Source organism: Eumetopias jubatus, unplaced genomic scaffold (genome assembly GCF_037043125.1).
Source record: "Eumetopias jubatus isolate StellerSeaLion01/CBP00866 unplaced genomic scaffold, mEumJub1_p1.0 scaffold_7, whole genome shotgun sequence".
Taxonomy (NCBI): Eukaryota; Metazoa; Chordata; class Mammalia; order Carnivora; family Otariidae; genus Eumetopias; species Eumetopias jubatus.
This window is the reverse complement of record NW_028274813.1, coordinates 94,456,592-94,700,384: the sequence shown is the minus strand read 5'-3', so window position 1 is coordinate 94,700,384 and position 243,793 is coordinate 94,456,592. Positions and strand designations below refer to the sequence as shown.

Sequence of the window (243,793 nt, the reverse complement as noted above, 5' to 3'; positions counted from 1 at the left end):
TAAATAAAAGTGAAGGAAAGAAATGAGTTGTCCTCGTGTTTCTTTTACCAGCCGAATGCTCATCTCTTTGACAATGACTGTAAATGGAACACTCTTGGCATTAATTTGGCTGTGTTAGCTCTGTTTCACTATGGCTTAATGAACACGAAGGTGAAGTTGGAAGGTAATATTTTGTGAAAACCTTTGGCCCACAAGAGCTGTAAGCTATGATGGAAACTTCGTCGGTATAGTGATAGGAATGTGATGCCTTGGTTGGTTGGTTTTACACACGTTCTAGCTCATGGATGCTTGGAGTTCAGAGATTTTGCATTATCTGTTTAATTCATTCCTTTATCCCTGGGTTATTTTCCCGTTGACTTTACCTGCTAAGGCATTCCCTACCTAGGACACAGTACTTTCTTGTTTCCTAGGTAGCAGCTAATCACTCAGTAATAACATTTTTGGAGGAGCGTGGCTTTGATGTTGGTTAGGGGTTAATTCTGAAATAGTCAAGCTCCACTGGCTAGACCAAATAGAATTTTATGTATTATTTAAATATGCTTAGGGCAGTCTTTGACTTAGTAAAAACATTTTTTTTAACCTTTTCTAAGGAGTGATCTGATTACAATCTGTTGATAAAATAAGACCTTTTTGCTTCAGGAGCATCTGCAAACAGACAGGTTTTGGCAGACAAGACCAGCTGTGCAGGAACCCTTTGGTTCCTGTGGAATCCTGAGGCTGCTTGCTTCATATTCCTGGGGGTTAAAGTAGCTTGCGCTGTGGCCTACTCTGACACCCAGGTATTTTCTCTCCAGTCTACTTCTATTCCTTGTTCCTTCTTAAAGCCCTATTTGCCCTCCCCCATTTATTGTCCCTTACTAGCTAGCTGTGTGATGTTGGCCAAACTACTTTACTCTGATATCCAATCTCTGTTTGTTTTTTCAACTTTATTAGGGTAAAAATTTGCATACAATAAACTGTACTCACTTCAAGTGTACAGTTTGATGGATTTTATACTCCAAGCGCTTTAACCTAAACACTAAAATTAGAAACAAAACTCCCTCTGGGCTCAAATTGAAGGAAAGAATCATGAAATAAATTATTCGGGTCCCTCAGCACCCATGTATTGAGTTTTGAAGAAAGTCGTTGGGATCCCCCTCCACTTTGGAGATGGGATTCTGAGAGGTCATAAAACTGTATAAATGGCAGATCTGAGATTCAAACCCAGATCTGTTTTATCCCAAAGCTTAGATTGTTAACTGCTTTACTGCTTTTATTTTCCTCACATATGTTTACTTTGATCAGGAGATTATTTTCAGAATTCGTGCATGGTAACTGAGGACTTTACCGTTTGTATTTTTTTGGTTGGCTGTCCTCAGTCAAGGGGTTCGAGATTTGTAAGGCAGAGACTCAGTATATGGGCGTGTCTCTGAAGTTATTTATGACAAGGTAAACAATTCCAGCGTCCAGTAGATACCACCCACAAAACCACATTTGCATCATACTCATTATCTTGCTAGCCCCAGACAAGTCAGAGAAATAAAAACAAATTGTTAGGGAAGAAGATGAAGGTCAGAAGGATGGGGGCTGTAATGGTGGGTTGTCTTTTCTTATACTTGCTAGGTATCGTTATTTATGGAGAAAGGACCAGGAGTGTGTTAGCCCAACTTTTAAAAGCAGTGGAGGCCATGTTGGAGCTTGAATGCACAAGAGTAATTTATTGTTGTTGTTTTGCTTGACTTTTTATTTTTTGTTTGTTTGTTTAAATTTTTCAAAAAACTACCAAAATAATAAAGACCTTTGCCTAGCAGATTACTAAGACTTTCTGGAAAGGAAGTCTGTGTTGTCTTTGTCATGGTGTGCGGAGGGAGAATTCTGGATGGGTTGGTTCTCTCAGCTGCTCTCTTTGAATTGGGCTTAGTAAGCAACTCTCCTGGGCCTTCATATTCTCATCTGTGGAAGGAAGGAAGAACAGGCACTGTGTTCTTCAAGGCTCCCTGTGGGCATGGCGTAGGATTGCCAGTGGCCCTAGGATGCCTACAGGATATCTGATTAAATTTGAATTTCAGATAAACAATAAACAATTTTTATAAGTATGTTCTATGCAGTGAAAGTATTTTTTGCTGTAAACATGACCAAAATATTGCCTGAGACACACTTACCCTAAAAAAATTTATTTGTTCTTTATCTAAAAATCAAATGTAATTGGACATCTTGTATTTTTATTTGCTGAATCTGGCAAACCTAATCTGACCTGGAGTCAGTAATTTTAAGATAATCATAGAGTTTAGAATAATAACAATTGTACATTTTCGTGGCCAAATGTTCTAGTATTCTTTTCTCAAGAGAAAAGAAATTGTAGTGACAGTATTGCAAAAGTAGGGAAGAAAATCTCACACTAAGAAAGCTATTGCTAGAAAGTAATAGTCACATTCTCTGTCCATTATGTAAAATTATCGTGATTCATAGCCTCATTCATTCATTCAGTAAATATTTACTGAGTGCCAGTTATGAACAAATAATTATGATAGGTGTTTTCTCTACAGAAATCACTTACTCTGTATAGAATCATCTATCTTCACACCAATTCTCCAATTATTTTCCCCATTTTGTAGATGAGAAAACTGAGGCTCAAAGATATTTGATAGCCATTAAGGGAAGAAAAAGACCAAGATTTATCTGACTCTATTTTATTTTCTTGCCTCTTTTCTTCACAATAAACTATTTTAAACTAAATTAATGGAGATGGTGGTCTGCTAAGTAAACCTAACGATGAACCTATACTGAGAAATTTTATTATTTCCATCCATTTGGGTGGCACACAAAGAGGGATGCCAGGGTGTTGACTTCCCCCAAAATATAAGTTCTACCAGAATAAGAAGACTCTGGTTTTAAGAAAGTCACATCACCTTTCCTCTGCTTTCTCATTAGCAAAATAAGAGTTAAACTCTACATCCTTAAATTTTCTTCTAGTTTCAGTGAAATCTTGCTCCAATTTTAAGGTGAAATACAGTCATTAAGGAATATTTATTGAATGTCATGTATGTGGCCAGCAGTGTGCTAGGGACTAGGGATCAAACAATGAAAAGACATACCCATCCTTTGTCATCTGTAATTTACAGTATTGCAGATGTTTTACCCCCAGGTGATTTAAGAGCCCCAGTGGGTTTGGGAGCTGATCAGGAAGCTCACATTGTTGGAGTGAGAATGTGAAAAAATAGCACCCTTTGCTATTTTCACCTAAAAATAGTTACTTAAAAACATTTTCCCTTGAAAATGAAACAACTTGGGAGGTGCTCATCATGTGAATTTGTGCCATAGTTAGTGGCTATCAGCATGGCTGCATCCATCAGATAGGCTTATTTCTTAATTGTGAGTATGGCTTTCCAAACTCTGTAATGCCTTGGACCTTCTACAACTTTAAATTATTTATGTTATTTGACAAATTTTACTTAATTTAGTATTTCTCACCCTTTTTCATGTCAAAGTATAAACACAGAAAATGATTATCTTTGTACACATACTGGGTTGTGGGTTTCAATTTCTCTTACCCCTCCTATCAACTCTTCACAACCCAGGATGTGTCATGGCATACAGCTGGGAAGCTCTGATTTATTTAATTTCTGTCATGGTTACAGAAAAGAAGCACAGAGAAATCTACTGTTGAAATCCTGTGTCAGTGAATGAAAACAATTATTCTGCATATTCACTTTACAAAGTGTTCATGAGTCTGTTGGGTGCATTCATCTGAGAAAGATTCTTCTGGTGGAACATCCAGCTGTCACTAGTACTTTAAAAGAATACCTGGGTGGCTCAGTCAGTTAAGCATCTGTCTTCGGCTCAGGTCATGATCCCAGGGTCCTGGGATGGAGTCCTGCATCCCACTCCCTGCTCAGCAGGGAGCCTGCTTCTCCCTCTCCTTTTGCTCTTCTGCCCTGCTTGTGCTGTCTTTCACTCTATCTAAGTAAAATCTTTACAAGAAATCAATATTATATTAATATTAATGGATATTCAATATGAGAACCAACAAATATAAAAAGGAGAAAATTGCAATGATTTCACGAGTATGGTTTTTTTCTAGGATGTAAATATAGTCACAAACATCATTTTTTTTGAATGACTAAAAACCATTTGTAAGTAACAGTCTGAAATCTCTCTTATTTAGAAACAAAATGTTGAAATTCTAAAAAACAAACAGTTTGACTTTATTAACCATACAAGGTAGGAAATCTAAATATTTCACAAAAGTAGTTTTGGTCTTGTTTGACATATACCTAAAGTTTAATGTGTTAAATATTATATATGTAAATAATATATTTAAATTTAATATTATGTTCTTTTTTCAATTAGGTATAAATTGAATTTGTACATATTTAAACTGTATCAAAACCAGCTTTATAATACACACTTTGATAATTACTAGATCTAAAATAATCTTTTTCCTCAAAATTATGTTTTTCATTATACTATTAAGAAATGACAAAATAATAAATATATATATATATATATGACAGGGGTTTTGAGAGACTATATGTTATTGAAGAAGGGGACAAAAATCAAAAGGAAAGGAAAGTTGAAACATCAACTACTTTCTATAGGTCACAACACAGGCTCTGTGTTCTCATAAGCGTCCAGAACGTCCAGAACGCTTGTTACATAGTATTGAAGCCACTTTGGGACATTGGGTGGGATATATTTATACACACATATATGTGTGTGTGTGTATATATATATATATAACTATATACTTAGTGAGTGAGTCATTTACATGCTTTTTTTCCAAAGAATTTAAAACTATGGGTTGTGAGCTTCTTGAAGGCCATTCATCTTTTTTTCTTTTTTTTTTAAGATTTTATTTATTTATTTATTTGACAGAGACACAGCGAGAGAGGGAACACAAGCAGGGGGAGTGGGAGAGGGAGAAGCAGGCTTCCTGCGGAGCAGGGAGCCCGATGTGGGGCTCGATGTGGGGCTCGATACCAGGACCCTGGGACCATGACCTGAGCCAAAGGCAAACGCTTAACGACTGAGCCACTTAGGTGCCCCGGCCATTCATCTTCTCATCCTGAAAATCCATTGTGATATCTGGGTAGACTGCTCTTAAAAATTTGTGTAGAAATTATTTGAGAGTCACTAAAGAGTAGAGGTGTGTGTGTGTGTGTGTGTGTGTGTGTGTGTTTATATGATTATTTTCATATTATACTGACTGTATGATGAACTATTGATCATATTGCTTATATAAATTGCAAAATACAATATCAAAATATAAAATGTTGTACTTGGTACTGTGACTAAGATCCAAATGAAGGACATTTATTTGCCCTTTATAATAGAGTCTGTAACTTTATCCCTGGCCATGGAAGTATTTTTGTTTTGTTTGGTTTTGTTTTTGAAGTCACTTTTTTTTCTCCAGTGAGAGTGTTTATTTTAAATTGCCTTTAAATAGACCAGATTTAGAAGTCATTAAAGGCCTGTAAACATCTATACATAGTCTTAATTTAGACATTCCAAACTATCATTCAGGCAATCAAATTTGGAATACAATATCTATAAATTGAGGGCTATGATAGAGATTTGTAATCCTTTTCCAAAGCATTTAAAACTTGTCTAGACACGTAATTATTTGCAACAGGGCAATATTCTCCTCCATTACACAGAGTGTCCCTTAGAGACTCTACAATAGACTGTTTTGTCCCTTTGAGGTTTATTTTTGATGACCAGTTTCTGGGGAATGGTACAGGGTCTCATTGTGGATTTGCTCTCTCTTCTGTTGATAACAAGGCACTAGGTTTCTGGAGTTACTTTCTAAATTTTTTCCAGAAAAAAAAAGAAAAGAGAGTTTGGGAAAGAAGTGACTTCTGAGATGTACAATCTTTTAATCAGTTACTTACTCTCACTGTACAATTTGCTTAGTCTCTCAGAATCTCAGAATTAGAAGTGATCTTAAGAGTTATCTAGACCACATTTCTCATTGCTGACTTATAAGTGAAAGGGATTAGATTAATGATTCCTAAGACCACTTCTTGCCATAAATTCTAGATTTATGGGCGTTTATAAAATATGAGTAATATGTGCAAGGTATAATGATAGCATAATTTGCGTATTTATACCCATATGCTTTTACTTATATCATTGAATTTATTCCTGATAAGAATACTGAAATGTAGGCAATGCAGGTGGTAGCGTCATTTTACTACATATTAATTTTATAATCCGGAAATAAAGATAATTATGGCAGCCCTAGACCTAGGTCTCTGAATTCCAGGTCTGTTTTCACTGTATTTAGCAATCTAGATCATTCAGGATGAATTCTGGTTGAGGTCTGATTTCCTGTGGCTTTGACCTCGGTGCTTTTTGTTTTGCAATGTGTTGGGAATCCTATGACTTTTAAGGGTTTTAATCTATGAAATTCTGGACTTATTTGATTTTCTAAATTCCAAATGCCTTGTATTTTGTTAGGTATTAAACATTTGTAAACATTTGCCTGGACGGACACTTTACTAGACCTGAGTTTTCAGACTACAGTGTACATTCCCATTCATGTATTTATTCATTCAACAAATAGTTATTGAGTTCCTGCTTGTCCTAAATCCTTTTCTGGGCCCTGAGAATATAGCAATGGATAAAACAGACAGAGGTCCCTGCCTTGGGAGGATTTTAAAGTCTAGTGAATTTGAAATGAATTTAATTTTAATAAGAATAAAGCAAATGGTAATGGTGAAAAAGTTTGATACATGGTAACTGCTGCCATGATCCAGATGTGTGGAGCTAAAATAACAATAATAGTAATTTGCTCAATACCACTCTGTCTTCCACATTATAAACATGATCTCATTTCACCCTGACAGTAACCCTGATTTAGGCATCATTATCATTTCCAGGTTAGAGATGAGAAAACAGGAGCGGAGGGATTAAGTGACTCACATTTAGGTCTAACCTGATTTAAAGTTTTTGATCTTAATCAGCTCTCTCCTTTTGGAGTATAGGACTGAAAAATGATAAAGAAAATAATTTATTCAACTAAGATTTATTGTTTTCTCATGTTCAAAGCACTGTGATTCAGGCACTGTAGGGAATATAATAATGATTGAGGAATGATTCCCATATTCACAAAGAATATAGAAGAAAGAAGCATTAAAATCATACAATGCAATAATATTATTTAAATTTAAAATAACATTTTTCAAGTACCTATGGGAGAGGCACTGTACTAACCAAGGCCTGCCCTGTATCCTTGCCTTGTGTTTCATTTCATTAGGGAGACATCATTGCAGAGCAAATAATTTTAGGGGAACTTAGGAAACCAGAATAATACAAAGGGACTGGTTATTGGGTAGAGAACATTGCAATGATTCAAATAAGAGAAGCTAATTTTCCAGAGTAACAGGGATATAAATAACTCACCTCAGGAATTATTATATCTTCAGCATAATGATAGTTAATCATTACAAATGTATTAATTCTCTGGCTAATGTTCCTCAACTTTGTTTCTGCTACAGCTCTGCTTAGCAGTCTAGACAAATTTCCTTGATTCCAGTTTCCCAGGTAAGATTGAAAAGGTGACAGAAGAGTCCTTTAGACAAGAGCCAAGCGTACATTGCTTATGGACACAAAATGCCCAGTTTCCTTGGGAACAGTGTGACCCTGAGTACTCCCTTTTCTACCATTTCTTAGTTCTGAGAAGCACATGTTAGTAAGCTAAGAGTGAGGCCAAATTGCAAATGATTTTCAGATGGTGATTTTTGTTGTAATACTAGAAGTTAAGCTGCAAAGACTAATACAAAGTTAGGAGTAGTGTTTCTTAGGAACAGAATGTTAAACACACCCTTGCAGTTCTTCTCACTACCAGCTTTGTGATCCTCACGTGTATCACATTTACCTCCTATTCAGGGGAATGAGCTATGCTCCCAAAGTGAATTTCCCTGATAAGTGAAACTTACCATTTAACTCTTTGTCTTAGAATTGTTAAAACTACTACTTCCTGCTTTTCTACCTTTTTTAAATTTATTTATTTATATATTTGAGAGACAGTGTGTGTGTGAGGAGGGGAGGGGCAGAGGGAGAGAGAATTTCAAGCAGACTCCATGCTGAGCGCAGAGCCTGACATGGGGCTTGATCTCACGACCTTGAGATCATGACCTGGTGTTCAACCGATGCACCATCCAGGCACCCTCCTTCTCTGCCTTCTTAAGCAGAGTGTATTGGCCATCTCATCATCTTTTACTCAGCCAGTCAGTGCCATGATGGGTAATAATTGTCCTGGATTGGAATGGAGCCCTCAGGAGTGATGAAGATTTGGGCCCATGATTTTGCAGCTTGAGTAACAGGTTTTGTGGGGGTTTTGGTCTTCTTTTTCTTTGCTATGATTTACCTTTTGTTCTGTGCTTTTTTTTAGCTGGAAATCATTATGCTCCCACTTTCTTTGCTTCTTGCTCCCTCATTCTCTAATCTGTTGATGTGAACACAAGTGAACTGTTATGTGAGCTGTCATTTTACTTAGGAGAATTTAGAGGGTCTACTCTCTATGTTTTCATATGTATGACTGTGCCTCCTGATTCCCCAAGATTACACTCCAATAGAAAGTTTTTGCTAAAATGGGTAAGTGTGTATGTGTATGTATGTGTAGTTTTATGCCCCCCATTTCTCAGGTCACAGGTATATTTGTGTTTTCTATTTCATGTCCATTCAGTTCCAGTGATCTATATTTCTGTAAAAAATTATTTCACTTAATCTTTCCAAATTTTTGATATACAGTTGTTTATATTTCCATTTAAAATATTAATTTTGATTACAACCATTTTCTCTTTATATATATATATATTTGGTGTTTTTAATTTCTTCTCTATAAAATGTGCCATAGATTTATTCATAATTCATATTATTTCTCCTTTCATAGAACTGCATTTTGCTTTCGTAGATTATTTTCTTTTAAAAAATATTATTATATTAATGTATAGTATTGTCTGTCTTGCATTCTTTGTATTTACCTTGATCTTTTATATAAAATCTTAATTTGGATGTTTAGCTCATTAATTTTTCATATTAATATATGCATTTAAGGCTATATTTTCACTTCTAATCTAAAACATACACATCTGGAAAGATTAATTTTATTATACAAAGTTTTCACTGTCTTTGGGTCTTAATATTTAATTTGTATTATGTTTTCTTGGTAGCCGAAGGTACATTTGGAATATATATAATTTAGTTCCGAAATATTTAGAAAGGGAGCATTTGAAACCTTTGTCTGTGTGTGTATGTGTTGAGGAGGGGAGGTTCAGATCTGTATTCATTTTGGTCAGGTAATGTTGCCTATATAATATTAATCATTTGGGATTTGTTGACATGTTTCATGGTTTTATAAATATCATGTGCATGATTTAATAAAATGTGCTTTTATTTAATAGCTGGGTGCAGGAATCTATATGTGTCCATGATATTACAAATGCAAATTCAAGTATTTTATACCCTTACTTTTTTTTGTCCACTTGATCTGCTTATTACTGATTGTGATATACAAAATCTTCCTCTTTAATAGTAAATCTATTTGATTTTTCTTTGTAGTTTGGCAAGATTGTGTTTTATGTATTTTGAGGCTCTGCTGTTGGGTACCTAGAGAGTAGAGACTGTTATCCCATTCTAGTGAATAATTTGTTTAATCACTATATAGTGACCATTTTTCTCCCAGTAATACTGTTACCTTAAAGACTATTTGTCCACTATCATACCAGTTTTCTTTCATTACTATTGGCCTGGTATAGCCTTGCCTATGCCTTTATTTTCAATCTTACTGTGTAAATACTTTAGGAATTTTTTTATAAGTAGGATATACTGGGTTATACTATGCCTTTATTTTCAGTCTTACTGTGTAAATACTTTAGGAATTTTTTATAAGTAGGATATACTGGGTTATATTATCATTGAAAACCCCTGTTTTTTAGCTAGCAGGTTTAACTCATCTACTTATTGTAAATTCTGGTATGTTTAAATGTGAATTACCATTTATTTTTGCATTTTCCATTTTCCGTGTTTCTTTGCTTTAATTTTTTTTTCTTCTTCTATTGTTTTCTTTATTGCCTTTTACCACACTACTGGTTGGAAGTTATACGCTATTTTTTTTTAAATATCTTGTCATGAATTCTTACCTTAAGAAAATTTAAAGTATTTCTGCTCACTCCCCAAATGTACAAGAATATTAGAATGATCCATTTCCTCTTCTTTAATTTTAGTTTACTTCTTTAACTCTCCAATTAATTATCTTCATCATTATTAATATTATTATTTTAAGGTAGTGCTCATTTTGATTTGCTTGTGTGTTTACCAGTGTCCTTGCTCACAATTGCATCTGTATTCCACTTTATTCCTTTCTTTTTGATTTAATTTATATCTTCCTAAAGTACATCCTTTTGTAATTCTTTCAGCAAGGGCTGTGAATGCTATACTCTCTCAGGCCTTATTTGTTGGAAAAGTGTCTTTATATTGCCCTCACTTTGAGTGATAACTAAGTATAAAAACTTAGGTTGACATTCATCTTCAGCACTTACAGGTAATACTCCAGTAACTCTGGCCCTAATTTTGCTGTGGAGAGATCTTCTTTGAGCAAGCACACTTGCTGTTCCTTTTTCAGGTTGTTTGTCTTATTTTCTTGCATGCTTTGGCTGTAGTGTACTACAATTTCTCTAGGATGTGCTTTGGTGTCCATTTATTTCTATTTTGATCCTTCTTAACACATTGGATTCTTAAATCTAAGTTTTCATATCTTTGAAATATTATGGAAAATGGTAGACCCATTAATTTTTTAATAATATACTTTAAAAAATACTTCAAACTTAGGGGTAAACAGTAAGTATTGTACACAGAATAGTGGCAAGTTGCCAATCTGTTACTCCATCTTCTAAGAATTTAGTTTGTACTCCTTAGAACAAAGATATTCCCCTACACAATCACAATGAACCCTTCAAAATTAGGAAATTAGCATTGATATATAACTACTGTTCAGCCCTAGATTCCACTCAAGTATTGCCAGATATCCCAGTAATGTCCATTATAGTAGGAGAATCTAGGTGAGACCCGTATCTTGCATTTAGTGGTCATGTCTTTTGAGTCTTTTAGTTGGAGCATTCCTTAGTCTTTGACTTTTTTGACCTTACCTGGCCTTTTTGAAAATTACAGTTCAATTATTTCATAGGGTCCTTCAATTTGTGTTCATCGTGATTAGATTCAGGTCACACATCTTTTGTAGGAACACGTGTTCTTCTCACGGCATCCTATCGGGTGGTGCGTGAATCTGATTTGCCCCATCACTGATCATTTTTACTTCCATTACTTGCCAGGCTCTTCCTGTGTGAAGTTATGCTTTTATTTCCTTTGTAATTAGTATGAACCCGTGGTTTCCCATTTTATTCAATGAGTTTCAATCTGTTCCTAGTGTTACTCACTTTGATGCTCATATTGTCCATAATTTGGCCAGTGGGCACTCATTCAAGCTGGCTTCTGTGTCCTTTTGCTGTGTCCCCTCACTGTGAGCACTTTCTTGCTCTCAACAATAACATGTGCCAATATCATCTTGTATTTTCCCTGCTCCAGGCCTGGCATCAACCAATTTCCCAAGAAACCCTGGTTTGTTTTAGTAAAGAATAGTATTTAGAAGATGCTAAGTGAGCTTGTTGCTATGGGAGTGTTGCTGCTCCTAAGCCCTCAGGGAACAGAGATGAGAAGTGTGTACATGGGTGTGTGTGGGTGTGTGTGTGTGTGTGTTCATACCAATACCTCTGATTCCATTGCAACACGACAGGGATTGTTCTAGTTTTCTTCCTTTCTATATTTCCAACTCTGTTTTCTGATAGTAAGAAACCTGGTTCCTGTTATCCTATTCACATATTAATTATTTAATCAATTACTCTGAACGGAACCACTTTTCTATAAATGCTATTGCCCTGCCCTTTGTGTGGATGTCCTCCTGATCCTTATATGGCTTCATCATCCCTTGTAGAGCTGTGACCCTAGATGTGAATACTCTGCTCAGCCACTGTATTCCCTATATCTGGTTACACTTTCTGGTAGTACCCCTGCCCATACCACCAGGACATGCTGAACTTCCCCCAGCAGGCATGCCTTCCTTAACCTTCTTGGGCTCTTGCACTCTATTCCAAGGCATCCTTGCCCATCCTCTGACTCCCCTTTGTTAGTACCTCCCTACCTAATGTAAACTCCATCTTCACCCTGAGTGGACTCTAGCACTCCACACTGGCTCTCCCTTCCATACAAATGCCCTTCTCACCTTGCAGTGGTTTCTGAGCTCCACACCAGGGCCACTGCCTTTATCATTCTCATGGTGTGAACTCCTTCCTTCTTGTTCAGGCTCCAACACCCAGTATGAGACAGTCTTGCACACGTTGTCCCTTTTCACTCTGCTTGGGCTGTGCATCTCACACAGGGCTGCCCACGTTTGGGCATCTTACTCATCCTCCCTGGGCTCCAACTCCACGTGTTCTCCTGTATAGATGCCCTCCTCACACTACTGAGCTCTGACACTCCAAACATGCTTTCTCTACCTAATGGTTTTAGGACTGAACTAGTCAGGAACGGAAAGGGTTCTGCCTTTTTTGGAGCTTATATTAGATAAATGTTGGGTGTTCTCATTCTATCTCTAGCTCTTAATATCTCTGATCTTAACTCTCTGATTTTTTTCACTTAACATCTATTTTTTAATCACTCCTTGCCTTTTTTATTCTGTGTAATTTCTTGAGAATTATCTCTAAGTCCATTGATTCTCTCTTGAGTCTATTTTGATTTATTCTCTTGACATTTGTTATATTCCAATGATTATATTTTATTCTAGAAGTAGTATTTGTTTCTTTAAAATTCTACCTGTTTATTTTTCTATAGGTTGTCTTTTTTCCTAAGGTTTCAGGTTTCTTCTTTTGTCTCTTTAATAGTTTTTTTTTTTTAAAGATTTTACTTATTTATTTGACAGAGAGAGAGCACAAGCAGTGGGAGCAGCAGGCAGAGGGAGAGGGAGAAGCAGGCTCCCTGCTGAGCAGAGATCCTGACATGGGGCTCAGTTCCAGGACTCTGGGATCATGACCTGAGCCAAAGGCAGATGCTTAACCGACTGAGCCACCCAGGTGCCCCTCATTAATAGTTTATCGCAACTTAACATATTTGTTCTTCTTTCACAATAAGTTTTATATTGTTCTCTTATTATTAGTTCTGGGGATACTGATGGTTCTGTTTACTAATGGTTTATTGTTTTCTTGAATGGTTTGTAATTTCTTATTGCAAGCTTATTTGCCACTGGAGTTGTTTCTATGAAACCCGTATGCAGTCTTGGTTGTGAAAGTATCTTCCAAAATGCTTTGTAAAAAAAGAAAAAAGCTTTATTAAAGTGTAATAGACATGCAGTATACTTAATCTATATATATGTATTGAAAGTGTATTATTGTGTATGTTTTAACATATGTGTTCATTCATGAGACAATCACAGCAGTCAAAATAATGAACATGTCTACCATCCTCAGAAGTTTCTTTATTCTCCTTCACAATCTCTGTAATCCCTGTTCCTTTCTCCTGTCCACAGGCAACCACTAATCTGCTTCCTGTTGTCCTAAAGTAATTTGAATTTTCTAGAATTTTATACAAATGGAGTCATACTGTATTTATTCTTTTTAGCTACTGTTTTCACTCAGCATAATTATTTTCAGTTTCCTCTATGTTGTGCAAATTAAGAATTCATTCCTTTTTATAGCTGAATAGTATCCCATTGTGTAGCTATACCACAATTTGTTTATCCATTCACCTCATATGATGGACATTTGAGTTGTTTCCAGTTTTTAGCTATTATAAATAAAACCCTTCATGTAGAACTCTCTGTATAAATATTTGCTTTCTTTTCTCTTGGGTGAGACCTAGGGGTGGATTGACTGGGTAATGTACTGAGCACATGTTTCACTTTATAAAAAAACTGCAAAACTATTTTTCATTGTGTATTTCCAATAGCAGCGTATGAGTTCTAGTTGTTTTACATTCTTAACACTTGGTATGATTTTTTAATTTAAAAATTTGAGATATCCTAATAAGTGTGTAGTGTTTTTGAGAGGCCTCCCACTGATATCATTGACCTGAGAACAATTATTTACATATATTTCTGCATGTGGGGATTCTGGCATCATATATATAACAATATTTTTTATTCCAAACCTGTTTTGTGGTTTAGATTTGGCATATTTTTCTTGGAAGATTGGGAAATAAGCTTCCTTATCTTTCCAAGTAGTGTTGGGGTTTTTCTAGATTCCATTTCATCGAGTAAGGAAGGCTTCTTGTCCTTAAGTGGAGATTAACACTTAAACTGACTCAGATCCTGTTTCAGATTTTTCCTAGATTTGTACTGCTTCGAATTCCCTAGACTTATTTACAAGCATGGCCATGAGGCAACAATGAAAACACACACACACGCACGCACACTCACAGTATTGTTTCTCTGTGTTTGAGGTAGAAGTCCAAGTTCAGATTACAGGGTTATTAAAACCAGAACTCTTTGGTTAGTTTAGTAATGTGATTAATATGTGTGGTTCTGATAGTCTGAATTGCAAAGCTCCAAATAGTTCCCATAGAAATCTTGGTTTCGTGGTACCTGGGGACCACTTGTGTACTGAGCTAAGAAGCAAACCATCAGGAACTGATACTGAATACCAAACAACTGAATGATAAATAAAATTTTGAAAGCAACCAGCTTATGGGTTAAGCACTGCCTACATCGAATTTGTGCTCATGGTGTAAATGCATAGTCATGTTTACATGTGTGTGTGTCTATGTGTAATCAAACATTATAAATAATAATACCATAAAATTTAATAACAGAAGTCCTGTAGGACAGAAGATTTTCATTTTGTTAACTTTCTCAAGCCAAACATGGAAAGTAAGCTAAACATGGGAAGTAAGTTTGGTATCTTCCTCCCTCTCTCATCTTTGACATTTTTAATGAGACTAAATATATACCATTAAGTCATAAGAGGAAACTTACTAAACTACTTTAAACACTTAAAGCATTATTCATCACCAAATTATTTGTATTTCAGAAAAGAATGGGGGAAACATTTAACTTAGTGTGTCCCAGACTGTAATGCACATATCGCTAGGTATATTTCAGATCATTTTGGGTGGGACACAGGCAAGCATTTTTTGACAAGTATCTATTCATCTTAACCCTTGTAACTAACAAGCAAAGGTAGTAATTTCATGAAAATTCTTGTTGAGGAAGATATCAAATACAAAAACAGGTGAAATAAAAATTATTATTAGAAGTAATATAGGTGGAACATGAATATGACAGATACCAGGAGAGTCAAACATGTATCTTTGAAGACTAGGAAACACTGTTTTTATAAAAAAGAGTTACTTCTTAACCACAAAGTTCAGATATTTGTTACTTCGGCGAGGTGATGACGTTTTTGGGGAGAGAGAGAGTATGCAAAGCTGTCTTCAAATTATAGTGTGTAGCCAGCTCTAATCTTCTTGAGAGGTCTCGCTGGACTTTGAAGCAAGTCAGGATCACCCATAGTCAAATCCATGTGTGGAGTGGGTAGACTATTTCTACGCTTGTCTTTGTCAGCATCGATAATCACAAACTGGGCTAAAAGTCATTGTTGTTGGATGGATTAACACTGGGCATGGTAATTTCAATGTCTCCTGACTGCCTTCTCCTCTAATTGACTGGGAAGCACTCTTTTCCCCATCTCTGGGAGAATACATCCCAGAGTCTAGATCATGGTAAATCCATTTGTGACATGATCAGTCCCCCAAATGTATGAATGATGGCTCTGTCCACTTTCTTCTTTGTTCAGGATCCTCTCAGCATGAAGTCCTCCTTGCAGGCAGTAGCACTCTGGGGGAAGAAGGCCCCTCCACACAGCATCACTGCCATCATGATCACTGATGACCAGCAAACCATTGTGACTGGAAGTCAAGAAGGTCAACTCTGTCTCTGGAATCTCTCACCTGAACTAAAGGTTAGTGAAAATGATTCATATCAAAACAGATGGCACTCACAAAATAAGCATAACTTGCTTCTACCTGCCATGACGGTGGGAGTTTTGCATGATTGTTAAAAAGGTGCTCACTGAAGCAGTAAACTGGTTTTACTTCTGAATTTGGAGAAAATAATAGATCAAGATCATATTTGAAAATTAGATTATGAGTATTGCTAATCTTAGCTACCAACTAAGTGTTATCACCCTTTAAGCTATGCTGAGTTTTACCATTTTACATCCTGAATTATATGTTTAAGTAACTGAACTACAGACATGTAAGTATAATTCTAAAAATTATGGCTCATTAATCTAAACAAAGGGCACCCTTGGAAACTGCTATTAACTAAATGAATAATATCTTAATTATCTGGGTGTTTCTGTCAGTTTGGCCTTCTTGCTATTCTTTTGGTCTCTGCTTGCATGTGATTTTTAAAGATCACATCAAAAAGCTCTAAATCCAATTTACTATTGTTGTCTTCCTATCTCAGAACCTGACCTCACCTAGGATTTGGCCCATTGATTAGCAATTAATTGTGCCTGTCCCAAGTCATAAACATTTAACATATTGGAATAGATATTTGCTTAGTGCTAGCAGCCTCTGGACCCAATTTGAACATTTAAACTAATGATGTACTTAAAGTATACTGCCCTCATTAAGAAGCCTTTTAAAGATCAAAGACTATTTTTAGCCTTTAAAGTTTGTCACTTTAAAACCTAAATTAACAATTAATTGTAATTCTATTTTATAGTGTAATTAATTAACACCTCCTGTCACAGAAGAGTTACACTACAGGACTGCCAACAACTGCATAGGAGACCAGCTCAGCTCAGTGTTTATGAACATTCCTGAAAGAAGGAACTGGTATTATTGCAACAGCTGAGTTTTGAAAAGTGGCCTTCACATTTATTATATCTTAGAGTTTAAACTCACACTTCTAAATGGCTTAAATGGATTTGCTATGCTTTTTAATGTTTCAAGTATAGTGTTTTCCGGCTGGAGTAATTGTCTTATAATATGTAGGTTGCAATAAGCTTAAGAAATCTGGAAGCCTCACATCTGTATCTTTTTACATGCCTTTTTATGTTCCTGGTATATATTCAGCATTTGTTCAACATGCATTTATTGACTACATATTATAAGTTAGGTGGTACGCTAGGTACCTGGGCTCAAACAGATGAGAAGACTTGGTCCTGGCTGTCCAAGGGGCTGCAGTGTAGTAGAGGAAGGACATAGGCTGATGCAGTGCACTGATGGGGTGATACAAGGTACTCAGAGTACCTGAAGTGCTGAGGGATTTAGATTAAAAAAAAAAAAATTAACTAGCAAGAGCTAATGCCACATGCTAATTAAAAGCAGTGATAATATTAGGGATTTTGAGATTATGCAAGGAGATGACATAATCCTCTATTAGTATATTTGTGATTGAGACTATCATTTGGTATTAATGTGAAGGGTATAATGTGAAGGGAGGGAGAGAAGTGATAAAGGGTGGTGACTATGGTAGGAACCTTTTCATTAATTTAGTCAAGAAAGTTTTTGAGTAGGAACCAAATCAGGGACAGAAGGGATGAAAAGGAGATGAAAATGGAAAGATACTGAGAAGAAAGAATGTGTGGAACTGAGCAACTGATTGGAGTGTGGGTCGAGGGGGCAGGAATAGTCAAGGATACCTTACTGACTTAGGGTTTGGGTGTGGGTGGGACTGGTGATGTGATGATATCATGGATTTGTAGAAGGAATAGAGGTGATTAGAGGATAGGAATAAGAAGGGAAAGGAGGTGATTTAAGTTCTGGAGATCTTGGAGTATCCAAGTATTTATTAGGGGATTGGGACCACATCTCAGTTTTTCCCTGTCCACGGGTAGTGGGATTGCAGGCTATAGGGGAGTGGAGAATAAGTTTCTCATCACATGCTCCTGTTATGCATGCTGCTTCCAGGCTCAGGGTCTGACTCCCAAAGACTTCTTAGTGAAGTCTGCCAGTGAGGAGCTTCTCCAAGTTTCATGCTAGGAACTACTTCACTTGTCCTTCCCAGTATTGATTGCTGGTATTTATAACACTTTTAAACATAGAGAAAGCTGAGCTGAACTTACTCCCAGATATATTCCCTTAGTATTGCTATGTTCTATTTTTCTTCCTATTTAATACTCAAAAGGAAACACAACAATGACAAAATGAAGAATAGCAAGAATAGCAATATTGTGTACAGGAAAAGAATGGAGAGTTTGGTCAAGTTCTACCTCTGGTATTTACCAACTTTCATATGGAGCAAATGACATATTCTTTGATCCTTGATTTCTTCATCTGTGAAATGGGCATTAAACCCTGTTCATAGTTGCACCAGTGCCTGGGTATGGTGGATGCTCATCAAGTTTTGTGTTCCCATTTGTGCTATTGGAAGCTCCTGGTGGGGTGGGGGTCAGGGGTGGGCAATAAGTCATGGAGGTAGAGCCAACAAATAGAAGTAAAGGTCTCCTGGATTTCATCATGACAATGAGTAGGTGTGTTTGGATTTTTGTGTTGTTTTATTCCAGCAGTTCCAGAATATGATAAAAGGAAGAGATTATAATGAATTGTCACAGTTTATTTAACTACATGTGGGGATTTAGTAGTAGAATGAGGACTCCATATTCAAAGCAATGGAGTACCATTATGGTATTTTGTCCATAGCAGATTTTCTCCGGGAGAAGAAATCTCCTTGATTGGCTCTAATTCCTTGCTTAATTTGGCCTGTAATATATGGAAAAGTGTTCCATATATTACAAGTATTGTAAGTTCATGGGGATATGTATTCCAAAATGTGATGATGGGAAAAGATAGTGTGTTGTTTTCTGAGATGGAACAACCATCTGGATTTCCCAGGAAAAAGGTAGAATAAGGTAAATGGTTGTAACATACCGCAAAACTTCTTTGTAGCACTGGAAATTTAGTCTAACAACAGATCTTTAGGGAAACATTTCTGATTGTGATAGAAATAAGATGAAGACAGAGAATGATTGTGTTTTGAAGTAATTTGTCCTCATCGGTATGATTTCTTTATCACCTATGGATATGTTTGCATAGTTCAGAAAAAGCATAATGAATATTAATTCATTTGGAAATATTATTACCCTCAAGACAAGTTTTATTACCTACAAATTTTCTGGTTATTCAAATTAAAGTTTTAGTGCCTATTGACAAACTCTTCATTTGAGGGGATCCTGCATGTCTTTTGTTTTGTAGTTTGATTTTCATGATCTTGTTTTATAAAATAAAGAGCAATAGACATCTTTCATACATGAGATAATGGAGGAATTAGCCCTTGGTGCTGTATTTTTAAGTTCACGTACAAGAGAAGGACATTGGCATTTTCAATAACAACTTAGTTAAATTTTATTTTTAATGCAGAAAAATTAATTTTTATTATTTCTGGAGCAAGAAATGAAATAAGGTTATGATAAGGATATAATGGTTACAAAAAAGGTAATATTTTCCTTGTATTATTTTGTAAACTCATTTCTGAATTCTGAAATTTGCTCATTAATATGCTACTATCAACTGAGGCACATTTTGTGCATAATAAACATCAACACTGACTTATTTGTATTCAAAACCTAGATGTTGTATAACAGGTCTGGTGATTATTTAGGTTTCATGATAGATACAAAACCAAAACCAAAAACAAAGAACTGTGTACAAGACATCTCCTGCATCTAGATGTTTATTAGATTTTTTTTAAATTTATTTAAGAGAGAGAGCAAGCATGAATTGTGGGGAGAGGCAGAGGGAGAAAGACTCTCCGCCGAGCAGGGAGCCTGATGCCACGACCCCAAGATCATGACCTGAACTGAAGGCAGATGCTTAACCAACTGAGCCACCCAGGCGCCCTGTATCTAGATGTTTATTATTCTGTGGATTTTTATATGGCATAGATCAGTTTTCCTGAAACCTATGTAGAGCAAAAACATAATATAACAGGATTTTCTAATCAAAATTATGAATACTTAGATAATGTGATGTTTATATTCTTCAAAAGTTTATAGCTGTTTAAAAGCTTACCCTCATCATTTCAGATTTCAGCTAAAGAACTTCTCTTTGGCCATTCGGCTTCAGTAACATGTTTGGCAAGAGCAAGGGATTTCTCCAAACAACCTTACGTCGTCAGTGCTGCTGAAAATGGGTAAGTAAGATGTGCGTAACTTTGTGACCATCTCTGTTGCCTCTCCCTTTTTAAAATCAATGATGGGGTACAGAATTCTGGGGCTGAAGGAAACTTTAGTGATTATCATGTTCCTTTTACATAGAGGAAAATTTAGATCTTGAATGGTAGAGTATTTGGGTGATGATCCCAAGGAACGTGATCAGTACTGTGTCGCCCAATTTAACTCTTTTTTTTTCTTGTTGGATTAAGACCAAAATAAACTCTCTAACTTGTCTATCAGGCCTTGCAGCAGCCTCACTATATAAAAGATAATGGCAAATGCCACCTGTTGTAGAATTGAAAACGGAAACGTCTGGGTGCTTGTCTTTTTTCACGTAGTAATTCACTTTGAGCTCTTAAGCAAATCTATCCAAGCCTTCATCATTTTGTAAAACAACTCAGTAGTTATAATCTTCATGTTATACACTTGTCTGAAATCATTATAGGAGAAACAGAGGAGAGGGCTCAATGGTAAGTGGGATAGAGGGGAGAGAGAAGGGAAGGGAACATAGACTGTGATTTGGGTGCAGTTTCATGGAAGCAAGGTTTATTCCAACGAAATAGGACTAAGCTGTAAGAAAAAGCCTTGCCGATGGAAGGACTACTAGGAGCTGGACTCTGCTGATGAGTTATTTGCCAAAGTAGATTCGGGAATGCGGAATCGATTCAGCGTGCATTTGTGAATCAGGGATTGGATTACTGGTTGAAACAAGAGAACCCCCTCCTTTTTTTAACCTGAGGAGAAAGTACATGGCCCTGAACTCTGAGAACCAAAAGAATCATGAGTGTAAACTTGGAGAAACTGAATAGTTTAACAAAATGCTAGTGAAACGGGTATCAAAGAGGTACCTATTCTCATAGTTTACAGCAAAGCCATCATTGTTAAACTTAGAGAGATTGAACTTTGGGTGAGGCTAGAGTTAAGTGCCCTAGTACATTCTTTTCTTAACAATGGCTAGTAGCTTTTTTGTGCTAGGGCTGCCGCAAAGCCTGCTACACAAGCTGAGATAGATAAATATTGCCAGTCTAGAGAATTTGGGAGATGGTGATTTTTTTTTTCCTGAGACTACTTGAGGAGTTGAGAAAAATTAATTGCTAAATGAGAAATAGCTCTGGAAAGTAATTGAGTTCCAGCCTGAGGTTTTCCCCCCGGTAGTCTAGCTCCAAAAAAGAAACTAAGGTTAATGGACATATTCTTGATGATAGATGAATTCAGCTGTACAACCCTGCAAATATAATTATTAAAGAGCCAAGGAGTCTGGTTTGATCTTCCTTTCCCAAGATGATTTTAATTTTCTAGAATTCTGTTTCTTCAAGATGCAAAACTTGGCCTGCATCTGTTAAGATATTCTTTAGGCAGTATCTACATTTCAGCTGCTTCATACTTAACAAATCCTAGTTTAATCTACTGGAAGTTATTACACTTACTAGACTTGGTCCGTTATGCCCCAACAACAATGATTTTTTTAGCTTTGAGAAGACTCAAGAAGTGACTGTAGACTTAGCGTTTCTGCTTCCAAAATGTTCAGATGGTACCCAAAATTGCCGTGATTCAGTTTTTCATTTTTTTCCCAAAGTATTAGTTCATCAGTAGGCATAAGATTCAGAAATCCCATTGAGTTCCAGGATGACTGAAGGGAAATACATACCTGGAGACCTGATGTTGAAACAACAGAATGCCAAAGAAAAAAGATCCTGAAGGTGGTTAGTGGGGAAAAAGCAGATTATTTATAATGGAATGCAATTATGCTGACTTCTCAGCAGTAAAATGAAAACTGGACAGCAGTGAAATATTTTCAAAATGTTGAGAGAAAATATCTGCCAACTTAGAATCGCATGTCTAGCAAAAATATCTTCCTAAAAATGAGGTCAAAATAATAACGTTTAAGACAAATACTGAGAACGCTCACTGCCAGCAGATTCTCTATAAGCAGCAGAATTCTAAATTATATTCTTCAGTAAGAAAAGCCATGATTCAGAAGGAAGAGCTGAGATGGAAGAAGGAGTATTGAACAAAACCAGCAAATTTTTAGAAAGTGTAAATAAATACAGACTATTACACAACAATGTTTATGTATCTCCCATGCCCTGCCCATACATATTCACACAATCCTAGTCAACAATTGCAGAGGGTTGGGTAGTGACCAGATTCCATGTGTTGTGGTGTTCTAGAAGTGGTTAAAGCTGTTGATTAACGTTAGAATTTAAGCTAGATGTACATGTTGATATTCCCAGGGTAGCTGCTAAAAGAACAGAGAGAAGAAATAAAAATAAAAGAAATAGAATACAGAACTTCCAACTTGGAAAAGAAAAAATAATAATGCTATTTAATCCAAAGGAGACAAAAATAAATGGGGCAAATGGAAAGCACAAGATAAGGTAGTTGAGCTAAATCTGACTAAAACCGTAATCTCAATTATGTAGAGGGACTGAGCCCTCTAGTTAAATCACAAAGATTGTCATATAACTTAAAAGACAAAAACAGCATAAGGACATAGAAAGGTTAAAAGTAAACGGATGGAAAAAGATTTATCGGATGAATACTGACCAAAATAATGTTGATATAGCTGTATAAATATTTTATATTAACAAATACACATAGTTAATAAAACCTTAAGGCAAAAAAGCCTTGGCATTGATAAAGAGGGTTATTACTTATTAATAAAATTTTCAGTCAGCAGCAGGAGATGAGACCAGAAAGTTAGGCAGGCACCCAGTCTTAGAGTCTTCTAGAACCATGTTCTTCCAACCTGAGCTTACATCAGGACCACCTGAAGAGCTTGTGTAAATACAGATTTCTGGGCCCCACTCCCAGAGGTATGGGTTCAGTAGGTCCGGGCTGAGGTTCAAGAACTTGCATTTCTAACACACTCCTGGACAGTGCTGAGGCTGCTTGTTCAGAGAACATATCTGGTGTAGTGAGTATCCTATAATGGGGGCAGTGAGAGAAAGTATGATGTCAAGAATGACTTGGGAAACCCATTGGTGATGATACCAGTTAATTATGAGGTTAGGAAACTAAGGAGGATGGATGTTACGCTTCACTGTGCATATGAGGATGTGGAGTCTCCCATATCATCCACATAGATATCTAATAGCTAGTTGCATGTAGAAATCTAGAGCTCAGTGAAGAGGTCTGGGCTTCCAACGTCATGTACATGGTACCTGAAGTGATGGGAGTAGATAATTCACCCAGAGAGAGTGTGAAATGTGAGAATGTAAGAAAGCCTAAGACAAAAATCTAAGGAAAATCAGCATTTAAAGCAGCATAAAAATGGAACGTGAGAAGGCCAGTGAATGTGTAATGGAAGTGTAATGGAAGTGTAATGGAAGACAAGAGAAAAAAGAGTTTGAAGAATATAAGGGACTTGGAATTCAAGATGGCAAACCATGTTTATCTCCTCTCCCTCTAGATGTTGCATTAAAATAGAAATCATAACAGTTTTATAAGCACACAAATATAAGAATAGGAATGGGGCCAAGAGAAAATAGTGTATTTATGAAAGTAGAAAAGTGGACAGAAGAATGGCAACTGATCTATTTATCCACTGGATGAATTTTTTATTGAGGTGCTGAGGTGGGGATGTAGAATTGAATAAGGAAAAAAATGCCTTTTCTCCAGGAATTTAGTGGGAATTTAGCAGTTTTGTAACTTTATATGTTGTAGATATTTTCCTCTGTGTTCTTTTCAATGAAATTTAAAAAAAATCAAGAATTTAAAAATTTTGGAAATTGTTAAACATTTTTTATGTAATTAAAGGTGATCTCAGTAGAAACGTTGGGGATAGTATTTCAAAAGGAAAAGACGAATGTACATTTTAATAGTCAATTTTTCTGTGTTCTTATTAAGTATGTAACTTGTACAGTTCCAGCTACAATGTCATTGCTACTTTTGGTACACAACACATTTGCTTTCTTTCCTTAAGAAGAATTGATAGGCAAAGAGTCAGTTTTTGCTTTGTGGTATTTTTGTATTACTTTTTTTTTTTAACTTTAAGATAGAAAATAAGATAATAAGAAAACAAATAGGGAAAGCATTAGATCCAGGAGAATTTAGAAACATTAGCATCACCAAGAGAGCTTTTACTGATGCCCAGGCTCCAACCTTGGAAAATGTGATTTAATTAGCATGGCTTGATGTCTGGGTTGGGACCCAGACATCAGTATTTTTAAAAAGTTTGCTGATAATTCTCATGTATAGCCAGTTTAGAACCACTGGTTTGGAGATAGACTTACCTAGAAACAGACTAACTGACCAAGAGCTTGGCAAAACCTATATGCCGGGACTCCAACACAGAGCTGTGGAATTAGAATCTCTATGGACAATTTTAGAAATATGCGCAGGTGATGCACAGCTAGGGTTGAGAACTATGCTAATAAACTCCAGTTCCTTATGAAGCTAAAATTTTATATTAATAGCAAGTTAAGTTCTATTTTTTTAACCTTTGACTTTTTTTTACCTTTGAGATATATTATCTCAATTTCTACCTCTTTCCCAGTTTTATTTTTCACACACACACACACACACACACACACACTTTTCCCTTGTTTTATTGAGTTGCATGAGTTTTCATATTACCTCAAATCCTTTTTGGAATAAAGTCGGATATAAACAGAGAAAAAAATTATGAATATTTTGTTTCTATATCCAGAACAGAGTTTCTCAACCTCAGTACTGATTATATTTTGGAGCACCAGAGAATTCTTTGTTGTGGGGCCATCCTGTGCATCCTAGAATATTTAGCAGCATTCCTGGCCTTCCCCCACTAGATGCCAGTAGTGTGTTCCTAGTTGTGACTATCAAAAATATCTCTTATCATTGTCGAATGTTCTTTGGGGGGCAAAATCGCCCCAGGTTGAGAACCATTGATTTAAAGATTGATGTCCAGTGTCTGACCAGAAAAACAAAAAGTCCAGCAAAACACCAAATGCATCTAGCATTTACTATTATTAATTCATCTCTTTTGCTTCTTAATAGCAGCTTCTCCCTTAAAGCCAATAAAGGTTTCATTTATTCTTTCATGGAAAGTTTTGCTTATGTGTTGAAAGTGTCAAAACTGAAGGATATTACCAAACAACTCTGAAACAGCCGTTCTGGTTTTTGTGAACGGAAATCATGTAGATTTAAATTGCCCTACGCTGGGTGATGTATTTTGTCACTGTATTTCATAATTTTATGTACATCCTTGTAACATACAGGAAAGCAAGTCAGAGTTTTCTAAACAATGAGAATTCTCTAAATATGTAGTGGCAAGTGTGATTTCAACATTTCAGGATAAGCAAAGAAGTAAACCCTATCAATGAGAGACCAAATGTAGCCTCTTGGTGGCACTGTTTATTTTTATAAAAATGATACCTCAGCTCCAGAAGATGCAGCCCTCGATGCATTATGCTTTTCAGAATATGTAGTTTAAGTTCGGTGAAATAAACCATTTTCAAAAGGATGCAGTTTCCATGAAAAGACTGTTGTACTATCACTCTAACAGACTGTGATAGCTGGATCCACACAATTTGTTTTAGGTCAGGTTGGCGCTAAAGTAAGGTTTGTAGGCGGGCGGTAGGGTGTAATTACCCAAACAAAAAGACACAGATACAGTATGTCATCCCTGCTAATGACCACAACATTTTCTTGCTCAGTAATCTGTAACAAAATGCCACATAAATGATCAGGTTGCATTTAAGTGCAGCACTAAAGAAAAACTTGGTGACACAAAAATTATTTCAGCCAATTGAGTAGAAATGACAGAGAATAATGCAAAGTTATCTCTGCTAGGGAGATGTGTGTTTGGAATGTCACCAATGGACAGTGCGTGGAGAAGGCCACTCTTCCTTACAGGCACACTGCAGTCTGTGTAAGTACCTTCCCTTCCTTCAGAACATTGCCGGATTCTGGAACTCCTTTAGAGCATTTGCAAAGCACACATTTAAAGAAATGTTTTTGGAAGGTATTTTTTCCTTTGATTTTTATTTTGTCCCTGGAGTAGAATAGTGTCAGTTATCATCTGTTATTTTGGCATTTTTCTTTCCTAAAAGTGACTACTCAAGCTTTTTTTTTCTGATTCTTTCTTTATTTTGGTATCTAATAGACAAATTCGAAAGATAATTTTTAACTTTTTCTTCGTTACACTCACAACACACACACAGACACACACACATGGAAAGATTCAGTTTTAATGACATGCTATTTTATAAAGCAAAAAAGTTTTTTGTCTTCAATTTTAACCTTTTTTGGGTGGATAGGTTCTTAATTTCTGAATTTCTTATTCATAAAAAGATAAAAAGGATCGCTATACCTTTGTAATCATCTCCCATATTTAAAACAGATTTTGGCTTTTGGTAGATGGACTCCAATCATACAGGTGAGGCAGTTGCATTATACCAATGGTGCTCACAGTGTTTTTTATATTTTACTCATAGCTTTTGGCATTGATGACTTGCACTGCAATATTCACAAAGTCGTTTCTGGGACCAAAACTTGCACAGTAAGAGAATTTGTCAAGGGTACAATATATTACTCAATCTTTGATAAAAGCTCTTCTCAAAACTTATTTGGCATAAGAATTCCTTACACACTCTTCAGACACTTTCATTTCTTCTTAACGTATAGTAATGTCGCTAGAAGAAGGAACCTAATTTTGTTGTTGTTGTTTAATTCTACATAGCATTCTAGAAATAAAACAATTGTGAGCTTTCCATAACTTGGAATAAGATTCTTTCTTCCTGAAAGATCCCCCTTCCTCCAGAAAAATGGTGAATTACAAATGAGACTAAAGTCCCAAATCGATGCTTCAAAAATATGGAATAATTGAGCTAAAAGAAACTTTACTTGCTATTCAGTAGCCAGTAAATACTTTAATTGAATAGATGCTAAAACTAAAATCCAGAGAAGTCTTCACCATAGCCCAAATTATGTTAATTGCTAATGATAATTAACTCTTTGCTTTGAAATCCATTTTCATAGTATTACCACTGCTCATTCCGGATGACAGGGGAAGGTTGGCTTTTGTGTTGTGGAGAATATCAAGATGTTCTTATCATTGATGCCAGAAGTTTGGCTGTTATTCACACTTTCATATCGTCTCAGTCTCCTGATTGGATCAACTGCATGTGCATTGTTCACTCCATGAGAATTCAAGGTAATAGTTGGGTATTATATAACACTAAGAGAGTGCATATAAAAATAACCACTTTTGAACGATTTGTTAAACTAATGGGCAAGAGTTCAGAATACTCCTTTATGTTTATCTGTTGGTGGGGACAGTTCTCTAAGCCAGATCAAGAAAACTGAGAACACTCATACCAGTGGTTCAAGTCATTAGAAAGTCAGCAAGAGGTCAAGATGAAATGAAAAGAGGAGACTGTTTCCATGACTCAGTTCATTGGTACATTTCAAGAGTGACAAGCATGCATTTGTTGTGGATTAGCAAGACTCTTGGAACTTTTGCCTTGCTGTATCTTCTGGATGTAGTAGAGAATTCTGATTCGTGTAATGAGAGAATTCAAATTCCGTAATGGCTCCTTACTTGTTTCTGAAATAAGAAGGTGCAAGATTGACAACATAATGATTTTCAACGTAGTTCTGCCCTTAGCGGTGCTCTTCTATTACATGGGGGTCACTTTGAAATTTTAAAACAAATTTAAAATGTGATCTAAAATGTTTATTTTTTATAAAAAAAAAACCCAAGGCTGAATAATTTTCACCTATGTAATCCTGCGTAATCCTTAAATGACTATGCTGTGATCTTTACAGCAACCAGTTATAACAGGGGTCAGCTTATACGTGACCTTTATTGTTTTTACAGAAGATTCTCTCTTGGTGGTATCAGTAGCGGGTGAGCTCAAAGTATGGGATCTCTCTTCATCTATCAACAGCATTCAGGTTGGCTTGTGAAACTTTTTATTCTCTAATTTCAAGCATATTTATTGAAATTTTTTTAATTATAAAGGTGTTACCCATTCACTGTTAAGAGTTCAAATAATGTTGAGGTGCCTGGGTGGCTCAGTCGGTTAAGCATCTGCTTTCAGCTCAGATAATGATATCAGGTTTTGGGATCCAGCCCCACATAGGGCTCTCCACTCAGCAAGGAGTCTGCTTCTCTCTCTCCCTCTCCGCTCACCTCGTGCGCATGTGCATGCGCTCTCTCTCTCTCTCTCTCTTTCATACAAATAAATAAAATCTTTTTAAAAAAGGAGTTCAAATAATGTAGAAATGAATAATTCTATCTCCATGTACTTCCCCCCTATCACTCTTCCAAGGGGTAGGCATTGGTAACAATTCAATTGTATCCTTCCAACCTGTTGTCAGGGCATATACAAATATTTTTATTTATACACACACACATACACACACACTGGTTACATTTTAAAAGAAATAAATAAATAGGTCATAGAGGAATATCTTTCCGAGCCTTACAGCAGAAAGAAAGACGCCTTTCTTCTGAGTTTATGTGAGTGATAGCAGGGAGATGACTGTGAACGGCTGGGGGGTCACATGCACTGAGAGTCCAGTATATTTACCTGCTCCCTGCATCAACTCGGCTACAAGTTGAGGTGGTGGCTGAGAAAACAGTCGTAGTATTTATGCTGATGATAAAATTGTTTCAGCTACCTTATGATCTGAACTCTCCTTTGGAATTTCTTGGTTGGGGAAGCCTAGGGATTATGTTAGCATAATGAGCCCAAGAAACACACACCAGCATTATCAGAAACTTATTGCTAATATAGTATTCTAGGTGTCCTATGTTGGCCACTCTTTTATTTGTTTTTCAAAGCATTTTATTCATTTTTCTATTTTAGCAGTTAAGGTACTGCAGGTTTTTTCTTTAATATTTTACTTTTTTTGTTTTATCTTTCTGCCATGTCTGAAAATTAGAAACTTACTCATATCTTTACATTCTCAGCATCCAGCACAGTCCCCAGAATGTTTGTTGGATGATTATATGAGGAATCCTGCTTATGATTTCCTTTGCAAAATAACTTCTTATTTCAGAAAACTCAAAAGAAAACTGGGGTGGTTTTTTATAAAAATGGTGTGATCTACTTCAGGTGTACGATGGGGCAAGTCTTCTTATACAGTCGTGTATAAATTACCTAGAACTAGTACTAAAATATTCCTATTACTTTTGAAGGAAAAGCAAGATGTCTATGAAAAGGAATCCAAATTTCTCGACTCCCTGAACTGCCGGACAATACGATTTTGCACATATACGGAGAGACTTTTACTGGTGGTATTTTCTAAATGTTGGAAGGTATTAATACCAGTGATATACAAATGTAATTTTTTCTTGCTCAATGCAATAATTATGAGTTTGATTTAAATATGATCCAAACTCTATATTATTATCAGAGCACGGAATGATTTGTCTTTTATAACTCACTTTTATCAATTTTCCTCTCCCTGCACGCAGCTGTTTTGCTTCTCAGGAGATTATATATCTAAAATATATCCTAATTTTATTAATAACAAACTATTATTATAGTGAGCATTTATCTCTAGATTATTTTTAAAATTTAATGCCTGCACTTTAGAACTAAAAAGAAAATTAATACTTTTCACCTACATACACTGATTTTATTTTTAGACTTGTTTTCTTTTTCTGCTTAGTCACTACATTCATTTTTAAGGAATATGCATTCCTTTCTTGTGAATATATTCACTGATATCTCCAATAAGAAAGAAAAACTAAGTTATTATATCATCTGATGGCATCCCTTTTTTCTTTAGTGTTCCATACACCTGACCCAGTTAATAAAACTATATTGTCTTAACTTATATGTTGATAATATATTTTTGAACAAAAATATAAAGTATGTGGTCTAACAAAAGTTTTCAACTGTATAAACTTTTTTGTATAATAAATTTTAAAAATTTAAAGTTGGACTACCATATGGAAGAAATAAAATTATATGTAAATTTTGGGATTTTTGATCTCTGTGCTTAATGGTCACATTCTGGGATGGTACAAAGCTTATTCACTGAAACCTACCTTAATATAAGTGGGAAAAAATAAGTACCAGTAAAATATCATCTTGGTACATGAGTACAGTGTGTCCTGTTATTAATATTTAATATATTATCGCATTAACACTGCCATCTAAATGGTCTTGATAAGCATAATTTATCTTTCATCTCATTGGCAGATTAGATTAGAAGCTTTTGTTAATGTGTGTCATTAATTTTGTATTTTAGGTTTATGATTATTGTGATTTTTCCCTTCTGCGGACTGAAGTTAGTAGAAGTGGGCAATTTTTTGCTGGTGGAGAGGTGCTTGCTGCTCACAGAATCATCATCTGGACAGAAGATGGTCACAGTTATATCTATCAGCTGCTGAACAGGTGGGCTCAGATGGGAGCGGCATACAAAACATTCAGGTAGAAAATGAACTTTGGGAGGTTTATTATGGAAAAATCCCTGCATGCCGCCCATGATCAAAAACCAGAACAAAACAACTTTGGCACTAGAAGATTTACTCTGGGCTTGGTAGGCTTCAGCCTTTGTATAAAACAGCAGGGGATGAAGGAATGAGATTAACCATGTATAACTTGTACAGCTGGTGCTGGGTTTTCAAAAAGTCACTTGTAATTATTAACCCAACAATTTCTAACTAGAGTTTAGAAACTTGAATGGTACCATCCGGCTTTTGAATGTGGGAGGAGGAAAAAAAAAAAAACGAATAAAGAACTCCAAAGTTCTAAACTCTGCTTTTTATTTTTCACCATGCAGTGGGCTTTCCAAAAGCCTATACCCTGCTGATGGAAGAGTGCTTAAAGAGACAATTTATCCTCATTTACTGTGCTCTACTTCTGTGCAGGAAAATAAGGTAATGCAAGGAGAGAGTGACTGCCTCAAAACTGTTTCACTCCGCATCTTAGTTAAGTGTTGCTTTGTCTGTAGCAGAGTCAGACTTGAAAAAGTTGAACTGAAGAACCACAGCAAGTTATCAATGAGAAAATCAAATCTAACTGTTAATGGGTACTGAAGAGAAAACGTTGCCTTTGAAAAATGTATCTTTTAAAGTCTGATTAAACAATATATATTTATTATAGAAAAATTACCAAAGTTAAACACCCACACACATACATTTTTCACTGACCCTTTGGATAAATGGTTTGATGCAAAGTTATTATCATTTTGATGTATCTGATCCAATTTTTACACTTAATCAGATGGTTTATATCCTGCTTTTTTTTACTCAATATTACCATTTTTTGCGTATATTTAGCTCTTTTTCTGAATGAATTTTCTTGCTAAAACAAAAACAAATATATTTGTGATTCCTGGCAGAGTTGAGGATATAATTATGTGTTTTTACTTGACTGAATTATATCTTTAACACTCCAGGAAGCCTGAACATTTAAAGTTATTTTATATTAGTAGTGCTAACCAAAGTGAGGTTGTTTTGTTGTTGTTGTTGTTGTTGTTAACCTATGGACTTGGTCATCAGTTAATTATCCAAAGAAGTATTTCATGGAGAATGGAGGAGTTTTGGATTACTGATGTATCAACCAAGGAAGCATGTTATTTTTTACAGAGTAATGTTTTGCTTAATTAGATAGCATTGCTGTTGGAGATCCTATAGTTCCGTGATTGTCCCTTTAACATATCTGCAAGGTTTTGTTGCAAAAACTTCATTAAGCAGGTGCCAACCAAGAATCAGAACTCTTAGTGCCATCGCGGCATAGGCAAACTTTAGAATTGTGGCATCAGGCACTATTTCTAAAGTCATTTGTGGGTGGCACTCGAGCCTTGTTTTGCAGTTGGTCATTAAAGCAGTATTGTGGCTTACTCAGAAAAGCACTTTTAGTCATTTTTTAAAGGACCTGCCTACCTATTCTTTCTTTTAGCTCCAGAATGCATTTCTGATAAAGCAGTTTTCCCTAAAAGCTAAAATATAAGTAGTGTCCTTTAAGAGCTTCCAGTCTACTCCAAATATCAATGCTATACACTGCTATGCAGAAAAAGGATAGCAATTACAAATTAACATAAAAGATACTAATCTTAAGGGAAGCCATCTTATTTTGTTCCTCAAAATGTAAAGACATAGATTTATGGGTCTTCTGTCAACAATTCTTGTTTAGACAACCACAGTTACTTCTTTATCTTAAAAGTGGGAAGTACTTGGAAGCCAGTGAAATATGACTAGAATAATAGGAATCTTAAAGAAGCTGGTGTGCCCATCCTTACGCCCTTGCTTGCCGTTTGTCCAGCCAAGAAATTAAAGTCTGACATTATTCTCCTTATTCAAAACATCCCCAATATTCACTAAATATAAGACTTCTTAGTCTCCTGCAGTTAAAAGGTATCATTTTGGTGGGGTGGGGAGATGAGCTTGGTAGGTACAATGAGTTTAGAAAAAGGGGTTCTATAAATATGTAGTATTAACTAGACACTTCTTTTGGAATCAAATCTTAATGTTTGACAATAACGTGTACCCAGAGTTAACATTTATGATGCTAGGAACATATCTGCTGATGAAGTTGTAGTACCAAATGACACTCTCCCTTCCTTTCCGTAGTTTATGAGAGTCTCCCTAGCTTCAGATCACAGCTGATGATCACTGAGGCCAGTGACAGGGGTCTTGGTTGTTGAGATGAGGTACTGGGCTTTCCAGGGTCTTAGCTATGGAGTAACCCTGAAATGCTGAGGTGGGAGTAGCTGGGCTAGAAACAACCTGAGGATTGCAGACAAGGAATTTGGGTGCATGAACTAAGAGTATTAACAATGATGACGATATTAGGTAACTTTATGTCCAAGGCCTTATTATTGTCAAACAGACACTCCTTCATTTACATGCTTTCCCACCATGACCACACTTTGAAACTGATGTTCAGAGAGGTTAATTCCTAGGATTTGAACTTAGGCTGTTTGGCCCCAGAGTCTGGCAGGGGGCCTTTGGAGCAAGTTTCTCATTGTCCTGAACAGTGGATAATAAGAATGGTTAATATTCACTGAGTGTGTACCAAATGCATGGCACCATTCTAAACACCTCACCTTTAGCAACTCATTAATCCTGACAGCGATCCCATATAATAGGTGCTTTTATTGGCCTTCTTTCACAGTTAGGGAGAATGAGACAGAGAGGTTAAGTAAATTGTCCAGATCAAGTAATTGGCTCTTTTAATAGAGTTGGTACGTACTAAACCAGGATTTGAATCCAGGCAGTTAACCCAAGAGAATTCACTCTTAAAGACTATTTTATTACCTCTTAGAGGTATTCCCTCTCAGAAAACGAGTGCTCCTTGTGATGTGTATGGGGACTGTGATGAAAAATTAGAATTCATATGGTGAGGGGCTCTGAGGGGGTTTGCAGGTCAACAGCAGAACTGGAGAAGGAACCCCTGGGAAGGATGGGGGTGGAGGCGACAAGGAGTGGGTTGAGAAGTGAGGGCAGAGGGATTGACAGTAGCCCAGGAGTGTGAGCTGCAGGGGCAGTGCCCCAAGCTGCGAGGGTGGACACGTGCTGCCCACCACCAACCTGAGTAACCACCCTCCTCTCTGGAGCCTCATTCCCAGATCAAAATCCTGAGGGAGTTGGACTAGTCAGTGCTAAGTTTCCTCAAGGTCAAGAGAGTTTAAGAAGCCAGTTTACCCAAATTTTATCAACACCATTTCTAACACCTACAAAAGTGATGGCCTGACAAGTATAAGACTCCAAAGTGCCTTCTTAATCTTAAAAAAAAAAAAAAAAAGATTTATTCAGAGAACTGACTTCATAGGAACTGTTTTCTCTCCTGCAATGCTCTCATTTTGGGAGACGATAGAGGATTATACATCTTGCTTGCATGGTCTTGGATTCCTTTCTTTTTCTCTTCCTGTCTTGGTTTTCTTATCTCCACACCAGGAATAATAACCATGTTTACTTACTTTGTAGCTTTGTTGTGAGGATTAAATAGAGCAGTGTTTTGGCCTTTAATATTCTCTACAGATATATTATAGAATTTTTCCAATAATACATCAAAGTCCTGACCTTCAAGCCTATTTTCTGACTAGGAACTATCACTTTTGTAGACTTCTTTAATTCTAGCACCCCAGTTGGCTTTCTTTCCAGGGTGCCTTTTATTTGTACTTCACAAGAAGTGTTTGTCTTTATTTTTATAATCGCTTCATTATTTTGATCCCTTGTGCAGAATCTCTGTATGCAAGTCTGCCCAAACAACATCTACACTGCACCGAGGTACTAGGGAGATTCTAGACTCATTCACTACTAAAAGCGTATCTTGCAGAACTCTGGTGCCCAATATTCACACTCTGCCTCAGCAATATTATAACTTCACGTACATAAACATATAATATATATTAATATAAACTCTAGCTACATATTTATTTATACTAATATAATATTTTTGTGTTTGTTTACTTATTTATTTATATGTTATGGACTCATTTTTATATGTGCCCACTTAGAATATTTAAAATCAAATATATTAAATCTGAAAAATAGTCAACAGAAAGTAGAAAGCATATTGGTAAAACAAAATTACCATACAAATATTAGTTGTTGCTGTTTTAATTGACAATTGGAACTCAAGGGGCCATAAAGAAATCAGGCCGCCTTAGTGGGCAGTAGAGTATGGTCATGAAGACATGGACTCTTGAGTCAGAATTATTGGACTCCAAAGCACAATGCTGTTTGTTTCACTCTGGGTAAATCAACGTCTTCACTCTCAGTTTATTCATCTGTAAGCTGGAGACAATGATAGTACCAACTTCACAGAATTATTGTGAGGACTATTTAGCTGAATGGATGGAAAGCCCCCAACAGTATGTGTCATACGCAGACAGAACATCTTCAGTAAATGTTAAACTCTCTGAAGTCTAGCTGATGACTTTGCTTCTATTTTATCAATTTTTTTTGTCTTGAGTAAGAGATTATTTCACTTAAGTTACTTGGAATTTTTGAAAGACCAGGAAAAAAATGGAAACAAGACTTCATCTATGAAGTCTTGTCCCTCCATTTTAAGCCAGTGGTTGTCATTTTATATTTAGATATTTTTTCTACATAAAAGCTAACTTTTTGTTTTGGACCAGAGCCTTTCCTTTGTTATGGGCTACATGAATGAACGGAAAGAGCCTTTTTATAAGGTACTTTTCTCTGGAGCAGTCTCAGGAAGAATTACTTTGTGGCATATCCCTGATGTTCCTGTATCCAAGTTTGATGGTTCTCCTAGAGGTAAGATAATTTCTAATCTATTTATAATCATATGTCTTCTGAGAATGAGTTTGTAATTAATTCAGTATTTTTCTCATTTGTGTCACACAAGGCTACAAATAAGACAGATTTTTCTCATGTACACTACGCATTAGATGTCAACTTAAAGGTAGGTATAAACATTTTGGGGGCAGAGGGAGAGAGAGAGAGAATCCCAAAAGGGCTCCACACCCAGTGCAGAGCCCAGCCTAGGGCTCGATCTCACGACCTTGAGACTATGACCTGAGCCGAAATCAAGAGTTGGACACTTAACTGACTAAGCAGTCAAGAGTTGTATGCTTAACCTACTGAGCTACCCAGGCACCCCAAACATGATGTTTGTAGATCTTGTACAATAATAAAACCAATATAATTCAAATTAACATCAATTTAACAGGAATGGCGTTTTATTGAAATGAATGCTTACAGTATGAATGTACGATAGGCTGATACACCATACTCAATATTTTTGAATTTGTCGTGCCTATATCCTATACCTTTTCCTTTTTTTTTTTTAAGATTTTATTTATTTATTTGACAGAGAAAGAGAGACAGCGAGAGAGGGAACACAAGCAGGGGGAGTAGGAGAGGGAGAAGCAGGCTTCCCACTGAGCAGGGAGCCCAACGTGGGGCTTAATCCCAGGACCCTGGGATCATGACCTGAGCTGGAGGCAACCGCTTAATGACTGAGCCACCCAGGCGCCCCATCCTGTACCTTTTCAACCAATTTCTCTGTTGGATAGTTGCAGCTGCCTGGAACAACAGGAACAGATATAAACTTGGCCACTAAAACATTTAGCATTTATTTATTTTAGTTTTTCTTAGAATACAAAATTGAAGTCATTAGAGTAAACATTATTGTGGAGAACCTTCAAAGTCCTGAGACCACATATTCCAAATTGAGGAAGGCTGTCTTACTCTTTTTCCCTTTTTCCCAAATCATTAAGTCATCTCTGTGAATCCTTGTCTGGGGAAGAGCAGAAACAAGGTATTCAATACTTGAATTTCTAAGTGCAACTTTCCACTGTTTAGCAAAATCACTGGTATAACTTTTAGTGTGTTTGTCCCAGATGTTTTCAAAATGGTTCATAATAGTCCTAGGTTAAAAAGATATGGATCAAAAAATAGATGTAGAACTTGGTACAGTGCATGGAAAAGTTTCTCACAAGTTCAGTTTTAAGAGTTAAAATACATACCATGCCCCTGCTGAGGCCACCTAATGGTGAACCTAGGATTTCTCACACCTATGTTCCACAGCCAGCAGCAGAATTAAGTAAGCATCTAATTAATCTTCTTTTTAAGTAGAACCATAGTCATCTACGACAGCACTTGATGTTTGTCTCAGGTTTGGTTTCTAGGTTTCCATAGTCACTGTGGCATGTGTACTGAAAGACCTGGGTTCTCTTTCATAGAAAGGTAGGTTGGCTTTGACTTGCCCCCTTTGCTCCTGAGTCCAAACTTCTCTCCCTTCCTAAGCCTACTTGAGGCCCAGTTCAAATGGTTGGGTGGCAAGCTATGCAAAATGATAACCAGTGTTCTTGGTACTCATAGAAAATTCCCCAGGAGCAATTTTGAGATATTCATACCCTTGATATTTAAAGAATACGTTTCTTCCATTTTCCTCACATAACTAAGAGACCCCCAGTTTTCCTTCTTAATGTTGCTGAGACACATAGAGAATTTATGAGATTGGACCAACACTTTACATCACTGCAAGAGTTTCTCAGTTCTTTTTAGGTGACCTAAGTCTAAAATGAACTCACGAATACACACCTATTCTTCTGAGGCTCCTTGAAGGAGAGAGGACCAATGAAATAGCATTTGGAATAAAGACAATGGATGACAGGAGAACTCTTCTGCAGTTAGTCACTGTTAGGATGGCAAAAGAGCCTCTAGGTACCCCAAGGGATGGTGCCTTGATAACATTTTCCATATCTATGATGAATTTATAAACCGAATTTTCCCTTTTTTTATGTGTTTTCCTTTTAGAGATACCAATAACTGCCACATGGACCCTTCAAGATAATTTTGATAAGCATCATACCATGTCCCAAAGTATTATTGACCATGTCTCTGGGACTGGAACAGTCGGAGTCACTTCATCAGAGTATGTTCCAAGTCTTGATAAACTAATATGTGGCTGTGAAGATGGGACAATTTTCATTACACAGGGTTTGAATGCTGCCAAAGCAGGACTTCTAGAAGGCGGTTCTTTATTAAAAGGTCATTGAATTTTATTTAACCCTATTTATTTAATTTATTTAAGCTTCAACTTTAACTAGCTGTACTAAGAAGATTCCTGAAGCTTAAAGAATTTGCTACTATTTGCTAATTAATGTGTACATATTTTAATATTAAAGTAAAAACACCTAGTTTTTTTTTTAAAGTCAAGTGGAAGGTTATACAATGGGAAATATGTTTCTCTTCTTCCTTGATCTTCCAGCTCCCTTCAACAAAGGCAACTGCTAGTAAGTTTCTTTATACCCTCCTCGAAATTTTCTATGCATATACAAGTGCATACCAACATAGCAATATGCATTCTTTTAATAATATTACACAAATAGAGGCATAGTCTATACACTTTACTGAAATCTCCTGAAGCATATCTTAATAAAATATTTTGGAGCACATTCTTTATGGGTTCCATTTAAATGACTAATAATAATAAACTTTAATTTTAAAAAAATCTCCTATTAATAGGTGTTTCATTTTTTCTGGTCTTCGGCTACTGGAGGCAATGCTGAATTTACCATCTTTGCATATATATGTGGGGATATCTATAGTATTAATTCTCAGGAGTAGAATTACTGAATCGACATTTACGAGTATTTTTAATTCTGAAAATATATCTTAACAATGGTCTCCAGAGAACATACATCTATGTATATGTATGTCCACTAACAGCCTATAAAAATGCCTTTTCCCCACACCTGAGCCAACTTTGTGTGCAATTAAACTTTTTAGTATTTGCCAATCAGGAGAAAATGGTATCTTCCTGTTCTAATTTTTTAATTTTTTTGTTAATGAAATGTAGATATGTTCCAATACATTTTTTGTGCATTGCAACAGTGAATACCTATTAAATAAATACTGTTGTGTGGTAATTTGTCTTATGTAAAGGAAGGAATATCCAGGAAGCGCTTGAGATTTGGGGATGTGTAGATACTTGATATTTTTTAACGCATGGATACTACTAGACTGCAAGGTCCTTAAGAGTAAAAGCCAAATCTCACTTTTTAAGACACATCTTGTTACTGTTCTCAGCTTACTTTTGCTACTTATTCAATGTTATTGTTTTATGTTCAGTGATTACCTAAGATAGAGGAGTAAATAGCAATGAACAGAGGACAGGTAATATACTGCTACACAGCTCAATAGCTGCTGTTAAAGAGTTAGTGAAAAAGCTTGAGACCTTAGCACTTTTTATCTAGGCCAATTTTTTCTTATCCATAAAACCAACACAAACCTGCATTTGACCTGAACATTTGAATTAATATTCATCTTGCTTTGCTAAGGGATATAAAGGGAGGATGTGCCTCATGGAATAGAAGTAACTAATGATTCTTTAATAGACGTAACAATGATTCTTTGGGACTCTTTTTCAATTTGAGTAAAGAGGGTTTGTGGTCTGTGGTCTTGTCCTTTTTTTTTTTTTTTAAGTTTTAGCTAATGATGATGTAAGAAGCAGTATGGAAACTGGGCGTCAGTAGCCCTGTGTTCTAGTACAGCTCTGGTATGCAATACCTACATTCCTACCAAGTACCAGGGCTAGGAAATGAAGGGCATTATCATATTTATTCCACACAACAGTCTTGTGTGAAGTAAGTGCTATTATTATTATCCCAAGTTTTTCATGTACAGTACCTGTGACTTAGAGGGGAAAAGAAGCTTGTCATGGTGACCTGTCTAGTAAGGGACATACCTAGAAGACCAAAGCTGGATTCGTGTAACAGCAAAGCTCTGCTCTCAAACATTACGCCGTGCTCTTTTACACTTGGATCCAAGTCACTTAACTTCTCTGCACCTCTGGTACTTGATCGATAAAACAAAGAGATAAAACTAGGTGATCTCTAATATTTCTTAAGGCAAAATTGTTCTGAGAAACTATGCTTTTCTTTTATACTAGACTTGGTTATGCTCATTGGAAGAGCAACAGTGAAGTCCTGAGATTAATTTTTGTAGAAGCAAAATGTGTGAATTGTTCATTCTTTTAGAACAGCCTTTGCTATTTAATGGCACTGGAATTGGTGCTAGCTGATTTTGGTGCTGGCTAACTTGCTAACTAAACTAACATTGGTGCTGGCTAACTTGCTAACATCCTTAAAGAATTAGCAGACTTAGAACAACCAGACTTCATCAAAAGCATGACCTAGCTTATGAGGAGGTACTTGCCTTTTGAGATGGTCCAAGGGTTGTTCATTCATTTTTTTTTTTTTAACCAACTGCCTAGGTTTAATTATACGTATTTTCTTTGCATTAAAATTTTATAAAAGAAAATGTTAGCACTATTTCTTGAGCAAAAAAAATTTTTTTTCATTATTGGGTGTTTGTTTTCCAGATTCCCTTCCTTACAAAGTTCTCAAAGGCCATCACCAAAGTGTTACTTCATTACTTTACCCACATGGTCTCTCTTCGAAATTAGACCAAAGTTGGCTTGTGTCTGGGGACCAGGACTCGTGTGTCATCTTGTGGAATATCTTTACTGAAGAAATTTTGCATAAATTCTTTTTGGAAGCTGGTCCAGTAACAAGTCTTTTGATGTCACCAGAGAACTTCAGAGTAAGTTAAGACAAAGAGTAAAACATAACATAAATTTATGTTACATATTAAAAAAACATAAGGGCAATTAACCCATTTTCCCACGGAAAAAAGTTCTATGTACCCATACTACAACTGGATAATTTTTATGAATTCCTTTCTAATTTTTATATGCATTATTATTATTATAATTTATGCAAATAATTTGATTCTAAAGCAAGGATTTTGTCAATTCTTGTCTTTACAAAAGCCAGTTAATTCTTTTTTTCTTTTTTCCCCTAATTCTATATCTTAATGGAATTCTCATTTTTATTTTTTTAATTATTTTTTAAATAAAAGTAATAGTGTAGAAGCAATTCAAATATATAGGAATCTATAAATTAGAAAATAATGTTTGCCTTGAATAATATACTTTTATAATAATATGGATAGTTATATATTTTTTTTCTTAAATAGATTTTTGTTTGCTCTCTCATTTGTTTAACAAATTTCTGAGCATCTATCTTGTGCAGGACAAAAGGAAATACTTTCAAATATAATTTTCACATGTAATATAAACTTAAATTTAGCTTCCACAAAGCTGACATCTTTGTTAAAATATGAACAATCAACTTTTGAGTTTCCTGAGTTTGTCAATCAGTTGATTGACTTGTCAAAATTATATTTCTCTGTAATAACATAAAAAATCAGCTGCAAAGTAAACTCAGAGAAAACTTACACCGTATTTTTGAAATAAGACATAATGAAAGAAATATTTCAGTAACACAAATGATTAAACAAATCAGTGAAACCAAGTGAAGAGACTTTAAAAAAGACTTCCATATGGTGATTTGGGATACTTTGATATGTCTTTTATTACTGAAGTTCCCTCTTCTTCTTCTTCTTTTTTTTTTTAATCATTTTTCTTTTCCTCAAAGCTCCAGGACAGTAGTCAAAATCCTGACCCCTTTTACTTCTGCCTGAGTCATAAATGACTAAACTCCAAACCAAGCCAAATAAGAAAGGAGTTTATTGAAAGGGTATAAGAGGCAATATTTTAGACACACAAAACAAAGCACTACAACAAGGACCCAGTGAAATTTGAACTTAAGTTCAGGAACCAAGGTTATTTTCTCTTCAAGTCCCCTACCCCAAGAGTCTGTTTTCTGTGATTGCTCCTTAATCTTCTTCCTGTGATCTCTTAGCTTTTCAATTTCAAATGCATAGAAAAGAGAATCTGATTGGCCGAGTGTGGGTCTCTAGTGTATGTCGACCTCCGGCTATAGGATCTGTGTTCGCGTGTTATGTGTACGTTCACACTTTGTATGTGTGTGTAAGTTTCCTGAAGTACATTGGGCTCTCTGTTCTAGAGGCCATGGGTTGTGCAGGTTCTCTAAGGGGTAGTAGAGAGGGGGCAGTGCCATCTGCTCTATCCTACAGTCCAGGTTCCCCATACAGCACCCCTGCCATTTTGTGATTTTTTCCCCCCTCAGGATTTCTGTAGTCTCCTTAGAACGAATTAGGAATAATAACTTGCTCCCCAGCACCCCACAGAAAGAGGTCAGTAATGGGCACAGGGCAATTCTCAAGGGATCCCAACTGATGGTTTAAAAACACAGCAGCTGAAACTCTGACTAGGTGCCCTAGTGAAAGACAGAGCATCCACATAGCAAAGTGGTTAGAAAAGAAACCAAGAGGCACTACCCCGCTAACCCTCCTCCCCTCAGCCACCCACCCACCCCCACGACAGCTGACTAACACAGCGCCCTCTCTGTGAGGCACAAACCTGCCCTGTAAACTCCCAGATGAGCCTCACAGCACCCAGCATGGTCGGTCTTCGTCCTAAACTGTGTTCAAGGTAACCACATGCTGACTTTTTAAAAAGTATCTTAAGAATCTTTGTCCTGCGAGCCTATTTTTGGCCCTTGTATCTTTGAAGCTGTGCATTCAGTTGGAACTATCTAGTGCTTACCTCTTTTAGATTGTGTCTACACTGAGTTTCCTGTTTGGATTAGAATCTGAATAGTTCTGGGAACAGCACCAAATCACATTCTGAGGCTCTGAGTGGAAAATATCAGCTCATGATACCCTTGGGCCTAAGCCTGTGTCTACAAATAGCTTCTTTTTGTGGCAACAAATTAGTTCTGGGGTTTATTTTATTCTGCATTATTTCCGATGTCTGCCTCACTGCCTGAATTTGCTGAGTGATGGTCAAGTCCTTCATTTATCTTATAAGTAGATTTGGCTTGGAATTCTCCTTTTTCACTTGTGTCTCTTGACCTCCGTAATAAGTTGTTGAATTTAAAATCTACTTGGTGTTTAAAGCTCCTCTTTACAGTGTTATGTGAAGAGGTCCTGTAGAAAGCAGAAATGTCATTTTGTAAATGGTGTTTAAACAAAATATTTTTATGTTACTAGGGGAAAAAGATTTAATTTTAAGGAAAGCATTTGAGTATTTACTTACAAATAATGCTGGGTTTTTTTTGTTTGTTTTTTTGTTTTTGTTTTGGGGGGGCTTTTTCCCCACAGCTAAGAAGTGATCAGGTAATTTGCTGTGTGTGCAGTGACCATTCCGTGGCTCTCCTTCACCTTGAGGGGAAGAGGTGCCTCCTGCATGCCCGGAAGCACCTTTTCCCTGTGAGGATGATAAAATGGCACCCGGTTGAGAATTTTTTAATTGTTGGATGTGCAGATGACTCCGCTTACATCTGGGAGATTGAAACAGGTAAATTGGAATTTTACCCCTTTCATTCTTTATATGTTTATGCATCAAAGCATTTGGCTAGGTGGAGAGTTCCAGAGAATATGTGGTGACCACCTTAACCTGGTTTAACCTCTGGTTGAGCTGCATTTCATGGCCTTGGTTGAAGGCGTGTGTGGAAAATAAAACACAATGGCCCAAGTCAGAGCTTGACCAACTGATGATTAGCTGACAGAGCAGTGCGCAGGAATGAGCCGGATATTTCTGGAAGCTATAAATAAAAACATAAGTTATCTCACTTTAATTATTAACAAGAGAGAAATTTAGTGTCCTACCAGTCTCAAATTATCATTAAATTCTGCCTTCTTCAGCATACTCACTATCTCAGCAACATTTTGAGCTAATTGATGATCAGTAATAGTGGAATATAATTAATTACAAAACTCCAAAAAGTTGAGTCAGGGAAACTGAAAATTGAGTGGCTCAATTGAACTGTTGATGTCGTAGTGTAGAGAATGTACAGTGTGAACATTAAAGTTTTCAAAAAAGTTTTACTCTATAACTTAAGATTGAGAGTAACACATTTCAGGCAGATGCTGGGAACTTATCAAATACGGCAAGGTAATTAATGAATGTGAGTCAGGGGAGTGCGCCTGAGAGTACATTTTACTGAAACCATTGCATGATTTTTATTGATTAATCAGTGGTGGTTTTATGTTGGGTGTTATTAACAGACTGGATGGTTTATAATATTATAGTTTAGAGTCATACTTCACCAAAATAACTGCTATTTTCTTTACATTTGACTTTCGTGTGTTAATGATGATGAGTAATGTACTGGTGTATGGGTGCAATATAATTCTGCCTTACATTTGTACCTTGCTTTACAGCTTTGATGGCCCTCCATGTTCATTTCCCATTAGATTATCACAACTTCTAGGGTGGTGGAAGAGACTTTATTACTCATTTTATTGATGAGGAATTTGTAACTGATTTGTAGATGCACAAAATTACATTGCTAATAAGCGGCAAACCAATATGAGGGCCCCATCTTTCTTTGCACAATGTGCACAAAATTAGGAGAGTTTTACAATTCTTAGGTAATCTATCAACCTGAGTGACAATTGAGTATAATGGATAAAATGAGCTCTAAAGCCTGGGCTTGCTTCCAGGACCCGCTAACAAAGGTTGGCCTCAGGCAAGCAATTTGGCTCCATGGCATGTCAATCTCTTCATCTATGAAATGGAAGTAATGATACCACCTTCCTGTCAGGATTAAATTAACTAATACTGACCATGCTTGTAAAGAGTGCCTGTAGGTGCTATGTCCTTAGTAATAGTTAACTATTATTAATATGATCAAAGAACGAAGCAAAATCTTGACTTCTGCTCATGGAATCTAAGACTCTAAAACACATACATATGTGCAGTTGCATTGCTTTCAATTGTGAAATTGTGAAGATTTGCTAATCAAATGTATTTTTTTCTAGAAAATAGAATCTAGCAAGAATAAAGAAATAGCTGGGCATTGACAAATGTTTACAGTTCCATTGCTCCATCAGGATACCTCTCAGCCTATGCAACTTTTTACTTACGTATTTTTTGATGGGGTGGGCAGTAAAAGAGGAAGCCAAACCACTAGTACTTTTTTTTTTTAAGATTTTTTTTATTTGAGAGAGCACATAAACGGTGGGGAGGGGCAGAGGGAGAAGGAGGAGACTCCCTACGGAGCAGGGAGCCTGACATGGGGCTCTATCCCAGGACCCTGAGATCATGACCTGAGCCAAAAGCAGACACTTAGTCAATCAGGAGCCCCAATCACTAGTACTTCTTGAAACTGTATGTATTCCCACATTTTCTTTTAATTTTATCATTTATTTTTATACTCCCCAATCCATAACCAAATATTGCAGAACATTTGAAAAACAGAGAAAAATAAAGAAAAATGAATAATCCTGTCCTCCTTCCTGAAGATAACTGCTATTAATATTTTGATCTACTTTCTGTCAGAAATCTTTCTATGTCAATAAATAGATGCCAAAATTGTGTTTCAGTCATGGCCCTGGCAGAAAACTGAATTTAACCCAGGTGGGTCAGATGAAGAGACTTTAATGGAAAGGGCTATTTATAAGGGTGTGGATAAGACTTAGGGAACTGAGAAGGGATGGAGAGTGAGGTCTCCATCGCCCAGACACTGGTAGTATTAGGAAGCCCTCACCACTTGCCTTGGGCTGAAGCAACAAGAGGGTATAAACAGTGTTAGGGGCCCCGTGTGAGAGTGGAAACTGTGGAGGAATGCTCACTCCCTGAAGTCATGGCAGAGAAACCGCTCCTCCCAGAGATGCAGGACTGAGACAGAGAGTTGGAAGAAATTATTTTCTCTGTCCTTCTGCAATCACCTTCCTTAGTTTGATCCAAGTGGAAGCCAGAGAGGAAGGACATTTCAGTTCTAGGCATTAGCCAGGGGCCGGAGCAGATGCAGAAGAGCAGGGAAAGGGTGGAGTGGCTGGTCAAATGGACAATAATTGGCATCGTGGCCGTGATGGACGCATCATACTTTAGCTCAGGAATCTTCTGTAATTTGTTGTGTACATTTTTTCCTATAAAAAAGTTTGTTTTAGGATTTCCATATCAAATAATGTGTCCACATTTAGTGCCAAATGTAAAATACTTACTTCACATGAGGCTGTGAGACTGTTTATTTCATGGTTATCTACACTAATACTTTATAAACAACCTTAACTCAACCTAAGATGGAACTTATAATGGTGAAAATATTACTAATAATTATGGAAATTCCTTCACATTTGTGATGTGCCCTTTCAGTTTTTCAAAACATTGTCCCATTAGCAATTTCATTTGAACCCCCCCAACACTGTGCCCATGGCTGACACCCTGACTTTACTCACCACTCACCATGCTTATCGTATTTGGATAAATTTATGCTGTTCCTTTTAGTCTGTGCCTGTTATTGGCTTTGTTTCAGGTTGCCTTTAACCTCTGCAATTCCGGTTTTGTTTAGAATTGAATGAACTACTTTTTCTTGCTCAAGCTGGATTTCATGTGGCTAAGATACTTCCATCTCATTTACTGTGCTAGATTTCTGTGTCACCCTCTTCCTGGAGAAGTGGGAAAATCCAGACCAGGAAGCTTTTCCATTTATAGTTTCCTACAGTTAGAGGAAAAATACCAACTAAGACCAAAACAATTAGGCGGAAAAGAGGCTATGAGGCTATAGAATGTGCTTGCTCACTGATGTGCCTGGCACATGGATCAATAAATGAATGAATGAATTAACACAAATTTTCTTGGATCTCAGTAGGTTGAGGACAAATGAGCTCATCTTAACATTGGCCCATGTAGTGGCTTTTAGATCACAGCTGGCCAACTGCAGGTAGATCCTCAGCTTTCTCCTCCAAGTCTCCCTTAGGGCTTCCGGAGTTCACAGGGCCGGTCTCATCTCCTCGGGTATAAGTCTGTGTATTTTCTACTCCAGGTAATTTTTCCAGGGTTTTTCCTTTTAGCTTTGCTAGAAGGTTCAAACTTCGTTTCATATGTGAACAGACCTACTCCCTGCTCCATTTCTCCAGTACTCTGACTCCTCTAAATACCTGAAGAAGGGATAAATTGACACTAAGAATCTTTCAGCACTAGAGCAATCCCAGAGCTCATAGAGAGAAAATAGGAGGTGTCAGTGGGATAGGGGTTTGCGGGAAAGGGGCCTAGAGAGAAAAGGTGGGGGAAGGGGAATGAAGCTAAAAAGTAATTAATTCTCAACTGGGCCAAAAACCCACTTTGATGGAAGGTTGGAGTGTGGGGTACAAGTCGGTCCCTGCACCACCTTCCCCAAGTGTAGAAGATAGAATATGAGACTTCATCAGTTTTTCACACTTTAAAACAGCCTCTTCTCACTTTATTGAAGAGTTTATTTTATTCATTTATTTAGTCTTTTGGGTAGAATGCACAAGCATATTCTAGAGCTATGTACCCCCATGCCTATTTTATCTTGAAATCGTAAGAAGTGTTTCTCACTGTGACAGGTGGCACAGTCAGATACATGCCAGGGTAAAGTTTGGGGTCACAGGTGGGCATGCTCATCTCCCAGGAGAGGCAAACAACCAAAGTAGAGAAGTATTTATATAACAGCGAAGGCCCTCATCTTCTGGCTAAAAATGCAGCGCTGCCAGGTTGGGAGTGATGAGGGCATCTAGTTTCTCTTATTGATTTGCCGGATGTCCCATGATGTTTAGGCCTGATTAGGAAGGGAAAAAACTGGAGATGTCATTTTGATTAATATTTGAGCTCCCACAATGTGTTTGGCACTGACAACCCTGGGCGACTTTGTCACCCTCATTGCTGTGAGACACAATAGGGATAATGTAATACTGATTTTTCCCCCTAAAATGCACACCAGAAATAAATCTCATCTCTGAGCTCATTATTCTTTTAAGAATTGAATTTAAAATAATTCTGAGGACTTTTCTGTTCACCGTGCCGGATTTACATAGCAGAAAACTCATGTAATGAATTTCTCACACGTTACTAATAAAACAGTTGTTAAGACTGAAGGTCTTCTTTTAAGCTTATGGCCTGTGTTGTGAAATATGCCATATTAAGCAATTTGTGTGTATGTGTCTTTGTATGTGCGTGTGCAAGCACACGTGTGTGTGTGTGTATGTATGTGAAAATGAAACCTCACCTGCTTGAAAATGAAACTCTCAATAAGATAGATCAGAAAAACTTCTTCTGTAAAGAACTGGAGAGTGAAGTTTTTAAGCTTTGCAGGCCACATGATCTCCTACCGAGCTCTGCCTTTGTGGCACAGGAGAAGCCATAGATAATATAGAAAGGAGTTGGTGAGGCTGTGTTCCAATAAAACTTTATTTGCAAAAGCAGGAAGCAGACTGGATTTGCCATGCAGGGTGCTTTATAGACTTCTAAGAAGGATGGCAGTTCTTTTTAAAGATCATGATTTTCATAATAACTCATGCTAAAGCAATTTATAATTTTTAATCCATTACACCATACTAACTGTATGGTTTTACCCATTTTGCTATGAGGATATGGAATGCAGAGATGTTTTTGAGTCTGAAGGCGCCCAGGTTAGGTAGAGGGCACCTGCACTAGGATGCATGTCTCTCTTTGGTTTGTTCTCCACTGTACTATACACAGGAACACTTCCTGCAGATGGAGGTCAGCTTTTTGAGACTGTCAAACAGGGAATTAGATAAGGAAGGTTCTGAGAAGAAAAGACATGGCTGCCAGGAAACCTGCTAATGCTCTCCTGAAAGAGAGGGTCTCGGGCTATCTCTCAGAGCTTGGCTCTCAAATTTACACACAGTGCTAACAGTTCTGGGCATCTGATTTCTCAGATGACAGATTAGAAACAGCAGATTGCAAGGAGAGAGACTGTTACTGGCAGGCACTCGGACAGCAGTAGCAACAGCTGATGGGAAGGAAGGAGAGGCGAACCTGTGAATCACTGCGTAGGGCAGTCTTTCCTGTGCCCATGGGAAGATAGTCACCCCCCAAAAGGCTGAAACGGTTTCCCCTGTTCAGGAAACTCTTCGATACGCCTGTACGCCTGCACAGGTTATGGGCAGCTGCCCATCCATTTCCCATGCCTCCTGCTGGGGAGGTGGGCACTCCTTGCTGCAGGAAGACTTTTTAAAGGTATTACATCTGTGGTGGAATTGCAGTCCTGAGGAAATCTTACAGGCTTACAGCCTGGAGTTTAAGGAGGACCGAAGTCTTTGGCCAGTGACAGGGTAGAACTCAGGGTCCGCGTGAGTCTATTTTTACTCATTTCTTCCTGCTTCTGCTCAGGTAATGTGAGCTGTGTGACCTTGAGCAGGAGGCTTTATTCCAAGAGCCTGGCCTGAGGACCCAGCCTCTGGTCATGACTTGGTTTCTGTGGGAAAAGACATTGTGAGCTTTAAAACAGCTAATTTACAAACAGACCATTGGAACAAAGCCTATGCATATAAAATTAAGGAAGTCAGGAAGAAGACAAATACATTTCAGAGTTATTTTTACCACAGGTGTTAAATTTTCTTTCTTAATTTCATTTTCTTAGTGAAACTAGTACCAGTTAGTCAGAAAATTAATCTATTATTATACCATATAAATGAAGCATTTATTCTTTGGGGGCTTCAAAATACAGTCTTAAAAAGAAAATTTTAAAAATAAAACTATTGAGAAAGGTAAGGTAAGGTTTGTCAAGTAATAGCTAATAGGCCATATTTTTAGAAAATATCTAGCATTTAATCCTCTACTGTAGACCTCAGTTTGCTTTAATTGTTTAGGGTGAGGGATATATTGATGAATGCTGGACACAGATTCCCAGAAATGTACAGTTATATTTTCCCCAATAGAATAGAATCGTGTGGTTAAATTCTTATTCTGCTATACCAAAATATCACACAAGGTCACTACATGGAGAAGTCATTTTCCAGCCCCCAGGTATTGTCTTGTTGTCTTTATTTGTAGTATATAGCGTATAAAATAAACTTTTAATTCCACTAGTTACCAGCCATAACATTCTGAAGGACAGTTTTGCTTGATTTTCTTATCAAGGTCACCCCTCTGTAGGTGCAGGTGCCTTGTCAGCACCTTCATCATGTGCGTGTTAAAGGTAGATTTTGGGTATGCAGCATCTGGCAGGTAATTGTCCTCCCAGTATGTTGTTTTCTCAAAGCCACCTTATTTTGTTGTGGTATATAACAGATGGAACCCTCTTGGGACGATTGTTTTTAGAAAAGAAAAATAGGATACATTAAAGCACAGGATGGGATTTTTCCTACATCATGTTTTCTTCTTTATTGTAATAATTACTGATGTTATTACTCAACACGTATTTTTACTTTGCTGCCTATTTTTTGAATCTTTATGTCTTCCTCTTTGGCCCCCATTATCACAGCTACGCTATAAATTGAAATTTTGACTCATGTGATATTGTGTGTGTGTGCGTGTGTATGTCAGTGTGTATGTACACACTTGTGTATATGAACTTTGTTTGCAGGTTAACAACTAAATATTTGCTCAATTGTCAGTTTAATGTCTCAAATGGGAATTAGCATCCAGAGGGGTTATGATCATGAGCCCTGGGATTCAGACTGCTACATTTGAATTCTTGTTCTGCTCTTTCCAATCTATATTACCTTAGCCCATTTTGAATTCCTCAAAGACTCACCATCTCTTCACAGTAGTTAGCACTAGATAAATATCATCTGTACTGATTACATATCCTTCATATATTACCATAGCAGTTTGCATTTATGACTCATTAGACACTCCTAATGTATCAAATGAATGTTATTGCCTAATATTTAGAGACAGTAGATTCTGCCTCTGTTAATTTTTTCCCTCTTTGGCCAATCACTAAATTCAATTGATCAGAGCCTTAGTTTCCTCATGGTGGTGGTGATGATGATGATGATGACACTTAACACAATTTTGCAGAAAAGATGTAAGACATTACTATATGTGAGAATACTGGCTTTATTTTTATTAATTTTATTTATTAATTTATTATTTTTATTAATTAACTGTATATGTGTTCATATAAATACATGCACACACATATATACATGCATATATATGTATGTATATACATATACAAATATATATGCATACATACAAGCACATATGTGTATATGTATACACACCTGCATACACACACGCCACACGGTTCCTCTAATGAAAAAGAAACTACAGCAACAAATGAAAAATACTAAATGGGACTTCATAAAAATTAAAACTTTTGTGTATCAAAGAACATTATCAAGAATGTGAAAAGACAGGGATGTCTGGGTGGCTCAGTCGGTTAAGCGTCTGCCTTTGGCTCAGGTCATGATCCCAGGGTCATGGGTTCGAGTTCCACATCAGGCTCCTTGCTCAGCGGGGAGCCGCTTCTCCCTCTGCCTGCCGCTCCTCCTGCTTGTGCTCTCTCACTCTCTCTCTCTGACAAATAAATAAATAAAATATTTAAAAAAAAAGAACATGAAAAGACAGCCTACAGAATGGGGAAAATTATTTGCAAATTATATATTTGATAAGGGTTTAATATCCAAGATATATAAAGAACTCTTACAACACAACAAAAAGACAAGCAATCTATTTTAAAAAGGAAAAAGAACTCGAAAAAATATTTCTTTAAAGAAGCTATGCAAATGACCAACAAGCACATGAAAAGATTTCAACATCATTAGCCATCAGGGAAATACAAATCAAAATCACAATGAGATACCACTTTACACTTACTAGGATGCTTATAATCCAAAAAAAAAAAAAAAAGGAAGAGGAAACAAGGTTTCCCAAGGATACAGAGAAATAAGGACCCTAGTATATTGCCAGTGGGAATATAAAATGGTGCAACCCCTGTAGAAAACAGTTGGGCAATATTTCAAAAAGTTAAACATAGAATACCATATGAACCCAAAATTCCACTCCTAGGTATAACCCCAGGAGAAATGAAAATATATGTTCACACAGAAACTTGAGCATAAAAAAAGTTCATAAGATCATTATTTAGAATTGCCAAGAGGTGGAAGTAACCCAAATGTCCATCAGTGGATGAATGGATAAACAAATTATGGTATACACATATAATGAAATATTATTCCACCCTAAAAAAACAATGAAATACTAATACATACCACAATTTGGATGAACCTCGGAAACATTATGCTAGGTCAAAGAAGCCAGACACAAAAGATCACATATTATATAGTTCATTTTATATGAAACATCCTGAATAAGCAAATCCATAGAGATTAATGGTTGCCAGGAGATGAAGGGAGGGGAATCTAGGGAGGGAGCGATTACTTAATGGGTAGGGGATATTCCTCAGAGGTGACGAAAAGTCTTGAAACTAGAGAGAGTCGCTGTTTGCACAACATTGGGAATGTACTAAATGCCACTGACTTTACACTTTGAAACAGTTCACTGTATGTTATGTCAATTTCAACTCAATCAAAAGAAAAACCAGAAATACAGAAAGTATAAAGAAGGCATCTTGAAGAAGCAATAGGATCCCAACACTTGCAGATAATCGTTATGAACGGTTAATACATTACACTTCCAGTATTTTATTCCTTCACATATTAATGTATACAGAGACATGCCTATATTTATTTTTATATCGTGTAAGTCTCTTGAAGGGCATTATCCACTTATTAGTTCATTATTTTCATTATTAATGTAACACCCTGGGAGGTGTAGCAGGGAGCTTTAGAAAGCCGCTTTTCTTCACTTGCTCCACAATCCACAAATCCTTTTTTAAAGGGAATGCTAAATGAAATGAAGGGTTTCTTTCCACTTTGAATGCAGGGAACGCTTCACAGCAGTATTAGCAATACCTGTGACATTGTCAACAATAGACATCACAGGTATTTTCATGTCACATCACAATCATCACCGGTATTTCAAAGTACCATCTATGTTTATCACTGCCGTAAACTTTTAGGCACACCACTAACTCTTTGTCATTTCATGCATGAATAAAGAAGCATATAAGCTTGGCTTTTAATATATTTTGATGATTGCATTTCAATATAATTGATATCCTTTATAATCCTATGTATTTTATTTTTGACATTTTAAACCAATATTGTGAAAAAGAGCTGGTTCATTGGTTTTCCCCAGACTGCTGAGGGGGTTCATGGTGTGCAAAAAAGTTAAGGCTTTCTGTTAGTCTGAAAGATTTTTAATGCGGGATGCACTGAAGTTACTCAATGGTAGTAGTACAGTTGGGGAGCATAGATCAATATCTGATATATCTGATATTTATGTACTTATGCACTTAAATATATATCTTATTATGTTTATATCTCATATATTTATATATGTAATATATAAATATCTGATATTTAAATATACAGTCACACACACACCAGAATAAAAATACAATAATTTAATCTAACCTTATTCAATTAAATCTGACAATTAACAATGTATCACTGAAGAGAGGCATAGGAGTCTCATTGTATATTTTTTTACATTGCAAAAAGCCTTGTTAGACACCCTTACATGCATGCTCACCCCCCCTACACCATACACATACACGCGCGCACACACACACACACACACACACACACACACACATAGTCTTCTATAATTCCATCTAGTAAACAAAGACCTCTGGTTTGGTGAAATTATATAACTGTTAGTTTGCCCTTAGAAGTTCACAGTCTTTTCAAAGTGAGGAAATTCCACAGATGTAGAAAAATTCAAGAGAAAAGTTTTCTACATGAGGTAGTTTCTACTGTGTCCTTTAAAATCTAGATAACACATTGAAAGGCTCCTAACAAAATAAACACAAGTATTTTTCCCCAAATTTGGATTTGCTTCTTTCTCAATCCTTATTAGCTATAAGTATTTGAACAATTATCTAAATTTTATTATAGAATTATACGTCACATGAACATGGTTCTGTATTATTTTGATTCATCCTGACTTATTTTTTAAATTCTACATTATATGATTAATGGTTATCTGATAAAACACATACACAGGTGTTTGTGTGTATGTATGTATGTATGTGGGTGTGGGTGTGCATTTTAATTAAGGTATTACTCAACCCACCTTTTTTTTTTTAATCTGGCATGTTAATATGTATCAGGCATATTGTGATATTTGCAGGGTATCTTTGGAACATTTTGTATGCTCAGAAACAAATATGAAAAATCAATAGAATCTCTTTAAAATGATAAAGCTAAATATTTTTTTCTCTTAAGGTTACTTTCACCAATTAAGTCCCACCCTTCGCTGCCTTATTGTTTCCCTTGTCAATTACTATCTTCCTGGGTTTTACTTATGTAAAGGAAATACTTGCTATCATCACTTTTAACTGATTCCTGCGGTCTGATTACACTGTTGGATCACGTGCTGGTTAGATACGTTTGTTACATATCTGAATTAAATCTCAGGAGCTTATTCCACGGCAGCAGAAAGAGGAACACATCAGGATGACTGCTCTGTGGCTCCTCCTTAGCTTGGCCCTTCTGCAAGCATTTTATATGGACACTTGGAACGTTAGTAGGTTTCACAGCTGCCATATTTGGCGAAATAAACCCAAAAGAGCCATCTGCCCCTCCTCACGCTGCCTCTTTTTAATTCCCTAGCAACTTCCCAGTAGCCAACTGCTGCAGAAATGATTGGAAAAGCAAGACTCAGTGGATTGTAATGATTGTTATTCTCTGGGAAAGTAGGTTCTCTGATTTGGCTGAAAGATAACGGATATCGGATGCACTTTATTCATCGGAATGTATCAATAATATCCAACTTATACCACTGACCTACTTGTTAGGATTTGATGGGAAGGGTCTTTCATGTTTCTAGGGATGAATCAGGTGAAAACAAATCCAAAGGTCAAGTCCTTGGCTGGGAGTGGTGAGCAGAGAATTTGACTGTGGGAATGTCAAATTTTATCTCCTGTGCTACAAAAAATGTTGGTTGCTAATGTCAGTCTGTGGAAAAGGCCTGGGCATGGATTGGTCCACTATTTTCCCCAGTCCTATTCAAATTCATGTGCCTGTGGATTCCATTGCCCTCTAGGTCTATGTGCTGAGAAGACAAAGGGCTTTTTGCAGCCACTTGGAAGCATCAGAGTAATAGAAGCTCCACTGAGGGACACAGGATGTCATCTTATAGTTAGTTCATCATTTAAATGGATAGCAAATTGTTTTTGTAAATTTAGTTAAATGATTTGGATAAAGTCTTTTATTCCAAATCATTTAACTAAATGATAGATCAGAACTGAGAACGTTTATGGGCTGGGATTCCAGGAAAATAATTGGAATAAGATTTGACAAAACAATTTACTTTTAATCCATGATTTGCGCTGGAGGTTTAACTTTTTTAATCATCACATTTTTCTTACTTTTAGAAGCATCATTTGTAAGTCTAGTTTGAAAGCCATGTTGTTACATGTTCCTTATTTTATGTCTATCATTTTTTTTTTAAATTTTATTATCTTCATTTCTTACAACCATGATCATTTTTCCAAGATTGATCTATTGGTGAAGCTATCCATCATCAATGATTTTATAAAGGAAGTTGTGTTTTCTTTAAAGCACTGGTTTTAAAGGAATTCTTAGCACATTACAATTTAATTATAGATGGCAGAGACAAAATAATCAGTAAAACTTGGGATTTGGAATTAGGTGCCTTAGCTTACCTATGTAGATATAAGAAGTCAGATTCACGATGTGATATCCTACCTTAGAGTAAACAGAGCATCCTAGCAATTCATCTCAGAGATTATCTCTTTTATCACTTCTGGCCTCCTAGCTACCAATTATTTTGAATACAGCTCCATATTCTTTTTGCCACAATTTAAAATATAAAAAGCTCTGAAAACAGAAGGGATTTTTTAAATTAGTTTGTGTTAAAGCAACAAAACCAAACCTTAACTCATATGAGGTTATTTATTCCACTAAGTGTAAATACTCTTTTTTTTTTTACCTGCAGATAAATGACTTGTTTGATTACTATCTGCTCTCCCAGACTCTCTATAGCTGTTATACAATATACATATGTGCATTATCTTATCTCTCCAAAATCTGAAAAATCCTGAATTCTAAAGCCTTATGGCCCTAAATGTTTTAGATAAGGAATTGTGAGTTTCTATTATCTTTGTCATTCTCCCCAAAGCAATTGATAGTTTTCTACAAAATGCCATCTATACTCTGTCTTTGTTTACTTGTCTCCCATTTATTGAATGTATTTTAATCCGGCTTTTGTCTACACTATTCCAATGGAACTGTTCTTCTTGAGGTCCCCTCACTCCCAAGATGAGTTGTCATCCTCTGGGTGGCAGATAACTTGTCTGCAATCACTGTCACCAATGTCCTCCTTGTCTCTCCATCCTCAGCCTTACATGGCATCCCCTTCCCCTGATGGCCAACAGCCCTTCTTATTCATTGTGCTGATTCTGCATGTCCTCTTTATATTATTCCCTGGGTCTCTTCTCAGTGTACTTCTCTTTTTGTTTATATTTTCCTTGGGCTATCTTATCAACATAGATGCTTTTTTTGTGTGGTAAAATACCTATAACATAAAATTTGCCATTTTAAGTTTTTCAGTGCAAAGTTTAGTGGGATTAAGTACATGCACATTATTGTGCAACTGTCACCACCATCTATTTCCAGAACTTTTTCATCTTCCCCAAATGAAACTCTGTGCCCATTAAAAAAAAATAAGTTCCCATTCCTTTCTCCCCCAGCTCTTGGCAACCATCATTCCACTTTCTGTCTCTGTAAATTTGACTGCTCATATAAGTGGAATCATACAATATATTTTTGTGTGACTGGCTAATTTCACTTAGCATAGTGTCCTCAGGGTTCACCCATGCTATAGCACCTGTCAGAACACTCTCTCTTTTTAAGGCTGCATAATGTTCCGTTGTTGTTTTCTAATTTAGAATCTAATTCTAATTCACTGAGTAAGGAAGGCAACGGCTGATGCCAGAGGACCTATCTATATGCTGTAGGACTCCTTCCATGGTTTATATCTATAAATGGAATACTACACAACCATAAAAATAATAAAATCATGCTATTTGTCACAACATAGATGGACATATAGGGTATTATGCTAAGTGAATAAGTCAGACTGAAAAAAAATACCACATGATTTCACGCATATGTGGAATTTTAAAAAAAATGAGCAACCAACAAAAAGCAGAATCAGACCTAAAAATACGCAGAACAAACTGATAGTTGCCATCGGAAAGGGAGATGGGGAGGTGAGCAAAATGGGTGAAGGGGAATGGGAGATCCAGGCCTCCAGTTATGGAATAAATAAGTTGTGGGAATAAAAGGCACAACACAGAGAATATAATCAATGATACTGTAATAGTGTTGTATGGTACCCGATAGTAGCTACACTTGTAGTGAGCTTAGCATAATGTATAATCTTGTCCACTCACTATGCTGTACACCTGAAACTAATGTAACATTGTAGGTAAACTCTACTCAAATTAAAAAGAAAAAAAAGTGCTCTGGCTAAAGAAGGAAAAGGAAATGGTTCTAAAGAGTTAGGAACCCGGGGCACCTGGGTAGCTCAGTTGGTTGGGTGACTGCCTTCAGTTCAGGTCGTGATCCTGGAGTCCTGAGATTGAGTCCCACATCGGGCTCCCTGCTCGGCGGGGAGTCTGCTTCTCCCTCTGACCCTCCTCCCTCTCATGCTCTCTGTCTCTCATTCTCTGTCTCTCAAATAAAGGAAATAAAATCTTTAAGAGTTAGGAACCCACCAAAGACCCCTGGCTATGAAAGAAACCTAAACAACCTGTTCAATGAAAGTCCTAATCAGTAATCCCAGAGGGTAGTACTGTTTCCTGGGCCCAATACTATCAACAGTGTCTAGTGATGAACCTGGGTCATTGCAAGTTAAACTGTGTGCTACATTTATTTTATAAGCCTCCAGTAAAACATGGAATTATATATTTCAGAGGTGCCAAAAACATTTAAAAATAAAATGGTTTAGAGACAGATAGGTTGGGATCTTTATTATCGTTTACATAAACTATTGAAAATTTCTTAACTGGTTACCTTGCCAGTCAAACTCTTCAATTCTCTTCTCCATATTGCCATCCAAACATTATCTACTTTAAACTCAGTGCTGAACATGCCAGTCCTCAGGGTCTGTGGTGGAAATGCAACTGCACTCCAAGGCATTACTGTTCCTTCCTAGCTTTTAATCCAAGTGCCTGTCCTAACTCATCCTCCCAACCAGAGAACACAAATACCCTGAGACACACAGAGTATTTGATACACAGAAATATCCTTTCTGAGCCTCAGAGGTTTTTTTGTTTGTTTGTTTTATAACCTGTGAATTGTTTTAAGAATTAAATAAGATGTATATTAAGTGCTAAAACAAAGCACTTTAGCACATAAACTCAACGGTAGCTAATGATAATTTTGATAATGATGAAGATGTTAAAGAGGAGAAAAAAATACGAATCTTACATACAATTTTTTTCTAAAATAATTGAGTGCTTTAGAAGGCATTTTTTTTTTGATGTGGTATATGATTGCTTAATCGCGAGCTATTTAGCAAATATCTTCATAGCTCCTAATAGAGCACGAGGATGGGAAAAGGGTTATTAAAAAAGAATTAAATGTCTAACCAGTCCTCACATTTGTTTTTATGAGTTTATGCATTTATGTAATTATTTATTTTATGAGGCAGGAATCTCACATATAAAATAACAAAAATAATAATAAAAAAATTGAGGTCTAAACCTGGTCCAAAGTAAAAGTGTTTCTACAAGTCCTAATTGTATTAGTTTTCTGTTGCTGTGTAACAAATTACCACAAATTTAGCTCCTTAAAGCAACATCCATTTACTGTCTCAGTTCTATAAGAAGTCTAAGTGAGCTCAACTAGGTTCTCCGCTTAGGGTCTCACGAGGCTGAATTCAAGGTTCTGCCAACTGGGCTCTCAACTGGAGGCTCTGGGGGACAATTGACTTCCAAACTTATTCAGGGCCTCGGCAGAATTTAGTTCTTAATGGTTGTAGGTCTGAGGTCCTTGCTGGCTGTTTACCAGCTATCACTCTCAGCTATGAGAGGCCTCTCTGATCCTTGTATGTGGCCTTCTCCATCTTCAAAGCCAGTAAGGATACTTTGGATCCTTCTTATGCTTTAAATCTATCTGACTTCCCCTTATTCCATGAGCTAGAGAAAATACTCTGCTTTTTTTTTTTTTTTTTAAGATTCATTTATTTGAGAAAGAGAGAGCACGAGGGGGTGCAAAGGGAGAGGGAGAGAGAATCTCAAGCAGACTCCATGCTGAGCGCAGAGCCTGAAGCAGACCCTGAGATCACAACCTGAGCCAAAACCAAGAGCTGGTTGCTTAACTGACTACACCACCCAGGTGCCCCCCAAACTCTCTGCTTTTAACAGACTTCACCTAATGAGGCCTGACTCACTTGAATAATCTCCCTATTTTAAGGTCAGCTAGTTAGAAACCTTAATTTTCTCTGCCATGTCCCTTTTTTGCCATGTAACAACAGAATCATTGTAGTGCTGTTCCATCATATTCACTAGGGAAGGCATCATATAAAGATGACAGTCATTGGGGATCTTAGAATTCTTCCCGTCATATTGGTGTGCAGGTAGGATCCTTTCTGGAGATTCCCATTTCTGAGTAAGTCCATGGGATAGAAGATTGAAGAGATGGGAAAAGATTTTTGGGTCACTGGCTGCAGGAACATGGAATGAAATTTTACAGATGACCTGGGGAGCCAGGACTATAGTGAGGGTACACAGAGCATTGGTGCTTTCAAACTAAACCCTGACATGTCTGCTAGAGCTTTGATCACTCATTATTTGCCTAAGGGAAAGACTGCCATGTCCCAAAGGGGAAATTGTTTGCAATTAAAGTGTTTGTGCCCTGCTTGCTCCACTGTACCCACTCCCAAAAAGGAGACTGTTGATATATATGCCTTCACCTGTTATCCAGAACCTTATTCAGGAGACTGTGCCCCATGTTTTTCTTTCCCAGTACAATTCCTCTATCCAGGCAAAATTCCAAATCAACTCAGCAAGCTATTTACCTAAGTAAATAAATGATAGTGTCAAATCTCATCAAGGATATTGTATCCTCCAAATAACTTAACCTTCAACCTAAAGCATGAGGGGAAATAAAGAACTATTCTTGAAATATTTTAAAAATTAAAAAATAAGCATACCTGGTGTAAAAAAAATCAAACAATACAGAATGAATGACATTTTGCAATACTCAGAAGCAGTACAATTTTGATGTTTTATATATAATAGGTAATTATAAACTTAATTAGATATATTCTTCACATCATAATACAGAGACACTTTTCTGTAAACATTCACCCCTTCAACTGATTGTAAATTGTATTAGTTTTAGGATGAGGTTAAAAATTAAGTCATAGTAGATTCTATGGTGTTAGCACATGTTTAAGAAGAAGGAATATTTAATGAGTAAATACCCTGTAAAAAGAAACTTAGTTTAGAAGGGATAAATGAAGGGGAGAAATTGGAGGGGGAGACGAACCATGAGAGACTATGGACTCTGAGAAACAAACTGAGGGTTCTAGAGGGGAGGGGGTGGGGGGGATGGATTAGCCTGGTGATGGATATTAAAGAGGGCACATACTGAATGGAGCACTGGGTATTATACGCAAACAATGAATGATGGAACACTACATCAAAAATAAATAAATTTTTAAAAAAGAAACTTAGTTTAAAATTTTTTTAATTTTATTTTACTCTGTTAGTCACCATACAGTACATCATTAGTTTTTGATGTAGTGTTCCATGATGCATTGTAAAATGAATGCATTATTTGTATTCCTTAGACATCTCAGCAACTATAAACCTTTCTGTGTTTCTATCCCTTTTTTCTTTCATCCCATACCCACCCTTTATTTTGTTTTTCTGGAGGTCATCAGTCAGCATTAGATGTGTGGCCCAGCTGATAAGTCCCAGTGTTGCTCTGAATGTGCTGGAGGGGGTGGCAGAACTAGGGTTAAGGTCGTGGTGGTCAGGGACTTTGTAACAATGTATTCTATATGCCCTAAAGGTATAGAAGGTTGACGGGAAGCCATTCGTGAGTTTGTTATCATATTAGGACCTTTATATAGAACAAAATGAGCCACATCCTTGACAGTCTATTCTAGAGCTGAATGTATTATATTCAAATGTATTAAGAATGAAGGTATGTACCTTTATGCCTAATTTAATATTTTCGGATCCATTCCCTTTCCACATCCTTCCGTCACTTTCTAGTTAGCTTAGTTTGATACCTCCAGTTTCCCTCCATCTGGTCAGAACCCCCATCAGTTATACATTTTCTGGAGTAAGATGCAGTAACTGTAAAATGGTTTTGTTAAGAAGGGGGCACCAGGTCGATCTCCATACACTTCTGTGAGCAAGGCAATGAACTTCATGTGAAACTGAAGATAAATGATAAATATTACAACAGACCCAGTGGTCAAATTCCTTGCTACGTGGAGTTTAATGACAGCTGTCAGTCAGCTGTTTTGCTGAAACCTGATTTCATGACTTTGACTATTAAATTTAGTAGTGAGGCCATTTTTTTTTTTTAGCCTATTCTGTTTTAGAGATAATGCTTCTGAAATATAACCGCCCACTCTCTCACAGCCCATTACTGTGGTGGAATCAGTTAGAAAATGCCTGCCTGGGGAAAAAAAAAAAAAGACCTAATTCTGTAAGGTGTACACTTAGATGTTTTTTTGTTGTTCCTAAGCTTTTTCAAATAAGTATTTATTTTCATCACTATTTACATAATAGGAATTACTTACCAAATTTTGTTTTTTAACAATCCCATAATAAGCAGAGTATTTAATTGAAAATGTTTTTAGTTTTTCATAAAGCAAAATGTTTAAAATTTATAGTTTTAACTGATGGTTACCAGATTTGGGGGGGCGGTGAATGGGGAGATGAGTGAAGTAGATGAAGGGGATTAAGAGCACACTTATTCTGATGAACACTGAGAAATATATAGAATTGTTGAATCACTATATTGTACACCTGAAACTAATATAACATATATGTTAATTATACTGAAATTAAAATAAAAGATAAAAATAAAATAAAATTTGTAGGTTTACAGTATATGTGATTTTAGTGGCCTGGGAGGATTTTATGTTCCTACTATGGTATTGTTCTTCTGAGGAAAAGCACCATGATAGATAGTAAGTCAGTCACTGTGTCACATTTATTTATATGTAATTTTAAGTAAATAAAATGTTTCTGTATAATGTGATACAATGTTACTCTATCTGGGGATTTTTGAATCTTATTCTAATCATTTGCTGATGGACTCATCAAGTGACTATGATTTCTTTTTTAACCATTTCTGTCCCTTTTGGGCTAGTAGCTATTCTTTTCCCCACAGATTTAGTGGACCTAATTATTGAGTATTAGGATAGAGTTGGTCTGGCTGGGGGTTTAAAGTAAGTAATTTAAGGGGCACCTGGATGGTGCAGTTGGTTAAGCATCCCACTCTTGGTTTTGGCTCAGGCTCTGATCTAATGGTCTTGGGATCGAGCCCCACATCAGGCTCTGTGCTCAGCACAGAGTCTGCTTGAGATTCTCCCTCTCCATCTTCCCCTCCCGCTTGTGTATGCTCTCCGGCTCTCTCTCATAAGTAATTTTTTTAGAAAAATTAAAAAAAAAAGTAATTTAAAACTATTCATTAATTGATAATGAGCCATGATGATTTTGATTTTCAAAAGTAAATATTAGTGGGAGTTGAAAAAAAATGTTTAGATAGAAGATAGCAAATATTAAAAATATGGGCCAATTATAAGAGACACAAAATCAAGGGAGCAGGTTTTGGCTATTTGGAAGGGAATTAAAGTGTGGAATATTACTACTCCTTCTTTTCTTTCTTTATGTAGACATTCAAGTCTGTTACATCTGTAAGGAATAGTTGATCACCCTAAAAGTGTTCTCTTTCCTCTGCCTTGCTCTTCTACCACAACTGAAAGCAGCATCCTTCATGGTAATTCATCTTGCTTTAAGATAGCTTGATACTTCAAAATTAGATTTCATAACAGGCACATCACAAAGTGATTATTTGCCCTATTTAAAAACAAAACAAGCAAAAAACTGTAGGTATCCTAAAAATATTGACAATCCTAATGCACTTAAAATGTGGCTGTATTTTAGCAACATACCGATTTACAACAGTTTCTGAATCGTCCTCTTTTCCTTCCCTTTCCTCTTTACGTGCAGAAATTGCTAAAAGGTTTTGTGCTGATGTCTTGATACATCTCACTCCAAAGTCTCCTGGAGATGGCATTCTTTCGTTGGGATTTAGTCCCCGCCCATCTGCTGGCAAAACCTAAGCCTTTGTCTTCATGCTTCTACCTCTACCTGGAACTCTACATTGTTAACTTTGCATATCTGTTTGGATGTTCTCAAACTTGGCTTTTTCAACATCTTTGTTCCTTCTTTATTAGGCCCTTCGGGTAGCTAAGAAACAGAAGCCAAATTAAAGTGGTTTAGCGGCCCCTGGGTGGCTCAGTCAGTTAAGTGTCCAACTCTTGATTTTGGCTCAAGTCATGATCTCAGGGTCGTGAGATCCAGCCCCACATCAGGCTCCGAGCTCAGTGCAGAATCTGCTTGTCTCTCTCCCTCTGTTTCTTTCTCTCAAATCTAAAAAAATCTAAAAAAGTTTAAAAATAAAGATAAATTGGTTTATCAGAAAGAAGTATTTATTGTAAGGACTCAGGGGTGTGTTGCAGAGACTTCAGGGGCAGTAATCCTTAGGAAGGGACTAAAAACACAACTAGAAAGTTGAAGGTCTGTCTCTTCCTCCCTCCCTTTCTGTCTCTCTTTTCTTCCTTCTTTGTGCATTTCCCGTGTCTCTCTGTGCATTTTTGTATTCTTTTTTCTCTGTAGACTAGCATTTTTTGCTCCTTAGTTTGTGGAGCAAGAAATGGCTACTCCACAAGTCAACATGTTTAATTCAGAGACTGATTCTCTGTTACCAGTTCCAAATTCTTGGGGCATCAGGAGGACCCAGCAGCATAGTGGTGGGGTAGGACAGGCACCAGTCATGTGAATGTACTATTCCCAGTGCTGGCAGCCTGCTGGCTCTGGGGTTGAAGTTTATAATGAGAATAGTTTGGTGTTAACTCCCGTCACACTGAGACCCTGGTATGCTCTGATGCCTTCATAGCCTTCTCTTTCCACTGCTACAGGGAAAAGGGTAACATTTAATTTATTCATTCAGTGAACAAGTATTGACCCCTGCTTTGTTCCAAGCTCATAGAAATCATACTTGCAAAAAAAAAAAAAAAAATAGCATCTGGAAGTGGGGCAGCCCTGAATTTAAGCAAGCAAATCAAATACACCAAATACAAATGTGTTAAGTTCTATAAAATAAAGGAAAGGAGCTAAGATAGAAAACAATTCAAGAGAGGATAAGAATTTACTTTAGAAAGTCCCCTCTGAGGAGGTGAGATATTAAGCTAATACTTAAAGAGTGAGACAGAGCTGGCAGGAAAGGATGTGTTTATTTCAAGCCTATTTAAAAAGATCTGATTTGTGAGCAAGGGGAGGATGACACAGGAGGAAGCAGAGGCAAGAATATGACTTGTAGGTCAAGGAGTTTGGATTTAATCCCAAGTGTTGCCACAGTAAAAAATCATTAGCCAGGTTGCTGATGTCATATAATCCATTAAGAAGTATTTATCTAGCCTTTAATTTATGCCAGACTTCAGCCTGGTTTACTAAAGAGGATTAAAAAATAAGTCAAAAATATAATCCTACTGATTCTGATTATAACTAGCCTGAGAGGCAAGGCTGATTGAGAAGATTTGAGTCTCAGGTAGGAGACAGTGGGGGGCCCACTCTGGTCATATGTGTAGTGACCCCAGGCCCAGGTATCAGGCAGATCCCAGAGCCAAAGAGCCAAGGAGGTTTGTGAAACTGCTCACAAGGGGCTGAGTGAGAACTTGTCATGTGTCAGAGGGGGGCTGTCATATAGAACAGCACACACTGTGTGCCAGAACCTTCTAAGCCTTTTAAAATATCTACTCAGTGAAAATCCACATAGTAACCCTGTGAAGTCAGAATAATTATTAACCCCATTGCACAGGTGAGGAAACGGAGGCACAGAAATGTAAAATGACTTGCCCAGAGCCAGACGACTGTCAGGGTAAAACCAGGATTCATGTGCAGGGAGTCTGGCATCAGGTCTCCTCTGAGCCACCATCCAGTGATGTCTGCAGGCTGTCATCCCTGACAGGTAGAGACGGTGATAGCTAGACAGGGTTGCAAAGAGGGAACACAGGGAAAATTTTGGTTAAAAAAAAGTGATGAGGTATGCAATGTCAAATTGGCAGTGAAAGCAGGATAGACAGTGGAAATATTGTCAATATGGCCTAGGGCTCTGCACAGAGGATCTTGCTATTCCTTATATTTCTGTGCACTGGCTTTTTGAGGAATAAGCAATTTGGGATCACTGAAAAGTACTTCTAATGCTTACCGGTGTCATCTTTACTTCACTCTGTTAGGACACTAATTGTTCCAAGCTCTCTTTTCTCAGGATTGATTCCATCCTCAGAGGTACTATTATTAGTTTATGATCAGAACAGATTGTATTAAAACTCCTGTTAATGGAAAAGCAATAGAAAAACTGCAAGATATTTACATATTTGCATAGAAAGCATTTTTATACAATACAGTTTTACTTGGAATAGATTTTATGGTATTTTTCACATACTACCTACTTTGAGGGAGGAAATTATATTATCACATAAAATCACATGTAATTCACACATATCTTTCCTTATCGTGTTCAGCTTGATTCAAATGAAGAGTTAAGTGTGAGTTAGCTTGTATTCTTGACGTAGCACAGAGCAAAAGAAAAAAAAAGATCTAGTTATCATTGAGTTCATTTTGGAAAGCAACAATTCTCTTGAAATTGGGTGTTGAATTAAGCAAGTTTGTAAACCTTCAGTTTCTGATATTTCTTTAATATCAGGAAGCAGTGATAATTCTGTCTGCTGCCAAACACCGTTATTAAAGTTACAAAGGCTCTGCTTATTGGACCTCCTCAGGGTCATGCCGTCCCTCCTTGCTTACCGTTTTTGCCATAGACTCTTCTAACAATTTAAATATGTCCCTGAAGTTATATGAATCCCATAATTTCAGAATCTATTTAAAAGAACATTCTGCATCGAAAGAGTTTTATCACGGTATAGCAATCTGTCTAATCAGGGGAGACAAATGACACAGTAATTTGACCAGAGAAAATTTAATATAAACAATTATTAACCTTCACAAAGAATTTGATATGAGGAACTGGTTGGGAAGAACTAAAGAAGACTCTAGAGAATATAAGAATAGCAGATTTAAGGAGCAGCCACTACCCCTAGAGCTGAGATAGGCTGTGCAAGGAAGAGACACCCCAGCCCCAGGGCTAAGATACTGACTTTACAGGAAAGGTCATAGCTGTGGTCACTGGATGGTGGAAAAGCTGGTGTGGTCTGGTGTGGTGTGGTAGAGCTTGCCAGAAATAGACTCCCTAAGGTGCTAGGGAACAGCATTCCCAGAGAGATGTCTCACTAGAAGTACTCTGTCATACAGCCCCACATAGTGTGTGCCCAAGGCAGCTGCTACCTGCTGGGTGCTTCAGGCTGCCCCACACTGCTGGAGCCTGGTGCTGGGGAAGCCACCCATACTGCTGCAGCACAGCATACAGAACCGTTTTCTTCTACTAGACTTTCCTTTTTTCTTTTTTTTTTTTAAGATTTTATTTATTTATTTAAGAGAGAGAGAGAGAGAGAGAGAGCAGGATCGCACAAGCAGGGGAAGGGGCAGAGGGAGAAGGAGCCCTACAAGGGGCTGGGATCATGACCTGAGCTGAAGGCAGACGCTTAACCCACTGAGCCACCCAGGTGTGCCCCTCTTTTTTTTTTTCTATCACCTTTTATCCACACAAGTTAACATTGTACCAGCTGTTGAAGGAATAATATTTAAAGAGCACATAATCATTTTCACAGAGCAGGCAATGTAGGTGAATTTGGAACTAAGCAACAGTGATTTGGTGAATGGCATACCTGGGATTTGCTATTTATCCACTCTCAGTGTTTTGACCAAGGGCTTTTAAAAGCTGTTGTCTTGAACTTTTAATAAAATCACTTCATTTTTTTGAACGTGCAATTTACCTGTCTATGATGACTTTAAAAGAAATTGACTCACTCTCATGATTCCTTATGTCACATTTGTGCTTCCACCAGTTCTTTGGAACAAAATAATTATTTTCACATACTTTACAGCTAATCATGATGGAAGCTATTGTAAACAAAACCAAGTGTCCCACATTCTGTTAGAATGGGACATTTTTAGTTTGGAGTAAAAATAACTTTGTGTTACTTTATATATTATAGCATATTAGTTTTAAGATCTTTCTTGCCTCTACACAACCATGAGATGTTAAGTAAGCAAGCTCACGAGGGACAAGAACTGAGTCATTCTTGTTTAGCATAAATTTCCAGCATCTGGCATAGTGAATGAATGACCCACAGTAGATGCTAAGTTGATTATTTATCTATGCATGAATGAAAATAGATTACGGCTGCCTGAGTTCATGGGTAAACTATTTTCATCACTGAGAATTGCAAGAAATAGTTATGTCTGTGTAAGACATTAGGTATAGAATAATGTATATGTATGTGTAAAATGTATAGTTTAAGGCACATATTATATGTATTAAAGTACAATAAATTCTTTCCCAAGAATTCTCAAAATCTTTAAAAAAAAAGAAATCACAGTTTGAGGAACCACAGAAACCCTATGAGGAGAAACTATCCATGGTGATACCATATTCAAAGAGAGATACTTCAGAAAGTCAGTGAGGTTTGCTAGGGGTCACAGTTACAAGTTCTGGAATGCAGTCATTTTCAGAAAGGAGTAATAAGTACTATCTTTGGTTTGAGAAACTTGTTATTATCGTCCTTGAAAAAAGGGGTTTTCTTGCTGCTGCCAGCTTTATTTGTTCAAGATATATCCATCTTGATGGGGAAAAAAAGCCTAGAAAAATAACATGTTTGTGAGTTTATATGCTAAAGGTGTTAATTTATGAATGCAGAAATGTTAGAATGAAAAAAATATGTCATTCTTAAGAGACTAGAGACTAAACTTCCACCAAATATTTTAGCATAGTAGCTGTTGCTGATTTAGAATCCAAAGTACCAACTAATAGAGGTTTAGTTGCTGTAAAGAAATGATATGGAAGAGAAGAGGAAAATGAGAAAAGACTGGATAGTCCTAACTTTCTAATCTACTTATCTAAAGATAGTAATATAGAATTATTTTCATTTCCTTATTGCAATTCCTTTAAATTTATATTTTCTTTATACTATTAAGAAGAGGGGCACCTGGGTGGCTAAGTCAGTTGAGCATCTAACTCTTGGTTCCAGCTCAGGTCGTGATCTCAGGGTCCTGAGATCAGGTTCTATGATCAGCTCAGAGTCTGCTTGGGTTTCTCTCCCTCTCTCTCTGCCCTGCTGACCTTCCCCTTGCTTGTGCACTCTCTCTCTCCCTCAAATAAATAAATAAAATCTTAAAAAAATACTACTAGTAAGAATTACCTTTCTCCTTCTTAACAATTAGTACAACTACTTTCTCATTGATAAGGAAGGAGTAATATGAGATGAAATCTGTATTAAGTTTGTATGTCAAGTTAATTTTCCTTAGCATCTTTACTTAGTAGGATATCGGTTTTATATTTAATATAATATGAATAATGTAAGTGAACTCATAAGAGACAGCGGTCATGATTAATTCATATTTATTAAGATTTCAGTGAGAGTTCGGCATTGTATTTTATAAAAGCATTAACTCCTTGTGAGTTGTATTCTGATACTTTTGCTCTACTTTGTACTTGATCCTTTTAAATTTGAATTGAACTTACTAGCATCTTGAAATTCTGGAACTGAAGGAATGGCAGAGAAGAGGGCAAAGGATTGTTTGTGAGGGTTTTTTTCTTCTAATAACATAAATAAAAGTCAAAGGATATAATAGCAACAATAACAAAATTCTAGAGTAGTCTGCATTCCTGAAGCAGTGAGGGCCCTTGGGAAAAGGAGGTAGCATCTGTGTTCTTCCTTGTCCTATCCACTTAAATTATGTACATATATTACCAACAGAAACTTCTCTTTTTTTAGCAAACAGCACTGCAGTTCTCTGTTGTTTGTGAGTTGAAACACTAGGGGACAGCACTAAAATATTCCATAGTTGGTTGTTATTGATCACTTGCATAGTGTATAATAAGTAAAGATTTTACTGTTAAAGACTATTGAATGCCCTGTTGATTTCAGTGGATAAAAAAAGCACAAAGAGGAAGATGAGGTTTTCAAGCCCATAATTTCAGCCTTTGTTAGATGATGATTTGAATAATTTAGAGAATGCTCCCAAGCTACTTTTTCATTTGTAAGAAGGCATGATCATTTAAAAAATTTTAATTTTAACTTTAATTTTTTTTCTGATAAAAGTGTCTTGTTCTTTTCATTCTTTCAGAGTAAATATTGTGCATAATTTTTTTTTATTTCTAATCTTGTTTTCCAGGCACTTTGGAAAGACATGAAACAGGAGAAAGAGCAAGAATTATTCTCAATTGTTGTGATGATTCACAGCTTCTAAAGCCCGATTCTGTACTTCCCGTTGCCTCAGAGACACATAAGCACAAAAGTGTAGAACAGAGATCCTCCAGCTCCTATCAGTTTGGGCCAATACCTTGCCCTGGTCTGCAGGTGGAGTCTTCATGTAAGGTAAGTTCAAACCAAGTTGCTGCTCCCAGAGAACATGATCAACCCCGAGTAAGAAGTGATGTTCCTTCATGGATATGTGGCAATTAAATGTCAGCACAGAAACGAGAACTGAGAGGTGACTTAATCTACCAGACATATCTACCAAGTGATCTTGGGTGAATCAGGATAACTTTAAAGTGATTATTAGGTTTGGTACAGCATTCTTTTTGACAAGATAGGTTCTGGCTATCGTAATTGAGTCAATCTTATATTATCTCTTGAGTTCTGGATGGTTTTCACTTGGGGGAGGGGCTATATTCTGTGGTCTGGATCCATTTTTGTTTTTCAGTTGAGTATATATTACCTCTTCTTTAAAATGCTTATTATGAATAAACCAAAAAAGTATCACAAAAACTGGATTATTGTATGGAAATTTTTTTATATATTCAGCCTCTATAGGATCACCAGCTCTTTAGGATTCCAAGCCTTAATTAATACACAGTGATGGAGATTGCATTTAGTTTCATAAACCAAGTCAACCACAGAGATTTGGATGAGCTTTCTTATTTTCAGTTGTAAAATAATATGATAATTTAATCTGATTTCTTAAGGGACTCTTCCATCTTTTTGTCATCTATATTTCTAAGTTATCCACTCATCATGTTGCTGTAACTATGCCATTTATATTATATATCTAATGGAGTATTTTCTATGTAAACCTATTTTCATAATATTATGTATGACTTTTTAATGACTGCATCATGCTCTATACTTTGCATATACTATTACTGATTAAATTATTTTCCTGTGGTTAATATAGGGATTGTTTTTTATGTTTCACTTTTATGAATAACATATCTATGAACCTTAAAGCTTTTTTTCATATTCAGTATTATTTAATGGGTTATATTTCCAGAAGTGGGATTTCTAAATCAAAGTTTCACTAATTTGTTCACATTTACCATTATTTTAATGGTATTATGAAGACTTAAAATACCATTAATAAGGACTTTAAATAAGGCTTTGTTTTATCTCATGTGCATATGTATGGTTAGAGGCAACAGGATATGTCATCTCTAAGAAAGCTTCATGAGCTGCTCAAGCTGTGCCTTAAAGCTGCAGGGTAGGAGAAAAAGGGGGGTGTGGGGCACCTGACTGGCTCAGTGAGTAGAGCATGTGACTCTTGATCTCAGGGTCATCAGTTCAGGCTTCACATTGGGTATGGAGCCTACTTAAAAAATAAATTAATAAAAAAAAAAAGCTGCAGGTTGGGGGTGGGGGTACCGTGTGCGATCTTCAGCTTTTTGGGTTTAAAGACTTGATTTAGATTTCATCAGTGGGGCCAGGCTTTATCAACCTTTTGAGAACTGAGCCACACTAACCAAACACCCAAGAAATGCATGTATAAACTAGAATGACAATGCTCTAGTTTATGATGATAAATGTCATTGAAATTTTGTTCATCACTCAGCATATTGTCATTGTAGCAAAGCTAAGGGTAGCCGCGGGGAAAAACCACAGAGGGGGGCAGGGGTAGGGGCTGCTCATTACCTGAGCTCTGAGAGTCTGATGCGAGGTACTGCGTTTCTTGGGTAAGGCTGATCTACACTGACAAATTCCTAAATTTTGCATCTTTATTTTTTAAGACTGCATTTGGCCACCCACTTTTGTTCATACTTTCCTCCTTCAGATGTTAAAATCAGTCATTAGGCTACAGCCTGTCATTGTTGGTTTGTAGTTTTTCTTTTCTCATTTAGTCAGATTGATTTTAGATTCCAAAAACTGCTTTTCACATTCTTGAAATAGGTCCTGTTTTGTAAGGAAAAGTATGTCGGTCTGATGAGACTTGAACATTCACAACCGGAAATGACAGTCATAAAGTCTTAGTCTCCAAATGTGGGAAATTAAAGCCTACGTGTTACAAGGCTGAGGTAAATAAAGCCCGGTGGGTGAGCCCAGATGACTGCCCCGCACTCCCATCTTAATGTGGCTTTCCTGCTCTCTATGCATAACAGAGTGTGCATCTTATAGGGGGAATTATATGCTAGAATAGCAGACGAGAACTCAGAGATATGTCTTGACTCGTGCATGTCAGATGCCCAGGGTCTGCAGGAGCAAATCTCATTCATCAAATGCCTATTTTACTAGTTTAATTCCCAGAAGGTAAACTGATTACTATTTCTTTCAGTTTCTTGGAGGACCTCAGAGCTACCCTTTAGGTAGTGGTAATAGTATATATAGATTTCATTTTCTTTATGTAATTTTGTTTCTTTCTTGACTCCGGGAAGCAATAAAATGCCAGAGTCTTGTTTTCCTACTTTTAGGCTTATTCCAGCTTTATTTCCTTGCGAGTGCCCTTTGCCTTAGATGACTGCGATTTCTAACCTTTGCTCTCTTCAGAGCTGGCGAGTTTAATCAAACAGGACTATCACCTCCTTTGTTCTAGACACCATACTTCCATTATTATTGAGCTTACTGCTAATTAGAGCTGTTTTTATTTGTGCTTCCCCTAAGTTCTATCTTCTCCAGTTATGTGCTGCATATCTTCCTTTTATCCTCTTTGATTTAAGCTCTTGAGATTGTTTTATCTTAATCTTTTATTTACAAATTTAATATGCATGAAATTTCAAGAGTGCTTGGAAATTCTCCGTTCTCCTTATTATTAATATAATAAAATGCTTCATGGGTTTTCATAAGAAAAAAATAGTTTGAAAGAAGAGGGTTTGAATCACACTCATTTTAGAGGTAGGAAAATGAGGTACAGTAACCCTGTGAAATGTAGAAATGTATAAAGTTACTTTGTGTCTCGGAACTTTTTTATGTGGATTTTAGTGACATGCAGTGAAATACTTTCAAATGGTAGAGTGAATTGTTTAAACGGAAGAAAAGCATGTTAGATCTGTGTGGTGAGCCACTTGTGTTTCGAAATATTTGGAATTTATTTGAATGCTATATTCAAGTTTTCTTCTTGCATTCGAAGAGTGCATATAGATTTGGGAACAGATTTTATAGAGAACGACAAATACAATACGACACTTTCAAAATGGGTCCAATTTGAAATGCTAGAGTTGTTGAATTTGTGCAGCTAGACAAAGAAAAATCTTTGGAGTAGGAGAGGGCCAGAGTCTTAAAGGATTTAAAGGAATACAATATCATATTAGTGATGGGGAACTGCTTTTCTCAGATTCTGCTGAGGATAAAACAAGATAGAAGCTGTTTAAATTGCAGTGGGAGGAATTTAGCTTCAAAGTAGGAAATAAACAACCTTACTATCATCTGTACATGGCAGAAATCTTTGTAGGCTGCATCATATTTTAAGGAGAAAAGGCCTGTTTTGTCTGTTGGTTGGTTTCTTAGTTTTAAACTCTTTTTTTCTTCCCCCCCTTTTTTTTGCATTTCTTGTCTGTAAATGAGTAATAAACAGGATTATTTTAACTGTCATGCCCTTTCTTAAAAAAAAAAAGATTAATTTTCTATCAGATAGGGCCCAACAGCCCCCCTGGTTGATTGTTTAGCACTGCACTGTTTAATATGGTAGCCACTAATCACATATGGCTATTGAACACTTGAAATGTGGCTAGCACCACATGTTAAAATGATCTTTTTATATATAGGGTTAAATAAAATATGTTATTAAAATGGATTTTACCTGTTTCTAAAGAGTTTGTTTTTTTTTAATATGGCTACTAGGCAATTTAAAATTATATACGTGGTTTACATTTTATTTGTATCGGACAGTGTTGAACTCAACCAGAGATAAGCAAATTTTTTTGTAAAGAATCTGATGATAAACATTTTAGGCTTTAAGGGCCAGATTTTCACTGTTCTAACTACTCAGCTCTGCTGTTGGAGCACAGAAGCTACCATAAACAATTCTTAGGCAAACAAGTGTTGCTGTGCTCCAATAAAACTTTATTTACAAACACAGGCAGTGGACCAGGTCTGATGCTTACTGGCTACAGTTTGCCAGTTTCTGATCTAAACAGTCCTCTCTAGACTTTGAGATCATGAGGCACTAGGAGGAACTGGCAAAACAGCCAACACATCTCCTCTCCCTAGATACCTGAATTTTTAATAAAACAACTTATTCCAACTTCTTCTGCACTATGTAGAATGCAATCCCAAAGACCTTGTATCATGTCTATTCCCTGATAGAAATCATGAAATGCACATGTGTTTGGAAATCTGCCTTTTGAGAAAAACAAATATGCACATGATAGCTCCCAATCCAAGCAAGATTTTTTAATGGCATTTCCTTTAAATAATGTACTTGCACATACATCTTTTTCCAAACATATAAAATTGATTATAGAGAATTCATTTACATTTATTTATATTCCAGTGAGCTTTCTAGAAATACACATTTTTAACCTTCACTTGACCTTGAGTGTTGTCTGTTTGGTACCATTTGCTGAAAAATCTTATTAGGGCTTTATCCTGCTACCTCTCATAAAACACAGATGGTGCACTGGTAGGCCACCAGTAAAAAAATTGGATCCCACTTCTGATTACTTTATCAAAATGAAATGTTAGTTCTTTCATATTTCATGACACAAAAACATAACCAGAATAGAATTAGAGTAGTTTCTAAATGATAATGCTTTAAATTTTACCTGTAAATTTACGTGTATAAATATGAAATAATAATTCATGTGGCAACATTACATATTGTACATTAACTCAGTCTTGATTGAATTATTTATATTTTATTACCAAAATTTAGTCACTATAGAAAAGAACAAATAACATGTATTTGAAAACAATTAATTGTATACATAGGGATAAATCCTTAATAAAGAATGATAATTTTCACCTTCTTGATGAGTAGTTAATTTTTGGTATAGTTTTTAAGGTAATAAAGAGCATATAGCTATTTTTTTCTAATGTACAAAATATTTTGCATCAATTTTGTGTAACTTTAAAAGAAAATAAATCTTTGTTATTAGACATCCAAGCACATCACTAAAATATAGGAATTTCTAAAATATAGGAATTTCTCTCTGTATACATTGGACTAAGATTATTTTCTGAGTATTTTGATCTAGTCAATCTCAGCTTAAAACTTGAGTTTCTAAATGACAACACTCTTCCTATTAAGATAGAAAAATATACAGTAGCAGAGAAATATACAAACCAATTTGTTTTTTAAACATGTGAAGTGATGCAACTTTTTGATAGAGTATAACCACTCCTATGACATATAATAGTTAAATAAACATCTCTAATACTTAATCAATACCTTTTTTTGATGGCTCCTTTATGAAGAATGTCCCTTTCTCATTTTGTGGCATAAATTTAAACTTTATGATGCGGTCACCTCAGTGTTGAGGAAAAGTATGAAAAGCATCTCACAGCTTTCTTTCAGAACTAATTTAGGAGGTCTCAGAGTCACTGTGAAAAGTACAAAACACACCGTTAAATGACCCCAGCTGTCCCTCTGCACACAGAAGCAACCATGAATTTCCTCACAGGACTTCAAAGCATTGCTTGTATCTAAACACTCGTTGGCCATGTAGATTTGAGGCACAAAAGGAGAATGCTCGTATGTCATGGTGCGTGGCTGGTTGAGGTCCCACATTGTGCTGCACGTGTCGGTGGGGAGTGCCAGGAACAGACGAAGGGCACTGTTCTGACTCGTGTGACAAATGTAGTTAACACCAGATCCATATTAATGTTGTCAAGTTCCCTTGATGTATTTAAACAGATTTTAATTATTTTCGGCGTCCCTGAAATATATAGCCTGATGGTTCTTCAAAGAAAGCTTACTTAATGCGTGAATGTAAAGCCTCTCATAAAAATGAAACTTTTATATTGGCCTTAGTCATTGACATGGGTTATTCATCAAGTCAGCAATTTGTGTGGCAAAGTGCCATTTGAATAGTGTATTGTTAGGATACTTACGGTCCACTTGACAAGGGCTCTTGCTGTAAATAGTGCAATTTGACTCCAGCTGTTAGAGTGGCTTTGACAGTAGCCAAATAGAATGGAGATGCCTTACTGCACCGCCGAAAAATCGATACTGGGTTCTTGTTCATGGTAACCTGTTCTTTTCTCTTCTGTAGATTTATAAACGATTATCAAGGGTTTATAAGTGGAAGTTTAAATATTATTTTAAATGCAATTCACTTCGAGGTTTAAATTAAGACTTGTGATAAATGGTATGAGTGCAGAGTTTTAGGATATTATTTCCACCCCCGGTTCGTGTTTAGTCACAATTACAGTTAAGTTGAATTTGGATTCTCTAGCTTCAATTGGAAAAGAATTAGTGTAAAACATGGTCTCAGAATTGTGTGCCTATTGTATATTGCCAGTGCAATTATTTCTTCTTTTTGATTTTCTTATCAATTTATCTGTGTCCCTTCCACCTTCTCTGCGTGTATATCTTTTTGTGTAGATGGCAAGGTTCTTTGTAACTGTGCCCATAGCAACACCCACAGATGTTGACAGCCAGTAATGTCCCCAGCGTTGTCAAAGATTTCCCTAAAGCAGAGTCTGGCTGGTTTTGAAGAGTTTTCTAGCAGTTTTCAGCAATCCAAGGTTGCTATGATACCTGGCTGGTGGTAAAAGATACGGAATCTGTTAATTTCAATAACTCCACATGCAGGCTCTTTGCTTTGGGTTCTGTGCTGTTGCTAGCTGTTATGTTTAAGATTACAGAAGAGGAAATGAAATTATGAACTCAAGATGAGAAAAAAGATGTTTCAGGAGTTTACTTTGAATCTTAATATTGGATAAAAAGAAAACTTTCTAGGTGTAAAAGCCATTTAGCTGACTGCTGATTTCCTAGGGTTGCAGATATTATTTAAATCATTCCTGGTTTTGTCTGAATATGATTTCAATTTTTATTGTTGTTTACCTAAGATGTCACAAGTCTTCATCAAAGGTGTGCTGAGCAGGATTTGAAAGAACTGTCAGTTTTTAACACGAAAAAATGCTGGTAAAACATGTTTCTCAAATGCCTTTCTCAGTGAAGGCTGTTAAAATTGCCATCTTCCTATTACTGAGCAACTCTGCATTTATTGAATTTGTGGCTGAGATAGCAACTGAAAATTCATAAAGCTGATAATATAATTGTATACAAAGACCTTTAAGGCTGATTCAAGGTCAGCGTTATTGTTTTTATAATTGCTGATAGGCAGTCATGATTTCTAGGAGAAAGGGTTTGCTCTGCATTGGTTTTAGCTGGTTCCAAAAAAGGTTATCTCTTTTGTTAATTCTAAAGTAAACCCTTTCAGTGAATAAATGTTTATATCATTTCTTTAGTACTAGATTTTGCATCAGTTTAGCTCAGTTCCTCTCTGTCCCTCCCCCAAGTATTCATCAAACCTGTAAGAAACACAGAAATCTAAGATCATAACTCTTTTTGAATTAAATAGTCTGGTTATCATCCTGAGTTCACTTGCAGGGTGGATATGCTGGCATGGAAACCTGAGTCAGAAGTTAAACACACCAGGCATTTTAATTTTTTAGCTTAACCTAGGGAATGTTACATAATTTATTAAAGTATGGTTTCAAATTGCATTTCTACATTAATAATTTTATAGAGATACTGTAGAAACTATGAATTCTGTAATCTTGTCCATATCGTAGATATGACCCTGTTTAGGGACTTTTTTCTCCCTCATTTCTTCTTTCCTTTCTTACATTCTTCTCAGTTGTAAATTGCTTTTGCTTTTTAAAAACCTGTGATTTCCCAAATTTGTTAACACCCTGCTTCTTGTAAAGAGGACCCAAAGGTTTTCAACTTAATGAAAGAGGTCTGTACCTGGTGGGATGCAAATTCACTTCAGTGGATTTGTATGTTCTCTTGTTAGACAGTTTGCTAGTTCTGATGACAAAGCAATGGTAAATGTTACCTTTTTGCAGAACCTTGGCATTTCCTCAGTGACCAAGGTATCATCCTGTATCAGGAGTATCTTGTGTTTATATCTTATTGTTTATGACTACCACAGTGGATGATATTTTCAGGTGTAAAAAATGATGTTTCTAGAAATTCAGATGTTAACTAAAAGGGTTAGTGTAACAGGAAAGAAAAGAAGGAGAACAAAATCTTTCCTCTTGAAAGCTAGTAATATCACTTATTGACTGAGAGTACCATCTGGACCCATTTAAAGGAATCCCAACAGGAGCACTACTTCTGTACCAATGACTTATGTTGAAACTGGTCCTAAGAGAGCTGCAAATGCAAAAATGTAACAGGAAGCAATTCTCAGAAAAGAAAGCATTTATTCTCATGGAATGTTTCCCCTATGTTGGTAAAAACAAAATGTATTAAGAGTTTAGCTTTATTCATTGGAACTAAAAGAGCATGAACTTATTGAAGAATATATCCAGCTAATATCCCCATCTGTTTTTCTGAATTGCATTTTAATAGTGACATCTTGGAGGTACAACCAGTCCTCTTCATCCCCAGTGGCATTCATGACATTAAATGCAAATAATGACATAAATGACATTATCTGCAATTCTCTATATACAGTGAAGCCCATATTACCCTGGAAACAGCTGTTTCAATCCTAAATTAAAATATCCTGCATAAGCTTTGGGTCCACCTATGATCATTCCGCCAGATATTAAAAAGGGTCATAAGAAACTGCTGTGAGCAGCAGGGACTTCTTATGCACATACTTAACTCGGTGCAAATTCACATATGAATGAAAATTTTAGGTTTTGGGGATTTTTTTGGTCTTCACATGTTGTCCCAGACCTGACGGTGTCTAGAAAGCCAATATGAAAGCTCACAAAATATAAAGTTGTACTCACCTTTATCCCTTTCTTCCTGCTTGCACGAGAGGTCTCTGGGTCTTTACACAGAACTTGGTCCTCTCCATTTACTCTCTGGTAGCAAATGTTTTGTTTTCCCTTTTGCTCCTTGAAGTAAAATTTTAATTTGGTTGCATAAAGAGTAGTAATGGAGGAGCACAAGTTCACCGGGAGCCTTTATTTCCACTTTTGGCACCGTGGCGCGTTAGAACTGGAAGTGATCAGGTTACCTGTTTTCTCCTCTCCTTTCTTTACTAGGAGGATTTTAGAGCCTAGTCTTGATTGAATCATACAGTAAATTAGGTTTATTTTTTTTAAGGATTTTATTTATTTATTCATGAGAGACAGAGAGACAGAGAGAGAGGCAGAGGGAGAAGCAGGCTCCCAAGGAGCAGGGAGCCTGATGCAGGACTCGATCCCAGGACCCTGGGATCATGACCTGAGCCGAAGGCAGACGCTTAACCATCTGAGCCAACCAGGCGCCCAGTAAATTAGGTTTAGATCCAGTACTGGGCCTGTTGGTTCCTGTCTCTTCTCTTCTCAGTGCCAGTATGGCTGCATGCACTGATGGATGGAGCCTGCAGTCAGGCTCACTCCTGGGCTCCCAGGTTGTCCTGTCTTCACTTGCCCACCCGTTTCCTTCAATAAACATTCATTGCTAACTAAGCAGTGGATGCAGTGGACGAAAAGTCAGTTTGGGAATTGCTCCTATAATCCTCGAATTCCAGAATTCCCTGCTTTTTCTGTGATTAGCTGATAGGATTTGACTTTTCTTTGGATCTCTGATTTTTCTTTTCTTTTCTCTAATCAATCCTGTTTAGTATACCTCTTCCTTCCAGGTTGCCTTTCCAGAGAACCTCGATCTCAGCTCTCCTGGATGACCACTCTGGCTGGCTTCTTCTGCCTGAACCCTTCAAAATGATGATGTTTCAATTTTTTATTGCTATGTAACAAATTATTATGATCATAGAGGCTTAGAGCCATACCCATTTATCATATCACAGCTTCTCATGTGCCAAGAGTCTGGCATGTCCTGGTTGGATTCTCTGTGCAGGGTCTCCCATTGCTGAAATCTAGGTAGCCTGCGGTTGCTGTGTCATCTGGGGCTGGGGGCCCTTTTCCAAGCTTATTCAGGTTATTGGCAGAGTTCAGTTACCTGTGGCTGTAGGATTGGGGTCCCTGTTTTCTTGCCGGCTATCAACCCGGGACCACACATACCTTCCCAAAAAAGCTCCCCTAAGCTTGAAGCCAGCAGCAGAGAAATTGTTTTGTATAAGTCCCCTTATACTTTGAATCTCTGACGTCTCCTTCTGCCGACAACTATTTAAAAACTCTCTGCTTTTAAAAAATCTATGGGAATAAATCAGGATGACTCAGATAATCTCCCCATTTTAAAGTTAACTGACTTGAAACCCTGATTACATTGGCACAGTACCTAGATTTGTGTTTGGTTGAATAACTGGAAGAGGGTATATTTCACAAGGGGCTGAGAATCTTGGGGGCATTCTTACAGTTCTGCCTACAGATGGGAAGTTGTTCTAACTCAGGGTGGCTGCCGTTTTAGGACTATTACCTTCTTCTGGTTCTGGAACATTTAACCCTGCCTAAGTGCCCTGATTAGCTGTCCTAGTACTAATCATTTCTGAAATTTGAATCAAGACTCTTGGGACCTCTTCATCCTGTCCATTCCTTTGAGGATTTGGCCTGTGCCATAGGAGATCTGTCTCTTTTGTCTCTTCAGTCAAACCCTGTTTTGCCAAAACCATAGCATGGCATCGATCATCATACAGCAGAGTATGGAAGGTATAATATGGGTCCTGTCTTCCTACATGGTCACCATGAGGCTTAACCAAAAAAATAATTTGACAGTGGGTATGGCTCTCCAAATCTAAGAAGTTATGTAAATCTGGAACTTTCACAAAATTCTAGAACTTTATCATATGATTAGCAGTCTAACATCTTTAATTACCAAGGACCTATCTTCTCTTCAACTTTGTCATTTATAATTAAAGTCAAGTTTATAGATAATAAATTGTCTGTCTTTAAAGTCTCTTTTTTTTTTGTCTTTAAGGTCTCTTAAGCATATTTTTCCTTTTTGCTTTTGATGTTCAGTTATGTTAATAATCAGCTTAACCAATCTTTAGAACATGTTTTTTACCTTAGGTATGAAATTTCTGGTGTTATCAAGGATGCATAGAATTAGGTTGACAGTAGTAGAAAGCTATCAGTTTTAAGTATATTTCATTCAAAAATTTATTTTCCTTTTTATGGTAATTCTATTAACCATAATAAATTCTGCTATGAAATATACATCTAACTTAAGTGATCAACTCTCTGTGTTACTCAAGGGAACAGTTAGGATCAGATATAGCAGATTCAATGAGTTGCACCAGAAATAAGTTTCTGGATAACCAACAGTGCCTCAGATGATGGTTTGCTTTACCGTTTTTCTGGCCCAGTTAATGGGACAACAGCTTGATGGGTTTTTTTTTTTTTTTTTGCCTTAACCTAATACTCTATGTCCATTGATTCTAGGACTAAGCTCTTGAATTTTAAAACATTATATTCTTATTTATCAGAACTCAGTTTCATAACAAGAAGTAATTATCAAAATCTGTTTATTCTTTACAAATGGATTAAACCTGAGGATTTTTGGTCCCCATTTTATCTTTTTGCAAAGAAAGCCTTGTAAGTGGTGCTTAATTACAGATCATGAACTATAACAGAACCAAACAATATAATCTACAAGATAATCAGTACCTAATTACGTATAAATGACACATTATGTCCCTTTATACTTTTACAGCCCACTTACAGTTTCCTGATGTCTTTTTGATAAATCATTTAATGTCGTTGCTTTTAATTCCCATTTTCAGGATATGCTGAATTTCATTCAGAGAAAACATTCAACACCATATTGTAATGAAAAGTTTTCTCACTTAGAGCAGGTATAGTTGATGGTTCCTAAGTGATACTTGGGAAAGAATTTAAATCGGAGTTTTTCCTATCCTCTGGTGACTTTTGCTTGTTTGTTTCCAAGTTGATACCTTGATGCATAAATGAAACCTACAAAGTATCTCCTTTGATATTTCAAAATGTTCATAAAATTCAAACTGCTAATCAGTATTATTGTTATGTAATTTGTATTATATCTCTTAATCTGGGAACTATATATTTTCCTTTCTTAGCAAAAATACATTCTGAGTTTTAAATTTGATTTTGAACTTACTTGGAGGTGATGTAAAGTCCTATAATGATTACACATATTCTTCAGCTATATGATGTTCAAATCTGTTGAACCCACATCATGGTTTATGAATTAGTCTTTTCAGCTTCCACCAGCATGACCTGAATGGGAAGAAAAGAGCCTTGGAAATGGACATTCAGGTAATACTAATCTGAGTTGTATTCATCCTCAGAATAAAATCCAAAATTATGAAGCATATGTGAAAAAGATATAGAAAATTGTCAACTGTATATTTGGGACCATAACACAGATATTTAATTCCCAGCTACTTGGTCTTATTTAAAAAACTCATATTTCCCCGACTGCTCATCTTCTGCCAGAATCTTTTCTCTCTGGTTCTTCACCTTGAAGTCTAAGCCTCAGTGTCACTTCCCTTAAAGTAAGTAGCAGCCCACGTTCCATTATTCTCTTTCTCAGCATACTTTTTATTTCATTTTTTATCTTCTCCACCCTCCTCAACAATATAAGCTCAAAGAGGGCAGTGACCTGCTCTGCTCGTTTATCACAGTATCCTCATCACCTAACGCATGTCTGACACAAGGCAGGCATTCAGAAATACTTGGTGAACAAACACCTGGCCTGAAAGCTGATGAGGTATAAACATGAAAAATAGATGGTAAGAAGGTGGAGGATACAGCCTTTCTTGAATTATAGAGAAAAAAATAAATGACTTCTAGAAATAAAATACATATTTATTTTGCTAGACAATAGCTTTAAGTCCAAATTGGATTTACATGTGACTTGATCTTGCAGAGAGATGACCTAGCAAAGAAAAAATAGTCAATAACAACAAAGAAAAGAAGCTGTTGAACACAACGGCTCCCCACCGATATTTAAACACCGGTCCCAATCAATTGAAAAGTTTATAAGGTATATTGATATTTAGATCAGTCCAAATCAATTCAGAAGTTTATAAGAAAAAATTTATTAAACACTGGTGATGACATGTAGGATGTTTAGCACACTGGGAGGAATGATTCACTGTGGGTATGATGGGCACAATGGTGAGCTGATATAGATTACGAAAGATGAAAAGGCAGTGTGGTGAGATGGTTTCTTACCCCAGCAAAGTTTATATTATTGCCCCGTTCACTTGCCCTTAAATCTCAGACTCTTTTTTCTAGTAACAAAGTTATCTAAAATAAGCACTCAAAAATAGCCTGAGGATTATGGTGTGTATCATAGGCCCTCTGCTTCCTTCAAATAATTACTTTACTTAGCCCTCCCCTCAACACAAAACCCCTGAAGCCAGCAACAATCTAATCAACAGGTTTGTAATAACTTTTAGAAATGTAAGTGTAATAAATATGAAGAGGCCTGATTTATGTTTCATTTCCCAATGCAGAGTCTCTGGCACAACCCTGCATCCCTCAAGTCGCACACTTTGCTTCCTGTTTTCGTAGATCACTTGCAAATTGCTGAACTCTCTCTAAGGAGAGGCTGGGGAGGAGGGCTGATTCCACTCTGTGATGTGTATCACAGCCATGCTTGTAGTTAACTCTTTCGTGTGGGAACATAGGGTAGCGTGCTGGATTAGCAGTCCCAGGAGATACCAAGCCTCCTAGGATTTGCTCTTCTTCCCCATCTCCTTGCCTCCAGGAAGGAAGCACCTCAGTAATTGCAGACAAGCCAGGGCTCCTCCACTTGGCTGCCTTGCTGACTCTGCTCCCCATACATCTCCTCCTGCCTAATCTCCTGTACAGATGTTCTTCTCTCCACCCAGTTCAGTGCTACCCACAGCATCTGCATGCACTATTTAACATGCACCTACTAGTCAGACACTTTAAGTTAACTATGGATTACCTAGTTACTTTTCAAGTATTTATTTTTCTTTTCTTCTCAATTTGGCCTTAAGTTCCTTAAAAACAAAGAACTGCTATGTCTGTATGTTAAGTGGTGTAGCATGTAGTACAGAAGAAAATGTTTATTCAGTAAATATTCATTGAACACACACTTTTCTTGATACAGGGTATTTCAACCAAGTCCTGGTTGTCATGACACCTCTGATTTACATTTTGAAAAGATCACTTTGGTTGCTTTGTGGAAGTTTGGATTGGGGGGGGTGGGTGAGAAGAGGAAACTATTGTATAGGTGAAGCAAGAGAAAGAAATTATTAATGAGTGTTGGGTTTTTGAACATCGAATGGAAAAAGCCATGATACAATATGTGTGTTTTGTAGATCTGCGTTCCAAAGTGCTACTGGAGCCCCTGTAGGTGGCGAGACCAGTGCTGTCCACAGAATACGGAAGTGATGTTAGGTCTAAATCTTGATGGATGAATGAGATTTTGCTGTGGGCAACAGCAGATCCAAACCCCAGAATATAAAGAGGAGTAGTGAATAGGGAACTGATGAGAAATCGACAGGACCAGAGATAGAATACATAGTGGGAATGGTGGAAGATGACCATGTCTTATAGTCGTGCAGGAAAAAAAGTCTGTGAACCTGGCCTTGGCCTTCTGAGAACAACTCATAAATGGAGTGGAAAATCACATAAGTGACATAAAAACAACCAGTACAAGCTTTAGAATCCTCTGTTAAAATGTAACTTACCTGAATCAAGGGTATTTAACACCTTAAATTACATGCTCTATACTTATATTGTGATATTGCCTTGAAATATTTTTGTGTATATTTAAAATTCCTGTTAATTTAGAACAGGCCAGGTGTTGGCAAACTTTTTCTGCAAAGGACCAAGTAGTAAATATTTTTTGCTTTGTGATCCATACAGTCTGTCATAACTACTCAACTCTGCCTCCACAATACCCAAACAGCCATAGATGATCCATAAACGAATGAACATTTCTGCTTTCCAAGAATATTTTATTTAAAAACGAAGGTGGTAGGCAATATTGGGCCTGTTGGCCATGATTTTCTCATCCCTGCAGAAAGCAATATTGTGATGAGATTCCATTATAATTCAGTGTCATAGGCTGCAAGAGGAGTGGAAGTTTCTACTGGAAAAACTGTATTTGGTTATAGTCATTAACAGATACTCTCATAATGCTCCCTTTCTGCTAAAAGTTATAACTATTTTAAATCAATCTGGGGGCCCTGGTTTGTGGAAGTTTGGATTGGGGGGGGGGTGGGTGAGAAGAGGAAACTATTGTATAGGTGAAGCAAGAGAAAGAAATTACTAATGAGTGTTGGGTTTTTGAACATCGAATGGAAAAAGCCATGATACAATATTTGGCTTTTTGGACATGTTTGTCATTTTCCCCCCAATGTTTATTTCTTTAAGGTAGTCTACAAACTTGATCTTGTTGATCAATTACTAGATATGGGGCTATTTATTGTCAAGTGGTCATCTGAAAGAACTTTTTTCCATAAACTTTAATTTAAATTATATACTTTTAAGTGACTGTATTCCCTAGGTATTGATTTCAATTTCATAAGTATATGTTAAATTGAATTGACTAAAATATCTAGTGGCCACACAGAGATATATACCCAAAATAAGTGTTCAACTGGTTATCCTTTATGTAAATACACATAAGAATCATTCCAAAGAGGAAACACCTTTTTTTTTTTTGGTCCTTTTGTTTACTTGGTGGTAAACCAATTCCAACTAAGTTATTTTTCCTCCAAGCTATGTCCTTTCTGACCTTTTGGCGAATTAGAAGCTTATTAGTATGATGTTTGAAAGGTATCAGCATGGTAGCACTGACTTACATGTCATAGTTGGGAAGCGAAGGTGTTTGGAGTAAGTCAAATCAGCATATCTACAGCACATCTCTTTTAATTAGTTTTCATCTCTTCGGGGTAAGTACAGAGTAATTTAGCAACACATACTTGTTGTCTCAATTGACAGTTACATACAGAGAGAAGTACAAAAATTGAAAGAAATAGTTGCCATTTAAAGAGAGCATAGAGGACGTATGGGAACATATATCTTGCCTGCCTCATATAGTTTTTTAATGAAATTGCCTAAATTGCTTTTAAATTTGATATTGAGTACTTTTTTTTCTGTTAGTGTCACTGAATTTTTATAGAATGCAGATTACACCAAAGTTGAATTATGAAGTATTTATTCAAACAGTTGTGACCACCTTTCAGAAATGGGAGGGAAAAAATGGTTTTTGTGTCTTGTAGTAATTTCTAAGAAAAACATAAAGCACATAAGCAAGTGAGACCACATTTATATGGTGGAAAAGACACTGGAGTGCATTAGTCAATTTGTATTCTAATTTCAACTTTGGCACTGCAGTAGTTAGGTTGATTACATGGTTCCTGGCACAGAGCGCCCCAAACCCTTAGAATTTTCTGCAAGGAGATCCATAAAGCTATCTTTTGTTATTCATAACAAACCTTTCAACCACACCAGAGTTTATGTTAATGAGGTCAGTTTTGGAAAGACCTGGATGGGGGCTGGTTGCCAAGAACCAACCAGGTGCTTAGATGGTTGGAACTTGCAGCCCCACCCACTCATCTCCAGGCACTGGAGAGGAACTGGAGGCTGAATTAATCACCAATCGCCAATGATTTAATCAACCATGCCTGTGCAATGAAGTCTCCATAAAAACCCAAAGGACACGTTTCAGAGAACTTCTCGGTTGTTGAACAGAGATATGGGAGGGCAATGCTCTTAGAGAGGGCATGGAAGTACCCCGTTCCTTCCTACATACCTTGCCCTATGTAGCTCTTCAACTTGACACTTCATTTGTATCCTCTAATATCCTTTGTAGCAAACTGGCAATCAAGTAAGCAAACTGTTTATCTGAGTTCTGTGAGCCATACTAGCCAATCACCAATGCTGGGGAGATGGTCATGGGAACCCTCCATCTATAGCTGGTTGGTCAGTAATACAGGTGATAACCTGGACTTCTAACGGACATCTGAAGTGGGGTGGTCTCATCAGACCAATCACTTAACCTGTAGTGATGTTATCTGCAGATAGATAGTGTCAGAATTGAGTTAAATTATAGGACACATGTCCCACCTGGTGTCTATGAATTGCTTGGTGTGGGAAAAACCTCCCACCCATCTGGTGTCAGAGACTGAAAGCGTTCAGTAAATATACTAATGACTACACAGATATTAATTTCTAAGACTCTTTTATCTATAAAATTATAAGAAATTTTGTGGAAATGCCTTGTTGCCTTTTTTTCTTTAAGTTATTTAAATTCCAGTTAGTTAACATACAGTGTATTCAGGTGTAGAATTTAGTGATTCATCATGTACATGCAATAACCGGCACTCATCACAACACATGCACTCCTTAATCCCCATCACCTGTTTCACCCATCGCCCTGCCCACCTTCCTTCCAGCCACCCTCAGTTTGTTCTCCATAGTTAAGAGTCTGTTTTCTGGGGGCGCCTGGGTGGCTCAGTCGTTAAGCATCTGCCTTCAGCTCGGGTCATGATCCCGGGGTCCTGGGATCGAGCCCCGTGTTGGGCTCCGTGCTCTGCGGGAAGCCTGTTCTCCCTCTCCCACTCCCCCTGATTGTGTTCCCTCTCTCTCTGTCAAATAAATAAATAAAAACTTAAAAAAAAAAAGAGTCTGTTTTCTGGTTTGCCTCCCCCCCCCGCCCCGTTCTTCTGTTTTGTTTCTTAAATTCCACATATGAGTGAAATCATATGGTATTTGTCTTTCTGTGACTGACTTATTTGCTTAGCATAATATTCTCTAACTCCATCCACGTCTTTGCAAATGGCAAGATTTCATTCTTTTTAATGGCTGAGTAATATTCAATTATATATATATATATATATATATATATATCTCACACATCTTCTTTATCCATTCATCATTCATTTGGGCTCTTTCCATAATTTGGCTATAATATTGCTATATAAACATCAGGTTGCATGTAACCCTTCAAATCAGTAGTTTGTCATTTTAACAGGTGTGAGGTGATATCTCATTGTAGTTTTGATTTGTATTTCCCTGATGATGAGAGATGTTTAGCATCTTTTCATGAGTCTATTAGCCATTTGTATTTCTTCTTTGAAAAAATGTCTCCTCATGTCTCCTGCCCATTTTTTAACTGAATTCTTTGTTTTTGGGGTGTTAAGTTTGATAAGTTCTTTATAGATTTTGGATACTAATCCTTTATCAGATATGTCATTTGCAGGTATCTTCCCCCATTCTGTAGGTTGCCTTTTAGTTTTGTTGATTGTTTCCTTCGCTGTGCAGAAACTTTCTATCTTGATAAAGTCCTGATAGTTCCCTTGTTTCCCTTGCCTCAGGAGACATGTCTAGTAAGAAGTTGCTACCTGTGTTCTCTAGGATTTTGATGGTTTTCTGCCTCACATTTAGGTCTTTCATCCATTTTGAACTTATTTTTGTGTATAAATAAGTGTAAGAAAGTAGTCTAGTTTCATTCTTCTGCATGTGGCTGTCCAATTTTCCCAACACCATTTGTTGAAGAGACTGTCTTTTTTCCTTTGGCTATTCTTTTTGCTTTGTCGAAGATTAATTGAACTAATAGTTCTGGACTTATTTCTGGGTTATTTATACTTTTTTTTTTGAGTTCCCTGTACCTTTATTTTTTTTTATAATTTTTATTGTTATGTTAATCACCATACATTACATCATTAGTTTTTGATGTAGTGTTCCATGATTCATTGTTTGTGCATAACACCCAGTGCTCCACGCAGAACGTGCCCTCTTTAATACCCATCACCAGGCTAACCCATCCCCCCACCCGCCTCCCCTCTAGAACCCTCAGTTTGTTTTTCAGAGTCCATCGTCTCTCATGGTTCGTCTTGGGTTATTTATTCTGTTCCAGTGATCTATGTGTCTATTTTTGTGCCAGTACCATACTGTTCTGATTACTACAGGTTTGTAGTATAACTTGAAGTCTGGAATGGTGATGCCTCCAGCTTTGCTTTTCTTCTTCAAGATTGCATGGCTATTTGAGGTCTTTTGTGGTTCCATACAAATTTCAGGATTGTTTGTTCTAGCTCTGTGAAAAATGGTGGTGGTATTTTGATAGGGATTGCATTAAATGTGTAGATTGCTTTGGATAGTATAGACATTTTAACAATATTTGTTCTTCCAATCCATGAGCATGGAATAGAAAAGCATGGTTTCTTTCCAGATTTCTACTTCAAAAATTTCAGGAACTTATTGGATGGTGTGATTATGGATAAGGTTGATTTTCTTTTTGTTTATCTATATTTTTAATACAATGTAAGTAGTACTACTATTGTTCATTAAAAGCAGAAACAGTATAGCAAACATTTTTCAAAAAGTTAAGTTCTCATTCAAATGCCCCTTACTTTTTTTTTTAAAGATTTTATTTATTTATTTATTTGAGAGAGAGAGAGAGAGAAACAGCATGAGAGGGGAGAGGGTTAGAAGGAGAAGCAGGCTCCCGGCTCATGTTGGACTCGATCCCAGGACTCCGGGATCATGACCTAAGTTGAACCAACTGAGCCACCCAGGTGCCCCACCCCTTACTTCTTATTAATTTTTTTAAATCTATAATTATATGTAAATATCTTTAGTCTCTTCAATAATTCAGAATTTGGTGCCTGAGTTAACATTTTGTATTCTGTATTATTATGATTTTATAATAATGAAATGTATCTTTTCAAGTTTCCAGACCCTGTCATATTATTTTTTAGTCTTTCTGTGTGCAGAAGTAATTCTACTCCTTCACATTTTGTTCCTGAAATCTGGTCAGATTTATCCAGCGTTCTAATGGAATCCTCATCGCAGCTTTGCACCAATATAAGCAATTCTTTCTATTGCGTCTCTAGTACTGGGATGTTCTATATTTTGGAGGAATTTTTGGCTTCTGTAGAATATTAAATAGGTTTATCAGCAAAGACCCTTAATTATTACTAGATTTTGTTTTTGTTTTGATTTAGTGTCTTAGCTTGGACTGCTCTCACAAAATACCTTAGACTAGGTGGCTAGTAAAAAACAGAAATTTATTTTTCACAGTTCTGGAAGCTGGGAAGTCCAAGATCAAGTTAACCAGCTGATACGGTGTTTGGTGAGGGTCCTTTTCCTGGTTGCATATGGCTGTCTTTTTTTTTTTTAAGATTTTTATTTATTCATTTGACAGAGAGAGAGAGAAAGAGAGCAAGCATAAGGAGGGGGAGCTGCAGAGGGAGAAGGAGAAGCAGACTCCCCACTGAGCAGGGAGCCCGAGAGCCAAAGGCAGATGCTTAACCAACTTGAGCCCACGCTTACCCAACTGAGCCACCCAGGGTCCCAGGCTGTCTTTTATTGTATTCTCACATGGTGGAAGCAGAGCTAACTGACTCTTGGCCCTCATCTTATAAGGGCATTAACTCCATTCGCGTGGGCTCCACCCTCATGACCCACCTACCTCTCTATGTTCCCACCTCCCGATACCATAGTATTGAGATTAGCATTTCAACATATGAATTTTGGGATGACACATTCAGTCCAGAGCATTTGGTTATGTCAATTAGTTTCCATAATTCCTATGTAGCCATACCTCAACTTGCATTTTTTATTCCCCCGAACTGAGAGCTATTCCCTGAAGTTGATTTCTGTCATTAAAGTATTTTATTGTCTAGAAAGGAGACTGTGTTGTGCATTTGCTTTTCTGAATTACTTAGAAAACCCTGAAATTTCAAAGCTGGTATTTGGTTTTTATCCCTTTGCAGAAGGTGGGGACACACCTGTGATTGTGGTTCCTTGTAGGGGAGGATGCATTTGTCCCTAACCTTTGTCTCTAGTCTGTTAGCCAGTTCCCAAGCTAGAGTGCCCTGAAACATTTTTTCTCACCCCAGGTGATTTTGTTTTCTTCTTTTTCTCTGAACTTGTTAGCTCTTCAAATATGATGAATGGTTTAACTCTAAATCTGTTGTATCTATTGCTTCTCACCTGCCTGCAACCAAATCTGTTTGCCTGATAGAAATTTAGTTGACTGCTGAGAGGTTATTTTGGAAATACCATAACAGAATACTAGCTTCGTGGACTTTAGAAGCACAAAATATAGAAATAAAAAGTTTTGAACAATTTGATAATATTCTTATTATTGGGGTTTTGGTTATTATTTTTTTGAAGCTGTTATTATTGCAGCTTCCTACAATTAGGAAGCTGTTAAGAATTGGAACTAATAAATTGAACATGAAAGTTTAAAAAACAAAAACAAAAACTTCTTTTTTTAGTCATCTAAAGATAGACTTACAGAGTTATAATTGTGATTTACAGAAAATAGTCACATTTCAAGAGTGATACAGAAATATAAATTTTTTAAAATAAGCATATTCATTGCTTTTTTCCTTTGAAATAGTATTACCGTGCATCCAGTCTCACTGAGACTTCCTAGTACATGCCTGTTTTTCCAGTGTAATTATTAATAGTGTACTATTTCACTCTCAAAAGTGGCTTGGTATAAACAATAAATTATATGGTGACTTTATTTAAAGGAGACCAGGCTTCAATCTAATTGAAGAAAATTTTATACGTCTTCTACTTTAAGTAGTAAAAATTTCTAAATATTCAAATAACCATGACGATATACTAACACAACGGATTAATGAAATATAAAGCTGTTGCTTAATTATTTCCCTTTCACATCCAGATATGTAAAAAATACTAGAATCTCCTTCCAGCAAGTGAATGATGTAGTTTAAGAGAAAAAAAATTATGTCTAAGGCAAATTAAAATCTTCATTTTTATTTCATCCAACATTTATAGTCTTAGTTTTTTTTCTGTGTACAGTATAACTTTCTTGATGCATCATTAATTTAAGAGAAAACATGCATGATGCCACTGCACAGTAATGAAAAGTAAACCCTGCCTTTTTAAATGGGCTGTTATTATAGTAATTAAAATGTAACCAAGTAACACTTAGTCATGCTTTACAAAATTCTGCTATTCCTCAGACGAAAAAAATTAAATCTACAATTAAAAAAGAAGCAAAAGCAATTCTACCCATTAGCCAGAATCAGAGTGTGCACTTTAAAACTGGAGATTTTGTATGATACACTAACAATATTTTACACTCCTAAACCAGTTTGAAGCCTGAAACACAATTTCATTTATCTTTATATTCTAAGCTTTATAGTGTCACAAAAAGTGTCCATCTGTTCAGCTGAGATTGCTTCAAATAGTGAGTGGTCAGAAAGACTTAGATGATAAAGGTCAAAGGAGCTTCTTGACCCTGTGATACTTGCCAAAGCAATTGGAGCATCGGGACTGATACACCGTTAGATACAGTTCGCTAAAGCAGGCTCCACTTTAATTGGTAATGATAGCAAGAATACACAGTAAAGTCATTGCTGAAAGAAAACAAAAAGTATCCAATATAGTAATTTATTACCAGTCAGTGTGTTTCCCCCACCAGGTTGCTTCACCCCTGCAGCGGTGAGAGAAAGCAAAAAGGTACTCTAACACTTAACTGAAAATGGACGCCCTGCTGATACCCGGGATGTGTGGTGGCCCCATGACTGCCCATGCCATTAGCTTGGTAATGTTGTCTCTATTGTAAACTCAGCTCCCCATGTTCTTCCTGTGCATCAGCTGCAGATTGAAGCTTTTCTCCTTTGTCTTCTATTTGTGCTGCCAATCACTCTGCTTTCCACCGACCCTTTGGAGGGAGACAGTTTTTACTGCCAGCAACTATCTCCAGTAACCAAGGGCTCAACAGATCTAAAAATGAATGGCTGGCACTTTCATTTACACTTTGTTGTTTGATTTATGCATTGTTAGGAGGCTTGTTCGTTCCCATCGTTCCACCAATGGTTTTTCATATCTTTGTTAAGATATATGCTTTTTTGTAACTGATATATCCTACCTGCTTATGGTTTTCTGTAAAATTAAGTCATTTATTATAAATTTTGAAATGTATTTGGTGCAATAAGAGCAAAGCCCTGTGTAGATCTTTTTCATTTAGTCAATCATTAAAAAAAAATCCTTTTAAAAATATTACTGGTTTCTGTCGATGAAGATAAAATTCCCATGGAGAAATATAAATGAGCTCTTTTGAACATCTAGATTTTTTTCCATAAAAATATCTTAAGATAAACTGTATATAGCATTGAGAAAAGACAGATTAAAGGAGAAAAATTTCTAATTGCTAGCACAAACACTGTAAAATCAATCTTATTTCACATTTCCAGTTGTTTTGGGGAGATGCAGTTTGTGTTTTAACTTGTGTTGGGGTCTGCTTTAAAGTGTCGACTCCATCCTAATTGAAAGAATAAAGATCAGTAAACATGGGTACTCTTACCTTCCTCAAATACTTTATTTTACTTCAAGGATCACAACTGAGAGAGGCCCCATTTTCCTCAAGCCATTCCTGAAATCATTATATAGAAAGCTGTGTTAACTTAGCATTTACAATTAAACAGAATACTTAAACTCGGTTATGTTTTTATAACCGAAGGTCCAAGTAGCGCTTTAAAAGTTTGTTACTGTATACATTTTTAATGGATAAAGTAGTCTTTCATACATTGAGTTTCCATATGTAGAATTCGATGGGCATGTTATTATAATTCTCCATGGAAATGTCTTTCCAATTAAAATTTAGACATTTTAGGTTAGATCATGGAAATTACTAAATTGTTGAAGTGTTATTTTCTCTCTTTATACACACAAACATACACACATTTCAGCCTTTAATTTAAGCGAATATCCTTTAGGATTATTCTGGTTTAAAACTAGACACACGAGGAGTTAGAAAGCTCCAGACCAGATTCAACCTTTCCTCTACCAGCTGCTGTCATTTTGACCAGGTTCTCAGCACTGCATTTGATTACTCCCAAGGCAGTTTGGTGGGAAAATGTCCTAAACCAGCTCCTATCTATTTTAGAAACTATAATGCTTTGTGCATCAAAACAACTAGTGACTTCAGCTTTGAAGGCTAGAATAGAGTTTTATCATCTTTTCAAGGTCAGACAGGGGAAGGCATTTCAGGGGGGGAAAAAGTTCTAATGTCCTGTTTCTGCACTTTAAGGGATTGTTGGACTTGTTGAATTAAAGTCTTCTACTCAATAAGCATTGAGTTGTTATTACATTAATTAATTAATTTGCTGCTGGTATGGAGACCAGGCACTCATTATGCCCCATGTCATAATATTCATAAACCAGAAAATTTTTAAGTCAATATCTAACTTAGCCCTGAATTCTATTTTTTAGACCAAGTAATTCTAAAGTGAAAATTGTGCGACAGCTTTTTAATACTGGGTGTTAATTTATCATTACATCTATTAATGATTCCTTTATTTTTCTTTCTAATTTCTATTTTCTACCTTCGAATCAGCCAAAGGACAAGGCAGCAGGCAAAGGGAAGAGCCCATTCATCAGGAATGTGTGTCTTGTTAAGAAAATAACTAGTGTGTTAGGAAAAAGGGTAAACCAATGTGGGACTCTCCATCAGCTAATGGAAATGTGTATTTTAAGGGAGGTAGCAGAGTTCCCAGAATAAGCTGAATCCCAATGGTAAACAGCCTTCAGAGACAAGAACATAGGTAAAATAGCATTTAAGTTGTACTTTCCATGAAATTTTTATGTGGTAATGTGTATTAAATCAGTTAAAGTAGATGGCATGTCTTGATATATATGGGGGTGGGGAATAAAAGCATTTTCTTTTCCTGGATATCATGTCAGTAATATATACAGTAATTTGACTTTTCAGGTACAGTTTATCTTCTAATTTAAGACTTTCCAAAATACAATGTAGCAGTATTGGTTTTCATGCATCACTAATGGATCAAGGCTGAATTTTAGGAAATGCATGCTTGACAGTCCAGGGAGGACCCTGACATTTATGGATAGTAAAGAATCCTCTCTCACTCTTGAAGCCACAGCTCTTGTGTTAGCCTCCATTCTATGATGCTGCTACTGTGTTATTTCCAGACCATAAAATGAAAACATGTGTGTAGGTCTGTGTACATGTGTATAAGTTGTTCTTTCACGTAGAAATGAGGTTGATGATATTAGAGGCTATTCTACAAGTTGCTCTGTTATGTCAAAAATATTTGGCAGACTTTCTTCTATATTAATACATCCAGACCTGGTTAGATTTTTACTGAGCTCCCAATAAACATTATTTTAGCTTTTTCTTTCAGAAAATATTTGATGAGGAAAGCTATTTGGGATTATAAATTAATATGCAATCTTTACTAGTTTATGTTGCTAGAATGTACCTGGTATTCTTTCTTTCTTTTTTTTTTAAGATTTTATTTATTTATTTGAGAGAGAGAATGAGAGATAGAGAGCACGAGAGGGAAGAGGGTCAGAGGGAGAAGCAGACTCCCTGCTCAGCAGGGAGCCGATGCGGGACTCGATCCAGGGACTCCAGGATCATGACCTGAGCCGAAGATAGTCGCTTAACCAACTGAGCCACCCAGGCACCCTGTACCTGGAATTCTTTCAGTTACCTCTTATTATTGCATACATCAAATTGATAACAGGGATTAAAGAGGGGTGGCTATTCACATAAATGGACCAAGGAAAACCATCCCACCTCAGCCAACATTAAGAAAATAAGTGAATCATTTTTTAAAAAAGCAATGATAGGGGCTCTTGGGTAGTTCAATCAGTTAAGTATCCAACCGTTGGTTTCATCTTGGGTCATAATCTCAGGGTGTGAGGTCCAGCCCCGTGTCAGGCTCCATGCTCAGTGCAGAGTCTGCTTGAGATTCTCCCTCTCCCGTCCCTGCTCATGCTATCTCTCTCTCTCTCTCTCAAATAAATAAACAAATCTTTAAAAAGCAATAATAATACCAATTTGATTATAATAATATGCCATCCCTATTATTACTTAACTTGTTTGTTTTTTTCTTTCCTGGAAGTATTAGCAAACACAAAAGGTTAAGAAAAAGAAATAAAAAGAATAGGAATGGAAAGAATGAAACAAATTCCCTTTATTCAAATATAATAGTGGAAAATCTATATAAAAGTGAATAGAACAGAAGACCTAATAAAATAAAAAATAAAGTTAAGCATGGTGATGCTGAAGACAAAATTTATATGCCAATACAAAAAACCACCCAAGTTAGAAAATAACAATAAGTATAAAAATTCCATTGATAATAACAATATAAAATATAAAGTAATAGGGATAAATTTAATAAGAAATATGTAAAAGCCATATGAACACACATTAAAAATTCTAACACATTAAAAATCACTCAAAGACATAAAAAATACCTCGATTCAATAACATCATGGAATCCCACAGGGAAAGCTCAGTATTTTAAAATTTCCATAGTCACAAATCTATACATTTAACAACAATAACTTTCAAAATCTCCTTGGTGAGGTTTTGGGACCTTGACGATTTGATTATAGAATTCTTCTGGAAAAATAAACGTATAAAATGAAATAAGAAAAATGAGCAAAAGAGGAATGAGGGGTATAGGGTTTCAGTCTCAGATGTTAAGTATATCTGTCTGTCATCTACATATCTGTTTATCTGTCTACCATCTGCATTAGAGTTCAGAAGTGACTCAAGAACAGGCAAAAAAAGAGTCTAGAAATAAGCATGTATATAAATCATAATGTGATCTTTGGAAAATAATGGCACTTAAATCATAGAGGAAAGTTAATAAGTGGCCTTTATACAATTGAGTGTATTTTTAGATAAAACATAAAATGATATCCCTACTCTCTACTTTTCACAAAAATAAAATTAGATGAATAGAAGTTTTAATATAGAAAGATTACTAGGGGAAAATAGGTAATAATATTTTTAGTAACTGTACTGTGAAAGTCCCAAGAGTGGCAGAATTCCCAAAAGATTGTAGAAATTATCAAAATCTATAAATTTAAAGCCTAATGAAACTTGAAAAATATTTGCAATATATTGGAGGATTAATATCTTTACATCAAAAAGGCTAACAAATTGATAAAGAAAAGATAAATGGTAAATTAGGAAACAGGGCAAACATGAACACTTAAATTGCAGAACTATACTCACTAAAAAACATTAATGCAAATTTCCTATCAGATTAATAAACATTCAAAGAAGTGCTGAACTCTTCAATGGTATGACAAAGTAACTTATATTCACTTTTGGTTAAAGTGTGTTTTGAAAGAAACTTGCTGGAGCATAGTCTAACAATTTAATGAACATTTTAAAGGTATATATATCTTTTCCAGCTGAAATTTCACTTCAAAGAATTTTTAAAAGACCTAGAAAAGCATCCTATGACTTTAAGCACAAACATGTTCAGAGAAGTGATGGAAAACAGTGGTTTCCATTTCTAATCTATAGAGAAATGGCTTACTTGAGGAACACTTTGTCCTTTTCCAAATTACCCCAAATTCTGCATCAGTAAAATTTTGAAAAGACATACTCCAAAGTCAGCGCAAGGACATCCAAGTACACCAGGAGTCAGGAGTTGGAGGCGTGCTAGCTGGGTAGACAGGAACCCACTGATGAAGGCAATCTGTTACAGGGCAGGTTGACTCTTGACTGACCCTGTAATTAGGTGCTTAAATGGGCTAGTGTTGTGAGGCACTTATTTTTCACTTAGGCGACAGTTTCTTAAGTGAATTTCTCTGGTCACACGAAGGTTAAAGATGGGTTTACGGAAATGTGCATCACTAACACCCAACAGCTGAATCCCAAGTTACCATCAACAAAAGTATACTTAATGTACTTTTTTATGTGCTGGAATTTCTTTGTTATTTTTCAAAAAGACCTGGAATAACATCTTCAGCTATTATGTTTCAGTATTGAACAGTTACTAGAAGGAGGATGCCATGAAGTCAGTACATTTACCCTCGACGGTTATAGGACTCCGCTTGTCTGATTCTTTAAGGCTCAAAGAAGTCCTCTGTGAAAGACCTCATGTTTTAATGAACTCTTAACAGAACAAACTCCTGCTGGTGGAATGCACTGAGACCGAGGCATGGTCAGCTTTTTAGAGATTGGGTTGGATGAAAATAGTGATGTGTGTGTGTGTGTGTGTGTGTGTGTGCGCACGGTAAATGTTGGAAAAGAAATAACAATGTCATGAAATACCCAAGGAAAGCAAGATGATGACTAGAAGATACTAAAAAAGGGGTAGTCTCTTAGGGAAGTGAGTTTTCTTTGGGGGTAGATTTTCTGTAGATGGGCATTGGGGCATTCTCAGCATAAGGACAAACACAGACGCAGAGAAATCAGAAAAAGGCCGGAAGGCCAAGACAGAGAGCAGAAGAATCAGGCAGCCGTGCCAAGCACCCACTGCAGTTAGGAGAAGAGAAGGAAAAGACGGTGTTCAGATGTAAGCCTGGCTCAGCAGGAGAATGTTGCTGCGAGGCATGTCAGGAGATGGAGAAACTTATCTTAGTGAGGAGGCTACTGTTGCTGTAAGCATGATTTAATAGGCATTTTAGAGCACAGCTAATACCTTCGTGATATTTGAAAGTAAGAAAAAAATGTCTTGACTTTTCAGTATGCTTCCGTGAAATTTGGTGAAATGTGTGTGCCAAAAAATGTGATTAGGAGGAAGTACACAATCCTGATTACAAATCTATAAGGATATTTTATTTGATAAAATACCAGTGACTAAATGTCATTTTTTTTTTTTTTTTTTTTTTACTTCTGGGACCACGTTCAAGTAAGACTTTGCCATGTTGCTGTGGAGTAGAAATCCATCATTGTTTCTTCTGGTGTGATTTTTCTATTTCAGGGTACCCTCTGTTGTACGATTGGAAGGAAAGGAAAGCCCTGTTAGGTTGAAAGCAAACCCGAGCAGCTCTGGCTTTGCTAAGGCACCACAAAAATTTGGCAGCGATGGACCTGTCTTTAGATAGCTCCCACTGAGGTGGCACTGGACTTTTGTTCTCACCCCTGAAAAAAGACTCTGTCTCCTGGTACAGTGAGAGACTGCACACACATAGCTGGGAACTTTTCCTGGCTCTTTGTTGGTGAAGTACCCATAGTAAAGTTGAAGTTACTTTTGTTCACTTCTTGTCTTAGAGTGAAAGGGGAATAACCTACTTTCATTGGTCAGTAGGCACATTTCATGCGCCATTCTTCTGATTGTGTAGGAGATAGACACTTTTTTCATACCGCGAATATTCTTGAATACTGCTGTTTGCAAAATATTGACTTGGGAAATAGAAAAGAAGGAGGAGGAGGAAGAGAGGAAGGAGAAGAAGAATCGACATAAGTCCTGCTCTCAAATATCTCACACCAGAAAATACAGTTCCTGGGTTCAAGGAGATTCACTTTTGGGGGAAATTCAGTTTCCACACACGCACACTTTCTGTGACTGCTACCTAAGGGTAAGAGTGTGGTACAGAGAGTGATGGCTCAAGAGTGGAGGGAGGGGAGAGTGGGGCTGCAGTGGGCAAGGACCCAACAGTGAAGGAGGTAGGATTTGGATTTGGGGTAGAACCCGAGAGAGGACAGGCCAAGGCAAGGCACACACGTAGAAAGAAGTCAAACGTACTGGAAGATCAGTCAGAGAAAACGGACCAAATGAAGGAGGCGGGGTGGTAGAGGTAAACAGGAAAGGGAGAAAAGGGCTTGACTGGAAGTCTGGGTGGACCAACCCAATGAACTTGGACCTAATTCTACAGGCATTTGGGGGCTTTTGAAAATCTAAAAGTAATAGGCTCAAAGCACTTTCTTTATTTTTATTATTGATTTATGTTTACCCTGAATTTCTGTGGCAGTGCTGTGCAGGCTGGGTTTGAGGCAGGCTCCAAGTAGAGGTGTTCCAGGAAAGGCCACCTGAAATGGTGAAGGTCCCTAGACTCCTGCGGTAAAGATGTGGAAGGAAAGAAATGTTGTGCAGAAAACACGTTTTCACCAGTATAAAGACCTCAGGTGGACATGTTAAAACATTTTTATTTCTTCTCAATTTTAAGGTCATTTGTCCAGTATAAAACTAATCAGGATGCAGGAATAAAAAAGAACATAATATTGATACATACTCTGGGTGCCTGGGTTGCTCAGATGGTTAAGCATCTGCCTTCGGCCCAGGTCACAATCCCAGGGTCCTGGGATCGAGCCCCGCGTCAGGCTCCCAGCTTGCTGCGGAGCCTGCTTCTCCCTCTCCTTCTACTGCTCCTCCTGCTTGCACTCTCTCGCTCTTACTGTCAAATAAATAAATAAAAATCTTAAAAAATATATATTGATACATACTAAACAGGAATGAATCTCACATTATGCTGAAGTGAAAGGAGCCAGATGCAAACATCCACATACTGAATGATCCTATTCATATAACATGTCCAGAAAAGAAAAAGCCATGGAGGCAGAAAGTGTACCAGTGGCTGCCTGGGAGGAGGGATGGGAATGGGGAGTGGCAGCAGATTATCACAAGGGATCTTCTGGGAGTGATGGAAATGTTCTATTTGGGTAATGGTCGCACAGCTCTTCAAATTTACTAAAGATCGTGGAATTGAACACTTACAACAGATAAATTTTATGGTATGCATATGTCAATAAGGTGTTAAGAAAGACAAAAGGGATTGTTAAAACATGGGTTTGGAGTTAAAATGACATGCCACTGCATTTGAGATTTGAATTTTTATACAGAATAAGTAATGATTAGGCATAACTTAAAGCCAGGCCACATCAGTGGATGCTTTGAAGCAATAAAAGAGAAACAAGCAAACAGCCTGAACATGAGGATAAATTATATTCCCAAAGTTTGTAAATTGGTTGCTTGGAGCTTTGAATGCATTTTTTTCTATAAAGCAACAATGACATCAATGGTGTTTAATTTCTAGGCTAGCTTACTAAACTTCTTTTAACCCATGGTGTTGATATATGTTAACAGCATCATTTAAAATTCAACTAATCACTTCTTTTTTTTTTTTAGATTTTTTTTTTAATTTTTATTTATTTGAGAGAGAGAGAGAGTACAAGCAGGGGGAGCCGGAGAGGAAGAAGCAGGCTCCCTGCTGAGCAGGGGGCCCAACGTGGGACTTGATCCCAAGACTCTGAGATCATGACCTGAACTGAAGGCAGACACCTAACCAACTGACCCAGATACCCCTCAACCAATCACTTTTTTTTAAAAGATTTTTATTTTTATTTATTTGAGAGATAGAGAGCACAAGAGGGAAGAGGGTCAGAGGGAGAAGCAGACTCCCCACTGAGCAGGGAGCCCGATGTGGGACTCGATTCCAGGACTCCAGGATCATGACCTGAGCCGAAGGCAGTCACCCAACCAACTGAGCCACCCAGGCACCCAACCAATCACTTCTTATAGTGACTTTGTAAGAAAATACATTCTTAGCTCCCACCCAAGGAGAACAGGAATTTCGATTCCTTCCTGTCTGCATGGACGTACGGCTATAGAGGGTTAGGTAAAACTTGCCCCAAGGTACCATTAATTTATCATTTTCGTAAGTGAAGGGATCCACCTAGGTCTGCTCCATAAGCTGAGTTCTGAGTTGAAAAATAGTCTTACAGACATTTCACAAGCTCTTGGCATATAATTATTCATAGTGTCTCCTATTCTGCTTCTACCACATTCTTAATTAATAAATTCTTTTTAGTTTATTCATTTTATTTTTGCTTTTTTTCTTTCATATCTCCTTATTTATTTTTGTGTTACTTCCTTAATTTCCCTTTGATCATTTTTTTTTTCAGTTCATTCCACAGCATTGATTTAATCCGGAGTAGATATGTGTTTCAGCGTTTATTTTTTTAGCCGTCTTTCTGAGTATTAGATTTCCTACATTCTAATATTTTGATTTACAAGCTAATTTCTAGAGGAGATGTTTTTTCTCTTGTGTTTTTAAATTTTGATGTGTTTTATTTTTCTCTCTCCCTCCCTCCATGCTCAGCTGATGATATCCTCTGTTGGTTTTATTGTTGCTTCTGTTTACTTCCTCAAGGTCCTCAGTTCAGAATGAGGCCTGGACTGGACTGATACTGGGTGTATGCCTGTCTGGTCAGTGAACTAGCTTTTGGGTTGATTCAGTTAAGAGTTATATCACAATTTTTCTAGGTCATCCACCCCCCCATAGTCTTGACAGTATCCTCAGAAATCAAATTCTAAAGCCCAGCCACCTGCTTGTAGACCTGACGCTAAGTGGACCTGTGACTTCAGCTCCATTTAGCATTTTGTGTTTCTGGTCCATGTTTTGTCCTCAGAGATGTTTATTTTGTTTTTGAGCTTGGCTAAACCTTTTTGTGTTTCTTTAAAAAAAAATATTTCAACTGTTATTGGTATACATTTGGAAAAAATAGTTTGCTTCAAATTCTAAACTTTTCCATCTTCAAATCAGAGTCAACTTATATTTTTAAAATCTCTGTATTTTTCATAAAACAAAAGCAACTATCTGAAATTTTTAGTAGCAAAGATGTAGGCAGCTACCATAATTTCTTTTCATATCCAAGTACTGTATCTTCTATTCTTGGTGGCTTAAGTTTGGAAGATAACTTCTTCTATATTAGATTATAAATTCATCTACAGTGTAGACTTGTTTCTCAGAAGATTTCCTACTTCAAGAAATTATGTTACCTTTTCTGTAAAACTACTTGAAAAACTTTGTCATATATCTTTTGATGTGGATACTTTCCCTTGATGATAGATATATTTTGGAGGATTCCTATTATTTTTTTCTTGCATAAATTACACCTGTAATACATCAACTGTGACTTCCAATTTTTGTTTATTTCATCAATAGAAATAATTTAAAAATTTTCAGAGTAACCAGAGTACTGAATCTTTGTATTTTTTGTGTGATTATTTTCTAATCTGTTACAGTGGCTTCATCAGTATCTAATTAGCCCATGGGTTTTAGAGAGACTCTTCAACATAGGGTCTTTCAGATTACCACCCTTAGTTTTCTTAGGGATTGTATTTTACGTGCAGAGTGCCTCAATGTTTACATAACTTATTAAAATATGCAAAGTTATAAGTGCACCTGGGAAAAGAAGGATGACAACAAGAGGAGTGAAATTACTGGAAAGTCAATATCTTAGTTCCCGTGATTAGCGTGCAGAAAGCAGAAAGTGATCTACCAGGAGTCAGAAGAATTGGAGAGCATGGGTTAATCTGATGAGTTAGCTATTAAAAAGATTAAAAATGGGTTTTATTTTTAACTGAAAAAGTGAAATGAAATTATTAAAATAATGTAATTTATTTTATTTTATATTTACTAAGTTTAGATTATGATTGCAATTGCACACTAATTCTTTAAATGACTATAGAACAAATCGTGTATTTTGTCACGTGTATTTTTTTTCTAATTTAATTATATGGTACACAGTCTGTCACTTTTTACTTCATTTTTGAATTTCACAGAGTTATTTTAGAAAAGTACTGAAAAGATAAGTTTTCCACAGGCTTCTCTTGCACCCTTTATGTTAAAAGATTGTCATTTGAAGCATCTGAATTAATTTTCTCTTCTTCAGTTGTTAACTGGTATCCTCTGCTGGATCCTTAATTGTCACTGGCGTTGGGTGAGACTCAGTTCTGGCATTCCTGTCTGGATTTAGTGTAATCCTTCATTTTCATTTTTTTTCTTCATTTTAATTTTTTTTAAGATTTTATTTATTTATTTACTTGACAGATAGAGACATAGCGAGAGAGGGAACACAAGCAGGGGGCATGGGAGAGGGAGAAGCAGGCTTTCTGCCGAGCAGGGAGCCCGATGTGAGGCTGGATCCCAGGACCCTGGGACCATGACCTGAGCTGAAGGCAGACGCTTAACGACTGAGCCACCCAGGCACCCTCTTCATTTTCATTTTTAACAGCATTTGCTATCTACTCTGTGATTGGAACGCATCTTAATAATCAGTCAAAGCCTGACTAATGGGTGGGGTGGGACTTTATGTTAGAAAGGGAGGCATGTTTGGGTACTAGTTTTATAAGTGATCTGTTCATTAGTGAATGTTTTCCTATAATGATGGCTTTTCCTTTTTTATACATCTGTGAATATGGTGTTTCCTGCAATGAACGCTTAGCTAATGAGGCTCCTTTGTACATCTTAGAAATAATAAATAAGAAACATTATTCTATTCTTGGAGACATTTAAGTCATATAATGTCATCTGAAGAATAGTCAGGAAAAAAATGGACTAGGAACCTGACTTAGCCATTTACCAAATGAGGAACCAAACAAGTCACTTTATTTCTCTGTTCCTCATTTTCCCTTGGTTTAAGATCAGCTAATTTCTAAATTCTTCCTGCTCTCACATAACCAAATACCTAGAATATTTCTGCAGCTAGCATCTATACGTCTTTTCACATAGTATTTAAATAGTTGTATTGGGTATTATTGCACATAGTCACAAAAGTGAGAAGATGAAGGTAGTTTTAAGCATCAGTTTTATCAGACTTATTTTGTGGTTGTGGTAGGTTGGGCAGGTCAGCTCCTTTCACAACAAACGCAGTGGGGGATCCAGTATGTTTTCAGAGAGAAGTTTTATCAGAACATGTTGTCAGACAGTGCATAGCCAGCCACCTTCAAAGGCAGGGGGTAAAACCAGTCTTGTTTAACCATTTTGTCTTTCTGAACCTGAAAAAAGAAGAGGCACAAGCTGAACATGGCAGGATAAAGGAAAAATAAGTAAATGAACAGACTTTTTAAAATAAAGATGTTAGACTTATACCTTCACATCTATCACATTTTTTTCTTCTACACTTTCGAGTCTTTTGGTACTTCTTTTTTATGTGTATATTGGGTTGCTGAGAGTTTGAGTTTTGTGTTGTTGACTTTAGTTTGACTTGTCATTTATTCTGAGTTCTTGCAGGGAGTGGAAGAATAATTTCTGTCCTGCTGGCCATCTGGGATTCACTTTCAGACTTTCTGACTCAGTAGCTTTTCCCAAAGTCTGTGTACTCAGACAAAGAGCTCATTTCTGTGTGTCTCTTCCTACTCCCCACCTGCTGTTTAGAGCATTCACATGTAGATATATCAGTACCATTTTACTCCCCAGGCCCCCAAAGTTCAGAGGTTGGAATGGACTATTGTCCCTTAATACTATCCTGTTGCTGTCCAGATTGTAAACAACACCTCCTCTCTTGCTTCAGCCTGGAACTTCAGAGAGTGGGACTAAAGGTGATGGGATATTGGGGAAAATACCAGCACCTTCTCTATTTGTACAAAGCCTGGACAGCACATTTTGGGGAACTATCCATCAGGCAATCAGAGATTGCCACAACACATGAACTAATAACTTAAAATTTATATTTAGCCCCCACACTTTTGCAGTGATGTAGATTCAGTGAAATACTTTTTTGTGTTTAACTACTTATTCTAGACTTCTTAATTGTAATCAGATTGATGAATATTTCTAAAATACTTCTGTTAAAATGATGGTTTACATTGCACAACATTATTCAGTCGTGATTTAGCATAATACTTTTATTTTTTTTTAGCAGGCTATTTTTAAAAGAATTCTTGTTGGCAGAATATATTGTGTATAGTATCATATAAATATAAATAAGGTTAACATTTATTATAGCCTTTGCTAAACATTACTAAATATTGTGCATGTCCAGTCTATAATGTGAAAGCTCAATAATTACTATTATTGGCATTAGTTGTCATTCTGTATTACTTATGTTCAAAATGATGGTTATATTGTTTTTAAAATCCTTTGGTGACATGACTTTAAAAAATATACTATTTCTTAAAAGATTTAAAAATTTTTAAACAATGATAACAGTCTAGAATTATAATATTCAATCATTTTAGGACATTAAGATATAACAATATTTTATACTTATAATCTAAATCCACTTGTTTCCGGGGTGCCTGGGTGGCTCAGTTGGTTAAGCAACTGCCTTCGGCTCAGGTCATGATCCTGGAGTCCCTGGATTGAGTCCCGCATCGGGCTCCCTGCTCGGCGGGGAGTCTGCTTCTCCCTCTGACCCTCTTCCCTCTCATGCTCTCTGTCTCTCATTCTCTCTCTCTCAAATAAATAAATAAATCGACTTGTTTCCAAATGAAAACCAACTTTAGTATATGTTAAAAAAAAAAAACTTAGGGGGCGCCTGAGTGGTGCAGTTGGTTAAGCTTCCGACTCTTGGTTTAGGCTCAGGTCGTGATCTCAGGCTGTTGAGATCAAGCCCTGCAGCAGGCTCCTTTCCCTCTCCCTCTATGCCTCCCACCCACCCACCTCCACACTCTCTCTCTCTCCCTCAAATAAATAAATCTTTAAAAAATTGGAATAATATTTATGATTTGAAAATATTCTAAAGTGTCAGTTTCTCCTGAGGCTTAAGGTGATTATATTTAGGACAGAAATTTAGGATTTTTGTTTACAGCAGTGCAATGGGTCTATTTTGGCTGCATGGATCACAAAATAAGAGGATGAGACCAAACCAGGGAGTGTGTCATATTGCTAGAATCATTGCTGTGATTTTGACTGGCCCAGTAATTGAGAAGTCTAGACACTGTGGCCAGAGATTACAGCTTTGGGGAAATGGAAGTGCATAGGAGAGTGGAACTCTTTGTCTTCAGCCTGCTTGATTAGCCTGTAATTCAGAAGTAATCATAGCTAGAGTTTGTGAATAGGTGACTTCCTCCCTTAAATACCCATTCAAGCGTCACAGCGTAATACCTTTGAAACTCAAGAGAGTCTGCAAGGCTTTAATGCAATCTGGCTCCTGTCCTGTCTGGCTCATCTGCATTTCCATATTCTGCTCTCCATCCGTACTAAAATTGTCCCAGTACATGCTCTCTGCATACATCCTCACCCCAACTCCGGCCGTCACTCCAGGAGTCTTTTCATGTTTTTCTCTTTGCCTGGAGTACTTGGTCTTGCACTTTCTTTTAGTTCATTTCTCCTTAATCTTTCAGATTGCAGTCTGTTGTCACTTCTGCTCAGACTTCGTGGGTGGTGAAGGCCGGATATGAGACGCCTGCTTCAGGCCTTCATAGCTTCCTACATTTGCCCTTACTCTGCTCTTGTCCAGGCTATTTGATTCTTGCTGGGCACCTATCTCTCTCCCCTTTGAGTGTGAAGGGTGGGAGCTGCATCTATGCAGTTCCTGAGTCTTGTGCCATATTCTGTGGACAGCTACTCATACTGTGTTCTACTTAGTAAGCTCCCCACAAGGACCTCTTGAATGTCTGCTGAATGAATGAAAACAGGGATAAACCCAAAGCATAGATCTGGGAATGGTATCCTCCAAGAACATGAAGTAGCATCTCAGTTAGAGACAATGACAGTGAGGCATAGAGCTTTTTCTTTTTTTTATGATGTTCAATTAGCCAACATATAGTACATCATTAGTTTTTGATAATAATGTTCAATGATTCATTAATTGCACATAACACCCAGTGCTTATCACATCACGTGGATAGTGAATATTTTTTAAAGATTTATTTACTTATTTGAGAGATAGAAAGAGAGAGTATGGAGCAGGAGGGGCAAAGGGAGAGGGAGAGAGAGAATCTCAAGCAGACTCCCCTCTGAGTGTGGAGCCTAGCTGGGTGCTCAATATCAGGACCCAAGACCATGACTTGAGCAGAAATCAAGAGTCAGATGCTTACCCGACTGAGCCACCCAGGCCCCGAGAAAATGATGGTGTATATTTTTAAGACTCTTGATTCATGTCACCGTGATGTTTTTGAAAAAAGATAAGGCCATCTAAATGTCATCAGAGTCCTGTTAAAATGCGCACTCAACAGCATGGGATCCTCTACTTTTTGTTTTCTATAAGTTTGAGGAAAACTTTAGGAAATATAAGAGTTCAAAAGCAGTGTGGTATGTAAAATTTTATACTTGTTTCATTTTTATTGAGACAAGTGGTTTAAAAACTATCCCCCTCAGTGGTATTTTTGTCTCTTTTGCTCATTTTATTTCTGGAGATATGAGTATTTTGCTAATTAATTTTTGTGAGTTGCTTATATATCTGGAATATTAGCCTCTGATTTTCTAGCAAATCTTCTTACACTTTTAAATTTAATCTGATTAATGTATTTTTGGGGAGAGAGGCACAGTGTTAAAAAATATCTAAATAGCCATATCTATTATTGACATTTTCCTTGGCAATTCTTATTACCTGGCTGGCTCGCTCAGTAGAGCACGTGACTTAATCTCAGGGTTGTGAGTTTAAGCCCCATGCTGAGTGTAAAGATTACTTAAAAATAAAACCTTTAAAAAATAGGTATAATTAAAAGGAGATGTTAAGAAATCTCTGTGATTTTATAAAAATGGGATTATAATTTTTAATCTAGGTAGTTTCCATAGACACTATATGTGAATTTCTTGCTGTGGTATTAATATATTTTACAAAAACAAAACAAAACAAAAAAAAACCTCTTTTAAATATCTGCTTAGTATTTTAATATGTGCACATATTATAATCTACTTAACCAAATCTATACTATGGGACATTTAAGTTATTTTCAGCTTTTTGATGTAGAAATTTCTATAATGAACATTATTTTTCATATAATTTTGTGTATCTTTGAAATTTTACCCTTAGGATAAATCATTTTTAAAAGAATTTCTGTATCCAAGGTTATGTAATATTTAAGGTTGTTGATACATTTTGCTAATTGCCTTTTATAAAAGAGATGCCAATTTACACTCATCGTGAAATGTAAGAGAGCGCCCATTTCTCTCTCTCTTATCAAAACTAAATACAGTAGTCCCCCCTTATCCATAGTTTCAGTTACCCATGGGTCAGATTAAAAACAATAGATAAATAAATTGTATCATCATATAGCATCATACTTTACAGCAGTGAAAATGAAAGAACTACAGCTATAATCATCAACAAATTTGAATCCCACAAGTATAAATTTCATCATAAATAAAGCAAATTGGAACATTATAAACTGTATTAATTTTTATATGAAAATATAAAACAAAAAAATTAAATAGGTCAGTTGGAAATACATATTTAAGGTTAAGATGTTAAATGAAACCAAATAAATCATACACATGAAATTCAAAGTATTGGTCACCTCTGACAGTAGGCAGAGGTATAGAATCAGGGAAGGTTCTATTTCTTTAGCCAGAATGGGGACACTTTGTTAATAGTCCTTTGACATTTCTTAACATTATTTATTTACTATGAAATGTATAAAATATGGAAAAAATAAGCACAGGACAAAAATGGATAGCACAGTGAATTATCTCAAAGCACTTACCTGCATAATCACTACAAAGATTAAGTAATAAAATATTCAGCATTGTAGAAACTATGTCCTCCTGTCCTGGAAAGGTAACTACTCTTCTTATAGATTTAATATCTGTTCGTGCATCCTTAAACCCTGTTGGGGATTTTTGCCCCTGTTTTTTTAACTTAACATGAATGAAGTCATATAGCTAATTATTTTTTGTCTGGCCTATTTGGTCAACCTTATGTGGATAGATTCACACAATTTATACATGATGTTGAATGTCTTTAGTCCCCTCATTTTCACTGTTGTATATTTTTCCATTGCATGGATACATCATAATGTCTATCCCATTCCACTGTCAGTGGACATTTAGGTTCTTGTCTGGGGTAATAATGAATAATGGTGCTATATAGTTATGTCCATGTTTCTTTGTATACAACATTGATAATCCTAAAAACACCAAATTTATGGTTTATATGTTATGTTGTATGTATTGAACATTACATAATAATAAATAATATAAGAAACCTTCTTTGCCAAATTAATAGGTAAGAATGGTATTATTATTTCAGTTTTGCTTCTATGTTCTACCGGTGGTAAGCATTTCCTCTCATATTTTAATTTGGATGCTATTCTTTGTGAATTGCTGCTGATTCTATTTGCTCATTTTTCAGACTGTATAGTAATCTTTATTTTTGAAATGAATTCTTAATAATTATATTAACCTTTGTACTATCTTATTAGAGGAAATATTTTTTTTTACGTTTGCCGCATTTCATTTTTTTACCTTTAAATTTTTAATGGTTGGTTTTTTAAACTTTCTTTTTTTTATGATTGTAAATTAAATATAACACTGCAAAAAACAACATAAAACTAAAACAAAAAAAGAAAAAAATAAACAACAAAAAAAACCCTGAGGTATAAATAAAGATCATCTTAATCCTCTCTTCTCAGTTAATTGTTAACATTTTGGTGCATGCCTTTTGTGACTATATAAATATATATAGAGAGAGAGAGAGACTATATACATACACACACACATAATATATATATTTACGTTGACTATATATTAACTATATCTAATGTATACATATATTTATATTATATATTAAATATATGTGTGTAAATCTACTTACATATGTAAATATATCTATATATTCATACGTGTAGTTTTACAAAAGGGGGATTATGTTTTCTGCCTAAGAGAGCATTTTTTCCCAATAAAAATAGTTTTACACCATCATTTTAAAATAGTTGATGGTGTTCCATTGTATACATATTCTAATCATTCATTCAACAAATATTTATTGAGTCCCTTAGTAATGCTGTATATCTGCATCATTTTATAGGCATGGGGGACAGAACAATGCACAGAACTCCTGCAAAAGTGGAGTTTGAATGGTATGGGGGAATTATACAGTAAACAAATAAATTTCTCATGTGATGTACTGTAATCATAAGTACTAGGAAGGAAGAAAGCAAGGAAGAGGATAGAGAGTAATGGGTTGGAATGAGGGGAGAGGGTACCCAAAGTAGGACTCATAAATGAGCAGAAACATACCTGAAGTATGAGAAAGCACCATGCCGATATGTTGGGCAAAATCATTTTAGGCTTAGAAAGAACAATGAATAATGCAAGACTTAAAGAAAGAAAGAAAGAGAGAGAGAGAGAGAAAGAAAGAAAAAAAGAAAGAAAGAAAGAAAGAAAAAGAAAGAAAGAAAGAAAGAAAGAAAGAAAGAAAGAAAGAAAGAAAGAAAGGAAGGAAGGAAGGAAGGAAGGAGGGAGGGAGGGAGGGAGGGAGGGAGGGAGGGAGGGAGGGAGGGAGGGAGGGAGGGAAGGAAGGAAGGAAGAAAGAAAGAAAGAAAAGCTCTTTGATATTGGTTAGCCTCTAGGTTACATTCAAGTATTTCAAATTTTAAACAGATTTGAAGAGACCATTTTTGTCAAGACTTTCTAAATTCTTGCAGATGTTCTGTTCTTCTCCTTAATTTTTTTAAAACATTTTATTTATTTATTTTTAAGAGAGAACATGAGCGCGCATGCAAAGGGAGAAGCAGGCTCCCCACTGAGCAGGGAGCCCGATGCGGGGCTCGATCCCAGGGCCCAGGGATCCTGATCTGAGCCGAAGGCATGTGCTTAACCGACTGAGCCACCCAGGCGTCCCATGTTCTCCTTTTTTTTTTTTTTTAATTATTTTTTATTTTATTATGTTGTTAATCACCATACATTACATCATCAGTTTTTGATGTAGTGTTCCATGATTCATTGTTTGCATCTAACACCCAGTGCTCCATTCAGTACGTGCCCTCTTTAATACCCATCACCAGGCTAACCCATCCACCCACCCCCTCCCCTCTAGAACCCTCAGTATGTTTCTCAGAGTCCATAGTCTCTCATGGTTTGTCTCCCCCTCCGATTTCGCCCCCTTCATTCTTCCCTTCCTGCTTTCTTCTTTTTTTTTTTTTAACATATAATGTATTATTTGTTTCAGACGTACAGGTCTGTGATTCAACAGTCCTACACAATTCACAGCACTCACCATAGCACATACCCTCCCCAATGTCTATCACCCAGCCACCCCGTCCCTCCCACCCCCACCACTCCAGCAACCCTCAGTTTGTTTCCTGAGATTAAAATTCCTCACATCAGTGAGATCATATGATACATGTCTTTCTCTGATTGAGTTATTTCACTCAGCATAATACCCTCCAGTTCCATCCACGTCATTGCAAATGGCAAGATTTCATTCCTTTTGATGGCTGCATAATATTCCATTATGTATATATATATATATATATATATATATATATATATATATATACCACATCTTCTTTATCCATTCATCTGTCAATGGACATCTTGGCTCTTTCCATAGTTTGGCTATTGTGAACATTGCTGCTATAAACATCGGGGTGCACATACCCCTTCGGATCCCTCCATTTGTATCCTTGGGGTAAATACTCAGTAGTACAATTGCTGGGTTGTGTGGTAGCTCTATTTTCAACTTTTCGAGGAACATCCATACTGTTTTCCAGAGTGGCTGCACCAGCTTGCATTCCCACCAACAGTGTAGGAGCGTTCCCCTTTCTCCACATCCCCGCCAACATCTGTCATTTCCTGACTTGTTAATTTTAGCCATTCTGACTGGTGTGAGGTGGCATCTCATTGAGGTTTTGATTTGGATTTCTCTCATGCCGAGCAATGTTGAGCACTTTTTCATGTGTCTCTTGGCCATTTGGATGTGTTCTTTGGAAAAATGTCTGTTCATGTCTTCTGCCCATTTCTTGATTGGATCATTTGTTCTTTGGGTGTTGAGTTTGATAAGTTCCTTATAGATTTTGGATACTAGCCCTTTATCTGATATGCCATTTGCAAATATCTTCTCCCATTCTGTTGGTTGTCTTTTGGTTTTTGGACTGTTTCTTTTGCTGTGCAAAAGCTTTTTATCCTGATGAAGTCCCAATAGTTCATTTTTGCCCTTGCTTGCCTTGCCTTTGGCGATGTTTCTAGGAAGAAGTTGCTGTGGCTGAGGTTGAAGAGGTTACTGCCTGTGTTCTCCTTTAGGATTTTGATGGACTCCTGTCTCACATTTAGGTCTTTCAACCATTTTGAATCTATTTTTGTGTGTGGTGTAAGGAAATGGTCCAGTTTCATTCTTCTGCACGTGGCTGTCCAATTTTCCCAACACCATTTGTTGAAGAGACTGTCTTTTTTCCCTTGGACATTCTTTCCTGCATTGTCGAAGATTAGTGGACCGTAGAGTTGAGGGTCCTTTTCTGGGCTCTCTATTCTGTTCCACTGATCTATGTGTCTGTTTTTGTGCCAGTACCATACTGTCTTGATGATGACAGCTTTGTAATAGAGCTGGAAGTCCGGAATTGTGATGCCACCAGCTTTGCGTTTCTTTTTCAACATTCCTCTGGCTATTTGGGATCTTTTCTGGTTCTATACAAATTTTAGGATTATTTGTTCCATTTGTTTGAAAAAAGTGGATGGTATTTTGGTAAGGATCGCATTAAATGTGTAAATTGCTCTAAGTAGCATTGACATCTTCACAATGTTTGTTCTTCCAATCCATGAGCATGGAACGTTTTTCCATTTCTTTGTGACTTCCTCAGTTTCTTTCATGAGTATTTTATAGTTTTCTGAATACACATCCTTTGCCTCTTTGGTTAGATTTATTCCTAGGTATCTTATGGTTTTGGGTGCAGTTGTAAATGGGATCGACTCCTTAATTTGTCTCTCTTCTGTCTTGTTGTTGGTGTATAGGAATGCCACTGATTTCTGTGCATTGATTTTATATCCTGCCACTTTACTGAATTCCTGTATGAGTTCTAGCAGTTTTTAGGTGGAGTCTTTTGGGTTTTCCATATTAAGTATCATATTATCTGCAAAGAGTGAGAGTTTGACTTCTTCTTTGCCGATTCGGATGCCTTTGATTTCTTTTTGTTGTCTGAATCCTGTGGCTAGGACTTCTAGTACTATATTGAACAGCAGTTGTGATAGTGGACATCCCTGCCGCGTTCCTGACCTTAGGGGGAAAGCTCTCAGTTTTTCCCCATTGAGAATGATATTTGCTATGGGTTTTTCATTGATGGCTTTTATGATGCTGAGGTATATACCCTCTATTTCTATACTCTGAAGAGTTTTGATCAAGAAAGGATGCTGTACTTTGTCACATGCTTTTTCTGCATCTATTGAGAGGATCATATGGTTCTTGTTCTTTCTTTTATTAATGTATTGTATCACGTTGATTGATTTGCAGATGTTGAACCAAACTTGCAGCTCAGGGATGAATCCCACTTGGTCATGGTGAATAATCCTTTTAATGTACTGTTGGATCCTATTGGCTAGTATTTTGGTGAGAATTTTTGCATCCATGTTCATCAAGGATATTGGTCTGCAATTCTCCTTTTTGATGGGGTCTTTGTCTGGTTTTGGGATCAAAGTAATGGTGGCCTCATAAAACGAGTCTGGAAGTTTTCCTTCCATTTGTAATTTTTGTAACATTTTCAGAAGAATAGGTATTAATTCTTCTTGAAATGTTTGGTAGAATTCCCCTGGGAAGCTATGTGGCCCTGGGCTTTTGTTTGTTGGGTGATTTTTGATGACTGCTTCTATTTCCTTAGTGGTTATGTATCTGTTCAAGTTTTCTATTTCTTCCTGGTTCAGTTTTGGTAGTTGATACATCTCTAGGAATGCATCCATTTCTTCCAGGTTATCTAATTTGCTGGCATAGAGTTGCTCATAATTGTTTATATTTCTTTGGTGTTGGTTGTGATCTCTCCTCTTTCATTCATGATTTTATTTATTTGGGTCATTTCTCTTTTCTTTTTGATAAGTCTGGCCAGGGGTTTATCAATGTTGTTAATTCTTTCAAAGAACCAGCTCCTAGTTTCGTTGATCTGTTCTACTATTCTTTTGGTTTCTATTTCATTGATTTCTGCTCTGATCTTTATTATTTCTCTTCTCCTGCCGGGTTTAGGCTTTATTTGCTGTTCTTTCTCCAGCTCCTTTAGGTGTAGGGTTAGGTTGTGTATTTGAGGCCTTTCTTGTTTCTTGAGAAAGGCTTGTATTGCTATATACTTTCCTCTTAGGACTGCTTTTGCTGCATCCCAAAGATTTTGGACACTTGTGTTTTCATTTTCTTTGGTTTCCATGAATTTTTTAAATTCTTCTTTAATTTCCTGGTTGACCCATTCATTCTCTAGTAGGATGCTCTTTAGCCTCCATGTATTTGAGTTCTTTCCGACTTTCCTCTTGTGATTGAGTTCTAGTTTCAAAGCACTGTGGTCTGAAAATATGCAGGGAATGATCCCAGTCTTTTGGTTCTGGTTGAGACCTGATTTGTGACCTAGGATGTGATCTATTCTGGAGAATGTTCCATGGGCATTAGAGAAGAATGTGTATTCTGTCACTTTGTGATGGAATGGTCTGAATATGTCTGTGAAGTCCATTTGGTCCAGTGTGTCACTTAAAGTCTTTATTTCCTTGTTGATCTCTTGCTTAGATGATCTCTCCATTTCAGTGAGGGGGGTGTTAAAGTCCCCCACTATTATTGTATTGTTGTCGATGTGTTTCTTTGCTTTTGTTATTAATTGGCTAATTGGCTGCTCCCATGTTAGGCACAGAGATATTTACAATTGTTAGATCTTCTTGTTGGATAGACCCTTTAAGTATGATAATAGTGTCCTTTCTCATCTCTTATTATAGTCTTTGGTTTAAAATCTAATTTGTCTGATATAAGGATTGCCACCCCAGCTTTCTTTTGGTGTCCATTAGCATGGAAATTGTTTTCCACCCCTCATTTTCAATGTGGGGGTGTCTTTGGGTCTAAAATGAGTCTCTGGCAGACAGCATATTGATGGGTCTTGATTTTTTATCCAATCTGATAGCCTGTGTCTTTTGATTGGGGCATTAGCCCATTTACATTTAGGGTAACTATTGAAAGATATGAATTTAGTGCTATTGTATTGCCTGTAAGGTGACTGTGACTGTATATTGTCTGTCTTCCTTTCTGGTCTATGTTGCTTTTAGGCTCTCTCTTTGCTTAGAGGACCCCTTTTAATATTTCTTGTAGGGCTGGTTTCGTGTTTGCAAATTCCTTTAGTTTTTGTTTGTCCTGGAAGCTTTTTATCTCTCCTTCTATTTTCAATGACAGCCGAGCTGGATATAGTATTCTTGGCTGCATATTTTTCTCGTTTAGTGCTCTGCATATATCATGCCTGTCCTTTCTGGCCGGCCAGGTCTCTGTAGATAGGTCTGTTGCCAGTCTAATGTTTCTACCATTGTAGGTTACAGATCTCTTCTCCTGAGCTGCTTTCAGGATTTTCTCTTTGTCTCTGAGACTCATAAGTTTTACTATTAGATGTGGGGGTGTTGACCTATTTTTGTTGATTTGAGGGGGGTTCTCTGTGCCTCTGGATTTTGATGCCTGTTTCCTTCCCCAAATTAGGGAATTTCTCTGCTATAATTTGCTCCAATATACTTTTCTGCCCCTGTCTCTCATTCTTCTTCTGGGATCCCAATTATTCTAATATTGTTTCATCTTACAGTATCACTTATCTCTCGAATTCTACCCTCATGATCCAGTAGTTGTTTCTCTTTTTCTCAGCTTCTTTATCTTCCATCATTTGGTCTTCTGTATCACTAATTCTCTCTTCTGCCTCATTTATTCTAGTAGTTAGAGCCTCCATTTTTTATTGCACCTCATTAATGGCCTTTTTGATTTCAGCTTGGTTAGATTTTAGTTCTTTTATTTCTCCAGAAACAGTTTCTCTAATAACTCCCATGCTTTTTTCAAGCCCGGCTAGTATTTTAAAGATACTCTAGTTCCAACATCTTACTAATGTCTGTATTGATTAGGTCCCTGGCAGTCGGTACTGCCTCTTGTTCTTTTTTTTGAGGTGATTTTTTTCTGTCTCGTCCTTTTGTCCAGAGGACAACAGATGAATGTGAGAACAAAATGCTAACAGGGTAACAATGTCCCCAGAAAAATATACACTAAACAAATCAGAAGAGACCTAAAACTGGGGGAAAGAAAGGGAAAGAAAGAAAAAAGAAAAAAGAAAAAAAAAGAAAAAGATAAACAAACAAACAAAAAAAACAGAATATGATCAAATATGATCAGGCTGGTGCATAGATCAGTGCCACACACTAGATTTTGGGCATATTTTGGTCTGTTAGAAGAAAGTGCCTCCCAAAATTTTAAAGAAAGAAAAACTTATATATGTACAAAAATAAGGGTAAGTATGATGAAGGGATGGAATATGACTGTAAAGATGAAAATTATAAAAGATTTTATAAAAGGAATTGATAAGAAAAGAAGCTGGTTGAAAAAAGAAAGAAGGGGATTTAAAAAAAAAAGGGGGGGAGATCAGGCAGGAGACTAGAACAAAGCCATACCCTAGAGATTTAGGATATATTTTGGTCTGTTAGAAGAAGCTGTATCCCAAAATTTTAAAGAGAGAACAACTTATATATATGTACCAAAAATAAGGTTAACTTCTATGAAGGGATAGAATATGATTCTAAAAATGAAAAATAAAAAAGATTTTTTTAAAAAGGAATTGATAACATGTTGGTTGAAAAGGGGAAAAAGAAAAATTCAAAAAAAAGAAAAAGAAAAAAAAGAAAATTTAAAAAATTAACTTTGAAAGACAAAAGAATCATGGGGAAAAGGCCATGAATTCTATGTGCAGTGTTCCCCCAGCACTGGAGTTCTGCCATTCTCATTGATCAGTAAATTTGGTCTTGGCTGGCTGTTCTTTTTTTTTTTTTTTTAAGATTTTTTTATGCTGATCTTCTGGGGGAGGGGCCGTTGCCGTGGTTCCCAAATGTCTTTGCTGGAGGCAGAATTGCCCCATCCTTGCCAGTCCCGGTTAAGTAATCTGCTCAGGTTTGCTCTCGGGAGCTTTTGTTCCCTGCAAGCTTTCCATACAGCTTTGGAGGATAAGGGTGAAAATGGTGGCCTCCCAATCTCTGCCCTGGTGGAGCCGAGAACTCTGGGCCCCGCTCCTCAGTGCGCCCCTAGAGAAAAGCAGTCACACTCCTGTCTCCCCCGTCTCTGGCCACATTCCGTGCTCACCCGGCCCGTGACTGAGCGTTTCTATCTCTGGCACCTGACCCCGTGTGGAGTCTCCAAACCCAGCAGATCCCTGCGGTGCTTTCCCCTGCCACTCCTCCCTGGGGAGGAAGGGTAGTCTCCCTGGATCTGCCGCTTGTTGGGTCGCTGCTGGAAGAGCAGCAGCCCAACTGTGCCATGGATCATGGTTTATTGCAACCCCGAGCTGAGAGCTCGTTCCTTGGCTCCATCTCTGCAGCCAGCTTCCTCGCTCTGATACCTGGGAGCTCTGCCGCACTCAGGCACCCCCGGTCTTCCTGTGACCCCGAGGGTCCTGAGACCACACTGTCCCGTGAGGGTTCCACCCCCCGCTTAGCCACTGGAGCAACGTCCTTCAGTGGAGCTGACTTCTAAAAGTTCCAATTTTGTGCTCCGCGGCTCTATCACTTGCCAGAAGTGGCCCACGGAGGCCCCGTCCCCCGCCGTCTGTCTACTCGAATATTGCCTCCGATTCACTTCTCCGCACGTCTTACCTTCCAGAAAGTGGTCACATTTCTGTTCAGAGAGTTGCTGCTGTTCTTTTCTTTGATCCCCTGTTGAGTTTGTAGGTATTCAGAATGGTTTGATCCCTATCCAGCTGAATTCCTGGGACTAGACGAAATTTAGGTCTCCTACTCCTCCGCCATCTTGTTCCTCCCTCCCTCCTTAATTTTCAAACCTGCTTTTTTCCCTTTGTATGCCTTCATGGCTATGTTGATAGGAAGATATGAAATCACATATGAAAAGACATTAATCTGATGCTATCTTACTTCATAGGCCAAATTCATATTTTTTAAAGGAAAAATAAAAGTTTTAGGAAGGAAAAAATAATTTTTAAGGAATATTGAAATATAGAATGTTTAATTTAGAGGGAAGTTTTTATAGCAGACAAAATAATTGAAATAACTTGCCTTTAATTGTACTTCTACTTAATACTTTCATTTTATGCCATTTTAATATGGAACTTTTAATAAAATCACTTAAAAAATAAGAACCCTGACACATAATTTTTTTTTTTTTAATCTCCTTTAGGTTGCTGATGCCAAGTCTTTCTCAGGACCTTTTAGTGTCTTGCCTGTGAAGACAAAATGGAGTAACATTGGTTTTCATATCCTTCTGTTTGATCTGGAAAATCTTGTTGAACTTTTGCTGCCAACTCCAATCTGTGATGTTGACCCTTCCAATTCATTCTATGGTAGTGAGATCCTGAGAAGAGCCAAAAGCACAGTGGAGAAGAAAACGTTGACGCTGAGAAGAAATAAAACTGCCTGTGGTTCTCTCTCAGCGGAGGTGCAAGCCAAGCCTGTTGGTGAAAACCCAGCTCAAGGAGATAATGCTGTCAAATTCTTAGAAGAAAGTGATGGCATTAAAAGGCAGAAGAAAACAAAGAACTCCAAAAAGAGGCACCCTAAGCCATCAAGAAAAGTGGATGCCAGCATCACAATAGACGCAGCTAAATTGTTCCTATCTTGCTTTTTGCCATGGGGTGTGGATAAAGAATTAGATAATCTCTGCATTAAGCATCTCAATATTTTAAAGCTTCAGGGTTCTGTTTCCTTAGGACTTGCCGCAAATGAAGATTGCTTCTCGTTGATGCTGCCGGGGTGGGATGAATGCAATGCTGAAATGAAAACAGACTATTCAAAAGTTAATTTATTTTCCAAAAAAGTTTTGGACTTGTCAAATAAATACACGTCCACGCTTCCAAATCAGGTTGGGATGCTGAGAGGACTGGAGAATAATTGTGATTCTTTGCACGAGTCAAACACTATAGTTTATTTATTGAGCAGACTATTTGTAGTTAATAAGTTAGTTAACATGCCTTTAGAGTTTGCATGTGGAACTGACAGGTAAGACATGCATAAAGATTTTGACTACTGTTATTTGGGACATTAAAAAAACTATCATTATTTGCTATATTTGGCTTTCTACCCTCGCTCCCTCCTCTCCTTCCTTTCTTTCTTCCTTTTTTCAAATGAAGAGTAAGCATGCAACAGCTCCTTCAGCTCAAAACACATGTAAGAAAAACTTCCTCTTAATTCTTTGGGATCAGAGAATAATTTGGGCAATAAATCTATATATTTTAAAATTTATTCATTCAACAAATATCCACTACTCTCATGTGTCAGGAAAATCATAGTGCTGGGAGCTGAATGATTTAATAGATAGGTAGACTGAGAGATAGATGATAGATTGACTCATACACACCTTGAAATCCATTTTACTTGGTGTGAATTAAATATGAACAAAAAACATTTAAGTAAATGCCAATGATAATGTATTTCACATATCATCGGAAAAAGTTTTACACTTTCATACCTCAAATCCCACCATTTGATTTATACTTTGGCATATTAAACTAGAGGTGGCAATCAGTAATTCATTTACAAAAAGTGCAGTTTAGTAAAAATAGCTATTGTTTTTTGAATGTTTAATATCTATTAGTCACCATGTAAGTACTTTACTTACATGATTTCATTTAATATGCAAGGCTAGCATATAGGTACTATTATTTTGCTCTTTGTAAAGATGAGGATATTGAGACTTATGGAGAGAAATTATCAACTCCAAGATTAATTCATCTCCTTAGAGGCTGATTCAAAGCTGAGCACCAGTCTAATTCCAGAGCCTGATTCATTACCAACCTTAACTCTGTGTGTTTACCTTCTTCCACTGCTAAAATTCAGTCTGATGTTAGAGGATTGAATTCACGCACTTACTGCATATGTCCTTAGCACTAGCCTACAGAGGAAATAGAAATAAATTTCTCATTTGGGTAGGAACTAATTCAGATGATAAAAATAATGCACATGAAATAAATAGAAAACACTGAAAGTAGGGTAAAGGAATGAGGAAAAATCTTTGTACTATAAGTAAGTATTTTGGTTTTCAGAGTAAAGAGAATAATTAGCGTGAGATGAAGTCATCGGGACGCTTTTACAGAAGAGACATTATTTGCACTGCCCATACATGGTGGTAAACGGTCCTTGACATTTCTGTTATGTGATAGAAGCTCAGTTCCAGGCACTGTATGGTCAGCACAGTTCTTGCCCTCAGGGGGCCTACAGTTTGGTAGCAAGTCTACGTGGATTATTTAGGACTCGATGTTATGCTTCCTTACATTATAATGCTTCTGTACTACAGCTATACTACAAGGTTTCCCATTTTCTGTTCTGTGGCCCTAATACAGAGGAATGGACTGGTAAAATTTTGTGGTTTGTTTACTTAATTTTCCTCTCTTCTCTGTGTGTGTGTGTGTGTGTGTATATATATATATATACACATACATATACACACATTTAAGTTTCATATAGGCTTCTTTTACTTTTCTTTCTATGACTAAGAAAATTATAAAGCACTGACAGCATGATACACAAAAAATGCAGTCAGCCTGGATCCTGAAAACCTGGGAATAAATCCTGGTTTTGTTGTTTAACTAGGCACACGTAGCTTTGGACAAGTCACTTAGCCCCTCTGAGCCTTGGTTTCATTTAGAAAATGAGGTGGGTGGGATAGGTGACCGCTAAGATTTCCTCAAATTCTTAAAAACTTGGGCTGCTAGCAAATTATATCTGCCTAATCATGATCCCACAGATCCAGCGAGGGACTTCGTTACTGTTTGATGGAGGTTTTCATTCTGAGTTCGCCCCTTATGGGGTGTACAGAACGTAGAGGGTGTGTCTGGTGCATGGAGGGGGGATTATGGGCTTTCAGCCTGCCTTCCACTACTTAGGCCTTAAAATTGCTGCCATACATTAGTTAATTCTTTACAAAATTCTTCATTAAAACAAATTATTGAAGGAGTTGTCAGGATTAGAGACTGCTTCCCAAAATCAGTCATTTCAACGTTGATCTGCTGTCAGACTGCGTGTCATTTTGTAGGAAATCAAAATAAATGTGTATTGGATTTGTCACACCAAATCCTTCCAACAGATTTGGCCATTTCACTGACATTTCACTGTGATTGTGAAGGTTGAGAAATCCTTGTGGGCTTAACAACTGGGCACATAACGTAACTGCATTTTAAGGAAAGAGCCATCTGCCTATAAGAATATCCCTGAACAGTATCTAAAAGTTGCTATGACTGAATCACTGGCCTGCCTTCCTCAGGTCCTTACAGTACCTGGGGAGAACTCTGGCAGATGTCAACATATTAGGATTCAAAAATATTGCATTAACCACAAATTACATGACCTAATATAGTGGGACTGCTCTTGGAAAAGTGAGTCACAAAATAATTCTGGCAAACTAAGAGTCAAAACGGGGATTAAGGTTTTAGGTAGGAACAAAGTGGGGAAATTTACCAAAGAGATTAATGTTGGACATGATTGCTAAAAATAATCTGTGTTCAATTCCCAAAATTTTTTGAAGTGGTCATGCACTCAAATCTTCAATTTATTTCTAAAAATACTTTTCATATATCGTTAATGATATCCTCTGTTTCTTCTCCCACAGGTCTTTCAAAATGGAATCTGTGCACAGCAAGGCAAAAAGTTCTGGGAATGAGATTTTGACTATTTCAAGCTTGTATGGTTACTTACGAAATGGTAAAGGACTTACAGATATGTCTGATTTTTTTTTCCTTTATGAAATAGAATAACTAACCTGTCTGTAACTGAATCGCATGCTATAGTTTAGAATGAGCAGTGTTTGCATTTATTATTTGATTTAGTCTGCATTTCACATGGGTATACTTTTGTATTCTGTCTGTATTTGAAATATACATGATTTTTTATTAAAATTAATAATGTTACAAGACATAATGTGATGAATTTCATCAAATGATCTTTGAAATGCCTGAAAGTCTGAAAATTTTCAGCAAAAGAAATATTTGGATATTAAATTAAGGTCACCTGTGATTTATGGGGAAGTTTATTACATCAGTATCTTTATTACCAAATAAATGATTATTATATGAGAGAATTTTATAGCTTTTTCAGAAGGTTATATACTGATCCTTGAATTCTTCTGCGTAATCATCTTGGTGTTTAGATTTTCTTTTGATGCCAAATAGCTAATTTATCCTCAAAACCTGCTTCTCTAAATATTTGACATCTCAGTAAGTGGCAAATCTGCCCTTCTAGTTGTTCAGGCCAAGAACTTTGGTGTCATTTTGACCCTCCCCTTTTTTGTGTACCCCACACCCAATCTTTTAGTAGATATATTGGTTCTCCCTTCAGAATATATCCCAGATTCTGACTGTTTCTCTCTACCCACAGGACTGCCCCCCCAGAGTCTTCATCCCTTCTTGCCTCCCAACCACCCTTCCACTCCTAACACTCCTTCCCATACTCTATTCGAAGTTAAGCAGCCAGAATGTCCTATTGGAAACGAAGTCAGAACATTATGCTGCTGCTTAAAACCTTTCAGCAGCTCCTGTTCCACTCTGAATAAAAGCCACAGTCCTTAGGAGAGCGTACAAGGCCCAGTATAACCTGGCTGTTCTGCTTCTGTCATTACACGCATACCCCCCCCCCATCTGACCTCATCTCCTTGTACTTACTTACCCCTTGCTTCGAGTGGTCCAGCTACACAGGACCTTTTACTCTGACCCAAACATGACGGGCAGTTCTTAGGGCCTTCTGCTGCCTGGAATGCTCTTTCCTCAGATCGCAGAACTGAACCTGCTGCCTCCCACCTCCACCTTACATCCTTCGTGCTTGCTCAGATGCCATTTTATCAAGGAAGGTGTCCTCCTTTCTCCCCAGCACACTCTATCCCACTCCCTGTTTTACTGTTTTCCATAATTCTTTTTACTCTCTGATGTAATATATATCTTTCTTTTTTTCATTTGCCATCTACGTCCTGCGACTAAAATGTAAGCTCCGTGGCGGTTATTTTTTTATGACAGTTTTATTTACTGCTTCATCCCCAGTTCCCAGAACAAAGCCTTCAAGGAATTAAGCAAATACCTTTGGATTCATGCGTGAATAGTAAATAGAATGATGGCTTTGGAAATAGATGGCTGAGGTTTAAGATCTAGTTCTGCCACTTAACTACCTGTGCAGCTGTGGGCATGTCTTTTACTCCTTCAAAAAGCTGTATTTACTACACTTGTAAAATGGGAATAAGACTCTAGACTTGGTGAAGTTCTGCAGTATACCATCGATACATTGAGATGCCCTGAACAATGGTACATAGGGGCCTTCTCAAGGCTACTGAAAAGAATATTTGGAATATTTTAAAGTGAGAGTTTATTAATAGCTTCCAATTTTTGAGTGTCTAGTATATTCAAAGAATTATGCTAATGGCTTTACACATATTCTTTCAATACAGAAACAACCTTGCACAGTAGGAGGGACTATCTTTGTTTTACCCTTGGGAAAATTGGGGCTCAGGGAAGTTAGATGACTCACTCGGAGGCAAAGAGCTGTTGAGCAGAGGGGCCAGGATTCCAGGCCAGCTCTGTCTGGTCCCAAACCACTTGCTCTTTGCATTACATCAACACACTTCTCAGGATTACAACTAGTGTCCCCTCTAAATGGTCCCAGTCTGGGTTGCCTGCCTTCTCCTTAAATAGTAGCCCTTAGTAGGGCATTCATCCTTGTTTTCATTTTTTATAACATTAAGAAAAGGATTAGTGTTTAAAGCATAATATAAGTGGTTTCTGCAGAGATGGAGAGGGTTGCTAACCAGAGCCACGGAGGCTCCGGCTTTTCCTCTGGCCACCCCAACCAAAGCAGCAGGAGCAACTGGTGTTATTACTGAATAGTCCCTCCCATGTTTAGAGGTGGCATTTATAGCATTTAAGATTCACAGAGATCCTAAACATGGTTTTGTGTTTTAGTAATTGGAAGATGGTAGGTGAAAGGAAAGGAGGGGTTCGTTTTATGCTATTAATTCTGTAAAGTCAAAGCCTGAATAAAGGAATACTCTGAGGTGCTCATTCTAAAGGGTTGACAGGAACCAATACCCACTTCTGTCAGCAAAAATGGTGACTCAGTGATATTGGTCGGCCTGGGCTGTTTTCTTTTTATCTTTCCCCCTGATGTTGCAATTAATTCTTTAGTTCACTGACAGTGCCAAGAAAAGTTGGCTCTCATTTCTACTTCATATTAAAATTTTAACATCACATTAAAGTGCACCGTGAAGTAGCCCATGATGCCAGTAAGTAGTTAAAGTTGAGACCAATACTTAGCTTTGATGTAAAGTCACAAGGTCATCAGAATGAGAGAGCAGGGGCAGGAGAGAGATCAAAAGAAAATTTTCTCTTACGTGCTGCGCTCATGAAGAAATGGAAAATATGACTTCAAAATCATAGTGCTCTATCATATTTAAATGTTTTATGCACTGATCTTGGTCATTTCAAATTCACATCATATGTTCCATCAGGGAAAAATAGCGATATTAATAATGAGTCAGAAGTTTCATATATATCCCTTTAATATTCTCAGTTCCCATTATGTTTAATACTTTCTATCACATTTCCCTTGACCACTAATGTGATATATAAAAATATATATATAACAAAATATTTATAAAATATATGTTTGTACATATATACACACAAATAGACAATATCTATTAATATATAAAATGGTGATTCAATGAAAAGCATACTGGATTGATACTAACTTAAAGAGTTGATGCCAGAATTTCAAACACATATTAATACATTAATTTAAATAATGATTAATTTTCTCTCCAATGCAAGCCATCATCATTTTTCCTTATCTCACTCCCACGATCTGGCACCAAGATAATATACTTTAGCCATCAGAAAGCCTTAATTGATCAATTTTTCATTTGGATGATAATATGTACATTTTCAATTAATGAAAAGGCACTTATTAAGTGCTTTTTTGTGTAGGGGGCTGCTGGACACTCTATGGATCAATTTAAATAAACCAAGCCCTGGCTCACTCTTAAAAATTTCACACTGAACATTAAGGCAAATAGATAGAAAGGACATTCAAAAGGGCAAACTTAAAAGAAACAATACATAACAAAATGAGTCAAATTAAAACATAAGTGCTATATCTATTGATCAGAGTAGTATAGCCGGGTAAGGACAAATCAGAGGAAGTCTTTTATATGATTTCTGTATGATAGATGCTGATTCATGGCAAGGTAGTATGTCAGGATCTATTTGCATGAGGAAGGAATTGTAAAATTTGGCAGTCTGTTTTGAGTGGGAACATTATTCATTGCAGTCTGTTGGTAAAAGTTACAAAGATGGGTTTAGGGTATAAAGATGAATTTGATTTGATGTGAATATGTATTCATATAATTGTCAGACATACATATAAATTAATAAATGGTTCTTGACTCTGGTTATACACGAAAGTCATCTGAGGTACTTTTATAAAGTATTAATGCCTCCCCTCCCCTCCCCCTGGGACCTATTAAATCAGAATCTTTGAAAGCTTGAACCCAGACATTGGTGTTTGTGGAAAAAAATGCTCCCCAGGTGACTCTAACATGCAGCCGGGGTTGGGGATCATTGGGCTGCATCCATGTTTTAATACTCTCGAGATACAAACGTGTTCTCTGTATTTCTAGGTAAGAATGACTCCCATATACCCGACGCTGACGTTTCACTTTGGAAGCTCATTTCTTGTTGGAGAGACCACTCTGTGCAGGTATGACATAGTGCATGTTCTTGAAGTTACTGGAAGAGTTCCCTGCTGTTCCTTTCTATTCTGTGAGTGGCTCATGCATATTCCCCTTAACCTGAGAGTACCCGTAAGTGGCTAATATTTCCTCCCCAGTCATTTCATTTACCAGGACTAATGCAGAGACCAGTAATGAGGGGAGAAGTGGAAATGACATATGCAAGGATGCATAGGCTAGGTGGGGTGAATAGAAGGCCTGAGGAGGGGTTGTTCCTATTGTTACAGGTACCTTATTGCCTATGAAGGTTTCGGTTTGTGGCAGAATTGTCTATTCTTTGATTTCAAAATGTGCCATGACATAAAAGTCCCTAAGCTTGGGAATTTGGTATGTGGACTTAGGAATCATTTCTCTATCTTAAGAGTACCTCATCTGTAAGCTGTTTGAGAGAACGGGTTTCTTCAAGGCCCAATTTAAGTCCTTCTCTCTCTTTTAAGGCTTTTGTGGATCCTGAAAGCTTACCGGGTAGCTTTGTACATTGTACAGTAAATACCTGTGCATTGATTAGATGAATATTTATTGGGACTTAATTCTTCTTCATGAGCTTAATAATGTCAAATGTGCAAGACAAGTATAGCAGTAATTCCAATTACAAATGCTTATTCTTAGTTATAGGAAAACAAAGAAAGTTAACTCAGAACACATTGTGGGGTTGACAGCACAAAACCAAATAAACACAGGTGGAATGGGTATTGAAACTTGTTACCATGGCCTGCAAGTTTCTACATGATTTGCCACTAGCCTAACCTCTTCATTCATCATTCTCCCCCCTGCTCTAACTAGCCACACAGACCTTTTTATTTCCAAAATACACAACGCTTATTTCTACCTCAGGACCTCACTGTTCTCTTGGGCTGGAATTCTAATTTTTCCATTCATCGTTTGGGTATTTACTCAAAAGCCAACTCCTCTACGAAGTCTTCCCTGATTACCTACCTCATGTTGTCACCACACCCTCCCCCACCCTATACCTCCAGTCACCATGGCAGTACACAGTTTATTTTCTTTGTTGCAGTTGCTTTTAATGGAAATGCTTCCATTTGCTTTTTTGCTTGCTTATCTTCTGCCTTCTTGCTGTCATAGAAGCTTCCTGAGAGCAGGGACTTGGTCCGTCTCACTCACCTCTCAATCAACAATGCCCAGAAAGGCAGTAGTCACAACAGCCTGTCAATAAATATTTAACGAATGAATGAATAGCCATGCAAAAAGCCTCTTTGACAATCAGATAAACATTAGTATATGTTGACTTTACCGGCGTGTTAGCAATCATACCAGTGTGTTAGCAATCATCCTGTAAGAGTCGCTATTAAAGGTAAGATTTTCCTCCCCCCGGTAGCCTAAGAATTCCTCAACAAGGGGTAAAAATCCTGAAGGAAAAGAATTCAACAGAAAATTTATCCTGTTTTTGCTCTAACTAAAGATCTTTTGTAATTGCTCATTTGGCCTTCAAATAAATTTTAATGTGGTTTGGACATGTCTGGACTAATGGACCTTTAAGGTTCTATGATTCTATGACCTTGTGTAAAAGTCCGGCAGGGCGACAAATGTTACCAGAGCATTGATTACTCACTTTATAGGAAGTCTAAGCTTCAGAGTTCTCTCAGCTCTGCCACTAACCTGATGAATAGCTCTGGAAGATAGGTGTGACTTGTTGATTATTTTCCTCACGTGTAAAATGGGAATGATAATTCCTGGGTCCTTTGGGAGCAACAGAGGCTCTTGCAGGTATTCATTAACCAATCCTCAAATTCCTTATAAAGCTGTTCATTTGAGCAGTTAGTCAAATCATGTTAAGTCGAATCTACTTTTGAATGTATTTTAGTTGGTAATGGAATGCTTCTGTCAAACAGCAAAATCCTACCTCAGAAATTGAAGGGGGGGTAAGAATATGTTAATTTTGCAGATGAATGAGTTTGTCTGGAGTTTTGTGTGTTTGGCATGTGTTATATGAGTCTTGTGTCTAATGGCATGAAATACCAACAGAGAAATAAATGCTGGAAAAGCAAAGTAAGGTTTTGGGGTTGCTAAGTTGCATGTTTCCAAAGCTTCACTAAAGTTCTCTGGATTTTATAATCTAACACCAGTGGGTGAAATCATGACATCCAGGCCTCCAGGGACAAGTGTTGCTTTTCCAGGAGATGCTGCAAAGACATGAAAAGTCAGTGTGAACCCAGTGTTGAGAAAATGCTTTTGTCCTGGAAAATCTGGACATTGGAACCACAAGCAGGCCACAGGGGCTCTCATGAGTCTTCATAATGCTCTGTGCTATTTTACAGAACTTTGCTATGTCAAGGTTTTAGTAGAAAACCATTAAAATTTTTAGCTTGCCTATGGCATAGTAATACTTCTAGTAATAAGTATATGGCCCAGATTTGTGGCTGTCTCTTTCCAGCCAATGGATTTGTAAATCTTCACTTAAATCTCTGCACATTCCCTCATAAGAGTGTAATGCTTTGCACATCTGTCTTTTCAAAGAAAATTATTTCTATACATTTGGAAGGCAGCTTTACAGCTGTAGTGCTTTCAATTCTAGCTCATTATTAAATTCAAAAAGTTATACAATATATGGTCTAAAAATTTTATATTTTGTTGGGGAAAATTCTATCCCTACTAACTAGCTGCAAAATTTATCTGCTATATTTATATACTAGAGAGATTTAAGTATTGATAGAAATTATCAATAAATTCTACTTTCTACACATTATATGTTATATTTTTAAGTACAGAATCTCTTTCAATTCCATTAGCATTTATTTAGTACCCACTGTATACAGATACTGGTATAACATTATTACATGCTTATAAGATGTACCATCTGTCTGTGGATTGGAGCCATGCTGAGTATTGATTTCATACTGAGCACAAAGTGTGGGTTTGAGTTTGTTTCTAATTGGGTGTATGCCATTCAGTATTCGCTTTTAAGTTGTGTGACTGAGTATCCTATTCATTATGGTTAATATGTTTTATTCCGTTATTTCTGCTTCCTCTTGTTTTTCAATGATACTCATATTATTTACTCTTATAATGTACATTGATAGTGACAATGTCAAAAAGCCCCAAAATTCAATAGTTAAAAAATGTGGTCATGATACATAAATCTAATAATTAGAAATGTTCAATGAAATTGCATACATCCCCATATATTTTTAGGAAAGAATATTGACCCAAGTTGTTATCCAGTGGTATAGAACATTGTAATCTAAATTACAACTGTAGATGCTCCTCAGAGGTGGTAATAATCCCAGTGTGAGAAGGCAGACACGATCCCATGGGAACATGTGGCCAAACTGCCCATTTTGAAGGACAGACCACAGTCTGGATGTATTACAGGTCTGCAGACAACCTCCAGTATCCTCCTGATTTATAGGTAGGGACACCAGCAAGTTCCATATAGGCTTCTGTGATTGAAAGCTCTCATCCTAGTCTCACTCAGCATCACGGACTTTGTTTTATGGGAGGACATGAAGTCCCAGAGTAGTACATGACTTTGCAAAAGTTGCCTTTGTGATAACTGTACAGTTGGATCAGAAACTTGGGTTTTCTCATTTCTGATTCAGAGCTCTTTCTACCATATCGTCCTCATCTTGGAAGCAGTGCTGTCAAATAAAATGTGTGACAGAATTAAAACAAAGTAAATTCAGTGATGGAAAATTGTTCATGAATAATTAATACAGTTTGTCCCATCATATGATATACATAATAAGCATGGTTCACTTATTACAATATAGAATGGTATATGTTAGTAAATATATCTAATAGTTAATACATATCTCATCACATGGTAGATATTATTAATAGGCATGATTCACCAGTATCATCATATGTAGAGCTATATGTTAGAACCATGGTTTGCAATAGCTTTTACAATGTTGGGTGTCTCATCATACGATATGCATGAGTAAGCATCACGTACCTACCTGTATTGTGACAGGAAGTACTGTAGTGTTGGTAGACTTGGTAGGCAATAGTAAAATCACATCCTTATTAGCCTTTTGTCACAACCTAACCAAGTATTTGAGTGTGAGCATTTGAGTGGACAAGAACAGGGGGATGGTCATGGGTAGCTTCCTATATTTAAAAGTCAAGCACCTGCCTCCTTCTGCCCTGGCAGGCAGTTCGGTGAGCATCTGCCTTCAACATAAGCTAAGCTCTCTGAGTGTCCCTGGAGCCTGAAGTTTGCACACACTACCATGGCACATAGAAGAAACTGAATAAATATTTAGGTGAATATTTTTCTGCTTTTGGCATCAGCATCTCTAGATCAGTTGGTGTTGACCCACCCAAAGCCCTAGCCGAAGGCATCCTATGGGTAGACTGGTGATAATGCAGACAGGACAGTGGCAGTGGTGGAACATGAGTCCTCTTGACATAGGACAGTCTTTTGAGGGGAAGAGGAGTAGGCATTGGGGTGTGGCTCTAGGAGTGTCCCAAGTTCACCTAGATCAGTGGTGTTTTTCCTCTTCTCTCACTGACTCGGCTTTAGCTTTCTTTGAATTCTACGTAACTATGGGGTCTTGCCTTATATCTTTCTAGGAAGACACTAAGGTACGTTGTCACTGGCCTTTTACTAAGGGATGGGGATATAGAACCTTGGGAGGACATATACTACAAAGGACATAGAATCAGGGGTCCAAGGGCCTGTCCACCATATCTATGGGATGTCCTGTCCCAGGTTCTTCATTTAAAAAATGAAGATACTGAATTAGATGTCTGTGACAAGCATTCCCCTCCCCCTCTTCCCAATCACAGATCCTTGACTGGACATGTACAATAATTGGAAGGCAAGCTTTGTAATATTTTTAAACTGTGTAAAACCATATACACATACACACAATTTAGTGAGATTTATTATTAAAATCTTGACTTTAACTTTCTGTATTAAACCTGAGTTTAAATCAAGTGTTTTTAGCTAAATAGTGCTTTAGAGCTAGACATTATTTGAGGAGCTAAACTTGTCTTTAAGAGCAATACGATATCTTCAAATTCATTTTCTTTATTCTCTGGTGGAAATGAAAGTATCTTAGGTGAAAGAATTGAGAACTCCTTTCAACTTCCTTTTAGAATCTCTTGCGTTAGCAAAAGAACAACATGATGGTTTGGGTTCCAGTGCTCAGTATCTGCATTTCAGATGTTTCAGATGCTAATTCTAGTGGAATTTTCACATTGTGAAACCTATTTAAGTCAAAATTCCAGGCTCTCAGCTTGATGTAAGACCCCAAACATTTGGGGCGCCTGGGTGGCTCAGTCGGTTAAGCGACTGCCTTCGGCTCGGGTCATGATCCTGGAGTCCCGGGATCGAGTCCCACATGGGGCTCCCTGCTCAGCAGGGAGTCTGCTTCTCCCTCTAACCATTCCCCCTCTCATGTGCTCTCTCTCCCTCTCTCTCTCTCTCATTCTCGCCCTCTCAAATAAATAAATGAATAAAATCTTAAAAAAAAAGACCCCAAACATTTGTAATAATCCTAAAAAAAAAAAAAAAGATTTAAAAAAACTTTTATAGGTAACTGAAGCAATACAAGCTGTTCTCTTGGCGGAAGTTCAACAGCACATGAAGACGTTGAGTAAGACACCAGTCAACAGTCAAACAGTGTCCATGACGGAGGACATCCACTGTGAGATGAGGCAGATCCTGCAGAAGATGGAATGGACCCACGGGGAGGAGATAGAGTTACAGTGTACTACAGACACCTGGACTCTGCAAAGTAAGTGTAAATTTATTGGCATGCACTTTCATCAGAACTTTTTCTACTACTTAGAGTACGTTCAGAATATGAGTTCATAATATATCATTTCTGCAAAAACTGAGCCAAGTGCCCTGTTTCTGACCTATTCTGCTATCAGTTTCTTCTTATAATTCTCAAGTTTCTGAAAAACCTTCTAAATTCTATCATAATCAATATATATGTTCCAGAACAAAAATCTATATCATTTATAAAAATATTTTTAAATTAAGTGATTAAAAATGAAAATAAGATTAACAGTAATAGCTTAATGAGATATTTTAAGAATACCTTGATAATGATGGGTCCTAAATTTCTTTCCATTTGATACCTTGATGATAGCCATGTGCTAGATTTTTTTTCTTTCCTAAAAATAAGAAATGTAGTAGAAACTAAAATTAAACTGATTTATAGGTGGACCACTTGATTTTATAACAAATAAAATTTTATCTTTGTAACTTCATAACGATAATGTTTATGGTTCATGGCTAGTAAGTGAATCTCAATTTCTGCTGTAAAATGTTATCTGATTTTTCAGCCCATTAGCTGTGACTTAAAAAAATAAATAAAAAGTAAAAAAGAAGTAAGTACAAATTTGGTTTTCAACCTCACTAGTAAGCTTTTGATGAACAAGTTAATTTATGAATAAATATATATTTTCCTCAGGGAAACATGTTATCAATTTACATGTTCCAGGTTGCTAAAAATTATTAGGTATTTCTTTTAGCTCTCAGAAAGATTTTCTTTTTATTTATTTGGGATTCAGAAAAATGTTGCTATATTTAAAATGTCAAATCCTAGAACAGGTGTCATTCTTAAAGATCTGTTATATTTATTTCTTATTATTTTTACAAGATTACTGATTGGACAGCATTATGTAGTGAGAGAGGATACGTAGCGGGGAAAGGCTTCTTCAATGAAGGCCAAAGATCAAAATAGATAGAATATTTCCTAATGGCAAGACAGTCACTGAGGATGGTAAATTCAATAAGCAACTTGATAAAGCTCAATGGCAATTTCAAGTCATTTATTTGTCTGTTGTCCAGAAATTAGCGTTAATTACCTGGTAAATTCACCTGCTTGAAGGAGCTCCTTTCTGATCATATCACATAATTGTAGTTGTATTACACCTTTCAAGCAAGAAGAGAAAAATTCCTTTTTAGATGAATTTTCAGTGAGTGCATGTGGGTTCTTGATTCATTCGGCGAGGCACCCATAGTGTCATTAATATATTTCTTCCAGCTCCCCAAAGACAGCTAGTGTCACTCATCATGTGTTAACTGTCATTAGGTGGCATTTATATGCTTTATCCCGAAGCTTGAACATCTACCTTAGCCTTTGGCCCATAGCCTTCTTTTCTGGGTGAGAAATTCATGGTGGGTTATCAAGGTGACACTTTTGTTAAGTTTTGCTATCACATGGCTTGCCCATTATTTGAAGTTCACCAGATTGAGCCCTGTTCTGGTTCCCAGCTAATTCTCGGGTATAAGAAATATACTGTGGAATTTGGTCTTACTAGGATTAAGACAGCTGGATTTTAAGTTAGATATTAACTATCTTTGGATCATTACTGAATGACCCTTTGCCAGTGTTAAAAAAAAAATAAGGTTAATTTGTGATAACAGTTAGAATACAAAAATATTAAGGTTACTTTATATTTTGGTGGATAAAATTTAGACTATTTTATTTAAATGAAATGAAACATTCACAAAATACTGAGCACATATGTTCGTGGGAAATACTGCCTGTAGGAAAACACTAACTGCAATTGCAATTACATGGAAACACATACCATGCATTGAAAGGAAAATTGCTGAGCAATATTATGTTGGAAATTAACATTGCCTTCCTTTCCCTCTTTTTGGAAAAAAAGCAAAAAAGCCAAACAAACAAATTATTTTTTAAACTATTCAGAGAAACTTAGTAAAATTACAGGAAAAGTTTCGGACCTTTATTAAGTGGTGTGGACTGCATTACTTACTGGATTTTAAAAAAATAAATAAGTAAAAAGCCATTTTATTTATTTCAGATGTCCTCATTCAAAGGTTAAGGGGATGGTATAGGTACTATTCGCCAGGTTTGATTATTCCTAGGCAGATTTACTTAGATCCAGTGTCACTGCAACCTATTACCAAATATTCTTATGATAAATGGTTTATGTTATTTTCAGGTCCTTGCTCCTTTGTCCCTCCACCTTTTCCCCCCATAATTTCCTTTAGTCTTTCTTGATTTCCTAGTGTCTTTTTTTTTTAAGATTGTATTTATTTATTCATTTGAGAGAGAGCACATGCGTGGGTGCTTACCGCACAGGGCAGGGCGGGGAGTGGGGAGGGACGGGGGAGAGAGAGAATCTCAAGTAGACTCCCTGCTGAGCCAGGAGCCCAATGAGGAGCTGGATCTCATGACCCTGAGATCATGACCTGACCCAAAATCAAAAGTCAGAAGCTTAACCCACTGAGCCACCCAGGTGCCCCTTGGTTTCTTAGTTTCTTAATGCATCTTATTTGTAAATCATTTGGAAAGTAACAGATGATGGCTTTATTATGCTTGGATACTCATAAGCTTCTTTAATGTCAGAATGGAGTACATTTGGTTTATTAGCATTATAGTAATATGGCAATAATAGATTATAAGGAAAAATAATAACAATTATCGTGCTCTTAATACACCCCAACACTATGCTAAGTACTTTATGAATGTTATATCACTTTTTCCTTTAATTCTCACATAATTCACATGAACCCTGACTCTCTTCCCAACATTTGAGTCATTTGTGTAAACAATTTTAGTTTTTAAATGTCCCTGTTCATGGAAATGAAGTTTCAGAGAAGCACCGAAAAGAACTACTCTCTGAAAAAGAGATTCCCATGGTGCTACCTAGGCTTATCCTGAGAAATTGCCTGTGTACATTTTTGACGTACTAATTATGTATCTTTCTCAGACACATTAAAATAAATAATATTTTTTAAAAAGTCTATCCCTGTGCCAGCTATCTTCAATGCCACTAGTGGTGTATTATCTTTACTTTGAGATCTTGTTTCCATTATTATCCCATTTTTCAAAAATGGATAAAGTGAGGCTTAAAAGAGTTGATGTACCTTGTCTAGAGTCACAAAATTAATAAAAACAGGGAGGCAAACCCAGACATTCTCTTAATTGCTGTGTTCTAATCCAGTAAACTACATTTTCCATACTGGCAGCATGAAGGAAATTTGCTCTAAATCAGCATGATCTGAAAAATTGAATAAAGTATCGAGTGGTTTTCTTAGATTTTTATTCTCCTCTCATAAATCATACTTTCTATTACCAAAGAAAATGCAGAGTGTTCAATCATTGCCATCTCCCCCCTTATAATAAAGAAAATCACCAGGTTTCTTGAACTATTTGAACATGAGATGCATCTATAAAGCAGTGGAAATCAAGTGAAGTGAAAATTGAAGTATAATGTGTGTTTGAACTTTATAATTTTGTATCTTATTTTATTTTCAGTGTTTTCACTTGTTACATTTCACAGCATGTATTTTATTTGCGGTCTTAGTATTTGTGTGTCAGTATTTTATGGGAGAGCGCTGGATTTTTATAACAGTTACATTGCTCTCTTCGTCTGTTTAATAAGAAATTGTAGAATTAACATTCACATTTGAAGCTAAGATTCATTGCTTGAAAAAACAGCAGTGGTTTCTGTTATTAAAATGCATTTGAAAGTTATTTCCCTTTATTTTTTTTGAATGTTATTTGGATCAGTTTAAACAAGTGCTCTAAATTTTTCCACTAAATATATTGGTTGAAATAGAAATGGAGGCTTTGTAGATAAAACTGTCACTTTGAAATTATTAGCTGAATTTAAATTCACGTTAAACTGTGTAGTTGTGAAGATGATGCATCAAATGTGGGTGTTGCAAATAATCTTTATTACATCCATCGTTTTCAAAGACTTATCTACAAAACTAAACAATGAAAATGTGCTCTTTATTTAAGTAAAACCATGCATTTGTGGAAAATAAAGGAAATAAACATCCATTCAACAGAAAAGTTTTCTGGTCCTGGTGCCCATTGGCAGGACTGCATCAGGACAGGCTTCCTCTTCCTGTTGAATTTCTCAGAAGGAAATCTGTCTGGTTGTGGAAAAAATTTGAAACAGTTGACCACCTCACAGGGAAATGTTCTTGACTGTCTTTATTTATAGTAAATGCATCTTCCACCCTCTGTGAGCTCTCCAGGCTAAATGAGAAGGTCAATGCATTCCTCTTTATGGAAGCAGAAAAATAATGGGAGACATATCATTGAAGGCCTTGAGTGTCATAGTAAGGTTTTAGGCTTTCTCTCTGAGCAAGATAGAAAACCATTTGAGCAAACAACTGGCACATATTTTAATGGGATCATGTTACCTGCAGTTCAGAGGCCAAGGATAGACACAAGGAGACCAGTTGGGAGGTCATTATCCTAACCCACATGATGGCAGCTTGGAACAAATATGGTGGTTTGGATGGAGAAGTGATCAGATTCTGAATGTATTTTGAAGGTGCAACTTATAGTATTTGCTGATGGATTAGATATGGATGAATAAGATAATGAAAATCTATGCTTCTATTTTTTCAAACAAAAATATTTGATACATGGGCTGACCCTGGTACCATGACTTGATTCCTATGTCATGTCGTGCAATGTCATTCGCATATGGTATTCCAGGATTGCTGAAGGAAGACTGGAAAACCCCCTTTACAGAAGGCTGTCCATGCTGTGTTCAGTTTCTTTTTTTTTTAAGATTTTATTTATTTATTCATGAGAGACAGAGAGAGAGAGAGAGGCAGAGGGAGAAGCAGGCTCCCAAGGAGCAGGGAGCCCGATGCGGGACCCGATCCCAGGACTCCAGGATCATGACCTGAGCTGAAGGCAGACGCTTAACCATCTGAGCCACCTAGGCGCCCTGCTGTGTTCAGTTTCAAGTGTCCCTGCCTAGATGACCTACAGCTTTTCTTTTCTAGTATTAACTAAACTAATCCTCAGAAAATGGACAAGGATTTCTTGCCAAGAAACCATGGATTGAAGATAATACTAGTAATGCAAGCTTAAGCAAATAAGATGTAAGTGGCATTGCCAAACTTATCTTAAGTTACATCAGGAGGTGTGCGCGTGTATGTGTGTGTGTATTAATGACTTCTTTTTGAAATTTCTGTTTTTGTATATATTTTACAATGGGCCTAATGTTGATATACTAATAGCATGTATATTGTTCATAAACAAGCATATATATATGTATTATATATTATATATATTATATATATATATATATATATATATATGTAAAATACATGCTTCAGAGGACCTTCCTGTTATTTTCTGCAAGAAAGTATACCAACCATAGCCCTTGGGTGGATTAAGCTAAGAGGACAGATGTGATAAGCTTTTGGTTATTCAGGGTAGGTAACTTTATATTCTCCATGGCACACTGTGCTGTCTCGAGGACTTTGAATAAATCTTATGCATCTCTCCTCTATATTACTCCTCTATGCCTACTGGTCCAAGAGTTGGGGGTGCCACAGGGAATTAATTGGAAATCTCCAGTTGAAGACACAAGCTAGCATCGGGGTAACCATGAAGTGTGTCAGACGCCACAGAAGAGGCTGCAGGAGCACATCAGAGAGGCACCTAACCCAATCTTTGAGGTCATAAAGTCTTCTTAGGAAAAAAGATGCCTAATCCAAGACATCAAAGATGAACATGATTTAGCCAAACAAAAAGTTGGAGTGGGAGAAGGTAACTGTTGGCTAAGAGTACTAAAGCCACCTATGCCTTTTTCTTCCTCCCAAGAATCATTTGATTAATACATGTATGAATGAGGAACCTGGACATTAGAGAGAAACACATAGGCCTTGAATTTCTTCTCTGGAAAACATCTGTGTCCTTTTTGAATCTCATTGCTCCAATGCCTTCATTTCCTAAGCTTCAGCCTTCCAGAATAAGGACAGTAATAATGACAAGAAAACAGCTAACACTGATATGGCTTAGTATGTGTTGTTGTTTTTTTCTTAAAGATTGTATTTGTAAGAGAAAGAGGGAGAGAGCACAAGGAGGGGGAGGGGCAGAGGGACACACAGATGCCCACCAAACAGGCTTCATCCCAGGACCCTGAGATCGGGACCTGAGTTGAAGTCTGATGCTTAACTGACTGAGCCACCCAGGTGCCCCAGGCTTAGTATATTCTAAGTGCTTCAAATACTTCAAATTATTTGATCCAGGCAACAATTCCATGGGGATAAGTAGTATTTTTATACCCATTTCCCAGATGAGAAAAGAGATACGAAGACGTTAAGTACGTTGCCCAAGGTCTCCATACCAACAAACAGCAGAACCAGTTGTCAAAAACAGGCAGTCTAGCTTCAAAGTTTGGGTTCTTTATCCCTAGTTGACATTGCCTCCCACTTAGCCACAGTTCTCCTTCCTTGTCTCTAAATTTAGCAAATATTTACCAAGTGCTTCCTGTATGACAGTTATAGAAATAGGCATTACCCAGGTTGGGGGTCACAAGGCAGCAAAAACCTGGATATTTGGCAAAACAACAGGGGAAAGATTCTCCTGAAGAAATTAACCAGAAAATATCAAATACCTAATTTCTACTAACATTTGGGTGTGTCACTATAAGCTATTCCACTAAAGATGTACTTAATACTAAAGTCTTTTATTTGTAATATAAATTTATATAAATATAAGTTTTAGTGGTTAAAAAACAGAAGGTTTTACACCTGGGAACTAGAAATGCCAACTGGTAAGTGCTAGAAATAAAAAAGATTTGGCGTATACAGGGGCCCCTCTCTGGCTCAGTCAGTAGAGCATGCAACTCTTGATCTCATGGTTGGGAGTTAAAGCCCCACGTTGGGTATATGCCAAAAAAAAAAAAAAAATTGGCATATACATATTAGTCAAAAGGGGTAGAGGTTGGCAGTTAGGGGAAGAAGAGTAGAGGAAACATAGAATTTCATTTTTACAGATTAATTTGAATTATATCCTAGACAATCTTACATAGATATCAAGGTATTCATATGTTAGATGAAGATGAATTTATTTATGATAAGAAAATCAATTATTTAGCACCTAGAATACATTACCTACCTTTCAAAAAACACAGTTGTCATTTGGGTTGAATATATGTCCCGTATTATTTTTAGCTTCCTGTAAAATTGATGGAGAAATTTCATCATTTCCCTTTCCCCCATATAAATTCTTGTGAACTTCTCTGCTTCCTCTGCTCTCTCTGTATCATCTTCAAGATTGCATTGCCTTAGGAAGACTGATAGAGTTCACTGTTCTTTTTCCAAAAGTAGTTTCATCTTTCACAGAGATTGAGATTGATGATTTTCATCTTGGCATATGAACTAGAGTATTTCATCGTCTCTTTTCCTCATGAGCAATCAGAATGCCAACCTGGCCCGACTGCACACAGACGGTAGCATCAAGGAATTGAGTTAAATATTTCCTTGGTAACAGTTGTGCAGGCACCACTTTATTGATTATTGTCTGCATACCCATTTAAATTTATTGACAAAGAAAAAGTGATCTAGATTCTGTCGCTGAAATCGATGTGTTTTGTACTATTGTTCTCCCAAGCTCAGACGGGCCTGCCAACACTGACCCCTCAAGGACAGGGGTCGGGTCTATTTATCTTTTCTCCTCCCATCCCCTAGGATGGTGCTTTACCTAGTAGCTGGTAATAAGTGTTTATTGAGTGGATGGATGAATGGATGGACTGTGGGATAGCTTGTACTAAAGATTCAGCCATCTCCTAATTAGTAAGAGAAAGAGGAGACAAGGAAAATCAGCTGATTGCGTTTCTTTAGCAGCCGGACATCCATAGTCTTGAACACCCACTGAAATTGTGTTTTCTAAGCGTCACTATCCTTGGATCAGGTGGTATACACAGCAGGCTCCCAAGAAATTAAAAATAGACGTATGAATGAATCTAGTTTGTAACCACCCAGAATGCTTCTCTTTCCTGATGGCTGATTGTTTGGCTCTCCACTACTCATTTTGTCATAATCTGATTCCAGTCTGATGTTTTTAGAGGGCCCCAAGCCTTGCCTGAAATGTGTCTGCTTGTTCCTCATTCTGCTACAGCTTTTCCATGGGAGGATTTAAGGAACTGCCTCAAACACTGTTTCCTCGGTATTTGGATTCACACCCTGGGTTCTGACTTGTCTGCCTGTCTCGGGACTTCTGGCTCATCCCGTTCTCTTGTAGCCAGTAGCCCTTATGCTGCTAACTGGGAGCCCTTCTGACAACCTGTTCAGCTGGGTCAGCCTCCTCCCTGTTGATTCCATCCCTGAGCCTGGGACTTGGTGTGGCATTAGTTCCTCCATCAAATCCAGTCTCACTACCCAATATGGATATGCATCCCTTAGTTCTGGAAAAAAAAAAATGGTACGACTAAATTCCTTGAGATAAAAACAAAACAAAACAAAACAGGGAATAAGTCAGCTTTGTATTCTCAGCAGATAGCATGGTGTCTGGCACACGCCAAGGCAATCCTGCTAGAGAATGGTGGCTGAAGAAAAAATTATCCATTCTTCTCCTCGTGCCACTGGAATATCTCATTCAATCAGAATATCATTCACTTTGCTGGCAGGAGCCTTATTTTTCCATTTTAACTCATCAGTGTATCTGCCCAATTTTCAGTCTTGAAACAATTTGAATAATTTTAAAACATCTCTTATTAGCACTTATTATGTCTAAGGTTCAATGGAAGGCACTGGAATTTTCAATTACATCGCTTTTTACACTTCTTGTATATCCTTCTAAAATAGTGTATATCATATGGCACTCTAATTGTTTGTTATTTGCCTCTCTTTCCCGTCTCTCTCAACTCCTTGAGGGCAAAAGTTGGAACTTATTAATCTTGTGCTCCTAGCTGCTAATGCACCACGTGGGGCATGATGGGTGCTCATTAAATGTTTGTTGCCTGAGTGAGCAGATGAATGATAAATGACAGTGACAGACATGTATTAAAGAACTAGTCTAGGCAGAATGCAAGAAATGCTAAATAATATGTTAATAGTCTGTAGATAGGAAGAGAATGGAAAAGATCATTATAGGGATGATATTTTTTTTCTAAAGTGTTAATTCAGAGGCATTTCTTCAAATTTATCTGTTCAGGAGTAATTTATCTGTCTAGAAACCTAGAAAAATTAATGCTGACAGATGTTTGAAGGCAAAAACAACAAGGCAGAGTACTTCATTTTCAACCCTTGAGAATAAGCTACAAGAAATGAAGTCAGTTAGTTCAAAGAAGAGTTGTTACCTTTTTTTCCTCTTTTACCTACTACAGGTGAACATGGGTTTTTCATATCTATGCAGGAACACCTGTCCACCACCATACATGTGGTGGTGGTGTCAGTGACATGGGTGTCCGAATGGATTTTCTTGGCAAAGATATGGAGAACGACAGCAGCCAAATTTGGCCATTTCTTGATATACAGGGTTAGTGGCCTTCCTAGAAAATTCAGGGTGTATTAAAAACTTTGAAAGATCTCTATGTGTAAAATAAAGTTAATATTCTGGGCTCAGGAAATTATAAACAGGGCTTTCAGTTTCACGAATGTCCAGTAGAATATGTGGAAACCATGCGAAATGTCAGGACAATTTTTCATTGTGAAGGACTGTCCTGAGCACTGCAAGACTTCCGGATTTCTGGTCCTTGCCCACTAAATGCCAGTATCTCCACAATCAGCGGGGGAAACCAGATGTTCCTTGGCTCAGCAGTTTCCGAGGCCTTCCCCTAGGGGGCAGTACCAACCCTACTGAGAACCGCTGCCATCTAGAAAGGGATTCTTACACAGTCTGAGGCTTTCCATGTTTCTGTTCCTCCCCTTTTGTAAAAGTGCACAGGGAGATAAAACCAAATAAGTAACCCCCAACTAATTAAAGATGTTCCTTTCTTAGATCCCTAATGTTTGTTCCTTCCTTTGTGCTCCACCCATGTCGTTTATCCTTTGGTCATAGCACTTCCCAGTCTGTGTAGTAAATCATCTGATTGCAGTTCTGTCTCCTCCATTAGAAAAAGAGCTTCTTGTCCTGTTTTTTCACTTTCATCTGTGTGTCCTCCAAGCTTGGCTCTGGGCCTGGCATAGAGTCAATTTGTTGACTGATTAAATGAAGAACGTGTGTTATTGAGCTACTAAGCATTCTCCAAGGAAGTCATCAAAGAAAAATCCAGAATTTTCAATTGAAATTATTATTTTACAATACAGAATAAACATAGTTTATCTTAGAATTTAAAAATTAGATGAACTAGGGGCACCTGGCTGGCTCAGTTGATGGAACATGTGACTCCTGATCCTGAGGCTGTGAATTCGAGCCCCATGTTGGGTATAGAGATTACTTAAAAATTAAAAAAAAAAAAATTAAATGGACTCTTTGCCCAATCTGTAAATTGAGAAAACTGGAAATGAGAATAATGGTTAAAAAGAGATACATAGGTTCATTTAAATGACTAGGAATGTAATTCCAAAACCTTGGCTTAGAACATACTAATTTTTGATGTATCTTATCCATACAATTAGTACTTAAAGTATATTAAAATTATATTTTGAGACGCTCATAATATCTCTTGACATATGCAAGATATTTCCCTTGGTGTCTCTGCACCAGGGTAGGGAATAACCAATTGGATCCATCAATCATCCAGCTGGCAGGTCCATCCTTCCATTCGTCAATTCATTCTGCTTCTTTTGAATATGTTATATGATAGGTGCCATGTTTCCCAAGCTATCTACTAGGAATCTGAGCAGAATATGATGTGGCTTCTACTCTCCAAGAGGCAGAGCCCAGTGAACATAATGAGACCACAATGCAGTATGAGATACTAAAGTTCCCATTGTTGTGCAATTGTGGAGAGCCAACTGAGGATGACTTTTTGGAGGTTTTGCACAGGAGTAGACATTCACATGCACTTTGGAGAATAGTGGTATGGCAGACATGGAGAGATGCGCTGCTTCCATCACTCTACTTAAAAGGTCTCCTTGCCAAGCTGTGAGGAATGTGGGTAGCTGACAGTTGGCACCTCCAGGATCCATCCTCAAATTGGAACAGAGATCATACTCTTCTTGGGACAATGTCTGACCAAGGTGGTGGTACAAGGGCCTAGCTATTGTTAGTTCATACAGACCTCCTCTAACAGCCAGTCTTTGCTCTAGAGTGAATAGAGAGGTTCTTATCCAATCATGCTTTTGCTTTTTTTCCCCCCCTTTCACAAATGTTAATCTCCAGTAAACCTTTTGCACTTCTAACTCCATCTTAACATCTGCTTCTAGAAGGACACAAGTAATACCAAGGAGAAGGAGCTTGGTGTGAGAAGGATATTTCAGGCAAAAGGAGTAAGTAACGTGAGGACAGACACAGAATGATTTTTGTGGCCTGATCAGGAAATGGAGATGAATTTGGTGTGGGCAAGATAGAGGATATGAGGATGCTGTAGTCTGGATGCAGAAGATGAGGCACCTAGAATGTAAAGGTTCTGCTATGGGCATTTTTTCCTGAAAGATAAAGGGAACCATTAAAAATTATCTTAAGAGGAGAAGTGAGATGTTTTAGCACAAAGTAGAGAGTGAATAAAACAGGAGATAGAAAGAAACCCTTGTGTCCAAGTTTTGACAGAGTACCTGTTTAGTATTTTATTTGTAAAGCAGAACTTACTTTTCTTAGTTTTTTTTTTTAATTGCCTCTTCATGAACCTAGGTTATTTAGATGGACCATTAGTGCTTCATGTCTCACATGGAGAAGGAAGGTATGTTCACATTACATAGAGAAATTTTGCCTCCCTGCTTTTAGACCAAACACCAAATGTCATTCAGGATCTGTCAGAGTCCGGAGCATATTAGTATCACCTCCTGAGTTGCTGTGGTTCTTGTTGCCAATTTGAATTTATTTATCTTCCTTTATATATGACCCTTATCTCAATCTCTATCCTCCTTGGATCAGTTTCTATTTTTTTTCCCAACTTGTATGTATTAATATTTCGTCCAATTTCTCACCTCATTTGGATGTATTTGTATCATTACCATTTATTGACAAGTTTGGGTTTCACCATCCATTTTTTTTTCTTTTTTGTGTGTGTGGATTTATGTAGACATTATTGACCTCCTTTTCTACAAACATCCTTAACTGAAACATTAAGTAAGACCAGGCTTATTAAGTGTTTGCTATTAGACAGTTTCCAGGAATAGGATATATTATTTTTCTTTACCATTTAAAAACTCTTGATTTAATGAATAGAATTTTAGCAAAGCCAGGTAACTTTGAAATGTGCTTCTCCATGTGTTTATATTAATATCTAATGAATAATTTCAAAGCTTAAGCTTCATGATCCATCCCTTCAAGCCGTCTACTTAAGTCTAGAGTCATTACATCACCTGCTTCCCTTACGCCATTGATTTATGTTTCTTTCAAACTGCTGAGATTGGGAAGTATCATTTATTTTTTACATGACATCCCCTGCACTATGAAACAGTGTTTCTTTCGGAAGGTAATGGTGAAATACCTGTAACTCGGTACAGCCTTGCCTCCTCATCTGTATCAATTAGTAACATGCCCGTTAATATCTGTCTGTTCTGGTAATACTGCAAGGGAATAAAAGGTTTTAATTGTTCTTTTTTCTGTAGTAAAGATGTCAGGGGAATCTCTAGGTAATAGTAGTACTCAGATACCATAATGTGTCTTGTTTAATGCTGAGAGATGCAAAGGAGTTTCTAGAATTTTCTTAGGGATCATACAGTTCAAGCTCCCCAAATTAGCTGAAGTCTTTACATTGTACTCTGAATAAATGGCCATTTCAGAACCCCCAGAGTATCTATTTGAACATTATTTTCAGAAACAAAAAAAAATTAAGTGGATTATTTTCCAGATCATTAGCATGACTTTTCTAGTACTTAAATAGCACTTCACTTTTTTCAAAAGGTTTTGGCATGTATTTTTATTTCTCTTTGCAGATATTGAATGAAGGGAGGCTTTGCCCATTTCAGTGAGAGGAAAATCAGGGCACTATAGACTTCAGTACTTTTGCTATGTTGTTATGACTCATTAGAAAATGGCCTTAGACCAGATCACACGCTCTTATTTGCAAATCCTAGATTCTTTCCTATAAATCATACTACGTCATAGGGCATCGTGTAGAGAACGGAATTCACGAAAGAGTAAGATCATTTATTTCTGGGAATTGATATGTTTCCCTTTAGCTTAATTCAAGCCTTTCCCTAGGAGGATATTACCATTTTTATATTTCCAATGGTTCATTTTAAAGGAAAATATATTACACAATTTTTAAAAATGAGTTAAATAATTTCTGCTGTTAGTGGTAATCCACTATTATGATATTCATATTATAAAAGCCAACTTATTAGTCAGAAATATAGGTTGATGAATGTAGTATGTTTATAAATTGAAGATAGTCATTTCATTTCTCCCATAGTAAATTTGCTTTAAATATTAGTTTATTACATATGTTTGCTTGTATTACAAATATTTCCAGTAAGCAAACACAAATCATTTTTATATTTAGCATTTAAGATGTATCTTAACTTGACCATTAAATCATCTATTAAATATTCAATTAAAGTGGGTTTTGATCCATTTTTTAAAATTAGTGGTCAGGTATTCGGGGAAACAAGCTTGCAAGATATTTCTAAAACACAATTCACTTCATTTCTTGTTCTGTGTATTTTGTCAGAGAATGCCTTAATGTAACAGAAATCAGATTTGGTGTGTATTTTTACACCAAATCAAATTGTGCAGGCGCCACCCTCAGCTTTCTCCAAAACATTATAAAGGATAAGATTCCACCATGATATAGCTTTAAGAAAGCAGTACCGCCCTGGAAGAAGTCCATACATGAAGAGTGAAGCTACAGGAGTCTGTTTTACTGGAAAACCACGTGTCTTATAACACCGTTACCGAACGGGATTTACAAGTTTACTTAGCTGAGTTCTCTCTTCTTCTGGAATCTGTATGTAAGGGATGTATGGTTTCTGTATTTATTCTGTAGGCATAAATCATAAGTATAAATGGTACTGGGAAAAAATGTAAAAATGAAACTGCTAAGTAGTGACTAATGGTACAAAGCACTGAGATGCTTCTGTTATAACTATATGAAGAGGGTGAAGACTTCGTAAGTCATCTTATTTATTACAATTGGCAGGTTTCCCTTCCTACTTGTCTTGCATATAGTCTCATTTTCCCTGTCCTCTCCATGCCCAATCTTCATTTCCCCAAATTTGCAAGCCATAATTATAAATTTTAATGTTGTTAATCTATTATTTTAATGTGTAGTGGTAATCCAAAATTATTCATTCCTTTTATCAAATCAGAAATGGAAAAAGTCAAGTAAACCTTCATAGACTTTTCCTAGTATGAAGTGCTTTTTAAAAACACAAGTTGCGAAGTTTTACATTTTTGAATCCTAGAGAAAGAAATTTGTGCTCTCCCCATATACATAGTTGTTTAAATATCAGAAAGTTGCCTACAAAATAGTTTCTACACTATAAAGTAAATTAGGTTCTTTTCATCTTTGTATGGAATTGTCTATAATTGAAAATTTGCAAAATATTAGAAAAATAAAGCCAAGCTTCACCAATAACTTCTGTCTTCTGTGTAAAGCATGAACATATGTAAAGATTTTTACCAATGACTGTTTTTTTGTTGTTGTTGTTCTTAGAGAAAAGGTCCAAATTTGTGTTTTAAAACTTTCCTAAGCATCTGGAGCTTTTGTAAAAATGAAGCAATCAATCAAATAGACAAACTATCTTTCTAGTTTAATTTATAGTAATTTACATATTACAAAGTTAAACACTTTGTTCAAGGATATTTCAATGAATTTTGAGATTTGAAATTAAGACAGATGGTTGACAGTCATATAAAATATTGGTCTCACCATCCAATTCATTTGGTATATTGCTTTGGCTACACTAGAGTGAAAAAATGTTGATTCACCCTGGTAAGCAGAATAGCACTTGAAGTAAGAGTAAAACTACCTACCACTAGCATTAAAACATACATGCAACCTCTTTAATCAATGATACCTTTGTAAACTTAAGCATAAGTACAGAGATTAATCTTGGATCTTCACAGAAACAGTTATTTGGCAGCATAAATCAATGGGTTTATAATTTCCAAGTTTATTAATAATTAGTATAAAAATTTGCTTTTTAAATTCACGGTTCTTTACCAATAGCTAGAGTACCTATTTTAAAAAGACTGTTTGAATCAGATGATGATGTAATTCCCTCTGAGAAATGCTGAGATTCCACAGAATGCAGGTTGGAAGCCACTGGTCGGTGTCATGAGGAGAGGCTGTGCGGTGTCCTCTTTACGCCCTACACCTGATATGTTGCATCGTGGCATTGCAGCAGATACCTGCCTAGTGACCCCTGTTCCATTTTTTTTTTAATGGCCACTTTCAGTTGTATGTTTTAGTAAAAAAAAAGAAGGCTGATCTTGTGATTTGAATAGCCTGCGCTGCTGTCTAGATGCCTTGTTTCAAGACTCAAGTTATAAATCACAAAACCTGTCACCTCAGAGGGCACCCTTATGCGTCCCCGAGCTTCGGTGTGGTGCCCAGCGGGTGCCAAGCAAGCTGCTGACTTGCACAGAGAGGAATTCCGGGAAGTCGTTGGCGCCGGCCATTTTCCAATAATGCTCCCTGGCAGGGACTCAGTTCGGGGCTCTTTTACAAATGGCTATTACCCTGAGATCATGATGAGATTTCCTAGAAGTACACGCAATGCTTTTCACTAAAATTCCTCATTTGAAACTTTTTGTAAAAATGAAGGTTTCCTTTGCATTTTTAATGTCACATAACCATATGTCAGTACATTTTAATGTCCCCTTAAGATATGGGAGTGCTTAGATCTCTTGGAGACACGCTTTTTAAAATTAATTATTTTCACTTCGTATCACTTTGTTTTAGATGTCAGGCTTAAATTTTACTGGGTTTTTATGTCTTTCTTCAAGATGGTTGAAGAGCGCAGTAGTACTAACTATCCCTATTCGTTCTGTCAGTCCTCAGCAGTCACTGAGGGTTTACGACGAACAAATGTTGCTGGAAGTACTCTGGACATTGGGCAGCTAGCTTGGGCGATCTCAGCTAAGATTGGCCTGTCAGAGCCTACCATAGCCCCCACCACTTGACCAATCTAAAGCACATAATAAACTTCTTCAGTTACAGATGTGATCATCATGCTATACAGGGTGAAATTTAGGTGTAGAAAAATAACAGAGCCTTCAGTTCCATCTTGGACTAAGGACTGACTCCAGCTGTTGGCCCCTACTCCTTGATCTTTCTGTTACAGGCATTTGGTATTTACTTGGATTTTGAACGTCTTTTTTTTTTAAAAAAAAAAGATTTTATTTATTTATTTGAGAGAGAGAATGAGATAGAGAGAGAGAGCATGAGAGGGGAGAGGGTCAGAGGGAGAAGCAAACTCCCTGCTGAGCAGGGAGCCCGATGCAGGACTCGATGCCGGGACTCCAGGATCATGACCTGAGCCAAAGGCAGTCACTTAACCAGCTGAGCCACCCAGGCGCCCCTTGAACGTCTTTACTGGGGGAAGGAGAGGGGTTAGAGATTGGTATAGTACTTGGCATATGAGTGGTACTCAGATAATAAGACTCCCAGGACCTTCAAGTCAAGATCCTTTGTATGTCACTGAATCTAAACCCTTTGTTTCTGTGCTCAGAAACCTGAAGTTCAGAGAGACCCAGTGACTTACTTTAGGTCATACAGATAATTAAGGAGTGAGACAGTATTCAAACCTAACTCTTTATAGTATTTGCTGATTTTTTTAAATGGTTCCATTTAGTATTTTCCTTTCCCCTCCAGTTGTTCTTATTTGCCAGTCATGTTTGATGATTTTTCCAGTAAGTGGCAGAGGCACCACATACATAAAGACATGGAAACCAGTTTGCATTCCTGTAAGTCCCAGTTGAAGGGCTTTAGAACCTCAAGGTCTAGATGAAACTTGGAAGGAGGGTACTTTTCTCTTTTCCCCCTTCTTGTGGGCTTCCACCTTATCCCAGCAAGACTATTACTGATTTTGGTCAATGTATTCTTAGAGTAACCTGTCCTAGAGGCAATTGCTCCCAATAGCTAAAGTGATCCTGTGAACACAGATCTGTTCAGATTGACTCTTCTACCACCCTCCCATGGTGCAGTACCTCCCTTCTTTTTTAGGCTCAGCCAGACATTCAGACTCACGACAGGACCACACACCACACCTCGTCATGTCTACCGAGAGGGACAAAGACCAGGAACCATAGTTGTGTGTAGGGCAACAGTGGGCCTTCCTCATCCGGGGGTCCTTACAGCCGTCCAGCAGCTCAGCTGCAGTAGTCACCCTGCAGGACAGCCCTAGAACTCCAGCAACAATTCTGTAGGCATGGCTTGCCAGGTCCACTCACAAGGAAGCCTCAAGATATGGTGATGAACATTTCTCTGGTTCATGTATAGTTCCTTGTGGTCCAGATACAATTTACCAATGAGGGTCCATCTTTACTATCAGTAATGTCACCTTGAGATGTAGTTAACACTCTGCCTTTATCAAGTTGCCAAGGGAATCCAGCTAGAGTTAACCAAAGGTTATGTTCTTATGAAGAAAAGGAAAAAGATTAATTATTTTTAAAATTTTACTGTGGCATTTTAAAAAAATTCTTTAAGCGCACATGGCTTCCCTTTTCTTTAGGGTAAGGTGAATGTATTTAAATGATTCACAAGGATCACTTTTACCTGGCTTCTGTATACCTCAAGAGTCCCACCTTGTATACTTCCACCCACCTTGAACTCTACAATTTAGCCACACCAAACCCTTTCTGTTCCTCTAAAGGACCTCTCCCCACTTGGCTCTCATCCTTCACACATGCTATTCCGTCACTCATTTGCCTCTGATGAGCCAAGCAGTGAGGAGGCTTTGAGGAAACAACAATGAAAAAGACAGCCTTGTGGAGTCTACAGCCCCTGCCTGAAAACCTTTCTCCCACCTTTGCCTGAGACCTTCATGTTTCAAATGGAACATTACATTCTCTGTGATGCCCTTTCTCTTTCCCCAAAATAGGTTAGGCGGCCTGTCCTGTGCTTCTGTCACCACATTGACTGCCCTGGAATTGTCATTGCCTGGTTTCTTGTCTACTCCCCATGAAACTGTGAGCTCCATAATGGGAAAGGAATATGTAATAACTTGCTCACCATTATATTTTCAGTGCTTAGGTCAGTGCAAGGCATCCAACAGATCCTCAAAAATATGTGATGAGCAAATGTGACAATTCTAGGAATTCTAGAATTATAATATGCATTTAAAAACCACAGATAATATACTTCTAGAGTCAAAAATTCAGACCCAAATTTCAGATATTTTGGAAGCAGATGCCCACTAAAATCTATGATAGATGCAGAATATTTTTATTTTTAGAAAATTGTATTTATAAATTAAAAAGAAAAGCAATAATATTATGTAAAATTTAGTAGATAAATTTTTCAAAAAATGTTGGCCACCCAGAAAAATCACTTGAATAAAGCAAACTATTACAACTGGGTTATTCTAAAACCTAAAGCCAATGTTAACATTAGTGGCAAAATAAAGGGGTCAGAAGGGCTTCAAAAATTCAGAAACAAACCTAGGATTCTTATTTTCACTTAATGTAGTCTTTGAAGTTTGTCCTGGCAACTAAAGAAATTATTTCCCATTAAGAAATCATATACAGATGCAACTGTGAAGATAAGCATCCTTTCCTGGAACTATTTTTTCCTGGAATTTCTCATATGAATTCCAATATAAAGCAGTATTACATCACATGGTAGAATATACCTCCAACCAGTTTTCCAAAAGTTATGAAAAAATGCTCTTAAATATGGTAATTTGTTATATCAGTCATCTAAAAATCAAAGAACATATTGAGTCATAGCTCAGAAGCCATATCATTGATTGACTGAGATAATGTAGTCTAAGACATTATATTCTGATGGTCTGAGAGTGCAGGGGTAGAATTTGGAATAGGATAGGTCAGTGGATAGTTAACATACCCATTTTAGGCTTTTTCTCTCAAATATCAAATATCTTAAATGAGCTTTGGAGAGGTGCTGGACTACATTCAATTTGCAATCAAATTCCCTTAATAAGATTTTACAGTGAAGAAATTCTTCCTTGCTGATTAAAATGAGAGCCATAATTTTGTGAGTCAGGTACCGACCAAAGTCCTTACATAAGAAAAGACAGCATATTGGAACCCAGCCATGAACAGCCTGGGTGCTTACAAGTAGCATCCTAGCCTTTGGAAAGAACAGTGGATCTTTCACGCTCAGATGCACAGTTGTAATTTCTGGAGACTGCCAAGTCTTAGAGATCTGGAGCACAAGTTCAGACTGCTCCCCTGTATGTATATTCTGTTTAATTTGCACAGTACTTGATGGGGGAAGAAGAAAAAGAACTTAATTGCCAACATTTATAAACCAGGAGATTTCCCCAAATATTCTGGATTTCTGGCTTCTCATGAAAAACAGCAAGAAAGGCCACACCGAGTTGTCATTTTAGTGTGATGATGTGAGGCTGGAGATGAGTAGCAGAGGGTTGGGAGAGACAACCTTTTCCGAGTGAGTGTGTGCTCATTAGTCATCTCAGTACCCACCAAACCCGCTGTATTCAGTTTTAACCAGGTTCTTACAGGAACTGAGTTTTTGACTTGCTCAATACTATGAAGAGGTAGCTTTAGCCTGAAAAATATTGTGTGTGTGAATTTGTAAGGTTGGGGGAGGAATCATCATTTAATGGGCATCTAAATTTTGCCCAATAAGTAATAGGCATTGCACAAATTGTTACATATACAAAAAGGAATGAGACAGGGAGTCTGTCAAGTGTGTCCTTTGCTTAGGGCAATGGGAATGGCTGCTCTGAACCCACCAGAGTTTCAGAGGAACTGGTGGCACTATACCTTACTTCTTTTTTCTGAATATCCTTAAAATTTCATTGTAAAATGTTTGTCTTACTGGTAGCTCAAGGAATCTGTGAAAGATGCTAACAATGGGGATTCCTTTCAAGTGTGATTATCTTGGGAGCTGTCAGAGGCATGCACTGATTGACTTGACCCCAGCCAAACTACTGTACTGAGAGGTACGGCCCTTGGTGCAGTCTGACAAATTAACAATTACACAATGTCGTAAGAGCTCTCTGAGGGGTGTGATTAGAATGCAATCTCATGGGTGAGTGAAGCAGGCTTCATGTTGGGGTGGGGCCAGCTTGTGGATGGTTTTGCATGCCATACTGTAGGAAGTTTTCAGGTTTATAATTTAGATATTTCTCAGTACGGTGGATGGATCAAAGATCGAAGGGGCTAAAGCAGGGAGACTAGTTGTCTCTCTGGGCTCCAGAGATATCTTCTTTCCACCCTGCTGACGTGGTTGACTGTCAGTTCTACTCTCTGAGATAGTTGAATGGACTAAATGATCGCATGGGCTTAATGTTAGCAATTAAATATCTGTGTCTCGTGGGTTTTGACAGCAGCTGTTGAAATGCAAGGGGTTAACGCTAATCCAATTATGAGCATCAATATTCAAATTCAAATTTTTACCATTCCCCAATTTTAGTAGTGGCCTAAAAAGTCTTTGTGCTTTGCACACATTGTCCAATTTAATTCTGGTAACAACTTTGTGAGCTAGAACCATATCTATCTCCCTTTAACAGATGAGGAAACTGAGTTCAGTTTCCCTTCTAAGATAGATGACCTGTTTGCATAAACCAAGCAACACACAAGCTCAGGCTATACCTTTCAAATATCAACATTTAAGGCTTTTAAACTCTAGGTTGATTTTTTTACGGCTGGTAATAAAGCTCTGTTAGGGGATATACAGGGTTACTATATTTCAAAACTAAGATGTTTGTGTTAATAATTAAAACTTTTTTGCAGAACAAGCACAGTTTTATTTCAATGACAGAGCATGTAACAAATACTCTTGATTATAGCCTTATACGTATAAAGTGTCAGTACTCAGAAATAAAGCTTCTCCTTGGCATATTGTAGAAACTGGCCATGAATCACTTCCTGTGAACGTCGAAGATTAAGTTCACATTTACACATGGAGGTACATGTTCACTTGGCAGTTTTCAAACACAGTTAGTAGTGATTTTCCTTTTGAGTTTGGAACATACAGGTTACTGCTCACACACACAAAAAATCTACAACTAATTTCCTTATATTGCTTTTTTTGAAATATGTATCAAAGCGTAACATATATATAAATTATATAAACACATATGTACACATGAATTTAAATATATATGTATTATGTTCAATTTTTTATTCTTAATTTTTAGCAGCCTGTTTAAATGCATTCTAGGACAGTGTCAAATGGAAATCTTCCTTGCATTGAAGTGAGGGCTTAATGTGTGAATTGTTCTAATCCTACCCAACACTTCCATCATGAATACCTATGTTCTCCTTCTCCCTCTCTATATATACTTTTCCATATCTGAGTACAGAAAAAATAAATGGAATTTATCCTATGGAAATTTTCTGTTAATTTGTTTTATAGAAATTTTTTAAAAAAAGAGGAGGCGAAAAAGGTCTGGATTTTATCTTATTTGTTATATAAAATTGCAATAGTTTGCATTAGAGATTATATAATGAATGAAGCATCTTTCCAAGAAAAATATCTGACTATTAAAGCAGTCTCTTTTGGAAAAGTTTTAATAAGCTTAAATGCACTAGAAATAGCTGAATTAGGAAAAGAAAAAAGAAATAGTTGAATTAGGAAATCTGAAAAACACTAAAGCAACATCATTTTTTTTTCTCTATTCTGAGAGATATGTTTTACACATTTTCTCCACATTGTATCATTTCTGAAATCTGGTACCTCTTATTAATTGAAGAGCATAAGCTCAATGAAAGTATAGATTTTATCTATGTTACTTACTCTATTTCCCTAGTACCTAGGTCAATGCTTGTCAATATTAGGCTGTAAATAAGTATTTGTTGAATGAACACATGAATCTAAGTTAAAGACGGTCGCCTGTCACCTACAGAGTGAGGGTCATTGTCTGTGCATGAACATAGCCATGTGGAGTTTAGTTTTCACGTTGGTTGAATTATTTGTATTAGCAGCACCGCTTGTGGCTAAATTTTAAATTGTTTGGATATTTAGTTGTCACTTAAAATCTCTTGGGAAGAATTATACTTTGATGCAAAACTGAAACAATATGGCCTTGTATTCAGAAGACTGCCTGTCACACTAAGAGATACGACTGAAGACAGTAGAAATAAGTAAATCTTTTATAAGATATCATCAAATTTTCAATCTGGAGCTATCCTTATAACCGACTCATGGATTATAAAGGACTAAGAAGCTTCCAGATGGCTTTCAAGAGGATCTGCGTAACACCTGGGATATATCAATTAAAGATATTTTAAAAAATATAAAACTATGACATGAACACATAGAAAATGCAAATTAAACAGCTGATGTTAAAATTGATAAAGGAGTTAAAATTACAAGCAAGAATCACAAAAAGCAGTTCATCAAATGACACTGTACAGAAAGACAATAGCCAAGAGTGAATCAGAAGAATCCTAGCCTCAACACACACAGTATTAGAACTCCAACATTATTAGGATATTGGAAAAGAAAGGGAATTGTATTTTATGAATACTATGCCATTGTGAGATACAAAATGTGGACAGTTAATGTAGAACTTCCTTCAGCCTAACAACAGTTATAAAATTGATAACCCATTTGGAATTGATGGTATCTTGGAATAAAGGACATACACACACATTCACATACACATCTGGGGGTGTCATTTGGACAAAATGAGGTACTTAGCAAAAGAACAGAGTTAACTCAGTTAATGTTTGAATGTCCCAGAAAGAAAAAATAAACAGTTTTCTGACACAACATTTGCTCGCGGAGTTGGTTGGCAGTATTTGAAAGCCATCACCAATGGGAGAGTCTCTTGATCAAAAATTTGCCTCCTTTATCTCTTCCCCACTCCAAGTCTACAGGCACTGGTATTCCATATAGCAACCTAATACTGCTTTCCTTTAGTTGAGTTTTCAATTAATAATAATAATTTTTAAAAACTCCAATCACTATGGAAAATTTGTATTTATGGTGAAATAATAAAGATGTGGTTCTCCAACGAGGAGAACCCTACTTGCTATTGGATGCTGATGAGGGTCAGGAGCATTTCCAGAAGAGCAATACATGCAGCACAGCATAGATCAGGATAAAAGACCCAGGCTTTTCCTTACCCTAGTATCAGTCATTGGCCTCAGGCCACCCCAGCAGGATATGCAACTTTCTGGGTATCTCTGGTCAGGTTGGATCCTCTGCTGAGGGCTGTTTCCAGAGAAAGGTCAAGAGTTTCTGGCAGCAGTGCACCCATTCTCTCTGGCAGCAGTGCACCTATTCTCTCCCACAGAATTTTTTTTTATTTTGATGAAGTCCATTTTATCATTTTTTTTCTTTGACGGGTTGTGCTTTTGGAGTCAAGTCTTGGAAAAACTGCCCAGCCCTAGATCCTGAAAATTGTCTCCTGTCTTTTTCTAATATTAATATAAGCTTTTTTAAAAATGGAATTCTTCAGTGTAAGAGAAAGAGATCATAAGAAGAAAGAGAAAAAAAGAGAGTGTGTACCTACAAAAACATACTGTCCTTGGTGGAAGACCAACTCACTTCTACCATTGTTAAGTGTGCATCACTTTTACACACCTTTCAATGAAGATCACAAAGTCCATCTACTTTAAATGTTTTTCATTATTATTAATAATTTTTTATTGGTTCATTTTTTGGTAATTCATCATTACTGTAAAGATAAACAAGTAAACCAAAACAAAAAAGTAAAGACATCTGAAATAACACAAATTATATTCACTCACTCACGTAATGACATCCTGGGGCAGGGGGCACATGATAAATGAGATCATTACTCTTCTGAGAGCAAACTTAAGTACTTTGTGAGGAAGGGCTTAATTAAAGCTGGGGAAACTATATTTCTTTAAGATGTCCAGGTGGCTCATTCCCTGTACTCAGATTCTACATTTGGTCTCGTGAATGCAAATAAATGCCTCATAAGCCAATGCACAGATGGAATTCCTGACATACAGAATTCTCATGACTTGAATGGGTGATTCAAGAGTATGACTAGGATGATATCAATCTTGGCTCTGTATTTAATACTGAGTTTTAGCCAATAGACACATGCTTCAATAGTATTATAGTGGACAGCTCTCAGGATGCCTGTTGATGCTTCCTTTTCTTTATAGGCTGCCCATGACCTTTCAGAGAAGCCTATACCTACAGTGCAGATGCATGAGCTCCTGGTCATGTAACCCTGTGACCCTGCTCATCTCTAACTGGACCAGTAGTGAGTAGAGACCTGGGGCAAAATGAGATTTTTCTGTCCCCAAAATTGGAAGCTGGGAATGTAGAAGCCCAGTACAGTTTCTATGTGATATAAATCAGAATGACCACATAAAGACAGGGATGGGATGGCTATAGTAATTCAAAGCATAGAAAGCTCATCTGCAGAAAGAGAGAGAAAAAGAAGAATGATCACGTGTGCAGAAAGGAGCAGACCATAAGTCCTATAAAGAGGAAAGCAAACCTTGGACTTGTGTGTATGTTTCAGTGAACTCCCCACTTATAAGTGCTTAAATACTCTTGAGTTCTTCTAATTCTCCTAATTACCCTAAGACAAATTGGTAAATTGAATATTATTTTACAGTTTAAATATATCATAATTAAAAACGTCCTCTATTCTCTGTGCTAGACAAAAAGACAATGTGAATTTGTATGTGCCAACAGTATCTTTAAGTTATATATGCTTGTAATATAGGTTGCCTCGACAGAAGCTAAGTGCCTAATTCCCGGGAAATAACACTACATATGGAGTTGTGGGATATTTGAGTGAGATGGTCTATAGTCCTGCTACAAATGATTGTTAGTGCTTTTAGAGCAGGAGTTGATGAGGACTTTCTAAGCTATGAAGTGAAATAGTGACTAGACGAAATAGGAATGTTTTGCCTCAAAAGATAAAATATTAGCATGAGGGACATGATTAGTGAGCACCCTAGTGAAAAGGGGGAAGACTGTTGGGATTGTTCTAGAAGCCAGAGCAAGGAGCATTGCTAGATATATAGGGAGGTTTGTGTATACTACTTAAGGAAAAATGTTCAAACTTAGATCTGTTGAATGATGAACCAGTTGGCCTCACGGTGTAATGAGCTCCCTGTTATTGTTGTTCAAATAGTGGCAATCGAGAAGTCGGAGTCACCGTTTTGAGTATGAGGTTGGTTAGAAAAATCCCAATGTTCTACTCTATAGAAATTGGTTTCACTCTTCGGAACATCTTAAGAATCTGCAAAAACAAAGGTTTACGTGCTTAAGAGGAAACGCCCTTTAAAGCTGCCGCTGTTGGTATCAGGGTGTCGGCACCGAAAAAATAAGTAAATAAATAAGGTGGCTGCTTCCAAATGCATACACATATGTGTGATTCACATATATGTGATTCATATATTAAATGGAAAAGAATTCTTTTATATCTGATGTAAATAAGCCCCCTGTTTTTAAAAATCACACATTTATTGACTGATATTTAGAAATATAGGTAGAGTTTACTTAAACAAAATAAACAGGAGAAAAAAGTGTCTAAAACCAAGGCTTGATTTGGAACAGTCTAAACAATAGTTTTCCTTTTTCTCTTTAAGGCAACTAAGTTTGTTATGTTCAGGATAATGAACAATTGACATTGAAGATAAAACTTGATAGAATTGAGGAATACTGAAGTTAAGATATTCCTAATAAGGCTTATAAACAATTATTTCAGTTTTTTATCTATTTAAAAATAGGAAATTTGGCCTAATAACTTAAAATTATTTATTAAAAATTTAGCTATTATTTTCACTTAAATATTGAGGACTATTGAAGTTAAGATATTCCTAATAAAGCTTAGAAAGAATTATTTCAGCTTTTTATCTATTTATAAAATAAATCTGGCTTGATAACTTAAAATTATTTATTGAAACTTTAGCTATTCTTTTCACTTAAATATTAATAGTATATATTAGATATTTAAATGTTTCTTTCAGAATGTTTTAATAATAGTACAATTTTATTTATATAATTTTCAGGGTTTCTGTTCCTATAACAATCAGTTTAAACACATAAAAAAGTGTTTATATTCTATATTTCAGTCTAATCATTAATTCTCAACCTTGGTGTTTTCAGAAGTAGAATGTGATTTGCTAACATAGGAGATATTATTTGTAATTTACGAGACAGATGGTATAAACTGTTAAACAAGAAAATCATTGTCATCTGTCCAGGTCATGCCACACACTAGATATGCTACAGATTGTTCAGCCACTTTCAGAGAATGTAGTCCCTTTGAAAAGAGGTCTTTTTTTTTTCTCCTTAGGAGGGAATTGGGGAGAGCGGGCAGGTTGGAACTTCTTGAGACTGAATCCATCAATTGACTGACAGCACCTACATATTCTTCCCCCCAAATATATCGTATGAACTGCATATTACACAATCCAGGCAGTCTCAGAAAATCTATACTCATTTCTCGATTCCAAATGTGAAGGTCCTCCTTAAACCTCGAAACTACTGGAAGGATTTACAGGGAAAATATAATGAGACTGATTTTCTAACACGTGTTGGACACACAGCTCACATAAACCTTCGGGTAGCCCTCTCTAGATTTATATGAGGTGGTGCAGGAGAATTCTCCTAGCCATTGAGTGCGACTCTCCTGCTTCTGAGTTATGTCAGGTACATAGGAATCACTCCCAGACATTCTCCCGGGACTACAGCCTTGCCTTTAAATCCTCAGTTTGACACTTTTCTGCATGGTTATTAGAGCTTTAAAGAAATGTAACAGGACTCTCAGCTAGCTTAGGGAAAGCGATTTTCCCCTAGACTGTCACCTCCACAAGACAGTACTGGTGAAGATGCGTTAGTAACCTATTTTTTCCTTATGTTCAGGGAACATTTTATGAACATTATTTTCATAATACATGAGAGACCTTAAAAATGAAAAAAAGTATTAATAATTTCTTTGTAAAGTAATTCAGTGTTTTTTAGTTTGTTTTTATTTGGCATGGGGATAACATTTTCTTCTGGTTTTCCTTCCTTTCTTCTTATCTCTTGGTTTATTCTTGGTTTCTTTTTCTTTTTTTTAAAAGATTTTATTTATTTATTTGACAGTGAGAGACACAGAGAAGGAGGGAACACAAGCAGGGGGAGTGGGAGGGAGAAGCAGGCTTCCCGCGGAGCAGGGAGCCCAATGCGGGGCTCGATCCCAGCACCCTGGGATCATGACCTGAGCCGAAGGCAGACGCTTAATGACTGAGCCACCCAGGCGCCCCTTATTCTTAGTTTCTTTCATGTTCTCCTCATCGTCAACCTGTTCCTTAAATATTACTCCCTGGATGAGCTCATCCATGCTGGTGACTTCCTAGCACAGTGGTCGTATGCCCCCAACTATCTCTCCAGACCAGACTCTCTCCTGGTTCTCAGACAGAGTCTTAAGAGATATCTGAGACTTCACCTCCCACTGGCACCTCAAACTAAAAATCAGTTTTACTCCCTACATCCCTTTCTTCTTCCCAGTTGTAAATCTTCTCGGTTTCCAGTCTTGGCAGACGATGCTGATCTGTTCCTTTTCTTTATGTTTGGCATACAATCAGTTGCCAACTTCTGTCAATTATGCCTCTTTGGTAAATTACAAATGAATCAACTTTTGTCCATCACAAACAGGGTATTACAGTGGTTCAAAGCACTTGCTCTGAACCAAAACTTCAATGGATTTCAGTCCCAGTTTTGCCATGTACTACCTGCATAAACATAGACCACTAATTAACTTATGAGCCTCAGCTTTATTTGTTTTTCCCTCGGAAGCCAGAAATAATAATAATTATCCACCAGTGTTGTTGCAAGTAATAAATGTGATAATGCAGTTTACGTGCTCAGCACGTATGCTCAGTAAAGATCCTTGTCTTTCCACGCAATCCGTAGCAGGTTATCTCTTCTTAGCTAACTGCTGAGTTTCTAATCGCCCTTCTTTCTTCCTGTCTTGCCTACTCCAGTGCATCCATTCTCCACATTGCAGTGAGGGATATCTTTCTAAGATATAAGCCTAAGCAGGTCATTCCTTCTCTTAAGACCCTTGATTTACTCCCCGGATTTCTCAGGATAAAGGTCAAACCTCTTTATGGAGAGTAAGGAAACAGTCCTCTCATACCTTGCCAATGGGATTGCAGTTAATACGGCCTCGTGGAAAACAGTTTGGCAAAATCTACCAACATGTGAAGTGCTAATACTTACCTTGACTCCAAAATTCTATTTCTTGGATTTTAAATAAATACATGTTTGAAATGACTACGGTACAAGTTTATTCTTTACAGTATTGCTTGTAAGAGCCAAAGATTGGAAAAAAGCTAATTGTCTATCAGCAGATGAATGGTAAAATAAATCATGGTGTATGTATATACCATATACCATATGCAGTGTTTACAGAGAATAAGATGTGATTCAGTCTCTAAAATAATATCATGCCAGAAATGCAAGGTACTATGCATAATATAGGAACTATGCATAATATAGCTTATTCGTTTATTTCTTGGGACAGGGTGTTAGGAATATATGTTAATACATTATCATTTATGCATTTGATATCTATGAAGCTGTTAATGGTGGTTTCCTTCCAGAAAGAGAAATGGGTAACTGGAGAAAGGATGGAAGAAGAACTTTTTATTGTATATCCTTTTTACACATCTCATTCAATGCACGTGTTCAAAAAGTAAATTATTAAAAAGAGAAACAAATATCCTTCACGATAGGCTTCTTCCAACTTCTGCAGATGGATCTCTTGTCTTGGCCTCTTGTTTTCTAACTCAGCTATCTTGGGTCCCCCAGAGCTCTCCTTCTTGTGCAGTTACATTTCTGGGAGCGCTTCCCCTCTCCTACCTCCATTGTGCCCACATGAGGCCTGTGACACTTCCCTTTCTCTACCACCTTTTCCCAAACCTTTTCTGGGCTTTTAAGATTGAATCAGTTGGGGTTTTTTCCTATATGCTCCAAAGCACCTACACTTATTCTTTGCACTTAGGAAATTATCTTGTAGACCACTGATTATCTGTGTTAGAATCATCTGGAGTGCATGTTAAAAAGTTGGATATCTGAGCCCAGCTAGATCTGTTGACTCAGAATCTGGGCTTGCGGGCCCTCAGAATTTTCATTTTTCATAAGTGCCTTTGCTGGTTTTTCTGCACACTAAGCTTTCCGTTGCACTTGCCTATTTTCTAGTCTGTCTCTTTTCACTAGGCCGTCACCAGGACCTATGCCTTCCTCATTTCATGCATTTAGCAATGTGACTGAACAATAGGGGTGTGCAGTAAATGTTGAAGGAATGAATGCCAACCTCCGGAATAAGATTTTGGCTAGACCAGCAAAAATCATTCTTATAATATTGAATGTGGATGCTGATGGTGAGGGCAGCCAAGTGGCTTATTTAAGGCCATATACAGCAAATTCAGACACAGAACCCAGAGGCAAAGGCAGGCCTCCTGTTTCCTGCACCAGTCTCCTTTTAGGGCTATGTGGTTGACCTGGCAATAATTTTTTTAATGTTCAATTTTAAATTCCACCTATTTGATCTTAGGAAAGGTAGCAGAGGAAATAATACATAGCATGTATACCAAGTAATTTACATGGTATCTTTAGACATAGTTTGAGGTATGAGAGCATAGCACACAACTAGAAATGTTAGATAGGCATTTGGACAGATTTAAACATTCTTAAATGTGTAAATTTAAATTATAAGCGAGATCTCATATCTCTAATAGTATATAATTACTCCCTTGTGAATTTAACTTTAACGAAATTAATTGTCATATTGGGCAAGTCTAGCCATGCCAAGGTGGTAGCCATTAGACACCTTGTTTATTAAATTCTGTTGCAGATAAAGGTGACAGAAATAAATTAATGACTGTTGTAACAGCTGGGCTTTCTTGGTTACAAGAAAAATACCTTGACATATTTTTTGACTCTGTGATTGGTCTACATTTCAAGGGTATAAATTAATCTTCAGAAGATCCTAAAGAAAATCTTCCCTGGACACTTCACTTATACATCAAGTTGGCCATGTTAGCAATCTAATCACAAACCTGTAATTCAGTGGACAACAATTTCTTATTGTGAACAGCATAGCGGCTTTTACTATCATTTAGGTCAGCCCAAGATTGCTGATGCACCGTATGTTTCAGGCCAGGGATGATGGATGGCAAGCTCTGAGGCCCATCCCTAAGTGATTGGAAAGATGGAAGACACACAGTTCACTTAGGCTTGCTTATTATTACATCAAGTAATCAGTGTGATAGGCAAGCCCATGCTCTTTATGTCATCCAACCAACTTTCTACAGGAACAGTATTTCACATTAAAAAAAAAAAATCTTAAGAATTGTGTTCTGGCTAACATTCCTATTACTAGATCAAACAGCTTCACCTCAGATGTGGGTGTTAATGAATATTTTCAAAATGCCTTTGTTACAACAACACACAGATCTTGCTTTTCTTTATCTTACAGCTCAGAGTACACGTGCCACTAAAGTTATAAGTAAAAGATGCATATTTGTTTCTTTTAAGCTTTACTCAGGCCGCGAAGAGAAAGAGGCTATTCAAATAGTTTCATATTTTCTATGCTGATTTCCAACTTAACAAATTAGTCTTGTTAGCCTTTAATCATAAAGTTGCAAAGATTTGTCTTCACTGAGACTGATTCATGTAAATACTGTTTTCTGAAACTCATCTGACCAATATCCAACACAAATAATTAGGGGCATCTTCCTAGCTACTGTTCTGTTTTGTGGGAAATTTCTTTTCAAAAGTGATAAAGAAAAACCAAGCAAATATCTTAAATTGTCAATTTTACACTAAGAGCATAAATCACTGAGATAAACTCAACAATATTCCTTCACTTTTATTGTTTCAGACACTATAATTTATAACTTCAAGCAAAACATTTCATGGAATAATTAGATGTATCTTGATATGATTTAAATAACTTAGGGAACACAAAGCATAGGAGACCTTAAAATTGTTCATAATTGCTCATTTATTTTCTAAATAATGTCATAATGTCAGATTCTTTGACTTTTAGAGTGCTGGCATTGCCTGCCATCCCACACCAGGTGTAATTTTAGCGTTGTCTAGAAAAGAATGCCGAAGCCCATTTTTCTCTTGGGAAGAGTCTGCAACAGGGCATAGGAAATCACTTCTTACTTGAAGCTTTATTTTATTATCAATTCTAATTAGCATAGTTTATATATCATCATCCTTCTTTCTCTTCTTTCCTGTTTGTTTTTATATGTACCCTATTTACATAAATGATTTGAAGAAGCTCATAATAAAGACAAGTAATATAATAACATCCATTACAATTAATCCAACCCTGTGATTGTTAAAGCATAGACCAGCAGCATCAGCATCCCCTGGGCTCTCCTTAGAAATAAAAATTCTTGGGACCCTCCCAAGACCTACTGAATTTCAGTGACCTATGTTTTAACAAACCCCCCAGTTGAGTCTAATTTATGCTGAAGTTTGAGGCCCAGGTATTATTCTGAGTCTAAACCAAAGCTAAGAACTAAAAAAAGTAAGGGTGTGTGTGTGTGTGTGTCTCAGGAAGAGAGGTGGCAATTAAGAGAACATTATTTTACAGGTGGAAAGAAGTTGTAAGAATTGAATACACAGAGATTTAAGAGCATAAGCTCGTAGTCATACAAGTGCTTTTGATTCCTGGATGTTTTGCTATTAATGAGCTATCTGACCTTGATCAATTATGCAACCCCTCCTAGTCTCAGTTTGCTTATATGTAAAATGGGAAAAATATTCCTCTGAGAGTTAAATGAAAAATATATATAAGAAAAGGTTTAGTGCAGTGACTAGCATGAGCTACATATACATTACTTTTTCAGTTATCGTTTGTTGCTTTTAATAGAAAAGGATAATTAATATTATAATTTACTCCCATTTGTGAACAATATAGGTGGCATTTGAGGGCATTGTGCTAAATGAAATAAGCCAGAGAGAGAAAGACAAGTACTGCATGGCATCACTTATATGTGAAGTCTTAAAAAAACTTGAAATTTGCTGAGAGTAGAACTGAAATGTTCTCACAAAAAGAAAAAAAGAAAGGAGAAAGAAAGAAAAGAAAGAAAGGAGAAAGAAAGAAAGAGAAAGAAAGGAAGAAAGAAAGGAAGGAAGGAAGGAAGGAAGGAAGGAAGGAAGGAAGGAAGGAAGGAAGAAAGAAAGAAAAGAAAAGAAAAAAGAAAGAAAAAGAAGGAAGGAAGGGAGGGAGGGAGGAAGGAAGGAGGAAAACTCTGTGAGGTAATAGATGTGTTAATTAACTAGATTGAGCAGTCCTTTTTCAATTCATACACTCAATGCAAACCACCACAGCATACACTAAATATTTTTTTATTGTACTTGTCAATTATACCTCAATAAAGCTGTAATTAGAAAATATATACATATTATAATTTATCTACAAGATTCCTAGGACCTCTTGAACTTCCTAGGGGCTGCCGTAGAAAGACAACACAGCAGGTAGGTTACAGAGCTCTGATAGGAATGGTGGTGGCTAGCTCCAGCTGCACATGTGAATCACCTGGGAGCTTTAAAAAATTACCAGTTGTTAGACCCAACTGTCAGAAATTCCGATTAAATTGCTCTATCCTAGGGCGCTGGCATCTCAATTTTTGAAGAGGTCCTCAGGTGGACCTAAAATGCAGGCAGAACCGAGCAGGACGGCATTAAAGCAGGGCTTTTCAAACTTGATTAGTTATATGAATCACCCAGGGAACGTGTTAAAATGCAGAGTTCTTACTTTTGTGGGGTAAGGTCTTAGATAGTCTAAGAATCTAGTAGGTGAGAGTTGCTTCGATTAACAAGAAATTGAGGTACTGAGAAATATGTGAGTTCCTAGAGAGAAGCAAACCATTTTCCCCCTTTCAGCTGCGAGATGAAATAGAGCCAGAAGGCAGCAAAACATGTGCTTGTTTTATGTAGACGTATATTCTCATTTCTGAACCGCCTCAAACAAAGTAACGCTGTTATACTTTGACTATGTTTTTTTTTTAAGATTTATTTATTTTGGAGAGCGCGCATGCACAGGGGATAGGGGCTGAGGGAGAGGGCGTCTTTTTTTTTTTTTAATTTATTTATTTGACAGAGAGCAGGAACACAAGCAGGGGGAGTGGGAGAGGGAGAAGCAGGCTTCCCGCAGAGCAGGGAGCCTGATGTGGGACTCGATCCCAGGATCCTGGGATCATGACCTGAGCCGAAGGCAGACGCTTAACCATCTGAGCCACCCAGGCACCCCGGGAGAGGGCGTCTTAAGCAGACTCCGCGCTGAGGAGGAGCCAGACTCAGGGCTCAATCCCAGCACCCTGAGATCACTTGAGCAGAAACCAAGAGTTGGACGCTAAACTGACGGTGCCACCCAGGCGCCCCTATGTTTTTATAACTACTGTGCTTTGTATTTTTACATTTGGGATATGAATTTAGGTTCTGGACAGATTAATAGCTTTCAGTGTCTTTGTTTCCTTTCTCAGGAAATTTAAAACTAGAATACAATTCCTAATCTTTTTGGGGGGAGGGGGAGAGGAGGTCTAATACTAGGTTTTGGTTACACACTTAAGTTTTAGAAATAAATGTATCCTGAGAACTAATTTCAGATGAAGCCCTTTTTGTTTAATGTATTATATCAGTTTACTCATTTACGAAAGATAGAAACCCAAGTGTTCTGAACAATGAAATTTATGATACTCAAAATAAAATAGCCTAAATGTCAATAAAATGTTTGGCCTTAAAATGTCAATAAAGGAGTAGAACTTGAAGATTTCTAATCTTCTAATCTTAGGCAAAGGATTATGTTAAGAATATCTTCAGAGTGTGAGCTCTGTTTGGAAATAATGTATAAAAAGATAGTGTGGAAGACTATAACCTTTAAAAATTACTCCAAAGCAAGTCTTTCTCTTCTTTCTCATTTATTCTCTCTCTCTCTCCATCTTTGGAGGACACATAAATAAGAATAACTTTAGGAGAATGGAAAGTAGTTATTTTGAGATTAATATTTGGTTAATAAGAATCAAGCTAAAAATGATCAATGCATTTTACTATTTCCTGTTAAACTCCATGGCAAAACAAATTTCAGTTTTTGAAACCTACTAAAAGCAGCTGAAAAGTTGATGGCCTTTTCTTAAGCAACACTCAGAAGGGTGTCTTTGCCCTATCTAAAACTCGTTTATTATTTTAAAGCACAGAATTAAAATAAGAATAAATACAGCATCTTGATTCTCAGAGGGGCAAACTACCTTGCATATTAGGGTCATGGTACTAAGCGTCCTTGCTTGGACTCTTTGGAGTTACAACATGTGTAGGAAGAAGTAGATCAGCCTGGGAAACCTGCCATAACACATTTCATGGCAGTTAACACAGTTGCTGGTAAGGGCAAGTAAAGAAGACAAGCTTTTAACCAGTGCAATCTTCTGTCCTTTATAGTAAACCTCTAAAAAACAATGTAAAGATGGCAGCCCCTTATGTTAAACACAGTGGCTGGTTGGTCAAGTCAACCGTATGCTATCTGAAAGTGGCAGAATAGGGAGCAAGGCGCAACCTCAATCTGGGCCGTAATAAAGTAGCTGTTCATCTGTGGTCAGAGAGCACCATGAAAGACCTTGAGTTCCTTCACTTTATTTTGCAGAAAGCCATTGGACAGCTTTGCATCATCTAGCTCTATCAATCAAGGACCTCAACCGCTGCTCGCTGCTGAAAGCTTTCCTGTTTGGCTCTGTTTTTTCACAGACAGCTCAATAACTTGTCTGTGGAGCTGTGATAAATGTGCCATGTGCTTCTAAACTGTCTCTTTAACACTGGACTGCATTTCAACTTGTAATGCTTGTGACTAATTGCTTGTATCAAAGGCTTTTTATTTATTTGTAATGATTATCCAATAGGCTTATCATTTATATTTCTCACTTCTCTTCATGAAGTGGTTTTATTTTAAAGTTGCATACGGCAGACTGTCAGCTAACTTCTAATGTAGCAGCATTTGCTCAATGAATAAGCTGTCAAGTTAAGAGAACATAATTGGCAAACCCCAGTATATAACCAGAGCAAGTGCAAACTCCTAATGATTTTTCTTTCTCTTTTTGTGATCGCTGCACATCAGCCATAGTTTTAAACACCAACTTTATGGCCACCTACTGTGGCTGTCAGAACGGAAATTTCCTAGTGGTTTTGTCCTCTTGTGTAAGAACAGTAGTCAGGATCACAAAACCTTCGTATTTGGGCACAATTGCCAGTTTCTGCTAAGGAGGCCCAGAATAGAGCTATTATAGTGAATGAATAACTTCTCACTTTGAAAGAAGGTGGTTCTTTCAGATCAGGTTGGAGGTCAATGACAGGGCAAGGAAAGGAAGCTCATATTGCAGCTGTCTGCAAATGAGCTTCTCCTAGAGATACTGTAAGGGAAAAATAAGAGTCTATTGGGAAGGCTGATCTTCACTTAATCTTTAAAAACATATTTTAAAAAGAAAGGAAAATCTGCATGCTTTTTCTTAAACTTTCATTGTATTTAAAAATTATCATCATTAAAGGTCGTTCATACTGAGAATGAAGAGTATTTCTTCTTTCTAGCCATGGCTAGAAGAAAATGGAAATACTATGGCAGCAGCAAGAGTCCATGTCTTCCAATCCTTAAAAAAAAAAAAAAAATGCTAACACTCAAGCAGAAAAACATCCTAGCAAATTATAACTGAATAACCCATTTAAGGTTGCTATTCCTTTTTGATTTTTTTCTGTTGACTAAATGCTTGCGTTGTTTCATACATTAATAAACTGAAGAGATAACTGCTTATCTGCATGCCTGAGATTCTCTCAAAAAATGGATTTAATTTTTAAAATACATATTTTAAGTATACAGGTAGAATAAGTTAAGAAGTACAATGTCCCATTGTTTGAAAAGTCAAAAAGAAAAAAAAATTCATTAAGAGACTTTTATTCTGAAGCCATTTTCTTGTGTCACCATAAAAACTCCAATCAAACAAATGAAACCAAAAGGCAGGTGCCATTTACTGCTGTGAATCAGAATAAGCCAGCCTCATTCATTGGCTCAATTGGAAAGAAGTTGCACATAAAATCAAGAAATGAAGGTTTAGGAATACATTATAGGGTCCTCTCATACACAGCAACCTAGTGGGTAGATTTTTAAGTTTTTTGAATTTATAAATTAGGAAATCAATTCAACATTGCATTAAACATACTTTAATGGAAGTTAAGTTGCTAAATCACCATTTTGAGAGCTAATCAAATAATCCTTGTTCCTCCTTCATTCCACTGCTAAGCCATTTCCCTAAAGACCAAAGATAGAGGGTAGTATCTACAGAATAGTATTTAATGAAGTTTCAGTTGTCTCATGAAATTTGATACATAGAATTTACAGATAATTTTTTCTACTTTTTAAAAAAAATGTCAGGACTACCTTAGGCTGCACGTGTAATTTAGTTTGTGTAGAACAGGTGGGTCTACTGGAGCAATCCCCCCAAAAACTGGTGGGTGATAGGAAGAGGTACTCTGGAATCAAATATGTCATGGATAATGTTTAAAATGTGGCAATTAAGGGTATACTATTACAGGATAATTGTTTGCTATTAAGATTGGATAAGACATTAAAATTAATAATGGAGGCTATAAATTCCAATTACAAAATGAGCAATTGATTCCAAAACACATTTAGAGTAGAAGTGGAGCTGTGTCAGTGGAAAGACAGTGGACTGGGCTCTGGTCCTGAGCTCTCTCCCACTTCTCCATGGTTACACCATCGCTATTATTTCCACATCAAGAGAAGCCATTTCTACCCACTTTTCGATATAATCCAGACATGGCAGTGAAAACACAAGAAGCATTATCTTTCCTCAGGTTTATATACCAGGGTGGTTGATATTTTTCAAGTCCATTTCAGCAACATAATGAACTGCTTTCTCTAATGCTTTTCATGGTCAACATTAGGGCTCATTTCATTTGCTTTCATGACCCACAAAGCAGATGGCATGATCTGGAAGATCTGGAGAGAAGGATCTGTTGTTTTCACTCTCTTCTGGGCCTCAGGGGTCGGCTCTGGCTGGAAACCGTTTTCATTGTAGAGGAAGTCTGGGAGACTGGTCCCTCCTAAGTGAGAGACCCATTAACTAGTAGTGGCCCCAGCAGTGATGTGTGGAGGAGTCTCATACTATTTCAGGACTCAGTGAAAAAGGCTGCCATGATAGGTAGTAATCTCTACCATGGGCAAGGGATGGGAATCCCCGGAGGGAGGAGTCAGGGGATTGGCACTTGACAATTTAAAGTAGGAAATGTTGGCACATCTGTAGAAATGTACATTTGTATATGTGTGAGGCAGTGTTAGTTGGATGGAAACTAACATTTGAATCCTGGCACCACTGTCTGTGTCACTTTGGTCAGCCTCCTTGAGCTTTAGTTTCTTTATCTATAAATTAATAGTAACGATACAAGAAATTAATACATGTAAAACATTTTTTGAATTGTAATTTCACTGTATACATATTGGGTGCTAGTAAATTGTCTCAGGGCTAATGGGGACCTTGGAAATTATGTCGTAGCAGTCCCCCTTATTTAAAGGTAAAGAAATAGAGCCTCAGGATGGTTGATGGTCATTTTCCCAAGTTCATCGGGCTGGGTATCTCTTGACCTCAGCCCAGATCTCAACACACAAGATCACAAAAGGCGCCATGAGAACTTCCTCTTTTTCATTCCTAGCTGATGGCAGACATTGTTCATCGATCAAGGCATTGTTTCTTGTTGGATCCATATAGAGCATTAGAGATCTTCTGAACGTATTCTTGCAAGCAGTTACTATAATTGCTTTGGACATGGCATGTTAAGATGAAACTCATAGCCAACTTCAAGTCTAAGGGACCCCGAAGTTCACAGAAAAGTGTTACACATGGTGCTCCTTACTTTAGGTACTCTTATTACTGTACTAAAGGCATCAGTCAACTTGTTCCTCCAAGATTATCTGACAGTTCAAGAAAATTGAATAAATGCTGAACACAAATGGCTCTCTCCACTTAGAAAACAGGAAAGAAGTCCTAGCCTCAGAACACTAAGTGTAATGACACTGTCACTGCTCACTTTGCTCGGCCGGCTGTGGTGCTGCCTCTTGGCATCTAAGCTCTCTGCATAGCCTGATACACTAGGAGCTAATAAAGTAAATTACCTTTTAAAGTGCAGTTTCTTATTCCAGCCAAGGTAACCTTGGCTGTATCCATTGTTTGATTGCTGACGACAGATTCCTACTGTCAATAAACCTTTTATTCCTCTTTTCTTTTTTTGCCTATTCAGAGTGAAACCCCTTCCCATTGGTGCTCTTCTTCATTCAGGTTATTGTGTGTGTGCGCACGATGTATGTGGATGTATTGTGCTGTATGTGTAACATGTATTGTATGACATGAGTGAGCGAGTAACTTCTACATGTCGTCGGCATGTTTTATAATGTAATTTATATTTTTGTCAAGACCCGATTTATGCTACATTTTGAACCAGGTTATAAAATACCTGTGATAGCCATCTGTATTTTTTTGTCTTCTTTTCAGTGGCTTAGGTTGGGCTGCTTTTGTAAATTGCATCTAGTCAAGATACTGCATTTTGAATCATCAGAAAGGATTCTCGATGATTTCCCAGTGCAATTATATTTATTCTTTGAACTTTTATCAGTCTGGGCAGTTCACTGGACTGGGTTCACCAGATAATTGCCAGCTCCGTGCCAAGTCAGCCTTCTTCACATGGATGATTGGGTGATATAGGTGACAGTTGATAAGTCAGTTCCATCCATCCATGTACAGGAACACCGCTGGATGTCACCCTGCTGATTTCCAGACCCTACGAGAGGCAGTGCTTCTAGAAATACTTATGTGGATTCTGTGAGGGAACAGATTAGAAAAAAAGTGACTTCTCTGCAACATGATGAAAACTAAAATGAAGGGAACCTGAATCCTTAGTTTTAACACAATACCTTATAGTTTTTACTTCTGCTGAAACTCTTAAATGGTTTTCATCATCATAACCCATATCTTCATACTAATGTTAATTTACTCAATCTCATTATTTGACTGCTGGTAACATGTTTCCTCCAAGGGATGGATATTGTATGAGTCCCATTTATATACTTACCTTTTCATTATGCCGTGTTAAAGTTACATTGCCAAGTAAAGGAGACCATTATTATTTGTTTACTCCACAGAGAAATGCTGGAATATATTCTCACCCAAACATTTATCTTCAAAGAAAGGATGTTTAAAAATTTAGTGTATATTTTGATTTTGAAACACTGGAGCATACTAGAAAACATCTAGAATAATAATGTAGAAACACAGATTCAGGTCTCAGTTTATTTTGCTATTTGTTTAAAAAAATTACCTAATTTCTTTTGTCTATCCTTATTTTGTAAAATGAATATAATAGCCCCCCGTCCTGATGGACTACTATAAGACTTTTTAGGAGATGGATATAAGACCCTCTGTCTTCTTAGCAAAGTCATACTATCATGCTGGGCAGGGAAATATATTTTTTTTCCATAGCAAGCCATAGATCCAGCAAAATAATCAAATAAGTGCTCTCAATTTAAAACAAATAAACCAGGGGTGGCTGGGTGGCTCAGGTCATGACCTCAGGGTCTTGGGATTGAAGCCCACGTGGTGCTCCATGCCGGGCGTGGAGCCATGCCTTGGATTCTCTCTCTCCCTGTCTCTCTGCCACCCACCCCCATCTCTAGTAAAAATTAAAAAATTAATTAATTAATTGAAGAAAAATAAAAATGAAACAAATAAACCAAACCTCATTTTAATTTAGTTTGCATTGTGGATAGGGGAGGAACAGAAGTTGAGAAAAATAATGACATAGTGGATGGTTTGTTGTTATATTAATGGAGATTAGAATACTGCAAAGAATACCACAAATAAATATATTTTTTACAGCATATGGAGAGAAGGGATAAAAGTGGGAAAGAAGCAGGGGCGCCTGGGGTGGCTCAGTTGGTTAAGTGTCTGCCTTCAGCTTAGGTCATGATCTCCAGGTCCTGGGATCTAGTCCTGCATCAGACTACCTTGCCCAGCAAGGAGTCTGCTTCTCCCTCTGCCCCTCCCCCTGCTCCTGTGCACTCCCTCTCAAATAAACAAATAAAATCTTTTTAAAAAAAAAAAGGTGGGAAAGAAACAAATGAGCCAAAAGGGAAAAACTAATACATACCCAAAAAGAGAGAAGATGAAAGTGTTATAGAATGATAGCCCCAACTTGTGACATTTTAATAGATTATAGCTCAAGAACCTCAACTACATTTTGCCTTTTACTATTTATAAGAATAAATCAGGATATTGCCTTTAATCTGCCTCATTGCCTAGATGACATGAAGTCAGAGGCCACGGGTTCCTCACCCCTGCTCTAGACATTTAATATGGATTCTGTTTCACCGGTCTTGAAAATCTGAACAAAGCTGTAGCAGTTCAAAATCTACTAAATGAAGCCATTTGGACCAGATTTGTCCTGCAGTTCTGCCAGATGAAAACAAATTTAATTAATGTCTTGTTAAACTAGTTTTATTTTGCTTTGTTTTTGAGTAAATGGACTGGACCATTCACTTCCCCTACCACAGCCCCACCTCAAAATGGTTCATTTGGTGTATAACCTCAGATGAACATTATGAGAAGGGACTCCAGAAAAGAACAGACTTTGTTTAAGGATGCACCTGTTACTGGCCATCCTGTGCCACTGGATGGCCAGGGATGTCAAAGTACCTAAATGCAGAGAGAGACCAATGCATCCTCAGCATATACATCCTTAGGAGCACCTGCTTAGAGAAGGGCAAAGCAATATTTATTTAGGGAAAGGAAGCAAATCTAGTCAAAGAAGTTTGAGACAAATGGTGTCTCAGGCAGTAGGCTTTGTTCTTGTAAGACCTGCTTGTTCCATCTCTGATGCTCCTTCCAGCTTCACCGTATAGAAATGAGAGAAAAACTCAGAACCCAGTACTAAAAGTCATCTAGTATCAACCCTGCTGTCCTTACCTCTTCAGCTCAAGTCAATTCCCTAATCTTTCCATATCAGTTTTCTCAACTCCAAAATGAAGATACTAATATCTGCTATGTGTCCAGGGGTACGATGGAGCCAGCTAGCACTAACTCATGGGAGCTAATCGTTCGCCTCTTTGCCCAGTTCCGTGTTCAGGGACATCAGTCGGTAGCTTGAAGTTGGTCATGGTGGAAGAATTCACACCAAGAAAATCAGCAAATGGTTCAAACTAGGATTTTTGTTTTTTGTTTTTGTTTTTTTAAGAGCAGATTGATAAACATTCCCCAGGACACAACTGAGATCGTAGTAAAACCTTATGAAATGAAAATGTAAAATGCTTAAAAGGAACTAAGAAATGCTTCACAATACCTATCAGGTGTCATTTTATTCTCTTGCTCCTATAAACTCACTTCCTTTCTTCTCCTGTCTCACAGTTTAGCTAGTGTATGTCTATATAGCAGGAGAATTCCATATTACTAATTAGAATGTGACCTCAACATAGATCTAACTCAAGTGCGTTTACTTTGAAAATTTGTGGCTTTGCAGAAAAGTTCAATATGCCCAACAATGTTTTCAAATAACAAAATGGTGCTTACCAAAACCCTGCACACCAAAAGTTCAATATATATTTATTTAGTTGAATTAGGTTGAAATAAGCTTGAAACCAGTTAAACAGCTGGCTTTGGCTGCCACCCTTTCTAATCTTGGCTGATACGGGAAACTGATGAAAGTGTGGTGAGGTTTTCTCCCAATTCTCCACTGTTAATTACTGTTGTTGTTGTTTTCCAGTTTGTGGTAAACAACAAAAAGTTGGTTCAAAACATCCCCTTCTCACCTGTGTTATATTATTGCAAGGGAGATAATGTTATTTTTCTAAGTGACCCTTCTGCAATTCGCAAATTGGCAAGAGTTTAACATGAAGAATGAAGAAGAATATCATTTTCAGGCGAAAGCTGAAAGGAGACCTAACAAGATAAATGTAATTAGCTAAACTGGAATTTGGCCAGACTCCTGGCCTTTTTTTTTATTTGAAAGAATACCAAATAAACACAAATTAAATGTATTATTCTTAATCAAAGATGTAAAAATGAGACATGTTAAAGGATATTTATTAAAATAATGTAAATATTTACCAAGCTGACTTTATAACAGCTAATTTTCCCCAAAAGCAATAATAAAAATTTTAAAGATTGAAATTATAAGGAGAGATAGTTTAGTTTAAAGCCATTATTTCTGTCTTTATTTTTACTGAAAATTTTTAAAATTCTAAGTAGATCACTGTGTCATTCAAATAAGGTTAAACGTTTTAACCAATTACTATATCAGAAATACCCATATAGCTTAATACCATGTACATCTAAATCCCTTATCTAAATACGAAGATGATTTGCAGTCAAATGAAGGGCAAAAGTCACATCTTTAGAGATAAGTAGGCTCATTTCCGTATTCAGAAAATTCTTATAAATATCACATTGTAAACATCATAGTATAAATGAAATAAATATAGCAAAAGGACTTTTTTTTGCCAGTGCTAAAATAATAAAGGAAATCAGCCTTAGAAGAGAGACGTTGGCCAACACTGAGGTTTCTACTAAATTCAACAGCTAAATGGAAGCATTTAAGGAGCCAGGAACGGAACCTTCGTAAAAGAAAAGAAATATTTTTGTAAATACCTCTTTTCATCGGATAACAGCTTTAAAAATCTTTTCTCTCTTGTGCTACATGACCCCACAAGATTACAGAACCTACAACCTGGGTTGAGGCAGCTCATTAGCTGAGCTGTCTGTGTGTGTGTGTGTCTGCCATCAGCATCTGGTGAAGGGGAAAACACTGACCCTGCCACATTTGGGTCAGGAGGTCAACAGGTCTCATTTATTATTCAAAATTGCTTTCTGACCTTTTATCTACTAGGTCAAAGGATGTTGTATTCTAGTTGGGTGAATTTTTTAATGATGAAGCCACTACCTTGCCAGATAATAAAATTACTTCTCCTTTCTACAGGCATTAGATTTTCTCCTCCCTGTCTAAAAATGTAATATTCTGAAGCACTGGCTGTGGTAAGATCCTCAAAAGAAAGCCATGCGTTTTTATTTCTCTTTTTATTTTTTCCCCTAAGATTTCTAGAGATTGAAACACTATTGACTGTTGACAATGGTTGAAATCATTTTCTTGGCTGTAATTTGAAACTTTCAGCCCACATTTTGAATTCTCCCACTTCCTGTAAGGCTTCCAAACTTCCCAGAAACAAGTAGTCACCATGCTGATGCTTTCTGAGTTTGGGTAATCATAGGTTTCCAAAGCAAATGAGGATGGACTCAAATGGCATTAGATTTTTACTGGTTAATATTTGCTTCAGGAAGAGAAATGAGTGACAAATATGTAACATGCCCTCCAACTCAGAGGATGTCTGGGAGCATTCTGTATTAAACAGCTTTTTCATCAGCCAAGAAAAAGACTTTTCTAAACCACTTCATTATTTTCTAAGTCTCCTATCATAAAACAAAGGGAAAGAGAAGCAGTTTAAGACCCATTCCAGTAGAGCATAGATTTGAAAATATTCAGACATCTAGCCTCATACTGTAAAATTAGCTATAAACATTTAACAAGCAATATGGCAGAAGATTGGGACTCCTTCAGTAGCAGATTGTGTAGCTGTGCACACAGACAATGTTCCTAAGGAATGATTTTATCTTTCGTAAAACAAAAAGTCAAAGGTCACATTGGTCCTGCCCTTGAAGCAGACATATGAGATGTGACCATGTGCTTTGTGACACTGCATATGATAAATAACTCCGACAAGCTAGTAAACAAATAGCGGAGAATATGTGGCATTCACGAGCCCAGTGAGGCATTAACATACCACACAGCTAACAGCTAACGTTACAACTCTACTCGTGGGTAGACGGTTTTGTTCCCAGTGTGAAAGTACCCGACACCGAATCTGTGTCTTTGTGTGTTTATACATAATAAGTACACACACGCATAGAGATGGATGTACAACAACTCATTTGGGGATCATCTAAAAATGTCAGGTGATACTTACGGAGCATTCCAAACAACCCATTCTGTCTTTTCCCTGAATAGGGCTCAGCAGCAGATGGCCAAGTGGTCACTTCACTTCCTCCCTCACTGACCCTGATCTGAAAGGACAGTGATGCTAAATGCAGACCAACTGACAGACCGGGTCAGAAGCTTTCTACCCAGCAGATTGTGTGTGCGTGCTTGTGTGTATGTGCACATCTGTGTGTGTATGTGCGTGTCGTCTTCTGGACCTGACTCATCCCACTACATCTGTTTTCACTACCTACTTCTTTGATGCCTTTCATTAGCAGAATCCTGTTTTGAGAGAGTTTGCACCTCTGGTTCCCTGCTTTTTGTGCAGACCATAATGTTTGAATCATTGTTTAAAGTAATTGTTTTATATGGTGACTTTATGATTCATAAATGGGATTCTGATTTTCTTATTTGATTTGTATACAGCATTATAATTGTGTGTTTGCACAGGGAAGCAAATTTATGGTAATAAATGTGTCCAATTTATACCCTGGGGAAGGGAGAGATGACTTTCTCCCTTTACCCTGCCCCTTATTCTGTACTTAAGATGCGTAAAGGCACTTTCTGCGGAGAAGGTGCTGGAAGGAGGAAGGTGGAGAGTGGGTTTGATCAAATTTCCCCTCCAAGCCATTTTTTTACACAGCAGTCAGAATGCTCTTTTAAAAATCGAAGTCTAATCATGCCACTCCCTGCATAAGTTATCCCAGTGTCTTCTCACTGCATTTAGGATACAGGACAAAATTCTTAACAAGTTCTGTTAAGTTTAGGGTTTGGTCCTTCTGCGTCTCCAGCTTCAGTCCCTACCAGCGCTTCTGCATTTTCTGTGCTCCAGCAATGGGGTCCCCAGCCCCAGATGGGACCAAGCTTCTGCCTGCCTCGGGACCTCCACAAACTCCTATAAGGTGCTCATTCAGCTAGGGATCTCTTCCATCACCTACTCTTTGTGTAATTTCTGCCCATCCTTCAGGTCTCACTGCACAGGCCACCGCCTTGCCTGACCTCCAGGCCCCGTTATTTTTACTTCATTATCCATTCTCACAGCAAAATCCTGTGATTTTTCCTTTAAGTCACTTACTTTCATGTGTAATTAGTGGCTAGGTACATGGTTTTATGTTTACATATGTATTGTGTGTCTCCTGGCAAGATTCCATGCATCATAAATGATGGAGATCATGTGTGTTTCACATGCCACTCCATCCCCAACACCTTCATTCCAGGACCTGTCACATAGCGGGGGCCCAGTAAATGTTCCTTGAATTAATAGTGCTTTCATTCTCTCTTCGTCTTGATTTATAGCACTTCTAGAATGGAGTCCTATTTATGTGAGAGACAGTATATTTACAGGAAGTCTCTGATCATTTCCCTAACCATTTCCTATGGAAGAAGCCAAAGCACATCTTTTTCTCTGCTGGACCATGGTGGTGGTTGGATGGGGCTTTGAAGGGGAAGACAAAGTAAATGCTATGTTTAATTGAATGTTTAATAAATATAAGGATGGAGAGAATTTAATGTTATAGTCCTAGGCTTAGAGACTCTGATGAGCTCTCAATTAACATTACTGCCTTCGTTATGCTGTGGAAATTCAGCTGGTGGCCTGATGAGCCAACCGGAAATGTTCAAGACCAGGAGTCTGCAAACTACAGCCTACAGACCAAGTCTAGCTTGCTGTCTGTTTTTGTAAATAAAATTTTATTGGAGCACAACCACACCCATTAACTCATGTGTTCTCTGTGGCTGCTTTTGTCCTAAAACTGCAGAGTTGAATAGTTAGAATAGGGACTGTATGGCCCTCAAGCCTAAAGTATTTACTATCGGGCCCTTTAGGAAAAAGTTTGCTGATCCCTGGACAAGACCCATGGGTGGGGGAAGCATCTATAGGACACAGATTATGTCTCCTCATGTCTGTTTCCTCGATGCTTATCCCACTACTTGCCACCAAGGAAGTGACTGCATTTAATTAAACTTAGATTTTTCTTTTTCTTTTTTTTAAACTTAGATTTTTCTAGTTTAATTGAACTTCTGATTTGCGGAAATTGCATTACCAAGGAAGACCCCAGCAGTTCAGCCAGGAAGATAACTATGTATCTTCATGAACGAGAAGAACCTGCATGAATGAAAAGGAAAGCAAATAATGACAGATGGCACAGATAACTCTGGGAAATCCTAGGACCTAAATCTGGGAGCCAGCGTTTAAATACATGAATTTGGGAATGTATTACGGAATTAGGCACAAGAATAAGGCAGAAATCTGGGGAACAGATCATGGTTCAAGGCTAAAGCAGGTTCGGTAGAAACAGACTGGCTTCTGGATCAGCAGCTTTGTGGCTGCCTGTTGTAGATGTTGAGAAGCAGGGATAAGAAAACAGGATGATCACAAACATCAGGTCCTGAAAGGAAAGGGATTTTGAAACATTACAGGAGACTCCCTGCATTCAAGGAATTTACAGCTGGTTTGAGGGAAGAAAAAGACAAGGAGGAAACATTTAGACAATAAAATATGAAATATAATGAGTTTTAGAGACTCTTAGCAAAGGCAAAGTACCCTGAGAAGTCAGGAAGTAGAGAGGCACATGGACTCTAACTGCTTAGAAAACGGTGTTAATTGGTACCTTTACTTTCCACAATTTTTTTTTGTAGAGAAGAGAAAGGGATATAGGAGGGAACATTTATTAAATACCGGTGGCATATGCCCAGTACTGAGGCGGGTGCTCTAAATAGTTTACCTACTTGCATCACCATGGAATTGCTACAGTCAATAGTTCCCATTGCTGGCTGCTAATTGGAATCACCTGGACGTCACTCCCCTCCCCCAGCTCAAGATTCTGATTTAATTGCTGTGAGTTGGGCTGGTCATAGGTAGGTTCATGAATCGTTCTAGGTGATTCTAATGTACAGCCGGGTTTGCAGCCTCTGGTGTATATGATTCTTGCCATTGTTTCTCTGGAAATCCCAACACTGACCGTGGAGGAAAGAGAGAAGCAGGGAGATAGAGGGTATGTTTGGACCTCAGATCAGAATTTAAGTGGCCTTAATAGAGTCGTCAGAGCTCTGTCATTCCGTTATTAAATTATACAAGTAATCATCCCAGAATCTCTCCTAACCTCTTAGTTAATTCCCTTGGGTCCAAGTCACTACTCTTCCTAACTCAGTATCCCTCATGGTAAGAGAGAAAGGGAAATAACCCGATCCTTCAAATGTTCTGTGTGAAATAAAATATAAGCCAGTCTTTTAAATGATCTCTGCCTTCATATCTCTTTAACTTATAGGTACAAAGCTAGATGAGCACTTAAAAATGGTTCAAAGAGTGTAGAGTGGCTCAGTGGTTCTCAGATTCATGCTTGTGTCAGAATTACTCAAAAGTCTTGTTAAAATACATTCCTGTGCCCACACCCAGAGTTGAGTCAGTACTGGGATCAGGCTTGAGATTTGCACGTGTAACAAGTTCCCCCACTGATTGCTCACACTGCTGGTCCAGAGGTTACACTTGGAGGACCAGGGCAGAAGTCTAGGAAGCAAGGAAGGCTTGGTGGGCCTCCTTCCCCATCTCATCTTTTCCCACTAACCACGTGAAGTCCATGCTTGTTCTGAGGTCTTCTGATTTGCAGCTGGGCTGTAGTTAGAAGAGGAGCATATGAGAAAGACATGTATCATATGACCTCACTGATATGAGGAATTCTTAATCTCAGGAAACACACTGAGGGTTGCTGGAGTGGTGGGGGGTGTGGGAGGGATGGGGTGGCTGGGTGATAGACACTGGGGAGGGTATGTGCTATGGTGAGCGCTGTGAATTGTGCAAGACTGTTGAATCACAGATCTGTACCTCTGAAACAAATAATGCAATATATGTTAAGAAAAAAGAAAAAGAAGAAGATAGCAGGAGGGGACGAATGAAGGGGAGTAAGTCGGAGGGGGAGACGAACCATGAGAGACGATGGACTCTGGAAAACAAACAGGGTTCTAGAGGGGAGGGGGGTGGGGGGATAGGTTAGCCTGGTGATGGGTATTAAAGAGGGCACGTTCTGCGTGGAGCACTGGGTGTTATGCACAATGAATCATGGAACACTACATCAAAAACTAATGATGTAATGTATGGTGATTAACATAACAATAAAAAATTTAAAAAAAGAATAGGAGCATATGCTCGCCACCCCACCAGACAGGTGGGCTGTGCCACTTCCTACCTGTGGGGCTCGCACTACTAGGAACGATAGGCTACTATGAATCCTGACAAGATAATTGCCTTTGGTAGGAAAGGCATCACATTCAAAGTGGACATGGCTAAATTATAAAACAAAAGTCTAGGTGAATTTAGGAGTAAAACTCCACCTTTATAAGGAACTAATTAACCATTAATGTGCTCTTGTCAAAAATGACCATTCTTCTCATATCTTTAACATCAACAACAAAAAATTCTTCAAATAGGCTTGTTTTTGAAGTTAAATGTGTGTGAGTAGGACATGTTACTTTAATTACCTTGAGTTTCAAAGTTTCTTCATTGATAAATGGGGAAATATATACCTACTTGGCTGGGTTGCATTAAGGATTAAAGGACATAATGTGTGTAAATATATATATACATATATACATATGTACGTGTTAACAATGAAACCTTCTGAAGATTGACTTGATTTTTAAAGAGTTTGCTACCTTCTAGTTCTCTCAAGAAACAAAATAGTCAAGGGATACCTGGGTGGCTCAATGGGTTACTCGGCTGCCTTCGGCTCAGGTCATGATTCCAGGGTCCTAGGATCGAGTCCCACATCAGGCTCCCTGCTCAGCGGGGAGCCTGCTTCTCCCTCTGCCTGCTGCTCCCCTTGCTGTGCTCTTTGTATCTCTCTCTCTCTGACAAATAAATAACTAAAACCTTAAAAAAAAAAAGAAACAAAATAGTCTAAAGTCCCCTTGCTGCATGTTCCAAAAGCGCTGTGTGGTCACCTTGCATGACATCCATCACATGTGATTGTAATTCCTTGTTCAGTGTCTCTTCCCTGTTAACTGTAACCATGCCTCTCTTTTATTGTTATTTCCCCTGCACCTGGGATAGGATCTGATTTACTAGGGTTTCCAAAATACGTCTGTTGTTGAATTAATAAAATTTTGAATAAAGAAAATGTTCTTGAATGACAGAAAAATTCCTAAGAATAAATAATGCTGTCCATATTTAACTGACACAAAGCCTTCTTACTTAGATGCTTGTGTTGTTTTTACCCAGAGCATAGGTGTTCTCTTTCTTCTTTAAGTTTCCCCAAGTTCTTTTCTAAAGTTTCTTGCCTGTCCTTCGGAACCTTTTGTATATTGGCATTAAGATGACCACAAAAATGAGAGCACTATTTGCAGTACTGTTTATATTAATCTGTCTCTGCTGACTCTGGGTTCTAAAAATGTCTTAACTACATATGACGTGCAAGCTCCTCCTAGCAAATGGCTCTTCCATTTTTGAGTGGGCAGAGCTAGTTTTTAAAATCTTATAATCACTTTTAAAATATAAAGCTATATGTACTATTACGTTTTCGAGCTATACATTCTCCCCTTCCCCTCCCAATAGCTCAGTTCAAGGCATGGTCAGAACATCATTAGCATTCACTACAAATAGTTCCCTCGTGCTTACTTTCTCACCTCACCCCAATTCCTGTCGCCTCTATAAATTAGTAAATGGAGCTTATTAAAGATTAATGCCTACCTTTCTCTTTTTGGTGACTAACTTTCCTTAAAATCACTTTCTTTGAAGTCAGCTGAGATTCTGCACATGGTACAGATACACAACAGGAATGTCAAGCCCAGTGTGTGATGGAGACTAACCATGAGGCATCTTAGCCTCCAAGCCCTCACATCAGGCCCGCTCTGCTTACCCTACAGGAATATGGCGGCACTGGCTGTTCTTCCATTTGTGAAGTCTTACCTCTGAAAGACATGCACAATGGGTACATTTAGAAGAAGGAGGGTCAGGAATATGATTCAATGCTAACATAGACTACTTAAAGAAAAGAAGATTTAAGTAGGAGATGATCAGTAACTCTAAACCATTATCAGGAGTGAGCAGAGTTGGATGGATGGCCTATGATTAATTTGATACTTGTCATTTTTCATTGGGTAAGGTTGTCTCACATTCAGCAGAGACAATACAGCAGACAAATCCAAGCGGTCAATTACAAAGTCATGCAGCTTATCCTATCAACCTTTGGAAATCAGTGACTTTTGTGGTGTTTTGCTGCCCAGCATTAATTGCTGCCATGAGAGCACCCCCATTTTCTTTGTGCATTGCTGCGGAGACAATAAATGGATGAAACCCATTCATTCCATGCATGGTATCCAGTAGAGACTAATGTAGTTCTTGCTAGGAAGAAATTTTGGGCATTCCCAGTTCCTGTCTGCTCTGGGCCTGGTTTCTTGGTCTGCCCTTTTACCCTATATTGAATACAGTAAATGGCTGATGTTTAGTGCTTAGAATCACTGAAAATTGAAATATAAAGATTACCACACAACTAGAGAGATTGATCACCACTGGGTACCCCCAGCACCTCACACAGTTCCTGGCACCGAGTCAGCACCCATTGTTCATAGGATTAATGATGTGATAATAGTAGTGCTTTAGTGATTCTGCAATATTAAAGCATGAAATAATCGTGCAGTTCATTTTTTTAAGATTTTTTTTTAAAGATTTTTATTTGAGAGAGAGAGAGAGAGAGCATGAGCGGGGGTGGGGGCGGGGAGAGGGAGAAGCAGACTCCCTGCTGAGCAGGGAGCTCGATGTGGGACTCGATCCCAGGTCCCTGGGATCATGACCTGAGCCGAAGGCAGATGCTTAACCCACTGAGCCACCCAGGCGCCCCTCATGCAGTTCATTTCTAACAAAAATAATTTCTAGAAATTTCAATAAAAATACCCACTCTATTTAAATTTTGTTCAAAAATTTTATATTCAAATTGTTTTTTGTATATCTTCTCATATTTTAATTACAGTTCTTAGGAGACTGAGTGCAGTCTGTTGAATACCAAATTATGAATTCAGATCAAAGGCTATGCTCTTCCTCTAAAACAGCATCTTTGTGACAATATCTCTGAACACTTTTTTTAATGATATTATGCCATAGGACTAGGTTCACATAGTTTAATAATTCAATACTGGCTCAAAGTTCTTTCTTACAAGAATAAGGTCTATCAAATCTACTTTTGTGTCTTTTAAGAGTGCTTTAAAGTTTTCCTCATAATAAATTTTAGATATTTCTTATTATGTTTTAATTATTGTAAATAGAGCCTTCTTTTTCTTATATCTTCTAAACTGGTTTGTTTGTATTTTTAAAAAACTATTATTTTATATACCATACTACTTTACTAAATTCTCTTCTTGCTTGAAAGTGGTTTTTCTAGAATTCTTTGGGGTTTCCAGATATGAAAATGTATCTTCTAATAAAAAATGGCTTTACTTCTTCCTTTACAATTACTGTGTTTCAAATTGTTGTTTGACTAATTGCATTAATGAATACTTCCAACACAATGTTATATAGTAGTTGGAAATAGTGAGCATTCTGTTGTTTTCCTTACTTTGGTGGAAACGTCACTGGTGTTTCTATATTAAGTAGGATGCTGGCTTTGGGGTGGAGGCATATATATTTTATTAATAGCCAACAACCTTATTTTATTAAGGGTTTTTTTTTCATATGAATGAGTATTAAATTTTATCAAATGAGTTTTCTTTCCCCATTTCTGCTCTGGTAATTGTCTATTTGCCTTTTGATCACTAACAATTTTTCCATAGAATTACTTAATCTAGATTTTCAAATTAATTTGTATAGGGTTGAGCATTATCTCATCTCTTAGGACTTTTTAAAATTCCCTGTCTACTGGGGCGCCTGGGCGGCTCAGTCATTAAGTGTCTGCCTTCAGCTCAGGTCATGATCCCAGGGTCCTGGGATCGAGTCCTGCATCGGGCTCCCTGCTCGGCGGGAAGCCTGCTTCTCCCTCTCCCACTCCCCTGCTTGTGTTCCCTCTCTCCCTGTCTCTCTCTCTATCAAATAAATAAAATCTTAAAAAAAAAAATTCCCTCTCTACTGATAGCTATTTCCCCCTTTCATTATTTATATTGTGTGATCATGAATTTTCCCTTTATTTCCTCATTAGATTTGCTAGTGGCTCATTTTATGATTATTTTTTAAAAAACAACTTTTGGATTTCTTTCTTGGTTTATCTGTTTTATTTATTCTCTAACTCATTATCTTTACTAATCCTTTCCTCTTGGTTTCTTTTGGTTTACTTTTCTATCTCTACCTTTTTGAACTGGGTATTTAATTCATTTTCACCTTTATTAATTGGGTTTTTAATGCTTAAAAATATCCTTTCATAATGGGATTCATCATGCATTAATTTCATGGATTCTGTTAAGTTTTATGTTATGCTTTCATTATTGTAATTTTGAAAAAGTTCTTCAATTTTGTATTGAATTTCCATTTTTTTTAAAGATTGTATATATTTATTTGACAGATACAGAGAGAGCACAAGTAGGCAGAGGGAGAGGGAGAAGAAGGCTCCTCGCTGAGCAGGGAGCTTGACGTGGGGCTCGATCCCAGGACCCCGGGATCATGACCCGAGCCAAAAGCAGCTGCTTAACCAACTGAGCCACTCAGGCACCCCTTGAATTTCCATTTTGAGCCAAAAGTTACTTAGTAATACATTTTTAAGTGTCCAGGTGGAAAGATTTTTTTGTTTTGTTTTCGTTTTTTTTTATTTATTTATTTTGGAGAGAGAGAGAGAGAGAGAGAGAGAGAGAGAGCAAGTGCAAGCATGTAAGTGAGCAAGGGAGGGGTAGAGGGAGAGGGAGAGAGAATCTCAAGCAGGCTCCACATCCAGAGCAGAGCATACTCAGGTCTGGATCTCACAACCCTGAGATCATGACCTGAGCCAAAGTCAAGAAGAGTCAGACACTTAACTGACTGAGCCACCCAGGTGCCCTGGTTTTTGGTTCTTTTTGATAGTTACTAATTTCCAGTTTCAATGTATCATGATCAGAGAATACTGTCTATGCTAATTCCTTGGACTATCGGGAGGTTACTTTGGAGTTTAAGATGTGGCCAATTTTCATGAATGTTTATGTGCACTTAAAAACAGGTGTGCTATCTATTATTAACATTCAGAGCTTCATTGTTAGACCTATCTTATTGATTTCATTGTGTAAGTTTTCTATATACTTGTCAGTATTTTGTCTCCATTGTCTGTTTTAGATTGAGAGAGATATGTTAAAGTTATCTGTCACGAGTTTGTGTTTCGCTTTGTACTTCCTGTAGTCTCTGTTTTATTAAAGTGGCTGGGTTATTACGTGCCCATGTATTAGTAATTGAAATAACTTCATTGTGCATTGTAGCTTTTAGTACCATAAAATACGCTTCTTTGTGCCTTTATTTAATGAGCTCTGGTTTACATGTGACCATGTTCAATAATACTGTGGCTGCTGCATTCTTTTCATTTATTTATATTCTGTCCATCCTTGTATTTTTACTCTTTCCTACTCTCTGTTTTTAGTATGTCTCTCTTACACAACATAGTCTTATATTTACTTTGTAAACCAGTCTGATCTTTTCTTCTGATAGGTTCATTAACTCCATTAATATTTACTGATGATGTTGGTAAATTTGTGCATACACACAAATACATGAAATTGTACATATTCTTTCACTATATAGTCTGTTTGATTTTCTTCAAAATCTCTCTGTGTTTTTTTTTAGAAGGAAGAAGGGTGCGGGGAGGAGGGAGTATTTGGAAAAGTTTATTTTTTGTTCCAATGCTTACCTTTATGCTAATACCTTTATATAATACCTTTTTTATTTTGTCATTGCTGATTAATTCTCAACTATGAGAAATTTGAAATAAGTGTGCTAGTGACATTTCAGCTCCCTCTCTCCCAGCATTAATTTGAAATAGTATTCTTTTAAACTAAACAAACAAAAACAGAAACAGTCTCATAAATACAGAGAACAAACTGGTGGTTGCCAGAAGTGGCGGGATGTGGAGGGATGGATGAAATAGGTGAAGGGGAGTATGAGGTACAGACTTCCAGTTATAAAATAAAGAAGTCATGGAATGAAAAGTACAGCATAGGGAATATAGTCAATAATACTGTAATAACTTTGGTGACAGATGGTAACCACGCTTATTGTGGTGAGCATTTTGTAATGTATATAATTGTCAGATCACTATGTTATACACATGAAACTAATATATGTCAAATATACTTTAATAAAAAAAGAAATAATATTCTTTTATTCTCAGATAATACTGGCAATGTAATCAGTGAGCTTATTTTACTTTTTATACACTCTTCATGTCCTTCCAGTTCTTTCCATTTTCCTAGTTGATCTATCCCTGCATTGTCAGAGCATATAGTCATAGTTTTAAAACAATCACTTAGTCTTACTTTTATAGATATATGTGTATTTGTTGATTACCTCCTGCTCTTATGCTTATGTCTGTTCAGTTATGTTGGTTGTTTAAAACTCATTTTCTAACAGATTCCTTAGCAAAGGTTTATTTGAATAACATGCCTTAAACCATTGCATGCTCATATCAGCTTACAGCTTTTATAGTTGAAGGTCACTTTTGCTGGATAGAAAATCTTAGCTCAAATTTTTCCTTCCCTGAATTTTTAAAACAGGTTACTCCATTTTCTGGGGTAAAGTATTGTCATCACAATCTTATAACAATCTGATTTTCTTTCCCTTCTGAGTAATTTGAACCACTTCTTACTCTATTTCTATTTTGAACTTTGTTTAAATTTGTAATATTGCTATTGTTAATAAATTCATATTGCTAGGACTTCAGGGAGTATGTTATAAAAGACCAAAAGCAAGGCAATACTTAATATCTAAATGTACTTGCCAAGATCTTGCCAATTGCCAAGTCTCTGATCCAGTTATTTCAGCTGCTTTTACAGAGGAATTAATCCTGTAGAGATCTGAACAATTTTGTGACCAACTACAGGTATGGAGACAGGGGGAGCAGCATTAAAAATATCTGGGTCAAACTGGATATGTTTTTAGGCATGGCTAGAATTGGACCTAAATTAATCTTAACTTATCCTATCTTACCTTTAAAAACAGAACTGTATGATTTATGTTCATGAAACATAATAATGAACTGAAATAAATACATCATTTTGTCTTCAAATTTGTGATTAATTAAGATAGATGCTTTTTTCCCCTATGGTTTAACCTGATGTTCAAGGAAAAGAGCTGTTTTATTGTCCTTATTTGATATACTATCTACCCTAGAAATAAGTGAGAAAGGTAATGTCAGTAACAAGTAAGCCACTATTTCTATGTTTTGTTTTGTGCTCCATCCCATGACCACCCTCCAGTAATGCTTTTGCCATTGATGGGGCTGAGACTTTCAATTTCAATCCTAGCACATTCTTAAAACACTATATGTGAATGGAAACCAGTAAAAAAACCCTGGAAATCCAGGATCATATTTAAGTGATGGTGGGATACTGCTTGGAATGCTTGCAGTATCAGAAACCAGTTTTGCTTCTTTTCATATTCATCACTCTTAATAGGAAAAAGGAGAATCACAGATGACTTGGTGCAGGATTTTACTTGGTTATAGATATCATCAAATGGATACAAACCCACATGCCCTGTTTTTTTTTAGAAATGGGCCACTAACATTATCTTCTTGATTTCTAAAATGAAGTTCAAGATTATATAACTATTGAAAAATATTTCTTTTATTATTAGGTCAGAGAAATTTTAAGTATTACTGTATTGCTAGGACAATAAAGAGCCTTGATCTGAAGGCTGTCCATCTTATTGCCATTTACACATATTTCTAGGCAAGGACATATTTAGAAATAGTAATGATATTGGATTTATTCAGGCTGTCTGCTTTCTAGCCATTAGTCTAAGCACTTTGCATGTTTTAACTCAGTTTTAACAACAAGTCTACATCTGGTTAAATTATTACTGCTAATCACATTACCATTATTACTATGTTGTAGATGAGGAAACCGAGACACAGAAAGATTAAGCAACTTGACCAGTTACCCAGTTTGTGGATGAGCCAGGGTTGTTTTTGAACTGGCTATTTTAACAGCATATGGATAAATTTCTGTAACAATCAGCTACTTGTCTTTCCGTTGTGAAAGCTGTCTTTTTAAGCAGTCCTAAAACTGAAGGGTGATCTTAAACAGTGGCCTTAAACAGTGGTCATTTAAAAGAAACACTTCTAAAAAGCTAGCCGATTACAAAAGAAAAGCAATATATGTAATTCTTCCAACATCTAATCATACTATATCTTTCAATTAAATCATCACTCTTAGAAGTAGAATCCCTGTATTGCCAAGTACAATCCTTGCCAAATATCCAGACACAATCATGGGCTTTAAGGATTACAAGTCACATAATAAAGGATAATGACCTAAAATTAAGCACACTAATATAGAAAGCGGGGACAGCCATGCTCTGTGGAAATCAGCAATCTATTAGATTTAATGTGAGATTAAGGATCTGTGTAACTCGCAATTACGCTGCTTTTCATTAAGAAAAAATGTGATGATGGCGCTCAGTAAAATTCTTTCTTCTCTTTACCGCTGTTTAATTGGATTGGGGACTGCTTAAACATCTTCGGGATGGAGCTTATAAGAAGATGATCCCAGCTGTTTTTCAAAGCTTACGGCAGCAGGCAGACAACACGATCATGTCAAGGCTCATGCAAGAGCCTTAATCCTACTTTTTTCCATCAACTAGCTACTGCAGCCTAGTGTTTAACTTTCTAAGTACTAAATGTGCTCTGTCACTTCTTTAGATTTGCCACTGAATTGTTATTCTTCAATGCTGTTAGCTTCACTGCTATTAAAAGATCTTTTTAAATCCCTCTGCCTTTGGATACTGACCATGTTTCCATTAGGATTCTCTGTATTTTATGCCTTAATTTAAAAATAGTCAGTGGTTCGCCACACTTTTAATGTCAAATAGAGAATATGATTTGTCTGTTCATACATTCATTCACCCACCCATTTATTCATTTGATAAATATCAAACTCTTTTGTGTCTTTTCCCCAAGCTCTACCATAGACACGCGAGGGCAAGCTTTGAGGTGGTAACCAACGAGGTCCACAGTGTTGAAAGTAAATAAAACAACTGGGAATTACCTTTTCCTTGTTTTTTTTTTCCTAGCAACATTTTGCCTAGTCCAAATATCCAGCACCTTAGAACTATCACTGTAGTTGTACCGAGATCAGCAATATCGTAGTATGTAAAGAGTAAAGGTTAAATGGTCAAATTAGTTTTCCCTGTAGCTGCACGTGCTACTTGGATGGTGATGCACTTTGTTTTCTCTTGTCCTTTGGAGCAGGGGTAGTCAAGGAAAAAGGGAGTGGCTCTCTGATTTGTCCCAGTGGCAGTGAGCAGCCAGCAGAAAAGCAGACACAGTTAATGCTCAGCTGCTCAGACCAGTCAAGCAAGCTACCGAGTCCCAGCTGTGCCTCTTAATGTTTTCTGATTGCACTTACTCCTCAATCTGTGAACTGTTTTCTGGACTCAGATTCATCAAGCGCTGCCGCTTTAAAAACGCATGTAGGCAGGCATCCTAGGATATGCCATTATAAGCTGCTGCCAGGGGATCTTCTAGGAGATAAATGGAATCTATGTGAAGTAAATTAGTGTGAACCAGTCAATCTGAGTGTCAGCCTTGAGCCACTTACATGGATAACTAGCCAGCTGACTGGAGGCCAGGGTCTTCTGCCATATGTGGGTTGGAATCTCTGTGATTCTGTTTCTCAGGATGCGGGGCGATTTATTCTTGGAAGAAGGCCAATTTGATCTGTGTTTTAGATTTGTCAATGAAATGGACTTCTGAAGCATTTTTGTTTACCTCCCTACTCTGACTGTACCAAAGGCCTCTAAGTTGAACTTCTTCACTGTAGGAAATATGAGAGAAATCCCCCCAGAGAGAACTGCTTCCTTCTTGTTTGAGCTGCCATTTTGCAGACTCCAACTGTGCTGAGCTTGGTCAAACCTCCTATCTGACATCTTTAGGTTTTAAAACAAAGTAATAACCATAATTTGGCAAAATGAGTTTAATCCAAATCTTCTCTCCCTATTTGCTTTTTGAGGAATAAATCTATGTAATCTTTAATTGACGAAGAAAGGGAGGTTCCATGCAAAGCCTGATGATCATGGTTCCCTGTAGATACCCAGCATGGAAAATCAAATTTTGGCCATTAGAGAAGGGGGAGAAAGCCTCTTAATAGCAATAGAATGAGAAAACCTTTTTAAATAACTTAACTGTTCCATGGAAAGAATTTAGAGACAAAAAGCATGTGAACCAATAGAGTCATAAGAATTATTATTTAATATGATTAAATGGTAAGTATAAATGGTTCTATTATGTAAAAATCATGTTTCCATAATTCACTATTCCTTTAGAGATCATAGTTTGTTCTTACATTAAGATCACAAGAATTCATTTCATCTAAATTATGACAAATCATCTTTATTTCTTTTTTCCTTTATTATATTAATAAAAATTTTTATCACCTTTCTCTCTGTGCAGTCAGTGAGATGGTTAATCATAGAATGTAAATGTATAAAATAGAATGAGAATAAATTTAGGCCCTGCATTTGGGGAATATTTTTTAAAGCTTTCCCTCCCCTCTGTCCAGGGAAGCATTTTGCCTTTCTGAGACAGAGGGAGAAAGAGAGAGAGAGAGGGAGAGAATACCTAGGAATAAGAACTTGGGCAAAACAATAAATGTTTAAATATTCAACAAATAAGGGTGTTTTCTTTTTCGGGTCACCTTTCCTAGACTCATGTATCCATAAGGTAGCTTTTGAGTACTTTATGTGAAGGTACCACCATTATAGGGTCCATAGAGACACATTCCATATATAAGATACATTTCAGTATATAGAGTGTGTCTGTGGATGTTAGCATGCATCATAGCAAAGATCAAACCAAACGCTTTAAAAATTGAGTGACCCTTTCCTTGAACTAATGAAACAAAAATGGGATGTCCTGTGAGAACAAAATTTGTTTTATGCCTGTACATTGAGTTCAGAGAAATGAAACCCCTAGTGTAAATTTAACTTTATGATTTATGAGTGTGAGGAAAAGAGAGTGGAAATCAGTGAATTTCCCTTCCGTTGTAGGGACTAGGTACAATATTTTGCAATGTATGACTTCTACTTTCTAAAGCGCTTTGAAGTGAAGGGACACGAGCGTTGTATAAATGATGCTTTGGCCTAGACATGGTCCCTCAACATGGTCCACCCAATGTCCACATAACCTTATTCCCTGCAGAGCAAGTTGGCTTCCCCAGCCATCACTGCCCATAGGTGCATTGGACTCATCACACTGTGGAACAATAATACTACTCATGAATTTCCAATTATCTGAGACAAGCTAATGCACAGAAAAAGTCACACTGAGTCAGGCCTGTGATTATTCTAGCCCACTCTTCTGATTGAAGCACTAGAGTTCATTATAAAGAAGCAGACTTGTCCTCATGACATCAGCCTCAAAATTTTAAGATGTGTCTCAATATCCTTCTTCCCTATTAATGTAGTCCAGTGAAGTAGTCAGACACAAGAACTAATGAATGGGATAAAAAGAATAACACTGGCCAAATAAAGTGCTGAGAAACAGAGGGGAGGGAGAAAAATTAATGTTATCCGGTGGGTTGATAAAGGCTTCATGGAAAGAGTGGCATTTGAGCGGAGTCTTGGATAAGGGGGAGCATTTTGGCAAGTAGGGAATTGCAGACAGGGTAAGAGAGGTTATCTCAAGCTGGGAATCTTCATAGGTATGGATGTAGAAAATAAATGGCAGGGCGCCTGGGTGGCTCAGGTGGTTCAGCGACTGCCTTCGGCTCAGGTCATGATCCCGGAGTCCCGGGATCGAGTCCCACATCGGGTTCCCTGCTCAGCAGGGAGTCTGCTTCTCCCTCTGACCCTCCCCCCCTCATGCTCTCTCTCTCTCTCTCTCTCGTTCTCTCTCTCAAATAAATAAATAAATAAATAAATAAATAAATAAAATCTTTAAAAGAAAAGAAATGGCATACCCAGGCGACAATGAGTAGTCTCGTCCAGCTATATAGGATGTATTAGAGTCTATGAGAGGGAGGAGTGGAGAAGGCCAGCACCCACTGAGAAACCTCTGTATTATGAAAGGTCTTCAAATCCATGGCTCCAGAATTCCCCACTGGTGACTGAGCAGAGGGGCTTGCGGCTTTCTCTACATGGAAGCTACATGATCAGACCCTGATTTTAGGGATATGATTCGCCTCAGTTTAAAAAGTTACCAGAGGGAGAGACATGTCTTATCAGGCTATTAAAATAGAGAAGTGACTCTGGCACTGGAAAGTAGGGTCAGAGTATACTGATCCTGTGGGGCTGAAAGAACTAGAGATGAGAAAATGGCAGTAGTAGCTGTATATAACTTCTTGATGAGTTTATAAATATCATTCACATTCTTCAGATTCACTTCTATGCTGGAGTCTTGTTCTTTCTAATTTCTTCCTGAGATATTCTGATATGATACAGACTCTCCTCCCTCCTAATTCCTTCCAGACCTTTGGTTGGCTTCTTAAATGCCACTGTGTCCTGTATTGGCTGGAGGCACATATAGGGTTCCCGATCCAGAGGCCTCCTGAGCTCACTTGTTGGTTTTCTTGTGGTCGGTTTTTTGTGTTGACTATTAAAGTGCCAGCCTTCTGTTAACCATTTGCCTACGTTTTTAAATTGGCCTAATGTCCTTGACTCATAGTCAGTGATAGCTCAGAGCCATGTTCTTGTTACATATACTTGTTACTTGGATCATGTTTCCTTTAAATGGTTCCCAGAATTTACTACTCTGACATGTGTACACAGCATGTATTCCCAGTGATTCAGCCTTGCAGTGGTTTTCTACAGTTAATCTAATCAGTCTCACATTTCACAACTCAGGAACTCTTAGTGTTGTCTATAGTCCTGGACGTTTTCCTGAGTGTTCTTCCAAATAATTTGTAAAAACTTAGTAAGAGGAATATTTTACACCAATCTAGGACACTGTTTTATACTGTCTTATCTAGACATATCTGTCCCTTAGTTACCTATTACTTTTGTTACCTACTACTTCGCTCTATAATGATGATAACACCTTTTTTGTATGGAACATAGTTTTCTGAAAGTCTCATTACATTATAGTTACTGGTTTCCCTTTATCCATGTGCATGTTTGCTCTTTAAAACATTTCTTTCTTTAGGTATGTTTCTCTTATCCTTTATTTATAGATGCCGCTGGCTGGCTTAGTATCAAAATGGGTGTTTCTCCTACTTATCAAGGTCCTTTCTATATTTTGAGCAACAATCACTTACAGATATCAGAACAAATACTGAGTGTTATGCAGTGACTCACCTTGAGGATTGGAGAAGGCATCTTTCGATGATTTATCCCCCAGCAAAATTAATATTTTGAAATGAGTGGCTACATTTTATATGCATGACCATAAGAAGCAATCAATGCCAACAGACCACCTATGCTTTCTCTGTCTGGTGTGAGTGCATGTGTGAGCGAGTGATGCTTGCTACCGATTATATTATAATACAGTGGTTAAGCACATTATTAGCATCCAAGCATATCTTCCCTTCGATTTCAGTAAGTTCTCAAGTACACTAACATACCATTTGATGACATTCAAATAAAAATAAATCACCTTCAGAGTAACCAAGCCCTAATGATACAAAATGTGGTAACTTAGACCTTTTGTTCATTGCATCCTTCTTAATGTTGACAAAGAACTAGAAAACTAAGGCGTAGTCTAGATAATTTGATTTCCTTATTTTCCATTTCCTATCTAGGAGATGAAAGAGGTCTGACACTTGATTAACCATCTGAGACAAACGTTTTCCCCTGAGATAGAGACGACAATCAGCTGGGAATTTGAGCCTGCCTGCCAACCATTCTCCCCATGCTGATGGTGTCATCTGAGGTTTGGCCTATGGAAGGCTTGCTGCTCTTATGAATTCCAATGGTCGGGCACTTTCACAGTTTCTCCTTCCGCTGATTCAAGAGGAAAATGTTTTTGCTATTTTTCCTTATGGATAACTGTAGACTTTGCTGTGGTTTAAATTGCCCCATGCTGGGAATCCTTATCTTAAGTTCATATATAAATCACGTTTATCTCTAGTCTCAGATGCTAGCCTGATGCTGTTTTGATTGAAGGGTCTCTTGTTTTCCTGACCTTCTAAATTTTCAAATGCAAGCTGCAAAGTCTACTCTAAATTTCCTCTTAGAATTCTCCCTTTATTGACGTTCTTCAATTTACCAATACGTAGGGATATATTTATTTTTGTCTTTGAAATCTATTCCTGCTTTCAACTTCTTGAACTTCTGAACAGTAAAATTAATGCATTTGTGTATTTACCATAGGATTTGGTCCTTATGAGAAATGCCAAATGACTTTTGCAGAACCTAAATGGCATGAAGAGTGTGAGAGTTAATTTCTATACATTCTTAGAACTCATCCATCACCTATACTTCCTTTTAGTGATGACAGAGTCCTTTCAGATAAGATGTTCCTGAATCTCTTTGTCTTGAATAATTATCTCTCTGGTTTAATATAGAAAGCTGGGATTGAGCTTGCTGATTTGACCAGTTTATTTCTTGTACCAAATGAGACACAATAACATACAAAAAATAAAATAAGTAATGTTTCCTTGAGTTATTTCCACTCTGAATTTATTCAGTAACATTCAAGGACCAAAGTTGAGCAAATTATTTTGATTTGATGTTTTAAAAAGTGCCTGCTCACCGGCTCACCACCTCTCTCCTGGGAACACCTCTCACCAAAGAAATGGTTGCTCTCAAGTAGTACACAAAGAAATCCAAGCAAGACTATCACTGGTAACTCAAGATCTACCCTCTGGGGGACTGAGGAAATGCAACAGAAAGAGAAGAAAGAGTTGCATCATTACCTGTTATTCTCCTTTCCTTTCCCCCCCTTACCGTACACATTTCCTTTGTTGGACCCTCCCCAGCCTACCTCACATCTGTGTCTGTGGTCTGTTTCAGTCTGAGAGTTTAGATCATTTGATTAGAGTTGGTTTTCATGTCAGCCTTGACTAAGACAAATGACTTCATGGGCCCCATTCTTACGTACAAAAGGAATAGAAATAGTTGCCCTTTAAGAGATTTGACTTGAGGAAAATACAATTCCACAGAACACCACACCTCTGCATTCATTTGGCAAATAATAATTGAGAACCTCATCTACGGCCCCAAGGCCAAGATGGAGCCAGTCCTCAGAGGAGTCTAGTGCATGTGAAGCCGAACCTTACCCAGACCGTCTAACATCCAGGCCAGGGCTCGTCCACTGCATCTGTACTTCTTGCAGTTGTTATGTGGATCCAGTGAATTTAGTTTGGGATGATTTATCTCGCACCGAAGTTCATATTTGCCAAGCTGATTAATGAAGAGAGGGGTTGTTTAAAGAAATAAATTGCATAAATATGATTCTAAGAAGGATAAGATACAACTTATTTTTTAAAATATTTTGTTTTGAAGATGTGTTTTGCACCATCGGTAAACATTTGACAGGTGCTTTTCTATGCCAAGGAGTCAGTTTGTTCTCAGAAGTGGCCATGCTGTAGCCTCGGCCCTTTCTTGGTCATTTTCCATCGGGCTGCCTCACACGGGTGGCGCAGCTACCCAAGTATCCCTCTGAAGCTGCTCTGATGTTCTCCGTCCCTCAGTCAGACTGGATATTGCCACTCGTAGGGTAATACCGATCTGACTTAATTCACAAAGAGCTTCAGAAGTCCTCACTATTTCCAAGGCTAGTGTAGTAGCCACTTACTATCTTGGGACCCTGTTCAATGATATACCGAGTGGTTGGTTGGACTTGGATTTTTATCTGGAGGAATATTTGAGTCTCAGAGCCAGAAGATGTCAAGGAAGTTGTCCAATCCAACTCTCTCATTTTATTAATAAAATGACCTGAGTCCAGGAGAGTGAAATGACGTGCTCAAGGTCATGAAGTCACACTCTTAGGACCAGAGGTGGAATTAAAAAGAACAGATATTCTGGGTCCTATTAATTGAGCTTTTGTCCAGTATAACATATTTCTCCCTGGGAACTCAGAAGTTCATCTCTTAATGAAATTGTTGATAGTTATTTTTGTTCCATTTAATACATATATTTGGGTGCTAAACAATGAGAAATTTTATTTTTCATTCAGAAATAAAGCAGATAGGGCCTCCTTCTTTAGGCAGACTTTCTGTTGACATTAACAATAGGTGGTGGGGTTGTTTGGGTATGTTTGAGCTGTAAACTCTAGACCTCACCTTAAGATTTTCCCCTTAAACTACAAGTGAAATTAATCTTTTTTTTTAATTTTTAGGAATGCTTATTAGCAGTTTCACTCAGTCATTTCATAAGTACTCTGAGTACATGCCCTGTGCCTCACATTGGGTTAGAGATGTGCTCACTTGTTTATCAGCCTGACCAAAACAGCCCATTGCTCAAACATCCCGGATGACAGGGGAATTTCTATATCTGAGAGGAAATAAAGCATTGTCTAAAAAGATTCATTAAGGGGCACCTGGGTGGCTCAGTTGGTTAAGCCCCCGACTGTGGGTTTCGGCTCAGGACATGATCTCAGGGTCATGGGATCGAGCCCCGTGTCAGGCACTGTGCTGGGCATGGAGCCTGCTTAAGATTCTCTCTCTGCCCCTCCCCCCGCACTCTCTCTCTCTAGAATAAATAAACAAATCTTTTAAAAAATAAATAAATGTTTATAAAAAATTAAAAGATTCATTAATTATCTTTTTATCACTCACATTTTCCTTCCTCCAAATTAATTGGCTGGTCTAGCCATGTGTTTCACCTGTAGAAATTAGCAATAGACAGATTTTTTCCCCCCTTAGGCTAAATAGTCAACAATTTGATCCTTGTGTGTGTGTGTGTGTATATATGTGTGTGTAATATACATATATCCAAAATATTTAAATAAAACAACAACTTTAAATCTATACATCTAGGAAAGATACCAAAATAAAAGTTACCCTTCACAACGTTTTGGAAAATTGATTTCTTGACCAGTTGAAAATGTCATCTTTCAAGTAATTCATACTGGAAAATGTCATCCAGAAAATAGTATCCACGTCAGATTACAAATGCAGAAAGAGAGCAAAAAACACGTTGTCTAATGCTAACTCGTCTTGCTGAACTTGTCCATAAAACAGTTATTACTTAGTTATAAAGAAGCATTAGATATTTTATTTAATTCTGGGCATCTTTATATGATTTTTTTTCCCCTAGTTTCCAGTCCACACTGACACAAACTCAGCCTGAAGCCTGATGCAGGATGCAGCTATTACTATTCAAATATAATCAAGAGGTCCTATCACTTGACTATCTCAGTAGAGACTCTTGAAGTAGGGGTAATAAGTACATAGTTCTTTAGCTAGATATGTTTTCTTGATAAGACATCTGTCCTGAGAGAACCACTTTGTAAAGTGACTTTGGGGTCTATTCAAATGACATCCTCTTTATTTACAAATGTGGTGTTATCACTTCAAGTCTTTTCACTGACTTGTCTCCCTCTAATTTAAAATATACTGCAGTCTTTGGTGATCTGTGAGTATTGCATTAGTATTTACTTCTTGAATTTAATGTAGTTTTTCTTTCTTCTAAGCCTGTAGAAAGTTTTTTGTTTGTTTGTTTGTTTGTTTGTTTAGCTGATTCATAGTGCTGCCTTAAGATTGAAAAGAGACCTAAATGATCAAGCGAGAAAGTGATCAACTCTTGGCCATAGTATTGAGCTAGTAGATTTGAACTCAGGTGTTTGACTTCTTCTCCACCGCTCATTCCACAAATCTGAGCCAGCTTTTAGTTTTCCCTGACTTCTGCAACCTGTACATTACTTTATGCCCTTGAATAAGATGTGATTAAGATTTTTGTCTGAGTTTTATCTGCTACTACAGTGGTTTATCCTATTCAGACCAACATTTCAAACTGTTATATCTTTTTATTAATGGTTTTCTATAAATATCCCCAATACTTCCAAAAAGTCCATACATGTGATGGATGGGATCTGTTTTTAAATCATTCATAAGTCATTGTATTGAAAACATTATTTGTAGTGCAGATTTTATTTACACTGTAAATGACATGGATCTTTAACAAGGGCTCTATTTAGTCTACAGAACTGGCTTACTTGGAAGAACTAGCTGCTGTTTGTGGAGGTGAATGGACATTTTTCAGTGGTTATTCTCTTCTTGGGGTCAGGGGGAATAGTTCTTGGAATTGTTTGTTGCCTAAGCCTAGCCACTTTTAAAACCTAATACCATCTTTCTGCAAATGATGACAAAGGGAAGGTGGGAATTTTTAGAGGTTAACTGAAACCAAATTAGAGAATAGACGGAGATGAAGGAGCGTAACCACTGATGACCCTGTTATCACATTGTCCTACAGTAGGTCTTTCTATAGTGTCTTTGTCATGCAATCCTCTGGGTTTCTTCTGCCATTGAACTATTCATTTCTTTAGGATCTAGAATTATAGTCATAGTTAAACACAGCATAGTTGAACACATCCATACAAAGTACATGGACTTTTCTATTTAGCTATTAAAGATATTACAAAGATATTTAGAACACTGGCCCTTCAGTTGTCAATATTTTAAGGTGTGTGATGAGTAAATGGAATAGCCTTACATCTTTTGGTGGTAGAACTGTCAAAAAGAGTGTGTCTTTTTTGCTCCTCATCCCCCAAATGTGGACTATTTCAGAATCCATTACAGATGAAATAAACAGTTGATTTTAAGTTAAGGATGAACCTAACAATCATTTGCACTATACTGATGTCAGAGGTTATCTCTCTGCCAAGCTTTAAAATGCATCTTCAAAAACTACTGAAAATATCCAAGAACTTTAGTGATGAGCTACAAATGGACTTTGGTATCGATAAATAAAAGTCAATATGTATAGTGAAAGGACAACTTACTGTGATAAATGGGCCCACCATCAGTAAAGATCAAATTATTGACTATTTAGGGCAAGGAAAAACCTGTCTATAGCTAACTTCTACAGGTGAGAAGAATTAGCCACAACAGCAATTTAGGAAAAGCTCAAAGAGACACGTTAGGAGAATTCATTAAAAATGCATACAAAAGTAGGCAGCAACATTCTGTTAAATACATGTGTGGCACTAGGCTAATGTACTTTTTTTTTTACCATGCCTGGGTTTACACCTTTTTTCTTTTGCCTTGAATGAGCTCCCTTTGGGCTACCCATATACTTTTTCAAGGAGATCTAATTCAAAATTCACTTCCCAATCCCCCTACTACAGGAGAATTACTTCTGCATTCCTAAAAACTATGTCATTCTTGGAATATTGTCTCTAGTGTTCCTACTACTTTTCATTGTACCTCGACTAGATCACAAGTTGTATGAGGGCACATTAAAAGTGCCTTTAATTTTTTTACCCCTTGCATAGTCTATCACAGACCTCTACCCAGAATAAACACTAGATCAGTATTTGTTGATTTCATTATTTTTTGAAAGATTCATTATTGTCGGAGTTTAATGATGAAACATCACAGAAAACACCCGAAAGAACAACAGCAAAGATTAGCTTATCAAAAAAAAAAAAAAAGTGGAGTGGCAATGATTAACCTCTCCAATGTCGGCTGGTCCCAATTGACAGAAGGTAGGTATTTCTTCTGTAGTAAATTTAACCAAATACTCTATAAATTAGCCAGTAAAAATGAGAAATCTTGTACCCTCTCAAATTTGGAAGTTAAAATGCAATTAAGCAAAATATCTGAAGGCTAACTCTTTCTACTCTCCTACCCCCCCACAAATGACACCCTCCAAAATCCAAGGTAGATACAGAAAGAGCGGCATGGTACCTACTAGTGTGAGTCTAATGAAGATCATGCAGCTACAGCTACACCTCGCTTTCTGACTTTTTTGAGAGGCTTGGGCTGTCAGTTCATGCTGGGACCACTTTTTTTGCCACTGGAAATTGTTACAGGCATTTACTTTGTTGTTTTAATACCATGCTGTCTTCCTTCTTGAGGGCTCTACATCTAGAACAGAGTCTTGCTGGAAGAATAAGTAAATGAATGAGGGGATGAGAGTTTTAAAAGAACAGTATATGGGACAAGTGCAATGCATTTGCCCAAATAAACACAGGTGTTAACGCACTGGCTGTTAATAATAGATTCAGCTGTATGATTCATTCCCTATGATAAATATCAATGTAAATATTTCAGAAAATTAATAAGATATATAGAAATAAAAACATTATTAAGACAGTCCAGTAAATCTTGACCAGTGTCTGCAACTTTGGTGCATTTAATTATCCACTTCAACGTGTTACAAAAATCAGTGGATTCCAAAATAATCTGTAAGTATGATCTAAACTGAGGAAAATTAAATTAAATGCAGCTACACCAATAACTACATAGGCTATATGTGTCTCTCCTCCAAATTACAGACTAACCTGCACCACCATTTTACAAATAGGCACCCTTTGTACTCTCAAGTGGGCCTAATCAAGAACTGATTGGATTTAGTTGAAGATAATTCAAAGCACATACCCTCTCAGATCAGGAGGACATCTAGCATGATCCGTCTGCTTCACTCACTCGTTCACTCATTCATTCCACAAGTCTTTTAAAGAATACCTCTTATGGCCCAGGGCAGACAGAGAGGTACATAAAACAGATGGTACCTACTTCCTTTTTTTTTTTTTGGAAAATTTAAATGCCAGAATTTCATACATTTTCCCCATGTTTTGTTCTCAGATAAAAGGTTTCAGAGAAGTGAATTCAAACTCTATGCACACACTTTAAGAGAACAGAGGAGAACTACCTGTGTTCTGAGAGGACTGGTGAAACTTATGAGAATATTTGGACCGAAATTATGTTCCTAGTCTCCTTTAAAGTGTGTATATTGTGGGCTTCAGGTTATGATCACCAATGCTATGTACACTCCGTGGAAATAAGATGAGGAATGTGAGAGGTGTGGGCTCTGCTCATGCTGCTTTGGACCTTGGGAGGCGTTCCTTTGTGTCACTTACCGAGTATGTGTGTGAAGTGACACAGCCTCCAGACTTTGCTCCATCATTTCTTTTTTTTAATTTTTTTCTTTAAATTTTTTTGTTGTTATGTTAATCACCATACATTACATCATTAGTTTTTGATGTAGTGCTCCATAATTCATCGTTTGTGCATAACACCTACATGCCCTCTTTAATACCCATCACCAGGCTAACCCATCCCCCACCCCCCTCCCCTCTAGAACCCTCAGTTTGTTTTTCAGAGTCCATCGTCTCTCATGGTTCAGTTCCCCCTCCGATTTCCCCCCCTTCATTCTTCCCCTCCTGCTATCTTCTTTTTTTTGTTTGTTTGTTTTTTTTAATGGAGGTTTAGGAACAGTGGCCAGACCTACTCCCCTGTGCCAACAAACATATCATTTCATGTATGGCTTATATATTTTCTTGCTTGCATTTATGGCCTGTAAATAATATGTTGTGTGTGTTATCAAGACCTGAAGAGACAGTAGTGTTTACTGCAGTAATTTTCAATAGATAAAATTAGCAGTAGTCAATAATATACATATTTATGTAGTTTGGCTTCATACAAGTAAGTATGACATAATTTATATTATTGTGGTCTTGCTTTGTTTTGTTATTCACTGACTTTTTTTCATGAAGACAATGTCCACTTTTCCCCACAAGTGATTCCTTGAATGAATAGAATATGGAAATATGTTACTTACGGAGATAATTGAGACCAAGTATTACAAGTTGTGCAAAAATGTGGAACCTTGAGTCTGTTTCTCTAACAGAGCTAGAGGTGTTATGTGTTTATAGAAAGTTTTAGATTTCTGTGCTCATTCCCATTTCTGTTCATAATTCATACTCAGAAGATGATGACAGATTGTCTGAAGTCACCATTCAAAACATTGGCCCTACTTATTAATCATTTGCCAACTATTCTGTACTTTAAATTTTATTTACATAGGGCTTTTTATTTATTTATTTATTTATTTATTTATTTATTTATTTATTTTTGGTGTTTGGAGTTTCTCATTTGATGAAGGAGAAACAAAATTTATAGAAAGTGTTCATCAGCTGTGATTTGTGTGACAAGACGAACCACAGCACCCATGCAGAGCTGCTCTTTTTAACTGACCAGCCCCATGTTCTTTGTCTGTGTCCCATGGCTGTTAATTGATGATATTGTTTTAGATTTATGCATTAAAAATATGATTTCTACTTTGGAGGGATCACTTTGTTACTTTGTAGCTTTTAAGCTGACGCCATGAACTTATTTTTCTTGTAAGATAAAGTCTCATCTATAGATTTTTCAACTAATTATATGTCTGCCAATACATACTTAGAGGATACATTTTATTTCAATTTATTATTTGTGTTTACATAGTGTGTCCCTGGAAATATCTGTGGAACTGAAAGGAAATGTTTTAATGTTGTTTATTACTACTTTTTCATCGCTCTCTCTCTTTTCTCTCTCTCTCTCTCTCTCTCTTTTTAATAGCTCCAGTCAGTCCGGTCAAGCATGACAGCAACTCAAACTCGGCAAACTTCCAAGACACTGAGGACATGCCTGACAGATGCGTCTTGGAAGAGTCTGAGAGTCCAGGTGAAAGCCACTTAAAAATAGTCAAGTATAAAATGATAAATTTGACACAGCTTTGGGGTCCTTGGAAGGGGGTCGCGGGGAGGACATTGTAATGCTGTTTTCTCTTAGCAGCTGCGCTATCAAATTAATGGTCACCTCCAGGGGTCACAGTGTGGAGCTGTTACCTTTGCCTCTTTCATCAAGTATTCAGTTGGAGGAAGTACAAAGGCTTTATGACTGAGAAGGGAAGCTGACACTATTAGTTCATTATCATCAATTTTAGGCTAAACTGGTTAATAGAGGCCGAGATTGAAAACTGGAGAAATGGCAGCATTTTAAATATTTCAAATAATGGGATTGAGCGGAAGTGGAAAGTTAGACACAGACTGCCATCATTACAGTCTATTCACCTTTCTAAATACAACCAGCTCTCTAACAGGGACTAAAGGATTTTAGCATAACGGTAATGGACTCATGGATACATCAACTACTGAGAACAAACAGAACAAAAGAAAGTGATAACCCTTCCTCATGCCATAAACTTTACCCACATCCCAAGTTACTTAGGTTTGTGTTTTCTTTGTAGAGAGAATAGACAGAAATGTAGCAGAAGGATAGAGCCAGAAACACTTAAGCATGGATTTTTGTTTCTGTTTTTGTCTCGTTTCAAAACATGCCTAGTCTTTAACAACTAATTAATCAAAAGAGAAAAAAAATCCTGTGAAAGTTGAATGACATGTCCGAATCACTACAAAGCCATAAGGTGCTAGAAGTTTCCTTATTACCATTAGTGAAAGAGTTAATTCTCTTCTCCCAAGGAACGCTTTCCTTTCCTGTTTTCTCTGGCTGCTGTGTGCCCTCGACCCTCTTGCATCTTTGTGTGCTGATCCTTGTATCAGATTTTTGATTCATCCTCTCTGTGGCCTGTCAGCTTAGTTAAGAGATTTCCAAATCTTGTAGCCTTTGCTGACAGGGGGCAGCTGCAAACAGTCCCCTGATCCTTCCCCGAGGAGAGCTACTGAGATTTAATTTTCAGTGAAAGGTGCAGCCTGCAATCTATGTCAGGTCCCCTATGTCATCTCGGAACCCCAATAGGCCCGGTGGCGATGGCATTGTATTTCAGTTCCCTCCACTACGCCAAGATTCCTCAAAAGATGTACTGCTGCCGTGTGTCTCTTCTCAACCACACTTCTGCTTTGGCATCCCATGGAACTGAGAAATGGCATCTTTCTCGCCGACAGAAATTTTTAATCAGAACGTGAACCCCACCTCCTGCCCTAATAGCTAAGAAACAAATGTAGGTTAGTCCCACTCCAAAAGGGAGAGGGTGCCGGTAGCATTAAATGCCCATCAAAGTGTTTTAAAACTGCTTTTAGTTTTGACAAAAATTACCTACTTTTGACTAGATTTTTAAACTGTCTTCATAAACAGTTTCCTATCAACCTGAGGCAGTTAAATCCCTGAGTCAAGTTTTCACCTAAGTGTTCATTGTTTTTGGCAAGAAAAGATAGGCTTTATGTCATCTCAAAAGAAGAATACATTTCAGGCATCCCTCAATGAATGGAATTGTAGTAAAATTCAAATATTCCATAGTTTATCTGATTGATATAAACAAAAGGGTATTATCAAAATGAAGATTAATTAGAAAAGATAGGTACTGATAAAGAATCTTAACTTAAAAAGTGAGTACTGTTCTGTACATCGGACATCATTAAACTGGTAATAAAGAATGAATTACTCTGGCTTTTTCCTCTGTCCATTCCTGCATTTTAAGACATCTTGCCTTATAGGCCTAGAAACCTCTGGAGAGTTCACTACTGGTCTCACTGCCTTCCACTGAGAATTTGTGGCTTGGTTGTCATGGAGACATCGTATTTCTCCAAGAATTGCTCATATTGATCCGTGGCCAGGCGTAAATGGCCAAGCGAGTGTGAGGAATAAAGGGGGCTGGGCAGTCCTATAAAATGACCAGGGCTTGTGGGTTGGAAATAAGCTCATAGCAAACACTTAGGTAAAAAGAAAGAAGCAGTTTTATTTTGTTTCAGGATTTCTTTCTGCACTTTGGGCCATTGTCTTCTTTCACTATGAACTCAAAGAAACTTGTTAGTCACTTGTCATGTCAGATCTTTGGTGCTTGTCCTGACACAGCTGTCAGCCTTCCAGCTCTGTGCAGTTCAGGGACACACAACAAAGAGGCAATGACATGAATTATTTATTGCTCCTTGTGTGGATAAAATTCTGTGATAAGAAATTAAGACACTTCTGACAGAGGTGCTTGTTTAGTAAGAAAGATTTTGATGAGAGAGTGCATTTCCTTGAAGTATGAGCATTTGAGGGGGAAAATTCTTAAAACTGAACCCGAAGGAAGGTTTGTGAAATTGGTGGCGTAAAGGGACTTTCTTGAACCATGAAAATATGACTGTCCACATCTCAGTGTCCAAAAATGAACTAAAAAAATACCAAGCCATTCAAAGGGAGAGGCTCCAAAACTATAAATGTTACTTTGGTGGTTGAGTTACCTCTGTTTACCACGTATGAGTGGGGTTCCTTTGGAAAGCACATTAACCACCTTCGTTAGACGAGAAGGCAAATTTGGGGGTTTTAAGGGATAAGCTTTGGGAAGATGTCGTCAGACCAATAGAGGTGCTTCAGTAGCTGAGCTTCTAATTGCATTGGTATATCTGTTATTCCTTATATGGACAGGAGTGCATCTAAACCTGAACGCATCATTCTTACCATTTTCACCTGGCATATTATTGTTCACTTAAAAGTCCTTTTAATATTTTCATGTATGCGCAAAATCCCCCCGTTACAAAGTTGAATGTGGTCAGTCTCCTAGCTTTAATGGTTATTGACCTTACATGGTTTTATCTATGCAACTCTAAATGACCAAAAAATTTATTACATCATTTTTAATGAACAAACCAGTTGTTCAAACGGCATATAGAAAATGAAAACAAAAAATCATTTTTCCATCCAAGTACAGTTCAAGAATATTGCCTCATATATTGTTCTTTCCAAATAAAATCTTTTCTTTGCAAATCCCCTGAACATCATTTTCCTTTGCCTTTAGAGCTTCATATCGCTGATACCAATTCCTTTGCATATGCAGAGAACAAAGGGATACTGAAGCACAGAAAACTATAATAGTTTACTTTTTTAAAGGGGAAGTTAAAGTTTTCTAAACATTGATGCAACATTTGAAAATGTCTAATAAAATCAAAATTTTAAGTTTATATAAAAAAATAAGATTGACTTTATGCATTATCTTGGAAGGCAAAGGGTTTTGAACTCAATCTGCAGATTGTTTATTTTTTCATTGACATCACTGCTTCTCCAGCACTGAATTGACGAGGCTGACCCATTTGTAAATGGGCCGGAATGTGCATATAGGTCACAATTTAGAGGACTGGTAGAGTGGTTGTTCACCTGGTCTCTAGAGCACTCTACCTATTCCTTATGCCATTGTGATCTCTTTCTTTGGTTCAAGCTGTATACCCAGGTGAGTGCCTGCAGTCCATTAAGGTTGGCAAAGCAACTTTAGACCAGAGCATTCTTGTCACTCTGACCCTGCTAGTGAACCTGGAGGTCTTGTCTGATAGGTTAAGTTCTCCCTTAGCAGTGTCTTTTCCCTGGAATAATTCATTAGCAAAGAGTTTTGACTCACAGGTGAATCCCAGATTGAAGTTTCTGGCTTACACTCTGTGAAGTCTACTGGCTTCTTCACTGGCATTTATACATTCCCAAAACCTGTGGGAATAACTTTGATGTCTAGTAATAGAAGCACCGAGACAACATTGTGAACTTACAGCTCCCTTTTTTTCAGATTTTAGGGCCATTAGGCTTTCTTTCTTTGGCTCTTTAAAGCCTCATCACTTCTGAATCTGAAAGATGCTATCACAAAAATAGTTTAGTGCAGTCTCTTGCTGGTTAACTTCTTGTTAACTGCTTCATGCATAGTGATTAAAGCTCAGTTCCTATTCTCCTGAATATCATAAAAAGTGTTCCTTGTCCCCCATCTTTGCACTCATGATGATAAAAAATTTAGTGTGACATTCACAATTTTTATCCAAGTGTTAATGAGAGACCTTGAGCTTTTATCACCTTACTGTCTTGGAAAACTAAGAATTTTACTTCCTAGTGCACTAGGGACAGTGCACTTAAACATAGCTTCAGCTGAAAATAGTAGTGACAAGAGAGAGCTTGAAAGTACCAAAAAAAAGGCATTCACATCAGCGTTTTCACATCATTCTGAAGTAGTTTATAATCAGTATGCATTCTGCCATTAATAGAACATTTTAGTGGTTTTTATATAGCACATTATGTGTATAGATCTATATACATCATTGTCAATCAATATTGCATTTGCATGAATCTGATGAACAAAACTAGATTTCTCACAGTTTCCAGGGGATGTACTACATTGTGAAAAGCCAAGGCGAAGGGTTTTTTTTTTTTTCCTTTTACTATTCTAGCTCATGAATCAACAGCAAAAATCAGGTAACAGAAAGTAGGACAGATTTAGGACTGGAGTGTTGGAGATGGCTGATGATGATGCATGAAGCAGAAAAAATGTGGAATGTGTGAGCAGCCCATCAATCATAGCTATCGAGAACACACTTCTTAGGGTTAGTGCTAAAAAAAATGTTCTAGAAGGAGTAAGAACAATTTCTGTAGTAAAAACACATAAACCCTTTCTTCTAGTTGTGTTGAACAATATCAACATTCTTAAAAAGTTGCCCAAATGGAAAAATGTAAGCATCAACCTAATAATTTTTAAAACATGTAAAATTCTAGGCTTATACACACACATATATATTTAAATAAAACAAATAACTAGCTTTTTGAGTCTTTGCCAGTAGGAGGGGGAGTTACTACGCATGATCATGTCATTAATATAAATGTATTTAGAAATAGCTTACTAAGGCACAGTGCTCCAATATGTTTCCTAGTCAAAGTAATTTAGATCAAGTGATACTTTTTAGCCTACATTAACAATCATCCAAGTAGTCTGAGAAATAAATGCTTTTTTGATTCTATAATTCAAACCATTTTTCAACTAACATTTATAACCTTTGATCCTAAAATTGCGGTTGTGGGTTTCTCCCTAGAGCAACAGAGATAATTTGAAATTTATTAATTTTTGGCCCAAATCATCTTGTTGAAAACTTTCATCTTTGTTGACAATTAAAAGAAAAAACAACCTATATTAATAATGTGTGCAATTAAAATATATTTATCTGACGCCTAGCTTATAAGAATATTTTTTATTATCTTAACATACTGTATTTCAGGATAGAAAAGAGATAAGAAATTATAGGTAAATCTGCCCTTCCTTCATTTATTTTCTCATTCCTTTCTTCCTTTCATTCTTCCATCTCTTTTTCCATTCCTCTCTCACTTTCTTCCTCCTTCCCTCTTTCTTTCTTCTTTATTTCACGATATAACCTGATAATCTGTTTCCTTTCTAGGTAAGCCAAGGCATCATTCGTGGATAGCGAAGGTGTGCTCCTGCAAGCTATGCTAAATGGAATCTTATCTATAGGAATTGGATTTGGACAAATGATGAAACCTAAGCATGCCATTTGTTTATTGTTGTATAAAAACTATGCTGTTATTGGTCAAGTTTTTAGGTTGTAAGTAGATTTGCTAATACTTTGGGAAGAGTGTATTGAAAATGTAATTACTGATTGAAAATATCTGAATTGATCTAATTTTAGAAAGTCATTGTTGAAATCATTCTATATTCCTGATTCTTACTTTCCTTTGAAGTTTACAACAAGGAATGCCAGTCTGCAGACATAAATTTAACAGTTTTAGATTTTCTTCCATCTTTTCAGTTGCTGGAAACATTAAAACCACATTGCTATTAAATGTGTAACATACAATACTTCCCCAAATTTAATACTGCTTCATCTAATCTAAAACTTTACCAGATTTATTCGATTTGTTAGGTTAGGACATTTTGTTTTAGTATATGCTTTAATATGGATCAGTCACCCTGCAGTAAATCTCATCAAGGCATGAAATGTTGTCAACAAATAGCCAGTTCCATTTAGTCATCAATTAGCCCAAATAAGTGACAGACAGTATAACAGGGACCAATCTTGTGTGGTCAGGTTCATTTGGACTTCTAATGACATAGAAGCTAATGTCTTTAGCCAAACATTGATCTTGTTGGCCATATAGATGTGAACTATATATCTACTTACAGCACATTGCAGTTGATCCATATTAGGTATAAACTCTTGTAGTTCTTTTCCCAGAAAGAAGTGTGACTAGCAAGAATTATTAAAATATGCAAAGCAATATAAATAGGACAAAGTGCTCATCTATTAAACCCCTCAGTGATCTATTGGTTGTGACTTATATTGTATAATTCCTGGATTTATAGAAAATCATCAAAAAGATTAGTGTGCATATGAATACAAATATTGCCTAATCCATAAAAAATGGAAATAAAATGTTAAATATATGATCTATCATCTATCTATCTATCTATCTATCTGATAGGGAAGTTCCAGTCACTTCAGTTTAACAAACACAATCGAGGCAGTAGCATCAGGTGCTATGCTGGGATGCAATGGGGAGATTAGAGAACTATACATTGGAATAGCATGGTCTCCACCTTTAAGGAACTTATAATGACTCACCCGGATGAATATACCAGAACATAGACACCTAATGAGTGTGACTCCTTTAAAGCAGACATGAATCTGTGTTCTTTTTTTCCCCCTAAAATATGTCATTGCTTGAAATTACTCTACTTCACAGAATAAAATATTGTCAATATGAATAATCATGGAAAATTATCATCTTTTGAAAATCATCATATATACCGCCCCCCCCCCCCCCCCGCACATACACACACATTGGAAATAGTTCAAAGCTACTTGGAACAAGTTTCAAAATAAAGGTAGCAAGGAAAACATTGTCTTACATGCTGTGTATAGGTTCTAAGGGCCATTACAAGAAGGAATACCAAGAACATTTTTGAAGATGGCAATATCAAATATGTATATATTCTCTTAAGTGGGCAATTTTAATAGTTAAAACTTACTTGGATGCTCAAGTTCTGGTATATTTATTAAGAATAAGCTTCTTTGTTTTTATAGCTTGGCTCTATTATTCCCTTTTCAGTGAAAATTAAAAATAAGTTTAAACAGTTGCCATATTCAGCATTTCCCAGGTCTAAGGAAACCAATATTGAATCCTTGATAAATATTTTATGATATCACCAGATATAGGAAATTAGAACTGGCATAACCATGACATTACTAAATGAGATCTTTTAAGATTTTTTTTTTGGCATCACATTGTGCAGTTGCTAAAATTTAATAATTCATATTGAATGACTAATTATAATCTTTTATCAGTATGAATTCTGGAGGCCAACACCATTAGCTGTTAAAATTTTTAATTTGTAAAAATTAGAGTTTTGGAGAAAGACATTTAAATAATGTTCTCAAATATCCATGTGCAAATGTAGACAAATCCACTAGTCTGTTTAAAAATGATTTCTTTATATTGACTTATGTTCAGCATGTTTCAGCAATGTCTCTTGTAAGGAGAGCTTAAATAGCAAGTTGCCACCCAATTACCTGGATCAACCACATGGTGACCCTAACCTCTTGGTACCACAGCTAAAAACCCAAAACTGATGGCTTCTTGAATAGGTATTTATCCTTTCTTGGCCTAGCCTTAGGTAACAACTGGAGCAGTTATATTAGCAAGCAACTCATTTGTTTGTATCCAGAGTCTTTCATGTTGTGGTAATAAATAACTCATTTAAAAAATCGTCTTGTGTTCCTCTTCTGGCATTAATTTTGGTGATGTTTATGATTATCTAGTTCCCTCCAAGGAATATCATATTTTCAAATTTGCAAGTGGGGATTCTGTTACTCACTGTGGAGTTATATACTGGCTGTATTGCTGAGGAAAGACTCCAAAAAAGAATGTAAGTTTAAGGACCAAGGTCTCGCCACCCTGTGTTCAGATAGTGCATCTAAAGCTCCCTCCCAGGGCTCGGGCAAAGAAAGATGCTCCACAAGATGGTTTATGGAAAGCAATCTGAACTGTAAGGCACTTCAAATATAAGGTAAAATTTATTATATTATAAATACACAATTAGAGAGGTGGCCTCAGGCCTGAAACTTTCTGTTGCTATTTTAGAAACTAAGTTAAGGCTACTTTGAATATGTCACCATTAGAAAAATGATAGGAAAACATTTTGCTGAATATTAACATTCTATCTCTAGATGGTAGTCTTTGGGTGATTTTCATTTCCTTCCTTGCACGTTTCCCTCCAACGTTCTGTATTTTTTAAAAAATTATAATTATTCAAGTGAACATTTTAGAAAAGATAGTGTTTCTCTTCAATCTTTAGAGGGCACATTATAATAATTGAATTTTTAAGAATTCAGTTTTATGCCATGTGTTTAAAATGAAGGCTCAGAATACATTAATTCCAATTGATTCTGAAATCTTATTTCCACAGAATGGGCTTATTCATGTAATTTTTAAAATTTTATATTGCACACATTTTGATTCCACAGTTATTTAAAAGCATGACTATGTATACTTTGATTCTCCACAAAATCTTGTTGTACATGTCAAGTACCCAAAGTTGTGTCTAATTAAATATGAAAGTCATTGCTTTGTAAATATGTACATAGTGAGCACTTTAAAATAATTTCAAAATAGCATGACCAAAAAAGTTGCAAAGTTAAAGCTGTCTTGAGTGGATTTCTGTCTGACGAAGTTATGTGGCTTTGTGTACACTGGTCCCCAGACCATTTTGTGCTGTGATTTCATCAGCAAGGAACCTACAGATGGCATGCATGGGAAAAGCGCAAACAAGAAATGAGCAAGTCTCCCAGTATGAGCATGCCACTGGGGGGTTTCCATCCAACCTGCGACCCCTGGAAGACACGGCAGTTCACCTCATCTCATCTCATTGGCAGACTGGGATGGCTCCCTCCCTCCTGTCACCCTCATCCCAACCTTCTCAGATCCTATTTTATTTTAAATTTTGATATCACGGATTGGGGGTATTAATCTGACTTATTACAATATTGTATTAAAATACATTTATCCTGATTACTGAGTTTTTGGCCACCCCCTAGTCTTAGGCCTGTTCATTAAGTCTGGATAGATTCACCTTTATCCCAGAAAGTATACTGCAGGTAAATAGGCTGTGACAATGGCATCATTATGAGCATGATTATAATGATACAAATGGTAAGAAATATTTAGTTTAATATCCTATGAAAACTAAAGCCATAGACCATTGAGAATGTTTGAAATGGCTTACTTCTAGTGGTGTACAGGGGGAAATACTGGGCATCTATGGTTCTTCCTTTTGACATTGTTTCCCCAAATGCTTTTTTTTCATTGCACAGAGCATGTTTTCCTATCATCAATTTTAGGGATCCCTTCTGTCTTCAATACACTACTAATTGGGAAGGTAGCACTCATTTTTCATTCAAGGATCTAAGGTTTTAAACACCAAAGGTAATTTGTACACGTTTAGTTTAACACTGCCTAAATCTGCAAAGTGCCAAATGACAGCAAAAGACCAGTATTCATAACATTAAACAACAGCAACAAGTGGTTGGTACATGCTGGCAAACCTGTCATTTCTTCACTTCGCAATTACTTTAATTGTAATTATCTGTAAAGTCATAATTGGCTTTTCAATCTTGCATGTGGATTTTCTAGAGAGAAGGTGTTTTCACACAGCCTCAGTAACTGAGCATCGTGTCCTCAGATGATGCCATCTAAGACAAAAGGACAGTCTATGATGTGTTCTTGACATATCACAAGTTTCCTTTAGCCTTTTAAAGAGATTTTCTGTTAATTGTGCAATGGGGACTACATTTCCTAACAGAAATAATCTCTCTTATCTATATCAAAAGAATTCTCCCATCTACATTATCTCCATTTGTATCAATTTATAATCATAATCAACAGAAAAACAGTATTTTAATTTTTCCTTTGTGTTTTAAAGAGTGCGGGGGGGGGGGGGGAGGAAAGGAAAGGGGAAGGGGAAAGGGGGAAGAAGGGGGAAGGGGGAAAGGAGGAAGGGAGAAACAGGAAAGGAAAGGGGAAGGAACAAACCTATAACAGCGAGATTAAGAGCCTCCATTCTGAGAGAAAGAAAAAAGGAAAGAAAGAAAAAAAGAACAAAACTGTAACAGATTAAGAGCCTCCATCCTATCCCTAAAACAGTCATAGCCACAGGGATCAGGATGCATTTAGGATTGTTTTTATAAGGAAGATATCCTTGGATCAGCCTCTATTTCCAAATAATCAGTGTATTTCCACCAATCTATGCAAAACCATTTGGTCCGATTGGAGATAGGAAGTGAGGCAAAAATATAAAATACTATCATTTCAGTGATCTTTGGGACAGTCAAGTAAAAGAAAGACATTTGGGGATTTCTAAAGTACGTTCCCATAGAAAGCACACTGCCGTTGATTCTGGCCTGGAAAGGTGTTGGGTTTTGTTTGTAGTCTTCCTGCCATGTAGGTGGCAGCAACACTCAAGGCTAGAAATTTTCTTTCCCATTCTCTTAGCTCTAGTTCAAAGCGTATTCTTACTCAAAATCCTTGTGGAAGAGAAAAGGTTTAAAGTGTAGAGACAAATTTCTCTATGTCCTCACACATCTCGAAAGCACTATTTTAAGGTTGTGCTAAAGCGGTTCCCATAATGTGAAAACATTCATCATTTCCCTTAGTACAGGAGTCAGATTCTGCTCTCGTACATGTTGGTAGTATGAGGCTTTTGTTTCTTTATTTACTAGGATCTCAATTCTTTACCTTCTCTCAAGCTCAAGCTTTTCTCTGAAGAAAACTCTGCTTTATTCCACTACCACCTGAGCTTTTCTGGGAAATAGCACAAGTCTATCCTTCCATTCTTTGTGAACATCTAAAAAGCCAGGGTATTTAGTAAATGTGGAGATATTTTACTTTCATCCTCCAAATGAAGCCATTTCCTCTGATTGTTCTCAAGAGAGGAGACTGCATTCAAGTTAGTTCTGTATGCAAATCAAATGAAGGCTGTGTCCCAGCAGGGAGGCCTAGGGCACCTGATCTGTGAGGCTAGAAGACAGAGGATGTAGAGGCTCACATGGAGGGTGTTGAGTTATTGCATGGAAGTTCTGCCTTGAGAAAGGTAGTGGCTCCTGGCCCCAGGCAGAAATGAAACCAGGACGCCCACCTTCATGCTCATAAGTTTGTTCTTATTGGAAACTGACTAGCAGTGTGAAGTTCTTCCACTTCTGGCATTTTGCTAAAATGAGTACATGTTATAGCAAATATAGGTAGCTTTGGTGAAGGAATCTTTATAGTGTTCTTTTTACAAAGTGTCAGTCAACATGTCCAAAATACCAGCCAAATATCTACAATTCCAGGCCCAGGTAAAGCACACAACAATTAAATCCCCAGGCTACAGGGAAGTCACTGAATGGTTTGAGAAGGTGAGGAGAGGGTTCTGTATCTAATACCTTTCAATCTCGTTTATACCACTTCTAACTTCTTTTGCCCTTGATCACTTTCCCCAAATATCTATGCAATTCAATGCAAGTATTTTTTATTATAGCGGGCACTGAATAGAAAGTCTGAAGTACGGGCATTATGTCCTCCCTCTTTCACTTTCTCACTAGCTGTGGGACATCAGAAAAGGAATTCATGTAATACTCCGAAGCTCAATTTTCTCATCTCTGCATTGGGACTAATAATTTCAATTTCTCAAGCAACATCTGCCTGTACTATTATTATTGAATATAATATTATAAATAATTGAAATCACTACACATGCCAAAATGCCTATTTTTATAATAATCTTAATTATAGTCAATCATAACGGCACTCCAATGCACAAACAAGCTTTTTACTCAGACTGGGAGAGCAGTTTGGCATAAACAAGCTAACTAGGTTGTCTTACAGAAGTTTCTTCTTTTAAAATGTTTCATGTTAACTGAGTACTCCCAGGATCAAGGGCTAGTTTCAGTTTTCAACAATTTATTTAAAGGTCAAGGCTTTCCCCAGCTCAGTGGGTAATAATAAATAGTAAATAGCACATAGTTTTTCTTCTGGGTCCTGAAAGATAATCCTCTGAGAATGTTTTATGTCAGAGTAGGACAGGCCATGGTCCATCTAAGGTTGTACAAAATGACAGGTAGCTTTTCTCTTTACTTCTATCAGTCTTCATATTATCAGATGACACTAGCAAGCATGTTTCTATAGCTTTACATGAGTGTGATGAATAGACCAAACCAAAACATGTAAGTACTTATAAAGAAGTATACCACAGCTTAGAAAGTCAATGAATTCCTGAAAGATCATGTATAAAACAAAATAGTATATATCAAATTCTACCTTCCCACTAAGGTTGGTATATATTAGAAATGTTTTCCTATTGGGTTAAAATCTGAAAACTAATGAACAGGTCAGAAAATCTCAGTCCAGGAAGGGTTAAAGGGCTGACCATGGCATCAGGAGCATTAAACACCAACAGAAGGTACCTGGAGAAGAATGTTCATCCTTATTTTTACTTTATTAATAAAGTTTGGTGAAATGTCTTATTACATTTTATTACTTTTGTTCCATCCTTTCCTCCTCCCTAAGTGGAAAAAAAAGAGTATTGGCTAGGAATAATAATAAAATGACTAGGAGGATTTTCAATTAAAATGGCAAAATGAAAACACATTTATCTCTGCCCTCTCCTAAAGCTCCACTGGAATACTGGGATAAAAGACAAAAATCCAAAAGAAAAATAGAGAATGGGGAAAGGAATAACAACAGCAAAAATTTAAAAACCAGAAAGCAAATAAATGCTATAGAGGATAATGCCAAGAAGTGAGAAGCATGGTGTTTTCAGGGCTCCTTAAAGGCTCAGAAATCGGAGTCAGCTGTGATTTTTGAAAGTGGGGGGTACAGGAAAACTGTGTGAAAGAAAATTAATTTCCTTGATTCCCACCCCTATTTGTCAGTCCAGCTGACACCTAGAGTTCCCTACCTGGACAGGTTAAATAGGAAAGATTCTGGATTCAGGACACTAGGCCCTGCTGAGAGCAGGGATATCATCCTGAAAACAAGGGATGGGTAAAAATCTGTACACTAATGGCCACACCCCCACCCCAGCTCCCTTCTGTTTTGCTCCAAAGATGTTGATAACCATTCTTCTTAACACTGGACAAGAGACAGATGAGCATTTTATGATAACAAGCCTGAGGCCAACAAGCACATGAAAAGATGCTTAACATCACTAATCATTAGGGAGATGTAAATCAAACCCACAATGAGTTACCACCTCACACCCATTAGAATGGCTACTATCAAAAAACAAAACAAAATAAAACAAAAACAGGAAATGACAAGTATTGATGAGGAGATTGAGAAATTGGAACTCAGGTGCTATGTTGGTGAGACTGTAAAATGGTGCAGCTGCTATGGACAACACTAGAAATAGAATTACCATATAATGCAGAAATCCTTCTAGAGGGTATATATCCAAAAGAACATCTAAAAAATGTAAAAACAGACTTGCCATATAATCTAGCAATCCTTCTAGAGGGTATAGATCCAAAAGAATATCTAAAAGCAGGATCTCAGAATTATATTTGTACACCCATGTTCATAGCATTATTCACAATAGCCAAGGGGTGGAAGCAACCAAAGTGTCCATCAACAAATGAATGATAAACAGAATGTATCTTCATACAAGGGAATATTAATCAACTTCAAAAAGGAAGGAAATTCTGACACAGGCTACAACATGGATGAACCTTGAAGACACTATGTTAAATGGAAGAAGCCAGTCACAAAATGACAAATACTGTGTAATTCCACTGACTGAGGAACCTAGAGTAATTAAATTCATAGAGACAGAAAGTAAAATGGTGGTTACCGTGCGAGGGAAGAGGAGGCGGGAAGGGAGGACTGAGGAGTTGTTGTTTAAGGGGTAAGGAGTTTCAGTTTTATAAGATGAAGGAGTTCTGGAGATTGGTAGCACAACAATGTGACTATACTTAATGCTACTGAAGTGTACACTTAAAAATCGTTAAAATGGTAACATTAACGTTATGTATATTTTACCACAATTTTAAAAATTAAAAAAAAAAAAACACAGCCTGAGGCAAAAAGATCTACAGAGTCTGACTACTCGCACTCTTCCAATGAAACATCGCCAGAAAACATCATAGTGAAGCCCCAGCACTCTAACCTATACCCAAACACAAGGTATTTTTGTGCTTCACTAGTTGGAAATCCAAAGATCATCAGATATATGAAGAAAGTTTTTAATACAAAAGAGAGACACCAAAACAAACATGTAGAAAGAGACAGCAGAAACAAGCAATAGAGAATATTATAAGAAAATCCCCAAACATTTATAATTAATGTGATCAGAGAGATAAGAGCAGAAATTACCTTCAAGAAATAAAGATAGGAGGCTATAAAAAAAGAACATTCAGGAATTTGCATTCATTTAATTCAACACACCTTTTTTTTGTATTTCTACTATGTGCCAGGCACTGTTCTAGTCATTCTGAATACAACAGAAAATAAAACATACATGTACGCATTCAAAAGCTAGCATTTTTTTTCTAAAAAAAAAAAAATGTTTGGAAGATATAATTGGAGAGATCTCCCAGAAGGAAAATAGGAGAGACAATAAGAAAATTTAAATATCAATTCAATTAGAGGTCTAATATAAGAAAATATTAATAAGAGATCCAGAAAGAGTAAACAGAGAAATTAGAGGGAAGAAAATCATGGAAAATAAAATCAAGCTAAGTTTCCAGAAATGATGAAACAGATTCCAGACTGAAAGAACCCATAGTGGGTTCAGCAAAATTGATGAAAATGACTCATGTAAAAGCATATTCTAGTGAAAGTTCAGAACACTGGAGGCAAAGGGATGATCTCGCAATCTTTAGAAAAAGGAAGAGAACTTTTCCTCATTGTGAATGACAGGAAATCAGGAGGGCATTAGATTTCTCAACTGCAATTCCAGACACTAAAAGAAAATGGGGCAGTGACTTAATATCCTGTGAAAACCATTTCCATCCTGGAGTTTGGTATTTTGCCACTCTATCTATTCTATACACCTTTTCTCATAAAAAATACTGGAGGATATAATCCACCTACAAAATGGAGTAAACCAAGAAAGAACAGCACATGGAACATAGGAAAGAAGGAAATTCCCCAGAGGATAGTGAAGATAGATGGCATGTCTACTGCTGTAGACCTGGCTAGTTGTAGCAGAAAGTGAGGACTCCAGTAAGGAGGGCTCCAGAAGAGTGCTGGTGACCTTGACTGTACTGACAGTGATTTTCGGGTTCTATCCGATGGGTTTGGTAATGAATTAGTGACAGGGATTATGTATGACAGAAAACTAAGCAAATGAAGAGAAAGAAGAAATGTAATCATAGTGTATTGCATTGTCCAACTGTGAATAATACCAATAATGATTATTACAAAGTGATTATTACTCTAACGTGAGAAAAGAAGAGAGAGAGGCAATACAGCTAAGGAATCACTAAAATTGAGAACTTTGATTAATCTGAAATTGCAGGTCAATTCCCAAGTTACAAATTCAAATGTTGGTAGATTTAATTTATTCACAAGAAGAGATATCTGGGATCTTTGAGTGTCTTATCTCTGCTTGCCCTATATGTGGTCCTATCTTTGCGTATCTCCGGTTGTTTAGGATCCTAGCTCAAGGAATTCCGCGGGCCGTGTGGTTCTTCTGAGCCCCAGCGATGTCACCCATTCCACGCTCTCTGACCCAGTTGGCTGTGTCTCAGTCTGCAGAGGTATCTGGCAGCCATGGCTTCCAGGCAGGGGATTTTCCTGCACATCTGGCCATAGTTGTTAATGATCCTCCGCTGTAATGTGATTAATGAGCGTAATGTGTGATTAATGAGTGTGAGATAGTGAAATTTTAAACAGCTGAAAATAATATTGAGTATGTAGCTCTTCATAAGGGGTTTGTTTTTGTTTTTGTTTTTGTTTTTTTGGATAGTCTTTATGAATATTGGTCAAAATATTCCATGCTGCCTTGTCATCCAGTGGACTAGAAGGTCACCTACATCTGTGCTTCACAAAAATTTACCACGGGGTTCTTAGAAGGAAAGCACAATAGTACACAAAGTAGCCTCAAAATACCACACTGCAAATGTGAAATTTCTCTGGCATCTCAAAGGGTATCTTTAAAGAGTCACGTAAATTTTGCACATATACATTTGTGTTTGCTAGATACAAAAATTTTAATAGCTAATGTTTACTGCACATTTTCTGTGTGTGCTATGCCTAATAGTTTACATACGTTTCTTATTTAATCTTTAAGCCACTTCATGAGATAGTTTCAATGCTCATTGTATAGATCGGGAAACAGAAACACAGAAAGTAATTTCCCAAAGACCACACAGCTAGTAAGCATCGACAAAAGAATTTAAATATTACAGAGTAGTTTGTACGCATGCAGGTGCTACATTCAGGCTCTGAAATCATGTAGAGTCTTTTATAACTGCCTGTCTTATCTGTGGTTCCCAGTTTTTCATTAGGCTTATGAGAACTACAATGTGAAAAGGATGCATCTATTTTATCTAGTCTCATTCATTATGGTAGAAACTAGTAGAATCAAGTGCAAGAATGTCACCACTTCAAAAAAATATTGACCAGCAAATTATTAATTTGATTAAAAAGAAACAAGAAGTATTGTCATCATCCCAGCATTAATACTACAAATACTTTTGTGTCAGTGACCTGGAAGCCCTTAGAGAAGGGTCACTTTTGAAGCAATGGGCTGGGTCTAGGTCTTCTTTTGCTCCATTGGTAACACCCGCTACCAGCTAGGCTCCCAAAGCCATGTAGATGAATTTATTGAGTCTCTCATGCCTCAATCACTCCCCTAAGCACTGAGAGTAATATTTGATTTACTCTCCAACACAACTCTTTGAGGCGAGTATTAAACTAATCCCCATTTTACAGATGAAAAAGAGTGCAGTACATGAGAGGATAAGTAATTTGTTTAAGATCGCACAACCAGTGAAGCATGGGACAAAGAAAGAGGCTTGCAAGCTCAGAGAGTTGGATTCATCAACCCATGCTCTGAACCACTATCTTATGTTGCTGACCACCTTCACCACCTTTGGTCCTCATATCTGACAGTGCAGTAGCCAAATTAATAGCCATTTTCAACCTTCATTTTTTAGGTGTCTATGGCAGTATATGCTTTACCATCCATTCCCATGTAGAACTTTGCATCAGCTGCTAACCTATGTTGTAGGGTTCAGCCGGTAAAAGCGCTCTACTTTCTTGGAGCCCTCAATATGATGTGCACCCAGAGCGCTCCTGGGCACACAAGAGCTTTTGACCAGATAAGTGGCCTTTTGAGTCAGAAAAGCTAACTGGAATGGACTTCTCAGCCAAGGTATCAAGGTACTTTCATGCATTACATCAAAGTCTTTCTGTGGTGTTTCTTGATCAGAAAAACAATTTAAGGATGACTTTAGCTCTTTCAACAAAATTCTTAGCTCAGTTGTCGAAGGCAGAGGTTTCTCAACCTCAGCACTATTGACATTTTGAGCCAGCTAATTCTTTGTTTGGTGACGGCTATCGTGTGAATTGTAGGGTATTTAGTAGAACACTGGCCTTTACCACCAGATGCCAGTAACAGTCCCCCCAAGACCCCCTGCAGTTACAACAACCCAAATATCTCCAGACACTGTTAAATGTCTCCTAGTAGAGAAACACTGGTCGAAGATAAATTCCTCCTATTTACATTTTCCCAACAAAAAAGTTCATAAAGTGTTTTGAGTTTTATTTTTATTTCTGAAAAATACCTGCTAGCCTGACTTCAACATACAAATTACTCGGGTTATATATAATCTACTGAGAGACTGAGAAAAAGTAATCACTATATCTTTTCCTCTTTTCTTTTTTTTTTTTCCCAATGCTTACTACTTTCCCTAACTCTTACAAGCTGGTACCTTCAAATCACATGTTCCTCATACAGATCTTCATGTCAAACTCCAAACCCAAAAATTCACCTGAAAAACCATCATCTCCTGAACATCCCACAGGAACCTCAAGCCAGTATGTCCAATACTGAACTCATTCTCTCCCTCTACAAATGTTCTCTTTGTTTCTCACTGCCACTGTAAAATTGATCTCCAAATATTTTTTCTTTGATTTTCTAAATGGCTCCCCAATCTGTCTTTTGGCACCCTCACTGTCAGATCAGACTCGTTTCTCATTCAGATTGCCACAGGAGCGTCCTAACTAGTCCTTCTGCCTCCAGTCCATCATCTGCATTGTTGCTCAGGAAAGGCTCTAAAATATAAATCCCATTCCTTCACTCCTTTAAATATAGTCCAAACCCCCTTAGCTGGGCTGGTGAAGCCCTTCGCACAGTATCCCTTACTTTCTACCATCTTATAATAATAAATTAGTGAGGATTACATTTGCTCCCAGGATAAAGGCACTATGAGAACTTCAGCCAGAAACTAAATACATAAAATGTATCATATATCCTATCCTACTGAAGCAATGGTTTGTGCATGGTGTAATGGACTTGAGGATGTCAGCTCCTTTAGGTGCCTTTTACATTAGAAAAGATGTGAATTTCAGTACAGACCCTCAGGTCTGCTGAAAACTCAACTTTATTTTCTCCATAAATGAATTTAATTTCTATTTTACATTTTCCTCTTCCTTTTTCCAGGTAGAAGAAAAAAATCTCAACTGGCTCAGGCCTTCCACTTTTTCTCATATGTTGTATCTAAGTTTTGAGAATTTACTTGGGTGCCCACATAATTTTTAGTGCAAACTAGGACACTTTTTTAGTGAGAGGAACTACTATTTAAGAGTTTCGCATGAGGCAACTAGTATAAATCAGGAATATCCCAGGAAAATGGAGATATATAGTCGCCTTTGACTTAGGTAAGGTTGGTGTAGTAGCTGAGGGGTGTGGGAGTCTGTGAAATATTCAGTCATCATCTGTCCATACTAGATGGACAGACAATATTATATCCAGATACCACAATGTCCAGAGGGGAAAAAATGTTTTGCCTCATTCCATTCTGGTCTTTTCTCATCTGTTCATACATATCTCAGCCATTTCCACCCTCTTTTCTCACAATAAGCATCTCTGTTTGGCTCACTTTCGGGTCCCTCCAAGCCCCACTGAGGTGAACAAAATGATTTGAATCTCCTGAACTTCATTGACTTGGAACATGACTGTCTCAGGCTTTTCTACTCAACCATGTCTGTGTCATGCCACATGCAAGAAACCTCTGTGGAGCTTGCAATTCTCCTGAGCTCTACCTCAAAGTCCAGATAGAGCTCTCCACAGTTCTTGAATTCTGAATTTTATCTCAAGTTTCTATTCTGCACCCCACCCCCAACTAGGAAACAGAGTGTGGATGAGACATGGGATGGCTTTTTAGGATTCTACTTACATCTGAGTTATTTGTCTTCTCTTTGCCCTGACCCTTGTAATCTTTACCCCTCTGCCATAGATAGCCCGAATTGTCTATTTTCTCAGATTTTCTCTTGTGATATAAACATTATACCTTAGATGAAAAACCCTTATTGAAACTCAAAGGTGTTTCCTTTGCTTGTGTGTTTTTCATCTTTCTCCTAAGACAATAAATGCTGCTGACAATAAGGGGAAGGGGGAGCAAAATGTATAAGAAACGACAGAGAGCAATACAACTCAAATTCTTGATGAGTATAACATACTAATTTTTTTTTTTCATTTACAGAAGGCAAATGAATTCTAGAGCAGAGGAAAAGAGTATGGGAGTTGTGATGGTTAGTTTTATATGTCACCTTGGCTAGGCAATGGTCACCAGTTATTTGGTCAAAAACCAGTGTTGCTGTGAAGGTATTATTTAGGTGTGATTAGTATTTAAATAAGTAGACCTTGAGTAAATCTGATTACCCTCCATAATGTGGGTGAGCACCACCTAATCAGTTGAAGACCTTAAGAATAAAAACTATTTCCTGAAATAGAAGGAATTCTTCTCAAGACTACAACATAGGAACCCTGCCTGAGTTACCAGCCTGTTGCCCTTTCCCTACAGATTGCAGTCTTTTTTAAAAAAAAAAAAGTAGATTTCAGTACTAAAAAAAAGTGAAATTAATTTTAATAATAAATTTTATTTAACCCTACGCATCCAGAATATTACTGCAACATGTAAACAACATAAAATAATTAATGAGATATTTTATAGTCCTCTTTTCATACCAAATCTTCAAAGCCCTATTCATATTTTACACATCTGGGACATCTCGATATGGACTAGCTACATGTGGCTAATGGCTAACGTATGGGACAGCAAAGATCTAGACTAAAACATGTTATGAAAAAGAATTAAAGAGGGGCGCCTGGGTGGCTCAGTTGGTTAAGGGTCTGCCTTTGGCTCAGGTCATGATCCCAGGGTCCTGGGATCCAGCCCCAGGTTGGGCTCCCTGTTCAGCAGGGAGTCTGCTTCTCCCTCTTCCTCTGCCCCACTTGTGTGCGCTCTCTCTCAAATAAATGAATAAAATCTTAAAAAAAAAAGATGCACAAAGGCACTGTCTCTTTTCATGTCTCCTTTGTAGGAGGGAGGACACTTTTTCCAGAATCCTCTAAACAGCATAATTCCCCTCTTGTCTCAATGATTGGGACTGGGAGACACGCATAGTCCTAAACTAATCACCAATAACATAAACAGGGTTAACAGAATTCTCCTAGATTATTTGAAAGTAGAATGGATTTTGGGGAGACCAACCACAAAGGCTACCACACCTCTGATTACAATCAATAGCTGAAATACCAACTGTGTGAAAATATGGTAATATTCATAACCTCAGAATTCTATAAAAAGCTGCCACTTAATAGCCCCAAACTCCATTTAGGTGATATGAACTAATGGCTTGACAAACACACATGAAATGACCTAATTGCTAACATGCTCATATTTCTTTACCCAAACACCAGAATTATAAGAAAGAAAGCTCTAGTTATGTTAAAACAGAGATCTGACAGGTCTCTGGTGAGGGCTTACTATACAGCAGGTGCTGGTTTAGTCACTACCACATGGAACACATTTGATCCTTCTAACCACCCAGTGAAATGACTGTTAAAATCATATCTGTAGTAGCCTGGGTCTCAGAGAAGGTAATGATTTCCTCAAGGTCACACCTGGCTAAGGTTATATGGAACCCATTTTCTAATCCAAGTTTTTGACTCTAAGTCCAGTGCTATTTCTACTAGACTTTTAAACTAGAAAATTTTGTCAGCCTACTAGACTTTTAAACTAGAAAATTTTGTCAGCCTAGTAGTTTAGGTTAGGGGACAACACAGTTATTTTCTCTTTTTCTAATCATTATAAATAAACTTTGTGAAAACTTAACTATAAGAGATTCCATAAATAAATCCCAAATTGTGTAGAATTACGGGGGAAACAGACTATAAAGGAGAGGTGGCAAACCGTATAGCCCAGCTACTGCCTGGTTTGTAAATAAAGTTTTATTGGAACCCAGCTATTTGGTTACCTTTTTTTCCTATGGCTGTTTTCTCTCTACATGGGCAAAAATGAATAGTTGCAACAGAACTCCTGTAACCTGCAAAGCTGAAAATATTTACTATCTGGCCCCTTAGAGAAATTGTCTCAACCCCTCATCTAAAGGAAAGCTCTTAGAATTTGAAATCAAGAGACCTGAATTTGAAATCTAATTCTGACTAGATTTAGTGATTGTATACTCTTAGGAAAATCTCATTTCTCTGCCATGTTGAGGTTTTCTTAACACTAGAGTAGAAATCTAAGTTGAAGCCAAGCTGGAATTAAAAAAAAAAAAAAATAGGGATGTTTTGTTTCCCAAGGTAACACTATTTGCTTTGCTGAACAATAGCTCATTGTGAAGAGTTCAAAAACACCAGGGTAAGGTGATGGGCATATCTCTCTCGCGGCTTCTTACAGATGTTTAAAGGAAAGATAGGAAGCCAATGGACACAGGTGGGTGGCAAAATTGGCCAAACCAAATGATTTCAGAGCCCAGATAATTGCCCAAAAAGGAGATTTTGAAATTAGTTCCTAAACATAGACATTACATTATATTGTTTTTTCTACCAATAAAACGTACACAATTCCCAATTATAATAATGCACTGTCAGAAGACAATAACATTTAGGTTGTGAGTTTTAAAAGCAAAAATGTCACATACAGCATTTAAAAAAAAAACTTCTTGTGGTCTAACTTCATTTATGATGCACTCATGTAAATCCCTTCCTTGCTGTTGACCTTGATCACAATAAGAAAAATAGTCATCTTTCTATTTTAAAACCTTGTCAGCAAATATCTTCCTCCTTTGTTCTAGGCACCCTGGATTATGGAGCAAAATAACAGTAAGATATGGAGCAAATTATGGCAAAAAAAAAAAAGGGTCATTTACACTGCTATTCTGACTGCTATTACCAGCAATAACTATCATCGCTAAGCTTTTCAACAATGAGTCCACACCAGTAAGTGGAAACACTTTTTTGTAAGTGCTATATAGTAATACCTGACATGTATATAGCACCTTTCATCTGTAAGAGTCCCAAAGTGCCATGTGGAGTATCCTGGAATCACTTCATCTACTAGAGAAATACAACAATCTCTGGACCACAAAGCAGCAACTGTTCCATACACATAGTGTTCCACAGTCTTGATATTCTTGGGAAGAAGGCAAGAGTACATCTGTTTTACTCTTCTAGCCCCTCCAGATCAATGTGCCTTATGTTCTTGTCTCATTTGCACAACCTGTGGACCCCAAAGATAACCTCTTCCATTTCTACTTTTTCTGCTTCAGTGGGAAGGCTGACTCTTGAACAACCCCATTGGGGATTGAAGAAACCCTTTGTACGTGCTGATTTGTTTTGACTTCTTATTTGCAGCATTTTGTGGAAATTAATTAAAACACCACCATAGTAGAAATACCTTTGAAACCTGAGCCATTTTATTTTTTTTAAGATTTTATTTATTTATTCATGATAGACAGAGGGGGAGAGAGAGAGAGAGAGAGAGAGAGAGACAAGCAGAGGGAGAAGCAGGCTCCCAAGGAGCAGGGAGCCCGATGCGGGACCCGATCCCAGGACCCTGGGATTATGACCTGAGCCGAAGGCAGACGCTTAACCATCTGAGCCACCCAGGTGCCCTGAAACCTGAGCCATTTTAGATGCCAGGGTCCATTACTTTTCAGCTGTAGATTCGAGGAAGGTTTCTTAATTTGTCTCAGCTTCATTTTTAAAAATGCAGATGCTAATACCTACTCCAAAATGCGCTTACAAACTTAAAGTGACTGTCAGAGTAGTCAGGATAGTGTAAGCACAAAATAAATGTCTTTTTCTTCATTTCCCCAACGTATATCTATAGGAACCAGCCCACAGTTTTTATTAAATCAAGTGGGTTGGAGAGTGAAGTTTCTATTATTTCTTAACAGAGAAATTAACTTTAGTAATGGTAATGCTACTGATTAGGAGTCAGGAATTTGCTTTAATAATCTTTGGATGTGTCAGTTATTTGATGCTTCCAAATAACCCTGTCTACTAAAAAGGAAAACACGATATCCCTAATTCTCCTCGCTAAAGACTTAGGATAAATTGAATAGTGAGTGCAATATAGCTCTGTTTCCTCAGAAAATGGTGCCATGTAAAGATAATGCAACATTACTCTGGTTATGATTGCTGACCAAGACCAGATTTGAAAGAAATAATGAGTGGAAAGGAAAGATTTAGAAAGGTTATATTAAAGTCACAGATGAAAAGAAGTACAAATGCTATCTTGAAGTGATCCCCATCTCTCCCCTACCCCTCACTGTACAAGTTCAGAGGGATGTAGAAAACCAATAGAGGGTAAACCACCTGTTTTCTCTGCACTACGTAGTGTATTAATTTAGCAAATATTTATTAAGAACCTACTAAGAGCGGGCGCTGCCAGTCTCGGGCGGCGGCGTCCAGCAAGCGGACGGCCTGCTGGGCAGGCTGGGGGCCGAGCAGCGCGCGGGTGAGGCGGAGAGAGACGGCCGAGGAGCAACCACGCGACAGAAAAGTTGCAAGACCTAGTACAAGGAACATCCAGATTCACCAGTTGTTGGTGTATGCGCTTGTTCAAACTTACTGAGCTGACTACTTAAGATCTGGGCATTTTACAGTTTTCTAACTTATAAAAGACCATGACTACTGATGAAGGTGCCAAGAACAATGGAGAAAACCCAGCAGCAGCTGTGGCTGAACGTGGAGAGGATATCACCTCTAAAAAAGATAGAGGAGTATTAAAGATTGTCAAAAGAGTGGGGAATAGTGAGGAAACACCAATGATTAGAGACAAAGTTTATGTCCATTACAAAGGGAAATTGTCAAATGGAAAGAAGTTTGATTCCAGTCATGATAGAAATGACCATTTGTCTTTAATCTTGGCAAAGGCCAAGTCATCAAGGCATGGGACATTGGGGTGGCTACCATGAAGAAAGGAGAGATCTGCCATTTACTCTGCAAACCAGAATATGCATATGGCTCAGCAGGCAGTCTCCCCAAATTTCCCTCAAGTGCAACTCTCTTTTTTGAAATTGAGCTCCTTGATTTCAAAGGAGAGGATTTATTTGAAGATGGAGGCATTATCCGAAGAATCAAACAGAAAGGAGAAGGATATTCAAACCCAAACGAAGGAGCAACAGTTGAAATCCACCTGGAAGGCTGCTATGATGGAAGGATGTTTGATTGCAGAGATGTGGTATTCATTATTGGGGAAGGAGAAGACCATGACATTCCAATTGGAATTGACAAAGCCCTGGAGAAAATGCAATGGGAAGAACAATGTATTTTATATCTTGGACCACGATATGGTTTTGGAGAGGCAGGGAAGCCTAAGTTTGGCATTGAAACTAATGCTGAGCTTATATATGAAGTGACACTTAAGAGCTTCGAAAAGGCCAAAGAATCCTGGGAGATGGACACCAAAGAAAAATTGGAGCAGGCTGCCATTGTTAAAGAGAAGGGAACTGTGTACCTCAAGGGAGGCAAGTACATGCAGGCAGTGATTCAATATGGGAAGATCGTATCCTGGTTAGAGATGGAATATGGCTTATCAGAAAAGGAGTCTAAGGCTTCTGAGTCGTTTCTGCTTGCTGCCTTCCTGAACCTGGCCATGTGCTCCCTGAAGCTTAGAGAGTACACCAAAGCTGTGGAATGCTGTGATAAGGCCCTTGGACTAGACAGTGCCAATGAGAAGGGCTTGTACAGGAGGGGGGAAGCCCAGCTGCTCATGAACGAGTTTGAGTCGGCCAAGGGCGACTTTGAGAAAGTGCTGGAAGTTAATCCCCAGAGTAAGGCTGCACGACTGCAGATCTCCATGTGCCAGAAAAAGGCTAAGGAGCACAACGAGCGGGATCGCAGGATATACGCCAACATGCTCAAGAAGTTTGCAGAGCAGGATGCAAAGGAAGAGGCCAGGAAAGCCATGGGCAAGAAGACTTCAGAAGGGGTCACCAATGAAAAAGAAACAGAAGGTCAAGTGATGGAAGAAAAAGCCGGAGGCCACGTATGACCCCACGCAAAGGAGGGAAGAGCCCTGATGAACCTGGCCCCTCCTTCACGGGCTTTCACCCAACTCAGGACTAACCAGTGTTTAATGTCAAGTTTGCTAGAGTCTGTGTGAGTCTGGAAGCAAATGGCAAAACCAGTAGCTTCCCAGAAAACAGCCACCCTGCTGCTGCCCAGCGCTCTCCTTGAGGGGGTGGCGTGGGACCCCTCCATGTGGGACAAAACGGAAATGACTGTTGGCGTGGCAAGCCTGAGCCAACAGCTAAGGCCAGCTCATTTCAGTTTGTCAACTTCTAGTATCTAATTCAGGGTCCCTTGAGATAATCCTGATAATTTGGGGCTGTCTGTTAGGTTTTACATCTGACTGCACTTCAGTAGCACTGCAGAAACCTAAAAATAAATGCCTAATGACTTTCTCCTTTCCTACAGTTGGGTGGGGAGAGGAGGAGGAGATTTTGTGTTTTAAATGACAGAAGTGCTAGCGTTTTTACCCACAGAACCCATGGGGAGAAGGGTCTCGAAGCCCCTCAGGTCCTCAGCAGCCCAGACTCAAAAGCCAGAACCTCAGAGGTCACTTGCTTGCTGATTTAGCCACGCACCTCCCCCCAAGCCGGCCTGCTTGGGAGAACGGGTCTCTCCTGCGCCCAGCCTGGCCCTGGAGGAGGGAGTCTGTCCTTCCCAAAACATTCTTCAGCAATGATAACGAGCAGAGGGAGTTTCTAGATTAGCCTTCCCCTGCTTTCGATGAAGTTCTGAGATGCTGAAATGTGAAAAGAGCGATCAGAATTGTGCCCTTCCCCTGCTCTGTCCCTTGTAGGAAGTAATGTTGAGTACAGTAGTGCCTGCTAGCCTTCCTTCTGTTCCGTTTCTTATTTCCATTCTAACCCTTGCTATTAAGAATTTAAGACTGGTTCTTATAATATCTCTGACCTGGAGTGGATTCATTTACATATCCATTTAGGATCCACGCAGGGTTTTGTTTTTTTGTTTTTTGTTTTTGTCTTTTAAAAATTACTGGCTCATAAACATGTATACTGGTTTATGAAACTTTATTTACACTCTTCTATCATGCAAAAAAAAATTTGACTTTTTACTACTAAGTAGCTTGATTTTTAAAAACAGTATCTGTAGAGTTGAAAAAATAAGGTGTTGTTCTTGTACACGAAGGGTGTCCTCCCAGGTTTGGCACGCAGTAGCTTTCTTCTCCTGCTGATGGCTTCTTCGTTCTGGTGTGAGCTGTGAAAAAGAATTGAAAATCGCTTCCTGTGCAGGCACATCTCGCCTAAAAGCTCCAGTCCCGGGGCATTGAATCAGGGCAAGTCTTAAAATACATACACGTAGCAGAATCTTGGTCCTTACTGGTAAGCGAGACTGAGCGTGGCTTTCTCTCCCCACGGCCTGAGAAGCACTTGTGGGCACGTGTTTGCAACTGAAGGAAACAGTAGCTCCAACCTGAACATCTCACTTTGTAAAATCCTAAAGAACACTGGCAATTACTAGTTTTTTACTTTTACGGTGGTTTTAGCAAAACATTTTCGTTGTTAGGTTAGGACCCACATCAAAACCTAAAAATAAAATCCTTTCCATTTATACCAGTTTTCTTCTCCGTGGAACAAATGGAATTAAATTGTTTCTCCTCTGACAACTAGAATCCTTTTCTCATTTTTGTCTTTTTTCGTGAGATTTCTTTAAAAAGCCCCAATCTCACCTAGGAAACACGAAAAGCAGAAGTTGATTTTGCTTTGTTTTGCTTGACTCTTTAGTATTTGTAGCTCTGTTGACTAGAGCATGACTCCAATGAGGCCAATACTGAGATCTGATCCTAAAAAGGCCAGTTAGCTTTTTGCAGGTAACAACAACAACAAAAAAAAAATTCCAAAACTTAGATTATCCCAGCCAGTTGTCTCCCAGGTGTGTGTTATGGGTCACCCTGGCGGGTGGGGCAGGGCGGGGGAACAGACAAGAGTGTGCGGAGGGGAGGGCTGGGGTGTGCGGGTGGTTCTGAGCAAACCGTGGTGAGGTGCCCGTCACCACTCGAGGAGAAGAAACTTCATATATTCTCGTGTCAAATTCAGTAATCTTAATTTGTCTAGAAACCAGCAGATGTCTTCGAACCACCTTTCAGACTGCATTTGGAGTGCTGAGGCAGCATATGATGAATTAAAAACTTGGTTTTAAAAAAAGAAAAAGTCATTCAGATGCACTTTTTTGTGTTCCTTAAATAAACAACCAAATGTGAAAAAAAAAAAAGAACCTACTAAGAACATCAAAAACTAATGATGCAATGTATGGTAATTAACATAACATAATAACAAAAAAGAACCTACTATGTGCCAAGTATGGCAATATTTCATTCTCAGATCAAACCAAAAGATACTCAGTTCAACTAGTATTCCTTGATATCTACGATGAGCTAAGCACCATACTTAGTCATTAGCTAAATGAGCTAAAAAAAATAAATAATCAAAAAAATGAAAACAAAACATTTTATCCTCCAAGAAAAGGCTCCCGTAGATAGATAGATGACAAGATGTAAAGTGTATAACATAACTGTAAAAAAGCATGAGCTTTGAAATTGGTTAGTTGCTTAAAAAACAGCTTCACCATTTATTAGCTATTTGACTTTCTCTAAATTCTGTTTCCTTATACTTAATTTGTAGAGATATTTTAAGCACAGGAGAAGTTCATATGTGAAAGTGCCTTGCAAAGGGCCTGGCCTACAGCGTTCACACAATGTATGCTAACTTTAAAATACTATAAAATATTATCATTATTATTTACAAATAATTGGGAATATAATAAATTTAAAGAAGTGATTTTCAAGTGGGGATGATTTTGTCCCCCCCAGGAACATTTAGTGATATCTGAAGATATTTTCAGTTGGAAAACTTGGGGAGGTGGGGAAGATTACCATCTAGTAGGTAAAGGCCAGAGATGCTGTTAACATCCCACAATAAACAGGACAGCCTTCCACAACAAAGAATTAGCTAGCCCCCCGTGTCAACAGTCCCAGGGTCAAGAAACCCTGTTTAGAGCAAAGGATCTAACATCTATCCATCTATCCGTCTCTATCTATCTGTTTTCATCCATGTATCTATCCATCAAAAGCGGTTTTGTCAGCTAAACTAATTTAATTGCTGTTAGGTTGGTTGAGAATAAAAAACAAACTACATCTCTAAAGTGAAGTTCAGAACAAATGTGAATCCTAGAGGGTGAGAACAGAACATAAAATCCAGAAAAAAATCTTGGTACTGCTGGTGATCAAAAATTGAAGTCCATTATTATTAAGTCATTAAGCACAGAAATCAGGGTATTGCTATTGGAAAGTACAGTATTAGTGATACTTGCTACTCTGTCAATGAAGGAAGAACGGGGGGCGGGGGGAAGCATCAAAACAGAGGCCACTAAGGCCAGGGAAACTCATATGGAGAGGAACAGGTTTACAACCCGGCCTCGGGATCCTGCTGCTTTACTACAGGGAAAATGAGAAAACCTAAAGAACCATAGAAAGAATTTCGGGGCTGTCTCCTGGGGGAATGGGCCTTCTATTCAAGTAAATAACTCTTTCATGATATAGAGAGTGAAAAAGAGGAAGATGTAACAATGCAGTGTCTCCCACGGGGCAGATGGTAGGTAGAGAGATCGCAACACAACTGGTAGCCAAACGTCTGGTTTGGGAGGGCAGGAAGCCCCAGGGAAGCAGTCAGCAGCCAAAGGGAGTGCAGTGGAGTCTAACCTGGAAAGGAGTGAATGCATAGGAAGGGGACAGGATCGGTGGATTGTGTCTTATGTAACGTCATTGAAGACGGTTGCAGAACAGAAAAGGAATCTGCCTAGGGTAAGGAGTGTTACACAAAGGAGAAGTGATCTCTATCTGAAGGATTTCTAGCTAGGGCCCAGTGCCCTAATACGAATTACATGGAAACTGAGTAAATGTAAAGGGAATTCTAAGTGTGGTTAGAATACACATGCAAGAAGAAGGATCATCCCAACCTTCTGAGACAGTAGGACTAAGACACTTCTCGAGATATTCCAGCCTAGAGGCTTTTCACCAACTCATTATGCTTTAGGAAGAGCCGGTAGTCAGACTCCGCATGTTTAATTATAATTAGTTTTCAGATTCCCATTTCATAAGAATGTACAAATGCAGCAAATATTGAGCCTCTGCTGTGAGCTGATACATGTCTCAGTATTTAAAATTAGAGTCGGGGTACAGCGGGAGAGGGTACAATGTTGGTGGTGGCATAGAACAGGACACAGGGAGACAGGCACAAATAACTTATTAAACTGCAGGGTATAATAAAATAAATATTTTCAGTACTATTAAGACTCTGTGAATCTAGAGAAGAAAAAGAGCCAAAAATAGACCCACACAAATATAAACAACTGATCTTTGACAAGAAAGCAAAGGTAATACAATGGAGCAAATACAGTTTCTTCAAAAGTGGGGCTGGAACAACTGGACATCGACATGCAAAAAAAGTGAATCTAGACACAGACTTTATACCATTCACTAAAGCTAACTCAAAATGGATCATGGACCTCCATGTAAAATGCAAACCTATAAAACTTCCAGAAGATAACATAAGAGAAAATCTACATGACCTTGGGTATGATGATGCCTATATAGATTTAACAGCAAAGACAAGATCCATGAAAAATAATGTTTAAGCTGGACTTCGTTAAAATTAAAAACATCTGCTCCGTGAAAGACTGTCAAGAGAATGAGAATACAAGTCATAGACTGGGAGAAAATATGTGCAAAAGACATATTTGATAAAGGACAGTTACCCAAAACATACAAAAGAACTCTCAATATTCAACAATAAGAAAACAAACAATGCGATTGACAAATGGGCCAAAGACCTTAACAGACACCTCACCAAGGAGCAGATAGGCAATGGAAAATAAGCATATGAAGAGATGGTCCACATCATAGGTCATGAGGGAAATGCAAATTAAAACAATAATAAGATATCACTATCTACACCTAGTAGGATGGTCAAAATCTGGAACGCTGATAACACCACACACTAGTGAGGATGTAGAGCACCGGGAACTCTCACTCATTGCCTGTGGGAATGCAGAATGGAACAGCCGCTCTGGAAGACAGGTTGGCAGTTTCTTATAAAACTAGACAAATTCTTAGCATACTATCCAGGAGTTACATTTGTCGGTATTACCCAAAGGAGTTGAAGGTTCACACAAAAACCTGCACACAGATGTTTAAAGCAGCTTACAGCTGTGCAAGGATGTTTGCCAAAACTTGGAAGCAATCACAAAGTCCTTCAGTAGGTGAATGGATAGATTGTGGTATATCTGGCAATATGTAATATTACTTAGTACCAGGAAAAAAAATGAACTATCAAACCACGAAAACACAGGGAGGAACTTGAAATGCATATTACTAAGTGAATGAAGCCAATCTGAAAAGGTGACATACCAACTATATGACATTCTGATAAAAGCAAAAGTATGGAGATAATATTAAAAAATCAGTGGTTGCCAGGGGGAAGGTGGGGGAGTGGGGTGGGAATGCAAGAGAAGATTTGGGGGGGGCCATAAAAATACTGTGTGTGATATTGTAATAATGGATATGTTATTACACATTTGTCCAAGTGTAAGAGTGAACCATAAGATAAACTATAGACTTTGAGTAACTATGACGTATCAACATAGGTTCATCAGTTGTAACAAATGTACCACTGCGATGGGGGATGTAGATAACAGGGGAGGCTATGCATGTATCAGGGCAGAGGATATTTGGGAAATCTTTGGACCTTCCTTTCAATTTTTTTGTAAAACTAAAACTGCTCCAAAAAATTAAAATGCTTAAAAAATAGCTAAAAGAGACATTCTGACATTTACCAAGCTAAAATATATATATATTATATATTTTAAAGCATCAATAATTAAAGCAGCGTGGTATTGACTCACGAACAAATAAATGGATCAAAGGAATAGAACAATTTCCAAAAGGATACCCAGGCATACAGGGAAATTTAAAATATGATAATAATGGTATTTCAAACGTGAGATAAAGATGGACATTTTAATAAACGGCATTCACTGGGTAGCCATTTAGGAAAGATACTGTTCTATCTGCGCCTCATATTGCATACCAGTATAAACAAAGAATTTTAAAGGTAAAAATAAAACAGTAGGGGCACCTGGGTGGCTCAGTTGGTTGGGCAACTGATTCTTGGTTTCCACCCGCTGAGGTGTGGTCTCCTGAGAATGAGCCCCAGGTCTAGCTCTGCCTCCTGCTCAATGCTCAGGGGGGGGCTCTTCTTCTCACTTCCCTCTGCCCCTTCCCCTCCTGGCAAACTCTCTCTCTCTCTCTCTCTCTCTCTCCAATAAATGGATAAATCTTAAAAAAAAAAATAAAAACAATGAATATATTTATAGAAGCATGTGTGAATTCTTTCATAAACTGAGAGTAGGAAATTATGTCTTGCATGGCAAACAAAACAAAAACAAAAGCCAAATTCAAAAAGAAATGTGCAATCAGGAAAAACATTTGCAACCCTAGAAATTGGAGGGAAAACTGAATAACCTCCCAACAGAAAAATGGCTAAACAATATGACTAGAGACCACAAAAAAAAGAAATACAAATAGTGCTCAAGTATGAAACAAAAGCACGATTTCACTCAGAGAGACTACATTGATACTCTGTCTCTCAACTATCATCTGGCAAAAGTTCCCAGTTTTCACAGCACACGTTGTCAGTCAGAGAAAGGAGGTGCTCTCCTGTCATGCTACTGGGAGGACAAAATGAGACAACATCTACAAAAAGAAAATCTTCACCAAATTTGGCAACACCTACCGAAATTACAAAAGCATTTACCTATTGACCCAGCAATCTTACTTTGGAGACACTCATGTCAGCACTGTTGGAAGTAAGAAAAGACTATGCAAGACAGGGTGAAAAAAATGAAATAAATGTTCATAATCACTTGTGCTTAAAGTAATACCAAAGAGTTGAACAACAACAACAACAAAATGGTTATCTATAGGGGAAATTTCTTAGTATCCACTTTTCATATCATTTTTATTTTGTAGGTGTATTATTCAAAAAATTAAATTAAAAATTTATTTTTAGATTATTGCAATTTTTTAAAGCTGGCCAGTCTGCTGCTATACTAACCACTTTCAAAATTTTGTGTTTGTTCATCAAAACATAAATTTGATTACATCAGATGAAAACTATCGGTACTTTCTCATTGCCTTCAGAAGAAAAATCTCAATTCCATATGTAGCATATAAGACCCTTCCTGATTTGCTCTTCCATATATCAGTGTCTACCTACTTTCTTTTTCTTCACCCAGCAGATCTCTACTCATTTTTAACTTGCAGCTCTGGGCAGTTTCTTTCCCATCCTTCCCCTCTCCCCCAAGCTGGTTTGCATTTCTTAGTCATATTTCCAAGTCATATTCTGTTTCTTTTTATCTCCTTCCCTTTGCCTGAGTCCCTGGAGAGAATGCATCTTAGCCCCCAGTCCTTGGCGCAGAGTAGGCAGTGTTTATGGTGCAGGGGGCTGGGTGGAGTAGACGGTGGGCCAGTTATGAAGCTACCATCTCTCAGCTCGACACCCACCCTCCTCTACCCGGCTTTGTGTCCTGTGGAGTGGAAGGGTGCAAAGTTTGAACTTCTACTTTGCCAGAGACTCCTTGTTAGGTGCTCCCACGGCGGTGCTGGAGGGAGACGTCAAGGCTGCTGTGCCGGGCAGGGCAGGGGGGGGAGGGACGTGACTTGCTCCTTCCTTCCTGTGGGGTTCCCATTCTTGTCAGTGGCACCCCAGCCTCATTTCTTCGCCCCAGTGTCTGTGTTCCAGTAGCGGCAGCTGAATCCTGTTAGCTGTCAGTTTCTCCCACACTTGAAAAACCAGCAGCCCAGGATGTCTTTCAAAATCCCCAGCTTCAGCTGAGCAGGGCCCCCTCCTCAGAGGTCTGACTCTCAGCTCCATGGGGCTCCAAGCTTCTTAGCTGGAATGATTGTAGCCTCTTCCCCTTGGTTCCTTCGACCAGAGGGCTTGCCGCTGCTTTTTGCAGTTGCTACCTTTTAATATCCCAGAGTTCGTTTGCCTTTTCAATTCTTCAAAACCTAATTAACAAATCTTGATATCACATTCTCTCCGTTAAGATAGCTGGTGTGGCTTCTGTCTCTTGCCTGGAGCCTGAGTGAAGCCGCAGTGCGTCCACCCTCCGCGTAGACACCTACACCTGTTCCTGCTGGGACCTTAGATGGGATTTCTCCTCACTCCCGGCTGTGCAAATGAGTCCTGGGGTAATTAATCCCTCAAACTCTGTACTAGCTCCACAAAATCCTCCATGTATTGAATAAGCCGATGGTGTCGCTCTCTGGGCCTCAGTGGAAAGGAGGACCAGAATTCAGGAGTTTCAAACATGGCTTTTCTTCTCTGCCTGTTACTATTTTGCTCCATTTCCTACCTCAAAGGACCCATACCCATTTTGTTTTAATTCAAGTCTCCCAAGTACCCTCTACCTTTTCCCATTTGATCTGTTTCCTTCAGGGGCCCTGTGTTCCACGAAATCTTTGCAGTTTTTGAAAATTTTCTCTCATCTGTAACAAGCATCGTAGAGGGACAATAACGTATTAACTAGCATTTATTAAGCATTTATCATAAACCATAAAGGTCAGAGAGCCCCCTTTAATCCTCAAAGCAATCTTATTTTTTAGGTGAGGAAGCTGAGACACAGACAACAATCATCATTTGCTCAGGGCCGTGGACAAAACCGAGATTTGGCCCCAGTCACACTGACCTATTGCGTCCTTAATAACCATCAGAGTAACATTAACTAGGGAACATTTCAGCTGGTTTTCAAAAGACGATGGGGCTTTGGGGTCTTTAGCAGAATTGCACTGGTGTATGTGTGAATGTAGAGTACATATAAGCTCTAGATTTTTGAGGGGCATAAATATTTAGAATTTGGGAAAGAGAAAAAATCACCTGCCGCCTTGTAAAACCAGAGGTCAAGAGTGCGGGAAGGGAGGCACTGTCAGAGAAACAAATATATATAACTGCCCATTTCTCTTGGCAGTACCTGGATGATTGCTAGCTCCTTGGCATTAATCACCTGTCAGAAATTACCTTCCCCACACCTGACACCCCTACCTTGACAATTTTTGCCTCCTTGCTCATGAGTGATGGGGTGATGGTTAGGCGCTATCCATCATGCATTTTGATCAGACTGTCATCCCTGGGTGACTCACATCCCCTGGCTAGGACTAGGCCCCAAAGATGTCAGCCCCAAAGTGATATCTTGTGATGGTTGGGTAGATGGTTCTGGGAGCAGATTGATGGCAATCAGGTTTTGCTGTATGTCAGCGCTAGGTTGCCTGCTATGACACATGAGCCGTGCGCTCATATAAAAGTACAGCGTGGAGATGATGCTGGCCTGGGCCTACCTCTTTAGCATAAGGAGGAGCCTAATTGGATAGGTGCTCAGCTGTGCCTCATCTGGGGTCAAGGAAGGGTCACAGAAGGACAGAATTCTAAACTAGTAAGAAGGCAGAGTTTCTACATTGTGTGAACAGATGACTCAGAACGCCTATTGATACCAACCTTGGAAATGCAAGAATTGAAAGTATAAGAGAAGGTTTCTAGAGCTCTGAAGACCAAAAACCCCAAAGTAGAAAGATTGGGAGAATTCAATCATGAGGATCCAAAAGTGGACTCTGCTTAAAGAAGAAATCACAGTTCGTAGTTAACATTATACTCTCTAGATACTTAATTTCATGATTCAAGGTCAGTGGAATCTTTCTCCAGTAGGGAAGCCCAAAGGCTTATTATTATTATTATTATTTAACCATTTCAGTGGTCCCTGATCTGTTATCAGCATTAAGTACCGTTGCTTCCTTTCTTTGTTGAAATGCTTTTTCTCCTCCTCCTCAACATGTGTTTAATGATCTGGACCCACCTAAAATTCCGTCTCCAGTCCTGAATCCTTATTGAACCATTCTTATTCAAATTTATTTTGTACTTTTGTTCTTATTATATAATTCTGTACTGTATTTTCATAGTATGCCTTCCTGGGTATGCTTTATTGGAACAGAAGTTTTTATAAACCTGTCATCTGAATGTATAGTTGTGTTCATGCCATTTCCCTCCTAGTTGATTGGGAGGTCTTTGAGATTAGGGATTTTATCTTATCCACTTAGCACTTGTATATTCTTTGGGAATGTGTATTGATTGATGATATTTATGGTTTTGTCCTCTGATAACACCTAACACAGGGCTAGGTACCCAGAAACTAAGTGAATGCTTATGGACAGGTTCAGGTAGGGACTGGTGTCTTGTTTAGAATTTTGTCAGCCTTCCACAGGACACATTCTGCACCTCTTTGTAGATACACAGATGTCATTTCTATTCTCGAGGTCACAGAATCCAGCAAATTGAAAACATTTCTTGGGTCTTACTCAGTAAACTCTTTGCAGTTGAAATGGTATCTGTTTCAAATGCCACTTATAGGAGCCAATAATAATACAAGAGCTGGATCTTGACAGCAGAGAAATGTGTTAACTTTCTCAATGTGCCCTATTTACTGTAATCTTGAGTAAATTTCGCTCTTTTTCCTTTACTACCTCTACTTAAAACTCTCTCATTTGGAGAGTAATTTCTTTGGAATACTGCCCAGGTTAACAGGGAGCCGCTTTTGCTGTTTTGGCTCTTAATGTTGTCCTTAAACTGGATGCATAATCTCTTCTAACTTTTCTAATGCTTACTATCAATCTCTTGTTCATTCATTCTGTTCATCCCGCACTCATTCACTCACACGTTCTTTCAATGTTTATTACACACCAGCTGTTGCCACTGACGCTCCTAATTTTACTGTTTACTAGCTATGTGATTTTTGGCTTGCTTTGTGACTCAGCACATCCATAAAACAAGGATAATAACAGTTCTGCTTTATAGGGTTATTATGAATACTAAATAGTTTTGTGTGTGTGTGTTTATCTGAGTATGTAGCACTTAGAATAATACCTGGCACATTCTAAGGATTTGTTATTTTTATCTTCAGGGAGAATTGCACCAAATGCATTGGAAAGGAAATTCTAAGCCTCCAGAGCATTATACCCCCCTCAATCTAAAATATATGCCAACAACAGATTAATATTGCCCAAATACAACTTTTATTACACTGCTCTCCTCACAAAGCTTCTCTGACAATGAAGGGAAGAGAATATTATGGCGGAGGACTGGCTAATGTGAGAAATCCAGAGAGCTCAGCATAAACTCAGTTTCCATGGAACACTTGCTCATTCATTGATCTGCTAAACTGTCCACATCAGATAATTTACAAGTAGTTTATGTCTGTGATCATGATTCCCCTGCTGGGTTGTAGGAATAGAAAATCTGAGATGCGGAAAAATGTAAGGGGAGCAAATTTAGAATATTTTTTTAAATGAGTAGGTGTTGAGCCAGCTTCCCAAACTGAATCCTGAGGAATTCTTGCAATATTCTATAAGGAAAGAAGAGTCCTATGGTCACAAATGATAATTTGTGTTCCCTACTGTTTACACCCTATTCTGGATTTTGAATCATCTCTCACAGATTAGTGCTATAATCACTTGCTCGGACTCTGCCTTGCATTCTTTCACCTTCTAGTCCAACCCTTCTACTCTTGACAGAAGAGTCTAAGACATAGATCTGGTCACACCACTTCCTTGTTTGAAACCGTTGGTAGTTCCTCATTACCTACAGCATAGAATCCAAGTTTCTTAGCATGGTGTATACAAACCCTTTGGGCCACAAACTGTGTCTTCAACCTCCTCTCCAATCTCCCTCTTCAAACATACCCTGTATTCTCTTCACAGAGGTTTGCTTTTCCTTGACGGAATTCCACAGACTCCCATTGCCTTTGCTCATGCTATTTTCTCTGCCTGGAATGACATTTTTATGTTCTTATGTACAAATTCAGTTTATCCTCACAGCAACAGTATAAGGTATGTACTATTATTATCCCATTTAACAGTTGAAGTAAGCTGAGGTGAAGAGTTGTTAAGTAATTTGGCAAAGGTTACACAGATCATAAAGTAATTGATTTGAACCCAGGCAATCTAGCTCTAGATACCTTTAAGCCTTAGGCTTCCCTGCATTTGGGAAGTCGATGGAGAGAGACAGATAAACTACTGATCCAGTTCAAGTTAAGCACCTTTAAATATACATTCTATTCCTCCCTCCAGAAAAAAACATAAATTATTTTATTATTTTCTCTTACCACGTGCATACATATGATGTTTTATGTATACATTATGACTTCTTAGCATCCTCAATTGCAATGCCCATTTAGCTGCTTGCCCCAGAGGACCGTGGGTTCCTTATGAATAGAGATCTTTTACAAATATTCTGACATCCATCTCTATCTTAACAGCCAGGCACAACACCTTAAGATTCATGTTAGGCACTTAAATCTTTATGGAGGTGAATTAAAATGAATCTGCTTGAAGGTAATGGGAGGCCATGGTGACAGCGTGGTTATGATTTCTGCCCAACAGTTCCCAGACACACAACTGATAAAAGCAAACCCCTTGTCAAAAATGACAGTGTCTGGTAAGCTATGTGCTGCAAGCATTTCTGAACTGTAATTGTCACAGCAGGGTTTAGAAATGGAACTCGAAGTACTTTTGAGAAAGTCTACCTTAGTCAAGAACTCTTTCCTCTGAAATGGCCTTGGAAAATCAATTTGGCTTCCTGTCTGAGATTTCTTGGTCACTTCTAACACATGTAGGTGTCCTTGGAATGCAGAAGCTCTTCCACAATCCTTTCAATATCAGACTCGATCCCAGCCCCTAGATCTGGCTCCCGCTCAGTGTTACATGTCATGTGAAGAGCTCTCCAACAATCTAGAGGACATGATTCACACACACATTTGACATCTACTGAGCACCACTTATGCACCGGGCTCTGTTCTCAGGCCAAAGTTACAGAAATGGACAAGACATAGCCATTGTCCTAAAAAAAAGCTCACAGTCTTATAGAAAGCAGGCAAGGAAGTCAATATTATGGTATGTCACATTGTGGAGCCAGGTGACAGGCTACTTAGAGAACAGGAGGGGGTCTCTAACCCTCTAGGATTGAGGGGCTTTCAAAGTAGCTTAGCATTGTAGAGGATGCTTGGGTTGGGACTTTAAGGTAATAGAAGTTAGTCAGAAAAGAGGAAAGCTCAATTGCATTGATAATTCTTCCCCCACATCTCTCCTGAATGCACCTGCTATCATCCCGTTTTGGGTCTGCCAGAATAGCCTAAGTAACTCTTCCACCCACTTTCTCTATTGTCTTTAATTCATACATCACACAAAGTCAGAACAAGCTTTTCAAAACATAAATTGAGCCATGTTACAACTTTGCTTAAGTCAAACCAGTAACTTCTAATTGCACTTGGAATAAAACTCCTTGCTATGAGCTATAAGACCCTGCTTGATCTGACATCTAGCTACCTCTTCATCCCTACCCCATGTTATGTCCCCCACACCATACTCCAGTCCATTAGCCTTTATTCATATTTTTTAAAGATTTATTTATTTATTTGAAAGAGAGAGCAGGAGAAGGGGCAGAGGGAGAGAATAATCAAGCAGACTCCCACTGAGCCCCATGCCAGGTTCAACCCATGAGATCATGACCTGAGCCAAAACCAAGAGTTGGATGCTTAACCCACTGAGCCACCCAGGCACCCCAGCCTTTATTCAATTCTTGAACCTGAGAAAGTCTTACCTACTTAGAACTTGCATATGTTGTTTTCTCTGTCTGGAAGTCTTGGTCCCAGGTCTTCACCTGGCACACACTTGATGTCACCACCTCATCCCCCTCGTCTCTATGTCAACACTCTGTGGAGTTTTTTTCCCCTCCCAGCACCTATCACAATCTGTAATTATTTTATTTATGTTTATTTACTTATTTTTGGCAGAGGTATATTTCTTTGTTATCCCCACTCCACCATAAATTGCATGAGATATTGGATCATGTTGCCTTGCTTGCCATTTATTCTTAGCCCTTGGCACAATGTCTGGCACACAGTATGTACCCCCCCCCAAAATATTTACTGAATAAGTAAAGAAAGGCATGGGGGCTTGCAGACATAGGCCACTTAGGATCTACAATAATTAGTTGTGATACATCTGCAGTGATGGGTGGATATGTGGGTGTCAGGGCATGAGACTGAAGAGGTGGGCAAGGGTTAGGTTGTGAAGAATCTTGCATGCCATTCAGAATGATGACAATGTCGTCCTCAAATGATGGGGACTGCTGAGGAATGGTAAAGCAGTGAGTGTCTTGACACAAAATGAAGTTTTAGTGTTTTGTCCAAGGTCACCCATGTAAGAAAATATGGACCTTGGGAACAAAGAATGCTCAGCAGTTGCCCACTCTCTTCTCTGTGTACTTCTGCAAGATTTTGAAAGAAAATGCTTTATTCTACCATTGGCCTAAACACAGCAATTACTTCCTGTTCCTTGCTAATTACTAACTATATTATTGCTTTTTTTTTTCTTCTTCCAATGAGGGACAACTTTGGGAAAAGGCAGCAAATAGGGCACTTTCTGATCTTATTTGTTAAACGGTGCAAACCTTTTTTTTTTTAAAGTATGACCATTGTATACCATTCTTTGCCTCTATTCCCACCCAAAACATAAGAAAAAATTTATATGTAATCATTTGTCATTTTCACACTCTGGCAAATCGTTCCCATATTTTATTACCCAAAACACTAAAGTGTACTAAATACACATGATATAGTGAAGATTTTTTGTTGCTTTCCAAAACTACTCTATTGCAAAAGGACCAAGCTGGCTGTCTCCCAAGATATATTTGTACAAGGGTTGGGATAACATGCAGTATATTCTGGATTCTCCCTCTACCCAACCCCCAGTTATTCGAACAAAAATGTGCTTTTGATTAATTTGTACAAGTTTTAGCTTTACTTAGGAAAATCATCTGCTTTGAGCATTTTCTAGGAAAGCAACATGTTAAGTCTGAAAAAAAATTCACTTGGACAATATTTATCAAAAATAAATTACAAGAGAATCATATATTAATGAACTAAACTGAGTCCTGTTATGTCCTTGAAATGTATCTGGTATAATTGAGCAGTGCTATCTAAGTGCCTGCTTATTGAGACTCAGACCACAAGATAACAAATTTTCTACCACTTTTATATCTAATTCCTTGTAATTAATTTATATTTTTTTTCTACCTTTTACTCCAAAATTTTTAGAAATTCTAATAGTTTTCTTTTCTATCAAATTTAAACAAATGGGGGCGCCTGGGTGGCCCAGCTGGTTAAGCATCTGCCTTCAGCTCAGGTCATGATCCCAGAGTCCAGGGATGGAGCCCACGATGGGATCCCTGCTCAGAGGGGAGTCTGCTTCTCCTTCACCCTCTGCCCCTCCCCCTGCTCGTTTTCTCTCTCTCATCACTCTCTCTCTCAAATCAGTAAATAAAATCTTTTTTAAAAATTTAAACAGAAATGAATTCCAAAGTATTAAATGGAAGATTTGATTTTTACCTTTTATTAGCAACAGTTTTTATATCTGAGACACCTCTAATACCTCTTGCAACCTCACCAGAATCTAAATAGTCCCCAAGAGTACTACAAATACCCAATTCAACAACTTTTTTCCAACCTGGTCTCCAAAGCAGAGGACCTATGGTAATTGGGGACAATTTCTTTTCACGAGACCATCTGGATCTATCTGGTGGAACAGCACAACACACCTTTGCTCTTCTTGATTATCTTATCAGCTCCTCCAGTTTGATGCATGACAAAGAAAAGCTTCCTATATACAAAACTAGAGAAATGTAGGACCAAATATGGGACTCCATCAGGGCCTTTTGCATATATTTTGAGTCCAAATTCACTTTAGATTTTACAGGAGATTATATATCTGAACCTACAAGGCTACACAAAGCTTTTGCTTTTAGTGCTATGAATTTCTCAACAAGATTCGGATATTTCTGCTACAGTAAACAATTGGCTGCACTAAAATAGTTCCCACAAGGTAGCTAACTATGTTTTCACCAACATTGAGCATGCTCTTCACTCTGGAAGAAGCTGAAAGTCTACAGCATGGTCAGTGGGAGTGGGGGGTATCCAGACTTCACTTTTCACTTTCATTTTTCAAGAGCAAACCTGTTATTGTCAAGTAACTCAAATTCCACTTTGAGATGAAACTGAAATTGAGCTCTGAAAACCTCCATTGAAAAGCACCAAATTACAGTTGAATTTATGTTTAAATACCAGACTCACTAGCTTTCTGATAATTCCTTATGGGCGAAGAGAGGGCAGTGTGTGCATGGAATCTGGGATGGCGATTTAGCCCAACCCCCTTTCTCCAGTCATAACCTTATTGATTTCCCCAACATCATGGTATTTAAATGCCATAAGAAGAGTGTGTATCTTCTATTGGCAAGTTGTTACAGGCCCTACA

General features: G+C 37.4%; 1 protein-coding gene and 1 pseudogene across 2 annotated transcripts; both read left to right on the top strand.

The window, feature by feature from the left end:
* Window positions 1–15,833: 15,833 nt before the first annotated feature.
* WDR72 (WD repeat domain 72) lies at window positions 15,834–207,300 on the top strand. Of its 2 annotated transcripts, none has more exons than XM_028100465.2 (19): window positions 15,834–15,986; window positions 20,061–20,167; window positions 25,962–26,040; window positions 27,150–27,324; window positions 27,991–28,067; window positions 29,317–29,436; window positions 30,378–30,523; window positions 30,912–31,008; window positions 35,217–35,358; window positions 37,366–37,599; window positions 39,935–40,155; window positions 42,643–42,838; window positions 68,901–69,103; window positions 117,648–118,465; window positions 121,071–121,162; window positions 125,118–125,197; window positions 130,729–130,930; window positions 201,690–201,794; window positions 207,245–207,300. In XM_028100465.2, exons 1-19 carry the CDS (start codon window positions 15,834–15,836, stop codon window positions 207,298–207,300), a joined length of 3,303 nt encoding a protein of 1,100 aa, XP_027956266.1. The 2 variants fall into 2 exon arrangements, with proteins under 2 accessions (XP_027956266.1, XP_087880926.1); XM_088024800.1 differs by having other exon boundaries at window positions 35,208–35,358.
* Window positions 207,301–225,851: 18,551 nt separating this feature from the next.
* LOC114206441 (peptidyl-prolyl cis-trans isomerase FKBP5 pseudogene) lies at window positions 225,852–227,616 on the top strand (annotated as a pseudogene).
* Window positions 227,617–243,793: the final 16,177 nt, after the last annotated feature.

What these genes read in the sequence shown, in the direction of transcription:
- WDR72 (XM_088024800.1), top strand. Translation starts at nt 15,834, where the DNA reads ATGAAGTCCTCCTTGCAGGCAGTAGCACTCTGGGGGAAGAAGGCCCCT. An exon ending in CTTCTGTGCAGGAAAATAAG is followed by an intron (nt 31,009 to 35,207) that starts GTAATGCAAGGA and finishes TAACTTTTTGTT; the next exon opens with TTGGACCAGAGCCTTTCCTT. An exon ending in TGTCACCAGAGAACTTCAGA is followed by an intron (nt 40,156 to 42,642) that starts GTAAGTTAAGAC and finishes TTTTCCCCACAG; the next exon opens with CTAAGAAGTGATCAGGTAAT.